Here is a 275,532-nt window from a genome sequence, read left to right as displayed (position 1 = left end):
AGGGCGAGCAGCCCCGCCGCGGTGCGAGCAAGAGAACGAGCGCAGGACAGAGCAGCCGCGGGAGCGAGAGCGGGACATTGCGTCCCACGGCGAGCGCAGGGCGCGCGGGGTTCCACACCGCCGCGCGGCCCAGGAGTTCGGGGCAGCGCGGCCCTGGACCTCGGAGGGGGCGCCTGAGGACCACGCTGCCCCAAGCCGCGCGCCCCCCCAGCAGCCGGAGCAGCCGCCCATCTGGCACAGCGCGGCCCTTGGAGCGGGCGCATCCTTGCGCACCCCGTGCGCCCCGCAGCCACGGGAGGGGCCGGCGCCGCCGCCGCGGCCGCTGCCGCCACCGCCGCCGCCTCCCCAGCTCCAGGGCCCCGCCCGCCCCCGGCCCGCCCCGCCCCGGCCCGGCCCGGCCCTGGCCCTAGCCCCAGCCCCGGCGGGCGCCCCCCGCGGCGCTGCCCCGCCCCCGCCGGCCCGCGCCGCCCCGGGCCCCGGCCCGCCGCGCGGCCGCCGGCCCACCTGGCGCAGCGCCGCCCTCGGAGCCCGCGCACCGGCGCACACCCGCGCACCCCGCGCACCTCGCGGCTGCAGGAGGGCCCAGCGCCGCCGCCTGCCCACTCCCAGGGCCCGGCCCGCCCCGGCGCCCGTGCTCTCGGGGCGCACTCCCGGACCTCGGCGCTCTCCCGCCTGGCGATGGCCCTGCTCGGATACTTCTTATTCCTCTACGGCCTGGAGCAGGCGCTGGGCAGCTACCCGATCTGGTGGTGAGTCTCCCTCGCGTTCGCCTTGGTCTCGCTCCGAGAGGCCGCCAGCCGCCGTCCCCTCGGGCAGGGCCCCACGGTGGCCCGGAGCCCGCGCCCTGCCCCTTTGGCCCCGAGGGCGCGGGCGGGCTGATTTCTTTGGCGGCCACTTTCGACCTGTTGGGGCCAGGGCTGGGACGCGGGTGTCGGAGCTTCCGGGGACATTGGCGTCCCGGGCCTAGAGGGTCCCCCGGCTCTGAAGGGGTGCAGCGGCTGGGGAGAGGTGGGAACACGGTACGCACAGATGGCACCAAGGGCCAGGGTGCCTACGGCCAAAGGACGAGGGGAGGGCCAGCGGGTGCAGCTCGGGGGAGAGGGAGACGTTCCTTGAGTACCGTATGTTACGCACACGCACACCTTAAAACAAAGTCGGTGAGACAAGACCAAACAGCTTGGGGCAGCGCAGTTATGTAAGGACAGCGGGACCGCCGCCCCAAGTCCCTGCTGCCTCTCCGGCTGACTCCGTGTGGGTGGGTGTCCGGGGAGCCCTCTCCGCGGCCCCTCTCTGCAGCGGGAGGCAAAGGGGGGCTGCCGCGAAACAGAGACAAGGCATCCAGTTGGAAGGCTCTTGGGTGAGGCCCACGTTTGAGAAGACTGGGGGCTGCCTCCTCTCCGCAGAGGAGGCCGGGTTCAGTGAGACCCTTGGAAATCTGACGATGGGAACGCAGATAAACCGAACGGAGGGGCCCAGGGAGCCACTACACAAATATCAGGGGGCTGGGGGAGTGGGGGGCAGTCAGGGCTACCCTCCATTGTGGGTCTAATGTGGCCGAGCCCCCACCGGCGAAAGTCACCCGGCTGGGGGACAGGGGGAAGCGGGGGAGTCGGTGTGCGGGGTTGAGTTCTGAGAAGCCCACGATCGGACCAACATAGTCGGGGGGATGAGGCCAGAAGACCCGGAGTCAAAGAGCAGGCTCCCCACACACATGCTTGCGGGCGCGCGCGCGCGTACACGCACACACAGGAACCTTCTCCGACGGCTTGCCGGGAATCATAATAATTACGCCAAGGGGAAAGGGGGGGGGGGGAACCGAGCGAGCTAAAGTACATCTAATCCGATAATAATTTTTCTCGTCGACATGGTTCAGGAGCATGGGCGCCCGGGTGGGGACGCAGGTCCAGGCGCAGCCAGGCGGGGCGGGGCGGGAGGGGAGGCCGGGGCTGGTCCAGGGACCTGGAGAGGCGGTTGGGCCGCACCTCGGGGACCCCGGCCGCCCCGGGCGACCGGCGCGCGCCGCACCTGCAGCGCCCTGTCGCCTTGGGGCGCGGGGCAGGGCCACAGTGCCTGCGGCCGCGAGGACACTGACGCCCGGCCGGCCGGCCGCGGGGAGCCGGGAGGCATGTCGGAAAGAGCGCATCAGCCGCGGGCTTCCGCGCAGGCTTCTAATTAGAACCCGCCGCCGCCGCGTTCCTGGGCGCAAGAGGAAGCGCCCTTCGCCCCCGCGCTGCTCCCGAAAGGAAGGGCCCTGCCACCAGCCTCCTGGCTACCCCAGACCTCGGGATCTCTGTCCTGTTGGCCCTGAGGCTCCCTGGCTGGCCTTGACCTCCCCTGACACACACACACAGGTATGCACCTGGGCCACTTGTGTCCGTGTGAATGGACCCGCACATGCTCCGAGGTAACCCCTCATTTTCCAGGTCCGTTGGGAAGGGCCCTTCGGCTCTGCAATCCACCCAAGTAAGAGTCTAGAGCAGCCCCTTGGCCCCATGGAGAAGAGGTGCCATGGAACCCCCACTCAGTGATTCTGTTTCCTTCGGGAAGGGTGTCTAGCAGACAGGACCTCTGTCTGGGGAGGGCGGTTTGCCCTCCTCCGTTCCCGCAGACCAGCTGGATAGGGAAAGGAGCCATGTCCCCACGGCTCATGCAGGCAGAGTACACAGGAGGGCTCACAGAGAAGCCTACCTGTTTCCTAGCAGGGGAAGGCCTCTCCATCCTCAAGCCCTACCTGGTGGAGCCTAACCACCGCTGCTCCTCCTTCCACTGCCCTCCCTTCCCCCCTTGGGGCCAAGGACCCTCTCTTTATAACTTCTCACCTTCACGCCCAGCCTCCCTAATTGGCTGTTCTGTTTCATCCTCCCTCCCCTAGACAAAGCTGCGGGGGAGGGGGGGGCTTCTCCCCACACCTTGCATATAAAAGTGAAAGTAACGGGGGCCTTCTCACCTGCGGGACCGCCGCTGGCAACAGTGAGGAAACAGCCCAAATCGGGAGTAATTAGGCTCTTGAAGTTGGTGCGTCTCCCAGTGGGAGGGGGGAGGGGGGAGGGGTTGGCGCTGCTGGCAGCTGCCCGTCGGGAATTCCAAGGGCCACCCGCTCCCCCTCTCCCCTGCTCCCCCGCTCCCCCGTGCCTACAGAAACGTCCCTCGCCCTGCCAGGGCAGGTCCCAGCCAAGCCTCAGAGAGATATACACACAGTCCCAAGACCCCTGTGTAGACAGTGAAACTTAGGGGCCCTTCCTGCGGCAGATGAGGGGGTCCCCAGAGAAGGGACCAGAGAGGCCACAGATAGGCGTGCGGTGGGTCCCTCCCCTGTCCCCCAGGAAGGCAGGCCACAGAGGAAGGACCCTGGGAACACAGGATGGCAGCAGGGTCAAGGGGACACACTGAGCACTGGGAACAGAACCCGGTAGGCTCCAGGGCTCCTGTGGGGTGCTCTGAGCCCCTCCTCCTGTGTCTGAGTCTGGACTGAGAGCACCTAGTAACCCCCTGGGCCTTGCCTGGGCCCTGCAGGCCAAGCTGACTTCTGTCCTGCCCACTCCCCCTTGCTCCCCCCACCCGGCAGCTCTGCCCCATTCCCACCTTTTCCTGCCCCTCTGGCCCTCAGCCCCACACCCTCACTGCTCTGGACTTACAGCTGCCTGTCCCCTTGCCAGTTGCAGCCAGACCCCAGGCTCCCCAGCACAGAATGTAGATGTTGCCTGGGCTGGCCCAAGACCTACCCCTGCAAGGTCACCCCAGGTCAGATCTGCAGCCTGGGCCATGCTCCCCATGCACTGCTCCCTGTTCTTGCCCTTCCCACCACCTTCTGCACAGGTCCTCACTAGCAGAGGACTCCCAGCTAAGAGACAGGGCCTGGCCCCAGGCCCTCCTTGCTCCCACCTCCCAGAACCTCCTCTCTGCCTGGCCCTCCCCCCAACCATGCCACCCCTCTGCCCCCCACTGTTTGTGGGGTGCAGGTGCACCTCGAGTTCACGGGGTGGGGGTGTGCCCTTGTGGCCCCAGCCCCAAGGGGGCAAGGGGGAAGGGAGAGCTGCTGCGATGAGGGCTTACCTGTGTCAGGTGACTCTGACCTGATCTTCTCAGAGAGCAGGGGCCCATGCATGAGACTCCCCACCCCACCCCCGCCCAGCTGCCCTGCCCTCAGTGAGTCTACACCCCTATGCCCCTCCTCAGGGCAGCCCTGCTCTCTCTGCCTGCCTGTCTGTGTCTGTCTCTGTCTCCATGTCTCTGTCTCCCTGTGTCTCTCTGCAGCTCGGAGGCTGGTGGGGACAGCAGTTAGGTCACGGGACCAGAGAACTCCAGACTGCAGGTGACCCTTCCGGTGCTGACGGAGCTCTGGGTGCTGGCAGCCGCGTACCCCCACAGAGCCACCCATGGCCACCCTTGTATCAGGGACATGGTCAGAACACCGGCTTCCCAGAACCACCAGGCAGGCAGGCTTCATCTTCATCCCTCCAGAGCACAGCGCACCTGTCTCCCCCACCACTCCGGGTCCCCCTGGCCTGGCTGCCCAGACTCTCAAGACCGTGTCTCCCAGCCCCCAGGGTCCCTGCTTCTCACTGGACTCGCTCATTCGTAAGATGATTTTCTGTGGCATCTGCACAACCCTGCTAGAGTCCTTTGTGGCAGGCGGGAGGACCAGGCAGCTAACACAATCGGGGAAGAAACAGTCTCCCTTAGCAAAGGACTGTAAAGGCACACTTCCCATGGTGGGTCCTGCGTGCAGACCAGGCCTGCACGGCGGCAGGCGCCCTGTCCCTGTCCCAGCATGGGAAAGCAGAGCATGAAAACCACACTGGCTATGAAAGTCCCAGTCACACTGGACATGGCCCCCGAGCCAGAGCCGTCCTGGGACCATTGTCCATGAAGAAATAGGAACAGGAGCGGAAGACAGGGGACACTTGGGTGTGACGTGGTGTTCTGTGTTTTATCATGCAACCTCTTTACATACTTTGTCATACTGGATTGGGAACTTATAAACCCCAAAACCCTTGTTGTGAGATCAAGACACACCTTTACGTCAGCCAGCCGGCCTGAGCAGGGACCTCCCCTCGGACCACCAATCCTCCACGGGCTGGCCACATGGAGGGTTTGCATCTGCCCCTTGTAAGCTCAGTAGAAGGACCTAGAAGACTCGGGAGGCGGATGTGGGCTCTGGGTAGGCTTCCTGAGGGTGACAGGAAACCCACATGATGCTGAGAGGTGGTGAGTACCCCGTCATGGCCGGGGGCAGGAGCGGAGCCCCAAGAAGGCACAGGCTGCAGAGGCCCCAGGCCCTGACCCTCCCTTTGCAGAGCCAGGAGGAGGCTGGTGCCTATGAGGGGTCCGTCCTGCCCCTGGTCCTCCTGTCAGCCCTGCAGCTACTCAGCGAGACACCCCCCCCCAGCAAAGGAATGAGTGAGGAAGGAGTGAGTGAGGAATGAATGATGGCGTCTGTCCTATGAAACACAGAGCCTGATGGGAGGGACAGGAGGATACAGCGGAGCGTGCCTGCTCCCCGGGCTGAGCTCCCCGGTCCGGGGCCAGGTCCCCACGGCACGTGGGGCAGCAGGGCCTTGGTCTCCCTCCCGGCCTCCCCAGCTGACACCCTGGAGGTGTCTCGCGCTTTGGCGCGTCCACATTCCTTCCCCAACAAAACGTGCCGCTGCCGCCCAGGGAACCGGGCAAATGCATGGCCGCGGGCACAGGAGCCTCTGCCCACCTGCCAGGACTCGCTTGAAGTATGTGTCAGTAATCCCAGCTCAGCCGGTGGGGCAGCACGGGCGTAAGGGGGCTGCGCGGGGGTGGGGTGGGGGGCCAGCACGTGCCCTCTGGGGCCCAGGGTGCACCAGATCCCAGGAGGGTTCTTTCAGGCCACGGGGGGCAGGAGGCTGGAGGCCCAGGCCCTCCCTTTGGGCCCCCCATCGGAGGCTGGAGAGAGAAAGAGCCCTGGGAGGGCAGGGGACAGGCAGGTCGGCACCCTTTCTGGAACCCTCAGCCCCGTCTGGAAGGACAGAGCCCACCCATCCTGCTGGGCAGCCCTCCACCCACAGGACCACTGGCCAGCCCCGCGCTCAGGGCGCCAGTCTGGGGACAGGAGCCCCATGTCTCTGTGAGACCTCAGACCTTGTCCCCCAGGGGGACCAGCCCGGGTCCTCCTCTGCCAAGACCCCGGGGGGTGGGTGGACCCTGACCTCCCTGCTCCCCTGGGGCCTGCATGCAGCTCTGTGCCCACTCTGTGTCCCTGAAGGACAAGATGAGGGTCTTGCCCCATGGGTGCAGCTCCTCGTGGCCTAGGAGTAAGAGGACACACAGGAAGAGGGGGCAAGCTTCTGTGGGGCCTAGAGCAGGCAGCTAGCAGGGCTGTGGGCTCTAGGCGCCAAGTGGAGCAGGCCTGCGGCCCAGCCTCCTGCCCACCTGCCCCTGCCAGCCAAGGTCCCACCCACAGAACCCCTCTCCCTGTGAGAACGGCCTGAAGTCACCCTGGTGTGGCCACGGGGAAGGCAGAGTGGTGCCCACAGCCCACGGGAGCCCCACACCTGCTGAGAATTGCTGCCACGGAAACCGAACCAGGTCCACAGACACCTAAGAGCCGGCCGCCCCGTTGAGACCTGGGGGAACAGTGCCCAGGTATCCCCTCCGTCTGCGGCTCTGTGCCCAGGAGCCAGGCCAGAGGGCCACCCCCAGCCCCCTGCCGCACAGTCACTGCAAAGCCCCGGGGTGACGGCTACCAGCCTGGGTCCTGGGCACCTCCTTCCCCTGCGTGTTTCAGCCGGCACCTCCACTCCACCTTGAGTGAGACAGCCTGGCACTATGCCTGGCCCTCCGCCTGCAGGGTGATCCCGGGGAGGGAGAAAACCATTAGAACCAGCAGGCGGAGGGTGTGGCTCACATGGACACAGCCACAGGCTGGGGCTGGAGTCGGGACCACTCTCCGGGCTGCGGATGTGCATGCTCTGGGTGGAAGGTGATGGCCTGCATCCCCCACACGTATCCTGGAGTGATAGCAGTGCCTTCCATGCACAGAGGTCGATCCTGCCTGCCTCGCCTCCCGGCTGCACGTGGTCGGCAAGTCGGGCCTCCTCCCAGGCCCCAGGTGAGACCACAGCCCCAGCTCCGGGATGTGGGCCCCCCTGCTGTGTGGACTCTTGGGTCTCTCTGGGTTGGGACTCTGGGGCTGGGGCTCAGAGGGCGATGGGGGGGGGTATGTCTGGAGGGCTAGGGTGCTCTGGGCTCGTGGGGTGCCCTGCGAGGCGTCCAGCCCAGCGTGGGCGGAGGGTGCCAGTGCAAGCGCCTTCTGGGACAGCACTCTGCTCTGTGGAGAAGTGCACTGGATTCCTCACCGGCTGAGTCACCACGCCAGGTGCAGGGTTAGGAAGTGGGTGCAGCAAGGGTGGGGCGGGCCTGCTCCCCCAGACCCGCAGGACCCCCGCCCTGGAGACTACAGGCGCCTGCCATGCTCTCCCTGCAGCCATCAAGAAGGGTCAGACCTCACTGTGACCCAGGCAGATGGATGATGGCTACAAGCCCCAGTCCCACGTCCCCTCGAGGGAGTGGCCCAAAGCCCCAGTCCCACGTCCCCTCGAGGGAGTGGCCCAAAGCCAGGGCCTCCTGTCCCTCTCTGGGACCATGGGACACCTGGGAAGCCTGTGAGGCAGAGTGGGTGCCGGAGGGACTGACCCGAAGCTCAGTGTGGGCTCCCAAGGGTTTGTGAGGCTTGGTCCGTGCTGGGACACCCTCCAGTGGCCTCCCTGCCGGTACAGGGCAAGAGGCTCTGCATCCGCCTCCATGAGGCCTGGGAGCGAGCAGCCACCATGCAGCGTCACCCTTCTGGCCACCTCTGGAGGGACTCTGGGGGTGTCAGTGGGGTCATGGGACACAAAGGGCCCTAATGCAGCCGGCCAGGGGCAGGCGTAGGCCGCCACTCACATTGACCCCCAAGACCCGTCGATAATGGACCTGGGGCTGTATGGGGCCTGGGAGACTTGTGGAGCTTGGGGTTGCTGGTGCTGGCCACAGGACACACCAGGGACTTGTCACAGACCCACGTTCATGTCCCCAGACTTGTGTACAGCACCCTGACCCCCACAGTGACAGTGTTAGGAGGGGGTCCCGCAACAGGAGTGGTATCCCTAGAAGGAGAACAAGACCCCTGCTCTATGAACAACAAGAACGCCAGCCGTGTGTCCTCAAGTGAGCCCAGAAGCCCGGTACAGAATGTCCCAGGGCTCCGTCCACAAGGCCATGTGGGTTGGAGCAAGTCAGGGAGTGGCCAGCTGAGCCCACGGCCACACAGGTGACACAGCGGGGCAGGGCGGGGAAGCTGGCAGTGACTGATTGTAGGCAGAGGCAGGAGCCTGGACAGGGAAGCCTCCAGCTGTACAAGGGACAGGCCTCAGACAGGGGAGGGGAGTGGTGGGGGGACACGGCATGGGGAGGGGGGGGGCGGGGGGGAGGTGCGGCACAAGGAGGGCGGGCAGGAGAGGGATGGGAGGCAGGGGAGGGGTGGGAGGCAGCACCAGAAGGAGTGGCGGTGGGGGCGGGGCCTCGGGGTGGGGTGGGGTCAGGGGAGGAGCGGTGGGGGCAGGCGGGGTTCATCACCAGGGCCCAGGAGGAGCATAGGAGAGGCGCACAGAGGCAGCAGGGTACTGTGGGGTCAGGGGCCGGACCCTGAGCCCAGCAGGGAGGCCCATCCCCGGGGCAGCGGCCAGGAGGGCCAGTAGTGGCCGGAATGGGGTCTGGACTGCCTGACTAGTGGCCACGCTGGACGGCTTCCGGCGGCTCATGCCCACCGCTGGTTGTGCTCGCACCTCTGGGCAGCTCAGGACCAGTACGCCCCCACGTCTCTGACTTGGGCGCCCAGCACGGGCGGTGCTAGGAAGGCACACGTGTGGTAGCGTGATAGGCTTCGGTGACCCGGATTCCAGTCTGTAAGCATGTCCTGTCATCCCAGACAGTCCCGGGGCTAGGCAGAGTCCGGGCTGTGGGGGCCTCCTTCCCAGGGTTCAGCACCATGTGTCCCCTCCTGGAAGGTCCTGAGCAGGCTTGACGCTCTGGGGGCCCCCGGGACAGGGAGAGATGGCCCTTGTTGGCACCCCCGAAGCAGCAGCTGGAGCAATGATGACCAAGGGCACAGTCACCCACAGAAGGCAGAGAGCTCACGTCTCGGGGCATGGCTGGGACCCTGCGTAGCCATGGTGTGCCCTCCCTCCTTGGCTCTTTGCTGCGTGTCTGTGTCGGTCCCATTGCCTCCAATGGTTGGGCTTGGCCAGGGAAGTCTTGTCCGCTCTCCACCTGTCCCCAGCCTGTGGGGCTCACATCGTAGGGTGGTACCTGCTGTAGGCCAGGGACCGTCCCTGCGGTGATGTTCTTTCCTCCGGCACACGACTCGAGCCCAGACAGCACTCAGGACACGGGTGCAATGGCACCCCTCCCCTCCTCCATGCCTCTGGCCCCTGCCAAGACCTGTGGATGGGCCTGTGCATCACCATCCCCCAGAGATGGCCCCCAGCCGCGGCTCCTCTGCTTGGAGCCCCTCCCTGCCATCCTGTCCAGCGCCTGGCCTCTCCCCAAGGGCCCCCACTTGCTCCCATAGGGCTGTGGGAGGAGGGAGCTGCAGACTGTGGTTTTCCCTGTCAGGCCGGGGTATCTACCTTCTGTTTAGGAATCTGGGTCCTGGGAGTGTGGGGGAATAGTGCACCGTTTGGATTTTCCCCAGCTGTGTTGACACATGACAGCATGTGAAGGTGCATGTCGTGATGACCTGATACGTGTATGTTATCCGTGATCCCCATGGTAAGGCTGGTGAGCACCAGCTGGACTTTTTTGTGTCATTCTTCTTTACTGGCTCCGTTGTGCCTTTGAGGCCAAGCCACACCCAGTGTCCCGACCAGCCCCCTCGACCTCTTCTGGCCCACAACACTGGCCCCCTAGCCTCGGGCTCTCCTCCCTCCTCAGGCAGGGTCTGCAGCACCCAGGCGCCCTTGGGCACCCGGCTCTGGGACACGGGAACGTCTCCGAAGCCACTCATGGGGCTGGGGGGTCAGGCGTCAGGGCTGGAGTGGGTGTGAGAAGAGCCCAGCCAGGGTTGGTGGGGACAGGAACAGCTGGGGCGGCCTGGCTGCTGGCTCCAGGAGGTGGGGTGGTGGCGAGCTGGGGCCTGCCCAGGAGGAGGGCAGGCCAGGTGGAGGTGCTGGGGGGCGGGGCATGCAGGAGCTGACTCAGCACGGGAACAGGGGCTGCGTGCCTAGAAGTCCCCGCCTGGTGGATGGCTGGGGCCACGAAGGAAACCAGCCTGCTCTTCCCTGCTGTGACCTGGACCCTGAGGGCCCCCCCAAGCCGGGCTCTGCGCTCCCTGCTGCAGGTGTGGGGCTCTGGGGCTCACCTGCTCCCCTGCCAGCCCCTGCCCAGGACAAGTCTGGAGCCAGGGAGCCAGCCCCTCTGCACTGACGACGTGATCTTTCTTTCCCATCCCTTTGAGTCTCCAAGTCAACAAGCACCGTCAGCCAAGAGAGAAATGATCACATTGCGTGGACTTCCTTCTGGGTCAGCTCTCCATCCCCTCAGGGGTGGAACGGGGCGAGACAAGAGGAGGGAGGCATGCAGGGAGCTCCTCAGGAGCCAGGCCCCCGGGAAACCGTGACAGGAGACCCCCCCCCCCAACCCTGCGCCATCCCGAAATGTCCTGCTGCCAGACACAGGGCCTGGCCAGGAACATCTGTGGGCCCACCTCTCCTTGCCCAGTCGTCCCACAGCCAACCACCCACCCTTGCATCTCCCAGTCTCATGCCCCTGAGTACGCGGGCTGGCTCGTCAGGAAAGAGAGTTCCGCGTTGCGGGACCCCAATGAGGCCTCTTGGCTCACAGAGCGGAGGAGCCCAAGAAGCCCGGGGAAGGCTCACGGGAGTGACCCAGCTCATACTCCCATGCAAATTGGAACCGTTGGCCCCCAGCCTCGCCCCACCAGCCATCCCCCAAATCCCCTGTCCTGGGGCTTCTGGATGCTCGAAGTTGCATTGGCCTGGCCCCATAGTCACCTCCCTGGCCTGGTGTGGCCTCCAGGACCGGCCATGGCAGCCCTATCTCTGTCAGAGGCAGAAAGGAGTATGGCGAGTGACCATCCAGGCCACCTGGAGGGAGGCAGGCATGGACTCTTATCTGGAAAGGCCATAGAAGCTGCAGAAGGATCCGAACCCCACCACCTCCAGCCCCTGCCCAGTGCTGGCCCTCTCTAGGCCACCCAGCTAGCGCTTCTCGGGGACCCTCCCCCTGGGTCCCTGCATTCATTAGAGGGGTGTCGCTCCAACTGCTCCTGCCACCTGTTCCAGGTCACAGCTGGTCATGTAGTGTGGGGAGGGGGTGCGTGGCCTGGGTTGGTGTGTGCCCCCGGAGCACTGGGTCAGGAGTCCTCAGCATTGGTCTGTGCTGGGCGGATGTCCGAGGTGGGGCTAGCAGGGTTCAGTTCCAGGGAGACCTCATGGGGGAGGCAGATGCCTGGTGTTGGCCTGCTGTGGGCAGAGCCTTCCACATGTGGCCCATGCATTAGACCATGGTTCCTGGGGCCATGACAGGGGCGGTTTGGGGGGTGCAGGCCTTTCACCTGGCGGGGCGCTCTGGACATTCTGAAGGACAGTGGGGCTGGGGGATTGCCCTGTGTGTACAGGCTCTCTGCAGGAGCTCCAGCCAGAGTCACAGCAGGTCCCACAGAGTTGATGAGGCCAGTCGCCCCCCACGCTGTCCCACTGCCTCCCCAGACCCCTCTGCCCCTCCCTATGCTCCAGCCCAGGGGGGCCCATCTGCTCAACCTGGATGCCTCACATCAGCCCACTGGCCCCGAAGGTTAGAGAACCCTGATGCGGGCCTGCACTCCTGCCACCTCCCCACCCACGCGTAGCCCACAGCCCGGCTTCCCTCTCATCCTGCCACCCTCCTGCTCTGCTGGTCCTCGGAGAGGCGCAGGGATCCCCGAGGGGGCAGCCCCTGTGGTCTCCACTCAGAGTTGTCCCTGTAGGCCAGGGGAGGGGAGCAAGGCCCAGACCACAGGACCTTTTGTAGAGAAGTGAGGCCCCACTGGTGGGTGAGGTGGGGACCTGGTCTTTCTGGAAACTGCGGCGGTCACAGGATGGTGGAGCAGGTATGGAGGAAATGTGGGGAGTATCAGTCTGGCCTGGCACCCAGCACTCATCAGGGTCTGCAAGTAGGAAAGGAATCAGCCAGGGAACAACCCCGTAAAGGAGGAACCAGCCCCACCAACCCAGGCCATGCCGGGGACACACACTCACTTGGGAGTGGGGAGGCCTCCAGTGTCCTACACGAGGTCAGGTCTGGCCGGGGCGGCTCGTCAAGGCACAGGAGTGCAGACAGATGGGACTCATGGGGACCGCTCAGAGGGCTGGGAGGTTAGATACTGGGGCCTGTGTGGGAGAGACCCATGATGTCAGGAGCATGGTCTAAGGGTGTGGATGATCAGGGACGCGGGCCCGCTGCCTCCAGGAAGGCGGCCTGACTCACACACCTGGCTGCAAGGCGCGGTGTATTCCTGGGGAAAGACGGGCTTTAATTCTTAAGAGATGTTCTTGAGCAGGAGGAGGGGAAGGTGAGGAGACAGGGGACGTGGTGGCATGCCCAGGAATGTGGGGAACCACACACTGTTGGGGGGTTTGGCCAGGAGAGCATGCACAGAGCGGGGAACCGCCCATGCCCCAGCTGGCTTCTGCAGCAAGGCAGAGCTGCCGCAGAGGGAAGGCCAGGAGGGTGACCTGCCCAGGGGCAGGGGGCTGCAGGGGGATGGGGAGTTGAAGCCTGTGTCGGTGGAGAGACCGCTGATGGGGATGAAGGTGCAGGGAGGTGGGGCAGCGGCCCGGGACCTGCAGGGTGTGCAGGGAAAGCCACAGAGCCAGATTCTAGAAGGACAGCAATGAGGAAGCTCCAGGTGCTGCAGGGCTGGGCTGGGAGGCTCCAGGTGCTGCAGGGCTGGGCTGGGAGCCTCCAGGCAGGCTGGCCTGGAAGATTTTGGGGAAGGAGGGCGGAAGAATGATAGCATCTCCTTCCTCTGGACGTCCAGAGGGTAGGCTGGTTTCTCTGACGGTGAATCCCCATGTCCAGCAGCTCTGACCACAGCTGGATGAAACTGGGTTAGACTCTGGGTAGGACTTACCTAAGGTCACCGTGGAAACACAGAGGCAGGGCTGCTGAAGAACCCAGAAGCCTCTGTCCCTTCTTCTCACTGGGGGTTTAACCTCCTAAGGCCACCAGAAGAGCCTCTGGGGGTCCAGCAGAGGCTAACACAGCTGGCATGGACTTGGTTTCTCCCCACAAACAAAGGAGACACAGGCCTTCCGCCTGGAGGCCACCATGCCAAGTACCGACCACACGGAGACCTTCTTCAGGGGCTGAGGGGCTGCTCTGCATCTCCACCCAGGGCCTGGGATGCAGCACACCCAGCAGCCGTGGCTGAGAAGACAAATGGGCTCCCCAGGCTGGAAGAGGAGAGTGCCAGGGAGACAGGCTACAGGTGGCACTGGACAGGGCGTCCACAGGGGCAGGACTCGGGGTCACGTGGGGAGCGGGGGAGGTTGTCCACGGCGGCTGTATATGAGATAACCTAAGGGGCAGGTGGGGGTGGTGGGGGTGTCCATGGGTGGTGGGATCCACCATTACCCAGGGGAGAGGGCGGGGGGCATCCACAGGCAGCGATATCCAGGGTACCCTGGGGGAGCGGGCGGGGGCGTCCACAGGGGGCAGGATCTGGGGTGAACTGGGAGGCGGGTGGGGGGTCCACAGCAGTGGGACCCACCATCACCAGGGGAGCCGGCTGGAGTTACAGCTTGTCACCCGTCTTGTTGTGGAAGCTCTTTCTTGTAGGTCCACAAAAGGACCTGGCACCTCTTCCTTGAAATCAAGGTGGAATTACATACAGTTAAATGAACATGGTTTGGTCACTCCAGACACATAAACACGTGCGTGACTACCAGCCCCATGCATCACAGAGCACTCCCATCACCCCACCCCGAGTGGCCCGGAGAACCTTCCACAGGGACCGGAAAGTCCTATTTCTAACCAGCCACCTCGGTAGCCGTGGCCTTGTTGGCTGACGGACTGAAAAACCAAATTTCTCTCTCTTGTTTGCTGTTCCATGTAATTTAAATGTCACAGGCACGTGCAGTGAGTGGGAACCGTGACGGGAGAGGTTCCCTCCCGTGCCTTCCCCTCAGGCAGTCTCCAGCCTGAGCTCAGGAGGACCCTGCGCCCTGGCTTCTGCCCCATCTCTGGCTCCCGCACCTGCAATGCAGTCAGTGGGGTTGGCGGGGGGAGACGGGGGACACAGCTGTCCACCCTTGCTCCTGTGGGTGCGGACATGGCTGGTGGCTTCCTGATCCCCGTGCTGTGGTCGCCCCCCGATGGGTTGACTGCTGCCCAGGCCGTCGGGTCACGGTCACTCCCTCCGCCAAGCGGCCACCCAGCTGACCGGTCTCCTCCTCCCCAGGTCGCTGGCCGTAGGGCCGCAGTACTCGTCCCTGGGCACTCAGCCCATCCTGTGTGCCAGCATCCCTGGCCTGGTCCCCAAGCAGCTGCGCTTCTGCCGGAACTACGTGGAGATCATGCCCAGTGTGGCGGAGGGCGTGAAGATCAGCATCCAGGAGTGCCAGCACCAGTTCCGTGGCCGCCGCTGGAACTGTACCACTGTGGACAACAGCCTGGCCATCTTTGGCCCTGTGCTGGACAGAGGTATGTGGGCGCACTCGCCAGCCTTCGGGGGCAGGTGGCAAGCCGGACATGGGTGCTGCAGGTGCAAGCAGTACCCTTCAGGATCAGGGGCCGCTCCACCTGGGTCCGCGGCGCTGTGTCCCCAATGCTCTGCCTGGGAACAGCATCACGGGGAGCTCCGCCAGCTGTGCAGACCTCATTCTCTGGCTATCTCCTATGCTCACCCGTCCTGGGGGTCTCCTGGAGCTGGGAATGCCGTAGTTTCATGGAAAGAGTCCTCCTGTGTCCCCTTCCCCAGGAGAAATTGTGCCGTTCCAGGGGGACAGGCTTCCCACAGGAACCAGACCTTCAGGGCATCTTGCAGAGAAAATACAATTAAAAAAAAAAAAAAAAAACACGGGGTAGGGGAGGGTAGATGCACACCTCAGGAATTGCCCGGGGTGTTGGGGGCAGGGCTTTACTTTAGGAAGAGCTAGAAGGTGAGGGTTGGGCGTGGGTGAACTTGGGGTGAAGAGCAGATTTTCACCAGAGTGAAACACAACGTTTGCAAATCAGAGGGCATCAGGGCCATGTGCCCGGCTGGTCCCCGCTCTCTCCCACTCAGTGGGAACACCTGAAGGTGGCCTCTGCAATATGGTGGCTGCAAAGGCTCCTTACTCTCAGCAGGATGGTTTCAGGGTTGGTCCACATGCTGCAGGTATCAGCTCCTCCTGCCTTCCCATGGGGGGAATAGTATTCCTCTGTGTAGACCCGCTGCATTTTATGATGTATTCATTCGTCGCTGACAGACATTTGGCTTATGTCCACCTTGTGGCTGCTGTGAACAGAGCTGCTGTGGACATTTTTGTACAAGTATCTGTTTGAATACCTGTTCTCAAACCTTTGGCATATATTCCTAGGAGTGCAATTGCTCTGTGTAAGATCTGGGGAAAACACCACAGTTTTCCACAGGGGCTGCATCGTCTTACATTCCCACAAGCAATGCTTGAGGGTTCCAGTTTCTCCACATCCTCACCACCATGTAATTTCTGCCTGTTTCCTTATCCATCCAGTGGGTATGAGGGGATCTCGTGGTTTTTATTCATGTGTCCCTGGTGACTGATAATGGTGAGCATCTTTTCGTGGGCTTGTTGGTCACCCGTATGTCTTCTCTGGAGAAACACCTATTCATATTCTTTGCCCAATTTTTTCTAAAGGATGTATTTATGCATTTGAGAGAGAGCGCACATGGAAGGGAAAGGCAGAGGGAGATAGAATCTTAAACAGACTCTACACTAAACACAGAGCCCAATTTGGGCTCAATCCCAGGACCCTGAAATCATGACCTGAGCCCAAACCTGGGCAATGGATGCCCGATAACTGTGCTACCCAGGCACCCCTACCCAGTTCTTAATTGGGGTGCTTGTCTTTTTGTTGTTGAATTGTTAGAGCTCTTTATATGTTCTAGATGCTGCATTTTCTATCAGATCCATGATCTTCAAGTAATTTCTCCCATTGTATAGGTGGTCTTTTCATTGTTGTGACAGTGTCCTAGAATGCACAAAAGTTTTAAATTTTGTTAGAGTCCAACTTATCTACTGAAACATCATATTAAAGTAAGCACTGCCTAATCTAAGGTTACAAAGACTTGAACCTATGTTTTCTTCTAAGAGTTTTATACTTTAATCTTTTACATTTAATCTTTGATTTATAGGGAATAAATTTTTGTGTATGGTGTGAGGTCAGGGTCCAACTTTATTCCTTTGCATGTGGAAATCCAGTTATTTCAACACCATCTGTTGTTGAACAGATTATTTTTTTCCCCATTGAATGGTCTTTGTGCCCTTGTCCAAAATCAACTGGCCATGGATGTGTGGATTTGTTTCTTGACTCAGTGCCAGTCATTGGTCTATATGACCATCGTCTTGCTAATTCCACACTATTTTGATGGCTCTATACTATGTTTTGAACTCAGGAAGTGCCAATCAAATCCTCCATTCTGGGTTTCCTTTACAAGATTGTTTTGGCAATTTGGGACCCTTGTAATTCCGTATGAATTTTAGAATCAATTTCTCCATGTCTGTGAAAAGGGCTTTTGCGGGGAGGAAGGCTTTTGGGATTGTCATGGGCATTACATTCATTTAATCTATGAACATGGGATGACTTTCTGTTTATTAAAGTCCTCCTTGGTTTCTTCCAGCAATGTTTTTGTAGTTTTCAGCATATAAGTCTTGTACTTCCCTCACTAATGCATTTCTAAGTTTTTTTTTCCTTCTTGATACTATTGTAAATGGAATTGTTCTCTTATTTTCTTTTTTGGACTATTCATTGCTACTATATAAAATACAAATAATTTTTGTTTTGATCCTGTGTCCTTCAATTTTGCTTAATTTTGGGGTAGCTCCAAGAGGTTTTTTGTAGGTTCCTTCGGGTTTTCTATATAGAGGATCATGTCATCTATGAATGGTGACAGTTTTACTTCTTCCTGTCCAATTTGTATACCCCTGATATCTTCTTCTTGCCTGATTGTTCTACTGCTTCCAGCACTATGTTAAGTAGCAGTGGTGAAAGAGGTCACCCTTGTCTTGTTCCTGATCCTAGGGAGAAACATTTCAGTCTTTCACCATCAACTAAGTGGGTTGCTGTGGGTCTTCCAAAACTGCCTTTTATCAGGTTGAGGAAATTCATTTCTATAACTCATCTGTTGAATTTTTGTATCCTGAAAGGATGCTGGATTATATCAAATGCTTTTTCTGCTCCAATTAAGGTGCCCATGCAGTTTTATTCCTTCATTCTCTAAACTTGATGTGTTATTATTGGTTGATTTTCTTACACTGAAGCACCCTTGCATTCTTGGGATAAATCCCCATTGGTCATGGTCAATAATCCCTTTAACATGCTGGAGGATTTGGTTTGCAAGCATTTTGTTGAGGATTTCTGCATCGATATTTACAAGGGACATTGGTTTGTAGTTCTCTTTCCCTGTTGAGTCTTTGTCTCACTTTGGTATCAGGGCAACACTGGCCTCAGAGAATGAGTTAGGAAATATTTCTTGCTCTTCTGCTTTTTGTAAGAGCTTGAGAAGGATTGGTGTTGATTCTTCTTTAATTGTTTGGTAGGATCTACCAGTGAAGCTTTGGTTTCTTTGGAGGTTTTAAATTACCGGTATGATCTCATTACTTGTTATAGGTCTGTTCAGATGTTCTATTTCTTCTTAAGTCAGTTCTGATATGTGTGTGTGTGTGTGTGTGTGTGTGTGTGTGTGTGTGTGTGTAGGAATGTATCCATTTCATCCAGGTCAATGTTACATTTTGGAAGGATAGTCTTGCCAAATGTAGAATTCTTGGTTGAGAGTGTTTTCCTTCAGTACCCGGAATATATCATCCCACTGCCATCTGATTCTGGTTTCTGATGAGAAATTGTCTGTTAATCTCATGCAGAACCTTTTGTACATGACAAATTGCCTCTCTCACTGCTTTAAAGATTCTCTTTTTCTCTGTCTTTTTTTTTTTTAAGTATATGTGCTGCCAAAGCGAGCACTTTCTCTGTCTTTTGAGAGTTAATTAAAATATGTCTCAGTGTGGATCTCTCTATGTTTATCCAACTTGAAGTTTATTGAGCTTCCTGGAAATAATGATTCAAGTGCTTTATCAAATTTTAACCCTTTTGGCCATTATTTCTTCAAATATTCTTTCTGCCTCTCTCTCCTCTATCCTCTCCTGGGACATCTACAGTGTGGTGTTTGTTGCTACACTTGATGGTGTCCCACAGGTCTGTTCATTTTTCTTCATTCCTTTTTCTTTCTGCTACTCAGACTGCATAATTGCAATTGAACTATCTTCAGGGTCACCAATTCTTTCTTCTGCTGCTCAGCTTTGCTGTTGAGAACCTTTATCAAATATTTTGTTTCAGTTATCAAACTTGTCAGCACCACAATTTCTATTTGGCTACTTTTTGTAATTTCTATCTCTTTACTGATAGTCTCTCTTCATTGAGACTTTGTTCTCCTGGTTTCTTTTATCATTTTTGACCAAATTTAGGATGGGTGATTTAGTCTTTTTCTGGTACATCCAATATTTGTGCTTCACTGGGATACTTTCTGTTAATTTCCTTCTTTTGTGAACGGCCTGTACTTCTTTGTGTCTTTGTATACCTTGTAATTTTTTGTTGATATCTATGCCTTTTGATCATTATAAGATGGTCACACAAGAAATCAAAATCTTTCCCCTCCTCAGAGTTTGGTGTGCTTACTGTGAGTGGTAGTTGCTTGTTTGTTTAGTGACTTGTCTTTAGCTTGTGGTCAGCCAATGATTTGGCAAAAATTTCCTTAATGTCTTGGAGGCGGGGGGAAAGGAAACAAAGGAAAGAAAGAAAACTCCTCTGGTCTTTGCAGATTGGCTGTGTAGTGAAGTGAAGGCTTCCAGCATCAGCTAGTCTGCCCACAGCCCTACCTTAGCCTTCACTTCCTGCCTGCACTGGGCCTGATGATCAGCTGTGGACGGAAGCTTACAGTCTCTCCTGAGCATGCTCTCTGCCCTTGGCATGAACATGACTTTAAGTCTCCTGGTACACACAGCAGCTTTTCAAACCCTTAATCCCACAAAGCAACTCTCCCCAACACTTTTCCCCCACATGGCCACTATAATTTTTTGTTCCACCTGGCAGCACTTGCTCATTTGATTTTCAGTGTCACTTTCGGTTAGCCACTGTTCCATCCTGAGAGAGTTCTGAGATAGGCATCAGTTTTCCAAGTCAAACAGACAATTTCCTGAGGAGCAACATCTACTCTGCTCCCTCTGGAACTATCCACCCACATGGGAAAGATGCACACTGCCACCTCAAGACTTCTCCAGGCCAGGGAGGGTGGTGTGACCAAGTGAAAATGCCTCCAAGATCTTAGAACTTGTCAGAGACACCCTTTCTTGATTCAGCGTTTGCTTGGTTTCTAAAAACCTTGAACTCCCTTCCAGGGCTCTGACAGTTTCTGCTCCATTCTTTCCATGTTTCTGTGGTGGAATGGGCCCTTGGAGCTCCTCATTTGGCCATTTTGCCAATGCCACTCCATACCACCTTCTCCAAACTGGCCTCAGAGGCCATGCAGTGCCACATTCTGTTAGATGAGGCAGTTACAAAGGCCCACTTGGGTTCTAAGGTAGGGGACCCAGACCCCACCCCTCAGGGCATACCGAGGTACCCTAGGGAGACAAACATGAAGGATAGAACACTCACTGGTTCAGCTGTCTCTGGAATGCAGAAGAAGGGGCAAGAGATGTCTGGCAGGAAGAGACACTGGCCCCTGGGACTGGTGGTATGCATGGAGGGGAAGAGAGCTGAGGAGGGGTTCTGAGAGTGAAACCAAGCATTGCATGCAGAGTTAGCGGTGCCAGATTACATTTGTTCAAATGCCTGAGGCTTCCCCACTTAAGGTGGTCATAGCCATGCCCACAGGCCATGTAGGGAAGGGAAGGGGATCACACCATGTGACCTTGGCTAGTGAGTCAGTTGACTTCCTGGAGTGTCAGCGTCCCTGTCTATAAAGTGGGAGACTAATTGCCACTCAGCTGACTTCACAGAGCTGCTGGTTGGGGTAATTACATGGTAGTCCCCACAAGAACAGCTGCTGCCATGTGTGGGAAGAGTTAGGGTCACAGGACACTGTGGTACATCAGCTGTGTGAGGGCCTGCATGTGTGTATGTGTGTTTATGAGTGTGTGTGGTATGGTGTGCATGAGTGTGTGCATCTGTGTGGTGGGTAGGTGTACATGTGTGGTATATGCATATGTGTGCATAAGTGTATGTGAGCGAATAAACACAATTATCTGCACAGGTGTGTGTGCACACATGTGAACACACTCGTGTGGTGTGGTTGCCATCCACATAGGTCCTCTGCTGTGCCAGTGGTGTTGTGGCCTGAGGAGGCATGTCCATCAGGCCCCTAGACACTCCTGAAGGCTTCCTGCTCCCCCAGGTGAGAAGTGTCAGGGACTTCAGGAAGGACACAGAAGCCTGACCTACCTGAAGAGGCTGCCAGCAGGGTGGTGGAGGAAGGCAGTGTCAGGCAGGGTCTGCCCCACCTGGAAGCCAGGGAAGGAAGCGTGGGCTTACTTCTAGGCTCTATTCTGCCCATGGTCTACATGTCTGTTCTCTGCCTGTTCTGCTGTACAGCTGGAAATCAGGAGGTGTGAGTCCTCCAACTTTGTTCTGCTTTTGCAAGACTGTCTTCGCTATCCAGAACCCCTTGCCATTCTGTATGGATTTTAGGATCAGCTCATCAGTTTCTGCAAAAACAAAAGCTCTCATGTTTAGAGAGTGTTGAATCTGCAGATCACCTTGGGGAATATTGCCATTATGATCTTTTTTTTTTTTAAAGATTTTATTTATTTATTTGACAGACAGAGATCACAAGTAGGCAGAGAGGCAGGCAGAGAGAGAGGAGGAAGCAGGCTCCCCGCTGAGCATAGAGCCCGATGTGGGGCTCGATCCCAGGACCCTGGGAACATGACCTGAGCCGAAGGCAGAGGCTTTAACCCACTGAGCCACCCAGGCGCCCGCCATTATGATCTTAAGCCACCCAATCCATGAACATGGGATGTCTTTCCATGTATTTAGGCTCTTTTCAATGACATTGGGCAATTTTCAGCATACAAACCTTGTACTTCATTTGCCAAATCTATTCCAAAGTATTTTACTCTTTTTGATGATGTTGTAAGTGGAATTGTTCCCTTGATGTCACTTTTGGATTGTTCATTGCTGGTGCATAAAAAAGCATGATTGGTTTCTATTGTCAAGCTCATACTCTGTAATGTTGCTGAAGGTTTATCAGTTCTGATGGATGTTCTGTGCATTCCATAGGATTTTCATATCATTGGCTAATAGGACCAGTTTTCCTTCTTCCCTCCAATCTGGATACATTCTTTCTTTCTTTTTCTTGCTCCTTGCCTGGCTGGAGCCTCTGGGACAATATTGGGTGGCAGTGAGCAGAATGGGCACCCCTGATTTCCTCCTGATCTCAGGAGTGGCTTTCAGTCTTTTACCACTGGGTATACAGTTCTTAACTTTTAAAGATCTAGGTGTCAGGATCTTCATTCATATCAATGAATACATGACATGGGAGAATTTTTATATGATGTGACTCTCAATTCTTTGATTTTTTTCTGGGTTATATATGACGAAAATCACATAATAATCTATTATCAAAAAGTTTAAAAATCTGTCCACTCATGTCTCGGTTGGGTCCTCCTTTCACTCTGTGGAAAACAAGGAGTTGGCGATGACCTGATTTGCACAGAGCTCCGTGGCCCAGTTGTTATCAACATGGCCTGGAAACCTGTGTGTCCCTACCTGGGACAAGTGGGAGATGGTGGGTGTAGGGGTGCAGGCAGGGAGAAAGGTAGGGTGCCTTGGAACCATCCATGTTGTCCAAGGATCCTGGCCCATTTCCATGCACCCTCCCGGGATACACAGACCTGACGTGGAGACCGCTGGGGTAAGCCATCTTTCCCACTAGGATGCAGCCTCACCCTCCCTGGCTACAAGCTCCATCCTTTCCCTCATATGTTCATACATTGGGCAGCATCATCTCAGAGCCCAACTCACAACCCTCCAGGTATGCTCAGACACAATCTCCTCAGTCAGGGTGTTCTCCAAGGGCCCTTGGCCTCTGCACCCAGTCCTGCTGCTCTGCCCTTCTGCATGACCACCACCCCCTCCACGGGCACTCTCCTGGGGCCTTATCCACTCCCTGCCTGCCTAAAACCTCACTGCTGCACACAGACTTCCCTGCCCATGCAGAGCTGCCTGCCTCTGCATGCCATCCTCACTGCTCCCCACAGTCTGAAACTGGGTCAGCTCCTGCAATCCTCGTTCTCTCCATTCAGCCCTCTTCCCAGGTCCTGGAGCAGCTCCAAGTTTCCTGACTCTGTGCCCACCATCACTCTCCCAGGACAAGCACCAGGCCCTGAAGGGTGCCCTCACATCCACTGGGGTCCCCTGTCACACACAGCAGGTGCACAGCGGGCATGTCCAGCATGAAGGCAAGGCGGCTGCTAGGGCACTGCCAAGAGTTTGCTCTGGTGCTTCAGAAAGAGGTGCCAAGCAGACAGGTGGCCTTCCCAGGGGAGGTGGTGCCTGAGCTGGATCTCCAAAGCTGTTCTCTCTTTCTTTAGAACATGTGTATGGTGCTTTCTGGGGCTGTGCCGAGTATTTTACACACAGCAGGAGCTTGGACATAACACCCATCCAGCAAACTGCTGCTCTAGTTGCAAGTGAGGACGTTGGGGAGTGGTGCAGGGGTGCGGGTGAGGCTGGGACTCCTGTGTGGGGGTCTGCAGGGTGCTGAGAATACCTGGTGGGGCTGGGAGGAGAACAGAGCTGGGCACAGCAGGCCCACCGGGGCCTAGGGAGTGGGCACCCAGAGAGCAGACAATCCCCTGTCTTCTGGGCTATGGTCTCAGAGAGCCCCTGTCCTCCCCTGCACCTCCTTATTCCTCAAAAGCCTGAGTCCTGGCCCCTCTCCTGTAAGGTATCCACTTATACCTATGTCCTCCATGTCCCCTCCCCATGTTCCCTCCAACTCCATGACCCGCAGGTCCACTCCCCTGTGTCCCTTCCCCCCATCCACTCCCCCATGACCCCCATGTCGCCTCCCTGTATGCACACTCTTTTCTCTGCCCTCTGCTGCCTCTGCACCTCCTGTCTGTACCCTCTGCCCTCATCCTTCTCCCATTTCTGCCTGGTGGAAATTGTCTCAGCCCCCAGGCTCTCACCACTTGGCTTTAATGGGAAGAGAAGGGCCCCTGTCCCCCTTGCCCACTGCAGGGCTGAGAAATGGCAGAATTCATTGTGGCCCAAGAGTTGAATGGCCCTCGATGAAGGAGCTGTCAGGTGCCCAGAGAATCCAGCTCTGGGAAGCCATTGTGGAGCACCCCCCACCCCCTGCTCGCCAGACTGCGCCTGTGGTAATCAATCTGATTGGATTAGGGTCAGGGCGACCCTAATCGTGTCAGAGGTCACCCCGGCTTTGTGGCAGGGCCCACAGGGCGTCTGGCCACCCCTGCTGAGGCAGCCTCTTGAACAGAGCTTAACGCTGCCCAGCCAAGGGAGGAGAGGGGCCCAGCCTTGTGTGGACGTGTGCACACGTGTGTGTGTGTGTGTGTGTGTGTGTGTGTGTGTGCGCGCGCGTGCGCACGCGCGTGCACGGGCACGCATGAGAGGCTGGCTGGCCAGCTTGAGGCTTGGGGCTGGCTTGTTGGAGTAGACCTCTGGAAGCCGCAGCTGCAGAACACAGGGCTGGGTGCTAGATGTGAGTCCAGGTGGGAAGAAAGGCCCTCTGCCCTTGCTCCAAAAGGCAGCAGACTGATGTAACTTGCATCATGGGGCAGAAAGCATTTGAAGAATTTGGAGTGCATGGCAGCTATCTGTCCCTCCAGGCAGGCCCCCAGGCACCTGAAGGGCCTGCTTTCCCCAAGAGCAGGCCAACACCTCCTCTTGACACCCCCCACTCCGGAGGTGAGGGGGTGGGGAAGACCCAGGGCAGGCGAGACTGGTCCCAGGGCTCCGGGCCCCAGCAGACAAGCCCACTGCCAGCCTGAAGAAGGCCCAGCCAGGACGTGCCCCCGCGGGAGCTCAGTGACCACCGTGGCCCAGGTCCAGGCCCATGGGCTTTTGGGCAGCATGTAGCTGCAGGAAGAGGGATGTGGATCCATGCCGCCTCTCCCCGCAGCACCCCAGCAGGGCAGGGCACTGAGTGCAGGCCCTGACCCCCAACCTGCATTGTCCACTCCCTCAGAGCCCTGGAGCCACAGGGCTGTACTCCCTCGGCTACCATGGGGTCTCAGTTCCGGGGAGATGCTGGGCCTGTCCCTCTGCAGCAGGGAGCAGGTGTCCCTCGCGGTATGTGGGGAGGGGGTTTCACTGCCCGTGCAGAGAGATGGGCTGCCCCTCGTGGGGGGTCTACTCCTGGACCTAACCCACTGGACAGCTGAGTTGGGGTCCCAGTCCCGGTCCCTACTGCTGGACTCCCTGAGCCTCTGGGGCGGGGTCCGCTGGTGTCAATCAAGCTTTCAGCAGGGCTGTGCCCTCCCCCAGACGGTGGCCTTCCTTCGCAGCCCCCTGCCGCTGTCCTTGGTCAGTCCCCTTGAGCGCCTGCCCTGCGGAGGAGGTCACTGGGACCCGCTGCACCGGGACCCTCCTGGAAGAGCCCCTCCCCGCGGCCAGGCTCCCGGGGGGTGGTCGGTAGGCGCCCTGTGTGTCCGGGGGCCAGGACGGCACAGGCCGCAGGCCTCTGGGCTTGGGAGGGCGGCGAAGGGGACGCAGGCCCCGGGGGAAGCGGCGTCCAGAATCCAGGTTGCGACCCCTGACCCCCGTCCGAAAGTGTGTCGGTTCCAGGGGTTGGGGGGGCGCGGCGGGGCTCGGGCCTCCCCGCTTATCATTAACTCTGCCTGGCGGGGGGGGGGGGGTGTAAGGGGCCAGGAGAGACCCCGGCGGCGCCCCGCGGCGCCCGGCTCGGAGCACAATGTCCCCGCGACCAGGACAAGATTAAGCACAGGGGAGGCGCGGGGCCGCGGGCGGTTCACACGCCCTCGGGAGAGCCGCGCGCCGCCGCGTGTGAATAGCGCGCTCCCCCGCGCCGCTGGCCCCTCGGCAGCGCATACCTCCCGGTTGCTATGACTGGCGGGCCACGGCCTAATCGCCGACCAGGGGGAAGCTCATATAGAATATCGCGGGCCATTGTGGGCCTAACGCGGCGTGACAGTGCCGCACAAAGGCGGGTTCATTAGCCCCAGCGGGTGACCGGGACGCCGGCCGCGCGGTGCCAGGGGCCGCAGCCGCCGCGGGGCGCGGGCGGCATTCCGCTCCCAGGGCTCCGCCTTTGTGCGGGGCGCAGCCGGGGGTGGACCGACGCCGCCACTGCCGCCGCCCCTCCCGGACTCTGCACGTTCTGGGGCCGCGGACGCCGGGCGTCCTCCTGGGGCCGAGCCCCGGGCCCGGGCTCCGGCCTTCCTCTGGCCGCTCCGCGCTGGACACCCCGAGGGCGGAGGGAGCACCAGCTTGCAGAATGTTCTGGAAGAGTCTTCCCCATCTCCCCGGCCAGCATCTGCGGGCCTCTGCACCTGCGAAAGCTGCGCGCAGCTCTCGTCTTCGCCCCTGCTTCTGCAGCCGCCTCATTCCATCCCTCCCTGCCCAGTGGGAGTGCGCTGGGAGGCCCCAGAGAGGCCGAGGCCACCCTGTCGTCGAGGTCGCGCGTGTGCGGGGCTGCCGCATGCTGAGAGCACCCCTAGGATGCTCTAGGAGCGGTGGGCAGGTGCGCAGAGAAGCCTGGGGGCTTGGTACCTGCAGGAGCCCAGAGCCCGGAAGGCCCATCCAGCCTTGGGCACTGCAGCTGCCACAGGAGCGTGCTCTTTGCTCAGAAAGGCTCCAGGCCGGCAGGGCTGGCCTGTAGGACCTGGGACTCACTCCCACGTGCCTTGGGAGAGGGCAGCCACAGCCCGGATGTCCAGCCAGCCTCCTTGCAAGGTGCTGGGGAAGAAGGGGCTGCAGACTGGAAACCCCCGCCATGGCCAGGGCCCTGTGGTTACCCCGCCATACCATGGAGGCTGGAGAAGGGGCTCCACAGAGGAAGGAGAGCCTGCCCCACCCCTGTCCTTGGCAACCCTCTGCAGACCCGGGGCTGCAGTAGCCTCAGTGTTATGTAGGTCTTGCCCCAAGGTCAGCACTGCCCAGAGGTGAGACTGAGCAGGGGGTCCCAAGGCGCCTTACAGAGGCAAGTTCAGTGGAGGGACAGTCGTTTTGCAGCCACTGGTCAGCCAAGAAAAGTTCTGGTAGGCTGGACCTGCAGCTCTCAGGGGAGCTTGCCCCTTACCCAGCCCTGGGTCTAGGTCTCTGCCTCCCAGCAGCCGACTAGAGACAGGCCCCCAAGTCCTAAAGGTTGGTAACCAGAGGCCAGCCATCAGGTAGGGGCCAACAAATGGTCTGCAGACACTAGCAGGAAGGAGGCAATGACAGAGATCCCCCAACACAGCTCCCATGCCCCACTGATGTGGAGATTTCACCTCCCCATAATAATCACTCTATGTCCTTCTGATACGAGAAGTGTCAGCTCTTCTGATGCGAGAAGTGCCCTTCTGATGCGAGAGGTGTCAGCTCCCCCATTTTAGCCCCCTGATGTCCTTCTGATGGGAGGGGAATCAGATCCCCCATATTAGCCCCCTCTCTGTCCTTCTGATATGAGAGATGTCAACTCCCCCATATTAGGCCCCTCTGTGTCCTTCTGATGAGAGAGGAATCAGAGCCCCCCTATTAGCCCCCTGATGTCCTTCTGATGAGAGGGGAATCAGAGCCCCCATATTAGCCTCCTCTCTGTCCTTCTGATGGGAGGGGAATCAGATCCCCCATATTAGCCCCCCAGGTTCCTCTGATGGGTAAAGTGTCAGAGATTCCCCATATCAACCCTCCCTTCTCACTCTGATGGGGGATTTATGAAAGTTCTCTATGCTACCACCCTCATACACCCATCTTAAGGAGGTTTTATCAGAGACTCTTCTCCCCCTCCCCATGCTCCCTCCTCTCTCCTGGTGGGTACCATTTGGGGGTCTCCTGGGTCTGGCCTCCATCTTGGGGGGGGTGGGCCTGCCAGTCATGGTGCCCTGGGCTATAGTAGAGCCTGGGGGTTCAGCTCAGGGTTGCATCAGAATCACCTGGGGACCCCTTGGAGAAATAGGTGTCCCTCCAAGAACTGTGGCCCCAGGGCCCAGCTTGTGTATGCAGTGATACACTGCCTGGGGTGACTGCTGATGGAACAGCCCCTAGCCCTCCTCCCTGCAGAGCTCTCAGAGGGGTCCACCCAGGAACTCCATCTCTTTGATCAGTGGTCACATCTAAACCACAGCCCCCTTCCAGGATCTTCTGCTGCTGGAGGTCACACGTGTTTCTCAGAAAGGCCACTCCAGCACCCCCTTAGTCTCATCCTTCTCATCCAGTGTGGGACCCCACAGTCCTCCCCCAGGAGAGGAAGGGTAGGCCACCAAACATACCTGGTGGAATCTCAGGACCCCTTGTTGGAGGTGCAGGAGCATCTCCCGGACCCTGTCTGGGCTCAGCATTCACTACTATGGGTCAGCTATGGGTCAGCCACTGACCCACTCTGAGTATGCTGGGGCTGAGGCAGTTCTAGGCAGAGAGGAGTGCCCATCTTCCTGTCTGGGTCAGTTCTCTCAGCAGTGATAAAGATGCACCAAACCCAAGGCAGGGTGACCTGTTGGTCCAGGCTGAAACAGCCTCCTGGATGACCTCTCTGCAGGACAGTCAGCTTCAGAACAGAAGCTGCAGGTTTCTGTCCACTAAGAACACAGTCAGTGCTCAATTAACAGTTGCCAATTGCCAACGTCATGGTGAAATGTGAAAGATGAACTTTCTTCAACACAAAGTACCCTGGAAATATATCTTTTTTGTGTGTTAAAGGGTCTTTTTTTTTTCCAGAAATTACGATAGTTCTTTTTGTATGTCTATTCTCCCACAAAAAAAGTAAAAGTAACAACACTTGGTGATCCTAATTCAGTCCTCAAATGATCTCTGGTACTTGACAAGCCCATGAAACTCAAATCTGGAAACAGGAATTTGTTAAGATCCCTCTAATTTTCAAGTTCTGAAAGGAGGCAAAATTACTGCCAAAGCCTATCTCATGGTTGACGCCTAAGGCTCCACTAGACTAGCTGGGATGGAACACTCTGGGGCTGCTCTCCCTGCCCTCTGCCAGACACCCCATTCTCACTAGTCAGGATTCCCTCAGCTGTCCCAGACTTTACTCATCCATCCATCTACCATGCATCCACCCACCCACACATCCATCCATCCATCGTCTATCCATCCATCGTCCATCCACCATATATCCCAACCTACCCACCACCCACTCACCCTTCCATCCATTGACACACTCATCTACCCTGATCAATCCATCCATCCACCCACCCACTCACCCATCCATCCATCCATCTACATGTTCATCTATCCACCATCCATCCATCCATCCATCCACCCATCTACAGGTTCACCTATCCACCACCCATCATCTATCCATTCTTCCATCTACATGTTCATCTATCCACCATCCATCCATCCATCCATCCACCCATCTACAGGTTCACCTATCCACCACCCATCATCTATCCATTCTTCCATCTACATGTTCATCTATCCACCATCCATCCATCCATCCATCCACCCATCTACAGGTTCACCTATCCACCACCCATCATCTATCCATTCTTCCATCCATCCATCTATTCACCCACCCATCTATCCCCCATCTGCCAATCCCCCCATCTATCCACCCATCCACACACCCATCCATTCATGTACACATTCATCTATCCACCATCCATCATCCATTGATCCATTCATCCACTCACCCATCCAGTTACCCATCCATCCGTACATATATACATCTATCCACCCATCTACCCATGATCCACCATCCATCCATCCATGTATCTGCCCATCCACATATCTATCCATCTACCTACCCATCCACGCCCCCACCCACCCAATCAGCCACCGAGCTAGCCAGCCAGCCACTCACTAATCCATTCATCTACCCATCCATCCATTCCAATCCTGCCCAAGTTCAGGTTGCGAAGCTTCATTGTGTATCATTATTTCCCCTACTCTATCTCTCATGAATTGTAAGGCAGGAACCAAGAACCTGATCCACAACAGCAGAGCCTTTCGCTAGAGGCAGGATTTCGCTGGTTCACTCTCCTCCTTTCCACTACAGGGATTCTTTCCACTGGAGAGTGGGTCATCCAGATTCTCCTTAATTGAAAATCGGATGGGTAGTTTCTTCAACTTTTGAAAACCTGAGTTGTTAGAAATTCCATCAGATAGAGCAGCAATCCATTGTCTTGCAGATTTCTTACCTATGTTCTTGAGAATGGATACTTTACATCTTCCTCATATTCCTAGTTCTAAGCTTAGATTCTCAGATCCTGGATGGATGGATGGATGGATGGTGGGTGGGTGGATGGACAGATGGGTGGGTGGATAAATGGATGGTGGATGGATGGGTGGATGTGGGTGGATGGATGGATGAATGGGTGGAAGGGTGGATGGATGGTGGGTGGATGGATGGGTGGGTGGATGGATGATGGATGGATGGTTGATGGATAGATGGATGGATGGATGGAAGGGTGGATGGGTGGATGGATGATGGATGGATGGTTGATGGATAGATGGATGGATGGATGGAAGGGTGGATGGATGAATGGTGGATGGATGGATGGTTTGATGGATGGATGAATGGATGGTGGGTGGATAAATGGATGGTGGATGGATAAATGGATGGTGGATAGACAAATGAATGGATGGGCAAATGGATGAATGGATGGTTTGATGGGTGGATGAATGGATGGTGAGTGGATAAATGGATGGTGGATGGATGGATGGATGAATGGATGGTGGGTGGGTGGGTGGTGGATGGTGAATAGGTAAATGGAAGGTGGGTGGAAAATTAATGGTGGATGGTTGGACAGATGGATGGATGGGTGCATGCATGGATGGGTGCATGGGGAGATAGATGGTGGATGGATAGACGATAAATAGATGGTAGATGGATAGATCGTTGGTGGATGGTTGGATGGAAAGATAAATGGGAAGATGGTAGATGAATGGAAGAAGGAATAGATCATTGATACTTTGCAGGATCTCAATAAATAATTGGTAATGAAACCATGTCAAGTTTCTGGCAAAGATGGCCTTCCCCAAGGAGGATGCTTACCTCACAGAACGACTTTGTCACCCAATTCCCTTTCTTCTTTCTTTTCCCAACCCCAACCTCAATTACGAAATTGTGACAGACATTTTCCGTGTGTCTTATCCTCTCAGAGAAAAGTGACAGCCCTTGGCAGTCCTAGTTCAGTCCTCCAATGATCTCGGTTACTTGACCAGCCTGTGACATCCAAGTCTGGAGACAAGATCGGTCTAGTTCTGGAGTGCAGAGACCCAGGGAGACAAAGCCCATCTCGCAGGTGTGAAGACATGTCCTGGAGCCAGCAGGGCAGTCCTGAGCAGCTCCAAGGGCTCTGGCCGACTCTATCCCAGGCACCCATCTGCTCTCCTCCTCTCTTGACCTGCTGGAGTCCATTGCCGTGACCTTGACAGGTGTTTACAATCTCATTTCAAAGATGTGATTCCCTTCCCATGGTGTCAGGGCTCCCCTCCCGCTCCCTGGCTGCCTCTGTTGTATAAACAGAAGCAGAAACCTCTGATAAAGCTGGTGTCAGTGGCTAAGAACTTTGCTGTGACTGGGGCGGCTGCCAGGGCTCCAGACCCTGGCCTGAGTCCCCACTGTGCCCTCCCCATCCACGGCCTCAGGGAGCCCAGTCCCACCTCCTCCAAAGCCTGAGGCTGCCCCAGCCAGTCAGATCATGACCTTCTTATCTCAACCCCCTGTGGAAATCCCATAAAAGCCGTGGGTTCTCTACTGCGCGCGCGCGCACACACACACACACACACACACACACACACACACACACAAAACCCACAAGTGTTCTGGCATGCCCTGTGATTCCTGCTCATAGGAAGGCTGCCAGAGACCCCTACATCAGAAGCCCCACTACTGTGGGGTATCACCTGGACACACTGGGGGTCTTCCTTCTGCACGACCCCAGCATGTATTTCCATGTTGTCTTTTGCAAGAACTGTAGACATACAGAAACATCGCAGGCACGGAGCCGAGTCCATCTCCCTCCCACCCCCCAACCCCCAGGGCTGAGAAGCCCCAGATGCAGCCGCATCCATCAGAACAAAGATCTGCCAGTGTGAACTCTGGACTTTACCCAGATTCACCCATCTTACCACCTGTCTGGGATCCCGTCCTAGGTCCGCCTGGCCCTTGCCTCTCATGCCTTCGAGACTAGGAGGAGCTTGGTCAGGCTTTTTGGGTTTTCCTGATGTTTCCTGAATCTTTGGTGAGAAGGCCTCCATGGGTGTCCCTGGAGCATCTGCTCAAGGCCACTTGGTGTCCACCGCCTTCCCCCTGGGGTGTCCACAGCCCTGACCCCTCCGGCAAGGTAGGGCAGGCCAGGCGTCTGCCACGCCAGGACACAGCCTTCCCAACCTGTGTGGAGGCTGCGTGCTCCATTGAAAACAGACTTCCTTTGCCAGAACAAACTGCAGCACACTTTTCTGGCCATGGGTCCTGTGGCCTCTCCTCAGAGGGTTCTTTTCCTTTGCAGCAAGGTGAAGGCAGGCGAAAAGGTGTCCTTGGCCTTTCGGACTCCGTGTGTGATGAGCCCTTTCCTCTCTGGGCAGAAGGGGAAATGGAAGCCTGAGGGGGAGGGAGGCCTGGGCAGGGTCACACAGCCAGCTGGTGACAGCAGGGCAGGACCAAGTTCTGCTTCCTCCAAGTTCAAGACCCCCCCACTCCACCCCAAGCACGCCCTTCCCCTTGAATGTGTCTAGCACCCTGGCCTGTCTGCCTGAGCCTGATAAGCAGCCAAGCCCTTGTTCCGGGAAGGAGCAAGGCCCCAGGCTCGCTGGCTCTCCCCTTATCTCAGAGGAGGGAAAGCGGGCAGAGGCAGAGGCAGCCTCCTCCTGTAGGAGTGCTTCTGGCCCCCTGGGCTGGGATCAGGCACTCGGGGCCTGAAGAAGGGCCATCAGGGGCCCCAGCCAGCTGGGCACAGCCTGAGGGTTCAGGGAGAAAGGCACCGGTGTGGGTACTGGGTTCCAGCCATGCCCAGGACATGCCAGCCTGCCCCAGGAGACTGCAGGGCCCTGCACGGGTGTAGGGGAGGCCGTAGGCCGGGACTCTGGCAGGGTGAGCAAGCAAGGAGCCAAGCCCACCCGGAGGAGAACATTCTCTTGGGAAGACAAAATGAAGGCGGGCTCTGCTGGAGGGCGGGACAGAAGGACAAGGGCTCCGTGTTCAGGGCACACTGGCATTTATTCATGAAGGCCCTCGACCATGCCTGCCTGAGAACTGACGGGTTATGTGACAGAAGCAAAGTGAGGCCAGGGCATCCAGCATCTGGGGAGTGGCTGCCTGGCTGGCCTCTGAGAAAGGGGGCAGTGAAGGCTGCTGAGTGGGGAAGGGTGAAGAGCCAGCCCCATGGGCTCAGATCCTCCCTGTCCCAGCCCAGGGCCACTGGAAACGAAAGATGAACGAGACCCAGTCCCCGCCTCAGGGAGCTTCCAGGCTGGGGAGGGACAAGTCGGGAGCGGACAGAGGCAAGAACCCCCGGGCCGGCTGACCACACCCAGACGCCATGAACTCCCGGGCCGGGCTGACCACACCCAGATGCCATGGCCTGGACCCCAGATGCCATGGCCTGGACCCCAGCCCGAGGAGAAGACGGGCAAATTGCAGGTGCACATGAACAGAGGGGCCGCTGGAAACTGCCTAAGGGGAGGACGGGGGCTGAGTGTGGCTGGAGGACAGGGAGCAGCTGCCAGAGCTGGGAGGGCAGCAGGTGGGACAGGCCTGTGTGCAGGTCAAGCAAGGACATAACCCCAAGAACTCAGAGGGGCCCAGGCAGGGCTAGGTGGTCATGAAGCAAAGGGCTGTGCCCACAGCCTGTGTGTACACACACCTGTGCATGCATGTCTGCACACATGCACCTGCCTATGCGTGTGTGTTGGTGTGTGCATGTGTGTTCATGTATGTGCACCTGTCTGTGCATGTGTATTTGTGAGTATGTGTGTGCGTGCAGACATGTGGGTGGGGGGAGCTGCAGGCTGGGGCCCTGGGTTCCCTCCAGGAGCCTCTGATGGTGCAGGGACAGATGCTGAGGGCTGGACTCAGGGATGGCCTGAGGGGAGCGGGGGTGGTGGGGGGAGGCACGGGATGGTAAATGTGCGCTTTTTGGTGACAGGTGTGTCGGTTGTTGAGTGAGTCTGAGTGTGTACATGCTGCTGGCTGGAGCCCGTCTCGCTACTCCCCTGCCTCTACCTGCCTGGGCTTTGGGGCTCGCAAGTTTGAGGAGGCATGGGGAGGAGCCCACAGCCACTGGTCACAGCCTCTCTTCCCTCCCCAGGAGGAAGCCCACCCACTCATCCCCATCCCCAAACAGAAGTTCTCGGGCACAGATGTGGATGGGGAGGCAGGTGCACCCCATGTCGGGAGCCACTGGGAGCCCCAGCACCGTCCCAGCTGCTGCTCAGGAGGAATCTGGGGACATGCAGGTCACCCACCCCATGCCCATCATGGAAGGCTTGTACAGACCCACAGGTGCAGTGCACTCACAGAGTCTGAGGAGGCCTGGCTGGGGTCCAGCCTCTGCAGAGCCCCCACATGCTCTGTGCTTCCAGGCCTCCCTCAACGTCCCCCACATGCCTCTGTCCGCTCCTGGCCCACCTCACCAGTTCCTTCCTGAGCTCCAGCCCTTCTCCACTGCTCTTCTGCAAAACCACTTCCCCAGCCTCAGTTTCCCCCCTGCTTCTGGGGGCCTGGGCAGCCTCCAGACAGGAGTCTGGAGGTCTGGGGTCTGCAGGAGCCTGGATGCTGAGGCCCTCAGCATTTCCAGGACTGGGCACAGGGGGCCGGTACAGGGCACTGAGTGCTGTGGAGGCCACCGGTCTGGAGCAGGTCCCAGAAGAGGTGGCCCTTCCTGGAGCTGAGGTGGAGAAGGGGAAGGCGTGCAGGCAGAACGAGAGGCACAATGCACAGTGTGTGGGCCAGAGCTGCCACCCAAACAGGCCATTAGGCTGCCAGTCGCTTTGGGCTTGGACATCTGGGTCAGGGGCTCTCCACTGCTGGGGTCCAAGGAGGAGGTTTACTGGTTGTATCTGCCATGCTCTGTATTCTGTCCCTGCTGGGCCGAATTCCACTTTCCCTTTGGCAGTGCACTACTGCTGACCCAAGACGCTCAGTTCCCGGTGCACAACACGAGGGTCTGGTACATGTGGGCATTGCACAATGGTCACCACGGTCTGGTTGATATCCATCCCCCCACAGGGTTCCCGTTGCCGGTCTTGGGGTGGGAGTTCCGAAGCCCCGTTCTCTCAGCAGCTTCCAAACACATGAGACAGATGTGTTAGCAGAGGTCCCCAGAAGTCCCCCTCAACTGGGGAACTGCACATCACATCCCCAGGACGGACTTTTTTCAGGCCTCAGATCTCTACTCATTGACCTGCAGAGGGATGTTTTGAAGCCTCCCCACTGGGGCTCTTACCAATAAAGTGGCTGTGCCATTTGCTTCCTGGGCCCTGCGAGCACCTGCGTGTCCTCCCGGGTACATACCTAGCCGCATGGCCTGGCCACAGGGGAGACGTCTGTTTGTAAGAGGAGGTCACACACTGTCCAAGGTGCAGCCCCAATCCCTTTGCCCCAGCAGTGCTCAGGGCTAAGATCCTGCACGTACTGGCCAGCACTGGCTGGGAGCTGGCCCGCAGATGGCTGGGGTCTCAGGGAGGGCTGTCCAGCACTGCTCCTGGACTCCTGGGCTGGCTGGCCCCCAGGTACTTTCTCCTGATACTCATCCTCTTTCGCGTGTGTTCTGCACCAGGGGCAGCCCTGCCTGGCCACTCGGTGACTGTGAGTTCAGGATGCACGCCCACCCTGGGGGCCCAGGCCCAGCCCAGCAAGGGGCCACGGTGCCCTCGGGCAGGTCTAGCACCCAGCCCCTGCCGGGCCTGCCAACCCGGTCGCCTCTCTCCACAGCCACACGGGAGTCTGCCTTTGTGCACGCCATCGCCTCTGCCGGCGTGGCCTTCGCTGTGACGCGCTCGTGCGCTGAGGGCACGGCGGCCATCTGTGGCTGCAGCAGCCGGCACCAGGGCTCGCCGGGTGAGGGCTGGAAGTGGGGCGGCTGCAGCGAGGACATCGAATTTGGCGGCATGGTGTCTCGGGAGTTTGCCGATGCGCGGGAGAACCGGCCAGACGCCCGCTCCGCAATGAACCGCCACAACAACGAGGCCGGCCGCCAGGTACATTAGCAGCTCCTGGCGGGTTCTGGGGGTGTGTGGAGTGGGGCAGTGTCCTGGGGCTCCTGGCTTGCATGTTCTTGGGCACAGAGGGGTCATCCATCCAGGCCCTGTGCGTCCTGCAGGGGCACAGGCACAACGGGGTCTGGGGGTGCACCCTCTGACCGCATTCCTGAGGGTCCTGGGGAACCAGAAGCTCTCTGAGCTGGTCATGTGCCCTGGTCCCCTGAAGGGAGGGCTGTCGATGGTAGCCAGACTGGGGAGCTGCTCCCCTGTGCCAGGGCTGTCTGAAATGGCCCAGTCCAGCTGCTGCACCAGGGTCGAGGGTAGTCCCACAGGGTGGCAGGGTGGTGGGCTCAAGGCCTGCCCTGCAGGAGTGCCTGCATGTCCCAGGAGAAAGACAGCAAGGCCCATATGGCACTGCGTGAGACATTCTGTGATAAGGAAGGGCACACACAAAGTGACGTGGGCACCTCAGAGGGGCCACACCCCAGGCTGGCATCTCAAGAAAAAGCCTTCTGTCGGCAGTGGTGCTGAAAACAGTGTATGCAAAGGAACACAGTTCTCTAGGTGGAGGGAAGCCAGGAGCTTTGGGGCAGCCCCAGTGCTTGCCTGTGAGTGAAGTCATCTGGTAAAACAGCAAGAGGAGAGCAGAGGAAGAAGAAACACGGGGCCCAGCGGGAATGATGGCATCTGAAGGTCACAGGGAGCCGATGGAGCCCTGAGCACTTGGTGGAGCCCAGAGAGCCCCAGCAGATTCAGCAGTACAATGAGGGGGCTGGCCTTAGAACCTGGGACTGCAGGGGACTGAGATGTTTGACTGCCAGCAACTAAAGATGAGATGACTGACTCATCTTTCCGTCAGAGACAGGACAAATACAGGACACAATGTGGGAAGTGTCCTGTTAAAAGCATGGGCTGCCCGTCACCTGACTTATCCCAGGGACGACAGTGCAGTGCTGACAAGAAATAGGGTCTTCAGTGAAGGGTGCTGGCCCATTGGATCACCATATGGAGGAAGGAAAAAAAAAAAACCAACCTTGACCCCTACCTCACACCATATATAAGGTCAATTATGAACCCAGGTGGCAAAGGTAAAGCCAACAAAGAAACATGGTAGGAAGAAAGCATAGGGGAACATTTCTGTGACCTTGGAGTAGGCAACGGTTACCCAAACAGGACCAAAAATCTCTCACAATGAAAGAAACATGTAGCAATAATGTGGACCACATGAAAGTAAAGAACTTGGGTTCATAAAAGGACATGTATAAGGGTGTCAGAGGCTGAACAGGGGACTCCATGCAGCTGGAAGAGAACACGATGGGAGTTTCTGGGGAGCAGGTGTTCAATGGCTGGCAATTGGTGAACTTTTGTCCAGTTTTGCATTTACAGCATATATACTAACCCTAACCCTAACCCTCCCAGAGCCAATGGGCCCACCAAGAGTGCTATCTCTAGGAAACCATGCCTCAGTTTAGGCTGGGACCCTGAGGAGTAAAGGAAAACCAGAAGGAGACCAGCCCTTGCTCACATGTGCAGGCTCGAAAAATCTCAGGATCTGAGAGCAGATTATGGTGATCCCAAATTGCTGGTTTTCCCACACACCTGGAAAAGGCAGGCAAATCCTCTTTGGAGGAGGATAGCCTTTTTCAAGTCAGAAAAATGTTTCTACAACTAATTTCTCAAACACAGCATTCAGCACATAATCAAGAAGGATAGCCTGTCACGTAAGCTAGTGACACAATGAGTGATCACTGGCAAAACCCACAGGGACAAGTCCACAGGGACTCCAGATACTGGAATTAGGAGACACGGATTGTAAACAAAGAAATATGCTTCCTTAAGTTTACAAAGCCAAACTGCAAGTCTGAATGTCTCAGCAGGGAACCAGAAACTGTAAGTCATAGAACATACTTGGGAAGGAATCACATGGCCATTGTAGGACTGAAGGGTCTCTGAGGAATCCCAAAACAGAAGCATCCCTCTGCACCCCTGGAACTCAACTAAAATGACAGAAAATGAATGTTACAACACATAAGAACACAATCACACCTGACAATGGAAACCAGGGGCTTATGTGGCAGCAAAAGTTTTCATACTAATAAACTAATCCATGAATACTTGGGTCTTAGGAGAAAGTAGAATCTTAAACCAGTAAAAGAGAACTCTGAGAACCAACCCAGGACTTACTAGTATTGGGTATCTTGAAAATTAGATATCAATAATGGGGCTGAACATGGGAAGATGAGCTGATAATCCACTTTAAGAGCAGTTTATAACCCACCAGATCTTCTGTCCAACTCCTTGCAACCAGGCAAAGTCCCTACCCTTTACCATGGTGGAAGTCTGGAGGTCTGTTCTCCAGGAAGGGCAAAGCACAGTGTGTCTGGACTGAGGGACACCAAGGACAGCCTGAGGAAGGTAAGGTTTCCCGAGAGAAAGTTGTCTCCATCTACACACATCTTTCTCTTCCTAGTCTCTGTATCCCACAGTGAATCTTGATGACCCTCTCCCCTGGCGATTGGACCAACCCAAGAAGAGACTCAAATGTACTGACCTGGGGTTCCCCCATGAAGTAATGGGGCCAGGTCACTCTACAATGAGGGTCCATGCTGATAAGCCCCCACCGAGCACATGAGCCCCCAACAGGATGTGTAGCGTTCTCCTTTTAAATATGAGCAGCCAGCCAAGGATCCCAGGACATCTGAGGAAAGCCGCTCACAACCACAAAGGTGAAGACCAAAACAAATGAAAACAGAATTTGTGAGAAAGAGACACTGTAAGGAGAGATGAAAACTTCAAATACTGCCACTACTCCAGGTGCCTGGCTAGTTCAGCTGTACAGTGTGTGACTCAGGGTCATGAGTTTGAGCTTCACACTGGGCACAGAGATTACTTAAATGTTTTTTAAATGATTGAAAAAAGGCAAAGAAAATAAAAACTGCCAATATCCCCGGAGAGATAAAATACTCTTTCCATAAAAATGAAATAGGGTGTTAAATTAAAAGAAAATGTTATTAAGAGAAAAAAAGCTGCTGTATATAAAAGTAGAATAGCAGAAACCAAACTCCCCACACAAAGGGTGGCAGATACTTGAGACACGCTTCCATGGAACAGAAGGAAAAAGACAAAGAGATGGAAAATAGGAAAAGAATGGAAAACAAGGAGGATCTGTCCAAGAGAGACAATGATGAACATGAAGAAGAGAATGTTGTCAAAGAAGGCAGGAACATTCCCAGGACTGAGGACCACAAGTTTCAGACCAAATAGACCCAGTAAGTGACCCTGGCACGTGAGAGAAGAGACCCATATCAAGACCTATCACACCTCGAAATTCACAGGGAAGCCCTCCATGCTGTGGGTTTCATGGAAAGGGTCAGGAATCAAAGTGCCATCCAAGCTCCCAAGAATAGCAATGGAGGCTGGAAGAAAGATGGAGCCGTGCTTCCAGAGTCCTAAAGAAAATAAGATTCTCAGCCAAGAATTTTATACCCAGCTCAACCATCTTGTCCACTTTTTACGTAGAAAAGATGTGTTTTCAGGCATGCACATTTCACGAAATCTACCAGATAGCCTCTGAAAAAGATGTCTTCAAGAAGCTGAAATCACAGAATATGCAGCATGTTTGGGCATGCACATTTCACAAAATCTATCAGATAGCCTCTGAAAAAGATGTCTCCAAGAAGCTGAAATCGCAGGATATGCCGCATGTTTGAACATCTCAAAGAGGATATTCAGATGATTTAGGGAGGGTTTGAGTCTGAATCTGTAATAAGTATGTAAAAAACAGCAACAATAAAATTCTGTAGAAAAGGAAAGGAATCCTACCCTGTCGTGGGGTTTGGCTGGGTATGACTTTAACACAGTCCCAATACCGCCAGTCCTGGATATTACTCTAGCTGGATTACGCTTCCACTTTAGGGTGGAGGGGGCTGGGCAGGTGTGTGCTGGAGCGGTGGGGTGATGGTGAGGAGCTGACTTCCCACCCTCCATGGTGAGAGGGGACACATTGCTGGAACCCCCAATGCTCAAGAAGCAGCCAGACAAACATTCCATTGGACATGCAAGAGGCACAGTGTTGCCTTGGCTGGTCAGGAAGGTGCTATGCACAAGTGGGTGTGGGAGCGAGTCTCAGGGACGCTTGGACTCCTCAAGGTATAAGCATATGTAATGCTTATACCTTGTAATGCCCGATAAAAGTCGACCTGAAGACACTGAAGAGGTCTGTCCTCTGAAGAAGAGAAGAACATAGATATGAGACAGAAATGAACTGGGGGAAGGGATGCCAGATAGTACCAACGCCCAGAAAGGACCAGTATGAGAGGGCCATGTAAAAGAAACAGGAGAGAGGCAGCGTCTGGATGTAGAGCCCACTGTACACCGGCCAACAGGAGTATAATGGGACTCGCACACATAGCTGTACACTTCCCCATAGCCACAATGAAGGAGGAAACGGGTGGCATTAGCTTTAACATTAAATTTTATCAAGGCGGATCTACCAACCAACATGGTATCATTGCAGTAGTGATCACCATCACTATTGAACTGGTGAAGGAGGTAGTTTACATCCTCTTGTCTGAGGATCTCCAGGGCTCACGGGTGGCAGGCATCCACCACAGTGGTCCAAGCAACAGTGGACAGGTAGGTTTGAGTTACACGCCCCTTCTCCCCCAACCCCACCCCTTCCCTCCAATAGAGAAGGGAAAAAAATATATTCCTCAGCCAGGCCCTACGGCTGTTGGCCCTCAGGGCCCCAGAGTCCCCCAGCCTCGTCCCTCCACACTACCTACCGCCTCTTGGAATTCCCATCCAGCCCAGCTTCCCAGACCCTGAAGGTGGGCTGCTCAAGCCACTCCCATTAGTCGTGCTCAGATACCCGTCAGCCCCTGGCCTTGCCACCAGGTACATGTCCTCTGGGCTGTGGTGTCAGGCTCTCCCAGTCAGCATTAATGTCCTGCCTCCTGCATGCCCAGACCAGACCATCAGTTACTGTCACTGTCCCTTCCTTCCTTCACCCAGTCGTACAGGCTGTAGAAATAGACCCAGCCAGGAGACAGGGGAGGCTCCCAGGCCCTGCCCTCCGGGGATCTGGGGTCGGCCAGGGTGCGGACCCACAAGAGCACCTGCAGCGCAGAGAAGAAGCGGCACCAGGAACCCGCGGAGAAGGGCCTTTATGGAGGAGACAGGTTGCCTTTGGCTTGCCAGGAGCACATGGGGCGGGAGGGTGGGGCGGTGCAGGCAGGGAGCGCACCCCTGGGGAGCCAGCCCCTGCACGGATGGCGAGAGCCAGAGAGGGGGGTGCGTGGGGCCCACCCTGACGCCCCCCGTCACGCTCCTGCAGGCCATCGCCAGCCACATGCATCTCAAGTGCAAGTGCCACGGGCTGTCGGGCAGCTGTGAGGTGAAGACCTGCTGGTGGTCGCAGCCCGACTTCCGTGCCATCGGCGACTTCCTCAAGGACAAGTACGACAGCGCCTCGGAGATGGTCGTGGAGAAGCACCGCGAGTCGCGCGGCTGGGTGGAAACCCTGCGGCCGCGCTACACCTACTTCAAAGTGCCCACGGAGCGCGATCTGGTGTACTACGAGGCCTCGCCCAACTTCTGCGAGCCCAACCCCGAGACCGGCTCATTCGGCACGCGCGACCGCACGTGCAACGTGAGCTCGCATGGCATCGACGGCTGCGACCTGCTGTGCTGCGGCCGAGGCCACAACGCGCGCACCGAACGGCGCCGCGAGAAGTGCCACTGCGTCTTCCACTGGTGCTGCTACGTGAGCTGCCAGGAGTGCGCGCGCGTCTACGACGTGCACACCTGCAAGTAGCGCGCCCTGCGCGGGGCTGCCCACACGGCAGCGGCGTGCGCAGCTGGAGTCCTGGGCGGGGGCGGGGCTCCTCCCAGGATGGGGGCGGGGTCCCTAGCTAGGGTCCTGGACGGGGTAGAGGCTCCTCCGGGACCGGGACAGGGGTCCCCAGCTGGGGTCCTGGACAGGGGCGGGGCTCCTCCCAGGACGGGGGCGGAGGTCCTCCTGACAGGGGCGGAGGTCCTCCTGACAGGGGCGGAGGTCCTCCTGACAGGGGCGGAGGTCCTCCTGACAGGGGCGGGGCCCTCAAGTGGGGCACCCGGATGGGGGCAGGGTTCGCCCTGAAAGCGCTAATTTCCTTCCTCGATGGGGCGGGGCTCCTCTCTGGGGGCGGGCCTCCGGGTGGGGTTCCTGGATGGGGGTGGGCTCCTCCCTAGTAGGGCAGGGGTGGCGGGGGGAGTATGGGGGTCGTGTCCTTAGACTGGTTCTGGTTTCTTCCTTGAATGGGGCGGGGCTTCTCCCTGGGGGCGGAGTTCCAGGACTGGGACTCCTGGAAGGGAGGAGGGTACCCTGTGGTAGGGCCCTGGGGTTCTACACGGGTGCAGGACTTCTTGGTGGGGGGTAGGGTTCCGTGGGTGGGCTTCCGCGTGGGGAGGGGTCATCTCTGGGGACGGGCTCCCAGCGGCCGTGCTCCTCCCCACCAGCACACCTGTGAGATTTCAAGCCACTTGGCCTGCGCGGAGCGGAGACCCTGCAGGCTGGCCTGTCTCCTCCCAGCCCTTCCTCTAGGCCCTGTGATCCAGCCTCCAAGTCGGGTGCTCCGGGACAGTTAAGGGGTCTGGAGGCCTTGTGGCACTCCTCCGTCAGCTGTGCGTCTGCCGTAGCCCCAACCAGGAGCCCCGACCAGAGAGCCATCACCCGGCCGGGAACCTGGACGGGATTGAACCAGTCTTGCCTGGGGAAAACACGTGGGGCCCAGCCGCAGAGGGGCCTGGACCCAGAGGCCTGGCCCTGCCCCTGCTGCTGTGCGCCCTGGCCTCGGACCCCTGGGCCCTCTTCCTGTGGCGCAGCACCACCCCAGGCCCCCCCCCCCCTTGGCTTGACCAGCCCAGATCTCTACTTTGCCACTGATGGAAAGTCTCACCGCCTGGCCTGCCCTCCCCCCTGGCTCCTAGGCTCACTTCGATTTGGGTTGGGTTGTTGGGGAGGGTTGGGAGGGTGAGTCCACACCCATGCTGCGGGGGAAGGCCCCTTGGTCCCCAGAGGGGGGTCTCCCTCCCACCGCCCCCCATGTCCAGGACTGACCCCCCCCACCCCCAGGCCTGCTGCTGTGGCTGTGGTGTCCAGGAGTCTGTGGCTGGTGGCTCCTCTCCTTCTGACTCATCCACCCTGCCTGGGAACAGGAGGCGGAGGGACCTCCCCCCCCGGTGGCTGCCAGGCAGAGACCTCTCCTTGCCCAGCCTCTGCCACTGTGAAATGTTTCTCAGCCCTGGCCGGAGGACACTCGCCCAGGCAGGGGGAGCAAACGGTGCGGCACCATGACCTGCACGCCTCTGGGGACACCACCTCCCTCGGCCTGGAATTCTGCATTTGTGGTTTTAATGTTATTTCCAATGCTGCTACAGCCACCATACACTGGAGCAAGACAAACAGCTGTGTTGTTGTTGTTTTCCTTTTCTTTCTATGAAAGAAATCATTGCAGTCATAGCTTGTGAGTTGCAAACAATTGGGGGGGAAGTAAAAAACAAAGAAGAAACTATGAAACGAGACTGGATTGTACTGGATTTTTGGCAGGGGGTTGGTGAGGTACAGGGGCTGGATGGGTGGTGGCCCTCTGGGAGGGGAGATGTCCATGGGCCAAGACAGGAGGACCCCTGGGGCCTCTGCTGTGGCCCCCAGAGGCCAGAAGTCCAGGGAAAGGGGGAGGGTCACCAGGGAAAGAGATGGGGTCCCCCTTGTGGCCCTGCTCAGGGTTTTCCAAGAGCCTGGCCTGGCCGGGAGGTAAGACACAGCCCCTTAACCCAGGCCTGGCCAGCGCAGACAGAGCCTGGATCTCAGGCGGCTCTTCTGGTCCTGGCCTCCTCTGGCCAAGGCCAACAGAAGTTACAGCTCATGTGGGGAATCCAGCGTGAAGGCCACAGGGACATCACTTACTGGGAGAGAGCCACCACATGGGGCCAGGATCTCCCAGGGTCTCCTCACTGTTCTCATCCAGCTCAGGCCTGGGGTCAGAGCCAAGCCCGGTTGCCTGGCCTTCCCTCTGTGGCAGGGCATAACTAGTGTGCAAGGCTTGGCAGGGCTCAGCAGCCTCTAAGTGTATGGTGGGCACCATGCTCAGGACTTCAGGGTGGGGATGGGCTAGCCCTGCCTTTGGGAGCCCCCTACCTGCCTTTCCTGGCCGGGCAGGGAGAGGCCCCAGGACAAGCAAGGTGCCCTGCTGGCTGAAGTCTCCCACGGCCCCTCCATGGTGATCCAGGGGTATGTGGAGTGTACAGGGTTGACTGCAGCCTCTGGAAACTGAGGCTGCACCATCACCTCTCCAAGCCAGGTGCAGGGTCCCTGCTCTTCTCTCTGCCCTTCGGTGCCCCAGCTCTGTGCCCTGCCCTGATATCCAGTCAGACCAACCTACAGGGAGGGAGAGGGCTGAGGAGTCAGGGGTGGGAGGGATAGGCTGGTCTCCGTGGGGGAGGGGAGGAAGATGACCAGGATGCTGAGGGCTGAAGGCCCAGCCCTCACCCTGCAGGGGCCATTTGCTGGAAGGGAGTGGGCCAGGGACAGGCAGGAGGAAGTCTCACCAGGGCAGAGGGAAAGAAGCCCAGTGCAGACAGCTGGCAATGGGAGTCAGGGCCCCATGGATTCTCAGAGCACAGGGAGGAAGAGTCACCCTCTGCGGACAGACAGCCACAGCTGGCTGGACAGGGGTCCTGGACGGGGGGCAAAGGCCCAGGGAAGGAAGGGGATCCTGGATAGGAGATATGGATGCAGGGAATGGAGGGTGTCCTGGACAGGGGACAAGAGTTCACAGACCCAGGGAAGGGAGGGGGTCCTAGACAAGGAGGCACAGACCCAGGGCAGGGAGGGGATCCTGGACGAGAAGCGCAGACCTAGTGCGGACACGGGTATCCGATCCAAAAGAGCCCTGTGCTGGGAGAACCATGACAGGGTGTGGAGTAGGTCTGCACTGAGGGACCAGGAAGGCAAATGCAGGTCTGGGGTGGGGGATGGTTGTGGCCTTGCTCCTTGGGACAGCCCAGGCTTCTCCTCCATCCACTCCCACCCACACTGGTCTTCCTCCTTGGAGTCTCCCAGCCACTGAAGAAAGCCCACTCCTGGCTGGGCTGCCCCATGTGCTGGGGACTCTGCACTGGGGCCCCAGGGGACTGCTAGACCAAGTGGGCTGTGGGCAGATGCTCGGAGCAGGAGCCATGGCTGAGGCAGGAGCACCAGGCACCAGGTCTCCTGGCCGAGTACCCTGGGGGAGCTTCAAGCGCAGCCTGCAGGCCAGCCTGGGCTGCAAAGTCGGACAGGACACTGCCCAGGGTCAGGCCCTGGATGGGGGGCGGGGGGGGGGTGCCCGACTCCACCCTTGGGCTCCATCCATGGCACACAGCGTGGCCTCGAGCACCTCTGAGTCAGGGCCAAGGCAGGAGCCACCCTAATTGGCACCTGCTGAGACCCAGGTGCCGAGGGAGCCACAGATGAAAGGGTTAGACAGGTGGGTGGGGTGGGAGGCCACGAGGGAGGACGGACAGAGGGAGAGCAGGTGTGCCACCCTGGGGGGCTGACCAGAGGTGCATTCAGCCTGTCTGGCCCCATACCTCTGTGTCACAGGATGGCAAACCCCCGGCATCCAGGCTCTGTCCCCCAGGGGCCCAGAGAGGCCAGGAGCTTGTCTGAGGACACACAGCATGTGACAGACCTGGGCAGGCTCTGGCCTCCAGGTGCCGGGCATGAGCCCCCTGAGGGCCTGGGAGCAAGACCTCCGTGGAGATGGTCTCGCTTGTCCACGGCTGCATGACGGAGAGGGGCAGAACACTGCCAGAAGGGGGCCGGGATGGGGCCACGGGCCGGCCTGCTGTATGGGCTAGGGGGCTGGAAAGGGCCCGAGCGAATGAGGAACCCAAACCCTCCACTCTGCTAGCCGGCCTCAGTTTCCCTCTGGAGCAAGAGTGGGCTCTCCCCAGGGCTTCTCTGCTCCAGGCTTTTGCTGCTATGGGATACCCCATCCAGACCCCCTCTGCAGCCTATCCCAGCCCTCCACTCAGAGGGCAGAGCAGGACCACCCAGCCTGGCCCCTCGCCTCTCCAGGGAGTTTACAGCCCCTCCTGCCTCCCTGGAGAGGGAGGAAATGGGCCCCGGTGGGCCTGTTCGCAGGTAGTTGACACAGGAGAGGAATAACCATATTAAAGGCCCGGAGGTCATGGGGCCTCACCCCACCAGGCCCCCCTTGGCTCAGCCCCCTGCAAATCTCACACTCCCAGAACAGCAGCTTTGAAGTCCTGGAAGGGGTGTGACTGGCCCCCTCCTCTGAACACCCACCAGCTCTCCCTCCCCTAGACTCCCACTTTCTGGATCCTGAGGCCTCAGTTTCCTCCCTTTGGCTCCTTGTCCTATGCAGGGCCAGAATGTCCCAGGGTTAGGGACTTCCCAGAACAGCAGGTGCAGGGCCAGCTCTGCGTCCCCAAGCCTGGCGCCGAGGGCTAAGCCCACACTTCCCCCCCAAATACATACCTTGTCCCCAGGCCCTGCATGATGATGACCCCCCAGCCCCTCATCAGAGCCTGGGCTGGACGGGCTTCAAGACCCCACTGGCTGGGTCTTTGCCCCTTGTCTAGGGGCCACGGTCCTACTATGTGGTTTGGTCTGGGAACATGACTCTGTCCTAGGGTCTGGCCTGGGGGACAGGGCCCTGCCCTGGGGTCTGGTCTGAGGATTGTGATTCTGCCCAGGGTCCGGTCTGGGGACATGACTCTGTCCTGGGGTCTGATCTGGGGATCATGAGTCTGTCCTGGGGTCTGGTCTAGGGATCATGACCCTGCCCTGGGATCTGATCTGGGGATATGACTCTGCCTGAGGTCTGGTCTGGAGACATGACTCTGGCGTAGGGGGCACAGCCCTGCCCTGGGGTTTGATCTGGGTATCACGATTCTGCCCTGGGATCTGGTCTGAGGGATGAGACCCTGACCTGGAGTCTGAATGAGAAACAGTCTGTTTTAGGGTCTTTTTGGGGTCTTTTAGCCTGGTAGTGGCCCCACTCCCTCTGCCCTCTGCTACACCATTCTCCCCCACCCCAAGCCTGAGGTTTTCCCTGACCTGCTCAACCCTCTTGCCATCTGTTTCACTGTTGAAACCCCATCTCCCTTCCTGAAACCCTCATGCCACCCCAAGGACAGGGCCTTCTGGGATCTCTGCCTGGTGGTCAGCGCCTTCCTCTTGGAAGCCCCTTGGCCTCTGGCCCCAACCAGGTGCTGCCCCCCCAAGCCGGGTACGCTCAGTGTGGACTGCACCTGACCTCCAAGGACACTGTCCACGGCTGGGGGAGGACGGGATGGTGTCCCTCCCATCTCGCCCTTGTGTTCATAGGCACCAATGGGTAAACTGAGTCCTGTTGGGTGAGGCTGCCCTCCCCAGTATGAGTTTATGAAGGGATGGCCACCCCATTTCCTTCCTCCCTGTCCCTGCCGCTGACAGATGACCCTCCCATCTGACCTGCCCCTCACCTCTCCCGGTGACCTTGGCCCTGGAGGGTTGAATGATGGCAGCCCCTTCACTGCCTTCTGGGTCACCTGGGAAGTCTTCCAGAGGAGGCGAACTTGGGCCGTGGTTTCTAGGGCTCCAGCACCCTGTTCCAGGCCCCTGAGGCCTCCTACACATCTGAGAGTCCGTCCCTGCAGCCCCAGGACCAGGCAGGGTGCCCAGGGCCCCGGGGCAGCCCTGGGAGGGCCCCAGCCAGGGAGCCGCCACCACCCGCCTGGCAGCCGGGACAGGAGCGAGTCAGAAGGTGCTAATTGACGTTTAGCTCTAAGCCAGCACCTCGATCACGTCTCCCTCTCGCTCCCTTTTTTATTTGAGTCTCTGGAGCACACAGTAAACAGTCATTTGCCTCTCGGGGCCCTGCAAATTGGTGTTTATGGTGTGAGGACCAGGACTCATCCACCCAAACACGCCGGCTGGGGGGAGGCCGTAGGAGGGCAGAGACGGGGCAGTCCCACTCTGGGGGTGACTTCCTCCCCCCTACTTTGAAGAAGGAGGCTGCCCATCCAAGCAGGGGACTGGCACTGTGTCCTTCCAGCTGGATTCTTGGCTGCCTGGAGCTGGCTAATATGTGGCACATTGCAGGTAACCTTGGGGGGGCTTCTAGGAGGAGGTGAGACTTCCTCAACAGAGAGGTACCTCCAAAGAGGAGCTCTGAAGTCTTGCCCTGACCCTCCAGCTCCCCAGAGCACCCCTGCTTCCAACCCAGTTCCTGTCCTTTCCCAGGCCAGGCCTCCCCCACCCCTTCAGCCTCCTCCAAGTGCTGAAGGCAAAGTCAGGACTGTGGACACAGACACACCGCCCTCCTCAGACCAGCAGCCATCTGCCCCACGGAAGACAGGAACGTGGGATGGCCCGAGTCTTCATGCAAGAGAGTAAGTAGTGGGATTCAAGGTTTGGGAGACAAGGGCACTTCCCCTCCTGCCTGACCCTCAGCGGAGAGCCAGACACAGAGATATAGGCAAGCCTATGCACAACCCCCAGCACATCTGAGCCCCCTACCCCTCCCACGGTCCATGGGGCCTCCCCCATCCGGTCCACGGGGTCGCCCCCGTCTCTGGTCCACGGGGTTCCTGCTAGACACAGCCCTGCCAGCCCATGCCCTGCAGTGAAGCAAGGCAGGAAGCCTGATCGGTAACCCCATAAATCCCCCTGCCTGGGCGGGGGGTCCTTGAAATTCCCAGGTCTGGACCAGAATCTCAGGAGCTGAGGACATGTGCCAGGCAGCCTTCCTGCTCACACAGCCCAGAGCCAGCACCTCCTCTGCTCTAGAACATTCCATAGCTCCCCAGCGTCCACAGGGTGGAGCGTGTGTTTCAGACTACAGCTGCTGCAGTCTGATCCCTGCCCCACCCCGGAGCTGAAGTGGGTCCTCTGACCCATGGTGGAGAAACTGACACCAGGCAGGGCATGACACCAGGGGCCCTCAGCAGAGTCCTAAGAAAAGCTGAGCCCTTAAGTCATGACCTTGGGTCCCACCTGCAGTGTCCCCCCCACCGCCACCCCCGCCAAGCCTTTCTTCAGCCTTGCCTCCACCGCTCCACCACAGACACCCTTCCTGGCTCCAAGGGCCCAGTTCTCTGCTAACCTCAAGACCCAGCTCCCAACAGATGCCCCCTCCCCAGCCCCAGCCCCAGGCAGGCCATGGCCCAAATGAACCACAGTACTGCCTTGGGGCTTTGCAGAGGGACACCCCCTTATTTGGGGACCAGCAGAGCGTGGCCTCAGCATGAGCTGGCCCTGCCATGATGCTGGGGGTCTCAGGTGCATACACCTACCGGGGAACAGCCCTGTGGCTCCTCCATAAGCCTCCCTAGAAGGTGGCTTTGAGGAAGGATGCCCGAGTCTCAGAAGGACAGCTGTGTTGCAAATAGAGAAACAGGCCTTGTCTGAGCCCCTCAGAGGTAACAGCAAAGTAAGGACAGGTCCGCACACTAGGTCTCTCCTGCCCTAGGAGCCCACCAGGGAGGGGCCGTGTCCAGGGCTCCTGGGGTCCAAGGTCAGGGGTCGGTCTCAGGTAGGATGAAGGGTCAGACTACGTCCTCCAGTGTGGGGACGGGGAAGCCCACCCAGGCTCCCGGACACCCCCGCACGGGCCGCAACAGGTGCCTGACCAGCACCTGAGCCCCTCAGCTCCAAGTCCCCCACCTGGCAGAGTGCTGGGCACCTGCTGGGCCCGCAGCCCCTAGTTCTGCCAGCACTTGCTTGGCAGCTGGCCCTGGAGGGGTGCGGGGGTTAGGGAATCGATGGGGCTTGGGCCCAGCAAGCAGCTTGGACTGACAGGGCACGTGGCCTTCACTAGCACACAGTTCAGCCCTCCAGGGCCTTCACGTCCTCTCCGAGCCACAGGGGTGCAGTCCAGCAGCAGACAGCTGGGAGGGTAACAGGTGTGGTGGGGAGCCGCAGGTGGGCCAGTGTGAGGCAGAGCACCACAGGTGGGGCTGCACAGAGCGCAAGTGGGAGGCCTCAGGCTGGGACACAGGCTCAGGAGGCTCCGACCTGCTCTCTGTCTCTCCCTGTCCCACGGCCTGTCACAGCTGGGTAGAAGGAGCTGAGATGTGTTCCTAAGTCTGGGGCAAGAGGCTCCCCTGGCCTGACCCTCAGCTGTGAGCCGAGCCAGGCCCAGGCCCACTGGTGAGGTGGAGATGGGACATGCTGACTTCCTGTGTCCCCTCCCATGGGGTCCGGGGTCCCTGAGCAGGCCCACGGGTTAAGGGGAGTGGGGCCGAGCCTGGGCTCGGAAAACCCAGCAGGACTTCCCCAGGGCTCCCTCGGCAGCTGTCTGGCTGCAGCTGTGCTCTCCGTCTCCAGGTCTGGTCCACGGTTAGTGCTTCCTTCTGGATTTTTCTCAGCAGTCAAGGAGGGGCGATTTCTCTCCAACCATAAGCAATACCAGGCCTCCTAACAGAGCCCAGATGCCTGCTCGGGCTCCCCCAAGACCCAGCCCAGTGCCACTTGGGGCCTCCAGGCCTGGACCCTGCATGTTGCCTGGGGGCCCAGGCTCTGGGCGTGCAGGCAGGCGGCCATCCTGCGGGCAGCAGCATGATACTCTGACCTTCTGTCCTCTTGTCAGTGGCCAAACAAGGCCAAGTTTGTCATGGACTGGGCCTCCCTCAGCCCATGGTACAGCCTCCCTCTCTGCAGCCAGGCCTTGGAAGGCTTGGTTCCCAGATGCCGACGTCACCAGCTTCTCACCTGGCAGGCCTCAGAGGCCCCCGGTCTCCCTGCGTCTGGCACCCATCGTGGGACACCCAGTCCCCTGAACACACTGGGGGAGCAAGAGCCCTCAGACTCCCCCCACCTCCCAGGAAAGGGGCTCCCCATGTTCGGGGGCACAGCTGGGCCTGCAGGGGAGGGTTGGGGCTGCAGAGGATAGAACAACCCGTCCTGGAGTCAGAAGCAGCATCTGGACCCCTGGCTGGGGTCAGGAGCGAGTAAGGGTCGGCCGGGGTCCCCACCAGCCCTGCCCTCTTGCTGAGGCCGGAAACTCAGGGTCTCAGGGTTTCTTGGAGGGGTGAGCTGTAAGGAGGCAAACCCAGGGGCCCGGGTGGGACAACAGGCGGCATGGGGGTGGGGAGGAGGGGGTGGATGTGATGGCGGGGTGGGGGGGGTGCGCCCTCTGGGGGTCCAGGTGGGGTGTGCGCCCGGGACGCACTGCAGTCGATGCCAGGACACCACGATGCCTTCAGCTGGGATGCCTTCAGCTGGGCTTTTTAATTAACCTCGGCCGCTCCGAAGGGGCCCAATTAAGTGGAGAATGTGGTGGCAGAGTGGGGTCAGGCAGAGGGGCGGGTTTTAATTAAAGCGTGGAGAGTTCCCAGGCCGAACAGGAGGCAGTGGCTGGGGCAGGAGCGCCCCCACCTGACCGCCGCCGGAATGGGGCTCCGGGATCAGGCGGGAGGGGCCGGGGTCTGCCTTCTGCAGCCACGCACAGGGAGGCCCGCCTGCCTTCTGCCCAGCCACCCCGAGGGCCTGAGGCCCTGTCTGCTGTGTGTGGCCCCTCTCGGAGCCTGCTGGCTGCCCCGAAACCCGCCCGGCTCCTGGGTCCTCTGCCCTGGGGAAGCAAACAAGCACTCAGCGAGCATCTACAGCATGACCACTGCAAAGGCCCTGCCTGTCAGTGGGGGACAAAAAGCAAAACAAATAAATGCATCCAGTGTGTCATGTGCAAGGGAAGAGAGCAGAGCTGGGGGCAGACAGAGGCAGGATGGGATGAGCACAGCCCCACGAGGGAGGGAGGGAGATCTCCTGAGGGTGGGCAGCCCGTGCAAAGGCCCTGGGGCAGGAGCCTGGGCAGAGTTGAGGAGCTCTGGGGGCCGAAGTGCGGAGGCCTGTACACTGGAATGAGCTGGGGGGTGTCAGGCGGCAGAGAGCCATGGGCACAGGGAGAGAGAGGCTGTCAGCTTTACCTGGGGCTTTGGACAGGGCCCTGAACCCCATGACCCCCCATTCTACTTGTGGTCTCTGTGCCCTGGCTTTGCAGGAGGGGCAGCACGGGAGACATGTGTGGGTCCCTGAGAGAGTTCATGCGTCCCGACAGGTGCTCCTGAGGCTGCTGCCCACCCCCCACCCCCCTGGGATGGGGTCTGGGAGCCATCTTTCCAGGCACAGTTTTGCAATACCCATGGCAAGAGGTCAGCCACCCTGCAGCTGCTGTGTCAGACCCCACGTGCACAGGCCCAGAGAAGAGAGACGGGCATCCCAAGGGCCCCCACCGTTTCAGCCCTGTGTCCCAGCTGATCGAGGGAAAAAACCTGCCCAAGGTCCTGGGGCGGGCAGTAGCCCAGTCACCACCAGTGTGGGGACTCAGGACAGCAGGCTGTGTCCTCTCCCAGGTTTGGAGACCAGGAGTCTGCCAGCAGCGTGTCGCAGGGCCCTGTTCCCCTGAAGGCATCAGGAGGGTGCCTCCTATCTCTCCCAGCTCCGGGGGGATGGGGCCAGGTGGTCTGGGCCTGTGGCCAGGGATTTCAGAATCCTGAGTGCATTCTGGGCCTCCCAGTAGGCAGGGCCCTCCCTCCCACTGCCCTCTATCTGGGACTTAAATGGGGGAGAAGGACCAGAGACACAGGGCCCAGGCACCAGCCCCCTCCAACCTGGGGAGTGGACCTCAAGAGAACAGCTTCCTCCTGGTGGAGTCTGGGGCTGTACCCCTCCCATGCTCTGTCCCCCAGCCAGACCTGTGGGGTCCTGGCCCCTTCCTCCCTTCCCTCCCCACCACCTCACTGGGTGCCAGGCCCTTCCCAGCCACCCCTCAGGTCTCCCACCCCGGCTGACTGTGTCCAGACAAGACCCTCACCAAACAGGGTCTGCCCCCATTTCCTCCAAGGACAAAAGGAAGGTCTTTCACTAAACAGCACATGCCTCTCCCACCTCAGACCTTCTTCTACACACAAGATAATGGAATCTTAGCTCTAGCTCACTTGGAGCAAGCTTTACCTGATGCCAGCTCCCATGTGCTGAAAACCCACGGCCTCCTCCTGCATGCCTCCGGGATGGGAGCTCCCCCATGCCATCCCAAGACATGCAGCTGCTCGATGCTGAGCTGGCTCCCTGCCCAGCCTGGCTGCACTCCCAGGCCCCAGGCACTCCCGGAGAGCTTGGAAGTCTGGGCTCCTGTGCCCGCCCCACAGGGTGCAGCAGATCTGTGTCCCTGGTGGGACATGGCAAGGTTGGTTTCCAGAGCCCGGAGCTCTGACACGGGCCCTGCTGATGGCCCAGGGACCACTCCCTGGTGTCCCAAACACACCCCAGCTGCAGCAAACAAGGGAGGGCTCTTTTGGAAATGGGAGAGGCCCCTCTCTCCTCCCGGGCCCCCAAGAAGAGAGGCAGGCTTGGGACTTTATTGAAGGTGGGAAGGCAGGGGTGCCAGGAGGTGCCCTGGGGAGGGCCAGAATCATCTGCCCCCCAACAAGGTAATTAAGGAGTGAGGAGGGGAGCTGACCTGTGGACGGTGAGGCCCAGGAGGCCAAGGAAGACCGGTCAGAGGAGTAGGGCTCAACTCTGTGGTCCCCAGTAGGTGAGCCCTGCCTGGCCAGGCCAGTAGGTGTGCCCAGGGTGTCCCTGATTCCTACCTGCCTCCTTTCTCTGGTGGGTCAGTGTGGAGCCACAGAGGCAGTGACCCACAGCTCCCCAGACGGAAACTTCCGTCTGGGGGTGGGGGACAGCACAGGTTCGAGGGCAGCCCAAAGACGCTGCTGCGGGGGAAAGGCTTGGACCTCGGCAGTGGGGTGGGCTGTCCTGGGGTAGGCACAGGTGTGTATCCGTGTCCCAGAGCTCACGGAATCAATGAGCTGCAAATTCAAAAGCTCAGGAGAGGGACGCCAGGGGGGCTCAGTCGATGGAGCGTCTGCCTTGGGCTCAGGTCATAGATTCGGGGTCCTGGGATCGAGTCCCGCGTCAGGGAGCTCACTTCTTCCTCTCCCTCTGCCTGCCGCTCCACCTGCTTGTGCACTCTCTCTCTCTCTCTAAAGAAATACATGAAATCTGGGCGCCTGGGTGGCTCAGTGGGTTAAGCCTCTGCCTTCAGCTCAGGTCATGATCTCAGGGTCCTGGGATTGAGCCCCACATTGGGCTCTCTGCTCAGCAGGGAGCCTGCTTCTCCCTCTCTCTATGCCTTCCCCTCTGTCTAGTTGTGATCTCTCTCTCTCTGTCAAATAAGTAATAAAATCCTAAAAAAAAAAAAAAAAAGAAATACATGAAATCTTAAAAAAAAAAAAAAAAGAGCTCGGGAGAATGCCAGGACTGCATTGTCCACTCGCCATGGCTGGTCCCAGAGAAGCCACTGGTCACTGGGGCGGCCTGTCCTGTCCTTGGACCTCGGTTTCCTCTCCCGTGGAGGAGGAGGGGTGGGCGAGTTCTCAGACCCTAGGACAGGCTGGCTGTCCCCAGCAGAATCGGAGCAAGGACTGGTCTCCCCTGGGACCTGGGCCCAATGGCCAGTGGGGCTGGAGTCCAGGGTGCCAAGCAGACAGGCGCCCTGGCCACTCTCCGTGGGCAAGGATGGACGCTGGGGGTGGGACATGCTCCGGAACTGGGTGGAGGACCGCTCCCCCATCTCTGGGCTGGGTAACCCGGAGCCCCGCCCAGGCAAGGATGCAGCTCTGCCCAGAGTCCCCCCAGCCCTGTTGCCATGGTAACTTTGTGTCATCTGACGCCCACCGGAGGTGCTGTGGCCTTCCTGGGTGTGTCTTGCGAGGCTGTCCCAGAGAGATGAGTGTCTGGCTCTGTAGACTGAGGGAGTCACAGCCCCCAGGCATGTGACTGGCAAGAAAGGCAAAGGGAGAGTGAATGATTCTGTGGTGCTCCGGGACACCTGGCCTTCCTGCGTCTGCAGCCTGCAGACAGCAGATCCTGGGACTTCCCGGTCTCCGGAGCTGTAGGAGCCAGTGCCCGGGACACCCTCATCCCATCTGTGCCTTTCCCTGTCCTCTGGGGAATGCAGACGGATACACCTGCAGAGGGAGCCACTCTAGGTGTGGGGGCCCCCTTGTCCACACAACCCGATGATGGAAACAACTCCCCTGCTGGTTCCCGGCATCCTGCATGCGTTTATCTGGTGGATCTGAATCCTTCTAGCTGCAGACTTGGCCCTTCCCACTAGCCGGGTGGGATTAGCTGTTCAGTCCATCACACACGCCCATTGTTGACTGGGGTGGGGGCCAGCCCAGGCCAGGCAGACCCCAGAGACCCCATCCTAACCACCCTGGGGGATGGGGGCGGGCCTCAGGGCTGACACGGGAGCAGGCAGACTAAGGGCATGGTTCTGAGGAAGGAGGGGGATCTGAGAGCAGCAGGTGTAGGGCCTGCCGTGGGTCTGGGTCTCCACCCCAACACACTGGCGGACTGGGCCCTGCCTCACAACGAGGTTGAATTAGTGCCTCCAATAAATGACGCACGGTTCCAAGAGGAACCCAGCCAGTTCTCCAAAGCTGAGACACTTCCTGGGCACATGACGTCAGGGGTGACAGGTGACCTCAGGGGTGACGGCTGTCTCACAGCTCCACAGGATGATAAGAGGTGCCCAGGGCCATCAGAACGCCCCGGACCGAGCACCTCCAAGTGCGTCCCTCCTGCTGACTGCATTCCACTCACACCCCCAAAGGCTGGGTGCCACAGACAGGAAGCACTTTCCAGAAGGACCCATGGGCATGTCTGCTCCAGGGGGATGAGGCAGTGATGGGCTGATGCCCTCCCCAAGTGCACCCATGTGGAGAGCAGAAACTGTCCACTGGCTGCTGCAGCAGCTACAGTGGGGCATGGAAGGGAGGTTTCTGTTGTCCCCAGAATCATAGGTCCTGCACACACCACTCTTTGGGAATGAGGCCGAGTGCACACAGAATGCAGAAAATGCTATCTGTCGGGCAAAGGCGCGCTTCTCGGTGCTCCCATGCCATACCTGCTGACCCCGGGGCACCCTGTTGGCTGCTTCATCCTCAGGCATGAGGCAAGGCTGACAGCCAGGCGGGGAATGCCCTTGCCCTGCGGAGCTGGCCTGCCAGGGAGGACTGCAGTGCCCACATGGGGGAGGCAGGGGCCCCCGCCCCCAGACAGAGGGAGCAAAGTGCCCGGCTGGGAACATTTCCAGCCCATCAGCAATGAGAAGGAGCCCCACAAGCTGGGCTGGGGTGAGGAGGACACAGTAACGGTGCAGGGAGAGAGGCTGATATAAGATGGCGAAACTGAGGCAGGTGCCAGTATGGGGAGAACGGGGATGTTCAAAGGGCCGAGGTAACACAGGCCTCTCCATGTGTGACACGGGGCTGTGGCCCACATTCTGCCTCTCAGCTGCCTTGCGGACATGGGCCAGCCCTTCCCCTGCCAACCGTGGGACTCTGGCAGAGTCGAGGCCTGGCTGGCTCCTGGCCCAGGCCCAGAACAAGAGGCAGGGCAGCCCTTGGGTGGGGCAGGGAACAAGGTGTGAGTGTGAGGGCTGGGCCCCTGTCCTCAAACTGGCCGTAATTCTCACCGCCTGGGTATGGCCCCTGGAGGGCCATACAGGATCGGGGGCCTCTGGGGGTGGGCCTGCCAGAGAAGGGAGCTGAGCAGAGGGAGATGTAGGGCCCCACCTGTCTGGATAGAAATTTGTCTCGGGTCCCCTCTGGGAACCACACTGTCCCAGGAAGGTTTAGAGGGGATGAAACTTCCGGCCAGGAGGTGCTGGCCATTGAGAGCCTTAGCTAAGTGGTCACCTGGAGGAACCCAAGACAGCAGCTGGAGGCCGCAAAGTACCAGCATCCTGGGGACAGGGTGGGGCTGGCGGAAGAGTGAAGGTCTGGCAAGTGGCTTGCTAGAGGCCAAGTTCCAAGGGCCTCCATCCCAGCCTCCAGGCCTCCCCAGAGCATGCCTAGCCACCGTGAACAATGCCAGGGGCCATGTGCAGAGCGGGAGACCCGCAGGGAGGGAGTAGCTCCTCCCCCCACAACCCCTACACCCCCTACACCCCCTCTCCTGCCTGTGCCCCTTTGCTCCAGCCGGCCCTTCAGTTCCTTCTTGTCCAGCATCCTTGCGTCTGACCTGGCCTTCAGCCTGGGAACCGCTGAAGGAGAGGAGCTTGACCCCAAGCCCCCACCAGGCCACCAGGCCCCCTACTGGAGGTCAGGCTGGAGGTGAGAGTCTGGGCCGGAGGCCTCTAGACAGCTCACCTTGCCCTCTCCTGGCAGAAGCTGGACAGGCGCCATCTTCATCTTCTATCCCCAGGGTGTCCCGTTCCCAACCCCAGGGAAGAGGGGGAGGGAGCCCAGGTGAGCACCTGGGTCTCAGTTTCCCCAGGGAACCACCAGGCACGTCCTTGCTCCCACGGATCCTTCCCCTGATGTGCCCCATACCTGTCCATCCTGGGCTGAGATGCCCCCTACCCCCAGGAAGGACAGGATCAAGAGGAAGGTAAATTCCTTTAGCTAGGGACAGGTACACAGGAATTATTTTTTTCATACACTCCTTCCTGCCTCTATTTTCTCATACTTTTTTAAATTTCAAAGAAAGCTTCTGAAGACAGAGTGACCATTTGCAGATTGGGGATTGACTCTCGCGGGTGGGGAGCCAGCACCTCTGGAAGCTTCTGTGCCCCTCCCTGGAGATACAGACCCTGGAGGGCACTTTGCAGGAGCATGTGCTATACACTTAGGGCAGGAGAGACCCCAAGCAGGCCCACGGAGGTGGGCTGGGAGCTGGAAGGGAGGAGGGCCTTGGGGGCAGATGCTGGGGTACAGACCACCAGCTGGTTTGTAAGTGGTGAGACCTGGGGGAAGCTGGGACTGCAAGGTGGGCCCACGGGGCTGTGACCCTGGATCACAGGGTCAAGCGACCACCAGCCTCTCCGAAGATGAGGCTGGAGGAGGGCCTGAGGACTGGCAGCTGCTCAGATCCCAGCTGCCCCAGGAAAGGGAGGGGGCCCTGCCCACAGGGAGCAGGAGGGCACAGGAGGGGGCTGGGCAGGACTTCACTGCCAGGCAGGCCCCTGGGCCCAGGGCATGGCCTTGCTTTGTGCCCCCTACAACACACGGGTTTGGACAGCCCCTCCAGCAGTCTCAAAAAAACTTCTCGGGTGTGGGACCCCTCAAAGCAGCACGACAGTGGGGGGACGGAGACCAGGTGGCAGAAAGGAGGGGGGGTCCAGGTTGGCAGGAGGCCAGAGTAAGGTCCTACGTGGGGTCCTCAGCCAAGCCCTGAGCCTGGAAACTGTGGAGAGGGGACTCGTCCGTGTCTCCCTTCCGATCAGCCCAGGGAGGCTTCAAGGAGGAGGGGGCTCCTCCTTCCAGTTCGCCAGATTTGGGGCTTACGGCGACCCCGGGGGTAGCGCTTGTCCCCCGCCCAGCAGGGCTCCTGCTCGGCCTGTGCTACTGGATGGCCACGTGCTCCCCCGGGGCGGGCGGGAGGAGGCTCCTCCGGCGGGCCAGGGGCGGCGTGGTGGTCACAATTTCCACGCCTGGGGTGGGCGCCCGTAGAGACCGACCGCGGCCCGCTGGCCAGGGAGAGGACAGGCACCGTCTCCCCAGCCGCCGCGCCCACGCCCGCCTCAGTACCCCCATCTGCAACATGGGCAGGCGGGTCCACCACCGCGCGTGCCAGGAGAAGCGCGGCGCAGGCGCACTCCGTTTCGGGAGGGGCACGCGGGCGCGCACGCGCGCAGCGGCGGGAGGGCGCGGCCCGGGGCGGGGCGGAGACTTGGTCCCGTGTGCCCGCCCCCAGCCCGGAGTCTGCGCGTGCGCCCTGCGGAGGGGAGTAGGCGGGGCCGCAGGCGCGTCCGCCCCGTTCCCCAGCGTCCCCCGCGGCAGCAGGCACTGACGTGGCCGCCGTCAGAGCCGCCATCTTGTGGGAGCAAAACCAACGCCTGGCTCGGAGCAGTAGCCTCGCCGCGGCAGCCGAGGGTGAGGCGGCGGGCCGGGAGCCATGGGCCGGGGTCGGGGCGGCGGGCGGCGGGGACAGGTCCGGGCCGCCGAGGCTCTGCCCACCGCGGCGGCGTTGGGTCGGTGAGGCCGCGCCGGGCGGGGGCCGACGGGAGGCTGGGCCGGGGAGGCCCGAGGCCGGGCCGGGCTGGGGAACTAGGCGGGGCGGGCGAGGCGAGGTCTGGGCGGGTGGAGGGTCGAGGGGCGGTGGGCGCTAGGGCTCGGCCGGGGGTCGAGGATTGGCTGGGGGTCAAGGGGAGGCCCCGCCGAGGCGGGGGAGGGGACCGGCCGGGCTTGGGCTAGGCGGGGGCCGGGGGAGGGTTGAGTGGAGTCAGGGCCCGGGGCTGGGGTCGGCGGCGGCGCCGGCCCCTGAATCTCCCCCTCCCCCCCCGCGGCCTCGCGCCCCCAGCGCCGCCGGGGTGGACGCGCGGAAGTCCGGGCCGGGCCGTGGGCTCCCGCCTCGGGGTCTCCGGCACCCGCGGCCCGGGACGCCGCCAAGGTCACGCGATGGCCGCGGTGGGATCCCCGTTCCGTGGGCCGGGGTCCCGGGTTCGGAGTGGGAGCAGCCGTGGGCGCGGGAGGTGGCGGCGCGGGGCTCGGAGGAAAGCCGCTGCGGTCGGGCTCGCTTCCTGAGCGCCATCGGCACGGAGCGCACCCTTCCTTCCTCGTTGAGGGGGGTCTGGTTCCTGGAGGACTGTCTGCACGGGTTCGAGGACTTGTTGCACCGTCGGGCGGGCAAGCGGGCGGGGCGGGTGAGACGGGAGCTGGACGAGTGCGGCGTGCGGGTCTCGGCGGTACCGGGGCTCGGCGCAGTTCACGCCGCGCTCTGCGCGCCTCCCATTTCCTCAGCGCCGGGCAGCCGCCTTCCGTGCCGCCGCGGACTCGCACGGGAAGGGGGTTCTGCACGGGAGGGGTGCGGAGCCGGGCGGTCCCGGAAGTCACCGCGGCCCGGCGGCTGCTGGTGTCCCTGCGGTCGGCTGTAGTTCCCGTTTCACAGCCAACAGTCAGCGCTCCGCGCTTCTGTGTGCCCGCTGTCTGCGCCTGCGGCGCTCCGAGGCTGCGGGACCCGCCATTCTCCCTACCGCTCCCCGCATGTGCCCCTTGCGGAGCCCGTGCCGCGTGAGCGGTGTCCAGGTGAGGGTCATCACACGACTGGCGGTGAGTTTGCGCGCCCCGCCTTCCTGCAAAGGCTCGGTCTTGTCCGCTGGCCTCCTGGGTTGTCTTCAGGACGCCTGGGAAATTCGACCCGGTCGTCTGTCTCCAGGTGCGGCCAGTCCTCACCGGCAGGTGTCCACACCTACCGCATCCAGGGACTTAGGTCATGCTGGTTCCCTTGCTTTCTCTTCTCCAAGGTTAGGAGCACCCCTGGTGTGCTGAGCTGAAGCTCCCAGGCTGGGACAGGCTTGCACTTCCAGGAGGGCACAGTCTGCTCCTGCTGGCTTCAGGGACACCGGGTGCGGCCTCTGCAGCCTAGACTCTCTCCAGCGCCTGGCAGCCGCATCTGGGACCTGGCACCGTCTCCGAGCAGTGTAGGAAGTGTTGGAGTAAGTTGAGTCCATTTTCCACAGATTCTTCCAAAAGAGGGGAATTTTAGTCTGCTTTTGGGATCTGCTTTGCTGTTCCTGTCTGCATAGAATGAGGTGCTTGGTTGGCGCCTTATGGGTGTGGGGGATGTTCAGTCTTTCAGAAACACTTTGGACCCGGTCATGGATCCGTTGTAACTGCCTTGTGGGAAGGAGAGGATGGCTTTGGGAATGGGGGTGAGAGAGGGTGCTGGATGGAGTATATGAGTGTGTGGGGGGGGGGTCAAGTCCAGAGTGTGAGTGTGCAGGGGTGGGGGGCGAGTCCAGGGTGTGAGTGTGCCGGGGGGGGGGGGGGGCGAGTTCAGAGTGTTTAAGTGGGGGGGGGCGAGTTCACGGTGTGGGTGTGCGGGGGGGAGTGAGTCCAGAGTGTGCGTGGGGGGGAGGGGGCGAGCCCAGATTGTGAGTGTGCGTGGAGGGAGGGGGGCGAGTCCAGAGTGTGAGTGTGTGTGTTGGGGGGGGCAAGTCCAGGGCGTGAGTGTGTGTGTTTGGAGGGGGCCAGTTTATGGTGTGGGTGTGTGTGGGAGGGAGGCAAGTCCAGAGTGTGAGTGCATGGGGGGTTGAGTCCAGGGTGTGAATGTGAGGGTTGGAGAGGCGAGTCCAGACTATGAGCGTATGTGTGGGGAGGGGGCAAGTCCAGAGTGTGTGTGGGGGGGAAGGGGCGAGTCCAGGGTGGGAGTGAACGTGGAGGGGATGGAGCGAATCCTCAGTGTGGGTGTGCGTGTGGAGGGGGCTCGAGTCCCAAATGTGAGTGTGTATGGGGGGGTGAGTCCAGGGTGTGAGTGATTGTTGGGGGCGTGGGGGGTGAGTCCCGGGTGGGGATGATGGTGGTTTGGGAGGGTTAACTGTAGAGTAGCCACAGGCAGGGGGAGTGCAGAGTTGGGGACTGGGTTCCCCAGTCACAGGTGCCGCCCTCTGCTGAGCACAGTGTCCCTCAGTGCCTGTTGTGGTGATCACCGGGAAGTCTGTGCGGCCTAGGTGGACCCTATCTGCTAGAGCGTGCCACCCCTGTGGCTGTTCTGAAGGTGGGCGAGGACACCTCTGCCAGCTGAGAGGAAAGGTCACACAAACGCTTCAAAGCTCCTTCTCTCTGGGCGTCTGTCAGGCCATCCCCTGCCGTTCTGCCTCCCCAGCCTCCTTGAGTGAGCTGGCTGGCTGGCAGATGCAGGGATGCACGTCCCTCTGCCGGGTGCCTCCAGGCCCTGGTGTCCCGGTCCCCGCCCGCCCTGGCCATGGGAGCTTGGTGGCCTGTCAGCAGCCAACAGCTCTGACCAGAGGAGAAGCCAGAAGAGCATTGAAGGCGGGGAGACTTTACCAGCAAGGGGGATTGTGTGTAGGAGGCCATCGTTTCTGTATGTTCTCAAAGCCCCGCAGGTGACCACAAGTGTATGGCCTGAACTCGTGGGAGCCCGGGTTACCCCCCCCCCCACCGCCACCACGTTTTGAGGAATTGGGAGTGGCAACGCTGATGAGTGTCAGGTCGGAATGTAGGAAGTTTCGGTCCTCAGGTACGTGAGCAAGCTAGAAGGAATTCCAGAAGGCACGTCGTGTGGAGAACACAACAGGTCTTGGATTTGGTCTCACATGCGGAGTCATCTGTGTGGTGCTGGTGCGGGAGCCAGACAGGAATCTGGGCGGTTAGAGCTCTCCGGCACCTCCTGGTGTGCAGTCGTAAGTGCCATCAGGTCAGCCTCAGCGCACACGGCAAGGAAATGATTTCAAGATTGTGTCCAGTCTCATTTGGGAGGGGTGTGAATGAAGACAGCTCACGGGGCCAGTGTTCAGATCGCAGGGTTCAAAACAAAGGCCGTCCTAAAAATTGCCGCCAACTGTTCCCTGTGAATTTTCCTGTCATCGTTTGGTGAGCACGGGGTTGCTCATGAACTGAATCTGTCGATTTATGTTTAAAATGCTTTGTATTCTGGTGAGTTGGGTGGTGAGACTGTTGAAGATGATGAGAACATCGAGCATGTCTTTGTCAAAGCTACGGAAGACGTGCTAATTCTGGGGAGAGGGGAGAGAATGTATTTCGTCCCAGGTGCCTGCACCTGGGAGCACGTTCTTGACCGTGGGACGTCGCTGAGAGCTGCAAGCTTGCTGGAGTCACTGGCCGGGTGTCTGCAGCCCTGGCCACCTCCTTGGACTGTCGGGCCAGTTAGATTGGCCCAGCACGAAGTCCTTGTCAGCTTGGTGGGTTGTCCCTGACCAACACGCTCTTAGGAAAAGCCCATTTGTCGACACGTGTGTATGTAATCCCTCTGGGCCTTGGTAGATGGGCTCTTCGGGTTTTCCTCTGCTCCCTGACAGGTGGTCTCGTGGGTGCCCAGGGAAATGAGCCATGGGGTATGCCCATGGGCACAGTGCAAGGTTGGGTAGCTGTGTGGTGCCCTGGCTGTGGGCAGAGCAGGCATGTGGCTGGGGAGAGACTTGGGCACAGTGCTTCCAGTATCTGAGCGGAGATGGAAAGGAGCAGGGTCCTGTGGGTCCGATCCCGGGTGGGGCAGCACCTGGGGGCAGCCATAGGCACAGAGGCCCCCGGCACAAGCGCATCTGGTGGTGGGGGGGCCGCCTGCAAGCCAGTGGGCCTAGCCCCAGAAGGGGTATTTCAGGAATCTCTGTGACTGGGAAGAGCAGGTTCTTGGGACCTCGTGGAATGGACAGATGTCAACTTCCTGAATGTCACTGTGTTCTGTGTACGGAAACAGCCCTCGTCATTGCCGTGGTGGTTTTCATAGATCACATTTCTCAGGAACAGCGCTCCCTTGTAGGCAAGGGAGGTGGTGGTTTGTTTTCGGAGAACCATAGCGGGCGTCGTTCTCTGTCTGCGGGAGAGACGGAGCAGCCCCATGGCCCCAGCCAGCTCGGTTCCCGTGCCCCTGCCATGGCGTGCTCTTACAGCAGCGCCTGGAGTCTGTGGTGTAGTTGCACCCGTGTGACGATGACTCACTGTCCCGTGGTCCCCAGGACGCGACAGACGAAGCAGCAGGGTGGGATTTCATCTTCCAAGACATATGTGGCTTGTGCCGGCTGCCATCTCGAGATGGTGGCATGGTGCGCTGCAGCCGCAGGGTGCCAGCCCTGACCTCTGTGAGGACCCCAGCTTGGCATCTGCCTTGCCCAGCAGGCCACAGGCCCCTTGCTGGTGGATGGAAGCCAGAGGGGTGATGAGGTTCCCCGGGGCCAGGGCCCAGGGGTGTCCGTAGGGGTGTGCTTTTCAGAGGGAGAGGTGAAGGCAGTTGCTGGAAGCAGGTGGATTAGGGGATGAGTGGGGACACAGAGCGTTGGTGGGTGTTTGTGGGGTTTGGGCCTAAGGCAGTAGGAGGAGGTCAGGGGTTCAGTGTGGGGGACAGTAGGAGAAGAGTCTGGGGGGCGGATGTCCTGTGGAGGGGGTAGTGCTAGAGTGGGAGGATGGAGTATGCAGGCAGTTGGCCTGCGGAGGGCCTCCAAACAGAGGATGGCACAGGCAGGCATGTCAGCAGGGGTCCTCAGCACCCGGCTGTCCCGGGTCCCACGTGTGGCCAGAGGCAGGAAGAGGTGGTGGATAGGTGGGCAGACATGAGAAGTCCCCATAAGGACAGTGAGCTCTGGGACAGGACCAGTGTGGGAAGGGTCCTGAGCCCTTGTACCTGTGAGTGCTCTGGGCTGGGCTGGCAGAGGTGGCTGCCCAGAGGCCACGGAGGGGGCCAAACTGCTGGGGGTTGGAGCAGAGGTGCTGAACCTCCACTGACTGGGATTTTCTGTGTCCTCAGGAAGGCCATTGCTTACAGAAAGGTGAGGCTGCAAGTTCTGAATTCTGTTTTCAGTAATGGTCTCTTGAAGTCCCTTGAAGACAGACACCAAGGTTGAGGATTGGCCTAACCACCCCTCCCCCTGCCATCATGCCCTGTGCTGAGAGAGCCTCAGGGGTCTCTTGGCCGCTCCAGGTGGATGTGCAGGGGGGACTCGGGGGGGTCTCCCGGCCACTCCAGGTGGATGTGCAGGAGAGACTGGCACTCCCAGAGCTTGCGGCTGCAGTTCCCTCTCTTCTGGAGGGTGTGGAGGGACCTATCAGGGCTCTGGCCCACCCCATGCCTGCGTGCTGGGCTCAGTGGCCGCTCTGGGAAGGTACAGGAGCAGGTACAGCAGCCTCAGGACGTTGGTGGGGACCTGACTGTGAAAGACACCTTTGAGAGTCTGCTTACCGTTGAGGTAGAGTCAGAGGGCATGTGTGGCACTCTCTCACTCCTATTCCATTGTGGAGACTCTTTGTCCAGCCTTGTTCTTGTGCACCTGCTCCTTCTGTGAGCGTAATGACCTTCAGCTTGGTCTGTGGTCAGTGCAGCTGGGGACCGTGCATCTCATGCGTCCTTGTTCTCCAGTTGGAGGCAACGTGACCTGTGTTCTGTGCCCTCCCGTGTGTGTTGTGTACATTGAACTGCAGGCTGGCTGGTCATTGGCACACAGTTGGCTGAGGTGTTTTGAGGGTAGTTGGGTTGGAAAGTGCTAAGCAGAACCTGAAGACTCTGTTTTGGTCTTTGTGGCTGGTGGTGAGGAGCATTACGTGCAGTGGGGCTGTTTCCACCTGTGCCTTGTGAGGCAGTGGCTAGGGACTCTGGGGCGTGCTTGTTCCTGCAACAGCTGTACGGACAGCGAGAGCTACTTGTGGCTGTGGCAGAGCGTGACACTCACTGGTTGTGCCTTGAGTCAGACCTGCCAGGTGATGCCCTGCTCCTCTAGCTCTCAAGAGACAGGGTGTGGAGTGAGGGGCTGGCCTCCTGGGCCTGGGGTACCTCCCCCTCCCTCATGTTGGTGTCGGGGTTGGCCCTCGTGCCTTGCTGGGAAAGCCCGGTGGGCCACCCCCAGCGGGCCCTCCTTGAACTTGGCCTGAGGGTGCAGAGCAGGACAGTCTGGGCCACCGTGTGTAGTGGCAGAGGGGGAAGTGGGTGGATGGCGCTCAGAGGCTGTCCTGGGACCTGGGGTGCAGTGTGATGACTGGCAGACAGGCCTGGAGTGTGTTTGAGATGCCTGGGAGAGGAGACTGCCCACATCCTCCTCACGGGAAGGTCAGCTGCAGGTGTGGGACATGAAGGATGTGGTGGTCATTTTGCAAGATGCCCCGACCTGAGGACCCCTGTGCTGGGTACTTGGAAGTCATAGTGCGTGTCCATCAGGTGTATGGCGCTGGGAGGGAAACGGCCAGTCCGTTGAGTGTGCCAGGCTGAATGTTCTCCCCATGATTGTGTCAACACAGCTGTGCCAGGACTGTGCAGTGCATATGCCTAGCACAGGGACAACATGGAGGAGGAGCCCAGGCCATAGACTGGTGCGCTGGGCTTGCCGGTGGGGACAGCTCGAGGCTGTGTCTGCTGGCGTGTGGACAGCCGCCTGCGGCAGATTCTTGGTGGTCCATGGTGAGATTCTGCGTGTCGGGGTGAGTTGGGCTTCTGAGTGACGGACAGCCTGTGCTCCGGGGTCACTGCTGGAGCACAGTTGCTGTTGATGAACCCCGTAAAAAACAGCCCCTGTGCCTAGCAGCTCTGTGGGGAAGTCTGTGCTGTGTTCATGTTTCTCCCGTGAGGCACTAGGACCGACTGGTGGCAGAGCTGCACGTTTACCTCAAGGTACTTGACTCTGACAGAGCTGGAAAGGGGAAACGCCCCCATGTCCCTCAGGTTTCCATTCAAGTGGGGGTTCGTCCCTCTGAACTCGCCCTGCACAGCACAGGGTGGAACCGGACCCTTGAACCTTTGCCCCTAGGTCATGTGTTCCTCTCCTGCCGTACTCCAGGTGGGGTGTCGTCATGCTAGTGATGGTGAGCCGTGCAGGTGCTATTGGCAACCCTGCTGGAGACTGTCCAGGCAGCCACCTCCTGTGGCTTGGCTCACTCTGACCCCTCCCAGGCCTCTCAGGGGGGCCGCCACAGGTACAGGTGCAGGCCACAGTGCCAGCTCTCCGGCAGCTGCGCTGTTCATGGGATATTCGTGTCGTGGAACACCGCGTTTTTATCTCACTGGACTGGCCTCCCCAGGGAGGCCCCTTTGTGGGCCTGGGCCTCTGGCCATTAGACCTTTGCATTCGAGAACGTAGGTCGCCTGTTTTTTGCTTTACCTTGTTCCTGGTCCTTCCCACAGAGCTGTGGGACTGGTGCCAGCTCCTGGGCAGGAGAGAACCCTTGGGAGCAAGGCCACGTTTTCATTGCACGCGGGTGCAGAGGATCGTCGCAGGAAACTAGAAAGACAGGTTTGGACATGAGTTGAAGGGACTCAGGCTGCAGCAGGTGTGGCCTGGCACCTTGGCCGAGTGTCCTGCACAGTAGACCCTGTTCTGAGAGGATCAGCATGGGATCATCCTGGCCATTGATGCAGACCTTTTGCAAAAACGGTAGATGGTGCTGAGGACGGGCCAGGAGCAACCAGGGTCCCTGGACCAGGTGCGTGGCAGGTACAGAGGTGTCTAGAGGTGTTGTGGAGACCAACTGCTATGTGCAGTGGCATCTTCAACCCCAGACTTCATGCTCATCCCCAGCTCCTGGGGGCTCTCGGATTTGGTAATGAAGGTGCAGCACAGCCCAGCCAGCCAGGGGTTGTGTGTGGGCAGGTTTGCCCTGAGGTGGTCCTTCTGCCCACATGGGGGCTGGGGAGGGTCACCCCCGAATCCTTTGGTTTTTGTGTCGAGTTGTAAGAACAGGATGCGATAGTGCTAAAGCAGGTAGAAGTCGCAGTCCCCCTCCTGCCTCCCAGACATGGCCCCTGTCCTGGCTCTGCCATGGCTGTATTTCATGGTGAGTGTGCTACTGTTCATCAGTGTGTCTGCTCTGGGGCATAGGGGTCTCCCCTTGACGCCCAGATCTCCCTAGCTGCAACAGCAGTGGTAGCAGGACTGAGCCAGCTGGTGACTGGCTGATGGTTCCCCACAGGAAAAATGACAGTGTTCTCTTTTCGTTGGTTGGTACCTGTCACCAGTTTTCCCCAGCTGCCCTCGGATGGCCCAGCCCCCCATTCCAGTCATGCACGTGGCATGTACCCCTTCTCTGGAAGTCTGCCTCTGTGCCTCCTCTCCTCCAGGGTTGCGGGAGGCAGTCTCCCCTGTGGCCACCTTGCTGAGAAGGTGTGCATTTCTGGCCTTCCATCCTTCTGCCCCTCCCCTGAACTGCTGTCTGGGCTGGGAGTAGAACTACAGGTTGGAAGCACTGCTGTGTCACTTGAATAAAGCACTTGGACCCTTGGTGTCCCCATGTACTCCTGTTTCCGTGCTTGTATGCCAGGCTCTTTCAGTCTGGAGGTTTCTGCTCTCCTGAGCTGCAACATTGAAGGGTTTCTTCCCCAGAATTCTCTGCGTGCTTTGGTTTTTGGAGCAGTTTCTGGCTGCCCTAGAATGGAGGGGAAGGAACAGGGAGCTCCGCGCTCCGGTCCCCATCACCCCCCACCTGATGGACCCACACTGACACTCCCATCAGCTGGAGGCCCTCCTTTCCACAGGGGTTCACTGTCCATGGTGTGTGTGTTGTGGACATGGACAAGTGTGGAAGGACGTGTGCCTGTGCCTGCAGGGTCACCCAGACTGATGGTCTTACAGCCCCGAGCCCTCCTAGGCTCCCTCATGTCTCCTGGTGCCCACTAAGGGGTATGTCTCCCATCTTCACAGTCCCGCCTTCTCCAGAACACTGCCTGCACTTGGAATCATAGGGCGAGTGGCGTGCTTGGATGGGCTTCTTTCCCCCAGGGGCACACGACCCCGCTCCCACCTTCGTCTTCTGGTGGTGGGGAGCTTGTTTCTTTGCAGCGCTGGCAGCGGGGTGGTCTGAGTGGAGCACAGTTTGTGCAGGCAGGTGGTGTCCTTCTGAAGGACAGCCTGGGGGCTTCTGACTAGGGCATTGTGGGTAAAGCTACTGTAAATGCCCAGGTACAGGACGCAGTGTGGACGCAGCCGCAGCTCCTTTGTTATGTGAGGAGAGTGTCTGGTTTTGTAGGACACAGCCACCTGCGAGGTATCCTAAGCAGCTGGTGGTGTCAGTGTTGTGGGTTTGGGCCTTGGTAGTAGGTGCGTCGTGGGCAGCTCGTTCTGATTTGGATTTCTTGGAGGAGATTTTTTCATGTGCTCATTTGCCATCTGTGATCTTCCTCAGGGAAATGTCTGGTCTTTGGCTCATCTTACAGTACTTTTTCTTCTTGGCCTTTTTTTTTTTTTTTTTTTTTTTTTAAGAGGAGAGGGAGGAAGGGAGAGAGAATCTTAAGCAGGCTCCATGCCCAGCTCAGAGCCCCATCCCACAACTGTGAGACCAAGACCTGAGCTGAGACCAAGAGTCAGATGCTTAACCTCTGGAGCCACCTGGAGCCGTTTCCCCCACAGCCATTTTGCAGTTCTTAAATACAATTGAAATTTGTTTGTTCCTGAGTTGTTATTGGCCTTCTGGGTATTTCTTCAATGACAGCCTTTAATCTTGCACTAACTTTTTTGCAGTCCGGTTTATCTGCTCATTGTCTTGACGGTGTCGTGACCAGAGTGGAAGTTTGTAGCTGTGTGTTTCATGGGTCATGCCTCTGGTGTTGTATCTAAAAAGACATCGCCATGCGTGGGTAGATGTGGGCCTTCGAAATTGCTCCCCATCCTTATTTATTGTTGTGTGTGTGTGTCTTATTCTGGCTCTCAGGTGGCCATGGACCTGTCCTTGCATCGTGGCACCAGATCCCCCACCTTGGTGCCTGGGGATGGTGGGGTTGTTTGTTTTTTCCTTTTAAGTAGTCTTCTGTCTTGCTTCCCCCCTTCCCCCTGCTGGAGGCGTCTTAAAGGGAGCTAGGGTATAAACAACAGTGGTGGGTACTGCAGATACAGGCAGCCATAGGTTCTAGCCTGGAGGCCTGCAGGTATCTGTGCCCATCCACGGGTTAGTGTGCCAGCCTGTCCAGCACGCTGTGTCCTTGTGTCCAGCATGGTACACGCCCACACCTGCCCACCTGGATGCAGGCAGCAGAGCCCAGGTTCCATTGCTCCAGGAAGGTCCCTTCCCTGCAGAGCTGAGGAAGAACACAAGGTTAGACCCCCAAGCACACTTGGCCTTGGCTTCCAGAACTCATCACCCCCTTTTTCTTTTTGGTTTTGGGGGTTGGGCATCTCTTCATTAGTGATTTTGGCAGAACTGACATTGAAAGTGTGTTTCTCAGAGAATTTTTCATTCTCTGCATTTATGAGGAAAATGCGCTGTCTGCAAAAAAAAGAAATGTTACAGTAAAGAATATTTTAGATTTTAATGTTTTGAATAGGTAGTATTGTTCACCCCCAAAAGCATAAAAACATGTCAGAGATGCACTGAAGCGGGGTGCCCAGGTGGCTCAGTCGGTGGAGCGAGCCACTCTTGACCTCAGGGTTGTAAGTTCGGGCCCCATGTTGGGTGTAGACGTGACTTAAAATCTTTAACAACACCCGGAAAAGGGGGCACGGAAGCCAGTATGAAGGCCTCTGCCTGGCATGCCCGGGGCCACTGGAGCATCAAGCCACCAAGTAAAACAGGAATGTCCCGCCTTGTCAATTCTCAGGGACGGTGCTGACGGGCTGCTATGGCCAGGGTGTGTTGGCTGCCAACGTGGCGGAAGTGGGAATGTGCGTGTGCTCACTCTGTGCTCACTGGTGACCACACCCCCTGAGCCTGTCCTCCAGGGGCAGTGGGCTGGGCCTGCATCTTCTCCGTTCTCCAAGGCCTGGGGAGCTCCTGACCACTCCTGGGGACAGGTGTGGCTGGCAGGCCTCCCTCCTGGCCTCAGGAGCACTTGGCCGGTGCCTGCTGTGGACCAGCTGGTTTTCTGTCCACACAGACCCTCCTCTCTGTCTGAGGGCTGTCCCACACCCTGCTGCTTGACTTCCGCCAGGTGTCAAAAACCTGGATTCCTGGGCAGTCTGCCTTTGAGTGAGTGATCATCTCTCCCAAGTCCGTGTGTGGAAAGGACACTGCTGAAGAGTGAAAGGACCATCCTGTGCCCTGAGGGTGGGGGGTGGGGAGCTGTGGGTGGCACTTCGGGCCCAGGTTTCTGCTCTGAATTGAGGGGACCCTGCTGCAGCCTAGGGGCTGCCTCCTCACTGGGGTGGAAGGGCCTGCCGGACAGGCTTCTCCTCAGACTTCATGGCTGATGTGCTGCCCGAGAGCCCAGATGGGGTCTGGTTCCAAGTTCTGCGTGGGGGTGAGTGCTAAGATCTCAGCACGTCGGGGACAGTTGGCTGTGGCCTGTGTCCCTGCTGGGATGGGTGTTGTGGAGGATCTCGCTTTCATGTCAGGACGCTCTGTATCCCCTTGCCACGTGGCCCGTGTCATTGAGCCCACATGGGCCTTGCAGCCTCCAGTGCTGGTCACCCTGTCCTGAGATCCCCAGATGCTCCCTTCCAGGGGAAGGACTCCGTTTCTGCTGCTTGGGAGCCTGGTTTCCTCTGCCTGGGCCCTGTGAGCTTTGAGGGATCAGGCCTGTGCATCGGCAGGAGCTGGAGGAAGGGCCCCATGCTGCTCCCGCACACGGCAGGCAGGGACCCGGGGACTGCTGTCTCTACAGGTTTCTCTGGCCAGTGTTCCTCCCGCACGCCTACAGCATGGGAAATATCTTCGCCAACCTCTTCAAGGGCCTTTTTGGCAAAAAAGAGATGCGCATTCTCATGGTGGGGCTGGACGCAGCAGGGAAGACCACCATCCTCTACAAGCTGAAGCTGGGCGAGATCGTGACTACCATCCCCACCATAGGTGAGGGGAGCGTGCCAAGGGGCCGGGGCGGGGCCGGGGCGGGGCTGGGGCGGGGTGGAGGGGCCTGGGGAAGGCTCAGCTGGATCCCACTCACCCAGGCTTCAACGTGGAAACTGTGGAGTACAAGAACATCAGCTTCACCGTGTGGGACGTGGGTGGCCAGGACAAGATCCGGCCGCTGTGGCGCCACTACTTCCAGAACACGCAGGGTGAGCGGGCGTGCTGCAGCCGGCGGAGGGGGTTGGGGTGCCCTAGCTGCCTGTCCTGACGCCCACGGCTCCGCAGGTCTCATCTTTGTGGTGGACAGCAATGACAGAGAGCGCGTCAACGAGGCCCGGGAGGAGCTCATGAGGATGCTGGCAGAGGACGAGCTCAGGGACGCCGTCCTGCTAGTGTTCGCCAACAAGCAGGTGCGTGCGCATGCGCGCATGCTCAGCGGGTGGGTGTGGGGCTCACGGGCGCACAGGGGTCCTTGCAAGTGCTGACCTATGTCCCCCGGGCCTCTCCCACCAGGACCTCCCCAACGCCATGAACGCGGCGGAGATCACAGACAAGCTGGGGCTGCATTCCCTGCGCCACAGGAACTGGTACATTCAGGCCACCTGTGCCACCAGCGGGGATGGGCTCTATGAGGGACTGGACTGGCTGTCCAATCAGCTCCGGAACCAGAAGTGAGCCGCGCCCCCCGCCCCATTCCCTCCTCCACCCTGCTTTACTCTCATGTGGTGTGAGTGCCAGAAGCTGTCTCCATGGTCGGTCACAGTGTGCTTCCCCATGCTGTAAATGTGCAGACGCAGCCTGCAGCCGGGTTCTTATTTAATGTAAATAGTTGTTGTTCCCAACGAGGCAGTTTCTGGTACTCCTATGCAATAGTACTCAGCTTTTTTTATTGTAAACAGAGAATCAACCCACTGTTAATACTGAGAAGGGGTTTTAGGCACACGGGGCCTCCAGGAGTCGCTGTGTCCGACCAACCTGGCACACCTCCTCGGGCGTTTGATCTGTGTTGAGATTCATTTGGGTGGTGGGTTTTTAACCCGAACTCAGTGCATTTTTAAAATAGTTACAAAGACAAGATAAGGAGAACACTTGAACCTACAGAAGGGAGAATCGTGCCCAGTGTTGGTTCTGCAGCAGTGGCCAGAGTCCAGTCCACCAGGGGTCTGTTTCCCGCTGGGAACGTGCGATGGGGCAGAACCAGCCACGGTCCATTCTGCATGGTCACCGTAGGGTCCCTGTGATTCGCTGTCTTGGGTCATCCCAAATCCCTTAGCGTTTCTGCTTGCTCGTGCTTCCCAGCTGCCCAGGAGACAGGCTGGCAGCTGCGGCCAGCGCTCACGGACCCCGGGGCGGGGGTGGGGGGGACCCTGGCTTTCCCTTGGGTCTGCGTGGCACTCTGGCTTGCTCTGGGCGGCCTGGGGTCTCACCAGCAGGAGTGCAGGCGGGCGGGCCGGTCACCCTAGAGCCTCAGCCCCTGGAGCCCCCGTCTACATGTGCTTTCACTCCCTCAGCCTGCAAGGGTCAGATTTGCCATCGAAACGACGACCTCTACTGTTTTCTTTTGTATTTTGATAAACACTGAAGAAGCTGGAGCTGTTAAACTTTATCTTGGGGAAATCCTCAGAACTGGTTTATTTGGTGTCGTGGAACCTCTTACTGCTTTCAATACACGATTAGTAATCAACTGTTTTGTATACCTGTTTTCAGTTTTCATTTCGACAAACAAGCACTGTAATTATAGCAACTAGAATAAAACGTCTTAACTATTTTGTGGTTTTCCAGTGCTTGGATGCCAGCGGCCCATGGCACGGGTCCTTAGCCAGGGACCAGGACCGTGCAGCTGACTGGAAGTTCCCACTGGCCGTGTCCTGTCCTGGTCCATCCTGGCAGTGCCAGGCTGTGGGCTGTGCTCAAGGCCAGCTGGAGGGGTTCTGTGTGCGGGCTGCCTGCTCTTCCCCATGCCCATCCTCCCTGGTGCACACCTGCTTGCAAACAGGCACACACCCTAGTTGGCCTGTTCCTGAGCCCCTTGTTGCTGCCACATGCCCTTCTTACTCGTTGAAGGTCCTCCCTCCACTCTGGAGTCCTTGCTCCTCAGCCCGGTAAGGCTGTTGGCCCAGTCTGGCCTCCACCCTGGATCACTCACCTCTACCAACAGCTTGAAGACCAGGGTCCGGGTTGTGAGGACAGAGTTGTCTTCGGAATTACGAACCCAGCCTGGGTTTTGTCCTCACTCCAGTTGGTTTTAAGGGTTAGTTTGGTTCCATGCGCACCCCCCTGCAGAGATGGCAGAAGGCCCCATCCTACCCAGGAGAAGCAGAGAGGACTCAGCAGGCAGGTCCCCAGGGGGAGAGTGGGGGGGACATGCCAGAGACAAGTCTGTGCTCCTTGTAATCTAAGCGTCAGGCCCATGTGGGACTGTAGGACACCAGCACAGGGAAGTCCCCCTCCCAACAGTTTCAGGCTGGTTGTACCAGAACATGGGGCCAACACCTTCCCCGGAGAGTGAGATAGGTTTCCCTTAAAATAAGTTTATTTCGGTACAAAGAGTGAGTGAAAGAAAAATAGAAGCGGCTGTATGGGCTCTTCCCAGGCCCAGTGTGTCCTCCTTGGGTGGCACTAGCTCTGTAAGCTGCTGGGCCAGAGGCTGTGGGGTGGGGGGGGGGGTGGGCAGGCCTCAGTCACTGTGGTCCCGGCGCCGCCTCTTGGAACAAGGCGAGCAGTCTACGTCCGAGTCAGAGCCGTGCCTGTGGCGACCAGATCTGGGAAGACCAGGGATGCCGTGAATGTGGGAGGCTGCCCTGCCCCACCCACCAGGCCACCCCAAGGCAGAGGCCCACCTACCCTGCAGAGGTGGGGGGCAGCGGCGAGGCCACCTTGCTCCGATGTGTCTTGTCTTTCTTTTTCTCTTTCTTGTGCTTCTTTTTCTTCTTCTTCTTTTTCTCTTTCCTGCTTTTCTTGTGGCTCTCTGGGCTGTGAGCACACGGCCTCATCACCAGATCTTGACCGCAGGGGCCCATAGCCAGCCCATCCAGCATGCGACACCCGCCCTCCCCCTGCCCACGTCCCATCGGAGCACCGCCCTCTGGGGACCCAGCAGGTAGCCAATGCACCGAGACCATTGGGACAGGTGGGGGTGCAGCCCTTACCCGGGCTCTGCGTTGTCCTCCTCTGACCGAGGCTTCTTCCTAGCCGAGGCTGGTGAGGAGCCCGGCCGGCTGCTGTCCACGCGCTGGTGCTGCGGAGGAAGGTCACTCACTCTGGGCGGGGGGGGGGGGGGGGGGGGGGGCGGGGCTTCGCGGGAGTGGGGGTCCCCGCGGGACGCGAGCACTTACCGTGAACACCGACAGCCCCAGCTTGGCGGCCTCCTTGTCTTCCCGAGACAATGCCACTCGGCCTGCCGAGCCGCTGTGGGAAGGCGGGGGAGAATCCCCATGATGAGACCGACCGGCCCCGGCCTCCGCCAGGTGCTACCTCTGCAAGCCCAGCGCGCCCCGTCCACCCCTCGCCACGCACCTGGAGCTCCCCAGGCCCAGCAGCCGGTCCACTCCCTTCTCCTCGAGGTCCCCTCCTTCCCGCTTACACACCTCCACAAAGTCCTGTGCGGGGGCACGCGGGCGCTCGCAGCAGCTCCACCCCCAACCCCGGGCCCCTGCCCCCACCCCGCCCCCCGAAAGGGCCCCCTCACCTCCTTGCTCAGGCCCGTGGGCTGCTTCCTCACGTTCTTGTAGCCTCTGCGGGGGCCGCGGGCGAACTTCAGGGGCTGCAGGCCGCACCCGGGCCCCGCCCCTCCGTGCCCGCCGCCCCCCCAGCGCGTCCCCGACCCCGCGGGGCGCACTCACAGCGCCGCCATGAGTGCCTCCTGCTCCGCCTGCCGCACGGCCGCCAGCTCCTCCTCCCGGCTCAGTCCCGCACCGTCCGCCCGGCCCTTGGCGTACCAGGTGAGGTCGCGGCCCTTCTGCCAGCGGCCCACCGGAGCCATCAGCGAGTTCCCTGCGGGGAAGCAGTGTCCAGGGCTCGTCCGGCGGGTCGGCGCGCCTCCCGCGTCCCCCGAGGGTGCAACCCTGCGCTACCCAGCACCCGCGGCCCCTCGTTCCCCGCACCCGGGCACCCCCACAGCCCCGTTCCCTGCACCCGCGGCCCCTCGCTCCCCGCCCTCGCGGCTCCCCGTGCACCTACTCCCCGCATCCGCGGCCCCTCGTTCCCCGCACTCGCGGCTTCCCGCGCACCTCGACCCCCCCCTCCCGCCCCCGGGCCCGGCGCCGCGCTGACCCAGGTAGTTCTCTCTCTGTTTGTCGGTCTTCACGTCTTCCCAGCTGAACTGGTCCTGCCCGCCGCGCACGCCGCCCCGGCTGGAGCCGAACATGATGCGAAGCCGCCCGCCGGCCCCCGGCGTCTCGAAGCCCGGCCTCGCCGCTCAGGGCGGCGCCGCTGCCGGCACCCGCTCCCGCGTCGCGCGCCGTGACGTCACCCCTCGCAGGTCCGGCATTCTCCGCGCCCCGCCCCGGCGCGCCTGCGCAGGGGTTCCCGTCCCGCCCCCACGGCCACTCAGCGCGATGGGTGGAGGCCGGGGATTGGGGTCCGTGGACGGGAAGTCTCGGGAGACTTGGAAAGACTCCCAGAGCTCTGCAGACAGGCCCTCGGGTCCCCGTCCGCCTCACCCGGTATGGCGAGAACCCGTACTCAGACCCCCACCCTCAGGAGGGCTGCAGGTACCTACGCAGAGCTGGGCATTGTGGGCGCTGTCAGGCCTGCTTGGGCCACTGCCCCGTGGCGTGGCTTCTGCCAGAATCCCTCTGTGTGAGCCATCTTAGCAACTGCCTATCCCCAACACCCTGCCTGTGACTGCCAGTGCCCACGTGCCCCTTCTGTGCCCAATCTATCCCCTGCTGCCAGTTCCCCACAAGTGTGGTGTGTAACTTGTTCTGCGCAGCAAGCACTCACCAGGCCAAGGAGCGTCTCCCGGAACCAGCGGTGGCAGCGAGCTGGGTGAACCAGCCCAGCACCTGTCCCTGGGAGCCAGGGACACAGCCACCTCCCTCCCTCCCTCCTCTGTCAGGCCCGCACGTCCTTCCCAGCTGCAGTGCAGGACCCAGGTCTCAGAGACGCAGCCTGGATCGAAAGCATGCGACAGGACACAGGTCAGCCCTGGGCCTGGGCCATGCTGGCTGCACTTGCAAAGGTTAAAACTTGCTCCTTTGGTCACGCAGAAGCCTGGCTAGGGGAAACCCACCTCAGAGCAGATAAATGGCAAGTGCCCACAGAATGCCTAGTTTGTCATTGCTGCCAGTGAACACCCCTACTCCTATGGGCCAGGAGCAGCTGGGAGCCCCCGTGAGGGGCAGGGTCCACCCGTGCTGTCTTCCCAGATACCCCGCTCCTCCCACCCCATCCCTGCAGCTGCTGTGCTCCGCCAGGAGAGCCCCTCATGTCCTGAGGCTGAATGGGGGATGGGGTGAGGGGGCTCCAGGGCCCATGGGGGCTGGCTCTGGTTCCTCTTCCTCCTCCTACACTGATGGCCCGCGTGCCCCTCAGGCCTCGTGCAAACACCACAGCCCGACCCAATTCTAGACAACCTGGTTGGCTTGGTTGGCCCCGAAGGAAAGGCAACGTGGAGACGGCTTTGTGAACACATCATGTAAAGACACACCATCCCCACACTTGCATCGCCCACCCAGGCAGCTTCCAGGCCCATCACTTTTTTGTCCAAAACCGCTTGTACTGCTCCACGTCAAAGTCATCACTGAGCTCTGGCTCCTCCTCCTCTTTCTTTCGGAGCTGGGCCTCACGTTTCCGGAACCGTGCCCTCCTCTCTTCTGGGGACAGGGCGTCCAGGTCCACAGGCATCTGTGGGGAGGGACATGTACACGGCTCACTCAGAGGGCTTGGGGCCCTGCCCGTGTCTCCTGCACCTCATTCTCCATGGTGTGGGTGAGAGTTTCTATCTTCTGCTGGGTTCTATCTCCCCTCAGGGCTCTCAATCTTTAAGCAAACACTTCTGTTTGCTTCTCCAACACTGCTACCCAGCAGACACAGCTGCTGTCTGGCCCTGACCTGTTTAGGGAACTCCACTCTTCCTTGTCCCTCTCCTCATTCAGCAGTTCCAGTTCATGGCTGCCGTGGCTCCTGAGCCCAGGAGCCCTGGGAGGGGCGGCTGCTACAGGCCAGCTTGCCAGGACTGTGCCCCAGGGAGTGCGGGCAGGGCGAGGGGCACACCTCAAGCATTCGTCGTGGCTCCCGGTAGCGGATGTGGATGGTGGAACCGTCCTGCTTGACCAGGAGCACGGGGTAGAGGCGTGCATAGGCTTGTCGGTGCACACGCGTGAGCGAGGCCCTGTTGCTATTGGCCTGCCAGGAGGATGTATGTAGGCGGGCATGCACCAGAGCATACCTCCTCAACACGGGCTGCCGCAGCAGGCTGCAAACACACACAGACACACACACACACTGGTCAGGGGCTGCCGCTGGGACCAAAGCGCCCACGCCACCCAGCCCCCATGGGGACACACAGTGACGCATACTGCAGTGGGGCCTGGTCAGAACAGCTTCTGCCCCATGGAAGAGACCACTGGGGCAGACGAGTGAGGTCAGAAGTGCAGCAGCTGGGACCCCAGTGGGCTTAGGGTGCCAAGCATCAGGCAGGAGACGACTTCCTGTCCTGTGGCTCGGACTTCTGCATTCCCCCAGCCTTGCACATCGAAGCCCTAACCTCCACGGGATGACATCAGGATTACGTGAGGTCCTGAAGGCCTCCATGCTGGGACAGGGATCCTTACCAGAGCCAGAGAGCAGAGCACCCCCGGGAGGACTCCAAGCTCGGAAGACAGGACTCAGCAGAACCCAGCCTGCTGGCATCCTGCACTCAGACTTCTAGGCTCCAGACCTGGGGAGGGGGGCTGCCCCACCTATGGCGTTCTGTGAGGGCAGCCTGAGCAGACCAAGACACCTGCAGTCCCCCCCCACCAACTGCCCCCCCGGCATGGCAGACACCTGCCCTTCCTGCACACAGCAGGTGCCCTGCGGGGAGGGGGCCTGCCAGAAGGTGACAGGAGAAGAGGAAGCCCTGTATGCGTCATCTGTCTTGCAGAGCGACCCCACAGCAATCCCGTCCCTTCCAGCCTGGCTTTCCTGCAAACTTGGATTCAGACCCTAGGCTGTCACAAGGCACAACTGCAGAGCTCCCCGGGACAGTGGGCTACTCCAGGGGCAGACACCCACCACATGCCTTTGCCAAGGCATAGCAAGAGCCAAGATGTCCCACCTAAACCATTCCCACTGGCTCTAGTCGCGTCCCCATGCTCTGGGGCCTCTCTGCTCACAGGACAGCCTGGCTGAGTGCCCTGCGGCCGCAGAGCTCCAGCCCAGCAGCACCTACCTTGGCGGCGTTCCCTCCACACCCTGTACTTCCCAGCAACCCCTATGGCTGAGTGAGGGTGTGTGTGGGATACCAGACCCTGCCGTCCTACCAGGAAGAACACACCCTGTTTGCTGGGAAGTCCCGGAGCTGTCACTGGTGCCTGAGTCGATTCTAACAAAAGACCCCAGACCCACTGACAGAGTCATGGCAATGCAGACAGGAGACTGGTGGTAAGCTCTAGCACCAAGGAAGTCTGCAGCAGGCAGGCTGGGTGGGGGGGCGGTGCCCAGGAGCTCGAGACACGGCCACCCCTGAGAAGCCTGGCTGGGCGGGCTGGGGCCGGAACCGTTCCAGCAGCTTGAACATGAACTGTCTTGGGACGAGGGCCCTGCAGCCAGAGTCCCTTGCCTAGCTCCATGTGGACCCACAGCTTCATGTGCCCCACCCCTTTCTCCATATCTCCCAGATTCCACAGGACCCACTAGAAACCCCCCGGCTTGGCTTCTCCGCAACACTGTGGCCACACCATAGTGAGGGTGAGGGGAAGGGCAGGACGGGGGCAATTCTGGGGAACAGCTGGAAGGCATGGCCCTCTGCGAGGAACCAAAGCCAGGCTGGGCTGCAGGATCCCACAGGAACATCACCAGCACCACATGTCTGCTGCCGAGGACTCACAAACCGCTTCATTCCACCCTCCACACCTGCTGTGGCTTCCATCTGCTCCAAGTTAACACACTGGCTGGGAGAGCTCCCCTGATATGGCCCCCCATGATGGCAGTTCCCAGGGGCCCAGAAACCCCTGCTTACTCAAGCAGCCTGCCCGCGGCAGCCATTCCTCCTCAGGGCCCTTGTGGCACGTGGAGGCTCAAGCTCAGCCACTGGCCTGGTGGGCAACCTGCTGGGCAAGGAAAAAAGACATCTCTTTAAAAGACAAGGATTCCCACCAAACTGACCTTCAGGGAACCCTAGCCCGTTAGAAGCCATAGACCCAAGTGCGTCTCCCACGGGGGAGTCGTTGTCGGGTCTCTGCCAGTCCCACTCGCACTTGCAGTCTAGAGGTGCCGGACACCCAAACCTCTGCGTCAGGAACCCCGTGGCCCGGTACAGATCCTTTCCAGCGGGTCACGGAGTGGGGGAAGCCGCTCAAGGACAGAGTGGAACATACACTGTGGGGGCTTCTCAAGACTACCTACTTCCCCGGCATACAGCGGGGTCGGGACAGCGGGATGGACTCGGGGCACCGGGGCCGAGCTCCAGGTCGAGACGGCGGGAGAGACACGGGTTACCGGGGGCCGGACGGCGGGGGAGACTCGGAGCGCCGGGATCCGGATGGCGGGGGAGCCGGGACGCCGACGGCCCGCGACCGCCGACGAAGACAGGCCTCCCGGTCCGCGTAGACAGGGCATCCGCGGGCCTCCCTCCGCCTCCGGAAGCGACCCGCTGGGAAAGGACAGGCTGGGAGACCAGCCGCCGGGGGCGGGGCCCGGCCCACCCGTCGGGAAAACCCGTATCGCACCCACCTGCCCCCCTGCCTGAGCTCCGCAGCAACGCCGAACCCCGGCGTCCCAGCCGACCTGCCACCCAGTCCACCCACGGCCCCGCCGCGACGTCATCCGCGAGCGCTGCGTCGCGTGGAGTTGAGGACAACCCTGAGGGCGGTGCAAGGTCGGCGCCGCGCTACGACGCGCAGCCCTCCGACGCAGGCGGCCGGCGCGGCTCCATGACGTACATCTCCGCGGAGGCCGGGCGCGGCGCTGTGACGTCGCCCCGCGGGCGGGAGGCGGCGGCGGCGGCGGCGGCGGCGCTCATGCTGCGACGCCCGCTGGCCGGGCTGGCGGCGGCCGCCTTGGGCCGGGTCCCCACGGATGGTGAGTGGCGGGGCCTTCCGGGGCGGGCGCGGGGTCGTGCCCCTCGCAGACCGGGATTCCCGAGACGCCGTCCGGGGGTCCCGGCGGGGCGGCTGCTCGCAGGCGCAGGGCCCTGCGTTCTTACGTACGGGTGTGCGGTGAAGCTCTTGCCGAGCCGCCCCGCGGTGGCTATCCTCGGGGTATTGGGGACGCGGCCGGAGGGTGCGCGCTGGAAGCCGGGGCGGCGTCTGCGGGGCGCGGGGGGCAGTCGCGGGCCACAGCCGGGCAGCGCTCCGGGAGGTGGGCCGCATGCCCGCCGGAGCCCCGGGACAGGCGGGTGCGGACGGCCCTGGACACGCGCTGACCTCCCGGAGCTCACGGAGGGAAGCCGTCCTGCTGCTGCAGCTCTCGGGTGGACTTCCGTCCGCACCGGGAGGGCAGGCCCCCGAGGTCCTCGGAGCTGTCCCCGCCCCGAGGGGCCCCCTCTAGTCGCCGGCATGGCCGCGGGGTCCTGCCCAGGCCGAGCTGGTCCTTCGAGCTGTCCCTGCCCTGAGGTGCCCCTCCTGTCTCCTGGATGGCCGTGGGGTCCTGCCCAGACCAAGCTGGACCTCTGAGCTGTCCCCACCCTAAGGGGCTCCCTCCTGTCCCTGTGATCGCTGTGAGGTCCTGGCCCACTCCGCTGTCTGGCACTGCCTAGGTGGTGGAGACGCAAGATCTCTCCCAGCAGTAGGGTGTTGGAGGCCTTTGTTTCTGACTCCTGGGTGTTCTAGGTAGACATCTTCTCTGAGGACCAGAGACGTCAGTCTGGGCTGCTGGACACTGGCCATCTGATGTAACTGGAGCTGTCTGTTTACAGTGAGAGGGAGCGCCCTTCATTCATCCAGGTGCTGGGGCCCCCTCGCTGGCTGTCATTGGTCCTTCTCGTTGGGGACGAAGGGGAGGGTGGAAGCTGAGGTGTTCCTGGCCAGCGTGGGGCCCAGGGGTGCAGGAGACAGGCTATGATGGGCTTCCATGGCCGTCCTGCGAGTGCCCTGTGAAGGCTTCTAGGCAGCACGCCTCCCCAGCGTGGACTTCCTGGAGCCCTCTTGTCACACAGAGACCTTCTGGACGCCACAGGGCTCTGGGATACCTGTGGTTTCCTCTGCCCGCCCCCCACGGCCAGACAGGCCCTCTCACAACCCAGGTCGTGGCCGGGCCTGGCACAGGTGCCTTGCACTTCCATTTCCATCCTGGGAGAGCCTGGGGACCAAGCCCCCCATCTTTGGCTGGAATGAGGGGCATTGGTAGTTCCTGGACACTGGCTTCTAGGGGTTCCGAGGGTGAATGAATGCTGTCAGTTTCTTTCCGACCACAGCCAGACTGCTTCTTTGGTCTCGGAGTGTAAACCATTTCTGGTTTTTGCCCTGCATCAGGTGTAGCCAGGAGGAGCGTGCAGATGGCTTGAAGAGGATCGTGAAGGCAGTGGCATTATGGTGTGATCGGGGGTGGAAGGGGGTGATCTCCATGTCCAGGAGGAAGGGTGTAGTCGTGAGGGTGAGGTGCTGCAAGCCTCTAAACTCTGGCTCCAGGTCCCTCCCTGGCCCTGCCGGTGCCAGCCTCAGTTTCCCCTGTGTGAGCCAGGCTGGCCCCCTCAGAGGGCCTGGGCTTCTTCCTGCTCCACCCCTTTGATGCCCTGCCCTGCCCACCCCTGCTGGAGTCATTCACAGTTTCAGAGGCCCCGGCTTCCTAACCAGGAAGGATGCCCCCCCTTCCCCCCACCCCGCCGGGAGAGGAAGTGAGAAGATGCCACTGCACCGTGGTGACCCACTTCCAGCCAGGCTTCCAGAAGCTTGAGTAGCCAGGACCTGTCCCCCTCCCCCACCCGGCCCATCTGGGGGCCAGATACCACCAGCCTCTTTGGCCCTGGTCCAGCTGGGTGTCACGTTTTAGGAGAGGGCACACGCCCTTTCTGGGTATGCTCCTGTTGGAAGTGGGTTTGGGTGGGACTGTGCCACCGTGGCCCCTGGACACGAGACCAGGCTTCCTGGTGTGGTCTGTGTGAGCTTGTGTCCAGCTGAGCTGGTGCTTGGGCAAGGAAGGACTCTGTGCCCTTGTGGGGCCCAAGATGGCCAAGCCCCACCCCTGCAAGACGTCAGTGTGAGGCGTGTTCTTACCAGCCGTTATCATATGGTAGACCTTGAGGGAGGGCGGAGAGACGCCCAGCCCTGGGCAGGTCTGGAGCCTGGGCTAGAGGCCCAGCGGGGCTGGGAGCACAGCCTGTGGGAGAAGGCGGGCAGCGAGGTGTTGGCTTAGAGCCAGGCAGAGAGTGAGCTAGCACCCTCGGTGGACCCTGAGTGAGCACCGCTGCTCACAGCAGTGCTCTGGTGGGTGGCGGGCCTGGGACTCCCAGAACAAGATGGACGGGAGGTTGCGGGTCGGACCTGTGGGACCCGCCCTGTGGGTGGCAGGCGCTGGGACTTCTTGTTCACCTTGCAGCCATGTCCCAAAGACACATGGGAGACGTTGTCTTTGCTGGTGGATGTGTCGTCTGCACACATTGGAGCTGATGGAAATCCGGTCCTGCCTGTAGGCATGGGACTTTATAGTGGGGAGCTGCAGGGCTCCTGGGCATATGGGGGGGCCTGCGGGGACATCCTTGGCCAGAGGTGCCTCTTCACATGGTCCTGGATGGGAAATCCCTTGAGTTCCTCTGTGCCTGGAGGTAGGCGCTCCAAGCCAGGTCCCGAGGTTCCTGCCATATCTGCTGGATTTGGAGTTTGGTGCTGTGAACAACAGCTAGACAGGCCTTCTGGTCCTCTCCAGGACCATAGCTCAGAGGAACCTGAGTTCCCACGGCACCAACACCCTGCAGGTCCCGGGGAGACGTGTGGAGTCAGAACTTTGCCTGCCGGGGGCCAGGTGCATGGTGGACAGGTCTCAGCCCTCTCTCTCCACCATCCTGCACCCTTCCTTCCACCCCTGCTCCACTCTCCCCATCCCTGTCCCAGCACCTAAGAAGCCAGACAGACCCAGGGTGATCCTGCCCAGGCAGGGTCTGGGGCTGTGGGTGTGAAAGCCAGGATGCCATGTGGAGCTGGGAGTCTAGCAGGGCCGTCCTTGAGCTGGACACCGGGCAGAGGGGTCGGTGGAGGTGACTCTCCGTGTGTGGTGACCAGCTCCTGTCGCGTGTCCTCAGCAGGGGAGGCCTCCTGCTTCCCGTCCTTCCAGGGCCCATGCAGAATAGCCGAGCTTGAGCCAGATTACTATGTTGGCCTACATCGAGGATTAGGAGAGCAAGTGGCCGGGGCGGGGACACAGGGCAGCCCCAGGGCGGGTGCAGGCTACTCCAGGCAGAACCCCGCAGGGCCCAGCCAGATGGAGTGGGTCCAAGCCCCCACAGCGCGCCCCCCCCGTGACTCCCTGCCCCTCCACACGTGGCTCACCACGGGGCCTGGTGGGCACAGGGCCGGTAGCAGCCTTTGCTCTGTCCTGGGTGGAGGGGCCGGCCGCCTAGGGAGGGATTTAGCGCTCAGAGGGCGGGAGCCTGCCCGCCTGGGATTACCACCCCTTCCCAGCTCTTCAGAGCCGCCCAGCAGCTCAGAGACCGCATCCCAACGGGAAGTGGATCGGAGGTGGGTCCACTGGGGAGTGCTGAGGGTGGTGGGTGGATGCGGAGCTGGGGGCTGGGTCCTCTGCAGACCCCGCTGCTCCTGGAGCCAGTGCCCGAGCCCTGCGCTGCAGGCTGTCCTCCTAGTTGAGTATGCAGAGCTGGGGGCCGGGTCCTCTGTGGACCCTGCTGCTTCTGAGGGCCAGTGTCCCAGCCACGTACTGCGGGCTGTCCTCCTGGTCTGCAGACCCCACTGCTCCTAGGGGCTTCCCAGAGCCCACAGACCAGAGGGTTGAGACACTGGGGTCCTGTGGGGTCCGCCCTTACGACCCGACGGTCATTCTGAGAACAGGCCTTGGGCTCTTCTGACTTGACGGAGCCTGTATTGTGTGTAGGGCCAGGAGCTGAGGTCCAGCAGTGGACCGCCAGGAACCACACATTGGTGCTGTCGTGTGTAGCAGCTAGCTGTTCCTGGGGGAAGCTCTGTCCTCATCCAGGGCCCCCACTGTGCCCCACGCAGGTGAAGGTGTTCCTCAGGCCGCACTGATGTCTCTCTCCCTCCCCGCAGGGATGTCAGGACCACGGCCTGTCGTGCTGAGTGGACCCTCAGGGGCCGGGAAGAGCACCCTGCTCAAGAGACTCCTGCAGGAGCATGGCAGTGTCTTCGGGTTCAGCGTGTCCCGTGAGGCTCTGGCCGGGGGCAGGGAGGCTGGGGGGGTGTCAGCCCTGCAGACCTACCCCAGGGGGTCCACACACACACCCACACGGGGAGGGGGTGCCCTACACACTGACCTGCACTGGGGGGTCCATACGCACACACATGGGGAGGGGGTGCCCTACATGCTGACCCGCCCCAGGGGTTCCACACGCACATACACACACACAGGGAGGGTTTGCCCTACATGCTGATCCACTCTGGGGGCCACATGCACCCACAAACGGGGAGGGGGACGTCCTACATGCTAACTCATCCTGGAGGACCCACACATACACACACAGTGGATGGTCCCCACACTGCTGACCCTGACTGGCACCACCCCCAACATACACACACAGAGTACAGTCCCCACAGTGCTGACCCTGACATTCACACGCGCGCACACACACACACACACGCACACAGGGGACAGTCCCCACACCGCTGACCCTGACTGACAGCCCCTAACATACACAGGGGACAGTCCTCACACTATTGACCCTGACCGGCAGCCCCCCACACACACACACATGGGGGACAGTCCCCACACCGCTAACCCTGACTGACAGCTCCCCCAACATGTGGGCTGAGCCAGGCCCTGCTGGAGACTGTGGATGGGCTGTGGGGGCTCCGGGTGTCCCAGAGTGATCAGGGCTTGTGCTCTAGATACCACACGGGACCCACGGCCTGGAGAAGAGAATGGCAAAGGTGAGCTGGGCCCTTGGCGTCCCTGTCTACAGGGTGGGCAGGTTCAGGGGCCTACAGCAGGCTGGCTGGGTGGGGCCGGGCTGAGGTTGCCACAGGTGGGCCATGCTGAGAGGTGTGCTGCTCTCTGTGCCCCCATGTGTAGTCGACTTTGACGTCACAGTTGTGCCACAGGCATCCCCTGTAGTCTCCACAGGACTAGAAACATCCGTTCCCCACCCCACGCCCACCCTGCCTCTGAGGCTGGCCATCTCCAGGCCCCCTGGAGCCTCTCCCCAGAAAGCCCGTGATTTCTGACTCACCATGGCAGGGATGGTGTGAGAAAGTGCCATGTGTGCCTGTGTTCCCTGCTCAGCAGAGCACAAACGTCTGCAGGGAAGCCGACTCTGGTCGCACTTGGTCCCCGAGCACCCTGGGGCTTTGCAGAGGTCAAGCCTCAGCTGGCCCTCCTTGCAGATTACTACTTCGTGACCAGAGAAGTGATGCAGCGGGACATCGCCGCGGGCGACTTCATTGAGCACGCCGAGTTCTCGGGGAACCTGTATGGGACTAGGTGGGCTACTCTGGGGGCCTCCCCTCCTTCCCGGGTGCTCTCCCTGTGGCTCGACCTATGCAGGGGATCCTGGGTGGGTTCTCCGGGCCCATTGGAGTAAGGTGCCCACCATGCCAGGGTCCGAGACGGGGCAGCAGTTGGGGCTTTCCAGGCTGCCTTAGCACCCCTGTGTCCACCTGGCCGGCCACCGGGGAAACCATAGGCCCCTCGGACAGGTGCACGGCAGGGAATCCTGGTCTCCAAGGTGCACAGGCCATACTGTGGCCTGTCTTCCCACCAGCCAGTGGCTGGCGATGGAGTGCCCTGCCCTCTGCTCCCCTGCCTTCTCCTGCCCTCCGCTCCCCTCCCCTCCCCTCCCTTCCACTGCCCTGCCCTGTTCTCTTCCCTCTTCCATCCTTCTCCACTCCTCTCCTCTGCTGTACTCCCTTCCTCTCTTCTCCTGTCCTCTGCTCCCTTCTGCTCTACTCCCCTCTCCTCCACTGCCCTTCCCCCTGCTTCCTGGCCCTGCTCTCTGCTCCCCTCTTCTGCCTTGCCCTCTCCTCCCCTCCCCTCTACTGCCCTCTCCTGCTCTCCGCTCCCCTCCCCTTCCCTTCCCTCTCCTGTTCTCCATCTCTTCCCTTCCCTTCTGATCTGCTCCCCTCTCTTCCCCTCCTCTCCTCTGCCCTTCGCTCCTCTCTGCTCCCCTCCCTGCCCTGCCCAACCCCATCCAGTCCAGAGTCTTTGCCAGCTCTTCCTACCGGGCTGACAGGCCCAGAGCAGTGTCCTGGGCAGTCGGGCCCAGCCACGCCTCTGTGTGCAGCCTGTCCCTGAGCCCTCTGATGAGGGTGAAGCAGAGACCCCATGAGACCTATCTTGTTCCATCCTAGGACCTAGGTATAGCTGGGCTGTGACCCAGAGGGGGGTCACTGGGGCTGTTGGGCAGTGACAGCTAGGGCCCTCCTACCACAAGCCACAGCCACTCCTCAGCCCAGCACACATGCTTCCAGAAAGGTAGAGGAGATGCTGGGGTATGGGGAGGTTCCTGCCTTCACTTCTGGCCATGCCCACGCCCAGTGCAGGCCAGTGGGGAAGGCGGGAGCCCAGAGCATGGGCCGTGATGGTCCTGTAGAGGCCGTTTGAGGCCTTGGGGGGTTACTGGATCCAGGCAGCCCCACTGAGCAGTCCCTGCCCCTCTGTCCTCCAGCAAAGCAGCTGTGCGGGCTGTGCAGGCCATGAACCGCATCTGCGTGCTGGACGTGGACCTGCAGGGTGTGCGTAACATCAAGAAGACGGACCTGCGGCCCATCTACATCTTCGTGCAGCCGCCCTCACTGGACGTCCTGGTGGGGGCGGGGCGAGGCTGGGGAGGGCAGGGGTGCAGTGGCCTCGATGAAGCCCTGAGGGGGGCCTGGGGGTAGGGCAGGAGATGCCCTGCGACCTCAGAGGCACTGACCACCCCCCACCCCCCGCGTGTCTCAGGAGCAGCGGCTACGGCAGCGCAACACAGAGACAGAGGAGAGCTTGACCAAGCGTCTGGCTGCTGCTCGGGTGGACATGGAGAGCAGTAAGTGTGGGCTCTGGCCATTGGGTGTGTCCCCATCTTCTCTGCCAGCATGGGTCGCCCCGCAGCAGGGTCCCAGTGGAGGACTGCAAGGGCCTGCCCTGACCCTATCCCCCCACCCTAGGCAAGGAGCAGGGCCTCTTCGACCTGGTCATCATCAACGACAACCTGGACACGGCCTACCGGACCTTGGAGGAGGCGCTCTCCGAGGTGGGCTCTGCAGGGGGACAGTGGGCAGGGTCAGGCCGCGTGGCCCATCACCCCGACCCTGGGGGAGACCCTCCTTCTCTCTCCATGGCAGGAAATCAAGAACGTTCAGAGGACCAGCTGCTCCTGAGAAGGACGCCCGTTGTGGACTCCCCTCAGCTTCCGCCCAGTTGGCCGAGGCTGGAGGACCCTGGCCTCCCCTTCCCCCTCTGCCAAGGATCTGGGCCAGTGTCCTAATAAAGAATTGCTGGGTAACAGTGTCCAGGAGCCCAGACATCCCATCTGTGGCCAGGGGTTTGGGGCCAGGGACCAGGCACGCCTGCACGGTGGACCCCCAGTCCTGGCGACCAGGCATCTAGTGGTCTGGGCACCCCCAGACTCCCTGTGCCCACTTCTCTGGGGTTTCCTTTGCCCCATCTTCATGTCAGGGAGAGCGGGGGCTGCTGGCTGGGCAGGTGGGGTCCCCATAGCTGGACTGGGGCCCTGGCAGGCATGGACAGACCCGCTAGATGGCAGCTGCCTCTCTCATTGCCTCGTGGAGATGCCATGAGGCTCTGGGTGGGGACAGGGGTCCGGGGGTCCTCCTCCTGTGGGGGTCCCTCCACTGGGCTGTGGTGCGGGCCAAGTGCCATGCTCTGCCTTGTGTGAGGTCCCTGTGTTCCAGGGAGGTCACTGGAGCCAGGGCAGCCTTGGGGGTGGGAGAGGGGCTGGCCTGGTCCATGCCCAGGCCATGCTGCTGTGGTGGGACCCAGGCAGACCCCCCCAAGCACAGATGCACATTGGAGGGCAGGTGGGACCCTGGCCGGGAGGCAGGTGAGGTGGGGCCAGACTGATGTGCAGAGGGAGGGGCACAATCAGGGGAGGCCCCTGCCCTCTCTGGGCCCTGTCCAGCCCCGGGGACAATCGGGAATTCAGACCCCAGTCCTTGGGGGGAACAATGGAGCCCTTGAAGGCCCTCCCCCCACATTGTGCTTGGTGGTGAGAGGTAGCCCTGGGTCAGGCCCAGGACTCGGCCAGGCACTCATCCTGGGAGCATCTCTGTCCAGCCAGCTGGCAGGTGGAAGACCTCAGGGACTCCCATTTCCTGGCCTGGAAAAGGTAGGGCACTGCCTGGGGGCCAAGTGTGGGCAGCCGTAGGGGGATGAACAACATGCACCCTCTCCGTGGGCCCGGGGTGTCAGGCTCAAGAGAGGCAGGCAGGGAACACCAGGTCCTGAACCTGGCAGGACTGCTCTCCTGTTCTCGGGATCAAACGGGATGGTGGGGGAGGTAGGGGCCCCCAGGGCTGCTCAGGCCAGCTGGTGAGCAGGAAGGGAAGGGAAGGGAGTGCACCGGGGACCTTCCCCAGCAGCTGGGGCTCCTCAGGCTATGCTGGTGCGGCCAGCCCACGCCAGCCCACCAGCTGTGGTGTGTCCGGAGGCCGGCCTCAGATGGTTCGGGCCTGGCAGGAGGCTGGGGAGGCTTACCCCGCACACATGGGCAGATGCACTGGGGTGGGTACACCTGCCGCTGAGCGCCCTGCTCCTGACCCAGCCTGGGTTTCCTTCCCACAAACCCTCATGGGGGCCTGCTAGACCCCAGGTCCTCAGCTCTGGGCCCCAGGGGTCACCGGGAGCAGACCAGAGCCCTGTTGTCCAGGAGCGGCCCCCCGTGTGCCACAGATGTTGTGAGTGAGTTGTCTGGGCAGCCCAGGCAGGAGTGGGGTGCAGGCAGGTGGCCCTGGGCAGGGTGCCAGGCTGGGCGGTGGCAGTTTGGGGAGGGGTAGAGGCCCCATGCACAGCAATGGTGGCCCCAGGCCGGCCTGCAGCATCACGGAGCCCCAAGGGGTGCTCTCGCGGGTTCCAGCCCTCTCCCCACGCTCAGGGCTCCCCGCAGACCTCCCTGTTGTGTCTGCTCTGGGAAACCCCCACGAGTCCCTCCGCAGATCCGGCCCCCCCGTGGGAGGAGGACCCTCACTGAAAGCAGGGACTGCAGAGAATGCTTGCTGGCCCCACCAGCCTCCCCAGTTCATCCCACCTCTGCCTCTGCCAGCCTGCCCCGGGCCTGAGGGGCGCTCTTGTGCGTAAGCGGGGGTGAGTTAGGCGAGTGCGCAGATGCGTGCAAGGTCAGGGTCTGAACATGGACGGCGCTGGTGCTGGCAGGCTGAGCACCCTGTGAGGGTGGAGCTCCCTGGGGCAGACCTTGCAGGCTGAGTGCGGAGCAGGAGGGGGCCTGAAGGGGGCCCTGCTGGGGGACCCAGGGGCAGCTGTTGTCCACCCTGAGTGCAAGACTGACTGGTGTGCCCGGGAGCTGCACGGGGTGGGAGGGTGGGGGCAGGGGAGACTGTGGGGTCGCCTGTGGCCCAGCCAAAATTCAGGGCCAAGCTGACATTGGGGTGCTTGTCAGCACTCTAGGTTCTGGTTCCCCCAGGATCCCACGGAGGGATCCCTTGCAGATCAGGTGAGCTGAGCATGCTTGGGGGGGGGGGGGTCCTGGTAAGGGCCTGGCAGCCCCTCCTTGGGGCGGAAGCTCAGCCTGCCCTGGAGTGGTTCCTGGGAGGAAGCAGGGCCAGGGATGGGAAGGAAATGGCTGGGCAGGCCCTGGCCCTTCCCTCTGCACACCCGTCCACTCCCAGGACCTTTGTTCAGACCCAGGGGTGAGGGGAGCTCAAGTGCAGAGGCCACTCATGAATGCCCGCCATCCTGCTGCCTGCTAGAGCCTACCACCCTCCTCCTGGCAGTCCAGCAGTCTCCCCTGAAGCCCTGGCTTCTCCTCCCAGATCCTGGCCTGCAGCCTGGAATCCTCCTCGCCCATGAGTATGATCCCACCCACACTTGCTCTGACCGAGCTCTGGGTGAGCTGCTGTCTGAAAGGTGCTAAGGTTCCTGCAAACCAGGACCCCTACCCCACCACCCCAACCCTGCCAGAGGCCCAGCCCCACTGGCTGCCTACTGGCAGCACTGGACGGCCTTGAGTCAGCCCCTCAGCCCTCCTGGGGGTCAGGGTCGTCCCTGAGGCCTGCAGCTCAGAGGGAGTCAGCAGAGGGAGGGGGAGCTACGTGGAGGGGGCTGCACACTGTTTTGGATTCCCTTTCCTTCCCCTTTTATTCACGTAACCTTGCCTATCAGTGCGTACTTGGGTCAGACCCTGTAACCCAGTCTGTAATACTGTGTTGCTCTGCTGTAACTCCAGCAGGTGTGGCTTCAGACACGGGGAGCTTCTGCAAGGTGCTGCCATGTCCCTCACTGTGTGCACACATGCAAGCAGGTGTGTGTGTGTGTTTGCATACTCCCTGTGTGGGTGTGTGTGCGCACATGCCTGCCTGTGCAGGTGCACATGTTGTGGGCTCGTGAGCGGAGTTCGTGGGCACGTGTGTGGATGAAAGGATGTGTGGGCACCCTGAGTGTGTGTGCATGAGTGTGCATGTGCGTGCTTATGTGCCTTGCTTCTCGCGGGTGTGTGCGCATGTGCTTGCACATCCTTCCTCACTCTCTGGCCCAAGCATGTGTTCTGGCACATTTCCTGCCCCATCATGGCCCCAGCAGCTTCTCCACAAGCTCAGGGGCCTTGACTGAGAGTGTGTGTGCTCATGGCTACGGAAGGGGCCTTGACCACGGTGCATGTGCTCATGGCTACGGATGTTGTCACATTTCCACCCTTCCAAATACGTGTGTGCACAAACCTGTGTACACACATGTGACCCTGACATTCCCTGGGGAGTTGTCCGTGTCCTGTTCAGCCCCAGATCTCCAGTGCTAACCCCCGACATTCCAGCCCCTCCCCTCCCTGGCAGGTCTATGGCCCCCAGGTAGTGAGGAACCCCAGACAGTGGTAAATAAAGCTGATGGGGGACTGTACTGCGGTCCCAGCCTAGGAGGCAGATTGGAGGAGGGGCAGGGCATGGGGTGTGGGTGGGCACAGATGCATGTGGGGGCATGTATTGGGGAGGCCTGGCATGTGGGACCATGTACAGGGCAGGGTATGGGATGCGGGCCATCACAGGCACGCCTGGCGTACAGGGCAGGTCTGGCATATGGGGTCATGTTCGGGGTAGGGCATGGAGGGGGTGAACTTGGGCGGGCATGGAGTAGTTTCCAGGGGTATGCAGGGTGGGTCAGGGCATGGAGCGTAGGATGTGGTCCTGGTGTGGACATGTGTGGGCACATGAGTGTGTGCAGGTTAGGGTGTGTGCAAGGTGTGAACGGAGCAAGGATGTGGGTAGGGGTGTGGTGGAGCGTGGACATGTGCAAGTGTGCATGGGTGTGTGAGGGGCAGGTATGCCGGGGGTGAGGCCCTGCAGCTGTGGGCTCCGCCTGGGGTGGAAGTTACCTGGCGTGGGGCCATGTGTGCTTGGCTGTTATTGCAAAGTTTTGGGAGTTCCAGAGGCGTGGTCAACAGGCCCCCTAAGGTGACTGGTGGGTTAGGCTCTCAGAGAGCAAGGCAGAGCCTGGCAGAGTTGCATGCAGGGTTTGCTGATGGTGTGCAGGGGTGCAGGACAGAGAGCCGTGCAGGGTAAGGACCAGAGTTTGCCATCTGCCCATGTCAGCAGACATCTTGGGCCAGAGGGCTGGATTTGGAGTGTCCTTCTGCAGGGGCTCAAGCCAGAGCTGGTCAGTGCAGCCTCCTGACCGCAGAATGACCCTGGTGTCCCCAAGTGTGTGACACAGACCCTGCACACACATACACATGGCACTGGGCATTGGCCCTCGCCGGAAGAGCCAGAGGGTGGTGCCATCTCTGAGTCTTTGCCCTCCACCCAAGCTCGCTGACTCCCCCACTGCACAGGGACAAGGAGGAGGGGAGCCTCGCTGCCTCTGACTCCTGCTGCCCAGATTGTACCCCCCTCACCACTGAAGTCCTGCAGAACCAGCTCTGATTACCCCCTCTCCTGACACCTCTCATCATTTGGCCTCTGCCCCTTGGGGCTGCGCCCCCAGGGGGGCAAGCGCTGCTTCTCACCCCTCAGGGCAGGGTCTGCCTCAGTACTCAGCTAGAGCTAATCTCAAGAGCCCCCTCTGGGGGTCTCCTCAAGCTGGCATGGGCATGGTAGGCACATGTTCACTCCAGGAAGTAACAAACATGACAGCAAGGCTCCCACACATGCCTAGATCACACACCAAGGAGTTCTTCCTCTTCTCACTTCTCTGGGGGGCTCCATCTTGGGAGGAAAAGAGCTGGGGGCCTCCTGCCACCCCTTTTTGGGCTCCTGCGGAGGTGGGACTGTCAGGTCAGGGGCGGGGACAGATCCTAGAAGAGTTGGGGTTAGAAAACCCAGGGAGAACAGCCAGCCTGGCAGGTGCGGGTGGGGGGGCCTGGTGTGTGTCCCAGCCTGAGAGGGAGGGCTGGACGTGTGACTGTGTAGCTGGGAGGGTGTGTGCATTAGTGCATATGTGTCTGAGTGCACACGTGCAAGTGTGGTTATGATGTGTGAGTGCACCAGCACATTTGTTGTGTGCATGTGCATATGTGAATGTGTGTGTCTTGGTGTGTGGACATCTGTGCATTTGATTATTAGTGTGTGCATGCACGAGTGTGCATCTGTGTCTGTGGGTTCATATGTGCAGCTGCAGGCACATGTGCGTCTCAGTGCATGGGTGGGTATGCATTTGAGGAGGGCTTGTGTGTGTGTGGCTCTGAGAGGGGCAAGGCACACAGATGTGAGGAAGAAGGGTCACTTCCCCAGGAACCCCAGCAACCCCCTCTTCCTGCCCCCACCCAAAGGGAGAGGCCCCAGCTGCATAAAGACGAGCTTCCCCAGAGCCGCCCCCCGGCCTCGGCTGCTCCATCCCACACCTGCCCACGCTGCCTCCTGGGCCCAGAAGGAGGGGATCAGAAGCAGCAGGCACTCAGGGGGCTCCTATCCCCAAACCATCCCAAAGCAGGTACTGGCCTTAGTCACGATGGAGGGAGGGTGGGCCCTGGGGGGCTGCAGCCCCTCTCCCCTTCCTGGAGGCTCAGGATGATGAATAGCAGTGCCATGCTCTCCTGGGCGCAGGCCCACCAGGGGATCAGCACTGGTCTGGGATGTGGTGAGTGGCCCCATGGCGGTCTCCAGGTGTCATGGATGCCCTGATGTCTGTGTGCCTTGCTGGACCAGTCCCCATTCTGAACAGATGCCTGGCCTCACCTGGCTTCCCAGCGGACCTGTCCTTGCTACATTTCTGCAGAGAACAGGGTGGTGGTGTCTGGACAAGACGGGGAAGCAGCCCAGAGGGCTGGCCAGTGGCCCGTAGGCCAGCAGGGTCTCTTGAGGAGTGTCGGGAGGAGTCTGGGGGTTCTCAGTGGAGAGGGAGGAAGCAAAGGCTCAGTGGAGGGTGTGGACAGGGATGTGGGGTGGGTTGTGCTGCTGGAGACTGGAACCAAAAGTGCTCCAGGGGCTGGGGGCCTGGAGGGCTCCGTGGGATGCTGCAAACAGGACCCCAGGAGACCCTCTTCAGTGGCCTGAACTCTGCCTGAGTGGGGCTGGAGGGCCATGGGTCTGAGCTGAGGCCCCACAGCCCCCAGACCCTGATTGGGGCTGGCCTCGGTCTCGCTGTGTGCTCTCAGGGCCTGGGGTGGGGTCTCCGGATCTGGGGGAAGGCTGCAGTTTGCAAGGGGCTGGGCTGTCCGGGGCGTGGGGAGGGTGTGGGGGGCTGGCGCTGCCACAGCAGGGACTAGAGGAGGTGGCATGGGGTGAGCCAGGGCTGCCTCTCCACATATCCATCCAGAAGGCAGAGTCAGGACCAAGGGTGCTGCCCCTTTCACTGAAGGTGGTAAGCCCCCCAGACCTTACTAGACAAGGTCCCTGGCTCCCCCTCTGCCTCCCCGCAGTGCTCCCGAGACTCCCCCCCCCCCCGGGGGGGGCGCTCCTCCTGGCCTGCTCTCCTCCCCGCCCAGCCCTGCCCCACGTTGAGCTCCGCTCCGGCCCCCGCAGGTCCCGTCCCCCGCCCCTATGACCAACATGAGCTGGAGCTTCCTGACGCGGCTGCTGGAGGAGATCCACAACCACTCCACGTTCGTGGGCAAGGTGTGGCTCACCGTGCTGGTGGTCTTCCGCATCGTGCTCACGGCCGTGGGCGGGGAGTCCATCTACTCAGACGAGCAGACCAAATTCACGTGCAACACGCGGCAGCCGGGCTGCGACAACGTGTGCTACGACGCCTTCGCGCCCCTGTCGCACGTGCGCTTCTGGGTCTTCCAGATCGTGGTCATCTCCACGCCGTCCGTCATGTACCTGGGCTACGCCGTGCACCGCCTGGCGCGCGCCTCGGAGGACGAGCGCCGCCGCGCGCCTCGCCGCCGCCCCGGCCCTGGCCGCCGCCCGGCCCGTGCGCCTCTGCCACTGCCCCCGCCGCCGCACCCCGGCTGGCCCGAGACCGCCGGCCTGGGCGAGGAGGAGCCCATGCTGGGCCTGGGCGAGGAGGACGAGGACGCGGGGGTGGCCGATGGCTTAGGCGAAGAGGCCCAGGCGGAGGACGCGGGCATGGCCAAGGGCGCGGGCACTGACGGCAAGGCGTCGGGGGTCCCGGGTCCAGTCGGGCAGCACGACGGGCGGCGGCGCATCCAGCGCGAGGGCCTGATGCGCGTGTACGTGGCCCAGCTGGTGGCGCGGGCTGCCTTCGAGGTGGCCTTCCTGGTGGGCCAGTACCTGCTGTACGGCTTCGAGGTGCGGCCCTTCTTCGCTTGCAGCCGCCAGCCCTGCCCGCACGTGGTCGACTGCTTCGTGTCGCGGCCCACGGAGAAGACCATCTTCCTGCTGGTCATGTACGTGGTCAGCTGCCTCTGCCTGCTGCTCAACCTGTGTGAGATGGCGCACCTGGGCCTGGGCAGCGCGCAGGACGCGGTGCGCGGCCGCCGGCCACCAGCTGGCCCCCCGGGCCCCGCGCCGCGCGCGCCGCCCTGCACGCTGCCCGCCTCTCCCGCAGGCCTAGCCTGCCCGCCAGACTACAGCCTGGTGGTGCGCGCAGCTGGGCGCGCACACTCGCACGACCAGGACCTGGCCAGCCTGGCGCTGCAGGCGCTGCGGGACGGGCACGCGATGGGAGACCGCGACAGCCCGCCGTGCCCCGGCCTCCCCGCGGCTGCCCGGGGGCCCCCACGGGCTGGCGCCCCCGCCTCCGGCTCGGGCAGCGCCACGTCGGGGGGCACGGGCCCGGGCGGGGGCCAGGCCAGGCCAGGCGCCAAGCCCAGGTCTGGCTCAGAGAAGGGCAGTGCCAGCAGCAGGGAGGGCAAGACCACCGTGTGGATCTGACGGCCCCGCGCTGACGTGGCCTGTCCTCCCTCCAGGCCGAGGCTGGGGTGGGGGGTTGTGGGGGAAGGCCCAGGGCTGGGCGCTCAGGGCTCTCTTTTTCCTCCTCTTCCCTCTCCCCTCCCCCTCCTCCCCCTCTCTCCCCTTTCTCCTCCTCAGCTGCCCACACTCTCGGGAGGGGAGGGGGGAGCGGGGAAGGCATTGCCCGCTGGACACCGGCCCCTCCCTGCATGAGTCCTGGCTCTGTCCAGGGTAGGATCTGCAAGAGCCCCCAGCTCGGATCCCTGAAGGTGGAAGATGTGGATAGGACCTCCCACCCCCAGGGCCTGGCCTAGCCGCGCCAGGTGTGGGGGGCGGTGCTGGGTCCTCTCCCTGGAGACCCTCTGGGCTCTCTGGCTGGCTCCGCTGGGTCAGGACAAGAGATCTCCTCCCCTGCAGCAGCTCACAGAGGTCACCGGGGGTGCCTGGCTTGAGGAACTGGGGGCACTGTGCTGGGTCCCTACTCTCTGAGGCAGCAAAGGGGGCTCACTCCCCGCACCCCCACCCCAACCGCACTTCGTGTTTTGTGCACAGCTGGAAGCAATCCTAGGTCTTTCTTGTACAGAAGAGAAACTGAGGTTGGATGGGCCTGGCCCCTACTGGGCCCCGTGCTCTCCATTCCCCACCTAGACAGCTGGACAGAGGCCCTGGGGTGGACAGATCACACCCTCTGGAGCCCCTCCCCTGGGACATCATGGAAGTCCCGCAAAGATGTTGGTTCACATTCTGCCGGGTCATGCTTTGGCACTGGCCATTTTGGGGGAAGGGGTTCTGGGGCTCCTACCTACCCCTTCTCTGGCCTCCAGCCCCCTCCCTAATTCATACACAGTGTCCAAAACCAAGGAAGCCAAATAAAACTAACTTTTGTTTACAACTGCGTATGTGGGTGCATGTGGGGCATGCACACACGTGTAGAGTGTGCACACATGTGTGAGTGTGAGTGCATGCATGTGTGTGTGTGTACCGCTGCCCTCCAGGGACATGTTGTTCAGCTCTAGGCTGGCTGGGAGAAGCAAGGCTCAGGCCACATGGGTGCCTCTCTGTGCCACACACAGGGGCAAGGGTTGGGGGCACCACTGGACATGCAGATTGTGAGAAAAAGAAAGCAGGCAGGCCCACATGCTCTGAGCCCAAGGTTGGCCTGCAGTCAGAGGACAGCGGACACTGTCTGCACACTGGCCACAGCCTGCAGCATGAGTGGCAGAGGGGACACTCAGGTGGTGGAGGGGGGAGTCAGCTGCTGCCAGCAAGGAGCCCTTCTGACTTGACTTCAATGACCCCAGCCCTCCTTAGGCCAAGAGCAGGCTGTGACAAGCCCTCCTGGGCTGCAAACCCTCTTTAGTGCCCCCAGGCCACACCCAGACCCGGGTCAGCCTGCTTCTGATGCCCGGGACATGCCGAGTCCCCCAGGGGAGCCCCACCTCAGGAAGTCCTAGAGAGCCCAGCCAGTTCAGAATCAGAGCAAAGACACATGTCCCCTCTGTGGGAGAGGAGGTCTCATGGGGGCCGAATGCCCCTGATCTGGTGTGCTGCTGGCATGGTCAGTCTGGGGGAAGCCGGTCTCTGCAGTGGGGCTTTTGTGTGGCCTGGGCCTCCTCCCAGCACGGGGGCTCCAGAGGACCTGGCAAAGGCCAATGATTCTTGTCACCAGCCCAGGAGTCACACCATTTTCACTGCACCTAGAGGCTTGTGGGATCCAGGAACAAACAGGACCCTTCTGGTTGGGTCAGCCTGTTAAGAGGCACACATGGGATGGGAAATCAGATTGTGGCCACTGGAGAATGCCATCAGCCGCATGGTCCCTGCAAGCCTTGGTCATCAGCCTCGCCCAGGCTGGGAACTGCTCTTGGGGACTTGGTGGTTGCTTGAGGGCCCTTCCTAAACCCTCTGTAAATCACCTCTAGGGTGTGGGCTGTCCTGTGACTGTATCTCTATCGCCCTCCCCCAACCCCATTCTTAATTGTTCTAGATGCACTTTGAGGCAGTTTGGGTCAACAGGAAGAGGACCTGCCAGGGAGCTGCTGGGGAAATAGGTTGGCTGTGTGTGCCTGAATACAGAAGTCAGATATGGGGGAGGCTGAGTGTCAGTACCCAGTGATTTGTGCCAACACTGGCCTAACTGCCACAGTGAGGGTGTGTTTGTAGATGAGATTAACACTGACAGTCAGCACCCTTTGGTAAAGCAGATTGCTGTTCCCAATGTGGGTGGGCCTCGTCCAATCAGGTGATGGTCTGATGAGCAAGGCCAAGGTTCCTGGTCAGTCTGAGGGTTATATTTGTGTCAGCTTGACTGGCTGGGTGCCCAGAATGAGCACGGTTCTGGGAGTGTCTTTGAGGTGATGTGGCATGAAACTCACACTAACTTGCAGACTGAGTAGAGTAGATGCTCTCCCCACTGCGGGTGGGCCTGACCCAATCAGGTGAAGACAAAGTAGAACAAAAAAGGGGAGTCAAAGGGAACTCACTTTGCTGGAGTGTTTGAGCTGGGACATCAGTCTCCCATCTTCAGACACAGAATCAGGATGGAACTACACCCCAGCTCTCCTGGGACCCCACCTGCCCTGCAGATTTCAGACTCCTCAGCCCCATAATCACACGAGCCAATTTCTTAAGCTAAGTCTCTCTCTATATATACATATCCTACTGGTTCTGTTTCTCTGGACAGCCCCAGCTACTACACATCCCATCCCATCCCATCCCAGGGATCCATCAGTTTTGCAACCTCACCATAATGATAACCTTGGTTGTTTCCACACACTCCCCATGGACGTCACAGACTGCCCTAGGCCTGCAGGGTCCCCCATGATGCGGACACAGCCCCGATCTGACACTTGAACCCCTGCCCTACGGGACGAGGCACCAAGGCTCTCCAGGCTGTGAATTCCCAGAGGTGAAAACCGACCCCAGCAGCCTGCCTGGCACTTGAAGAAACACCTCCCCGTGGGTGCCTTGGTTTCCCCATGCACCTGGGATGGCCATGAGGATGGAGGACTGGACCTGGGGTGCAGAGAGGACCTTTACGGACCCCCCATCTTCTGGGGCATGCCACAGGCCAGAGGAAGAGCTCAGGCCTTCTGGCCCTCCTCATGGCCAGGCTAGTGGGCAGGATCAGACAGGATGGTCTTCTTGTCTGACTGTCATCCGTTTCCATGGCCAGAGCCAACTCGCCAGCTGTTTGGGGAGACTGTGGAGGGAGGTGGGGAGGGGCTGCTTGGACGCTCTCAGAATGGGGGCTGCTTCCTCCCTGCCTTTGGGAAGGGAGGAGACCATGAGGAGAGAATAACAGGAAACCACCCCTGGTCCAGCAGTGGCTGGGAAGTAGGGTCCAAAACCACCATGCCTGCCCGTTTCCCGGCTCCTGACCCCTCCCGGGCTCATGGCCTCAGAGGGGGGCAATGGCCCATGGATCCAGCTGCTGGACCCAGGCTGATAAGTGGGGTTCCCTGGGAGCCTCCGTGGCCCAACGGGCCCCAGCCCCTGCCCTTCCACCTCCAACGAGGCCAGGGAGCAACCCACATGCAGGGAGCCCTGCTGGCAGGGTGGCCCGAAGACCAAAGAGGGCTTTCTGGAGTGGGGGACCTGGACTAGCTGGCAGAGGCAGCCACTGGCCACGTGTAGCTCCAATGGCAGAGGCAGCCACTGGCCACGTGTAGCTCCGGGCCCTTCAGTTGGGGATCTGAAGGTTTCATCAGACTTCGTCTGAGCAACGTGCATGTTCCCAGTCCTGGTGGAGGTGGCTGCTGTGCTGAACAGTGCCAAGCAGGCTCAGCTTACTGCCCAGTGGGAAGGTCAGGGACTGTTCCGGGTGGCGCCTGGGCGGCTGCTGGCCAGCCCTGCAGCAGGGCTGGTGGGAAGCACATTCCTCCACTGGCTGCGGGCCAGGCTGATGTGAGGCTGGAGGAACGTGACCCCCAGTCTGTGTCATCCTGGCTGCTTCCTCCCTGGTCCTCCTGGGCTGGTAGGGGGGTGCTGGGTCACCTGTGGAATGCCAGGCCAGGAGAGGAAGACCTTCTCCACCAAGGGCAAGCAGCCAGGGGAGTCGCATACCAGGACTGGCAGGTCACAGACAGGCTGGGAGGCCCGGGGCGGGGGGGGCTGCTCTGTGCTCCTAGCATGCCCATCAGCGCAGAAGGACCAGGCACCTCTCAGGTTTGGGGCAGCATGGCCTCGAGGAGGGTTGGGGAGTGCTGGGGTAGCTGGCGGGTGCAGGGCCCTGGGTAAGGCTGTCCTGAGGCATGGGGACCGTGTGCCAACAAGCCCTTCCTGTGGAGATGGCCTGGATGGAGGCTGGTGTGAGGCACCCATGTTGTCTGGACCCCGGGGATGAGTGTACAGAGATAGGAAACCAGACCAATCAGCGGGGCCTCCAGCGCCTCAGAAGCAGGCTGGGGCGGGGGTCAGCCTGGTGTCCGTGGCCAGTGTTTAGACCACAGGTGGAAGGCCACAGCCCCTTCATGGGGGTGGGGGGCTCAGGGTGCACGTGGCTGCACCAGCCAGAGTTTTCCCCAAGGGGTGCCCTCAGCATTCAGTCCCGAGGATACCGCCCAGCTAACCCCAGGGGACATGCTGCAGGGGGGCCTGGTGACACATGGAAGCTCGACCTGCTGGATGCAGGTGTGGGGTGGGGAGGCCGTGTGAGGACATGGAACGGTGGGGGCCTGGGGAGCTGGGTGGAGGGGGATGTTTGGCAGGCTGCGGGTCTGGAGCGTACACGTGGGTTTGCAGTGACCCATGGGTGGTACAGCAGGTCAGGTGAGGTCAGATGGCACTGCACAGAAGGGCCAGGCTGTACGTGCCCACAGCGCTGCTACAGGGGCTCAGACAGGTGGGCCAGGACTGGAGGGGTGGGGGGCAGGGAGCACAGGCTTCCTGAAGGCTAGGGAAGGCCCGTGGGAATTTGTGGCTATCCTGGCTGTGGTTCTGGGGAGCGCAGGTGGGACTCAGAGACAGGGCTGTGTCTCAGAGCACCCCCACAAAGGGGAGCATGGACCAGAGACAGTGGCTGATGGGGGAAATGGGGTTCCAAACCTCTGCCTGGGTACAGATATGCGCTCCCAACATCCTCGTGCAGAAACTCTAACCTCCCCGTGTGACTGTCCGGAGATGGGCCCTGGGGAGGGAGTCAGGGTTCCATGAGGTCAGAGAGGTGGTGGGGATCGGGGTGGGGGGGGAAACACAGGAGAAGGGACACCAAACACAAGAAGCCACTGCCTGCATGCCACGGAGAGGGACCTCACCAGAAACCCACCCTGTTCTGGGACGCTGGAGACACAGAAGTCTGTGTCTGGAGATGGGAGCTGTTTAGGCCCCAGTCTGGGGCACCTGTTATACAGATAATTGATAACTGACACACCAAGGGAATGGTGTGGCGGGTCCTTGAAAAGTTAGACACAGGATCACCATACAGCCTGGCAATGCCACTTGGGCTCTATACACCAGTGACAGTGGGATTACTAACAAGAAGCATGGCCCAGGTTTCTGGCACAGAGCCCCTAAAACCCTTGGAGTTCTCACTGCTGAGAGCCATGAAGGCGGCTTCTGTTACATAATGAAGTGACTTTGGAAAGCCCCTCAGGGTGGGGGCTAGTGGCCAGGGGACCAAACCCTGGGACCCCCTAACCTAGGGGGTGGGGAGAGAGCCAGAGGTGGGATCCATCACCCCCCACCAACGGCCCAGAATTGAATCCATCGGGCCCACGGTCGAAGCCCCCATAAACCCCACAAGGCCGGGCTTGGAGAACTTCTGGAGACCAGGTCAGATGTAGGGAAAGGGACGCCCCCAGAAGGACAGAAGGACCGGGAAGCCCCAGGCCCTGCCCCCAGTGTGTCCTCCACTGGCTACTTCGGAGTCCTGTCTTATCACAATAAAGGGATTAATGCAGGAAGGAGAATGTTTCCCTGAGCCCTGTGAGCCGCTCAGCACGTGCGTGGAACCCGTCGAGGGACCGTGGGGACCTCGGGTCTGTCGCGAGGGTCAGAGTGCGTGTGGGCCCCAGACTTGTGATGGGTCTGTGGTGCGGTGGTGTGTGGGCCTGAAGCATGACCGTGGGGGGATGAAACGGTCTCCCTCTGAGTGGGCGTGACAGAAACTCCGCGTTGGGGGGGGCAGGGACTCCGCTGGGGGGGATAGGGACTCCACAGGGGGCGTGACGCTGACTCCGTGTGGGTGTGACGCTGACTCCGCGGGGTCATGACGCAGACCCGCGTGGGTCCGACCCTGACTGCGTGTGGACCGGGTCAGAGCTGAGGGCCCCCCAGCTGGTGTGTGGCGCCCTCCCCCGCCCAAGCACACATAGTGACCCTAAAAGTCAGAGGGGAAGGACAGAGCAAGAGCAGAGGACCCCAGCAGCGTGGTTCCTGCACACCACACCCCAGGGGCTGCGACCATGGTCTCCAGGAGATGCGCACACACGTGGGAGCAACATTCACCACGGCCAAAGAGTGGAGCGACAAAATGTCCACCACGAGGAAATGGCTGCACAAACGGCGCTATGTCCACACAACAGAACCCTACCCACCCTTTAGGAGGAGCACCTGACACGCTCACGGCACCAGCCAGTCACAGAAGCACGCACACGGCATGATTCCGTTCGCGAGTCCGGTTCCCAGACGGAGGAGGGAGTGGGGGTTTCCAGGGCTGGCCGCGGGCAGGAAGGTCCCCAGTTCTGGCTGCCCACGATGTGAATGAGCTCCACGGGGCTGACGGTGTCTGGATGAAAGGATGGGGATGGCTCCCCACGGTAACGCCAGGGGAACTCTGCTCCCACAGCAGGGGCAGCGCGGGGATCAGCGCAGGTGCCCAGTGCAGGTGCCCGGGCCAGGAGCAGCCAGGGGTGGGGCGGAAGGCTGACGGACAGCTCGAGGCCCTGCCCCACCCCTCCCGTCCCCGCGGCCAGACGCAAGCCCCGCCCCCCGCAACAAGTCCCACCTCACGCGCTCCGTTCCCGCCCCTCCCTGGCACAAACCCCGCCCGCAGATACGAGTCCCACGGCACACGCTCCGCCCTGCCCCCAGACCCAAGTCCCGCCCCGCACGCCCCATCCAGGCTCCGCACCGCCCCGTCCATGCTCCTCTCCGGCAAAGACCCACACACGCACGCCCCACCCCAGACACAGGTCCCGCCCCACAAGCTCCGCCCTGCATGCCCCACCACGCCCCACACAGAAGCCCCGCCCCGCATGCCCCACCACGCCCCACACAGAAGTCCCGCCCCACACGCCCCACCCCAGACACAGGTCCCGCCCCGCATGCCCGGCCCCGTCCCACACAGGTCCCACCCCACACGCTCCGCCCCGCCCCAGACACAGGTCCCGCCCCACACGCTCCGCCCCGCCCTCAGACACAAGCCTCGCCCCACACGCTTAGTCTCCGCTTCTCCCCGGCACAAGCCCCGCCCGCTCAGCCCCGTCCCTCGCGTCCACCCGCCCGCCGCCAGGGGCCGCTGTGGCGTCCACCCACCCGCCCGCGCCGGCAGCCCCGTCACGCCGCCTCACTCCTTCCCAAGATGGCGGCCGCGGCCCTGCTCCGGGGCGCGGTTCCGGGACGCAGCGGCCCGGCCTGGCAATGGCGGCTGCGCGCGACCCCGAGGTGTCGCCTGGTCCACGGCTCGGGCCGTCACGGTGACGACCCCACGGGCGGCGCGGCTTGGGCCTACTTCCCGCTACGCGAGCGCGCCTTGCTGCGCGTGCGCGGGCCCGACTCCGCGCCCTTCCTCCTGGGGCTGCTGACCAATGAACTGCCGCTTCCGGGTCCTGCGAACGGCGCGACCCCGCCCCCAGCACGGGCGGGCTACGCCCACTTCCTCAACGTCCAGGGCCGCACGCTCTACGACGTCCTCGTCTACCGGTGAGCGCAGCAGCGGCGCAGGGGTGGGGCGTCCCAGGGAGGGACCGGCCGCTCCGGGAGGGTGCAGGTCTAGGAGTCTCCCCAAGCCGGGCATCTAGGCGGGGGCTCCCGGAGGCCGGGGAAGGCCGTCCAGAGCGGGGCACGGGGGGCGTGGAGGGCATCCAGGGGCAGACACCTGCGGTGGGAGGGACGCCCGAGGGGAGGCTACCTGAGGGGCGTTGGGGGAGGTACACCTGCGGGTGGGAGGGTAGTCCGGGGGGGGGCGAGTACCCTGAGGGTGGGAGGGGCACCTGAGGGTGGGAAGGGTCCCCAGGGGAGCACACCTGCGGGTGGTAGGGGTTCCTGGGGGGAGGCCACCTGAGGGTGGGGCGGCGTCTGGGGGAGGACTCCTGAGGGTGAGAGAGGCACTTGAGGGTTGGAGAGGCACCTGAAGGTGGGAGGGGCTCCCGCGGGGTGGGGAGCGCACCTGAAGGCGGGAGGGCACCTGAGGATGGGAGGGGGCCCCCGGGGGGAAGCACACCTGGGACGGGAGGGCCCCGCCCCCCCGGGGGAGGCCTAACCAAGGGTTGGAGGGGCATCGGTGGGAGGTTGTCAGAACTGGCACCCAGGGGCGGGCCAGCTGCTCGCACTTGGTCTCCAGGTGCGCACCTACTTGGGCTTAGCCCTGCTTGGGAAAGCAGTGGTGGGAGGTTTGCAGTGCTGCAGGGGGGATGGCCCCAGAGTTGGCGGCTCTCTTCCAAGGGAGGAGGTGAGGAGCCAGGTGCATTTGTCCCAGCCAGCCCTCCTGTTCGGTCCTCTGCTACCTACCTGCGTCTGTCTCAGGGGTCTGTCCCAGGGAGAGGGCCACTTCCCTGGGAGCCCAGCGCCCCCCTGCTTGGTGCTCTGGAATTTTTGGTGTCAGTGGCCTTGTTCCTTCCGCAGGGCTCCCTGTTCTGGCTTCCTGGAGACAGCATCTTGTCTCAGGGGTGGCTCTGGTGTTTTCCATTTGAAGTGGACTTCAAATGGGAAGGGAGGGGGAGCTCCCATGTAGCCGTCCTTGGTCCGCGTTGCCCCCCAGCTGATGGACCCTCATTGACGCTCCATCAGCTGGAGCCCTCCTTTCCTCGGGGGTTCACTCTCCATGGTGTGCCATGCTGTGGGCTTGGACGAGTGTGGAAGGATGTGTGCCCGTGACCCCAGTACCCTTCCCCCAGTTCCACACGCATTGTCTTGCCTCCTGTGATCTGGGGTGACGATCGGGTGGGACATGGGCCACTGCAGAGTGCATGCAGGTTCGTCCAGGTTCTGTGTGCTTGCATGTGCGTCTGCGTGTGTGCAGATGTCTGTGACTTGGTCATACATTTGGGCCCCTCCTCCCCCTGTGCAGCACACCTGCCCTTCTCAACCCCAGGAACTCGCCCAGCCGCTCCTCCCCACCTCTCAGGGTTGGTCATCTCAGCAGAGTCAGACAAAGGAAGTGGTGTGGAATTGGGTTCGCACACCTTGATTCCCTTTGGCTCTGTCCACCTGTATCAGTGTGGACCCGTGGCTCCTGTTTATGGGGATGAGGGTAGACAGGGTGTATATTGTAGGCTGAGTCCCCAGAGGTGGGGCAGCAAGCCGGCCCCTGCAGCACCTTCCTCTGAGGGTGACTGGTTTCTCCAGGGCAGCACTTAACGCTGTCCTGTCGGGGTCTGGGGGGGACCTGTCCAGCTGGTGAGGTCTGGGGGAGGGGCCTAGGACATCAGCTGGTGGGGTCTGGGGGAGGGGTCTGGGACATCAGCTGGTGGGGTCTGGGGGAGGGGTCTGGGACATCAGCTGGTGGGGTCTGGGGGAGGGGCCTAGGACATCAGCTGGTGGGGTCTGGGGGAGGGGTCTGGGACATCAGCTGGTGGGGTCTGTACTAGTCCATGGCCTCTCTCACACACACTCATGGATGGTCTTACCCACTCCTTGTCTCAGTTTCCACTGGGCTGTATGTCCTTGTTCCATCATTCTCTACAACCAGGATCCCAGCTAGGTACTTGGGTCATGGACATCTGCACTAAGGTCCCCTGCTCATCTGCCCATAAGCACCCCAGCTGTCCCACCTGGTTCCCACACTGGTCACGGGGTTCCAGGGTCCCTTCCGGGGGCATGGCTGCCCAGAGTGGGGGTTAGGGTATTCCTGGGCCCTCCAGAGTTCACCTGGGGGAAGCGGGGGTGGGAGGGGCGGCAGGGGGTGAGCACGGGGAGAGAGTGGCCTTACCGCACCCCCCCTTGTCCCTGATGTGTGTGCTGTCCTACCAGCTCCCCGAGCTTCTGACCCTCTTGAAGTCTGAGTGCCAGCACCTGAGACCTGCGGCCTCTGTGGAGCTAGAGAAGGCAGGTCCTGGCTGTCAGGCTGCTGGTGGCTTTCCATCTCACTGTGAGGGTGCACAGTACCATGCCCCCCATTCCCGGGACTTGCTCCCCACCCCACCCCCGGCCGACCCATGGCGTCTCACCCCTCACATCATCTGCCCCTTGGGCACGCACCAGCTCTGCCAGTACCCTGGGTTGGGAGGGACCGCGCAGCCATCCCGGGCAGTCAGCGGAGGTCTGTGGCCACGCACCCGGCCCGCCTTCAGGAGCCCCCGTCTCTGCCAGCAGACTCCCAGAGTGCGATCGTAGCGAGGTGCCCGCCTTCCTCCTGGAGTGCGACCGCGCGGTGCTGGGTGCCCTGCAGACGCACCTGGGGCTGTACAAGATCCGGCGGAAGGTCACCGTGGAGCCGTGCCCGGAGCTATACGTGTGGTCGGTGCTGCCCTGCACCCCAGTGGAGGCCTGCGGGGCTGCGCCACTGCGGGAGCCAGCCGAGAGGACCACCATCCTTGCTCGCGACCCCCGGACTGGCTGCATGGGCTGGCGTCTTCTCACCCAGGATAAGGGCCTGGCCCTGGTGTCCGGCGGCCAACTGGGAGACCTCCGGGACTATCACCGGCACCGGTACATGCACGGTATGAGCGCGGGACTGGGACGCGGTGGGCACGGGGAGCGGTGGGGGCTCGCGGTGTGGTGGGCTTCTGCCCTGGGAGGTCCGTGGTGAGGGCTCCTCTCCTCCAGCACTAGCTGGTCACTCCTCCCAAGCCCCCGACCTGTGCCAGACGATAGGGTGCAGAGAGTGGGCCCTGTGGGCAGCAGGGCTCAGGAGGGCCGCCCCCAGCCCCCAGTCCTCAGGGAGCTGCTTCCCTCCCACCCCACAGGCGTTCCCGAGGGCGTCCATGACCTGCCCCCAGGAGTGGCCCTGCCCCTGGAGTCCAACCTGGCTTTCATGAACGGTGTCAGCTTTAGCAAGGGCTGCTACATCGGCCAGGAGCTGACGGCGCGCACCCACCACATGGGTGTCATCCGCAAGCGGCTCTTCCCGGTGCGGCTGTCGGGCCCTCTCCCAGCAGGTGGCATCACCCCTGGGGCCTTGGTGCTCACTGAGTCGGGGCAGGCAGCCGGCAAGTACAGGGCCGGTCAAGGAGACGTGGGCCTGGCACTGCTGCGGTCGGAGAAAATCAAGGGCCCTCTCCACATCAGGACCTCTGAGGGTGGCCAGGTGGCCTTAACTGCATCCGTGCCAGACTGGTGGCCCACAGCCACCAAATAGCACTGGAAGTCCCCTGGCTTCTGTGGGCTTCGGAGCTGCCAGGGGTCATGGAGGGCCCTGCCTTTGGTTGGCCCCCACTGCCCATGGTGGTCCCGTTAATGCACCCCCCTCTGGAGGCCCCCCAGAGCAGTGGGCCCCCATGGCTGTGGGCATCGGGGTCGTGCTCCTTGTCCTCTGTGCTTCCCAGCGGGTCTGATACCCAGCTTGGGCTGTCCTCTCCGGCTGCTCTGTGGCTGGGACAGGGGGGTGGGAGGGGTGTGGGCAGGAGCTATCCCATGGCCTGGGGCCGAGGAGAGCAGGCCTGTACCTGCTTCCAGACTGAGCTGAGTTGCAGCTTCTGCCAGATGAGGGTGGATAAGACCCCAGCTCTGTGGGTTTGGGGGGCATTCCGCCATCAGCCCGGGACAAGGATGGTCCAGAGCCTTGCCCCTGGGCTGCCTGCACCCTTCCATCTGGTGTTGGTTGAAAGGACAGGTAGGCTGTGGGAAGTGCTGTGCTGTGTGCAGGCTGTGGGGTGCTCCACCTGTGCACCGTGGTCTCAGCAGCATACCCCTTTCCCTGAGCTGCTCAGGGTGCGGGAAGGAGCTTCTGTCTGCTTAATTTATGTGCTGCTGTTTTGGGATGTGGCTGTGTCTGCACAAGAAGAGCTGACTTTCTTCCCTTTTTAAACCACTGACTTCCATGGTCCCGTGCAATGTGAATCTCACAGTCATGGGGTGTCCCACTTGACACCCTGGCGTGGCTATTAAAGTGTGACCCAGAAGCAGCCCATGTGCAACTCTGGCTTCGTTTTGGGCGGAAGGTCGTGGGACATGGTTCTGGGTGGAGCATGGCAGATGGAAGCCAACAGCAGAGCCCTAGGAAGAGACCTCAGAGGCTGGGATGGGTGGGAGGCACCAGGTCTGGAGCAGATGGCGAGTGGCAGGTTGTGGGAGGCCTGGCTGCTCTGGGCCTCTCAACTCTGCTGCCTCTTTGTATCAGCTATGTGGTTTGCAAATATTTTCTCCCATTCTGGGCTGTCCTTTCCCCTTATCAGTGGTTTCGCCTCCTAGTCAGAAGTTTGTCATTCCATGGGGTCCCCCCTCCTGACAGGATTTTTCCTTTGTGCTTGGGTGTCATGTCCAGTTGTGGCTGGGACCACTGCCTGGGGAAATGTTCCCTGTGTTTTCTTCTGGGGACCTTACACTTGCTCCTTTGATCTCTTTTGGGTTAATCTTTGTGGACGGTGTGAGAAAGCTTCCAGTCCACTCTGCACATGTGGATATCCAGCCCGGTTTCTTGAGGACACTGTCCCTGACTCACTGAGCATTCTCAGAGAGATGGAGGCTTTCTGCGCGTCATGAGGATGCTGGGAAGGTGTTCACACCAGCTGAGTCTTTCCACAATGACAGTTGTATTTGGTCATAAAGGAGAGCTCATAACAGTTACAAAGCAGGCTCACACACCGTTCAATGGGTGACATGGCACGCAGAGCGGGACAGAAGACACACCACACGACGAACAAGATAACAGAGGGGACAGGATGGTAGCAAAGCAAACGTGAAGTCAGTCTGGGTGCAGTGAAGACAAGGCCTTGGTCTGGTCCAGGTCGGCTCTTGGCACTTCCTGCTGCTGCTGTTCAAGCAGGGAAGGATGTGGGTTCTACTGGGGGATCGAAGGCACAGAGTCCTTGGGGGCAGCTGCCTTCTATGTGGTCAGACATAGAGGGGTCATGAGTCTGAAGAGTCCAACGGTTCAATGCCAAAACCCTCCCCTTTAAAAGGAGTTACTCAGTCCTGGGCCACCGCAGCTCTCCTCTGGTTCTGCTCTTTATCATTTGGGTGGGGGGCACAGATGACTGTGGTCCCAGAGATATCTGGAAGCTGCAGTCCCCTCAACTGCTGCGTCATTACTGGATCCAGGCTCCTGCTTGACATGAGAACCTCATGGAGCTCTCCACACCTCTTTCCTCTGAACTTCTGGGTGGGATCCTGTCTTGGGGAGAGATCTGGTCCTTTCTGTTCTGTGCTCTGAGCTGGTGGGTGGAATCCTGTCTTGGGGAGAGATCTGGTCCTTTCTGTTCTGTGCTCTGAGCTGGTGGGTGGGATCCTGTCTCTGAGGAGATATCAGGTGCTTTCTGCTCCTGTGCTCTGAACTGCTGGGTGGGATCCTGTCTCTGGGGAGAGATCTGGTCCTTTTTGCTCCTGTGCTCTGAACTGCTGGGTGGGATCCTGTCTCTGGGGAGAGATCTGGTCCTTTCTGCTCCTCTGCTCTGAGCTGGTGGGCGGGATCATGTCTCTGGGGTGAGATCAGAATGAGTGTTTAGCCAGCATATGTGTGTATGTGGGTGCATTGGAGAACACACATTTGTGGAGGTGCCTGGGTGGCTCCAACAGTTAAGAGTCTGGCTTTGGTTTAGGGCATGATCTCGGGGTCCTGGGATCGAGTCCCACATTGGGCTCCTCCTTAGAGGGGACCTGCTTCTCCCTCCTCCTTGCCACTCTCCCTGCTTGTGTGCACTTACTTACAATTAAGTAAAATCATAAAATAAAATTAAAAAACCACCCATGTACGTGGGTGACTCTGGGGATATTTCTTCCACACGTACCACTGGCTGCTGGCTGGTGAACCGTGAGTCTTCAGGGCTGTTGCTCATGTATTTTCCGGGAACCTGTGTTCTCCAAAACCAACAACGCACATGATCCCAGGAAGGGAGTGGCATTTGGTCCAGGGTGCAAACCTCTGTAACCCCCAGCATCCCACAACACAGCTGTTCTCAGCATGAAGCGACAGAAGTGAGGCATGTATAAACATGCAGATGGGCTCTGATTGCTGGGTCTCTCGAAGGGCCTTCGGGGCCCATGGGGTACGGGGGCCCCATGGTGAGAGCCACGGTGCTGAAACATCTGCTCTGACCAGCTTCTTATATCTGAGCTGTAATTGGGATTTCTCAGGAAGAAACATCTCTGGAGGCAGGTGGGAGAGTAGGTGGTGAAGGGGATGCCTGACCACAGGCCCGGCTGCACAGCTGCTGTGAGGCCACTCGCCCTTGCCCAGCTTGCCCTGCCTCATGGCCGTCACTGTTGTCATCACCTTGACTCTCTCTGTGGCTTTCACCATGTTTCTCCCCTCGGCTCACCCCCTGGTCCTCCCCTTCATCCTCACTATTACCCTCACCGTGGCCCTCACCGTGGCCCTCCCCCTGATGCTGCCCAGCTCCAGCCTCCTGCAGTGTGCAGGGGGCAGCGGGGGGAGCTTTTCTGTTGTCACTGGTTTCCTTTGCCCTATGAGCCAAGCTCCCTGCTCCTCAGAGTTGGAACATGAAACACCAGTTTGGGTGCCCCTGTCTCCTCCTGGCTTTGGCCTTCCTGGCATAGCCACACGGCTGAGTTCCTCGGGTTTCTGCCTGCATACCTGCCCATTCAGGCCCTCTACTTGTTACACCCAATGACCATGCTGGGAGCTGCCTCGCCAGGGAGGTCCCCTCATGGGGTCTTGCATCGAGGCCAAGCACACTGGCTTGTCTTTCCTCCCCAAGTTGTATCACTGTTATTTTTTTTTTTTTGCTGCAGTTGGGATTAGTGCCTATTAAATTCAATTGAACAGCACAGAAACACGGTGAAAAGCCTGTGTCCTTTCCAGCCCCCTGGTTCGGCCGATGTGCCTTTATGGGTGTAGATACTACGTTCCTACATCTGTATCCACACACCTCGTGCTGTGCTGCTGTTTTCCAGTCTGACAGGAGACTGTGCCTTCTGTGTTCTGTGACTCACATTTCCACCCTGGTCACAGGTGTTGTGATGGCTGCTTTTATGTGTCAGTTTGCCTGGACCGTGGGGAGTCCAGACATTTGGTGCAACACTGGGGGTGTCTCCGAGGGCATTTTTGGATCAGGTTAACGATGGACTGGGGGGCTGTATGAAGCAAATGGCCCTCCCGATGTGGATGGGCCTCACTGAATCAGGTGAAGGCCTGCATAGAACAGACAGGTGGAGGAAGAGGGACCTTGTGCTGTCCGACTGCCTCACCTGGGACATTAGTTTTCTCCTGTCCTTGGACTTGCTGAACTAGATGTATGTGTATGGGCATCATGGTGGTTCCTTCTCTGTAGAGAACCCTAGTACCGCTGTCTTCCCTCGGGAAGGGCTGAGGACAGGACCTGCCCATTGTTCCTGTGACCGTGTCCTGATGTATTTGATTCTTCCCTGGCTGCTGAGCATGTTGACCATTTTTTGCTACCGCGTGGTGCCTCAAATATCCTTGTGTTGACGGGTACACTTGTAAGACTTCCTGAACGGCATGAGTGGGGTGGGCGTCATTTCCACAGTGCTCTTTTGGTATCTTTTCTTGGGTAGCCACTACAAATTTCAGTGTGGTGAGGTTAGTTTCTTTCTCTTTCAGGATTGCTGTTCTGGGTCTTATATAAGATGTCTGTGTCCATATGGTCTTGATTTTCTTTTGAAAGTTTTTGTTTTGATCTTTTAAAGATTACTGTATTTGTTTTAGACACAGAGAGAATGCAGTGGGAGAGGCAGAAGGAGTGGGAATCTGAAGCCAGCTCCCTGCTGAGTGTGGAGCACAAGGCGGGGATCCATCTCACAATCCTGAGATCATGACCTGAGCCTAAATCGAGAGGAGAGTGGGATGCTTAACCACCCAGATGCCCCTGTTTTCATTTTTTTTTTTTTTTAGATTTTATTTATTTATTTGACAGAGACAGAGATATCACAAGCAGGCAGAGAGGCAGGAAGAGAGAGGGGGGAGGCAGGCTCTCTGCTGAGCAGGGAGCCCGATGTGGGGCTCGATCCCAGGACCCTGAGATCATGACCTGAGCAGAAGGCAGAGGCTTAACCCACTGCGCCACCCAGGTGCCCCTGTTTTCATTTTTTAAGTTCGGTTTTTAAATTCATTTCAGCTTGATTATTTCGTTGAAGTTAAGGTTCACATAACAAAACCCACTGTATTTTTCTACTTTTAACTTTATATTGAGATCTAACAGACGTGCAGTATTACATTCATATCACGTGCACACGTTGGGAATGGAGAATTAGCCACTGTAAAGTGTACGGTTTCATGGCATTTAGTACATTCCCGTTGTTGGGCCGGCATCCCCATCATGTCCCCCCCTGCCAACAGGAAGCCCATGCCCACTGGTGTCCACCTCCGCCCCTCCACTGCCCGTGGCGCACCCCCCCCCCCCCCCCCCGCCCCGTCCTCCGTTCTGTCTCGGGCTTTCCCAGGTTTAGACCCTGGCAGGGATGAAATCACACAGGATGCGGCCTGAACTTTTGTCCGGCTGCTGCCGCCAAGGGTCCGGTTTTCTGGGTCCAGACCTGTGGTCCTTGGGGCTATGTCCTTGTGCTGTTTCTCAGCCGAAGGGCATGTGGGCTCAGCTCTGAGGAGAGACCACGTCCTTGGGCCATTCCTCAGCCCAAGGACATGTAGGGACCGTGCTGCCGTGAGCACTTGGGAACGGGTTCCTTGTGGGCCAGCTCGGTTCTGTTGGGCACATCTCCAGAGCTGAGGTGGCCCGTGGTAATTCCGTGTGTGATCAGCCTTGTAGTAGTGTCCTCAGGCCATGGAATAAACTGGTACCAGTCGGTGGCCTGAGGCACCAGAGAGGTGGTCCCCCACCATCCAGGTGTGTGGGGGGCACATGCTCCCTTCCGAGGCTCGGGGCGGAAGCTTCCCGCTTCTGCAGAGCCTGGTGCACAGGCGGTCTGTGGCTCGGTCTTCCCAGGACCGCCTCTGCCAGAGTGTCTTGAGGTCCCCTTCCCTCTGTATGGGGTTACCAGTTCTTGGGTCTGGGCCCATCCTGCTGACCTCCTCTAAACTTGATTGCATCTGCAAAGACCCTGCCTCTCTCTAAGGTCCTGTGATTCTGGGTGTGAGGACTTTGACGTCTCTTTTTCTGGGGGCACCATTCATCCCATGACAGGTGCAAAGTGTGTTTCAGAGGAGAGCTGGTGGTTCTGGTTTCCTGGCTTTCTGTTCTGTTCTGTTCTATGCTCCTCTGTTCTCCCCTCCCCGCTCCGGCCTGTCCTGCCCCACCCCTGAGCCACTGTCTTCATCACCGTGGCTTCCTGATAAGCTGCCGGCACATCTCAGAGGCAGTAGTTAGGAAGCAGGGCTTGTTTCTGGCTTGGACGGTGTTCTCTGGCCTCCTGACTCCCCTGGCTCTTGCCATTGAAGGCCCAGGAATAGCCCTGTGGAGGCCCCCTGCTGTGTGCTGTGCCCTGTGAATGACTTCCTTCAGCCCTGGGACAAAATGCCATGATGGGATTTTGCATGGACTGACTCTCAGAACATGATGCCCAGGAGATAGTGAGTACGGGTCTTGAAGTTCTTTGGAAAGGCCCACAAGGCAGTGACTGATCTGAGTGACCGGGTCACTAGCAAAGCCCTGGCCGTGAGAAGGCCCCTTTCTGACCACCGTAGAAGGGCCGGATTGCCAAATTAAGTCACCCGGTTAATTGTGGCCCTTCATTTCTACTCTAGCAATCTGTGCAGCCCTAATCTTAGCCCTTCAGGGAGGGAAGGCAGCTGTTGGGGGGGAGGTGGCTCCCTGCTCCATGGTGACTCCCAGACCCTGTGCACTCTAATTTTAAACTGTGAGCATGGAACTGGGGGGGGGGGCGCATACAAGGTGCTGCTGGCCCTGGAACCAGGGTGTCTGGGGGCTCGTTTTCCTCAGACACGTCAACAAGGTTTTCCAAAGATTTGGCCAAGACTGGGCCAGAAAGACCTTCACCTGCGTTCTCCAGCATTTGTCTAAGTGGATGCAGCCTAGATTGCCGTAATCCTTGCATTTCTTTTGTTAAGATGCTGAACGAGAGTCGCTCCCTGGAACACTCTGTCAGATTGTGGGATCACTCTTGAGTTTCCACTCGAGGGGGTCACCGCAGCTGGATTCCTGCGGGGTGCCATGAGAAAACTTGGGTTGATGAGAGCTCCCGCTGCACTGCAGTCATCTCCAGCAGGTGGTCTGGAATGGCAGGGGTGGAGGCGGGAAGAGGAATCCTGTTTTGAAAGTAGTTAGTACGCTGAGTAATAATGAATCTCAAGCATGTTGCATTTAGTCTGGTGTTCTGCAACCATGCTTTTTAAAAAGATTGTATTTATTTGACATGGAACAAACATGAGCAGGGGGAGGGGCAGAGGGAGAAGCAGGCTTCCTGCTGAGCAGGAGGCCGACCCCGGGCTCGACCCCAGGGACCCCGAGATCGCGGATCTGAGTGGAAGGGACACAGGTAATGTCCTGAGCCACCCAGGCACCCCTGATTCAGCACTTTTTAAGATACCATTTGGCCAAGATGCTGTTTTGGTGAGAGAAGGGATGGTTGACGCCAAGGGCGTGCCCTTTGTGGTGTGCCCCCAGACCGGCCTGTCTCCCAGGTGCAGTGACCCCCCATGAATCCACCTGTGCCCTCAAGCGGCCGTTGTCCTTCTCACGTGTGTCCGGTGGCTCCGTGCCATCCCATGTGGCTCTCATCCTAGACTCGCTTGGGTGTTTGCAGTGCATACTTTGTGCCCCTGTCTTCCAGCTCATGGGTTCCCTCTGCCACCCGGACGGCTGACCCTGAGCCCTCCTGCTGCCTGTTGGACTTCCTGATCCCTCTCTTTATCGCTATTCTCTGTGCGATGACACACTGGCATGGCATGTCTCCCACAGTTCTCAGAGCAGTGGACACAGCTGCAGTAGCTGCCCTCCTGGTCTTGGCATGTCTTGGGCTTGCGGTTGGAAATTGGACACTCCAGACGTTACATCGTAGCAGCTCTGGAGTCAGCCTGTGGGGGTCTGTGTTCCTGGTGGTTCTGTGGTAGTATGTGCACATGGACCATGTCCGTGGGGTCTCTGTGACCTGTGGGGGAGCCATGGCCATCCATGCTGTCAGCGTGGATAGACCCCTGTCCGGTCTGTGTTCCTGTGTCTCACTGGTCCCTGTGTGCAGTCATGGGGCCAACTGCTGTCTCAGGATGTCCCTCTGCTCCCTCTGTCGCATGGGGGCCCCTCACCTCCTGGCTGTGGGTCCCTTTCCCCTGCCTGACCTCTGGGCCTTGCTCTCAACTCCTGGCTGCAGGCTCAGCCAAGAGCAAGTGGTGGGGGCACCAGGAACCAGCAGAGTGCAGGGAGCGGGAGCCCCGCTTCACAGTGTAGTTTCCACTTGATCCCTTACTTCGCTGACTGACATCGTCTTTTTAAGAGTTAAGTTTGTGGATACAATTCCCCCTCGTTTTAAGAATGAGGCTGTATAGCCTGATCTGCCCCAGGACACCATCATTTCTCTGTCTGTGTGGCATCGATGGGCACAGAGGTTCTTTCCAAAGCTTCTCATCAACGGCAAGAGCATGAGTGTGAACCCTGCTCCCACAACTTGCAGGCCTCCCATTGCGCCAGCTTCTTCCAACCTTTTCCCTTTGTATCCACCCCCACTCCCTTTCTTCCCAAGCACCTCCCCCCACCCCCCACCCACTACAACAAGTAGTTTTAATCCCTTCTATGTTCTTTCGAACCCAAACTCCAGACCTTATGTGGAATTCACCTTCCTCTCCATTAACATTCCCGTTTTGTTCCCGGATCTGTGCAGGCTGTGGTCTCACGGCCATTGGTCTTGCACTCAGGACAAAGGTGTGACACCATCAGCTGTGCAAACAAGCAAACCATGGCCACCCTGAGCCACGGTCCCTCTACTGCCAACTGCAGACACACTGTCCCTGGGGACCATCCACGAGGTCTCTGGAGGGAAGACCTGGAAGGGAGACTGAGCATGCTGGCCTTTCCCCAGGAGCGTGCCTGTGGCTTCCCTTTGGGACGGTCAGAGAGCAGGGCCACTGGCTCCCCCCACCTCCACTTAAGAAGCACTCCCCTCCGACACTAGAGCACTAGAGGTCACAAGCCCTCCCCTCTGCAGGAAAGGTTCCCAGGCCTCAGAGTTTGCAGCCTCTGCCCTGTTCCTGGGGGCGGGGGTGGGGTGGTTCCAGTGTCACAGCTGGAGGAGAGTAGCTCAGGCCTGGGCGGGGGGTTCCTCTGAACTTGGGGCTCCCAGACAGACAGACCACTCAGAGCCCAGGGAGAGAGGGGGCGGACAGCATGATGTGGGATGCAGGGCAGAGGAGGGTGACCTCTGGAGGGTCACAGGACGCTGAGAGGGTGGGGGAGGACAGAGGAGGAGGGTGAGCTATGGAGAGTCCAAGGACAGAGAGGAGGACAGAGGAGGAGGAGGGTCACAGGACTAGGGGAGGACAGAGGAAGTGGAGGGTGAGCTATGGAGGGTCACAGGACAGGGAGGAGGACAGAGGAGGAGGAGAGTGAGCTATGGAGGGTCACAGGACAGAGGGAGGACAGAGGAGAAGGGTGAGCTTGGGGAGGGTTACAGGACCGGGGGCGGGGGGCCAGTTGGAAGCCAGTGAGTCACCTGAATGCGGGTTAAGGGATCACTATAGTTGCGATTAAGCCCCGGTTACCATGGACCCATCGGTGTCCATAGAGGTGGACGGAGGGACGCCTAGGGCTGACCCTCTGGCCCGTGGGTCCATATTGAGTGTGGGGCTGTGTCTGCACCAGGAAGGGACACCCCAGTGTCCTGGGGCCTACAAGCATCTTCTTTCCATAATGCACCTTCTGGAACCCTGAGAAATAAATGTCTATTTGAGCTTCCTGGCTGTGGTTTTGTTATGGTGTCTGAGCCAAGACTTGGGTACCCCAGGGCATCTGGTCTGTGCTTAGAGCCTTAGTCCCCACCGCATACAGGGGTGCTGGCTCAGGGTCAGGGGTGAGACTGAGCATGCCAAGCAGTCCCTCATTGCTGGCTATGGTGGATCCGCGTCCTCCCTACCCTCATTCCCCCCTCCCTGGGATCTCTGGACTCCTGGCTCTCACACCTGCTGTGGTGGGGGTCAGCAGGTAGACACACCAGCTAGAGAGGTCCTTGCATCAAGTTGGTGCAGGGGCCTGGCTGGGTGTCTTGCTCTGGTACCCACCCTCAGATGGGGTCCCTGAGGGTGGGTCTCAAACCTAGGCCTCTGGGGGCAGGGGTCAGCCCCTTCCCAGGAGACTCTCTGGGTCCTGGTTAGGCCCCACCAGGCAGAGGCCACCTGTCCTCCAGATGGGCCTGGCATTTTGTCCATGCTTGTCCCTACAGCAGGGCCATGGGGATGGAGTTGGGGACAGCCTTCCTGGGGCACGTTTAGCACTGGCCACTGTCTTGCCTGCCCACCCCTGGCCCATGGCCGGGAAAGTCCCTGCCTGGGTTCTAAGGGATCCCCACTCCCATTTAAAGGTGCCGTGGACACCCAGCCAGGCCAGTTGCTACTCGAAAGGACCAGGGATAAAGAATCTGCCTTCAGCATGTGTGTGGTGGGGACAGATTGGGGCTGGTGCTGGGGCCTGTGCTGGCTTCTGGCTGTCTGCCTCCACCCCCTTCCAGAGGCTCAGGACTTCCAGATGGCCATTGCTCTTGGCATACTCCTGGGTCCCCCTCTCCCCTCTGGCTGGTTCTGGGTCACTTTCTAGCTGGGCCTCGGGTCCCCCCTCTTCCTTCTGGACAGTCTGGGTCTCCTCTGGGTAGTTCTGGGTCCCCCTGTTCCTCTGGCTGGTTCTAGGTCCCTTTCTGGGTGGCCCCAGGTCCCTTCGAGGTGGTCCTGGGTCTCCTGGGCTCCTCCCTGCCTAGTATCCTTCCAGGATACTAGTCTGAGGAGGGGTCACCATCAGGTGGGGTCCCTGCCCCACCCACGTCATCACTGCCCCTGCACCCCCACACCTGGCTACCCAGAGCCTCTACCCTTTGCCTCCCGGGGCTGGGGGGTGAAACCAGATCGCAGGCAGTGACACCCGGGCTATTTTGGAGCTGGGCTGGGCTGGCTGGTGGAGGGGGCGGGCCCAGCCTTCTCCAGCTGACAGCATCCGCCTGTCCTTTCGTCCCCGTCCAGTCTGAGGACCGGCCAGAGAGTGGGCTGCTGGGTGGGAGCCGTGTCAGTCCTGGGCCCGTGGAGGGAGGTGAGACCCAGCAGCCCCTGTTCCATCGTCTGTGCCCTACGCCTGGGTGCTGCTCCCAGCCTCCCGTAGAGACAGGTGAGGAGGCCGATCAGGCAGGGTGGGGGCCATCCCAGGCCTAGCCCCTCTCCCTCAGGGCTATTCAGTTGAAGGTCAGGGCACTGGGGTCCAGAGGGTCCTGGGCAGGGGTGTCCAGCCAGGTTGTGTAACTCTAAGGGTTGGGGCTTTGGAATCCGGGCCCTGACCCCGAGGTGGCCTGAGCTGAGCCCCTCTTACGTGGAGAGAGCACTGGGGGTGGGAGACCAGGGGGCTGTGGCGTGCATCCACCTCCTCCTTTGTGGCCCCCTGCTCCAAAGGAGGCCTGGGGGTCTGGCCGGCCCTGCCCCCAGCTCTGCGGAGATGGATGGCCGCTGACAGCTGGGGCTATTTTGGGCCTGTTGGCTCAGCAGAGGGGACAGCCAGAGGGGCACTGACACCTGACTCCAGGAAAGAATTTCCCCTGGAGTTCGGGAGGCTGCCAGGCCAGGGGTCCAGACTCCAGGATCTGTCGCTGGAAGTCTTTTCTGGAAGGTTAGGGGTGGGGGAGGGGGGCGGCAGGGGCTCTGGGGGGTGGGGGGATGAGGTGGGGGAGAAGGGCAGCAGGGACTCCAGGGGACCAAGGTTCTGTAGTCAGGCTGCAAGCCAATTCTCACTTGGGCTTATGAGGAGGACCCAAGACTGGCCAAGTTCTTGAAAACCAAGGATGGAGGCTGCAGGAAGGGCTCACGTCAGCCCTCAGGACTCCGAGGGTCCAGAGGCATGACCCTCTTGTGGTCATGGTGGGGGTGGGGAGGTCATGGTGTCCATGTGGAGGGAGACTGCTGCCAGTGACAAGTTGGGCCTCCAAGGAGCAAGGAGTCCACTCTGAGGGAGGAAGGCGCTTCCCTGGGGAGCTGGGGCTGAAGTCCTAGCCAGGTGTCCCCTCCTGAGCCTCCCACTCCCCTCTGCATGTCCCAGCCCAGCAGGAGTCCCCCAGCTTGGCCTGAAGGAGTGTGGCTCTGGAGTCCTTGGGCCAGCATTTTGGGCACTGCGGCCCTATAGAGCAGTGGGGATACCTGTCTGGGAGCGGTTGAGCCTGTGGGAGCCCCCAGGGTCTCATGGGTCTGCTGCACTGAGGTGGGGAACACAGGCCTTTGACCAGACATCAGCACCATTCCTGGGGCCTGAGAAGATCTTGGGGTCTCTGCCCATCCTTCCCAGGCCAGGGGTCAGCCTGTCACCTGCCAAGGGCCTGGGCTGCTTTCCCCAAGCACGTGTAGTGAAGGGAAGTCCCTGTCCCTTCCCTGTCCTCCTGGGCCCCCAGAGGCCATCAGCTGTTGAGGTGGCTCTCAGCCCCTGCCCGTTCATGAGCTCAGAGCACCTAGCTCCCAGAGCTGCACCTGGAGTGGTGGGGGTTAGGGTGCAGTGAGTGTCCTGCCTTGGGGGGAACTGCAGGCCAACCAGGAATCAGGAGGGGAGCCCAGGGAGCTCAGAGCTCAGGGCTTCTGGAGACCCGGTGTCAGAGTAACCCTTCCCCAGAGAGACATCAAGGCCCAGGAGGGCATCTGCGGAGGCGGGGCTTGGGTGGCCACTGGCCCAGGTCCTCCCAGTCCCAGAGCTTGGCCAGGCGGGGTAGCGAGGGCGGGCAAGGGACAGAGGTGCTGACTGCACAGTGAGTCAGCAGACTGGTGCAGGCTCACCTCCTCCAGGGGGATTAAGGGGGATTAGGCCCTGAATCACAGGACAGGAGCCCAAGGGTCCAGAACATCACCCCACTGGTCTCCCAGGGGGCAGCCCATGCTGGAAGCCCAGCCCTGGGGTGGGGAGGAAGTTGAGGTGCTTGGGGCCAGCCCTAAGCCAGGGGGGCTGCTCTTCTTACAGAAATGGGCCAGGGTAGGCTAGGCCCAGCTTCACCTTACCCACCTGTGCCGATGGCCAGCCAGTCCCTGGTAGCCTTCGTTATGGGGGTGCCAACCCTGCCCCCACAGGGTGCCCAGCCAGTGGGGACACAAAGTCTGTAGAGTGACCAGGCCCTGCCAGTCAACCTGGCCAGTCTCAGCCTGGACGTCTGTGGTTCCTCCCAGGGGACTCTCTGCCTGTCCTCCCTGGGCTCATAGCTGACCATGTGCTGTCCCTGGGGGAGGAGCAGGAGCACACAGTGAGGGGGTGTGGATGGCTCTGGACAGGGGGCGGGGCTTGTAAGGGATCCAGCTGGCAGCCAGATTTCTGATCTCCCTGCTCATCAGGGTTGAGGGGACCTGGAAACCCCTGGAGAGGTGCTGACGGCCCAGTACACTGGACTTTCATCATGGGCGCTGCCTGGGGCCAGCCGGGCTGCGGCACCCAGAACCAGAAGTGTGTCTTGGGAGGATGAATCATACGGAGGAGGAGGAAGGGGCAGGGGACAAAAGGGGTCACGTGGGGCAGAGGGCTCAGAGGGCAGCCTCCTGGGATGGAGGATCTGTGACCTCCAGCGCACCACAGTCAGAGGCACAGGCCAGCAGCAGGCACCTGGGGAAGGCCTCCCTGCCCAGGCCCCGTCCGGGTTCAGAGAGCCGCCTCCTGAGTGGGGGAGACATTTAGGCAGATTGGAGTCTCGGAATCCAGGAGGCAGCAGTGTGTGGGGGACAGGGATTGGTCCCTTGAAGGCAGCTGGAGTTGGGGGGGGGGGGAGGGAACACACACACACACACACACACACACACACACACAGGCAGGTCTGTGTGGAGAGGACAGCATGGCCCCAGGTAGGGAGATGCTGGTGAACAGAGACGAGGGCCAGCCAGGGTGCTGGTGTGTTTTGGGACAGGTACTCAACTGGACCTGGAGTTGGGGGTGGGGTTAGAGCTGGGGGGACAGGAAGAGATAGAAGAGCCTGTTGTGAGGGAGGTGTGGCACCAGACTCCAAATGCACAGAAAGGAGGAGCAAATCTGAATTTCTGTATCACCGTGCCTTGGACAGTTCTAGCTGTGGGGGCAGGGGAGATGAGGCGGAGGCGCGGGGGTGGGGGAGTGGTGTGGCGGAGGTGGGGGACTTGATCAGTACAGGGTCTTATCCCCACTATGACCTTCCCCCAACCCGCTCCCAGGTCCCTCCTGCCGCCCCCACCGCTACCATGGATCACTCATTCAGTGGGGCACCCCGATTCCTGACCAGGCCCAAGGCCTTCATGGTGTCGGTGGGCAAGGACGCCACGCTGAGCTGCCAGATCGTGGGCAACCCCACGCCGCAGGTGAGCTGGGAGAAAGACCAGCAGCCCGTGGAGGCGGGTGCTCGCTTCCGCCTGGCCCAGGACGGCGACCTGTATCGTCTCACCATCTTAGACCTGGCCCTGGGCGACAGCGGGCAGTATGTGTGCCGCGCGCGCAACGCCATCGGTGAGGCCTTCGCCGCTGTGGGCCTGCAGGTGGACGCCGAGGCCGCCTGCGCAGAGCAGGTGCCCCACTTCCTCCTGCGGCCCACGTCCATCCGCGTGCGCGAGGGCGCGGAGGCCACGTTCCGCTGCCGCGTGCGCGGCTCGCCGCCTATGGCCGTGAGCTGGGCCAAGGACGGGCGGCGCTTAGGCTCCCCTGACGCCCCCAGAGTGCGCGTGGAGGCCAGCGGCGAGGCGAGCGCGCTGTGCATCCAGGCCACGCGGCCCCGCGACGGCGGCACCTACACGGTGCGCGCTGAGAACCCGCTGGGCGCTGCCAGTGCCGACGCAGCGCTCACCGTGGACGCGGATGCGGACGCGGCGGGCCCTCCCGGGGCCTCCACCGCTGCGCTTCTGGCGCACCTGCAGTGGCGGCGCGAGGCGATACGCGCCGATGGTGCCCCGGCCTCGCCACCGGGTTCTGGCACGCGCACATGCACCGTGACTGAAGGCAAGCACGCGCGCCTCAGCTGCTACGTGACGGGGGAGCCAAAGCCAGAGACCGTGTGGAAGAAGGATGGGCAGCTGGTGGTTGAGGGCCGGCGACACGTGGTGTACGAGGACGCCCAGGAGAACTTCGTGCTCAAGATCCTCTTCTGTAAGCAGTCGGACCGGGGCCTCTACACCTGCACGGCGTCCAACCTGGTGGGCCAAACTTACAGCTCCGTGCTGGTCGTCGTCCGAGGTGAGCTCAGGGTGCTGGGCGCACGGCCCCAGCGCGTGGTCGCTGCCCGAGAAGCCCTTCCCCACCCTCCCTCCCCCTGCCCTTTCCACCTGCACTGGAATCGGTTGTGGAATCCAGAGGTAGAGTCCTGGGGCAGCTCTCGAGTTCCCAGAGCCACGGAAAGAGGGGAAGCGGATGACCATCCGCCTGTCCTACTGTGTCTGTGAGAGTCACATGAGTGAGGAACAAAGCGCTTTGTCCTCAGCCCCACCTCCTCCTGGGAGAGGACGGGAGGTGGGGTGGGGTAGGGGTGGGAGGCGGGCGTTCCACCCCCTCACAGGATGCTTAGGGGGTCTCCCAGGCAGAGTCGGGGAGAAAGGAAATGGCGCGGTTCCTCGGAGGTCCCTGCAGAAGCTGCACAGGGGAAAGTGCGCAGGGCAGCAAGGCTTGGCCCACGGCCGGCGCTCAGGGGGTTGAGCGGCAGCCGGCCCTGGTCCTGCCGCCTCGCTGCTCGTGGGAGCGGGATCCCACCGGATTTTGTGGCCCGGGAGCAGCATCTCTGGGATACTTTTTGTGGCTTTAGGTGCCTCGTTTACAGACATCTTCTGTCTAAGGGGAGGGGGCTCTTTACCCCTGCCCCCTTGCATCCCCCTACCTCCCTGGACTCATCCCTGCTGCTCCCCTGCCTTCCTACCCAACTCCTGTCCTGGTCCTCTGCCCCCATTCCAACCCCGTACCCGACTAACGGAGCCCTTGACCTGCCCTGCTTCCCTCTCCGACCGCCGCCTCTCTCCCTGGCCCGACCGCACTCTCCACCCCTCAACCCCTCCTCCTCCACCTCCTCCCGGCTACTCTCTCTGGCCCAGACCCGCCGCCCCTGCCCGGCTCACGCGCCCTGTCCCCGCAGAGCCCGCGGTGCCCTTCAGGAAGCGGCTGCAGGACCTGGAGGTGCGGGAGAAAGAGTCGGCCACGTTCCAGTGCGAGGTGGAGCTGCCGGCCACGGAGGCCGCGTGGTACAAGGAGGAGACGCGGCTGTGGGCCAGCGCCAAGTACGGCATCGAGGAGGAGGGCACCGAGCGCCGGCTGACGGTGCGCAATGTCTCGGCCGACGACGACGCCGTCTACATCTGCGAGACGGCGGAGGGCAGCCGCACGGTGGCGGAGCTCGCAGTGCAAGGTGTGCGGGGGTCGCGGGGAATGGAGTGGGGAAGGTGGGAAGGGACGGGCGGGGAGGAGGGGCGGGGCAGCGGGCGGGGGAGGAGCCGGGAGGAAGTGCGGGGCAGGTGCGCGGCTAGGGTCGTGCTGGGGCAGTGCAGGACGGAAGGTGGGCTCGGAGGAGGGGCGGGCAGGGGGCGGGGCAGGGCGGAGGAGGAGTGGGCAGGAGGAGGAGCGAGGAGGAGGGGCGGGGCAGGGGCAGAAGGTTGGCTCTGAGGAGGGGCGGGCAAGGGGCGGGGCAGCGGTCAGGCTAGGGGCAGATGGGGGCGGATGGGGGCGAAGTGGAGGGGGCTAGCAGGGGCGGGACAGGGCGGAGGAGGAGTGGGCAGGAGGAGGAGCGAGGAGGAGGGGCGGGGCAGGGGCTGTGCTGGGGCGGAAGGTGGGCTCCGAGGAGGGGCGGCCAGGGGGCGGGGCAGCGGTCAGGCTGGGGGCAGATGGGGGCGGAGTGGAGGGGCGAGCAGGGGCGGGGCAGGGGGGCAGTACACAGTCGGAAGCGGGGCTCGGAGGTGGAGGGGTGGGCGGGGGGCGGGGCGGAAGGTGGGCTTGGGGGAGGAGCGGTGGGCAGAGGACGCGCCCCATCCAAACACCGACCAGTCCCCGGGCCCTGCCCACCACAGGCAACCTCATCCGGAAGCTCCCGAGGAAGACCGCGGTGCGAGTGGGGGACACGGCCATGTTCTGTGTGGAGCTGGCCCAGCCCGAGGACTCCGTCCACTGGCTGAGGAACCAGGAGGAGGTGGTGGCCGGGGGTCGCGTGGCCATCATCACAGAAGGCACGTGCCACACGCTGACCATCTCCAAGTGCAGCCTGGAGGACATGGGCGAGGTGACCTTCATGGCTGGGGACTGCCGGACAACGACACAGTTCTTTGTGTCTGGTAAGGGCCAGGGCGTGCCCCTTGAATGGACAGGCCCTTTTCCCCTTCTTCTGTCTACTGGGCTACGCTGTACACTCTGGTCTGCTGGGGGGGGGGTGGGTAGGAGGGGCTTTGGGGGCTGGACCAACCGGTCATAGCTCTAGTTTCCTTGGACCCCTGGTTCGTTTGCTGCCCTCCTTCACTGTGGTCACCCCAGGTGACTGCAGAGTGGGAGTTCTGGTGACTGCCACTTTGCGAACCAAAGTAGAAGGTACAGATTGTTCTAGAAGCACACAAATGGGCGAGACAGCTGTGGGACATCGTGAGCGAGCAGGTCTTCTTTCTGTGGCCTTTGCTATCAAATTTGTAGATTGGGGGGTAGGTCCCTTTTCCCACCCATCTTCACTGGGTCAGCCCTTTGTTGGGGTAGGAATGGGCCCCTGCACACGGGTCTCAGGGCCCGCAGAATGGTCACTGTGCCCCGCTTTGGTCACTGTCAAGCCCGAGACCTGGAATCACAGATGGGATTTATTCCTAGGCCCCCTGGGCATGGGCCCACAGTATCCCTTGGCCCTGCAGTCCCCTCGGGCCTTGGGCAGTCCAGACAGTGAAGGCACACTCCCCAGAGGGCGGGGCTCATCTTGGAGCTAGGGCTTGGGGAGGGAACTCCCAGTGAGTGACGCCTTGGGTGGTTCTCTGCCCAGCCCCTAGGAAGCCGCCCCTGCACGCACCTGAGGCCCCCATGGTGAAGTCCAGGACAGAGTGCTCCGTGACCCTTGGCTGGTCCCCACCACCCCACGGGGACCACCCTGTCCCCATCGATGGTTATCTGGTGGAGAAGAAGCGGCTTGGTGCCCACACCTGGAGCCGGTGCCACGAGGCTGAGTGGGTGGGTGCACAGGAGCTGACTGTGGCCAGCGTGTCTGAGGAGGGGGACTTCCAGTTCCGGGTGTCCGCTCTGAACAGCTTTGGCCACAGCCCCTACCTCGAGTTCCCAGGGACTGTGCACCTGAGTAAGTGTGGATGCGCTCCAGGTGCCTGCCCCATGGGCTTCCTGGGGGAGGCAGCACTTGGGCCGGGCTCAGGCAGAGGAGGGGTGGAAAGGGCAGAGGCTGGCCCTTTTCTGAAGCCCTCACCCTGCAGCCCCCCAGCTTGCCGTGAGGACGCCTCTGAAGGCAGTGGAGGCTGTGGAGGGTGGTGAGGTGACCTTCTCCGTGGACCTCACTTTGGCCTCGGCGGGCGAGTGGTTCCTGGACGGGCAGGCCCTGAAGGCCAGCAGCGTGTACATGATCTGTCAGGACGGCACACGGCATGCCCTTACCATCCACTCAGTGTCCGCCAGCATGCACGGTGCTGAGCTCAAGTTCGTGGCCAACGGCATTGAAAGCAGCATCCGCATGGAGGTCCGAGGTAGGAGGACCCCTGCTGGGACCCCCAGGCCTCTGCCCTAGCAGTGGGGTGGGGGTTCCTGGAGCTGCTGCTTGTCCCGGGGCAGGTGAGCTCCCAAGTGATCTCCTGGATGTGGCAGGGCTGGGCAGGAGAGAGTGGTGGGAGGCAGCTTGCCCAGGGCTGGCAGTGGCCTCTCCCATGGGTTGTGTGGGTTGTGCATGGAGGACTGGACTCAGAGCCTCACTCTTCTGTCTCCCTGCTCCTCTCCCTCCCCTCCCTCCCCTCCCTCCCTCCCCTTCCCCTCTGCTGAAATCTGTCACTCTGCTTCTCCCTGTTCCCTCATACCTGTCTCTCCCTGCTCTGTCCCCTCCCCATCCTTCCCCACCCCGTCCCTCCCTGTCCATTCCCTTTGTCCACGTCTGTTCACTCTTCTCTCTTCCTTCCCCCTTCATTCTCTTTCTGTTCCCTCTCCCATCCATCTCTTCTGCCCACACCCCAATGTCCCTCCTCCATCCTCTCCTCCTCCGTCCATGCCTCTTCTTTCTCCTCCTCCACTGTCCATTCCCTCTCTGTCTGTCCATCTCCTTGTCATTCTTCCTTCTGTCCCCTCCCCTGTTCTCTTCACTGTTCTGTCCATGCACCTTCTGTCCACCTGTTTGTGGCCCCAAGCGGCCCCAGGGATGACCACCAGGCGTCCAGTAACAGCTGTGAGGGAAGTGCTGGCCCGGCTGCATGAGGAGGCACAGCTGCTGGCTGAGCTGTCAGACCAGGCTGCAGCAGTGACGTGGCTGAAGGATGGCCATGTGTTGCCACCAGGCCCCAAGTATGAGGTGCAGGCCATGGCCGGACAACGGGCACTGCTGGTGCGGGATGTGGTTCGAGATGATGCTGGCCTCTACGAGTGTGTCAGCCGTGGGGGCCGCATCGCCTACCAGCTCCTGGTGCAAGGTGATGCCTGCTGTGTGGGGGGTCCACGTCCACCATGGCCATGGCCCCACGTTAGGTTCCCCTGCTCTGGGGTCTGGGTGGTGGGAGTCACCGTCCTCAGTCCCTGTAGGGCAGTAGGGAGTGGGGCATGGTCAACTGACCTTGGGGAGGATTGGGGAGGGGAGGCTCTGGTCAGCAGGGGGCGGGGCTTCCTAAGGGCAGGTGGCACTCCGAAGGAGACCCTGGTCTGGGGGAGGCTTGCAGGCCCCGAAGTCTCTGTCTGCTGTCTAGCATAGGTGTCTCTGTGGCCGGGGCTCTGCTGGCCACACTGACCTGCCCGGGTGCCCTTGCAGGGCTCACTCCCTTTCTGCACAAGGACACTGCTGGTGGCTGTGTGGATGCTGTGGCTGGAGGCCCAGCCCACTTCGAATGCGAGACCTCGGAGGCCCATGTGAGTGTGCACTGGTACAAGGATGGAATGGAGCTCAACCGCTCCAGCCAGCGTTTCTTGCAGGAGGACGTGGGCTCACGGCACCGGCTGGTGGCAGCCTCGGTCACCAGGCAGGATGAGGGTACCTACTCGTGCCGTGTGGGCGAGGACTCCGTGGATTTCCAGTTGCGTGTCTCTGGTGAGCCACAACCTCTGAGGCATGTTGGGTGGGGAGCAGGTCTGGCTGCATCAAGCACTTGTGAGGCTAGGCTGTCCAGCCCTTCCTTTCTTCCAAGAATGCCTGGGAGGGGCCGTTGCTCTTAGAGTTGGGAAGAGGAACCTCCCAAAGAACTAACATTTAGATGAAAAAAGATGTGGGCATGGAAAATAAAAGATAAGAAGGAAACTTGTAGCTTTTTTGTCCTTTTGAAGATGAGGAAGTGAGGCAGACAAGACTCGGGGTCTGGATGCCTATGGCTCTGGCTCTTGCTAGAAGCTTGTGGGGCCTCTTGGCAGATGCTGAGTCCTGGCCCTTAGTTGGGACTCGGTCACTGCTCCCAGGCCTCCCTCTCTCTGTCGCTAGGCACTAGCCTGGCTGTCCATCATGGTTCTCAGAGGCTGCTCCCCCCATGCCCTGGAGGGGACAGGGCATCAGGTCCCCTTGTGCCCGAGGAGGGCTCTACCGGCAGCACCTGACTGTGAAGGATTCCCAGGGTTGCCTGGCTCCAGGACTTGGGAACCTTCCCTCAGTGGGGCTTCTGACCATGCATCCCTTTCTGTCCCCAGAGCCCTCTGCAGTGTTTGCCAAGGACCAGCCAGCACGCAGGGAGGTGCTGGCCAAGGCTGGGGCCAGTGCCACCCTGAGCTGCGAGGTGGCCCAGAACAAGACAGAGGTGATGTGGTACAAGGACGGGAAGAAGCTGAGTGCGAGCTCCAACGTGCACATGGAGGCCAAGGGCTGCAGCAGGCGGCTGGTGGTGCAGCCCGCGGGGAAGGCGGATGCCGGGGAGTACAGCTGCGAGGCCGGGGGCCAGAAGGTGTCCTTCCGCCTGGACCTCACAGGTCAGTAGACATACCAGGAACAGGCCTGGAGGAGGTGTTTGGGAGGAAGCTGGGTCAGGCCCACAACAGGCAGTTATCTAGCGCCAGCTGACAAACACCCCCAAACTGTGGAGACAGTTGGCTGTGTGGTTAGGGGTTCGGGCAGGGCTCAGTGAGACCACTTCTTTTTGCTCCATGAAATGTGGGCTGGGGCAGGAGTATCCAACCTGGCCTCGTCCATGCGTCCGATGTCCCAGCAGGGCTTCAGTGCATGGGTCTAGCCAGATGGCAAGCCTTTGTCTCCGTACGATGTTGGTTGGGCTCACTCCTGTGTCTGGGATCCCTTTCTTTGCTCCTGGTGTCTCTGCCCCAGGTGTGTCTCCATGGTGTCTCCATGGTGGCTCTGTTTCCCTTAGGGAACAGCAGGTGCTACCGGGCTTGTTGGGGTCTGTGCTCAGAGCGTGACCACCACCACGTTCTGCTTCACACACCCTGGTTTCCAGGTCAGGAGGTAGTAGACCCCACTGCTGAGGGTGTGGACATAGAGAGGCTTTACTCATCAGGGACTGTTTCTAACAGCCTCCCACAGGGACACCACAGGAACATAGGCTCTGTCTGCTTCTAGTTCTCTGCCACCCTGAGTACAAAATAAGGACCTTCATTGTGCTTATTGCCTCCTGGTTATGAGATGGCTTCCACAGCTCCAGCCATCACATTTCAAATGGGAAGAACTTGCAGGGAGTATTTTTTGGGTCATTTTCTATTGCTGTGCAACAAATTATCACAAACTCAGTGGCTTAAAACAGCTCTGATGGCCACACCCCACTGCAGATAGCCTGGAAAAATGAGACCCTGGCTTTACTGTCTGGGCTGTGGGACCTCGAGGGTGGAGACGGTGGGCCTGTGGTCAAGTGGGCGGTGTGGGTCTGCTGAGGGGCTTGTGTGTGTCCTGGGACCTCCCTGTGCCCACATGAGGTGGCTGCACCCTGATTCTGGACATGTCCCCTTCAAGGCAGGCAGTGCCGGGATCAGTAGTTTATAATTTTTAGTGTAGAAGACTTGTTGAGTTTTTTGGTAAGTATGTTATTCTTTTTGATGTTTCCTTAAATGGAATTATATTTTAAATGTTAGTTTTGGAAGGTTCATCACTAATATACAGAAATAGAATTAATTTTGAATATTGCTGTTGTGTCCTACAACCCTGCTGAGCTGGTTTATTCACCTATTAATTATCTGTGGATTCTTGAGGATTTTTTTTTTTTTTAGATACAAAAAAGTATCCCCTGTATTGCACAGATAGTTTTACTTCATTATTTGCAGTCTGGATGTCTCTTATTTTGTTTTTGATTACTGATTTATTCTCTTTACTTGTTGTAGGTTTGTTCAGGTTTTCTATTTCTTCTGGGGTCAGTTTTGGTAGCCTGTGTGTTCCTATGAGTTCGGGAATTTCATCTAGAATTTGTTGGCATTCGCTTGTTGATGGTGTTCTCTGACCATGGTTTGTATTTCTGTAAGGTCTGTACTGGTGTCCCCACAATTGTTTTTGCTGTAATAATTTGAGTCCTCTAAATTTCTTAGCTGTCTAGCTAGTGGTTTGTCAATTTTGTTGATCTTTTCAAGTGTCCTTCATTCTTTCTTTTGCCTTTTTATTCTGTTTCATTCATCTCATCTATAGACTTTATTTCCTTCTTCCAACTTTGGGTTCCACTTACTCTTCTTTTTCTAGTTTCTTAAGGTGTGAAGTTAGATTATTGATTTGTGCTCATCTTTTTTGACATAGGCCTATAATTTATAACTATGAATTTTCCTCTGAGCACTGGTTTCACTGCATTTTATTAGTCTTGGTGTGTTGTGGTTTCGTTTCCAACTATTTCAAAATATTTTCTAATTTTCCTTACAATTCTTCTTCAAAAGTGCGTTGTTTACTTTTGGCAGACTTGTGGATTTTCCAGTTTTCCTTCTATTAGTGATTTCTAGTGTCACTCATCTGTGGTTGGAAAAGATAGCCTGTATGATTTCCATCTCTACAATTACTGAGATTCATTTCCTGGCCGAACCCATGGTCTGTGTCAGAGAACGTTCTGTTTGGTTGTTTCTGGTGCGGTGGGTGGAGAGTTCTGTTGAGTCAGCTGGGTCTACCTGGCAGGTACTGCTGTTTCCTTACTGACCTCCTGTCCATCTTTCTGTCCATTATGGAAAGCAGGGCACTGAACTCTCCAACTATTATTGTACATCTTTTTCTCTCTTTGATCTGTTAGTTTTCACTTCATGCAGTTTGGTCTCTCTTGTGTGTTGTGCTTATGTTTACAGTTGTGAGATCTTCTTGGTGAAATGAACCTTTTATCAATTTATGATGTCCTTAATTGATGCATTTATCAATCAATAGATAATGTTTCCTATGGTTTTTGCCTTAAAGTCTGTTCTGCCTGACATTAGTATAAACACCCCAGGTCTCTTTGGTTACTATTTGTAAGAAGTATCTTTTCACTTGAAGTCTATTTGTGTCTTTGGATCTAAAGTAAGTTTCTTGTAGACAGCATGTATTTTTAAAAAAATCTATCTCACCAATCTCTACTTTTTAATTAGCAAATTGAATCTATTTATAGTTAAAGTAATACTTACAAGGAAAGACTTACTTCTGCTATTTTGGTGTTTGTTTTTTTATATGTTGTATGTTCTTTGTTCCTTATTCTTTCCATTTCTATCTTTTTTCTGTTTAATTGATTTTTTCTGGTGTTTCATGTATTAAGTGTATATATTTACTATAACTTTGTATATATTATATATATATAACATTGGCTCTTTCTAGCTATTTATCTATCATCTATCTAGTTTTTTCTTAGTGGATACTCTTAGTGGTTATCACAATTAATATCTTAACTTTGTAATATTCAAGTTTAAAATTATACCATCTTAGTTTAAATAAAAGAGCTGTTCCTTTACAGCTCTGTGTCCTTACACAAAGTGCAGCTTTATGTTGGTATTGTCAAAATTTGTCTTTATACACTAACTTCAGTCCATTAACTTTACAGTTTTGTAATTATTATTTATGCATTTGTGTTTTAAGATCATATGGGGAAAAAAACCCAAAGAGTTAAAAACTAAAAAAATGCCGCAATACTGGCATTTACATTTACCTGCGTAATTACACTTACTACTGTTCTTTATTTTTTCATATAATTTCAAGTTATTGTCAGTGTTTTTCATCCATGCCTGAAATGCCTATTTAGCATTTCTTGCAGGACAGTTCTAGTAGCAACAAAATCACCAGTATTTATTTGAAGGGGAATGTATTAATTTTTCCTTCATTTTTAGGGATGCTTTTGCCAGATATAAAGTTCTCGGTTGATAGTTTTTGTTTTTGTTTTTGTTTTTGTTTTCCCCTGAGCACTTTAAAAATCACCTACTAAGTTCTGGCCCCTATGGTTTCTGAAGGGACATCAGCTGTCACTCTTGGTAGGAGCACTCATATGAATATTCTCTTTGCCCCTTTCCCTTTAAATCTCCCTGTGTGTATGTTGCCCCCCAGGGATTTAAGGCTCTGTTCATTTTCTTCATTCTTTTTTCTTTCTGCTCCTCAGACTGGGTAATTTCATGAGACTTATATTCAAGTTTGCTGAGTTTTTTTTTCTTCTGTCTGCTCAAATCAGAAGTTGAACCCCTTTAGTGAATTTTCATTCCAGTTACACTTTTCAAATGTAGAATTTCTATGTAGTCTTAGAAATATATCTTCTTATTGATATTCTATTTGGTAAGACATTGTTCTCAAACATTTCTTTACTTGATGAGAAATGGTTTCCTTTAATTTTCTGAGCATATTTAAACTAGCTGACCTAAAGACTTTGTTTAGTGAAACAATTTCTGGACATTTTCAGGGACAGATTCTGTTGGACAGCTTCCTTTCCTGTAATGGACCATGATTCTTTGCATGTCATATAATTCTTTGTTGATATTGGAATATTAAGTAATATTATGTAGGAACTTAGTTCAAATTGTCCAACCCCCTCCCTACTTTGTAGTTGTTGGTGTTTGTTTCTATTTGTGTGTTCAGTGACTTTTCTGAATTACTTCTGTGAAGTCTGCATTTTATACTGTGTTGAACCCCTGAAGTCTCTGGTTGGTTAGCTAATGGTTTTACAGTGGTGTCTTTAGATGCTTGTAACCAGTAAGCCTCCCAGTTCTGGTTGGTACATGCATATACAACTTAGGCAGTTTACAATCATATTTTCACGTCCTCAAGGTTAGCCCACAGTGTGAGTTTAGGGCCTCCTCAAATGATTCTTGAATATATATATATTTGTGGCCCTCTAGATGCCCAGGAATGTGCCAGAGCTTTCCAAAGCCCTCTATGGACATAGACATTCTTGCAGCTTTTCCTTTTAAGCTGATTTGTTAGCCTGTTGTTTACTCAACTGATACCTACCACCTTGGGCAGCCATGATGTTCGTAATTGCCTGTGATTGTTTTCAACAAATACTGATGGAGAAAAGGCCATTTGCATTGTGTGAGTGCCTGTTCAGGCTTGAAGAATAAGGAAGGAGGGAAAGAAGAAAGGAGGGAAGGAAGTCAGTCTTTCTTTTTGTTCAGTTAGCTACCACATAGTACATCGTTAGTTTTTCATGTAGTGTTCAATGATTCAGTAGTTGCATATAACACCCAATGCTCATCACCACAGGTACCCTCCTTAATACCCATCACTGGGCTAATCCATCCCCCAACCCCACTCCCTTCTGTAACCCTCAGTTTGTTTTATGGAGCCCATAGACCCCTATGGTTCATCTTCTTCTCTAATTCTTTTCATTCAGGTTTCCCTCACTTCCTGTATGGTCCTCCTCGCTATTCCTTATGTTCCACACATGAGAGAAACCATATGATAATTGACTTTATCTGCTTGACTTATTTCTTTTTTAAAAATTTTTAAAATTTATTTTCAGCGTAACAGTATTCATTGTTTTTGCACCACACCCAGTGCTCCATGCAATCCGTGCCCTCTCCAATACCCACCACCTGGTTCCCCCAACCTCCCACTCCCCACCCCTTCAAAACCCTCAGATTGTTTTTCAGAGTCCATAGTCTCTCATGGTTCACCTCCCCTTCCCATTTCCCTCAACTCCCTTCTCTAACTCCCCTTGTCCTCCATGCTATTTGTTATGCTCCACAAATAAGTGAAACCATATGATAATTGACTCTCTCTGCTTGACTTATTTCACTCAGCATAATTTCCTACAGTCCCATCCATGTTGATGCAAAACCTGGGTATTCGTCCTTTCTGATGGTTGATAATATTCCATTGTATATGTGGTCCATATCTTCTTTATCCATTCATCTGTTGAAGGGCATCTCGACTCCTTCCACAGTTTGGCTGTTGTGGACATTGCTGCTATGAACTTGGGGTGTAGGTGCTCCTTCTTTTCACTACATCTGTATCTTTGTGGTAAATACCCAGTAATGTAATTCCTGGGTCATAGGGTAACTCTATTTTTAACATCTTGAGGAACCTTCATATGTTTTCCAGAGTGGCAGTACCAGCTTGCATTCCCACCAACAATGGGAAACCATTCCCCCACTTCACATCCTCACCAACAGTTTTTGTTTTCTTTTTTCTTTTTTAAAGATTTTACTTATTTATTTGACAGACAAAGATCACAAGTAGGCAGAGAGGCAGGCATAGAGAGAGGGGGGGGAAGCAGACTCCCCGCCTAGGAGAGAGCCCAACACAGGGCTCGATCCCCAGACCCTGAGACCATGACCTGAGCCAAAGGCAGAGACCCAACCCACTGAGCCACCCAGGCACCCCTGTTGTTTTCTGACTCTTTAATTTTTGCCATTTTAACTGGTGTAAGAGGGTATCTCGTTGTGTGCTTTTTTTAATGTTATGTTAGTCACCATACAGTATATCATTAGTTTTTGATGTAGTGTTCCATGATTCATTGTTTGTGTATAACACCCAGTGTGTTATTCTTTTTGCACATTTCTGATTCAATGGGTTACTGTTTGATTGAGTATGTTTATATTTATATTCTTGAGGAAGTGTGGTTGGTAGTATTCATATATGTATTTGTGTGGCTTTGTCCTCAGGGCAATGGAAAGGGTTCCCTTCTCATCTGTTTTCTATGCGAGATTGTGTAGAATTGATGTGATTTCTCTTCCTTCTTTAATTTCTTCTCTTAAAGTTATTTCCCTGATTAAACCAGTGAAGTCATCCTGGGCTAAATATTTCTTCCTTTAGAAGGTTTAAATTTTGAAAACATTTTATTTATAGAGGTGAAATTATGCAAGTTACCTATTTTTTCTTGGGCAAATTTTAGTAGTTTGTAATTTTTGAGGAATTGTTCTATCTCTTCAAATTTGTCTAATTTACGTGCATAGAGTTGTTTGTAGTGTTCCTTTATTATACTTTTAATGTCAGCAGGTTCTGTGGTGATGTTCCTTTCCATTCCTGATATTGTTAGCTTAGATTTTCTCTCTTTTTTCTTTATTAGTCTTACTAGAGATTTATCAATTTTATTGATCTTTTCAAAGAACCGTATATAGTTTTCATTGATTTTCTCTATTTTTTCAATTTAATTGATTTCTGTTCTTTATTAATTTTCCTTCTGCTTGCTCTGAGTTTATTTTGCTCCTAATTTCTTAAGGTGGAAAAAAAAAAGGATTACTGATTGAAAGTTTTTCTTTTCTTTTTACCCTCCAATGCTGCCAATTTATTTATTTTTAAATTTTTATTTATTTTTTAAAAAGTTTCTTTTCTAATATAAATATTTAGTAGTGTAAATTTCCCCCTAATTATTGCTTTAACTTTATCCTGCAAATTTTGATATGTTTTTATTTTAATTGTTGTTCAGTTTAAAATACTTACTGACTTCCCTTGAGACTTCTTTGATTTCTGTAGTTTTCAGAAGTGTGCTGTTTAATCTCCAAGTATTCTCTTTTTTTCACTCTTATCTCTCTGTTATTGACTTCTAGTCTACTTCCATTCTGGTCAGAGAACATACTTTGTATTACTTCAATTTAAAAATTTTTTTAGAAATTTCTTTTCTTAACTTCAGTATGGTCTGTAGTTAAGTTGCCATTACAACATGGTAAATGTTCCATGTATACTTGAAGGGATGGTATATTCTGCTGTTGTTGGGTGGAATGCGTTGCAAATGTCAGTTAGGTCATGCTGGTTAATGGGTTGGTTCTTCTATACCCCTGATGATCTTCTGTCTACTAATTCTACCAGTTGTTGTGTGAAGAGTGAAGTCTTTAGCTATAAATGTGGACTTTCTGTTTTTACTTGCAGTTCTGTCAGTTTTTGCTTTGCATATTTTGACTCTGTTGTTAAGGGCTTACTCATTTGGGATTATTACATGTTCTTTATAAATTAACTCATTTGTCTTTATAATATTTCTGGTAATTTTCTTGGCTCAAAGATTTACTTTATTTTAATATAATAATATTAATGTAATTTTAATAAAATATTAATATAAATATTCCAGCTTTGTTTTGATTAGTGTTTGCATTACGTGTATTTTTTTATTCTTTTGTTTTTACCTACCCATATTTGAAGTGAGTTTCTTGTAGATAACGCAAAGTTGAGTAATTTTTTAAATCAACTTTTTAAAAAAGTTGAAATTTTTAAAAATTTCAATGAGAATTTTAAAAAAGATTTTTTAAAATCTCTGTCTTAGAATCAGTGTGTTTACACTATTTTCATTTAATGCAATAATTGGTACATTTGGATTTAGGTCTACTATTTTATTATTTCCACTTTTTTCTCATTTTTGGTTCTCCTTTCTCATCTTTGCTGCCTTTTTTGGGTTACTTAGGAAGTTTTTAGTACTCCATTTTAATTTATCCATTGTGGTTCTGTGTCTACTTTTGTGTGCTCACAGTAGGGATTATGTTAAACATACTCAACTCTCACCACTTACTTAGAATCATTATTTTACTACTTCAGTTGGGATGTAGAACTTTTATCAATATATAGGTCCTTTTACCCTCCCACCATTATGTCATTATGTTATTAGTTGTTTTATGTATTATGTCTAGCGTTGACAGCCTCATCAAACAATGTAATAATTCTTGCTTTCAATTGCCAAATATAGTCTGAAGAATTGTGCAGGAGAATAGTCTGTTTTGTTTACCCAACATATTAGTCAGCTCAGGCTGCCCTAACAACAGAAATTTATTTTCTCACAGTGCTGGAGGCTAGAAGCCTAAGATCAAGGTACCAGCTTGGGCATGTGCTGGTGAGACCTTCCTGTCTGGCTTGCAGATGGCTGTATCCTCACACATCATTTCCTCTGTGGGCCCATGGAGATCAAGAGAATTCTCTGGTGTCTCTCTCTTATAAATTTCTATTGGATTAGGGTCCCACCCTTAGGACCTCTTTTAATCATAATTAACTCCCTAAATGCTCTATATCCAAAATTGGGGGTTAGGACTTCAACACACAGATCATGGGAGGGGGGGTTGGGCAGACAATTCATTGTCCATAACATCCAAACATCTACCATTTATGTGGGTCTTCCTTCACTCCTGATGCTCTGAATCTTCCTTAAATGTCATTTCCCATAGAAATTCTTGTGGAGCAGATCTGCTGACAGTGAACTTTCCTAGCTTCCCTTCATGCAGAATGTCTTTATTTCATCTTCATTTCTGAAGGATAATTTTGCTGGATACAGAATCCTGGACCAATGATTATTTCTTTTAGTGACTAATTTTCAATGAGAAAAATCACAGTAATTCAAATTATCCCCCCACAAGTCATGTGTGTATATTCTTTGGCTGTTTTCAAGAGTGTTTGTTGTTTAATTTTCAGTGGCTCTGAAATGGTGTGTCTGGACATGGATTTCTTTGTGTCCAAGATTTGCTGGGCTCTTATAATCTGGTTGATGTCTTTCACCAAATTTGAAAAAGTTTCAACCATCCTTTCTTTTTCTTTCTTTTTTTGTAGAAACTTTAATTTATTTTTTATTTTATTTATTTATTTGTCAGATAGAGAACAAGCAGGGGGAGGGGCAGACAAGGGAGAAGTGGGCTCCCTGCTGAGCCAGGAGCCCAATGCAGGACTCGATTCCAGGACCCTGAGATCATGACCTGAGCAGAAGGCAGACACTTAACCAACTGAGCCACCCAGGCATCCCTCAAGCATCATTTCTTGAAAATATTTTTTTTTAAAAGATTTTATTTATTTATTTGACAGAGAGAAATCACAAGTAAGCAGAGAGGCAGGCAGAGAGAGAGGAGGAAGCAGGCTCCCTGCTGAGCAGAAAGCCCGATGTGGGGCTCGAACCCAGGACCTGGGATCATGACCTGAGCCAAAGGCAGCGGCTTAACCCACTGAGCCACCCAGGCGCCCCTTGAAAATATTTTTTAACTACACTCCTCTGTCTTTCTAGGACTAGTGACATGAATTTTAGTCCTTTTAGTTTAATCCCATAGGTTCCTGAGTCTCTATCTAACAGGTCCCTTTCTTGCTCTTGCTTAGATTGGTTAATTTCTATTGATTTATCTTCAAGTCCAGTCACTCATCTGTTGTCTGGATTTTGCCACTGAGAAATTGAGTGAATTATTCCAGTTATTATATTTTTCTACTTATAAAAGGTATATCAGTTCTTTATATCTTTTCTTTCTTTGTTGAGCGTTTCTGTCTTTCCATCCCTTCCAAGAACATTAGCTTTCTCTTTTTGGATCATTTTTATAATAGCTGCTTGAAAGTCTTTGTCAGCTATTTCCAGCTGCGGTGTCATTTTGACATTGGTGTCTGTGAATACTCTTCTTGCAGGCATATGAACTGAGAGTTTCCTGAGAGTTTCAGGGGACTATTTTGGATAGCATTCTGGATGTAATGAATTCTATGTTTTGAAACTGTGGGTCTCCCTTATATCTAATGAGGAATGTTGATTTTTTTAAAGCTGGAAATAAACTTTGCTGAGTTCCAGTGATAGGTTCCTGCCAGCCTTCCAGGGGTTGTTTTGTTTCCAGAGTCTTTGCAGTACCATTTCCATCTGTACTGAATGTGCCCACCTAGTACTTGTTGTGGCTTTGCCCAGTGGCCTGTGCCCCAGTTCAGAGCTCGAGGTCTTTGGCCTGCTGATTGGGGTCAGATCCACTCACAAGTGGCTCAGGGGTGAGCCCTGGGGTTCCTTGACAACCTCATGTTCTCTTTGGTTGGAAAGGTAGGCATGTTGCTTTGGGACCTGCTTACCATAGTCCCCCCTGCACCTACAGGAGGATAGAAAAAGAAAGATCAGTGGGTCCTCCTTCAGTTGAAGAACAATGTTCTCTATCCTCAGTGTTCTGAATGTTTCTGATCTTGATGGGCGAGGGTGTAAGAGCATGGAGAAAACATGGGGTGTCTTCAGTTATCTCTGAGCATTTGGGGTTCTCTTCCCTATGCTCTAGGGGAGGGGGAGGGACCTGCTTCTGGATATTGGGCTGCCCTGTGTGCAGGCAAGTGGGAGAAGGTGGACTCACTTCTGGTTTGGTGGACTTTGAATTCTGGTTTTTGTCCTCCCCAGTCCGCCTGCTGCTGCTTACTTTGAGAACCTTCAGACAAACTCCATGGCCCTGTGGCTGCATTTGGTGACTAAGACAGGGTGGACCAACCACAGGTGTTTTTGTAAAAATATGGCTTTTAATTTTTTGTACTTAGGTAGATGGACCCAAAGATGGTGTTTCTAGTGTGGGACAAATCCTAAACATCCTTGTGGTGATATTTGCAACTCACTCAGGTCAATTTTGAAGGCAAACCACTGTGTAGCTGGGGTCCTCATGGTGTTGGCTCAGTTGTGGGATCAGAGTGACCATGGAGGGCTCCACAGGCTTCTTCCTGGCACAACCAGTGGCAGATCATCTCACACACAGACAGGTGTGCATGCATGCACACACACTTTTACATGGATGCACATTTATTTTATTTTTATTTATTTATTTATTTGTTTGTTTTTATAAACATATATTTTTATCCCCAGGGGTACAGGTCTGTGAGTCGCCAGGTTTACAAACTTCACAGCACTCACCATAGCACATACCTCCCCAATGTCCATAACCCCACCCCCCTTCTCCCCAACCCCCTCCCCCCAGCAATCCTCAGTTTTTTGTGAGATTAAGAGTCACTTATGGTTTGTCTCCCTCCCAATCCCATCTTGTTTCATTTATTCTTCTCCTACCCCCTTAACCCCCCATGTTGCATCTCCACTTCCTCATATCAGGGAGATCATATGATAGTTGTCTTTCTCCGATTGACTTATTTCGCTAAGCATGATACCCTCTAGTTCCATCCACGTCGTCGCAAATGGCAAGATTTCATTTCTTTTGATGGCTGCATAGTATTCCATTGTGTATATATACCACTTCTTCTTTATCCATTCGTCTGTTGATGGACATCTAGGTTCTTTCCATAGTTAGGCTATCGTAGACATTGCTGCTATAAACATTCGGGTGCACGTGCCCCTTCGGATCACTACGTTTGTATCTTTAGGGTAAATACCCAGCAGTGCAATTGCAGGGTCATAGGGTAGTTCTATTTTCAACATTTTGAGGAACCTCCCTGCTGTTTTCCAGAGTGGTTGCACCAGCTTGCATTCCCACCAACAGTGTAGGAGGGTTCTCCTTTCTCTGCATCCTCACCAGAATCTGTCATTTCCTGACTTGTTAATTTTAGCCATTCTGACTGGTGTGAGGTGATATCTCATGGTGGTTTTGATTTGTATTTCCCTGATGCCGAGTGATATGGAGCAGAAGAAAGAAGTTGCTGCGGCTGAGGTCGAAGAGGTTGCTGCCTGTGTTCTGCTTAAGGATTTTGATGGATTCCTTTCTCACATTGAGGTCCTTCATCCATTTTGAGTCTATTTTTGTGTGTGGTGTAAGGAAGTGGTCCAATTTCATTTTTCTGCATGTGGCTGTCCAATTTTCCCAGCACCATTTGTTGAAGAGACTGTCTTTTTTCCATTGGACATTCTTTCCTGCTTTGTTGAAGATTAGTTGACCATAGAGTTGAGGGTCTATTTCCGGCCTCTCTATTCTGTTCCATTGACCGATGTGTCTGTTTTTTTTGCCAGTACCATACTGTCTTGATGATGACAGCTTTGTAATAGAGCTTGAAGTCTGGAATTGTGATGCCACCAACTTTGGCTTTCTTTTTCAATATTGCTTTGGCTATTCGAGGTCTTTTCTGGTTCCATATAAATTTTAGGATTATTTGTTCCATTTCTTTGAAAAAAATGGACGGTATTTTGATAGGAATTGCATTAAATGTGTAGATTGCTTAAGGTAGCACAGACATTTTCACAATATTTATTCTTCCAATCAAGGAGCATGGAACATTTTTCCATTTCTTTGTGTCTTCCTCAATTTCTTTCTTGAGTACTTTATAGTTTTCTGAGTATAGATTCTTAGCTTCTTTGGTTAGATTTATTCCTAGGTATCTTATAGTTTTGGGTGCAATTGTAAATGGGATTGACTCCTTAATTTCTCTTTCTTCTGTCTTGTTGTTGGTGTAGAGAAATGCAACTGATTTCTGTGCATTGATTTTATATCCTGACACTTGACTGAATTCCTGTACAAGTTCTAGCAGTTTTGGAGTGGAGTCTTTTGGGTTTTCCACATATAGTATCATATCATCTGTGAAGAGTGATAGTTTGATTTCTTCTTTGCCGATTTGGATGCCTTTAATTTCCTTTTGTTGTCTGATTGCTGAGGCTAGGACTTCTAGTACTATGTTGATTAGCAATGGTGATAATGGACATCCCTGCCGTGTTCCTGACCTTAGTGGAAAAGCTTTCAGTTTTTCTCCATTGAGAATGATATTTGCGGTGGGTTTTTCATAGATGGCTTTGATAATATTGAGGTATGTACCCTCTGTCCTTACACTTTGAAGAGTTTTGATCAGGAAGGTATGCTGTACTTTGTCAAATGCTTTTTCAGCATCTATTGAGAGTATCATATGGTTCTTGTTCTTTCTTTTATTAAGGTGTTGTATCACATTGATTGATTTGCAGATGTTGAACCAACCTTGCAGCCCTGGAATAAATCCCACTTGGTCGTGGTCCAATGTACTGTTGATTCCTATTGGCTAGTATTTTGATGAGAATTTTTGCATCTGTGTTCATCAAGGATATTGGTCCGTAGTTCTCTTTTTTGATAGGATCCTTGTCTGGTTTTGGGATCAAGGTGATGCTGGCCTCATAAAATGAGTTTGGAAGTTTTCCTTCCATTTCTATTTTTTTGGAACAGTTTCAGGGGAATAGGAATTAGTTCTTCTTTAAATGTTTGGTAGAATTCCCCCGGGAAGCCGTCTGGCCCTGGGCTTTTGTTTGTTTGGAGATTTTGGATGACTGTTTCAATCTCCTTACTGGTTATGGGTCTGTTCAGGCTTTCTATTTCTTCCTGGTTCAGTTGTGGTAGTTTATATGTCTCTAGGAATGCATCCATTTCTTCCAGATTGTCATATTTGTTGGCATAGAGTTGCTTATAGTATGTTCTTATAATTGTCTGTATTTCTTTGGTGTTAGTTGTGATCTCTCCTCTTTCATTCATGATTTTATTTATTTGGGTCCTTTCTCTTTTCTTTTTGATAAGTCTGGCCAGGGGTTTATCAATCTTATTAATTCTTTCAAAGAACCAGCTCCTAGTTTCGTTGATTTGCTCTATTGTTTTTTTGGTTTCTATTTCATTGATTTCTGCTCTGATATTTATGATTTCTCTTCTCCTGCTGGGTTTAGGGTTTCTTTCTTGTTCTTTCTCCAGCTCCTTTAGGTGTAGGGTTAGGTTGTGTACCTGAGACCTTTCTTGTTTCTTGAAAAAAGCTTGTACTGCTATATATTTTCCTCTCAAGACTGCCTTTGTTGTGTCCCACAGATTTTGAACCATTGTGTTTTCATTATCATTTGTTTCCATGAATTTTTTCAATTCTTCTTTAATTTCCTGGTTGAGCCATTCATTCTTTAGAAGGATGCTGTTTAGTCTCCATGTATTTGGGTTCTTTCCAAATTTCCTCTTGTGATTGAGTTCTAGCTTCAGAGCATTGTGATCTGAAAATATGCAGGGAATGATCCCAATCTTTTGATACCGGTTGAGACCTGATTTAGGACCCAGGATGTGATCTATTCTGGAGAATGTTCCATGTGCACTAGAGAAGAATGTGTATTCTGTTTCTTTGGGATGAAATGTTCTGAATATATCTGTGATGTCCATCTGGTCCAGTGTGTCATTTAAGGCCTTTATTTCCTTGTTGATCTTTTGCTTGGATGATCTGTCCATTTCAGTGAGGGGAGTGTTAAAGTCCCCTACTATTCTTGTATGATAGTTGATGTGTTTCTTTGATTTTGTTATTAATTGGTTTATATAGTTGGCTGCTCCCACGGTAGGGGCATAGTTATTTAAAATTGTTAGATCTTCTTGTTGGAAAGATCCTTTGGGTATGATATAGTGTCCTTCCTAATCTCTTATTATAGTCTTTGGCTTAAAATCTAATTGATCTGATATAAGGATTGCCACTCCTGCTTTCTCCTGATGTCCATTAGCATGGTAAATTGTTTTCCACCCCCTTACTTTGAATCTGGAGGTGTCTTTGGGTTTAAAATGAGTTTCTTGTAGGCAACATATAGATGGGTTTTGTTTTTTTTATCCATTCTGATACCCTGTGTCTTTTGATTGGGGCATTTAGTCCATTAACATTCAGGGTAACTATTGAGAGATATGAATTTAGTGCCAATGTATTGCCTGTATGGTGACTGTTATTGTATATTGTTTCTGTTCCTTTCTGATCTACTACTGTTAGGGTCTCTCTTTGTTTAGAGGACCCCTTTCGATATTTCCTGTAGAGCTGGTTTGGTGTTTGCAAATTCTTTCAGTTTTTGTTTGTCCTGGAAGATTTTAATCTCTCCTTCTATTTTCAATGATAGCCTAGCTGGATATAGTATTCTTGGCTGCATGTTTTTCTCGTTTATTGCTCTGAATATATCATGCCAGCTCTTTCTGGCCTGCCAGGTCTCTGGATAAGTCTGCTGCCAATCTAGTATTTTTACCATTGTATGTTACAGATTTCTTTTACTGGGCTGCTTTCAGGATTTTCTCTCTGTCACTAAGACTTGTAAATTTTACTATTAGGTGACAGGGTGTGGACCTATTCTTATTGATTTTGAGGGGGGTTCTCTGCACCTCCTGGATTTTGATGCTTGTTCCCCTTGCCATATTAGGGAAATTCTCTCCAATAATTCTCTCCAATATACCTTCTGCTCCCCTCTCTCTTTCTTCTTCTGGAATCCCAATTATTCTAATGTTGTTTCGTCTTATGGTGTCACTTATCTCTCGAATTCTCCCTTCGTGGTCCAGTACCTGTTTGTCCCTCTCTTGCTCAGCTTCTTTATTCTCTGTCATTTGGTCCTCTTTATCGCTAATTCTTTCTTCTGCCTCATTTATCCTAGCAGTGAGAGCCTCCATTTTTTATTGCACCTCATTAATAGCTTTTTTGATTTCAACTTGGTTAGATTTTAGTTCTTTTATTTCTCCAGAAAGGGCTTTTATATCTCCCGAGAGGGTTTCTCTATTATCTTCCATGCCTTTTTGGAGGCCGGCTAGAACCTTGAGAATCGTCATTCTGAACTCTAGATCTGACATATTACCAATGTCTGTATTGATTAGGTCCCTAGCCTTCAGTACTGCCTCTTGTTCTTTTTTTGTGGTGAATTTTTCCGCCTTGCCATTTTGTCCAGATAAGAGTGTATGAAGGAGTAAGTAAAATACTAAAAGGGTGGCAAAGTCCCCAGGAAAATATGCTTTAAGCAAATCAGAAGAGATCCCAAATCGTGGGGAGGGGGGATAAAAAGAGGTTCAGAAAGAAAGAAAGAAAGAAAAAAGAAACAATTAAAGAAAACGAATAAAGAAAAAATATAAAAAAGAAAAAAATATATATATTAGATAAACTAGTTAAAAAACGTTGAAAAGGGGTAAAAGTTAAAAAACATTTAGCCGAAGAAGAAAAAAAATTGAAAAAGAAAAATAATTAAATTAACTGCAAGACTAAAGAATCATAGGGAGAAAGCCATGAGTTCCGTGCTTTGCTTTCTCCTCCTCTGGAATTCCACTGCTCTCCTTGGTATTGAAACTGCACTCCTTGGTAGGTGAACTTGGTCCTGGCTGGATTTCTTGTTGATCTTCCGGGGGAGAGGCCTGTTGTAGTGATTCTCAAGTGTCTTTGCTCAGGCAGAATTGCACCGCCCTTACCAGGGGCCAGTCTGAGTAATCTGCTTGGGTTTGCTTTCGGGAGCTTTTGTTCCCTGAGTGCTTTCCGTAGAGTTCTGGAGGATGGGAATGAAAATGGCGGCCTCCCAGGCTCCAGCCTTGGAGGAGCTGAGAGCTCAGGGCCCCACTCCTCAGTGCGCCCTCAGAGAATAGCGCCCCATTACTCCCGTCTCCCTGGCCTCTGGCCACGCTCCAAGCTCACCGAGCCTGCGACCAGTCAAGGTAACCCTGAGATGAGAGCTCACTCCTCGGCTCTGTCTCTGTAGTCAGCTTCCCCATTTTAATACCTGCAAGTTCTGTGACACTCAGACACCCCCAATCCTTCTGTGACCCTGCGGGACCTGAGGCCATGCTGACCATGCGTGGGCTTCACCCCAGTTAGCCTCTGGATCGATGTCCCTCAGCGGAACAGACTTTTAAAAGTCCTGATTTTGTGCTCTGCCGCTTGCCGGGAGCCGGCCCCAACCCCCGCAGTCTATCTTCCCATCGCTTTGGATTTACTTGTCCGCCAGTCCTACCTTTCAGAAAGTGGTTGATTTTCTGTTTCTAGAATTGCTGTTCTTTTTCTCTTCGATCTCCCGTTGGATTTGTAGGTGTTTGCAATCTTTAGATAAGCTATCTAGCTGATCTCCTGCTTCCTGAAGTAGTCTCAGCCTGCTACTTCTCTGCCATCTTGACTCCTCCTGGATGCACATTTAAACACACATGCTCACACCCAGACCTATACACATGCATAGACATATATACACCCTTGCACACATTTCAACACACATACTCACAGACACACATACACACAAACATATGTGCATGCACACTTAAACACATATACTCTCAACAACACATGCATTAACATGCATACACTCATGCACACACAACCATACATAATAATCCCCACATATATACACATAGACATATACACATAGATGCATACACACACAGCGTGATCAGGAATGATTTTGTGACATGCTTATCGAAGACACAGTTTCCTTCACAGTTAGTTTGGGAGGATTCCTATGGAGTGAGCCTCAGAAATAACAGAGACCTGGTGTGGCCCTAACTTGAGGATGCAGCTGAGTCTGGGGCCACAAAACGAGTGGCAGGTGCCTCACTGTAAGTCTGAAAGGTGTGTACCTATTGGCCGCGGCTGAGGGTGATAGTCACCTGTGTGGTTAGGTGCTCTCTGCCTTCACATGGTAGCATTTGTGAGGACTCATCCATTCTCAGAATTCTGGTAGTAGCCTCAATGGCTGTAAAAATGATTCCAGAAATGTTATTGTTGGCTGGAAGGGCAGATGTGGCAGGAGCTCAGATGGGCATCACATCCACAGGAAGCATGTGGATTCCACTGAACCCCTGTGGCCCCCGGAGACATTTTCCTACAGAGATTTTGCTTCTGGAGGTGTCTGGGTCAAACAGAGGTGGTGGCTGAAGGGATGGAGAGGGTGTAGGAGTGTATGAAGTGGTACTTATGTGGGTGTGGGCTGAGAAACAGTGATATTGGTGAGTCTTACAAGCTTGGGTGAACACATAGACTGAGGGGCCACCATCTGAGACATGGCAGGTGGACAGGAGCAGATTTGCTGGGAGAAGTAGGTGATGAGCTAGCCTGGGATGTCCAGGGGGTGGTTGGCTGTCTGGGCATGGTACTCAGTTGATGCTGGTCTGGTAAGGGAGACTCAGTGTTTGTTGGCATGTTGGTTGTGGGAGGGACTGGGAAAAGAAGTACCGTGGAGGGAGTGGATGATAATGGGACCTACCCCTAGGATCCTGGGAGAGCTGGGACCATATAAGGAGAGGCCCAGAGGGGTGGGGAGAGAATCCAGTGACATGGAGGCTGACTACAGCCCTGGCCAGCCACTGCACTGGTTGTTGAAGACCACTGTCTTCCATCCAGCCACCTGCTCCAGGGGAAAGTCAGCCAGCTGGATGTTTTATCTTTTTTCTCCATGAAAAATACATTTAAGACATAAAAATAGAACCATCTATACTGCGGGTTTATGCCTTTTAAAAATATTAAAAATCCAATTAAAAATCTTATTACTCAAGGATATTGCCCATTCTTGGTGATATCTTATAAAGAATTATCTTTGAAATGCAAGCTGGTTCAGCCACTCTGGGAAACAGCATGGAGGTTCCTCAAAAAGTTGAAAATAGAGCTACCCTACAAACCCAGCAATTGCACTACTGCATATTTACCCCAGAGACACAAATGTAGTGAACCGAAGGGGCATGTGCACCCGAATGTTTATAGCAGCAATGTTCACGCTAGCCAAACTATGGAAAGAGCCTAGATGTCCATCAACAGATGAATGGATAAAGAAGATGTGGTATATATGGAATATTACGCAGGCATCAGAAAATGAAATCTTGCCATTTGCAATGATGTGGATGGAACTAGAGGGTATTATGCTAAGCAAAATAAGTCAATCAAGGAAAGACAGCTATCATATGATCTCACTTATATGAGGAATTTAAGGAACAAAACAGAGGATCATAGGGGAATAGAGGAAAATTTAAAAGAAGATGAAATCAGAAAGGGAGACAAACCATAAGAGGGAGACTTTTAATCATAGGAAGCACACTGAGGGTTGCTGAAGGGGAGGTGGGTGGGAAAGTAGGGTAACTAGATGATGGACATTAAGGAGGGCACATGACATAATGAACACTGGGTATTATATAAGACTGATAAATCACTGACCTCAGAAATTAATAATACATTATATGTTAATTAAATTTAAATTTAAAAGATGAAGGCAAAAAGTAAAATCTAAACCATATATATATATGGTTTAGATTTTATTTAGATTTTATTTTATTTAGATTTTATTTATTCTATTTTATTTAGATTTTATATATATATATATGAATTCTCCCTGAAAATACCTATGCTCTGATGGCCAAAAGCCAAGATTTCCATTGACTATTGGAAGGTTAGAGAGGAGTTCCTGAAGCAAAAAGTCCCTAGTAGATGAGATTGGAAAGTTAGAGTTAAAAGCACCCCATCTGGACTTCTCTAGTGTGAAAACTCTCCTACTGTGGACATCTGAAACTGTGGGGCCGAATGTAACAAAGTCAGGTTAAGTTAATATCTGGACTGGAAAGGAGAAAGAGGGACATTTCCAGGTGCTAGAAAAGAGGAGGCACTGAGAAATGAAAGCAGTGGGTGATGACTTGGTGCACTGTTGCTACTGTGGGGGGCTTTGGGTCCCAGGGACCTGGGTCTGACTTACACCACCAGCTTGCCAATACGCATGAGAACAAATAGGAAGTGAGATGGAGATCAGCATACAGTGATGGAAACCTTCTAGAACCACATCATTAAAGAAAAGATGGACCAGTGGGGCACCTGGGTGGCTCAGTGGGTTAAGCCGCTGCCTTCGGCTTGGGTCATGATCCCGGGTCCTGGGTTAGAGCCCCACATGGGGTTTTCTGCTCAGCAGGGAGCCTGCTTCCTTCTCTCTCTCTGCCTGCCTCTCTGCCTACTTGTGATTTCCCTCTGTCAAATAAATAAATAAAATCTTAAAAAAAAAAAAGATGGACCAGAAAAGCAATCTCCTGCAGCCCAGGGAGGTCACAGGGCACTTGTATTTCTGCTTCGGCTTAGATGGGAAAAGCTCCCCTAAGAAATGGAAGCCTATTTTTCACTTGGGAATGAGATTTCAACTTATAATGCTAAGGAACCCAGACTGAGAAGTTAACCTACCAGTGGGGCTCCAGGCCAGTGGCACTCCTGGAGTGCCTGGCAACAGTGAATATCAGGAGGATTACCCCACCGCCAAAGCCACACTTAATAATACCACTGGCTGAGGAAACCATGTCAGATTCACAGTAAAGTACATCTAAACACTGGAGGAATAATCCTATATAGAAGGGAAAAGATGAGGGCTAGACCACCCAGGGACCTCAGATGATGTAACAGCATACTTAAAATGAGTAATATGAGAGATTTGATAAAGTAAGAAAAAAGATAAGTAGGAATCAGAAGAACAGGCAGATTCAAAGAAGAAGCAAATGAAGCTTCATTGGGAAACACATTTATAATGAACAATTTAGTGGAGTGATAAATAGCAAATTAGACATAGCTGGAGACAAAATCACTGAACTGAAAGATAGATTTGAGGAAGTTATTCAGAGGGAAACACAGAGATTTAAAAAAATAAGAGAGAAGGGCAGAGGTAGAGAAGAGAAGCTATAGGCCACAGGTGTGTCCAAAGGATTTCCAGGAGAGGCTGGAGAGAATGAGAAGAAAAAATTATGATGGAAATCACACAGAGAAATTTTAGTAGGGGTTGAAGATGTGAATCCTAAGCTTCAGGACTCCCAAGTGATCATGGGAAATGTAGGAAAAATAAATCCACAGCTAGACACATCACAGTGAACCACAGAAGAGTAAAGATGAATGGGAAAACAGTAATCCTTCCACAGATTTGTCCACAGCAATGAAGAGCACAAAGAAGGCATCATCGCCAATGTACTAGAGAAATATGACTGTCAACCAGAATTCTGTATCCAGCTAAACTATCATTCAAAAGTTTGAGTGAAATAAAGATGTTTTCAGGAGGTAAATGGAGAGAACTTACCATTTACAAAACCCTGCTGGAAAAAAAATTGTTGATGGATATATGTCAAAAGGAAGAATGTAATATGATCCAGAGAAGTAAGCTAATAAAAACCATGTTCAGTCCCCAAGCCAGGGCTTTCATTATACGGATGGTGGCTGGATTACTAGAAGTGACAGACTGCACTAGGAGTCATTGTGTCTGTGTTCTTGTGACTTGGACATCACCCATTGTTGGTGACAGTGCACAAGAAATTCTCCCTGAAAATACCTGTGGTTTGATGTGCAGGTATGCCTCCATTTGTTAGGATAATTATGGGATCACAGATGTTAAATGCCAAATCCTGAATCATAACACATACCTACCTGGAAATTATTTGACCTGGAGTCTTCAGATTATGAAAACTAACCTGTTCTTGCTTTATGTGTTTTCTGAGTGTGGGGTTTTCTGTGTAGAGGGAGCCAGGAACAGGGCGGGCTTGTGGCCAAGCCATCCTGGTTTTGAGATCCAAAGGGTGGGCCTTCATTCAGGTCTAGATATTTGATTGTCCCTCTCTGTCTCCAGAACCTGCATTAGTGTTTGCCAAGGACCAGCCAGCATTCAGGGAGGTGCAGGCCAATGTGCGGGCCAGTGCCACCCTGAGCTGCGAGGTGGCCCAGGCCCATACAGAGGTGACGTGGTACAAGGACGGGAAGAAGCTGAATGCGAGCTCCAACGTGCATGTGGAGGCCAAGGGCTGCAGCAGGCGGCTGGTGGTGCAGCAGGTGGGGAAGGCGGATGCCGGGGAGTACAGCTGCGAGGCCGGGGGCCAGAAGGTGTCCTTCCGCCTGGACGTCACAGGTCAGTTCTTTTGGTTAAACTCTAGTCTTGATCGAGGGTGATGGTGGGATAAGCATAGAGTCCAGATAGACTCTGGAGCTCTTTCCATTGGACTTAACTTTTCACATGTCCCTCCTTTGGCCTCCGATTCTCATACATGTGGCTGAGCCAAGAGAAATTGGATAGGAAGGTGTACATGGAAAGGTTTGCTAATTCCTATGAACCATGACTGGTTTTCCAGGGATGATACCCACCTGGGACAGCCAACATGGAGCAGTGGTAGAATGTATGGCCTCCACCTGGGACAGCCCACATGGAGTAGTAATAGAATGTGTGATCCCTACCTGGGACAGCCCACATGGAGCAGTGATAGAATGTGTAGTTCCTACCTGGGACAGCACACGTGGAGTAGTAATAGAATGTGTGGTCCCCACCTGGGACAGCCAACGTGGAGCAGTGATAGAACGTGTGGTCCCCACCTGGAGAAACTGGGCGGAACAATGGTACAATGTTTAGTTCTCACCTGGAACAGCCATGTGGAACAGTGGTCATATGTGGTCCCCACTTGGAACAGCCCATAGGAGATGTGGTAGAGTTAGGGACCCCCTGGAACAGTCCACATTGAGGAAAGGGAGAATTTAGGGTCTTCACTCCTTCAGGCAACATAGAGCTGGGACAGTCCGTGAGGACCAGTGGTAGAATGTATGGTCCCCACCTGAACAAGCCCTCACACAGTAGTTACAGAATAGGTACATAAATTGTGTTACTTATTGCTGAGAAGGCTACAGGGCTTCTCCAGATGACACAGCTGACACAGAGCTGACACAGGAGAAGTTTCCATTCCCTCTGCTTCCTGGTTCAGTACTTCTTCCCCCAGTGCTGCCTTCCTAACAGACATGATATCTTCAATCACGTGTGTCCCTCTCTGTCCCCAGAGCCCTCCATGGTGTTTGCCAAGGAGCAGCCAGCACACAGTGAAGTGAAGGCCAAGGCAGGGGCCAGTGCCACCCTGAGCTGTGAGGTGGCCCAGGCCCAGACAGAGGTGACGTGGTACAAGGACGGGAAGAAGCTGAGTGCGAGCTCCAACGTGCACATGGAGGTCAAGGGCTGCAGCAGGCGGCTGGTGGTGCAGCCCGCGGGGAAGGCAGATGCTGGGGAGTATAGCTGCGAGGCTGGGGGCCAGAAGGTGTCCTTCCGGCTGGACGTCACAGGTGGGTTCCTTGAGGTCTTTCTTATGCTCCTTAGAGCACAGTAGTTATCCAGAGTGGGGGTGCATGCAGGTGACGTCTCATGTCCTGTTTGGTCACAAAGTTTCCCAAGCAGCAGCCAGCAGGTATGAATTACATGACCATGATTGTATTTTATGAGTGCTTCTTATCTTTTCACTTGGGCAAACATTGCAACAATCTCAGAGGAGGAGTTCTGATTATTCCCATTTTATTTTATTTTGGTTTTTTTTTTGAAGGTTTTATTTATTTAACAGAGAGAGATCACAAGTAGGCAGAGAGGCAGGCAGAGAGAGAGAGAGAGGGAAGCAATCTTCCTGCTGAGCAGAGATCCTGATGCAGGGCTCGATCATAAGACTCCGGGATCATGACCTGAGCCGAAGGCAGATACTTAACCCACTGAGCCACCCAGGCACCCCAATTATTTGCATTTTAATATGAGGCTAAGAAAATTCTATAAGTTGCCAAAATTTACACAGCCAGAAAACCACAGAGCCAGGGTTTGGACCCCATATTCTGAGATTATTTGTTTACCTTTTCTGCCTGAAGAACTCTGTCATCAGTATTTATTTTAGCTGGTCTTCTCAGGCTCTATTTTTTTTTCTTATATGGAAATGTATTTATTTTACATTTAATTCTGAGGATATTTTCTCGGGGAATCACATTACATTTTAATAGCGCTTTTTTTGTAATTTATAAATACAATTTTGTAATTTGTAAATACAATTGACTCTTGAACAACGTAGGTTTGAACTCCACAGGTCCACTCGTATGTGGATTTTTAAAATAAATACAGTACAGTATGGTAAATGTGCTTTCTCTTTCTTACAATTTTCTTAGTAACATTCTCTTGCCTGTAACCTACTTCACTGAAGAGTTCTGTCTGTAATACATAACACATATAGCAAATTGTGTGTTGGTCAAGTTTGAATCATCAGCAAGGCTTCTAGTCAACAGTAAGCTATCAGTAGTTACATTCTGGGGGAGTTGAATTAAACACAGGTTTTTGACTGCATGAGACTTCATCACCCCAACCCCTATGTTGTTAAGAGTCAATGGCATGTATTTTAGCATTTTGAAGATATCATTCCATTGTCTTCTGAGTCCCATATTTTCTTCTAAAACATCAACTGTCAGTTCTGTTATGTTGCTTCAAGGACTTTTTTTTTCTTTTCCTTTTCTTTTCTTTTCCTTCCTTCCTTCCTTCCTTCCTTCCTTCCTTCCTTCCTTTCTCCTGTTGCTTTTAAGATATTACGTTTGGTTTTAGTTTTCAGCGGTTTTACTTTGATGAACCTAGGTGTGGTTTCCTTTTTATTCGTCCTGGTTGGGGCCACAGATCATCTTGGGTGTCTGGGTTTATGTTCTCCTCAACCATAGGCTATCCTTGGCCTATCTCTGTTCTGTCCCATCTCTCTGTCCCAAGTTCTGTTACATTTTATTTAACCATTCTGTGTTTCCCCACATGTCTCATATGCATCTTTCTTTCTGCCTCTTAATTATTTTTCTCTCTCCTTTATTTTGTGTGTTTTGTTGACGTGCCTTAAAATCCCCTAATATTCTGTTCTGCTTAGAGTATATCTGACTCACTTATATACTGTGTTGACTATTTTCAAGTGATATAATTTCCATCTGATTGATTTCTTATAGATTCCAGACTCTGTAGTAAATTTCTTATGGTTGATTTATTTTTAAAGTTTCATTTTAAAACAGTATTAATCATGGGTATATCCCATCTGAAAAAGCATAATAACCCATCATCTGATATTGTCCCTTTTTTTGGTTTTCTATTTACTCCTTTCCTTGACACACAAGCAACATTTCCACTGATTGTCAGACATTGCTTGAGAAAACTTGTTGGGTATAGATCATGCTATCTTATTCCAGAAAGAGGGTTGTTCCTTCCTATGATAGTGGGGAGAAGGCAGCCAAACTTCAGCTCATTCCAGGACCATGCTGCCTCGGGGCCCCCTTGCAGTTTTGATCAGGGCCTTCCATCTCTGGTGGGCCCCAATTCTGGGCATGGTCTTCCCCAAATTCCTGCAGATGCTTAGGTGTGGGTGAGGCCCCTTTCCCAGCAGATGCTCAGTGCTAATCTTCCCTGGAATGCAAGGTGCCAGAGTGTGCTGTCTGCTCTGGAGCTCAGAGGTTTTCTGCGGGGCTTCACAGTCTCCTGTGTCCAGCATCTTCAGAACTCATCAGACCCTTGAGGGGAACATGGCTGAGTGGCAGCTCAATTCTACATGGTCCCTCTTCCCAGGAGACTTGGATCCTCCTCTAACTGCACCCCTCTATGCACACAAGTGTGCACGTACTGGTGGTCTCCCTGTTTTTTTGGGAGCTGTGCTGTGCCTGCATTGTCATTATCATGTCCTGCCCAGACACAGCAGTGTCCCTAGGGGACAAATAAGGGCCAGTGGGACCCCACATCCCTGAGTGGCTCTCTTAGACCATCCTCAATGACTCCACAGCATCCTTACAGAAGAGCCTGGCCCTGGGCTCCCCTCTATTAGAATGTCTGCCCTATGCTTGAATCAAAGCTGTCTATCTTGTGTCATTCATCACTCCTCGGAGAGGTCTGCCCTGGCCCCAGAGCCCAAGGGACCCGTCCATCCCTTCTCTCACATGTGTGGCCTTGTTTAACTACACCCAAGCATGGTATCACTGCCGTCATGACTGATGTGCTTGCCTGTCTCCCTCAGTAGATTGGGTGCAGTCTGTCATGTTTCTAGCCACTACCATGGTGCCTGGTGCCTGCATGCTATAGGCCAGCATTCACTTGGGTTGTGCCAGTGATTGTGTGCATGGCTGGCTGCTTTCACAGCACGGACTCTCTGAGAGTCTATGTGTACGCACTTGAGTTTACTGGGAGTCATGCGGTTTTAGAAAAGAGGCAATCTCAGGTGTTGGCAAAGATGTGAGGAATTGGAACTCTCACACACTGCTGGTGAAGTGTAAATTGGCAAAACCATTTCTGAAACCACTTTGGAAATATCTGTTAAAGCCAGTGTATAACTTACACCATAAGTTATACCGATAGGATGTAGTGTGTGGTGGGCATACCGTGTGCTGGGGGTATAGGAGTGAATAGGCCCACCTCCCCACAAGGGCTGGCTGTCACCTAGGATGGATACATCCAAATGTACACTCGGGCCCCAGGTCAGGAGGCATATGTTTGCAGACACTCTCCAACAGCCTGCTGGACTCATGATGGCATTTGCTCCAAGTAGGAAATTAACTGAACTCTGAAGCTTTCCTCCCTGTGACCTAAGTGGTACCAGCTCTGTGTCTCTTAACATATATATCTGTCTCTGTTCCCAGAGCCCTCTGTGGCGTTTGCCAAGGAGCAGCCAGCACGCAGTGAGGTGCTCTGCAAGGCGGGGGCCAGTGCCACCCTGAGCTGCGAGGTGGCCCAGACCCAGACAGAGGTGACGTGGTACAAGGACGGGAAGAAGCTGAGTGCGAGCTCCAAGGTGCACGTGGAGGCCAAGGGCTGCAGCAGGCGGCTGGTGGTGCAGCCCGCGGGGAAGGCGGATGCCGGGGAGTACAGCTGTGAGGCAGGGGGCCAGAAGGTGTCCTTCCGGCTGGATGTTGCAGGTCAGTTCTTGTGGGACTATAATAGCCTTGTGTGGAGGTGATGGGATTCGCTAACTGCCCCAGCCAACCCTGGTGCTCTTCCCACCAGGTCTCATGTTTTCACACAGCCCATACTCCCAATTCCCTTACTCATGGCTGGGCCAAGGTGGTGCTGTGCTGGAGGGGTGCGGACAGAAGGGAGAGAGTGCTCCCAGAAATCCAAGTGGTGTTCCCACATAGTAATGGCAGTTGTAAGTTGTTTGCTGAGAACCTCCAGGGTGTTCTTTGGTGCCTGGGACTCTGCTGTACCTTGCACTTGGAGTCTGAGACTAGGCATTTCTCACCCACCCATTATATGTGAATTTTCCTCTGCTGAATAACCTGGCCACTCCAAGACACCCTCACCCAGCTACACGCTGGGCCACATGAGGGAGAGATGCCTGCATTTCACTAAATCAGGAGATGGGAGAGTTTCTGCCAGCCGATCTTACTTGGATTTATGTCAAGACAGAACTACGGACTATGGAAGTTTTCGGTGTACTAGAGCACATTTTCCTCCTTGCACGTGGGAATGAAGGTTCCCTGTGCCCCTGTGTGTAGCAGAATCCAGAGCTCTGCTCTGTTGCAATGTGTGCTCAAAGTACAGCAAGAGCAGAGGGCTGTGAGATACCTGGTAGGCGCATGTGAGGTCGGGATTCTCTTTCTGAAGTAAATCTTGCTTCTCCCCTCTAAGAACATTTGGTTCAGAATTCCCTCTGGAGTCTGAGTCACAGGTTTAAAAATGGAGAGGAATGAATGGCTTATTCTGCACCCACTTGCTTTGTTAAGATGAGGTCCTTTGTAGCAGCCTCTGTATGATAAGGCAGTATTTCACAGCATTGTCTGGAGACTTGTGTGTCTGTCCCATTCTGGCTGGTTCATAGTGAAGGCTGAGATCTACATGTATTTTCTTGTTGTTGAGTCTTAATGGCCAATCAAGATGGCCTACAGCCCCACACTGGCTTCTAGGGGCCACCACCTGACCATTTGCTATTCTATCTGTCATATATGGGTGTGTGCAGATACCAAAAAACCGACTATGTATTTTTTTTAAATGTTATTTTCAAAAGAATATGACAAATTATTTTATGGTAATAAACATATAAAATATTTGACAAATCAACCAAATACTTGGAAAACTCTGTAAAAAGTGACACAAGAAGATTTCAACACTTCAAACAGTCCTAGAAACTTTTATTTATTTATTTATTTGATATATATATATATATATATATATATATATATATATATAGTATTATGTTAGTCACTGTATAGTCATTAGTTTTTGATGCAGTCTTCCAAGATTCATTGTTCATGTACCACACCCAGTGCTCCATGCAATACGTGCCCTCCACAATACCCACCACAAGGCTCAGCCCTCCCCACACCCCCCTCCCCTCCAAAACCCTCAGTTTGTTTCTCAAGAGTCCACAGTCTCTCACAGTTCATCTCCCTCTCTGATTCCCCCCCCTTCACTTTTCCTTTCCTTCTCCTAATGTCCTCCATGCTATTCCTTATGTTCCACAAGTAAGTGAAACCATATGATAATTGACTCTCTCTGCTTGACTTATTTCACTCAGCATAATCTCCTCCATAATCTCCTCCAATCCCATCCATGTTGAAACAAAAGTTGGGTATTCATCCTTTCTGATGGAGGCATAATATTCCATAGTATATATGGACCATATCTTTATCCATCCGTCCATTGAAGGGCATCTTGGTTCTTTCCACAGTTTGGCCACTGTGAATTGCTTCAATGAACATTGAGGTACAGGTGACCCTTCTTTTCACTACAGCTGTATCTTTGGGGTAAATATCCAGTAGTGCAATTGCTGGGTCACAGGGTAGCTCTATTTTTAATTTTTTGAGAATCTCCATACTGTTTTCCAAAGTGGCTACACCAACTTGCCTTCCCACTGACAGTGCAAGTGGGTTCCCCTTTCTCCACATCCTTTCCAACATTTGTTGTTTCCTGCCTTGTTAATTTTGGCCATTCTAACTGGTGTAAGTTGGAATCTCAATGTGGTTTTGATTTGAATTTCCCTGATGGCTAATGATGATAAACATTTTTTCAAGTGTCCACTACCCATTTGTATGTCTTCATTGGAAAAGTGTCTGTTCATGTCTTCTGCTCATTTTTTGATGTGATTATCTGTTTTTTGAGTGTTTAGTTTGAAGAGGTCTTTATAGATCTTGGATATCAGCCCTTTGTCTGTAGTGTCATTTGCGAGTATCTTCTCCCATTCCGTGGGTTGTCTCTTTGTTTTGTTAACAGTTTCCTTTGCTGTGCAGAAGCTTTCGATCTTGATGAAGTCCCAAAAGCTCATTTTTCCTTTTGTTTCCTTTGCCTTTGGAGACATATCTTCAAAGAAGTTGCTGTGCTGATGTCAAAGAGGTTACTGCTATGCTGTCCTCTAGGATTTTGATGGATTCCTGTCTCACATTGAGGTTTTCATCCATTAGAGTTATCTTTGTGCATGGTGAAGAGAATGGTTGACATAAGAAGATTTCAGGACCTCAAATAATCCTAAAGCCTTTATTTATTTATTTATCTATTTATTTATTTAGAGACTTAATTTATTTGCCAGACAGAGAGAGAGAGAGAGAGAGAGCACACAAGCACAAGGGGGAATGGTAGGAAGAGGGAGAAGCAGGCTCCCTAATGAGCAAGGAGCCCAATGCAGGACTTGATCCCAGGACCCTGGGATCATGACCTGAGCCAAAGGCAGATGTTTAACTTTGTGAGCTACCCAGGAATCCTGCCCTAGAGCCTTTTATTTTATTTTTTTTAATTTTTAGTTTTTTAAAAAATTTTTAATAAACATATAATGTGTTTTTATCCCCAGGGGTACAGGTCTGTGACACTCCAGGTTTACACATTTCACAGCACTCATCATAGCACATACCCTCCCCAATGTCCATATCCCCACCACCCTCTCCCGTCCCCACTTCCCCCAGCAACCCTCAGTCTATTTTTTGAGATTGAGTCTTTTATGGTTTGTCTCCCTCCCGATCCCATCTTCTTTCATGTTTACTTTTCCTACCCCCCAAACCCCTCATGTTGCTTCTCCACTTCCTCATATCAGGGAGATCATATGATAGTTGTCTTTCTCTGACTGACTCACTTCGCTAAGCATAATACTCTCTAGTTCCATCTACGTCATTGCAAATGGCAAGATTTCATTTCTTTTGATGGCAGCATAGTATTCCCTTTGGAGCACCATGTTTGTATCTTTAGGATATATACCCAGCAGTGCAATCGCTGGGTCATAGTGTAGCTCTATTTTCAGGTTTTTTTTTTTTTTTTTAAATTTTTTTATTTTTTCAGCATAACAGTATTCATTATTTTTGCACCACACCCAGTGCTCCATGCAATCCGTGCCCTCTACAATACCCACCACCTGGTGCCCCCAACCTCCCACCCCCCACCCCTTCAAAATTCTCAGATCGTTTTTCAGAGTCCATAGTCTCTCATGGTTCACCTCCACTTCCAATTTCCCTCAACTCCCTTCTCCTCTCCATCTCCCCTTGTCCTTTTCAGTTTTTTGAGGAACCTCCACACTGTTTTCCAGAGTGGCCGCACCAGCTTGCATTCCCACCAGCATTGTAGGAGGGTTCCTCTTTCTCCGCATCCTCAGCAGCATCTGTCATTTCCTGACTTGTTAATTTTAGCCATTTGGACTGGTGTGAGGTGGTATCTCATTGTGGTTTTGATTTGTATTTCCCTGATGCCAAGAGATGTGGAGCATTTTGTCATGTGTCTGTTGGCCATCTGGATGTCTTCTTTGCAGAAATGTCTGTTCACGTCCTCTGCCCATTTCTTGATTGGATTATTTGTTCTTTGGGTGTTGAGTTTGCTAAGTTCTTTATAGATTTGGGACACTAGCCCTTTATCTGATATGTCGTTTGCAATATCTTCTCCCATTCTGTCAGTTATCTTTTGGTTTTGTTAACTGTTTCCTTTGCTGTGCAAAAGCTTTTGATCTTGATGAAATCCCAATAGTTCATTTTTGCCCTTGCTTCCGTTGCCTTTGGCGATGTTCCTAGGAAGAAGTTGCTGCAGCTGAGGTCAAAGAGGTTGCTGCCTGTGTTCTCCTCAAGGATTTTGATGGATTCCTTTCTCACATTGAGGTCCTTCATCCAGTTTGAGTCTATTTTTGTGTGTGGTGTAAGGAAGTGGTCCAATTTCATTTTTCTGCATGTGGCTGTCCAATTTTCCCAGCACCATTTGTTGAAGAGACTGTCTTTTTTCCATTGGACATTCTTTCCTGCTTTGTTGAAGATTAGTTGACCATAGAGTTGAGGGTCTATTTCCGGCCTCTCTATTCTGTTCCATTGACCTATGTGTCTGTTTTTTTTGCCAATACCATACTGTCTTGATGATGACAGCTTTGTAATAGAGCTTGAAGTCTGGAATTGTGATGCCACCAACTTTGGCTTTCTTTTTCAATATTCCTTTGGCTATTCGAGGTCTTTTCTGGTTCCATATAAATTTTAAGATTATTTGTTCTATTTCTTTGAAAAAAATGGATGGGATTTTGATAGGAATTGCATTAAATGTGTAGATTGCCCTAGAGCCTTTTAAACAAACAGAGATATAACGAATAATCTTGCACCACATGCACTTTCTAACTGGTAAATTATGTGAAATGTTCTCGAAATTATTGCATAATCATGGACATTTTTCTTTTTTCCCCTTTTAAAAAAGATGTATTTAAATATGAGAGAGAGAGGTGCATGGAGGGGGACAGAAGATAGAAAGATAAACTCCCTATGCAGTGGGGAGCCTGATATGGGGCTCAATCCCAGAACCCTGAGATTATGACCTGAGCCAAAACAAGAGTCAGATGCTAACTGACTGAGCCACCCAGGTGCCCCTATTCCTGGAGAATTTTCTGGAGAATAGAAAAAAGAGACATGTTTCTGATTTACTTTAGAGAGACAATATAATGCTGATAACCAAAGTCTGACAGGGAAAGTATGAAAATTCAAATCACAGGTCAATCTGTTATGGATTTTTGAAGTCAAAATCTTAAACAAAACATTATGAAAATTAGTCAGCAATATATTTAAGATTTTATTTATTTATTTGACAGAGAGAGATCACAAGCAGGCAGAGAGGCAGGCAGAGAGAGAGGAGGAAGCAGACTCCCTGCTTCGAGCAGAGAGCCCGACGCGGGGCTCGATCCCAAGACCCTGAGATCATGACCTGAGCCGAAGGCAGCGGCTTAACCCACTGAGCCACCCAGGCGCCCCACAGCAATATATTTAAAAGATAATACACCATAATGAAGGCCGTAGTCCAGGAATGCAAGACTATTTAAACATAGGAAAGATTATCAAATTAATATAATGCATGATATTAAGAGACTGATTTAAAGAAATGAAGTGATTACCTCCATAAATGCAGAATAAAGTGATAAAATTTAACTATATATATAATATATACATATCATGTATATAATATATCTCTAAAAACAAGCATGGAAAGGACAAGTAATACTATTGAAAACTGGGCAAAAGTCTTGAGCCAAAGAGCAAACATTAATGACCAAAAACATTGGAAAAGAGGATTCACTCTGTGAATCCTTAGGACCAGGCAGGGGATGGCCCTGGGAGGTACAGCTCTCCTCCCCCAAGGTGGCCAACAGTTGACAAGACACAGCAGGTGACTGTGGAGGTACAACTCCACTCCCCCAAGGTGGCCAACAGTTGACAACACACAGCAGGGACTGTCCTGCACTGTGGACAAGATGCTCTCTACATATTCATGTGCAAGACTGAATCATCTGAGAAGGTTGAGGTGTGCCTGCATCGTGACCCCACAGCAACTCTCCTAGGGGAGTGTGTGCACAGGACACCTTTCAGTGTCCCCACCTGGAACAGCCCAGGTGGAGCAGTGGTAGAATGTACAGATAAATTGTGTTCATCTTTTCTAGGAAGGTGGTAAATCTTCTCTTGGTCACACAGCTGGTGCAGAGCCTGGAGATGATTCCCCTACCACCTGTTTAGTCCTTTCTCTAGTGCTGCATGTTGACTTAGATGGTGTGTTTGACCCTGTGTGTCTCTCCCTGTCCCCAGAGCCTCCAGCTGTGTTTGCCAAGGAGCAGCCAGCACGCAGTGAGGTGCTCTGCAAGGCGGGGGCCAGTGCCACCCTGAGCTGCGAGGTGGCCCAGGCCCAGACAGAGGTGACGTGGTACAAGGACGGGAAGAAGCTGAGTGCGAGCTCCAAAGTGCACGTGGAGGTCAAGGGTTGCAGCAGGCGGCTGGTGGTGCAGCCCGCGGGGAAGGCGGATGCCGGGGAGTATAGCTGCGAGGCCGGGGGCCAGAAGGTGTCCTTCCGCTTGGATGTCACAGGTCAGTTCTTTGGGTAGTGAATTAGCCTTGTTTGGGAACATGGGACTGATTTTTGAGCCCAGATTATCCTTAGTATTCTCACCATCACCTCCCATGTCACATTCTCCCACCTTCCTATTTTCACTCCCATTACAGGGTCAAGAGTGGCTTGACTGGACGGGTGTGTAAGAAGGAGGGGGACCACTTGTGTCCACCTTCAGTGGTGTTTAGCACATTGATACTTAGTTCTATGTTCCTCAAACCTGCCCAGTTTTTTCGTGGCCTGGAACTCTAAGTCTGCTTGGCATGTGGGTCTGAAGGAGACCAGGTGCTTCTCACCTGGGAATATGTAAATTTCCTTCTATTGGATCCTCTGGCAGATACTAGGTTCACTCCCTCAGAACCACAGGCAGGTTATCACCAGCCAGATGTTTGGATCCCATTGATCAAGGATAAGTGGGAAATTTCAACTACCCATCTGTACTTGTAAATATCTCAGACTGACTTTGGATTATCCATGTTTTAGATGTTCTGTGAATTTCTTCCTTCCTTGCACATGGATAGAGAAGCTCTCTCTGCTTTTTCTGAGACATCTAGATCCATTCCATGCTGTGATGTCCGTGCAAAGTATACAAAAGTAGAGATTGATAGATACACGCCTGTGACACGTACCTCTACGTACAGGATATTCCTTTTAAAGCATATCTTTTGTATTCAGTTAAACCATTCTTTGTCAGAATTCCTTTGGAGTCTGATGTATAAATTTAGAAATAGAGAGGAAAAAAACTTAAGCTATGTCAGCACACATTGCTAAAGATGAGTTACTATTATGGCAGCCTAACTGGTGGACCAGTATTTATTTGGTAGCATTACCTAATGGTTGGTGTCTATTTGTGCTTCCTTGGCTGGTTGATAGAGAAGGTTGAGAAATATTTTCATTTTCTTTTATTAAGAGAATCTTAGCATTCAATAAGGGTTCCACATTTGACCTGGAGGTGCCACCACAAAACAGTGTGGTATCCTATCTGTACTTAGTGGTTTGTGGGTGTGTATAGATAGCAAAAAATCATGCTAGTTATCTTTGTGAAACATTATGTGAAGAGAACTTGACAGATTATTTCATGGTAAGAATTTTGAAAGTTTTAAAATTTAATAGGAAACAAACATATCAAAGCTGACATAAGGAGACATAGAAAACTCAAATAGTCCTATAAATTTTAAAGAAATGGAACAAGTAATAAAAAAATATTTTCAGGGCACCTGGGTGGCCAGTTGGTGAAGAATCTGACTCTTGATTTCGGCTCAGGTCATGATGTCAGGGTTGTGAGATCAAACCCTGCATCGGCCTCTGTGCTGGGTGTGGAGCTTGCTCAAGATTCTCCCTGTTCTTCTAACTTTGGCACTTCCTCCTCTCTCCCTCGCTAAAAAAATAAAATAAATATTTTCATAGAGAACAGTCTAAGCCAAGTGGATCTACTGGTTAGTTTTACCAAATATTCCTGGAAAGGCATTATTCCATTTTCATGAAGGTTCTTCTAGAGAATAAAAAAAGGATGTACAGTCTCCAACTCATTTTATGTAGATGTAGATAGCATAATATTAATGTTGAAATCTTATGAAGAAAATATATGGAGTTAAAATTATAGGCCAGTACCTTATGAATATCAAGGCTAAACTCTTAAACAAGATATTAGCCAAACAAGTTGGACAACATATGAAGGAGACAATATAGTATGATGGAAGTTGTAGTACAAGAGTGTCTGGTTGCTTTAACATTAGAAACTTTAAAAAGCAGAAGAATGCATGATATTAACATACTAAAAGAGAAAAAGTTGGTTATCTTAATAAATGCTGAATAAAACTATTTGGTGAAATTTAACTAACATTATCCTGTAATACAAAATTATTAACAGAGCTCGCTTCGGCAGCACATATACAAAATTATTAACTAACTATAAATAAAGGGGTTAGTTAGCATCACACTTAACAATTAGCCAAAACATGGAAAGAGTGAAAATGAACTTTTGGAACTTCATCAAGATCAAAAGCTTCTGCACAGCAAAGGAAACAGTCAACAAGACAAAGAGGCAGCCCATGGAATGGGAGAAGATATTCGCAAATGACACTACAGACAAAGGGTTGATATCCAAGATCTATAAAGACCTCCTCAAACTCAACACTCAAAAAACAGATAACCACATCAAGAAATGGGCAGAAGACATTTGGAGAAGACACTTCTCCAAAGAACATACAAATGGCTAAGTGAAATAAGTCAGTCAGAGAAAAACAAATATCTTATGATTTCATTCACATGTGGAATTTTTTTTTTAAGATTTTATTTTATTTATTTATTTGACAGACAGAGATCACAAGTAGGCAGAGAGGCAGGCAGAGAGAGAGATGGGGAAGCAGGCTCCCCACTGAGCAGAGAGCCCGATGCAGGACTCAATTCCAGGACCCTGGGATCATGACCTGAGCCAAAGGCAGAGGCTTTAACCCAATGAGCCACTCAGGCGCCCCTCACATGTGGAATTTAAGAAAGAAAACCGATGACAATGGGGGAAGGGAAGGGAAAAGAAAATAAAAACAGAGAAGGAGAGAAACCATAAGAGACTCTTAACTGTAAGGAACAAGCTGAGGGCTGCTGGAGGGGGATGGGGTAGCTGGGGGATGGGTATGAAGGAGGCATGTGACAGAAAGAGCACTGGGTGTTAGATGCAACTGATGCATCACTGAATTATACACCTGAAACTAGTGTAAAAAAGTGAAGGAACTGACTTTGTGATCGGAAATGAGGTAGGAGGCTTTCTGTCCAGTGACCAGGCAGCACGATAAGGAGGAAAATCAGAGAAAGGTATAAAATAAAGGAAAGAAGTGGACTTTAGTTTATCTTTTTCTTTCAGTATTTTGTTTACATTCCAGTTAGTTAACATAGAGTGTAATGGCCAAAGACACCAGAAAATTCGCCTTACTTTATCAGTAGTCAGAACCCTGCAAAGATGGCCACGGGCAGGTACAGCTTCCATCCCACAAGGCTACCAACAGCTGACAGGGCAGGACAGGCATGAGGGTGGAGTGGAGGAGCTCCTGCACATGGCTGAGGAAAGACTCCGCCTCAGCAGGGAAGATGGGCCTGTTTCCTGACCCCACAGATCCTCTCCTAAAGGAGAATGTGTGGGGAGGGCTTAGAGCATCCGTATCCCCAGAACAACACGGAGCTGTGGTAGGTGGTACCAATAGACTGTGGGTACCCATTGCTGAGGGAGTTTCTCTGGACCACACAGCTCGTGCAGAACCTGGGGACATTTCAGTACCCCTGCCTCTCGATTCAAATTCCTTCACCACTGCTGCATTCCTGACTTATAAGGTGACACTGATTGTGTGTCCATCCCTATTCACCAGAACCTACACCGGTGTTTGCCAAGGAGCAGCCAGCACGCAGTGAGGTGCTCTGCAAGGCGGGGGCCAGTGCCACCCTGAGCTGCGAGGTGGCCCAGGCCCAGACAGAGGTGACGTGGTACAAGGACGGGAAGAAGCTGAGTGCGAGCTCCAAGGTGCACGTGGAGGCCAAGGGCTGCAGCAGGCGGCTGGTGGTGCAGCCCGCGGGGAAGGCGGATGCCGGGGAGTACAGCTGCGAGGCAGGGGGCCAGAAGGTGTCCTTCCGGCTGGACGTCACAGGTCAGCGTTTGGGTTAAAACTCTAGCCTTGATCAAGGGTGATGGTGGGATAAGCATATAGTCCAGACAGACTCTGGAGCTCTTTCCATTAGGCTTAACACTTCACATGTCCTTTCTCCTGCCTCCTATGCTCATACACGCGGCCGAGCCAAGAGCAATTGGGTGGGAAGGTGTACATGGAAGGGTTTGGGTATTCCTGTGAACCATGACTGGTGTTTCAGGGATGGTCACCCCCAGGACAGGCCACCTGCAGCAGAGATACAATGTGCAGTCCCTACCTGGGACAGCCCACGTGGAGCTGTGATAGAATGTATGGTCCCCACTTGGGACAGCCCACGTGGAGCAGTGATAGAATGTATGGTCCCCACTTGGGACAGCCCACGTGGAGCAGTGATGGAATGTGTGTTCCTCACCTGGGATAGCCCGTGTAGATGCGTGATAGATTGTGTGGTCCCCACCTGGGACAATCCACGTGGAGCAGTGATGGAATACGTGGTCCCACCTGAGACAGCCACGTGGAGCAGTGATAGAATGTGTCGTTACACCTGGGACAGCCCCCATGGAGTAGTGATAGAACGTGTGTTCCCCACCTGGGAGAGCCCACATGGATCAGTGATAGAATGTGTGGACCCACCTGGGAGACCCCACGCAGAGCAGTGATAGACTTTATGGTCCCCACCTGGGATAGCCCACGTGAAGCAGTGATAGAATGTGTGGTCCCCGAGTGGTACAGCCCACGTGGAGCAGAGATAGAATGTGTGGTCCCACCTGGAACGGCCCAGGTTGAGCAGTGGTAGAATATATGGTCCCCAGCTGGGACATCCCATGTGAAGGAGTGATAGAATATATGTTCCCCAAGTGGGACATCCACGTGGAGCAGTGATAGAATGTATGTTCTCCCACCCACAGGGCTGATGGATTGGGTGGGTAGATTGTGTTACTTTGTGTCAAGGAAGCTATGGGGCTTTTCCAGACCTCACAGCTGATGCAGAGCCTGGAGACGTTTCCATTCCCCTCCCTCCCGGTTTAGTCCTTCTTCCGCTAGTGCTGCCTTCCTAAGGCACATGGTATCTTCAATCATGTGCATCTCTCTCTGTGCCCAGAACCCTCTGTGGTATTTGCCAAGGAGCAGCCAGCACGCAGTGAGGTGCTCTGCAAGGCGGGGGCCAGTGCCACCCTGAGCTGCGAGGTGGCCCAGGCCCAGACAGAGGTGACGTGGTACAAGGACGGGAAGAAGCTGAGTGCGAGCTCCAAGGTGCACGTGGAGGCCAAGGGCTGCAGCAGGCGGCTGGTGGTGCAGCCCGCGGGGAAGGCGGATGCCGGGGAGTACAGCTGCGAGGCAGGGGGCCAGAAGGTGTCCTTCCGGCTGGACGTCACAGGTCAGCGTTTGGGTTAAAACTCTAGCCTTGATCAAGGGTGATGGTGGGATAAGCATATAGTCCAGACAGACTCTGGAGCTCTTTCCATTAGGCTTAACACTTCACATGTCCTTTCTCCTGCCTCCTATGCTCATACACGCGGCCGAGCCAAGAGCAATTGGGTGGGAAGGTGTACATGGAAGGGTTTGGGTATTCCTGTGAACCATGACTGGTGTTTCAGGGATGGTCACCCCCAGGACAGGCCACCTGCAGCAGAGATACAATGTGCAGTCCCTACCTGGGACAGCCCACGTGGAGCTGTGATAGAATGTATGGTCCCCACTTGGGACAGCCCACGTGGAGCAGTGATAGAATGTATGGTCCCCACTTGGGACAGCCCATGTGGAGCAGTGATGGAATGTGTGTTCCTCACCTGGGACAGCCCGTGTAGATGCGTGATAGATTGTGTGGTCCCCACCTGGGACAATCCACGTGGAGCAGTGATGGAATACGTGGTCCCACCTGAGACAGCCACGTGGAGCAGTGATAGAATGTGTCGTTACACCTGAGACAGCCCCCATGGAGTAGTGATAGAACGTGTGTTCCCCACCTGGGAGAGCCCACATGGATCAGTGATAGAATGTGTGGACCCACCTGGGAGACCCCACGCAGAGCAGTGATAGACTTTATGGTCCCCACCTGGGATAGCCCACGTGAAGCAGTGATAGAATGTGTGGTCCCCGAGTGGTACAGCCCACGTGGAGCAGAGATAGAATGTGTGGTCCCCAAGTGGTACAGCCCACGTGGAGCAGAGATAGAATGTGTGGTCCCACCTGGAACGGCCCAGGTTGAGCAGTGGTAGAATATATGGTCCCCAGCTGGGACATCCCATGTGAAGGAGTGATAGAATATATGTTCCCCAAGTGGGACATCCACGTGGAGCAGTGATAGAATGTATGTTCTCCCACCCACAGGGCTGATGGATTGGGTGGGTAGATTGTGTTACTTTGTGTCAAGGAAGCTATGGGGCTTTTCCAGACCTCACAGCTGATGCAGAGCCTGGAGACGTTTCCATTCCCCTCCCTCCCGGTTTAGTCCTTCTTCCGCTAGTGCTGCCTTCCTAAGGCACATGGTATCTTCAATCATGTGCATCTCTCTCTGTGCCCAGAACCCTCTGTGGTATTTGCCAAGGAGCAGCCAGCACGCAGTGAGGTGCTCTGCAAGGCGGGGGCCAGTGCCACCCTGAGCTGCGAGGTGGCCCAGGCCCAGACAGAGGTGACGTGGTACAAGGACGGGAAGAAGCTGAGTGCGAGCTCCAAGGTGCACGTGGAGGCCAAGGGCTGCAGCAGGCGGCTGGTGGTGCAGCCCGCGGGGAAGGCGGATGCCGGGGAGTACAGCTGCGAGGCAGGGGGCCAGAAGGTGTCCTTCCGGCTGGACGTCACAGGTCAGCGTTTGGGTTAAAACTCTAGCCTTGATCAAGGGTGATGGTGGGATAAGCATATAGTCCAGACAGACTCTGGAGCTCTTTCCATTAGGCTTAACACTTCACATGTCCTTTCTCCTGCCTCCTATGCTCATACACGCGGCCGAGCCAAGAGCAATTGGGTGGGAAGGTGTACATGGAAGGGTTTGGGTATTCCTGTGAACCATGACTGGTGTTTCAGGGATGGTCACCCCCAGGACAGGCCACCTGCAGCAGAGATACAATGTGCAGTCCCTACCTGGGACAGCCCACGTGGAGCTGTGATAGAATGTATGGTCCCCACTTGGGACAGCCCACGTGGAGCAGTGATGGAATGTGTGTTCCTCACCTGGGACAGCCCGTGTAGATGCGTGATAGATTGTGTGGTCCCCACCTGGGACAATCCACGTGGAGCAGTGATGGAATACGTGGTCCCACCTGAGACAGCCACGTGGAGCAGTGATAGAATGTGTCGTTACACCTGGGACAGCCCCCATGGAGTAGTGATAGAACGTGTGTTCCCCACCTGGGAGAGCCCACATGGATCAGTGATAGAATGTGTGGACCCACCTGGGAGACCCCACGCAGAGCAGTGATAGACTTTATGGTCCCCACCTGGGATAGCCCACGTGAAGCAGTGATAGAATGTGTGGTCCCCGAGTGGTACAGCCCACGTGGAGCAGAGATAGAATGTGTGGTCCCACCTGGAACGGCCCAGGTTGAGCAGTGGTAGAATATATGGTCCCCAGCTGGGACATCCCATGTGAAGGAGTGATAGAATATATGTTCCCCAAGTGGGACATCCACGTGGAGCAGTGATAGAATGTATGTTCTCCCACCCACAGGGCTGATGGATTGGGTGGGTAGATTGTGTTACTTTGTGTCAAGGAAGCTATGGGGCTTTTCCAGACCTCACAGCTGATGCAGAGCCTGGAGACGTTTCCATTCCCCTCCCTCCCGGTTTAGTCCTTCTTCCGCTAGTGCTGCCTTCCTAAGGCACATGGTATCTTCAATCATGTGCATCTCTCTCTGTGCCCAGAACCCTCTGTGGTATTTGCCAAGGAGCAGCCAGCACGCAGTGAGGTGCTCTGCAAGGCGGGGGCCAGTGCCACCCTGAGCTGCGAGGTGGCCCAGGCCCAGACAGAGGTGACGTGGTACAAGGACGGGAAGAAGCTGAGTGCGAGCTCCAAGGTGCACGTGGAGGCCAAGGGCTGCAGCAGGCGGCTGGTGGTGCAGCCCGCGGGGAAGGCGGATGCCGGGGAGTACAGCTGCGAGGCAGGGGGCCAGAAGGTGTCCTTCCGGCTGGACGTCACAGGTCAGCGTTTGGGTTAAAACTCTAGCCTTGATCAAGGGTGATGGTGGGATAAGCATATAGTCCAGACAGACTCTGGAGCTCTTTCCATTAGGCTTAACACTTCACATGTCCTTTCTCCTGCCTCCTATGCTCATACACGCGGCCGAGCCAAGAGCAATTGGGTGGGAAGGTGTACATGGAAGGGTTTGGGTATTCCTGTGAACCATGACTGGTGTTTCAGGGATGGTCACCCCCAGGACAGGCCACCTGCAGCAGAGATACAATGTGCAGTCCCTACCTGGGACAGCCCACGTGGAGCTGTGATAGAATGTATGGTCCCCACTTGGGACAGCCCACGTGGAGCAGTGATAGAATGTATGGTCCCCACTTGGGACAGCCCATGTGGAGCAGTGATGGAATGTGTGTTCCTCACCTGGGACAGCCCGTGTAGATGCGTGATAGATTGTGTGGTCCCCACCTGGGACAATCCACGTGGAGCAGTGATGGAATACGTGGTCCCACCTGAGACAGCCACGTGGAGCAGTGATAGAATGTGTCGTTACACCTGAGACAGCCCCCATGGAGTAGTGATAGAACGTGTGTTCCCCACCTGGGAGAGCCCACATGGATCAGTGATAGAATGTGTGGACCCACCTGGGAGACCCCACGCAGAGCAGTGATAGACTTTATGGTCCCCACCTGGGATAGCCCACGTGAAGCAGTGATAGAATGTGTGGTCCCCGAGTGGTACAGCCCACGTGGAGCAGAGATAGAATGTGTGGTCCCCAAGTGGTACAGCCCACGTGGAGCAGAGATAGAATGTGTGGTCCCACCTGGAACGGCCCAGGTTGAGCAGTGGTAGAATATATGGTCCCCAGCTGGGACATCCCATGTGAAGGAGTGATAGAATATATGTTCCCCAAGTGGGACATCCACGTGGAGCAGTGATAGAATGTATGTTCTCCCACCCACAGGGCTGATGGATTGGGTGGGTAGATTGTGTTACTTTGTGTCAAGGAAGCTATGGGGCTTTTCCAGACCTCACAGCTGATGCAGAGCCTGGAGACGTTTCCATTCCCCTCCCTCCCGGTTTAGTCCTTCTTCCGCTAGTGCTGCCTTCCTAAGGCACATGGTATCTTCAATCATGTGCATCTCTCTCTGTGCCCAGAACCCTCTGTGGTATTTGCCAAGGAGCAGCCAGCACGCAGTGAGGTGCTCTGCAAGGCGGGGGCCAGTGCCACCCTGAGCTGCGAGGTGGCCCAGGCCCAGACAGAGGTGACGTGGTACAAGGACGGGAAGAAGCTGAGTGCGAGCTCCAAGGTGCACGTGGAGGCCAAGGGCTGCAGCAGGCGGCTGGTGGTGCAGCCCGCGGGGAAGGCGGATGCCGGGGAGTACAGCTGCGAGGCAGGGGGCCAGAAGGTGTCCTTCCGGCTGGACGTCACAGGTCAGCGTTTGGGTTAAAACTCTAGCCTTGATCAAGGGTGATGGTGGGATAAGCATATAGTCCAGACAGACTCTGGAGCTCTTTCCATTAGGCTTAACACTTCACATGTCCTTTCTCCTGCCTCCTATGCTCATACATGCGGCCGAGCCAAGAGCAATTGGGTGGGAAGGTGTACATGGAAGGGTTTGGGTATTCCTGTGAACCATGACTGGTGTTTCAGGGATGGTCACCCCCAGGACAGGCCACCTGCAGCAGAGATACAATGTGCAGTCCCTACCTGGGACAGCCCACGTGGAGCTGTGATAGAATGTATGGTCCCCACTTGGGACAGCCCACGTGGAGCAGTGATGGAATGTGTGTTCCTCACCTGGGACAGCCCACGTGGAGCTGTGATAGAATGTATGGTCCCCACTTGGGACAGCCCACGTGGAGCAGTGATAGAATGTATGGTCCCCACTTGGGACAGCCCACGTGGAGCAGTGATGGAATGTGTGTTCCTCACCTGGGACAGCCCGTGTAGATGCGTGATAGATTGTGTGGTCCCCACCTGGGACAATCCACGTGGAGCAGTGATGGAATACGTGGTCCCACCTGAGACAGCCACGTGGAGCAGTGATAGAATGTGTCGTTACACCTGGGACAGCCCCCATGGAGTAGTGATAGAACGTGTGTTCCCCACCTGGGAGAGCCCACATGGATCAGTGATAGAATGTGTGGACCCACCTGGGACACCCCACGCAGAGCAGTGATAGACTTTATGGTCCCCACCTGGGATAGCCCACGTGAAGCAGTGATAGAATGTGTGGTCCCCGAGTGGTACAGCCCACGTGGAGCAGAGATAGAATGTGTGGTCCCACCTGGAACGGCCCAGGTTGAGCAGTGGTAGAATATATGGTCCCCAGCTGGGACATCCCATGTGAAGGAGTGATAGAATATATGTTCCCCAAGTGGGACATCCACGTGGAGCAGTGATAGAATGTATGTTCTCCCACCCACAGGGCTGATGGATTGGGTGGGTAGATTGTGTTACTTTGTGTCAAGGAAGCTATGGGGCTTTTCCAGACCTCACAGCTGATGCAGAGCCTGGAGACGTTTCCATTCCCCTCCCTCCCGGTTTAGTCCTTCTTCCGCTAGTGCTGCCTTCCTAAGGCACATGGTATCTTCAATCATGTGCATCTCTCTCTGTGCCCAGAACCCTCTGTGGTATTTGCCAAGGAGCAGCCAGCACGCAGTGAGGTGCTCTGCAAGGCGGGGGCCAGTGCCACCCTGAGCTGCGAGGTGGCCCAGGCCCAGACAGAGGTGACGTGGTACAAGGACGGGAAGAAGCTGAGTGCGAGCTCCAAGGTGCACGTGGAGGCCAAGGGCTGCAGCAGGCGGCTGGTGGTGCAGCCCGCGGGGAAGGCGGATGCCGGGGAGTACAGCTGCGAGGCAGGGGGCCAGAAGGTGTCCTTCCGGCTGGACGTCACAGGTCAGCGTTTGGGTTAAAACTCTAGCCTTGATCAAGGGTGATGGTGGGATAAGCATATAGTCCAGACAGACTCTGGAGCTCTTTCCATTAGGCTTAACACTTCACATGTCCTTTCTCCTGCCTCCTATGCTCATACACGCGGCCGAGCCAAGAGCAATTGGGTGGGAAGGTGTACATGGAAGGGTTTGGGTATTCCTGTGAACCATGACTGGTGTTTCAGGGATGGTCACCCCCAGGACAGGCCACCTGCAGCAGAGATACAATGTGCAGTCCCTACCTGGGACAGCCCACGTGGAGCTGTGATAGAATGTATGGTCCCCACTTGGGACAGCCCACGTGGAGCAGTGATGGAATGTGTGTTCCTCACCTGGGACAGCCCGTGTAGATGCGTGATAGATTGTGTGGTCCCCACCTGGGACAATCCACGTGGAGCAGTGATGGAATACGTGGTCCCACCTGAGACAGCCACGTGGAGCAGTGATAGAATGTGTCGTTACACCTGGGACAGCCCCCATGGAGTAGTGATAGAACGTGTGTTCCCCACCTGGGAGAGCCCACATGGATCAGTGATAGAATGTGTGGACCCACCTGGGAGACCCCACGCAGAGCAGTGATAGACTTTATGGTCCCCACCTGGGATAGCCCACGTGAAGCAGTGATAGAATGTGTGGTCCCCGAGTGGTACAGCCCACGTGGAGCAGAGATAGAATGTGTGGTCCCACCTGGAACGGCCCAGGTTGAGCAGTGGTAGAATATATGGTCCCCAGCTGGGACATCCCATGTGAAGGAGTGATAGAATATATGTTCCCCAAGTGGGACATCCACGTGGAGCAGTGATAGAATGTATGTTCTCCCACCCACAGGGCTGATGGATTGGGTGGGTAGATTGTGTTACTTTGTGTCAAGGAAGCTATGGGGCTTTTCCAGACCTCACAGCTGATGCAGAGCCTGGAGACGTTTCCATTCCCCTCCCTCCCGGTTTAGTCCTTCTTCCGCTAGTGCTGCCTTCCTAAGGCACATGGTATCTTCAATCATGTGCATCTCTCTCTGTGCCCAGAACCCTCTGTGGTATTTGCCAAGGAGCAGCCAGCACGCAGTGAGGTGCTCTGCAAGGCGGGGGCCAGTGCCACCCTGAGCTGCGAGGTGGCCCAGGCCCAGACAGAGGTGACGTGGTACAAGGACGGGAAGAAGCTGAGTGCGAGCTCCAAGGTGCACGTGGAGGCCAAGGGCTGCAGCAGGCGGCTGGTGGTGCAGCCCGCGGGGAAGGCGGATGCCGGGGAGTACAGCTGCGAGGCAGGGGGCCAGAAGGTGTCCTTCCGGCTGGACGTCACAGGTCAGCGTTTGGGTTAAAACTCTAGCCTTGATCAAGGGTGATGGTGGGATAAGCATATAGTCCAGACAGACTCTGGAGCTCTTTCCATTAGGCTTAACACTTCACATGTCCTTTCTCCTGCCTCCTATGCTCATACACGCGGCCGAGCCAAGAGCAATTGGGTGGGAAGGTGTACATGGAAGGGTTTGGGTATTCCTGTGAACCATGACTGGTGTTTCAGGGATGGTCACCCCCAGGACAGGCCACCTGCAGCAGAGATACAATGTGCAGTCCCTACCTGGGACAGCCCACGTGGAGCTGTGATAGAATGTATGGTCCCCACTTGGGACAGCCCACGTGGAGCAGTGATAGAATGTATGGTCCCCACTTGGGACAGCCCATGTGGAGCAGTGATGGAATGTGTGTTCCTCACCTGGGACAGCCCGTGTAGATGCGTGATAGATTGTGTGGTCCCCACCTGGGACAATCCACGTGGAGCAGTGATGGAATACGTGGTCCCACCTGAGACAGCCACGTGGAGCAGTGATAGAATGTGTCGTTACACCTGAGACAGCCCCCATGGAGTAGTGATAGAACGTGTGTTCCCCACCTGGGAGAGCCCACATGGATCAGTGATAGAATGTGTGGACCCACCTGGGAGACCCCACGCAGAGCAGTGATAGACTTTATGGTCCCCACCTGGGATAGCCCACGTGAAGCAGTGATAGAATGTGTGGTCCCCGAGTGGTACAGCCCACGTGGAGCAGAGATAGAATGTGTGGTCCCCAAGTGGTACAGCCCACGTGGAGCAGAGATAGAATGTGTGGTCCCACCTGGAACGGCCCAGGTTGAGCAGTGGTAGAATATATGGTCCCCAGCTGGGACATCCCATGTGAAGGAGTGATAGAATATATGTTCCCCAAGTGGGACATCCACGTGGAGCAGTGATAGAATGTATGTTCTCCCACCCACAGGGCTGATGGATTGGGTGGGTAGATTGTGTTACTTTGTGTCAAGGAAGCTATGGGGCTTTTCCAGACCTCACAGCTGATGCAGAGCCTGGAGACGTTTCCATTCCCCTCCCTCCCGGTTTAGTCCTTCTTCCGCTAGTGCTGCCTTCCTAAGGCACATGGTATCTTCAATCATGTGCATCTCTCTCTGTGCCCAGAACCCTCTGTGGTATTTGCCAAGGAGCAGCCAGCACGCAGTGAGGTGCTCTGCAAGGCGGGGGCCAGTGCCACCCTGAGCTGCGAGGTGGCCCAGGCCCAGACAGAGGTGACGTGGTACAAGGACGGGAAGAAGCTGAGTGCGAGCTCCAAGGTGCACGTGGAGGCCAAGGGCTGCAGCAGGCGGCTGGTGGTGCAGCCCGCGGGGAAGGCGGATGCCGGGGAGTACAGCTGCGAGGCAGGGGGCCAGAAGGTGTCCTTCCGGCTGGACGTCACAGGTCAGCGTTTGGGTTAAAACTCTAGCCTTGATCAAGGGTGATGGTGGGATAAGCATATAGTCCAGACAGACTCTGGAGCTCTTTCCATTAGGCTTAACACTTCACATGTCCTTTCTCCTGCCTCCTATGCTCATACATGCGGCCGAGCCAAGAGCAATTGGGTGGGAAGGTGTACATGGAAGGGTTTGGGTATTCCTGTGAACCATGACTGGTGTTTCAGGGATGGTCACCCCCAGGACAGGCCACCTGCAGCAGAGATACAATGTGCAGTCCCTACCTGGGACAGCCCACGTGGAGCTGTGATAGAATGTATGGTCCCCACTTGGGACAGCCCACGTGGAGCAGTGATGGAATGTGTGTTCCTCACCTGGGACAGCCCACGTGGAGCTGTGATAGAATGTATGGTCCCCACTTGGGACAGCCCACGTGGAGCAGTGATAGAATGTATGGTCCCCACTTGGGACAGCCCACGTGGAGCAGTGATGGAATGTGTGTTCCTCACCTGGGACAGCCCGTGTAGATGCGTGATAGATTGTGTGGTCCCCACCTGGGACAATCCACGTGGAGCAGTGATGGAATACGTGGTCCCACCTGAGACAGCCACGTGGAGCAGTGATAGAATGTGTCGTTACACCTGGGACAGCCCCCATGGAGTAGTGATAGAACGTGTGTTCCCCACCTGGGAGAGCCCACATGGATCAGTGATAGAATGTGTGGACCCACCTGGGAGACCCCACGCAGAGCAGTGATAGACTTTATGGTCCCCACCTGGGATAGCCCACGTGAAGCAGTGATAGAATGTGTGGTCCCCGAGTGGTACAGCCCACGTGGAGCAGAGATAGAATGTGTGGTCCCACCTGGAACGGCCCAGGTTGAGCAGTGGTAGAATATATGGTCCCCAGCTGGGACATCCCATGTGAAGGAGTGATAGAATATATGTTCCCCAAGTGGGACATCCACGTGGAGCAGTGATAGAATGTATGTTCTCCCACCCACAGGGCTGATGGATTGGGTGGGTAGATTGTGTTACTTTGTGTCAAGGAAGCTATGGGGCTTTTCCAGACCTCACAGCTGATGCAGAGCCTGGAGACGTTTCCATTCCCCTCCCTCCCGGTTTAGTCCTTCTTCCGCTAGTGCTGCCTTCCTAAGGCACATGGTATCTTCAATCATGTGCATCTCTCTCTGTGCCCAGAACCCTCTGTGGTATTTGCCAAGGAGCAGCCAGCACGCAGTGAGGTGCTCTGCAAGGCGGGGGCCAGTGCCACCCTGAGCTGCGAGGTGGCCCAGGCCCAGACAGAGGTGACGTGGTACAAGGACGGGAAGAAGCTGAGTGCGAGCTCCAAGGTGCACGTGGAGGCCAAGGGCTGCAGCAGGCGGCTGGTGGTGCAGCCCACGGGGAAGGCGGATGCCGGGGAGTACAGCTGCGAGGCAGGGGGCCAGAAGGTGTCCTTCCGGCTGGACGTCACAGGTCAGCGTTTGGGTTAAAACTCTAGCCTTGATCAAGGGTGATGGTGGGATAAGCATATAGTCCAGACAGACTCTGGAGCTCTTTCCATTAGGCTTAACACTTCACATGTCCTTTCTCCTGCCTCCTATGCTCATACACGCGGCCGAGCCAAGAGCAATTGGGTGGGAAGGTGTACATGGAAGGGTTTGGGTATTCCTGTGAACCATGACTGGTGTTTCAGGGATGGTCACCCCCAGGACAGGCCACCTGCAGCAGAGATACAATGTGCAGTCCCTACCTGGGACAGCCCACGTGGAGCTGTGATAGAATGTATGGTCCCCACTTGGGACAGCCCACGTGGAGCAGTGATAGAATGTATGGTCCCCACTTGGGACAGCCCACGTGGAGCAGTGATGGAATGTGTGTTCCTCACCTGGGACAGCCCGTGTAGATGCGTGATAGATTGTGTGGTCCCCACCTGGGACAATCCACGTGGAGCAGTGATGGAATACGTGGTCCCACCTGAGACAGCCACGTGGAGCAGTGATAGAATGTGTCGTTACACCTGGGACAGCCCCCATGGAGTAGTGATAGAACGTGTGTTCCCCACCTGGGAGAGCCCACATGGATCAGTGATAGAATGTGTGGACCCACCTGGGAGACCCCACGCAGAGCAGTGATAGACTTTATGGTCCCCACCTGGGATAGCCCACGTGAAGCAGTGATAGAATGTGTGGTCCCCGAGTGGTACAGCCCACGTGGAGCAGAGATAGAATGTGTGGTCCCACCTGGAACGGCCCAGGTTGAGCAGTGGTAGAATATATGGTCCCCAGCTGGGACATCCCATGTGAAGGAGTGATAGAATATATGTTCCCCAAGTGGGACATCCACGTGGAGCAGTGATAGAATGTATGTTCTCCCACCCACAGGGCTGATGGATTGGGTGGGTAGATTGTGTTACTTTGTGTCAAGGAAGCTATGGGGCTTTTCCAGACCTCACAGCTGATGCAGAGCCTGGAGACGTTTCCATTCCCCTCCCTCCCGGTTTAGTCCTTCTTCCGCTAGTGCTGCCTTCCTAAGGCACATGGTATCTTCAATCATGTGCATCTCTCTCTGTGCCCAGAACCCTCTGTGGTATTTGCCAAGGAGCAGCCAGCACGCAGTGAGGTGCTCTGCAAGGCGGGGGCCAGTGCCACCCTGAGCTGCGAGGTGGCCCAGGCCCAGACAGAGGTGACGTGGTACAAGGACGGGAAGAAGCTGAGTGCGAGCTCCAAGGTGCACGTGGAGGCCAAGGGCTGCAGCAGGCGGCTGGTGGTGCAGCCCGCGGGGAAGGCGGATGCCGGGGAGTACAGCTGCGAGGCAGGGGGCCAGAAGGTGTCCTTCCGGCTGGACGTCACAGGTCAGCGTTTGGGTTAAAACTCTAGCCTTGATCAAGGGTGATGGTGGGATAAGCATATAGTCCAGACAGACTCTGGAGCTCTTTCCATTAGGCTTAACACTTCACATGTCCTTTCTCCTGCCTCCTATGCTCATACACGCGGCCGAGCCAAGAGCAATTGGGTGGGAAGGTGTACATGGAAGGGTTTGGGTATTCCTGTGAACCATGACTGGTGTTTCAGGGATGGTCACCCCCAGGACAGGCCACCTGCAGCAGAGATACAATGTGCAGTCCCTACCTGGGACAGCCCACGTGGAGCTGTGATAGAATGTATGGTCCCCACTTGGGACAGCCCACGTGGAGCAGTGATGGAATGTGTGTTCCTCACCTGGGACAGCCCGTGTAGATGCGTGATAGATTGTGTGGTCCCCACCTGGGACAATCCACGTGGAGCAGTGATGGAATACGTGGTCCCACCTGAGACAGCCACGTGGAGCAGTGATAGAATGTGTCGTTACACCTGGGACAGCCCCCATGGAGTAGTGATAGAACGTGTGTTCCCCACCTGGGAGAGCCCACATGGATCAGTGATAGAATGTGTGGACCCACCTGGGAGACCCCACGCAGAGCAGTGATAGACTTTATGGTCCCCACCTGGGATAGCCCACGTGAAGCAGTGATAGAATGTGTGGTCCCCGAGTGGTACAGCCCACGTGGAGCAGAGATAGAATGTGTGGTCCCACCTGGAACGGCCCAGGTTGAGCAGTGGTAGAATATATGGTCCCCAGCTGGGACATCCCATGTGAAGGAGTGATAGAATATATGTTCCCCAAGTGGGACATCCACGTGGAGCAGTGATAGAATGTATGTTCTCCCACCCACAGGGCTGATGGATTGGGTGGGTAGATTGTGTTACTTTGTGTCAAGGAAGCTATGGGGCTTTTCCAGACCTCACAGCTGATGCAGAGCCTGGAGACGTTTCCATTCCCCTCCCTCCCGGTTTAGTCCTTCTTCCGCTAGTGCTGCCTTCCTAAGGCACATGGTATCTTCAATCATGTGCATCTCTCTCTGTGCCCAGAACCCTCTGTGGTATTTGCCAAGGAGCAGCCAGCACGCAGTGAGGTGCTCTGCAAGGCGGGGGCCAGTGCCACCCTGAGCTGCGAGGTGGCCCAGGCCCAGACAGAGGTGACGTGGTACAAGGACGGGAAGAAGCTGAGTGCGAGCTCCAAGGTGCACGTGGAGGCCAAGGGCTGCAGCAGGCGGCTGGTGGTGCAGCCCACGGGGAAGGCGGATGCCGGGGAGTACAGCTGCGAGGCAGGGGGCCAGAAGGTGTCCTTCCGGCTGGACGTCACAGGTCAGCGTTTGGGTTAAAACTCTAGCCTTGATCAAGGGTGATGGTGGGATAAGCATATAGTCCAGACAGACTCTGGAGCTCTTTCCATTAGGCTTAACACTTCACATGTCCTTTCTCCTGCCTCCTATGCTCATACACGCGGCCGAGCCAAGAGCAATTGGGTGGGAAGGTGTACATGGAAGGGTTTGGGTATTCCTGTGAACCATGACTGGTGTTTCAGGGATGGTCACCCCCAGGACAGGCCACCTGCAGCAGAGATACAATGTGCAGTCCCTACCTGGGACAGCCCACGTGGAGCTGTGATAGAATGTATGGTCCCCACTTGGGACAGCCCACGTGGAGCAGTGATAGAATGTATGGTCCCCACTTGGGACAGCCCACGTGGAGCAGTGATGGAATGTGTGTTCCTCACCTGGGACAGCCCGTGTAGATGCGTGATAGATTGTGTGGTCCCCACCTGGGACAATCCACGTGGAGCAGTGATGGAATACGTGGTCCCACCTGAGACAGCCACGTGGAGCAGTGATAGAATGTGTCGTTACACCTGGGACAGCCCCCATGGAGTAGTGATAGAACGTGTGTTCCCCACCTGGGAGAGCCCACATGGATCAGTGATAGAATGTGTGGACCCACCTGGGAGACCCCACGCAGAGCAGTGATAGACTTTATGGTCCCCACCTGGGATAGCCCACGTGAAGCAGTGATAGAATGTGTGGTCCCCGAGTGGTACAGCCCACGTGGAGCAGAGATAGAATGTGTGGTCCCACCTGGAACGGCCCAGGTTGAGCAGTGGTAGAATATATGGTCCCCAGCTGGGACATCCCATGTGAAGGAGTGATAGAATATATGTTCCCCAAGTGGGACATCCACGTGGAGCAGTGATAGAATGTATGTTCTCCCACCCACAGGGCTGATGGATTGGGTGGGTAGATTGTGTTACTTTGTGTCAAGGAAGCTATGGGGCTTTTCCAGACCTCACAGCTGATGCAGAGCCTGGAGACGTTTCCATTCCCCTCCCTCCCGGTTTAGTCCTTCTTCCGCTAGTGCTGCCTTCCTAAGGCACATGGTATCTTCAATCATGTGCATCTCTCTCTGTGCCCAGAACCCTCTGTGGTATTTGCCAAGGAGCAGCCAGCACGCAGTGAGGTGCTCTGCAAGGCGGGGGCCAGTGCCACCCTGAGCTGCGAGGTGGCCCAGGCCCAGACAGAGGTGACGTGGTACAAGGACGGGAAGAAGCTGAGTGCGAGCTCCAAGGTGCACGTGGAGGCCAAGGGCTGCAGCAGGCGGCTGGTGGTGCAGCCCGCGGGGAAGGCGGATGCCGGGGAGTACAGCTGCGAGGCAGGGGGCCAGAAGGTGTCCTTCCGGCTGGACGTCACAGGTCAGCGTTTGGGTTAAAACTCTAGCCTTGATCAAGGGTGATGGTGGGATAAGCATATAGTCCAGACAGACTCTGGAGCTCTTTCCATTAGGCTTAACACTTCACATGTCCTTTCTCCTGCCTCCTATGCTCATACACGCGGCCGAGCCAAGAGCAATTGGGTGGGAAGGTGTACATGGAAGGGTTTGGGTATTCCTGTGAACCATGACTGGTGTTTCAGGGATGGTCACCCCCAGGACAGGCCACCTGCAGCAGAGATACAATGTGCAGTCCCTACCTGGGACAGCCCACGTGGAGCTGTGATAGAATGTATGGTCCCCACTTGGGACAGCCCACGTGGAGCAGTGATGGAATGTGTGTTCCTCACCTGGGACAGCCCGTGTAGATGCGTGATAGATTGTGTGGTCCCCACCTGGGACAATCCACGTGGAGCAGTGATGGAATACGTGGTCCCACCTGAGACAGCCACGTGGAGCAGTGATAGAATGTGTCGTTACACCTGGGACAGCCCCCATGGAGTAGTGATAGAACGTGTGTTCCCCACCTGGGAGAGCCCACATGGATCAGTGATAGAATGTGTGGACCCACCTGGGAGACCCCACGCAGAGCAGTGATAGACTTTATGGTCCCCACCTGGGATAGCCCACGTGAAGCAGTGATAGAATGTGTGGTCCCCGAGTGGTACAGCCCACGTGGAGCAGAGATAGAATGTGTGGTCCCCAAGTGGTACAGCCCACGTGGAGCAGAGATAGAATGTGTGGTCCCACCTGGAACGGCCCAGGTTGAGCAGTGGTAGAATATATGGTCCCCAGCTGGGACATCCCATGTGAAGGAGTGATAGAATATATGTTCCCCAAGTGGGACATCCACGTGGAGCAGTGATAGAATGTATGTTCTCCCACCCACAGGGCTGATGGATTGGGTGGGTAGATTGTGTTACTTTGTGTCAAGGAAGCTATGGGGCTTTTCCAGACCTCACAGCTGATGCAGAGCCTGGAGACGTTTCCATTCCCCTCCCTCCCGGTTTAGTCCTTCTTCCGCTAGTGCTGCCTTCCTAAGGCACATGGTATCTTCAATCATGTGCATCTCTCTCTGTGCCCAGAACCCTCTGTGGTATTTGCCAAGGAGCAGCCAGCACGCAGTGAGGTGCTCTGCAAGGCGGGGGCCAGTGCCACCCTGAGCTGCGAGGTGGCCCAGGCCCAGACAGAGGTGACGTGGTACAAGGACGGGAAGAAGCTGAGTGCGAGCTCCAAGGTGCACGTGGAGGCCAAGGGCTGCAGCAGGCGGCTGGTGGTGCAGCCCGCGGGGAAGGCGGATGCCGGGGAGTACAGCTGCGAGGCAGGGGGCCAGAAGGTGTCTTTCCGGCTGGACGTCACAGGTGTGTGCTTGGGTTCCATAAACGTAATAACGTCCTGACACGTCAGGAAAGGAGCCCCTCTTGGTCCTGATAGGGGGACAGTTGTGTGTTGCACCTGTGTTGGGTTGTCTGTGATGGGCCCAGCCCTGGATTCTGTCTACCACTCAGGTGCTTGGACTGGAGATCTGCAGCCCCTCTTTTTGGTTGTTCTGGGCATCTGCTTCCCCAAACCTCTCCCCTTCTCCCAGAATCCCACTGTAACCAGCTAAACCTGCTATGATCCTTTCTTGGTGTACTGTAGGCACCTCAGGCCTGTGGCCTGTGGCAGGCACCATTCTCTGTCTAGAGCTGTCACATTGTAGGCAAACATGAGCACACACGTTTCCCATGTTTAATCCTCCCTGGGCAGCTGTGGAGCCTCCCTGGAGGGGCTCTTGTTTTGGGATCCTAATTGTCCAGCTCTGATGTGGTCAGCCCTCTGAGCTTGCCTTTGCTTGGATGCCCATCCTGACCTGGGCCTGGCCAGGCTGTCCTTTCCTGCCTCCCCTCCTGGGCCTGCTTCCCGATGCCCTTCTGTAATATGGACCCAGGCGCGCTGTTAGGGGCATTGGGGCCCAAGCCAGGAACACAAGAGCCCTGCTTTTATGCTCACTGACCTCTCCCCAGAGCCGGAGCCTGAGTCCCCCGCCCTGGAGAGACCTGGCCGCAGGGAGCCTCTGGTGGTCAGGGAGCATGAGGACATTGTCCTGACGGCCACGCTGGCCACACCCTCTGTGGCCGCGGTGACGTGGCTCAAGGATGGTGTGGAGATTCGCCGAAGCAAGCGGCATGAAACAGCCAGCCTGGGGGACACCCACACCCTGACCATCCACGGGGCCCAGACCCTGGACAGCGCAGTCTACAGCTGCCGTGTGGGCACGGCAGGGCAGGACTTCCCCGTGCAGGTGGAAGGTCAGCAGGGCTGGGGGTGGTGTTCTGGGAACTCCGTGTCTGCAGGGGGCGGGGCTGGAGCGGGCTGTCCCCAGTGAGGGCCAGCTCAAGTCCCACATCTGATGCCCCTTCCTGTCCTGCAGAGGTGGCCACCAAGTTCTGCCAGCCCCTGGAGCCTGTGAGCGGGGAGCTGGGGGACACAGTGACGCTGGTGTGTGAGCTGAGCCCGCCCCAGGCCGAGGTCGTGTGGCGCTGCGGGAGCACACAGCTCCGGGCTGGGAAGCGCTTCCAGATTGAAGCCACTGGGCCCCAGCGCTCCCTCACAGTGTCAGGCCTGAGGCTGGAGGATGCGGGGGAGTACACGTGCGAGACCCGCAATGACCGCACCAGCGCTCAGCTCACCGTCAACGGTACTCAGTGGAGGGCCGCATGGGTGGGCGGGCAGTCGGGCAAGCCTGGGCAGCTGCCTGGTGGAGATACCCTTATCCACCACTGCAGAGTGGGGCCTCTCAAGGAAAACCCCTGTCCACAGCCCCCCGCACGGTCAAGTTCACATCAGAGTTGAGGGCGGTGGTGGCCGAGGAAGGTGGAGAGGCCACCTTCCAGTGCGTGGTGTCCCCGGGCGACTCGGCAGTCACGTGGTTCCGGGACGGTGCCTTGCTGCAGCCCAGCCAGAAGTTTCTCATCTTCCAAAGTGACTCCAGCCACAGCCTGACCATCTCTGGCCTGACCCTGGAGGACGCTGGCCAGATCACTGCAGAGGCTGAGGGTGTCCAGTCCTCAGCTGCTCTCCGGGTGCGAGGTGAGTGGATGGGGCCTCAGGGAGGGCCTCTCCATGGGCTCATTCCCTTGCAGCCTTCCGCTGCCAGCCTGGGTCCAGCTGGTCTGGGTGACCTGGATACTTCACAAAGGGGGGGAGGGGGGATGGGCAGTGCCCAGGTACCTACTCGGAAGGGGACACAGTAAACTGCCACAAGGCGCATCTGGTTGGGGAGTAGGCAGAGGTTGACGCTGTCCAGGGAGGCTTCCTGGAGGAGGCATCCTCAGCTGAGCCCCATGGACGGAAATGGAGTTGGCAGCCAGTGCAAGCAGAGGCAGGAGGTGGGGATGAACTTAACTGGCTGGAGCCAGGACCTCTCCTGGGGAGCTGTTGCAGGTTCTGAGCGAGAGTAACATGCACGTATACACCTTCTGGAAAGATCACGGCAGAGCCTGGGACTGGGACGCCCACTTGCATCATGCTTTTCATTCCTTAACATGGAGTGTCCAGGGTCTCCCTAGAGCAGAATGGCTGGTGCTGCAGGTCTGGGGGCTCAGTCTGTTGCACCAACTCCCTGTGACCTGCTGCTGGTGGTCATGGGCCACACTTAGTAGTTCCAGGCACTGTGTCTGGCCTGGTTGTTGGCAGCTGGGGAGCAGGAGAGGAGACACATGTTGGGGAAGGAGCAGCCTCCCAGAGCCTCAGCTTCTTCCCACGTAACTGCCCATGCAGGTGCATAGCTGGGCCCAGCTTCCTCCCATGTAGCCCAGCTGCCTCCCATGTAACTGTATGTGTACAGGTGCACAGCTGAGCCTGGCTTCATTCCACATAACTATGTATGCAGGTGCGCGGCTGATTCTGGTTTCCTCCTACATAACTGTGCCTGTGCAGGTGCACAGCTGGGCTTGGCTTCCCCACATGTAACTGTATGTGTGCAGGTGCACAGCTGGGCCCAGCTTCCTCCCACGTAGCTGTATGTGTGCAGGTGCACAGCTGGGCCCGGCTTCCTCCCACGTAGCTGTATGTGTGCAGGTGCACAGCTGATTCTGGTTTCCTACCATGTAACTGTGCCTGTGCAGGTGCACAGCTGAGACCAGCTTCCTCCCACGTAACTGCTTGTGCAGGTGCACAGCTGAGCCCAGCTTCTTCCCATATAACTACTTGTGCAGGTGCACAGCTGAGCCCAGCTTCTTCCCACATAACTTCTTGTGCAGGTGCACAGCTGAGCCCAGCTTCTTCCCACATAACTGCTTGTGCAGGTGCACAGCTGAGCCCAGCTTCTTCCCACATAATTGCTTGTGCAGGTGCACAGCTGAGCCCAGCTTCTTCCCACATAACTGTGCTTATGCAGCTGCACAGCTGGTCCCGGCTTCCTCCCACATAACTGTGCCCTTGCAGGTGCACAGCTGGGCCTGGCTTCCTCCCACATAGCTGTACTTGTGCACGTGCACAGCTGGGCCTGGTTTCCTCCTATGTAACTGTGCCTGTGCAGGTGCACAGCTGAGCCCGGCTTCCTCCCATGTAAGTGTATGTGTATAGGTGCACAGCTGGGCCCGGCTTCCTCCCATGAACTGTGCCAATGCAGGTGCTCAGCTGGGCCCAGCCTGGAGGTGGAATGTGAGGTCATGGTGGGGAGCAGGTGTGCCATTGAGGGGTGGGGTAGGGGGTGGAAGGGCCCTCAAGCTCTGGCTCTTCCAAGAGTGGTCGTGACTGTGGTGACCTCCCTTGCTTGTGACCTCAGAGGCTCCGGTGCTATTCAGAAAGAAGCTGGAACCCCAGACAGTGGAAGAGCGGAGCTCAGTGACCATGGAGGTGGAGCTGACACGGCCGTGGCCCGATGTCAAGTGGACACGGAATGCAGCAGCCCTGGCGCCAGGCAAGAACGTGGAGATCCATGCGGAAAGCACCAGTCACCGCTTGGTTCTGCACTGTGTGGGTTTCGCTGACCGTGGCTTCTATGGGTGCGAGACTCCAGACGACAAGACGCAGGCCAAGCTCACCGTGGAAAGTGAGCAGCAGCAGCAGGCGGGGCCCCAGGAGTCAGGCATCTAGGAAAGAGGTGGGAGGGGGAGGGGATGGATGTCCCCCTGCAGGGACAGGCCCTGGGGGGTGCCGGGAAGGAAGGGGTGGGCCTTTGGCTCTGAGGCCCCATGGAGAGGTGAGTGGGGGCTGGCCCGCGGGCTAAGGTGTCCATGCAGTGGCTCACCCCTGCCCCTGTGTGTGTGCTCAGTGCGCCGGGTCCGGCTCATGCGGGGCCTACAGGCGGTGGAGGTGTCCGAGCAGGGCACAGTCAGCATGGAGGTGGAGCTGTCCCATGCTGACGTGGAGGGCAGCTGGACGCGGGATGGCCTGCGGCTGCAGCCAGGGCCCACGTGCCAGCTGGCCGTGCATGGCCCCATCCACACGCTCACGCTGTTGGACCTGCGGCCGCAGGATGGCGGCCTCGTCGCCTTCAAAGCTGAGGGGGTGCACACGTCCGCGCGGCTCATGGTAACTGGTGCGTGGGCCTGGGCATGACCTGTGGCGGGGTACACCCTGCTCTGTCCCCCAGGTGGCCTGGGGAGGCTGGTGGGCTGGGGTGGCAGAATCCTGGGCTCTGGGCACTGGGTCTCATTCCTAGAACAGCTGTCTGACACTGCCCCGCTCAGGCCCCTCTTGGCTCTGCCTCTCACCCTTCCCCTCCTGCCACCCTAGAGCTGCCTGTGAGGTTCAGCCGCCCCCTGGAGGACATGGTGGCCACAGAAAAGGACAAGGTGACCCTGGAGTGTGAGCTGTCACGCCCCAATGTGGATGTGCGCTGGCTGAAGGTGCCTGCCTCTCACCCAAGTACTCTGGCTCCCTCTGCCTCTCTCGGTGGCCTGTCAGGCATGGGACTGCTCTGCTGGGGAGTCCCAGCACCTGACCCAACCTCATCCCTCCTCAGGATGGTGTGGAGCTGCGGGTGGGCAAGACAGTGGGCATGGTGGCCCAGGGTGCCTGTCGGAGTCTCGTCATTTACCGGTGTGAGCTCGGGGACCAGGGCATGTACGTGTGTGACGCCCGCGACGCTCAGAGCTCAGCCTCCCTGAAGGTGCAAGGTGGGCCAATGAGGGTCAGAACCTCCTGGCCCCCCCACATTCCCCAGTGGGGGGCTCAGCCCCCTGGCTTACCCTGCCCTGTCCCCCCCAGCAGTCCAGGCGGGAGGGGGGAAGGTGCAGCTTCGTGTGTCCAGGGGTGACAAGGCCCTGCTCGTTACCCCAGGTCGCAAAGTCCAGATCGTGAGGCCCCTGGAGGACATGGAGGTGATGGAGAAGGAGGGTGCCACGTTCTCCTGTGAGGTCTCGCTCGACGAGGTGCCGGCCCAGTGGTTCTGGGAGGGCACTAAGCTTCGGCCCAGTGACAACGTGCGCACCCGCCAGGAAGGTGCGGTGGTGGGCAGGCTTCGGGAGGGCACGTCCTCCTCCAGTCCCCAGGCCCTCCTTCCCCCTGCACTGAGTGGCCTGTGTTTCTAGGAAGGAAATACACTCTCATCTTCCGGAGGGTCCTGGCAGAAGATGCCGGGGAGATCAAATTTGTCGCGGAAAATGCAGAATCACGAGCACAGCTCCGAGTGAAAGGTGAGGGAGTCCAGGGGAGGGTCTGTGCTGGACAGTGTGTGGGTGCACACACACCTTTTGGGCCTTCCAGGGGCTGACAGGTCCGTTGCTACAGAACAGGCTTGGGGCACCCAGGCCTTTCTTGGGAGGAGGACAGCAGTGACCCAGAAGGAGGAGAGAGGTCCTGGAGAGGCAGCCTTTTGTATGAGGGCTCAGGGGCTCCTTGTCGAAATTGGAGGCAGCAGTAAATCCTGGGACTGGAGCAAGTGCTGGAGAGGTGGTGAGGGCAGATGGCACCCCTGGCAGGTGGCGGGGCTGGTGGCACCCCAGCCGGTGGCAGGGGCAGGTGGCAACCCCAGCCGGTGGCAGGGGCAGGTGGCAGAGGCAGGTGGCAACCCCAGCAGGTGGCACCCCCGTCAGGTGGCGGGGGCAGGTGGGGGGGCAGGTGGCACCCCTGGCAGGTGGTGAGGGCAGGTTTACACCCCCGTCAGATGGCAGAAGCAAGTGGCACCCCCAGCCGGTGGCGGGGACAGGTGGCACCCCTGGCAGGTGGCAAGGGCAGGTGGTACCCCAGCAGGTGTTGAACGTCAGCCCTTAGCTGGTGGCCTTGGTGACAGTGAGGGCATCGAGAAGAGAGAGTCAGTGGCAAGGGAGGGGCAGGAAGGCATAGGAGGCGTGGATTTGCTTGATGCAGGGGTGTGCGGGGGGGAGGTGTGAGGAAATGTGGCAAAGCAGGGATGTGTGGGGAGCAGGGGTGCACGGAAGGAGCTTGTGAAGGGCCAGGGGCACGGATGTGGGTGTGCTCAGCTTCTTCCCAGTCAGCTGTGTGTGTGGGGTCCCAGAGAAGCCTGATGGGAACACTCGGCATAGCCATCACTGGACAGTGAACTGGGCCAGTGTGGGCTGTTCTGCCGAGCATGGTGGGAGTCTGCTGGTTGGAGGCTGAAGAGCACCCACACCGGTTTGGGTGTGGAGTTTTGGAGCTCTGAGCATCCCCAACCACACCGGCCACACCCACAGAGCTGCCGGTGGCCATCCTGCGGCCGTTGCGGGACAAGATAGCCATGGAGAAGCACCGCGGCGTGCTGGAGTGCCAGATGTCTCGGGCCAGCGCGCAGGTACAGTGGTTCAAGGGCAGTGTGGAACTGCAGCCCGGGCCCAAGTACGAGATGGTCAGTGACGGCCTCTACCGGAAGCTAATCATCAAGGATGTGCAGCCCGAGGATGAGGACACGTACACCTGCGACGCTGGAGACGTGAAGACCAGCGCCCAGTTCTTCGTGGAAGGTGCGGGCAGCACCGTGCAGGCGCCTCTCCGGAGTCCCAGGGTGGCAGGCAGTCCTCTCTGCCGGACCGCGCCAGTGACCAATCCCTCACCCACAGAGCAATCCATCACCATCGTGCGCGGCCTGCAGGACGTGACCGTGATGGAGCCTGCCCCCGCCTGGTTCGAGTGCGAGACCTCCATTCCGTCGGTGCGGCCGCCCAAGTGGCTCCTGGGAAAGACGATGCTGCAGGCGGGGGCGAACGTGGGCATGGAGCAGGAGGGCACGGTGCATCGCCTGACGCTGCGGCGCACCTGCTCCACCATGACTGGGCCTGTGCACTTCACCATTGGCAAGTCGCGCTCCACCGCGCGCCTGGTGGTCTCAGGTGAGTGCGCGGCGTGGGTGGGCTGCACACGGACCTGGCTCAGGGCTGGGGTAGAACCCATGGTCCCCCGGAGACCACGGCACCGCCCTCTCCCCTTCTGCCGCAGACATCCCGATGGTGCTCACGAGGCCGCTGGAGCCCAAGGTGGGGCGCGAGCAGCAGTCGGTGGTCCTGTCCTGCGACTTCAAGCCGCCCCCCAAGGCTGTGCAGTGGTACAAGGAGGACACTCCCCTGGCACCCTCTGAGAAATTCAAGATGAGCCTGGAGGGCCACATGGCGGAGCTGCGAATCCTCCGCCTCACACCCGCGGACGCCGGTGTCTACCGGTGCCAAGCCGGCAGCGCCCAGAGCAGCACGGAGGTCACCGTGGAAGGTACTGAGGGCGCCTGAGGCCCTGGAAAGATCTTGGAGGCTTAGCGGCCCACTGTGCCCCTGGAAGTGCTCGAGGGCTCACGGGTCCCTGGAAGGGTCTCTGAGGGCGGGGGACGCCAGGGACCCGTGCTGAGCGGCCTGCTGTGCCCCTGGCAGCGCGTGAGGTGACCGTGACGCAGCCGTTGCAGGACACAGAAGTCACGGAGGAGAGCCGAGCCTCTTTCTTCTGTGAGCTGTCCCATGAGGACGAGGAGCTGGAGTGGTCGCTCAACGGCACGCCTCTGTACAATGACAGCTTCCATGAGATCACCCACGAGGGCCAGCGCCACACGCTGGTGCTGAAGCGGGTTCGGCGGGCGGACGCGGGCACCGTGCACGCCTGCTCCCCCAAGGTGTCGGCTACTGCCCGCCTAGAGGTCAAAGGTGAGGCGTCCCTGCGGGCCCTTAGGGTCCTCCCAGGAAGGGGCGCCGGGCTCTCTGCTGGCCCAAGGTGGCGCTCGCTCACCTGTCCCCACCGCCCCCCCCAGCAAAGCCAGTGGTGTTCCTGAAGGCTCTCGATGATGTGTCCGTGGAGGAGCGGGGCACGCTGGCCCTGCAGTGCGAGGTCTCGGACCCCCAGGCTCGCGTGGTGTGGCGGAAAGACAGCGTGGAACTGGGCCCCAGCGACAAGTACGACTTCTTGCACACGGCGGGCACGCGCGGGCTTGTGGTGCATGACCTGAGTCGGGACGACACCGGCCTCTACACTTGCAGCGTCGGCTCCGAGGAGACCCACGCCAGAGTCAGTGTTCACGGTGTGTGGCTGGCTCCAGGGGTTGCAGCTGCAGCCAGGGGGTAGAGCGGGTCCAGGAGGCAGGTCCAGGCCCAGGGGATGGAGCCGCGTCCAGGGGCCGGGTCGGGTCCAGGAGGCAGTTCCAGGCCCAGGGGTTGCTGCAGCGGCCAGGGGGCGGGGCGGGTCCAGGGGCGGGGTCCGTTCCAGGGGGCGGAGCTGCTTTCAAGAGGCAGGGCCGGGTCTGGGGCGGAATCAGTTTCAGGGCGCGGGGCTGCTTCCAGGTCTGTGTGTGTGGGGAGGGCTGCCTCTGCCCTGGGCCCACCCCTTCTCCAAGGCCGGAGGTTGCCCTGCAGAGCTCTGGAGGTCAGGGCAGGCTCCTGGAGGAGTAGTCTGGATGTGATCCCAGGAGGCCCAGGTACAGGCCAGGCGGGTGAGGGACGATGAGCAAGGGGAGGACTGAAGGGGGATGAGCGGGGGAGACTGAACTGGCAGTGCCTGATAGAGTCCCCAGGGGCTGGAGACAGTCCCCCTGCATCAGGGACTGTGTGTAGGCAGCTATGAGGGTCACGGCTTGGGGATGGCTGGCGGCAGAAGCCAAGATGTCAGATGTAGGATGCCCTGGAGGGACTCCCAGGCCACAGGCACAGCCTGGTGAAGGTGGTTGTTGGCAGGCCACGTGCCTCCCCATGGAGTCAACAGGGCAGCGTGGGCCCCCTCACCCCCAGCACAGCAGATGTCCCTCAGCCCGAGCCTGACCTCGTGCGTACACAGCTCTCCTGGTCCAGCTCCTCCGGTCCCATTTTCCCTCACTTGCATGTGCATGGCAGGCCTGCTGCCTGGTCACACTGTGGACCCTGTGGCGGGTCCCTGCCGGTCTGGCTGGGGTTTGACGACAGAAAGGGAAGGGGGCAGGGCGGCATGGTGAGTCTGTGCTAGAGCTAGACGGCCTCTTCATTTGGGACTCCCGTCCTTGGCCTTCTGGAGTGTTCAAGCTGTGACCGCTGTGGACAGTGCTTGTCCTGTAGTGGACTGGAAGTGACAGCAGGCCCCCCAGGATTAGGGCTGCAGGGGGTGGGAGTGAGGGTTCAGCTGTCATGGGGTCTGGCCTGGGGCAGCTCTGGGCTTGACAGTGCCAGACCAGGGTAGGGGACGGGCTGGGGTCCAAGAGCCTGGCCTGGGGCGACCGCCATCTCCTGTGGCCCACAGACCTACACGTGGGCATCACCAAGAGACTGAAGATGGTGGAGGTGCTGGAGGGCCAGAGTTGCACGTTCGAGTGTGTCCTGTCCCACGAGAACACCGGCGACGTGGCCACGTGGACCGTGGGTGGGAAGACGGTGGGTGGCTCGGGCCGCTTCCGGGCCAGCCGCCAGGGCCGCAAGTACACCCTGGCTGTCCAAGATGCTGCTCCTAGTGACGCTGGGGAGGTGATGTTCTCCATACTGGACCTCACCTCCAAGGCCTCCCTCATCGTCCGAGGTGGGCATGGGGCAGGGATGGGCACCTGTCTCCATGGGGCTGGGGGTACTGTGTGGCCTCAGGCTGGAATGAGGTGCTGCTGGGGACTGTCCCCTTGGGCAGCTCCCTGGTTGGAGACCCAGAGACACTGTTGGGGGCTGGGGCTTAGTCATCTGAAGGAGCTCCCTCTTTCCCACTCTGGGCAGAAGCAGGGCTTCTGGTCTTTGGTGTGTGGTCTGACAGCTATGGGAGCCCCCAGGCTCGTGGCTCCCTGAGCTGGTGAGTCGCTGCTGCTGTTCCTGAATTCATGCACCTGGCATAAATCAAATTCAGGTGCAGGTGGTGACACCCAGTCCCCAGCTCTAGCTGCCAGCGGCCATGCTTTCAGTCCCAGGCTCTGAAGGGGGCCGAGGTGTGAGAGTCTGTGGCCTCCTGTGTCCTCTTCCCAGCTCCCTCCCCATGACCACACTGGCTCCTGATTTCCAGGGCCCAAGGTCCCCATGGTCACCTGCCCCACCCTCAACCTAAGCATGGCTGGGGCCTGGCCCTGTCTTATGGTGGCTGCCCTGCCCTCTTCAGAGAGGCCCGCGGACATCGTGAAGCCCCTGGAAGACCAGCAGGCTGCTCCGGGCGAGGATGTGGTGCTGAGCTGTGAGCTGTCCCGGGCCGGCACCCCAGTGCGCTGGCTGAGGGACGGGAAGGCCATTCGCAAGAGTCAGAAGTATGACCTCGTCGTGGACGGTCCTCGGGCCATGCTGGTGGTCCATGCTGTCTCGCCCAAGGACTCCGGCGAGTACACGTGTGAGACAGAGGCTTCCAAGAGCACAGCGAGCCTCCGTGTGGAAGGTGACCTCACAAGAGACAGAGGAGGGGTCCCCGTGGCCTCAGTGGGAGAGCTGCCCACAGTGGGGGCTATTCCCTGTCCAAGGGGCCGGCATAGGGTCTGCACAGCTCTCACCCCCACCCCTTCCCACCCCTCCCAGAAAAGGCAAACCGGTTCACGGAGGAGCTGGCTGATCTGCAGGGGACGGAGAAGGGCACGGCCGTGTTTGTGTGCAGGACTGAACGGCCTGCCGCCGTGGTGATCTGGCGTAAGGGGCTTACGGAGCTGCCTGCCTCAGGGAAGCACACACCCAGCCAGGATGGCCTGACCCTGAAGTTGACCATCAGTGCCCTGACCAAGGCAGACAGTGACACCTACACCTGCGACATCGGCCAGGCCTGCTCCCAGGCCCGGCTCCTGGTGCAGGGTAAGGCCTGGCGGGGTCCTGGCCTGTAGGGGGCTGGCTGGGAGCTGGGTCTGGAGGGGGCTCAGAGGCCCTCTGAGACCAGCTTCAGTTTCCCTGTTCCTGGGAGTAGGGCCTTGGTGGTTTCGTCCTGAGGCCCTGCTGGTGGGACCTGGTGCAAATTTGTGTAGCTATGGCTGTGAGCCCTTCCTGTGTGCTGGTGTGAGCCTGATTGTCCATGCCAGAGCCAGCTGGGATGGCTCATGGGATGTGCAGCCTGGTCCCCTATGCCGGAGCCAAAGGGGATGGTCCATGGGACATGTGGCCCAGGAGCAGGGATGGCCCACGGGACATGCAGCCTGGGAGCGGGGATGGCCCACGGGACGAGTGGTGCAAGAGTGGGGACAGCCCATGGGACGAGCCACCCGGGAGTGGGGATGGCCTATTTCTGGCGGCAGCTGGCCGCGAGGGGACCCTGATTGCCGGTCTGCGCCCTGTAGGCCAGAGGGTGCTCATCACAGAGGACCTGGAGGATGTGGAGGTGCGCGAGGGCTCGTCAGCCACCTTCTCCTGCCGCATCTCCCCCGCCAACTACGGGCCTGTGCAGTGGTTCCTGGATCAGACGCCCCTGCACCCCAATGAGCTCAATGAGATCCAGGCTCAGCCCGGCGGGTACCACGTGCTCACCCTTCGGCAGCTGGCTCTCAAGGACTCAGGCACCATCCACTTTGAGGCGGGAGACCAGCGGGCCTCAGCCACCCTGCAGGTCACAGGTGGGCTGTGTGCTCCGGACCGTGGGGGGCCCAGTCCATGGACTAAGGGGCAGCCGTGGGGAAGGGCAGATGTTGGCCACACACAGCACGGCCCTGGGGCTCATGGGGATGGTGCCCAGCCTGTGGACCACTGCAAGGTGGGCTGTTGGAGGGTGATTCCCCATCCCCACAGGGTGGACTGCGCTGTGCCAGGCCTGCTTCATCCCCCTGGCAGCCCATGAGTGGCCCTGGCCTGAGGGGGCAGCTGCACACCTAGCTAGGGAGCTGCTTTGTCTGCAGGAGTCCCCAAGCATCCTGTGTGTCTCTCTGTACCCCCAGAAAAGCTGAGTGTGTTCTCCCGTGAGCTCATAGACGCTACTGTCACAGAGGGGGAGGACCTGACCCTGATCTGTGACACCACCACCTCGGACAGCCCCGTGTCCTGGACCAAGGACGGGAAGGCCCTGCGGCCATCGGCTCGCTGCCAGCTGAGCCAGGAGGGCCACCGGGTCCAGCTGGTCATTACTGGAGCCACCCTGCAGGACGGTGGGCGCTACAAGTGTGAGTCTGGGGGCTCCTGGACCAGCTCCATTGTCAGGGTCCACGGTAAGTTCCTGGGCTCACACTCCATCTCGGTGGGGGGCCCTGGGACCCCAGCGTCCCCCCTCTTTCCGTCTCAGGGCTCTGCTGCTGCTGGAGGTGTCCTCCCCCGCCCCTATTGTCTCCTGAGCAGCTGCCTGCTTCTTGCTTTGTGCCTGTGTCTTGTCCTGACCCCTATGTCCCCTCCCTCGGACTTGGCTGGTCTCCCCCTGCTTGGTTAGCATGGGTTGTTTAACACATGCCACAGGCTGGGTGGTCCAGCGACAGACATGGAGAGTCTCCCCGTCCCGGGGCTGGGAAGTCCCAGGTCCAGGCATGGGCACCACCGGCTTCTCCCGGGGCCTCTCTCCGTGGCATGGACGCGCCGATTTCTCCCTGTGTCCTTGCACTGCTGTCTGTCGGTGTCTGTGTCCTCATCTCCGCCTGTGGGATTAGGTGACTCGCAGGGTCAAGCTCAACCCTGTGGCCCCTTTTACCTTAATTACCTCCGTAAAGACCCCTTGTTCAGTCACAGTTGCCCTGAGGTTCTGGGCGGTGGGGCTCCGGCCTGTGAATTTGGGGGCACACCGTTCATGCCGGTCTGCCCTTCTCTCATCTCCTGCTGGCGGCTGTGTCCCCAGCTGCCCGCAGCCATAGGGCCCTGGCTGGGATGCAGGAGGTGGGTGTGAACTGAGCGTGTGCCTGCCCACAGCACGGCCAGCACGCTTCCGGGAGGGGCTGAAGGACCTGGAGGTGCTGGAGGGTGGGGCTGCCACTCTGCGCTGCAAGCTCTCGTCTGTGGTCGCGCCCGTGGAGTGGCGCCGTGGAGAGGAGGTTCTGCGGCCTGGGCCCAAGTACAGTTTGCATCAGGAGGGCACGGTGCTCGAGCTAGTGGTCCGGCACCTGCGGCCCCAGGACAGCGGGCCATACTCCTGCTGCTTCGGGGACCAGAGGACCATGGCCACGCTCACTGTGAAGGGTAAGCAGCCCCGTCTGCCTGCCCACAAACCCCTTTTGACCCTGTGGGAGGATGAAGATGGCATTCTCTGTCGGCCCTGTTGCAGCCTCACCTGCTGAGTTCATAGGGAGAATGAGAAGCAAGGAGGCCACGGAAGGGGCCACAGCCACACTGCGCTGTGAGCTGAGCAAGGAGGCCCCCGTGGAGTGGAAGAAGGGGTCCGAGACCCTCAGAGCTGGGGACAGAGTCAGCCTGAGGCAGGATGGGACCACGTGTGAGCTGGAGATCCGTGACCTGGCCGTGGCAGATGCCGGGGAGTACTCGTGTGTGTGCGGGCAGGAGAGGACATCAGCCACGCTGACCATCATGGGTAAAGACTGCATGCAGCCAAGCAGAGCTGTGTTCTGGTGTCCAGCTGACTTTGTGATGTCCATCTGCACTCAGTCCCTATTTGTGTTTCTTCTCTCTCACATTCTCTTGGTGTTACCCTCCATCCATTACTCCATGGAATCTGCCTTGTCTCCTGGGCTGTTGTGTGAACCACGAAAAGCCAGCATCCCAGCCACTTCCCAGCCCTTGGTCACTACTGGTCCTGTTGTCCTATGGGAGCATGTCTTGTTCTCTGTCCTGTCATGTCCTGCCCCCAACAATCTCCAGAGAACCTGATGTTCTGTATCTGAATTTTCCCAGCCCTGCCTGCTGAATTCATAGGGAGACTGAGAAGCAAGGAGGCCATGGAAGGGGCCACGGCCATGCTGCACTGTGAGCTGAGCAAGGCAGCCCCTGTGGAGTGGAGGAAGGGGTCTGAGACCCTCAGAGCTGGGGACAGAGTCAGTCTGAGGCAGGATGGGACCACGTGTGAGCTGGAGATCCGTGACCTGGCTGTGGCAGATGCTGGGGAGTACTTGTGTGTGTGCGGACAGGAGAGGACATCAGCCACACTGACCATCAAAGGTGAGGACCGTGTGTGACCATGTGGAGCAGTGTCTCCATGTCCCAAACCTGTGTCAGGTCCTGTTGCTCTGCCCTGGTCACTGCATGGTCCTCCTGCTTCTCTGTGTGTCTCCTGCATCCTGCAGCATGAATCTCTAGGATCTCCTTTTGTGACACTCGTTTTGGATAAACTGCAGAGAACAAGGCCCTTCCTGCCCTCAGGGGACCACATCTAGGGGAGAGACAGGGGGAATCCCACAATACAAACAGAGATTTAGAGCCTTCTTGAGGCCTCTGAAGGGAGTATGCAGAGGAAGAGCTGGGAAGTAAGTTGAAGCTTGGCATTCAAGACAGGGATACCAGGAGGCTGATGAAGGAGGAGAGCCAGGACACACAGGCAGGGCTATGGGAGAGCTTTAGGGGGTAGAGTGTGGGTGTGGAGGGTGCATGGAGAAGAGATCTAGGTACAGAGATGAAGCAGAGGCTTGTTGGATCTGGAGTTCAGGTTTGTTGAGGTAAGTACGAAGGTTGAGGTGAGGTGAGTTGGGTGTAGAGGGTGAGGTGAGATGAGGCAGATGTGGAGGTGAGGTAGGGCGAGTGCAGAAGTGAGGTGAGGCAAGTGTGAAGGTGAGTGAAGGTGAGGGTGAGGAAGGTGAAGTGAGTCGAGGTGGGTAATGAGGTGAGACAAGGTGAGGTGGGTGAGGTGAGTCGAGGTGGGTGAGGAGGTGAGCTGATGTGGGTATGGTGGTGACCTCATGTTGGGGCTGCATGACAAGGTGAGGGGGGAGGTGAGGTTTTGGTGTAGGAGGGGGGAAGGTCAGGAGTGTCTGACCCAGGAAGACAGGTGAGTGTCCACAGTTGGGTGGGGGTCCAGGTGTGGTGACTGGCAGGTGGGTGGGCTGTGCTCGCAGCAGCCATAGGAGGGTCCAGTGGGGCATGGTATGTCCAACTGGGGTGGAGCAGGATGCACAGGGAAGGACAGGGTTGTGTCAGCTGGAGCAGGAAGGCTGTTCAGGGGTCAGGGGTGACCTGGCCATGTCCTTTGGGGGTGGGGCTGGAGGAGGCATGTGGGGGGAGCCCCTGTGCGTGGAGCCACCTCCTATGGGGCATCCCGCCTGCCATCCCCAGAGACCCTGCCTCCGATAGGCAGCCATGTTTCCAGCTTTGTGTCTGTGGCCTTTCCTTCTCTTCTGGCTTGAGTTCATGGTCTGTGTCTGTCTGACTCTCCCAGGCCTGACCACCCGCATTCACAAAGGTCCCGAGGCCTGAGCAGACCAAGGGAGGAGGGCCCACTGTGTAGGGTGGTGAGGGGCCCGAGACCCTTGGGGATGCACAGGGCCTGACCACGGTGTGGCTGGTGGCTCCTTGGGCTGGGGTCCTCAGGGGCCCTTTTGGGTCCTAATTACTTCCTGCAGGGAAGCAGATGGGAGGGCAGGATGAGGCCACCCCCAACATCCTGAAGGGCTCCAAGAGCAAAACCAGGCCTCTGTGCCACTTGAGCTGTGTGTCCAGGCACAGCATCTTTGCCATGGGAAGTGGTACCTGCCCTGCAGTCTGAGTGCCCTCTAGCCCAGGGACAGAGGACCTAGGTTGACTGGCAGCAGGTGGCCCAGAAGAGCTGTTTCTAGAAGTGCTGGTCACAAGGACACCTGCTGTAAGGTGACAGGACAGGAGGAGGGCAGCTCCTGTTTCCCTCCCAGCTGGGTGGTTCTTGCTCCCGTGGAGATAGGGTTTAAGGGACCTTTTTCATGTCTCCTTCCTTGGCTATATTTGTCAGGATCCCCAAATTGCCATGATATAGGGAGCCACTGACCGTGGTGTGATCTGAGTAGGACAACTTGTGTGGAGTAGAGGAGGGACCTGGGCCCTTGAATCTAGTCTGAAGCAGGACGGACCATGGAAGATGTGGGAAGATGTCCGCTGTGGGCACTGTGGCCATTTCTGCGTGTATGTCCATGTCCCGAGGCCTTTTGAGGATGCCAGCTTCTCTGTCTCCTTGCTGGCCTGTACCCAGGTGGCTTTAGGTCAGTCTCTCCTCCAGCCGTACACACTGGTTCTCCCATGTGTCTGAGTGTCCACACTTTGATTGCTTATTTGCTCCAGAATGTGTTTCACTGTTGAATGCCCACATCCTGACTCCTCATATTGCCCAGTCTGATGTTCTCTGTGTCACCTTGACTTTCCCCAGCCCTTCCTGCCAAGTTCACAAAAAGTCTCAAGGCTGAGGAGGCCGTGGAAGGGGCCACGGCCATGCTGCACTGTGAGCTGAGCAAGGGAGCCCCTGTGGAGTGGAGGAAGGGGTCCGAGACCCTCAGAGCTGGGGACAGAGTCAGCCTGAGGCAGGATGGGACCACGTGTGAGCTGGAGATCCGTGGCCTGGCCGTGGCAGATGCTGGAGAGTACTCGTGTGTGTGTGGGCAGGAGAAGACATCAGCCACGCTGACCATCAGGGGTAAAAACTATTTGTGGCCACGTGGGCCTCTGGCTTGGTGTCTGTGCATCATCTCCTGTCACCCCTTATTCTTTGTAGGACTTCGTGGGCATCTGTGTCTTCCCAACTGTGGTTTCTGTGTCTGTCCTGGAGCCTGTGTCCTCATTCAGCAGATGTCCTGCTGCTTGTGTCCAGTCCCTTGTGCCCCTGGTTTCTGCAAGGCCATTTTCCTCCCTCACCATCTCTGCATGTGTGTCTCATTCATGCCATGGCAACTCTGTAGTTGTCTGATCCTTGTGTGTGTACCTGTCCTGAACACAAGTTCCCCAGACAGTGTACTGTGTCTCCCTACTTCTTGGCTCCCCCTAGCCATGTTAGCTAGAGTCATACAAAATATGAGGACTAAGGAGCTACTGAAGAGGCCATGGCCACACTGAGCACAGGCCAGGCTGAGGGAAGCCACAGCTCACAGCGTATACTTTACACACCAAGCATGTGGCCCATGTCCAGTTGGGTCTGTGTCTCCTCTGTGATGTTTGTGTCCCATCTCATCCATGTACTCAGAGATGGTGATTTTGTCTGTGTCTTTCTGACACTCCCCAGCCCTGCCCGCCAAGTTCACCAAGGGCCTGAGGAAGGAAGAAGCCACGGAAGGGGCCACGGCCAGACTGCGCTGTGAGCTGAGCAAGGAGGCCCCCGTGGAGTGGAAGAAGGGGTCTGAGACCCTCAGATCTGGGGACAGAGTCAGCCTGAGGCAGGATGGGACCACGTGTGAGCTGGAGATCCGTGGCCTGGCCGTGGCAGATGCCGGGGAGTACTCGTGCGTGTGCGGGCAGGAGATGACATCAGCCACGCTGACCATCAGGGGTAAAGACCGCATGCGGCCAAGCAGAGCTGTGTTCTGACGTCTAGTTGACTTTGTGATGTCCATCTGCACTCAGTCCATGTTTGTGTTTCTTCTCTCCCACATTCTCTTGGTGTTATCCTCCATCCATTACTCCATGGAATCTGCCTTGTCTCCTGGGCTGTTGTGTGAACCACGAGAAGCCAGCATCTCAGCCACTTCCCAGCCTTTGGTCACAGCTAGTCCTGTTGTCCTTTAGGAGCCTGTCTTGTCCTCTGTCCCAGTGTAACCTGCCCCCAACATCTCCGTTCCTGTGGCTGACTCTCCCCAGTTGAGGTGGCCAGAGTCATACCAAGTGTGAGTCCTGAGGAGCCACTGAAGAGGCCATGGCCACACTGAGCACAGGCCAGGCTGAGGGAAGCCACAGCTCACAGCATATGCTCAACACACCAAGCACGTGGCCCATGTCCAGTTGGGTCTGTGTCTCCTCTGTGATGTTTGTGTCCCATCTCATCCATGTGCTCAGAGATGGTGATTTTGTCTGTGTCTTTCTGACACTCCCCAGCCCTGCCTGCCAAGTTCACCAAGGGCCTGAGGAAGGAAGAAGCCACGGAAGGGGCCACGGCCAGACTGCGCTGTGAGCTGAGCAAGGAGGCCCCTGTGGAGTGGAAGAAGGGGTCCGAGACCCTCAGATCTGGGGACAGAGTCAGCCTGAGGCAGGATGGGACCACATGTGAGCTGGAGATCTGTGGCCTGGCCGTGGCAGATGCCGGGGAGTACTCCTGTGTGTGCGGGAAGGAGAGGACATCAGCCACGCTGACCGTCAGGGGTAACAACCGTGTGTGGCCACCTGAGTAATTTCTGTCTCTCTCCCACTCTGTGTGTTCCCTGTATCTCTCAGTGTTGCTGTCACGCCAGGGCCACACGATGACCATTGTCTGGTGCACCCACAAACTCACATGAAGAACACACTGGTGTTCGTGTGTAGGCCACAGGGGTGGATGATGCAGGGACTTCATGTGAACACCAGGAGAGCTTCCCAGGGTGGTGGCACATGTTCAGGCTACGGACAAGCCCGGGCCGTGCGCCCAGATGTGGAGTTGGGAGGATGTGTGTCCTGAGCCTGATGTGTGCAGGACGAGGGTCATTGCTGGGGTTCAGAGATAAGGTGGTCAGACTGGCCAGGCCCTCTGTTGGTGACAGGGTCTGCTTGACTGTGGAGGTTGCTGGAGTGTCTGAAGTGCTCTGTCTTAGTCAGCATGGACTGTGTGACGAGCACTGCATGTGGCCACAGTCCTGGCAGCTGGAAGTCTGTGATGAAAGAGCTGGGAGCCTCTGTCCCTGGTGTACATGTACCATCTCCTCCCTGTGTCCTCACTTGGTTGTTCCTCTGTGTGTTTGCATCCTGATGCCCTCTTCTTATCAGGACACCAGTATGATTAGATAATGACCCACCCCAGTGACCTGTCTTCCCCCCATTACCTCCTGGGAGACCTTATTTTCAAATATGTTCCCATTCTGAGGTCCTGGGGGTACAACTCTAGTGTGCGAATTTACGGGTAGGACACAGCCCGTCTGTGACCCTCTGTCCTCTTGCCCCCATCCCGAAATCCATGTCCTTCTCCCATGTGGAATACATTCAGCCCGTCCCCAAGACCCCAAGGCTTTAACTGATTCCAGGGTCACCTCAGAATCCAAAGTGTGACAGCAGCACATCGTGAGGTCCGGTTGAGACTCAAGGCGGATTCCTCTCCAGCTATGAACCTGTGAAGTCAGGCCGTGCACCTCCTGATCGTAGCAGGGTGACCGGGGCAAGATACACATTCCTGCTCCAAAGGGGAGGAATGGGATGAAGGAGCGGGTCGCTGGCCCCCAGGGGCGCAAGAGCTAGCGGCGGAGACTCTTGGATTCTAAGGCTGGAGAAGGAGTCTCTGGGCCCGTGAGTGATGAGCTCGTCGCTGCAGCTGTGGGTGGCGGTGGCCTGGCCCGTGGGTGCCGTGGCAGCGCCGCAAGCTCTGAAGAGCCTGCGGTTTCTTTCTCTCCCACTGTGGAAGGATGATACGTGTGCACAGCTGGGCAGCTCATGGGCCCACCCTGTAGGAACCCCTCAAGGCTGATGGTTTCCATCATATCGGCCTTTCATCTCTGTCTGATTCAGACACAGCGGCAGATGCCCTCAACAGCCTGGTTGGTCTCCTGTGCCGTTTGCCGGAGTCTAGTTCGTCAGACCAGCCCTCTGCACATCCTTCCAGGGTGACCCTGTCTCTGTTCCCAGCTTCTACCCTGCTCTAACATTTTGCCACAAGCAGCAGGGAGAAAGGAGACTGCTCCCTCAAGTCTTTGCTTAGAGATCCTTCCGGTACACAAGGAAGTTGACTGCTCGCGAGTCCCACCTTCTCTGCAGACTCTGGGACAGCACTCAGCCAGGTTCCTTGCCACTTCCTACAAAGACCACCTTTCCTCCAAGTGTCCCATAACCTGTTCCTCATTTCCACTTTGGGCCTCACCAAATGTGCCGTGGTGTGCGTACAGACACTTCCTACCATGATCTTCTCAAGGCAATCTACACTGATTCGGCTGCCCACCGAAACCCAGCCTCTGCCCAACACCCAGTTCCAAAGCCACTTCCACGACTGAAGCTCTTGGTAACAGCAACAACCCACTCCTGAGACCAAAACTGGCATGGCTGTGCAATGGAGAAGTGGCCTCAACAGCAGAAAAGTGGAGTCTCCTAATCCTGGAGGTTGGAGTCTAGAATCCAGGCAGGGCAGGACTGGTTTCTCTGGAGGCCTCTCCATGGCTTACAGATGACTGCCTTCTCTCTGTGCCCTCACCTTGGCTGTCTCTCTCTGCATGCCTGTATCCTGATCCCCCTTTTTTGATCACCCTACCCTAGTGACCTCATTTTACCTTAATCACCTCTTTAAAGACCCCCTTCTCCAAAGGTAGCCCCAGTCTGTGGTCGTGGGGTTGGGGATCTGACATGAATTTGGGGGAAGATGAGTCCTTCCACAACGTGGTATGACCAGGATGGACACTGGTCACCTGTAACTGAGGCAGGAGAGTGAGTGTCTGGTGGGGTCTAGACAGGAACATGTGAAGTTGAGAAGGTGGGGCCTAGAGTGTGTGGGAATGGCCTCAGTGAGCCCAGGTGAGTCCAGTACTAGATGGATGCCCCTCCTGGGCTGGGAAGATTGGGATGGGAGGCAAGAGTGGAGCAGTGAATGTCATGGCCAGGAAATGTCTCCTGGGGATTTCTCCATGAGAAATGTCCATCACATCACGAACATCGGTTGTGAGCTAGAGGAGCTTGGCTTGGAGCTCCGAACAGATGAGGCCAGAGCTTAACCATATGAAAGGTTAGGGTAGGAGGACATTGAGAAGACAAGATGCCTAGAGGGAGCCAGTGCCCAGGGCAATTGCACCTCAAGGCAGGATGCCAGAGGCCCTCACAATCTCTCTCACACACACACACACACACACACACACACACACACACACACACTTACACACACAGAGGCCTGCCTATTCTCCTCTTCACTCCTTCGCTGTTCCCATCCTGAGTGTTCATGCCCCTAGTCCTCCAGAGGGGTTGATGGCTTCTGTACATCTGAATTCTGCAGCGCTGCCTGCTCAGTTCATCCAAGATCTAAAGATCAAGGAGGCCTCAGAAGGAGCCACAGCCACACTGCACTGTGAGCTGAGCAAGGAGGCCCCCGTGGAGTGGAAGAAGGGGTCCGAGACCCTCAGAGCTGGGGATAGAGTCAGCCTGAGGCAGGATGGGACCACGTGTGAGCTGGAGATCCGTGGCCTGGCCGTGGCAGATGCCGGGGAGTATGCATGCGTGTGTGGGCAGGAGAGGACATCAGCCACGCTGACCGTCATGGGTAAAGACCGCATGCGGCCAAGCAGAGCTGTGTTCTGGTGTCCAGTTGACTTTGTGATGTCCACCTGCACTCAGTCCGTGTTCATGTTTCTTCTCTCCCACATTCTCTTGGTGTTACCCTCCATCCATTAGTCCATGGAATCTGTCTTGTCTCCTGGGCTGTTGTGTGAACCACAGGAAGCCAGTATCCCAGCCACTTCCGAGCCCTTGGTCACAGCTAGTCCTATTGTCCTATGGGAGCCTGTCTTGTCTTCTGTCCCAGTGTGTCCTGCCCCCAAAATCTCCGTCCCTATGTCCGACTCTCCCCAGCTGTGGTGGCCAGAGTCACACCAAGTGTGAGTCCTGAGGAGCCACTGAAGAGGCCATGGCCACACTGAGCACAGGCCAGGCTGAGGGAAGCCACAGCTCACAGCGTATGCTCAACACACCAAGCACGTGGCCCATGTCCAGTTGGGTCTGTGTCTCCTCTGTGATGTTTGTGTCCCATCTCATCCATGTGCTCAGAGACGGTGATTTTGTCTGTGTCTTTCTGACACTCCCCAGCCCTGCCCGCCAAGTTCACCAAGGGCCTGAGGAAGGAAGAAGCCACGGAAGGGGCCACGGCCAGACTGCGCTGTGAGCTGAGCAAGGAGGCCCCCGTGGAGTGGAAGAAGGGGTCTGAGACCCTCAGATCTGGGGACAGAGTCAGCCTGAGGCAGGATGGGACCACGTGTGAGCTGGAGATCCGTGGCCTGGCCGTGGCAGATGCCGGGGAGTACTCGTGTGTGTGCGGGCAGGAGATGACATCAGCCACGCTGACCATCAGGGGTAAAGACCACGTGTGACTGTGTGGACCTGTGGCTTAGTGTCTGCATAGTGTCACCCTGTCACCACATTCTCTCTAGTAGGATTGTGGTTGTCTGTGTCTCGCTGGTGGGCTTAACTGGTTTCTCCTACCCTCCATGTCCTCATTCTATGTTTGTCCTGATGTCATGTCCAGGCTTGTGTCTTTCTACCCGGGACTACTTGTCTTCCTCAGCATCTGTGTGTTTATTAAGTCATTCATGTTGTGACCCTTTACTGTTTGTGATTCTTGTGGGTGTTCCCATCATGGACAAAGTGTCTCCAAGATAGTCTGATGTTCTCTGTGTCACCTTGACCCTCCCCAGCCCTGCCTGCCAAGTTCACAAAAAGTCTAAGGGATGAGGAGGCCACAGAAGGTGCCACAGCCATGCTGCGCTGTGAGCTGAACAAGGCAGCCCCCGTGGAGTGGAGGAAGGGGTCCGAGACCCTCAGAGCTGGGGACAGAGTCAGCCTGAGGCAGGATGGGACCACATGTGAGCTGGAGATCCTTGGTCTGGCCGTGGCAGATGCCGGGGAGTACGCATGCGTGTGTGGGCAGGAGAGGACATCAGCCACGCTGACCGTCATGGGTAAAGACCGCATGCGGCCAAGCAGAGCTGTGTTCTGGTGTCCAGTTGACTTTGTGATGTCCACCTGCACTCAGTCCGTGTTCATGTTTCTTCTCTCCCACATTCTCTTGGTGTTACCCTCCATCCATTAGTCCATGGAATCTGTCTTGTCTCCTGGGCTGTTGTGTGAACCACAGGAAGCCAGTATCCCAGCCACTTCCGAGCCCTTGGTCACAGCTAGTCCTATTGTCCTATGGGAGCCTGTCTTGTCTTCTGTCCCAGTGTGTCCTGCCCCCAAAATCTCCGTCCCTATGTCCAACTCTCCCCAGCTGTGGTGGCCAGAGTCATACCAAGTGTGAGTCCTGAGGAGCCACTGAAGAGGCCATGGCCACACTGAGCACAGGCCAGGCTGAGGGAAGCCACAGCTCACAGCGTATGCTCAACACACCAAGCACGTGGCCCATGTCCAGTTGGGTCTGTGTCTCCTCTGTGATGTTTGTGTCCCATCTCATCCATGTGCTCAGAGATGGTGATTTTGTCTGTGTCTTTCTGACACTCCCCAGCCCTGCCTGCCAAGTTCACCAAGGGCCTGAGGAAGGAAGAAGCCACGGAAGGGGCCACGGCCAGACTGCGCTGTGAGCTGAGCAAGGAGGCCCCCGTGGAGTGGAAGAAGGGGTCTGAGACCCTCAGATCTGGGGACAGAGTCAGCCTGAGGCAGGATGGGACCACGTGTGAGCTGGAGATCCGTGGCCTGGCCGTGGCAGATGCCGGGGAGTACTCGTGTGTGTGCGGGCAGGAGATGACATCAGCCACGCTGACCATCAGGGGTAAAGACCACGTGTGACTGTGTGGACCTGTGGCTTAGTGTCTGCATAGTGTCACCCTGTCACCACATTCTCTCTAGTAGGATTGTGGTTGTCTGTGTCTCGCTGGTGGGCTTAACTGGTTTCTCCTACCCTCCATGTCCTCATTCTATGTTTGTCCTGATGTCATGTCCAGGCTTGTGTCTTTCTACCCGGGACTACTTGTCTTCCTCAGCATCTGTGTGTTTATTAAGTCATTCATGTTGTGACCCTTTACTGTTTGTGATTCTTGTGGGTGTTCCCATCATGGACAAAGTGTCTCCAAGATAGTCTGATGTTCTCTGTGTCACCTTGACCCTCCCCAGCCCTGCCTGCCAAGTTCACAAAAAGTCTAAGGGATGAGGAGGCCACAGAAGGTGCCACAGCCATGCTGCGCTGTGAGCTGAACAAGGCAGCCCCCGTGGAGTGGAGGAAGGGGTCCGAGACCCTCAGAGCTGGGGACAGAGTCAGCCTGAGGCAGGATGGGACCACATGTGAGCTGGAGATCCTTGGTCTGGCCGTGGCAGATGCCGGGGAGTACGCATGCGTGTGTGGGCAGGAGAGGACATCAGCCACGCTGACCGTCATGGGTAAAGACCGCATGCGGCCAAGCAGAGCTGTGTTCTGGTGTCCAGTTGACTTTGTGATGTCCACCTGCACTCAGTCCGTGTTCATGTTTCTTCTCTCCCACATTCTCTTGGTGTTACCCTCCATCCATTAGTCCATGGAATCTGTCTTGTCTCCTGGGCTGTTGTGTGAACCACAGGAAGCCAGTATCCCAGCCACTTCCGAGCCCTTGGTCACAGCTAGTCCTATTGTCCTATGGGAGCCTGTCTTGTCTTCTGTCCCAGTGTGTCCTGCCCCCAAAATCTCCGTCCCTATGTCCGACTCTCCCCAGCTGTGGTGGCCAGAGTCATACCAAGTGTGAGTCCTGAGGAGCCACTGAAGAGGCCATGGCCACACTGAGCACAGGCCAGGCTGAGGGAAGCCACAGCTCACAGCGTATGCTCAACACACCAAGCACGTGGCCCATGTCCAGTTGGGTCTGTGTCTCCTCTGTGATGTTTGTGTCCCATCTCATCCATGTGCTCAGAGATGGTGATTTTGTCTGTGTCTTTCTGACACTCCCCAGCCCTGCCTGCCAAGTTCACCAAGGGCCTGAGGAAGGAAGAAGCCACGGAAGGGGCCACGGCCAGACTGCGCTGTGAGCTGAGCAAGGAGGCCCCCGTGGAGTGGAAGAAGGGGTCCGAGACCCTCAGATCTGGGGACAGAGTCAGCCTGAGGCAGGATGGGACCACGTGTGAGCTGGAGATCCGTGGCCTGGCCGTGGCAGATGCCGGGGAGTACTCGTGCGTGTGCGGGCAGGAGATGACATCAGCCACGCTGACCATCATGGGTAAAGACCGCATGCGGCCAAGCAGAGCTGTGTTCTGGTGTCCAGTTGACTTTGTGATGTCCACCTGCACTCAGTCCGTGTTCATGTTTCTTCTCTCCCACATTCTCTTGGTGTTACCCTCCATCCATTAGTCCATGGAATCTGTCTTGTCTCCTGGGCTGTTGTGTGAACCACAGGAAGCCAGTATCCCAGCCACTTCCGAGCCCTTGGTCACAGCTAGTCCTATTGTCCTATGGGAGCCTGTCTTGTCTTCTGTCCCAGTGTGTCCTGCCCCCAAAATCTCCGTCCCTATGTCCGACTCTCCCCAGCTGTGGTGGCCAGAGTCATACCAAGTGTGAGTCCTGAGGAGCCACTGAAGAGGCCATGGCCACACTGAGCACAGGCCAGGCTGAGGGAAGCCACAGCTCACAGCGTATGCTCAACACACCAAGCACGTGGCCCATGTCCAGTTGGGTCTGTGTCTCCTCTGTGATGTTTGTGTCCCATCTCATCCATGTGCTCAGAGATGGTGATTTTGTCTGTGTCTTTCTGACACTCCCCAGCCCTGCCCGCCAAGTTCACCAAGGGCCTGAGGAAGGAAGAAGCCACGGAAGGGGCCACGGCCAGACTGCGCTGTGAGCTGAGCAAGGAGGCCCCCGTGGAGTGGAAGAAGGGGTCTGAGACCCTCAGATCTGGGGACAGAGTCAGCCTGAGGCAGGATGGGACCACGTGTGAGCTGGAGATCCGTGGCCTGGCCGTGGCAGATGCCGGGGAGTACTCGTGTGTGTGCGGGCAGGAGATGACATCAGCCACGCTGACCATCAGGGGTAAAGACCACGTGTGACTGTGTGGACCTGTGGCTTAGTGTCTGCATAGTGTCACCCTGTCACCACATTCTCTCTAGTAGGATTGTGGTTGTCTGTGTCTCGCTGGTGGGCTTAACTGGTTTCTCCTACCCTCCATGTCCTCATTCTATGTTTGTCCTGATGTCATGTCCAGGCTTGTGTCTTTCTACCCGGGACTACTTGTCTTCCTCAGCATCTGTGTGTTTATTAAGTCATTCATGTTGTGACCCTTTACTGTTTGTGATTCTTGTGGGTGTTCCCATCATGGACAAAGTGTCTCCAAGATAGTCTGATGTTCTCTGTGTCACCTTGACCCTCCCCAGCCCTGCCTGCCAAGTTCACAAAAAGTCTAAGGGATGAGGAGGCCACAGAAGGTGCCACAGCCATGCTGCGCTGTGAGCTGAACAAGGCAGCCCCCGTGGAGTGGAGGAAGGGGTCCGAGACCCTCAGAGCTGGGGACAGAGTCAGCCTGAGGCAGGAAGGGATCATGTGTGCGCTGAAGATCTGTGGCCTGGCTGTGACGGATGCTGGGGAGTACTCGTGCATGTGTGGGCAGGAGAGGACATCGGCCAAGCTTACTGTCATGTGTAAAGACCATGTGTGACCACATGGAGTCTGTGGGTGCCTGTCCTTGTCTCTGTGTCTCTGCGTCTTCTATGGCTGTCAGAGGTACTACCCTCCTCTGTCCTCTGTTCTACTGTCCTGTGTCCTTTGTCTGGTTACCGGCCTCATCCTCATGTCTTCATGGGGTCTCTCCTGGTGGTGGGGACAGAATTCTCCCCTCGTGTCTCTTTCACCTCACCCCAATCTGCCCAACTTGTCCGCCTTCAGTGTGTCCCGTTGTATGTTGGGACGCCCATGACGGGGCTGATCCTGTGTCTCTTGGCCCCCCGCCTACCCTTCAGCCCCACAGGTGGTATTCAGGGAGCCCCTGCAGAGCCTGCAGGCTGAGGAGGGGGCCTCGGTTACCCTGCGGTGTGAACTGTCCCAGCCCAACGCCGCTGTGGTCTGGAGCAAGGGCGGCCTAGAGGTGCAGGCTGACGGGCGCAGGGAGCCTCGGCAGCGGGGCCCCATAGTGGAGCTTGTACTGCGGGACCTGCGCCGGGAGGACACAGGCGAATACGCATGTGCCTGTGGACCCCAGGCTACCAGTGCCACCCTCACTGTTACAGGTGGGCCCCAGGGCGAGACCCATGCAACATGCAGGACCCCTGTGCTTTGGGGTGTGCCTCAGGGCTGCAGCACCACCCTGCACATCCCACGGGCGACATGTCAGGCCTGGCAGCAAGCTCAGCCCTCACTGTCCCCACCATAGTAGCTGAGATCCTGAGGTTACCTGTGGCGTCACAGCTGCACCCCTGTGATTCCCTCCACCATCAGGCCCCTGTGGTTTCACCTCTGCACCGTATTGCCACACCTGCAGTTCCTCTCTTGCTCTCTGTACCTTTGTCCCTGCGGTTCCCCTCTGCTCCCATAGTCATACCCCTGTGGCACCCACCCCAGTCCTGTAACCACACCCTTGAAGGTCCCACTTGAAACCCCCCTGCAGTTCTCTGCGCAGTGTAGACATGCCCCTGTACCCATAGCCACGCCCCTTTGGTACCCCTCTGCACCCATAGCCACGGCTCTTTGGCCCCCTCCGCACCTTGTAGCCACGTCCCTTTGCGCCCCGCCCCCGTGCCTTGTAGCCACGCCCCAGCATCCCCATAGCTACGCCCCCGTGGTTCCCACCCCCAGACCCTTAGCAGCTGGCCCCTCCCGCTCTGCCATGGCGCCCCAGCGGTTAGTCTCATGTCCCCCAGAAACCTCAGCCGAGTGCCTGTGGTGCCTTCCCTACTGGTGGTTGCCCCCTGCACCCCAGCAGGCACCCTGGGGCCCCGCCCCACACGCTCCCCAACCTACAGCAGCACCCCCTGCGCTCCCGCGGTCGCCCCTGCGCTCCTGGCCCGGCGCCTGCCCTCACGCTCTCTGCGTCCCCACAGCTGCACCTGTGCGGTTCCTGCGGGAGTTGCAGGCCCAGGAGGTGGACGAGGGCGCCACGGCGCGCCTGCGCTGCGAGCTGAGCCGAGAGGGCGCCAGCGTGGAGTGGCGGAAAGGGTTTCTGCAGCTCTTCCCGTGCGCCAAATACCAGATGGTGCAGGAGGGCAGGACCGCTGAGCTGCTGGTGCAGGGCGCGGAGCCGGAGGACTCAGGCCACTACACCTGCAACGCGGGCGACTCGCAGAGCACTGCTAGCCTCTCCATCCGAGGTGAGCTGCCCAGCAGCGCCTTGCCCTCTTCTGGGCCCTCAGTCCCCAAGCGGGCGCGAGGGGGTGCCTTGCTGGGCAGCCCTAAGCACCCCTCCCTGGCCCCCCAGCCCCTAGGCCTGTATTCCGGGAGGAGCTGCAGAGCACGGAGCAGGATGCCGGCAGTGTGGCCCGGCTGCGCTGTGAGCTGAGCGGGACAGAGTCTGGTGTCCCCGTGCAGTGGCTCAAGGAGGGTGTGGAGCTGCACGGGGGCCCCAAATATGAGATAAGGCGCCTGGGGACCACATGTGAGCTGCTGATCCACGGGCTGGAGGCCAAGGACACGGGCGAGTATGTCTGCCTTGCCGGCAGCCAGAAAACCGTGGCCTATGTCAGGGTCAGAGGTGAGCCCTCCCTGCCACCCCTTCTCCTCCTGTGGCTGCTCTGGTTGGGGCACCTGGCCTGGCCCAGCTCCCATTAAGGCCGGGCTCTTGTCTGGGTATTGTTCCAAGGGCCCTGGGGTTACTGGCTCTCCTCCTTTCCACTTCCCTCTGGTATGGGTGCTCCTAGAGAGGAGTATTCATAGTGGGAAACACACTGCATCCCGCCCCCCCCCCCCCGAAACTGCCTTGCATCCCAAGCCCACAGGCGGGCAGCCTGGCCTGGTCATCCTCATGGAGCCCCGCCTGTTTTAAAGGGCTTGCCTTCCTGCTGTCCTGGCCGAGGCAGGGCTGGCCACAGGGTGGGTGGAGCCCAGCACCACACAAGTGCTCATGTTCCTTCCAAACAGGCACCCCCAGCCCCGTCTAGGAGTCGAGTGTCATGGTAACAAGTGTGTGGGGCACAAAGGGGCTGGGACGAGAAGAGCGTGAAGGTGTTCAGGAAGGTTTCCTGGAGGAGTAGGACTGGGAGGTTGGCTCGGGTGTTATGGCCTGGCTGGTAAAGGGACCTGTGACCTACCCCCCAGAGCCGGAGGTGACCATTGTGCGGGGGCTGGAGGATGCCGAGGTGCAGGTGGATGGGGACGTGGAGTTCACTTGTGAGGTGTCACGGGACGGAGTCACCAATGTGGAGTGGCGTCTCCAGGGCCTGCCGCTGCAGAACAATGAGGTGACGGAAGTGTCTGTGCGGGGAGGCCGCACCCACACTCTCCGGCTGACGGGCGTGACCCCCGAGGATGCAGGCACCATCTCTTTCCACGTGGGCGTCCACACGTCCTCTGCCCAGCTCACTGTCCGAGGTAGTGGGGCCCGGCAGGCTCGCTGCACACTCTGGGCTGGGGGGCTTGGGCCCTCTGTGGGCCAGACAGGTCCCTGGATCCCTGCCTTTGTGGGTGGGAAGCCGGTGGGGAGCTGGCCCTGTGCTGGGCGACTCTGGGATGGAGTGGTGCCTCACGTGCCTGTCTTCAGGAGTTGGGGTGGGTTGCTGCGGCAGACCCTGCGGGCTGAGAGGCACTCCTGACTGGGAGGCCCACACTGTGTCTCCCACTTGCAGTCCCTGAGGTGACCATTCTGGAGCCCTTGCAGGACCTGCAGCTCAGCGAGGGCCGGGACGCCCATTTCAGGTGCCAGCTGTCCAGGGCCTCTGGCCAGGAGGCCCGCTGGGCCCTGGGAGGGGTGCCGCTGCAGGCCAATGAGATGAATGACATCACTGTGGAAGATGGCACGCTCCATCTCCTCACCCTGCACAAGGTGGGCTTCTTGGGACCTGTCCCCAGCCATGGTGCTCCCAGGGGTGTGGGTGAGGGAAGGTCCCAACACAGGGTTGGGGGCCTGTGGAGATGGTGGGAGCAGGGCTTCCAGGCTGAGACCCCCTCTCTCCTTCAGGTGACCCTAGAGGATGCTGGAACCATCAGTTTCCAAGTGGGCTCATGTAGCTCGGAGGCCCAGTTAAAGGTCACAGGTGGGCAGCCCCCTCCCCTAAGCAGCCCCTTGCCTGTGGGTGTCTGTATTTCCCTACTCAGGGAGCTGTTTGGAGGTGGTGTGACCAGAAACCCAAGCCTTCCAGAGGTGAACTTGCCTTGGGGTGACCATTTTCCACCCCTTCGTGGTTAAAGCCATAGACCAGAAGCCCAACGAGATGGACCAGTGCATGTCAGCTTGAGACATTCTTGTGTGTTTGGGATCCCACTATGGGATGATTGTTGTCCACAGGAGGAAGGTGGGGAGGCTGGCTGCTGTGGGCCTGGGCCCTGCAGTGGAGGCAGGGCCTTTGGGATTTCCATCCTCATTACGATGACTGTTGTGACACCAGTCCATGTGCTCATTTCTACACTGATACACAGCTGTGCATCCAACAGATTTCCAAGTGCTGATGCAGCAGGGCACCTATGATGCATGTAGGTTTAGACAAGAGCATATAAGTTTCCAGGCCTGTAGGCAGTATCTGAAGACTTTCATTTTGGGTTACACTTTGTCCCCAGAGCTGGTCACCTCTGAGTGCCTGACTCTGAGAGGTTTTTCCCGTACTGTCCTACTCCCAGTTTTCAAGATGGTCCCATGCATCTAACTACTCATTCACTATCCATCATTCATCTAGAGATCCACCCACTTGTCCATTTACCACTCATTTTTCTGTCTGTCCACTTATCTACCTGTTCATCCATCCATCCACCATCCATCCATCTGTTCACGTACCATCCGTGCGTCTGTACATCTATCCACCATCTACCTCACCATCATCTACTTAGAGAGGGGACAGATGCAGCTCTGCCCCAGGGAGTCCCTAGTCTGCTGTGGGAGTTGGACACAGAGACAGAGTGTGTCCTGAATCTCAGGTCCCCTGATCTCTCCACCAGATCTTCAGAGGGCGGATAGATAGCTCTGTGAACTGTGGGGCTGGGAAAGGCTCCAGAGAGCAGTGCCCTCAAGTTGAGTGATGGGAGAGGGGTAGTATCCTGGTCGTCCTGAGCACAGTGGGTCCAGGAAGGCTCTCATATGTTCATCAGGTTGGGCATCTGTGAGGGGGCAGCATGGGACTGGGTTGGGCCTTGCAGGCTTTACTGAGGGCTGTGCTTTGGCCAGTCTTGGCCTGGCGACCCCAGCTGGAGTATCCTGCCCATGGCCTTGTGGGGAGGACCATAAGCATGGGGATGTGTTGAGTGTCCCGACAGGTGGCATGTGGATGAACTTGGCAACTCTGCTGGAGACGGGAATGGGGAACTGATGGGGTAGTGTGGGGATGGAGTCAGGTGTGCACTTTTGGGAGAGAGGGGAAGGGCAGGTGGGGGCTAGGGCATCAATGGCGCAGCCTCAGGAAGGGTATGGAGGGCCTTTTGGGGGAGGGGTCAGCCATGGTGGGTACAGGGGTACAGAGCAGGTATCATCTGCATCTGGGAAGGCCCTGGGTTCAGGCCCCACTGTGTGACAGGGCAGGGGAACAGTTGCCATGCAGCATTAGGGCCTGGGAATCTGAGGGCTAGAGGGACCTTAGGGCACATCTGCATAGATGGAACTCTGGGAATGGGAGAGATACCTGCTTCCATCTCTCCAGGGATGGAAAGCTTATGTCCCAAGGGAGATCCCACACCACACCAGAGCAGTAGGCCTCACAGCTTCTCCTCACTCCTCACTCCACCCCACAAAGACCCCAGTTTGGGGGCTTAGGGCATGTGCACTGTGCCTTCTGAAAAGGGCATGGAGGCAGGTCATCAGCCTCCTTTTGTGAAAGTGGCTGTGTGCCAGTGGGGGTGTCAGTTGCAGGGGGCGCTGAGCCGGTCCTCCATGGGCTTGCCGTGCATGGTCTCTGGGTCTCATTCTGCAAGCAAGGCGGGCCAGCTGGCCGGGGTGGATCTGTAGACTCAGACCCCAGGCTGGTGCCACAGACCCAGAATGCCCAGCCCCCCTCCTTTTGCCCTCTTGCGCAGAGGCGGCCCCATGCCTGGTACGTGGCTTGCAGAATGTGGACGTCTTTGCGGGGGAGGTGGCCACGTTCTCCTGTGAGGTGTCCCGCGCCGGTGGGCCGGAGGCCCGCTGGTGGCTGGATGGCACCCTACTGCAGGACAGCCCCCAGAGCGCCATCTCCGTGCGTGACGGGACCTTCCACTCCCTCACGCTCTCGGGCCTGGGGGTTGCCGACTCAGGCACCATCACCTACCGTGCAGGGCCCCTGGTCTCCACGGCCAAGCTGTTGGTCAAAGGTATTGGCCGACGGGACCCCGCCCTGAGCTGGCGCTTTTGCACCCAATGACCTGGCACGCTTGCTGCGGGTTCCCTGGGTGGCAGGTCTGGGGCTGGCCCCAGGACGTGCACAGGGCAGGCATGCGGGAGGTCTGCTTTCTTGACTTGTAGGAGAGAAGGTGGGCCTGGGGAGTGGTGAAGCTGTAAGGCATGCCCCTCCTCAACCACCCGTGGGGCCCAGACACTGCTTCCTGTCTGGGCCAGCCCTCTGAGGAGCCCACGAGGGCAGTCGGGAGGGGAGAGCCCCCTTCCCAGTTCTGGGCAAAGCCTGCACCGTCCCTGCTAGCTGCTGCCTCCCTTGCTACGGGGTCTCTGGGAGGGACATCTGTGGGGGTGTCAGGAACTTCTGGGACAGCTGAGAGTTTCTCCCGTGCTGTCCTTTCAAGCTGGTCCCATGCATCTAACCACTCAGCAACCCTTTGCCTGGCACTCTTACCCCAGGACCTTACCCCAGGGCAGACTGCACATAGACACGCACCCACGCCCTGGGGTGACCCATTTGTTGAGTAGGATTTAAGCAGGCTAAGAGGGGATGGGGACCCCAGGGAGGTTAGCGAGGCCCCTGGAGCAGGGACGAGCTGGGCTGGGGGGGGGCTTGCGTGTGACCAGCAGAGTTCACAGACCCCAAGCATGGTCTGGGGGCTTTGAGGACAGGTGTCGTGTCCCTGCTGAGGGGAAGTATGGCCTGGGCCAGGGGCTGGGGAGGGAGGTAGGGCTTTGGGGATGAGAGAGATGAGGAGGGGCCCAGGGGAGCCGCCGGGGATGGTGGTGGGCAGGGGTGAGGCTCCTCCTGCCACAGCCCCACGCTTGCTTGAGCTGCTGAGAGCATAGGGCGGGTGGGGTACGGCCAGGCCGCTCTGGCTGACGCGCGCCCGGGGTGTCGGCCGACAGATCCCACGGTGGAGGTGGTCAGTGCCATGCAGGACCTGGTGGTGGAGGAGGGCAGCCCGGCAGAGCTCCTCTGCCAGTACTCGCGGCCCGTGCAGGCCACGTGGAAGATGGACGAACAGGAGGTGCGCGCTGACGGGCGCCGTGTCGTCATAGAGCAGGACTGGACCGTGGCCAGGCTGTCCTTCAGGCCGGCCTTTCCTTGCGACAGTGGCATCTATTCTTGTGAGGCTGCGGGCACCCACGTGGCAGCCCTGCTCCATGTGCGAGGTGAGGCCTTGCACGGCTCTGGCATGGCTGGGACTGCACCGAGTGCTGCCAAGGCCAGCGGTGACAGCCCAGGCCATGTGACCGTGCCAGAAAGACAGGGTCCAGCAGGCAGGGGCCCACCTCTCCCAGAGCAGCCTGTTGGGACAGGATGCGGTGCTGGGCTGCGCTCCTTGAGCCCGGGGTCTTAGCTGTTCTCCCATCCAGGCTGGTCCCCCAAGGGCCCCCCAGCCTGTGTCCCCACTGCAGTACAGCAAGGACACGCTCTGGGAACAAGGAGCGGGGTGCAGATGGCAGACCCTGTCTGGGGGACATCTCTTGGTTGCTGACACTTCCCCTTTGGGAAAATTTGAACTCCTCCTGGGGATGAGTGAGCTGCAGGCTGGAGGCAGTGGTCAGGGGCCACCTGCCAGATGGGGCACCCCCCCTTCACTCTCAACAGAACTTAGTTTTTAAAATGCTTTGTTTTTGGTTGCTGGGAGTAAGGCACAGAATAGACAGCAATCCCCCTGTTCAGGGGGCCATCCCTGTGGGGGCTATAGGAAGGGGAGATGGCCACCAGCAGCTATGGGGTGGGGCCCCGTGGGAGCCCAGGCCTGAGGGAGGTGGGGATGGGCCCGAGGCATGAGGGCATCTGGGCAGGGAGTGCGGACAAGAGAGCCCCAAGAAGCAGGAGAGGGCAGGCGAGGGCTCAGGGGCTCACGGGCTCACCGTTGCTTTGAAGTCTGGGATTTTATCAAGGCAAAGCAGCAGGTACATCTGGGATGGGAACTAAGGATGCTGAGGGCCAGCAGTGATGGCAGGTGTGGCCCTGCTCCCCCGCAGTGGTTAAGAGCAGCCCCCGCCTGGCCATCTTAGCCCAGTACAGACATGGACATAACCCCTGTTGGTGCCACTGATTCTGATGCGGGGAGGAAAGGGGCCGGGATGTGGAGATGTTTGGTCTGTGGTGCCAGCAGCACAGGGCCAGGAAGGTGGCCATAAGAGGGACATAGACTGGTTCTCTGGTGCTCTGTTCTGCCCCTTTCTCTCCCTGGGGCTCCTTGTCCAGAGCGGGCACCCTTGCCTGCAGGGTGGACTCTGTGGACAAGTTGGGATTGAGCATGAGGGCTGGGAACAGGTTTCATTTGAGTGCGTACCCCAGAGAGCTGCTGGGGCCGTGCACCTGGCTGCCCTGCCCCCCTCCCTTAGGTCAGCATCTGAGGTCCTGTGGGTCACGGTCACAGCCTTCCTGGCATCCAGGCCAGCTCTGGGTCGCCTGGCACTCCTGTCTGGCCTGACATGCACCCCACTCCCAGGACCCCACCTGGCGCCTGGCATCCAGGTCCCTGCTGCCCCTCATGAGTCCCTCCTTCCTTGCTGTCCCTCTTGTCAGTCCTCTTGCCTGGCTCAGGCATGCCCAATCTGAGGTTCCTCCTCCTCCTGGAAGCCCACTCAGACTGTTTCTACTGACATCACTGCCCGGCAGGTGGTGTGTTGTGGGAATGGGCCGTGGCAGGTGGCAAGCCAGGGCAGCCAGGCCCTGAGCTGGAGTTGGGGCCAGGCATGCCCAGGCTGAGCTCACAGCTTACACAAAAACCACATGTCCACTTATCAAGACTGGTGTCCTGTGTGTACAAGAGGACTAGAGAGGGGTAGGGGATTAGGGCAGAGGTGCGTCTCGGGTGTGTATGTGTGTGTGAGGGGAGCAGCTCAGCATGGCTGGGGACAGGGAGAAAGGGGAGCATTTGGAGAGCCCCGTTCTGCAGTGGGGGGTGGGTGGGGTGGGGGTTTGAGCCTGGCTGTGCTTTGGAAACACCTGTGAGCCATCTCACCAGTCTGGTGTGGTGACCCCATCCCCCTGGCCACCAGAGCCCCTAGGGTGTGGGAGTGGGTGGGGCCCCACGTGGACACCATATGCTGCCCTCCACTGGCTGTTTCCTATTCAGCCCTGGGGCCCTTTGTAATGGGGGGAGGCCCTCCCTCAGGACTGCGCAGGGAGCCCTGAGCTGCCCCCTTCCCCGCAGCCAAGAACACAGTGCTGCGTGGCCTGGAGAACGTGGACGCGCTGGAAGGTGGCGAGGCGCTGTTCGAGTGCCAGCTGTCGCGCCCCGAGGTGGCTGCCCACAGCTGGCTGCTGGACGATGAGCCCGTGCACACATCAGAGAATGCAGAGGTGGTCTACTTCGACAATGGCCTGCGTCACCTGCTGCTGCTCAAGAACCTGCGGCCACAGGACAGCTGCCGGGTCACCTTTCTGGCGGGGGACGTGGTGACGTCCGCGTTCCTCACGGTCAGAGGTCAGGGCGCGGGAGGGCGGAGGCAGGGGCGTGTATCTCGGAAAGGGCCCCCAGGAAAGCCTCGGGCCTGGTGGGGGGCGGGGTGGGGCCACAGGGTGGGGCCAGGACCCCAAGACCCGCCCCCCACAGGACCCCATGCCAGGAATGTACAGGGCTGGGACCAGGTTTCTGAGACCCCCCCTCCCATGCCCAGGACCCCGAGCCATGGATGTGCAGGGCTGGGGTCTGGTCTCTGAGACCTTCCCCGCCACCACGGGACTGGAGCCACCGATGTGCAGGGCTGGGACCAGGTCTCTAAGACCAGCCCCACCATGGGACCCCGCACCACGGACCTGCAGGGCTGGGGTCTGGTCTCTGAGGCCCCTCCTGCCTAGGCTGGGTCTCATCCTCCGCCAGGGGGAGGCGGCAGGGCTGTAGGAACCTGGTGGCATGCTTGGTGAACCTGCGTAAACCCCAGGCCACCCTGCGCCCTTGCACTTACCCACACCACCCCCGCCCACAGGCTGGCGCCTGGACGTCCTAGAGCCACTGCAAGACGCCACGGTGCGAGCCGGGGTGCAAGCCCGCTTCACCTGCACGCTCAGCGAGGCGGTGCCGGTGGGCGAGGCGACCTGGTACATCAACGGGGCTGCTGTGCAGCCAGACGACCCTGACTGGACGGTCACCGCAGATGGCAACCACCATGCCTTGTTGCTGCACAGTGCCCAGATGCACCATGCTGGCGAGGTCACTTTCGCCGCCCGCGATGCCGTGGCCTCTGCACGGCTCACCGTACTGGGTGGGTGACTCGGGTCGCCTGGTTCAGGTCATGGGGAGGGCTCTACTGTTCCAGTCCTGGAGGCTGCCGGGGGCCTCTCTCTGGCCCCCATCCTGGTTGGCTCAGGGCACGCAGTCTCCCTTGGCTCCCGCAGACGGTCTTGGCCTTTGAGCACAGAGGCTCACCCGCCTTGGGGGAGGGCCACTGGCGCCCGCTGCACACCCCAGGATCAGACCCAAAGCAGGCCGGCTGGGCACGCGTGGGAGCCGACCAGGAGCTTCCATGGACCAGTCCCCACTCCCTGCAGGCATCCCGGATCCCCCAGAGGACGCCGAGGTGGTGGCGAGGAGAGGCCGCTCCGTGACGCTGTCATGGGTGGCACCTGCAAGCGACGGTGGCAGCGGTCTCTGCGGCTATCGTGTGGAGATGAAGGCGGCCGCCACGGGCGAGTGGCACCTGTGCCATGAACTGGTACCCGGGCCGGAGTGCGTGGTGGATGGCCTGGCCCCCGGGGAGACCTACCGCTTCCGCGTGGCGGCTGTGGGCCCAGCGGGGGCTGGGGAGCCCGTGCACCTGCCACAGACAGTGAGACTGGGTGAGTCGCTGCGCTCCCCACGGTTGGGAAGGGCGAGGTCCGCCTGGAGTGCTCAAGGTCTCCCCAGGCTGCAGGGCCCCCCCGCACGCCTTTGTTGAAGTGGCATTGTTTCCCACAGAGCCCCAGGAGCCTGAACCTGCGCCGCCAGCTCCCGTGCAGGGGGCTCCAGCGTGCCCCGCTCCCGTGCCCCCAGTTCCCACGCACCCCGCTCCCGAGAGCCGGCAGGTGGTTGCTGGCGAGGACGTGTGTTTGGAGTGTGAGGTCACTGAGGCGGGTGAGGTCATCTGGCTGAAGGGGACAGAGCTCATCCAGCCCAGCGGGCGCTTCCAGGTTCTCTGCCGGGGTCAGCAGCAGACGCTGGTCATCCGGGGATTCTCGGCGGAGGACCAGGGCGAGTACCGCTGTCGCCGCACCCAGGACCCCACCTCCCCTGCAGCTGCCACTTTCCAGGGTGCGTCCTCGGGACCCAGCCAAGGCGTGAGAGCCCTGGGGTGTGGGAGTGAGCTGGCCCCTCCTCTTCGTCAGCTCTGGTGGGGGATGGAAGGGCAGGGAGTCCTCTTGGGAAGCCTGCCTCACACCAAAGAATACCGAGGACAGTTGGGGAAATGCAGAGCCTCGTAGGTCAGCTTCTTCACAAGGTGGCAGCTCAGGTCACATTGATACCTGAGCAGGACGCTGGCCAACACATGCCTTCCTACTCACTGCTGGTCCCTTGAGCTCTCCCGCCTCTGTCCTCTGAACCTCCCTTCTCCCTTCCTTCTGAGTCCCCCACTCTGTGCTCTGAGCACTGCCATGCTGAGTCCCCCACTGAGTCACTCCCCCACTAAACTCATGCCCCCACACTAAAAGGTCCCCCACCGCCTGTGCTCTGAGCCCTCACTATGAGCATCCCCATTCTGATCCCCTTCCTCTGGGCTTGACCCCCCATGCCCTGTGCTCTGAGCCACTGCAAGACCCTTATCACCACCAGGCTCCCCACGGACCCCCTTCTCTGTGCACTCTGAGCACCCCACCCCAACTCTGGCCCCCTTCCCCCGTGCACTGACCTCCCCACTCTCTCTGACTCCCTCCCTCTGTGCTCTGACTCCTCCCCCATCACTCCCCCCGCTCCCCCAACCCCCCACTTGCTCTGAACCCCTCACACTCTGAGGCATCTGCACTTTCCCTGACTCTGGCCCTGTCCTTGGGCTCACTCCTCTTCTGCAGGGGCCTGATGTAGGTTGAGGTCTGGCCTCATCAAGGAAGCTGAGACCAACAGGGCAGTTCAGAACCTCAAAACCTTGTAAAGACTGGGCCTTCAGAGCTCTCTGGTCTACTGAGGAGAACCACAGTCACAGCTGAGGCCAGCCTGGGGTAAAGGTTTTGTCATCCCCCCACCCCCACCTGCTGACCAGTCTCCTGTCCTTCTCAGTGGTGCTGACCCCCGGGTGTGGGGATGAGACCCCTGCACAGCCCAGCCTCCCCCCTGAGGCAGCCCAGGAGGGCGACCTGCACCTGCTGTGGGAGGCCCTGGCCCGGAAGCGCCGCATGAGCCGTGAGCCCACGCTGGACTCCATCAGTGAGCTGCCCGAGGAGGACGGTCGCCTGCAGCGTCTGGGACAGGAGGCAGAGGAAGCAGCCCCTGACCTCTCGGAGGACTACTCCACAGCAGACGAGCTGGCACGAACTGGCGAGGCTGACCTCTCACAAACCAGCTCTGACGATGAGTCCCGGGCAGGCACTCCTTCCCTGGTTGCCTACCTCAAGAAGGCTGGGAGGCCCAGCACCTCACCACTGGCCAGCAAGGTGAGTGTCCAGTGTGACCTGCAAGGAAAGGCCTGGATGGCTCAGATCTTCACCACTTATCCACCATCAACCCACCCATCCCCCACTCACCCATCCCCCACCCATCCATCAGAACCACTCACGCATCCATCCCCCACTTAGGCATCTACACACCCTTCCACCTGTCCACCCATCCACCATCCAGCTGGCTGTTAAGAGCTGAAACTAGTCTTTCTGTCTCACAACCTGTCAGTCTCTGTCCGGGTGACCACTTAAAGTGGTTTCAGGGGGTGGGCCTCCATCTCGGAGGCCATAGGAGTCACTAGGCACCCGTAGGTTAAGCAGCAGCAGGAAGCAGAGTGGTGTGATGTACAGATACATGGAGCAGGGACGGGAGCCCTGGGCTTTGCTTCCAGCCCTGCCCCAGCTGTCCCTGCACCATCCTTTCCCTGTCACGGGCTTCAGTTTCCCCACCTTCCCTGTGTGCACAGGCTGGGGTCCCCACAGTCCTACCTGGGAAGCCACAGAAGCATCAGGACCAGCCAGCGGCCACTCGCCCACCACCAGGAGACCTGAGTGCCGAGGACCTGAGTGACCCATCCATGGACAAGGCAGCCGTGAAGATCCAGGCTGCCTTCAAGGGCTACAAGGTCCGCAAGGAGATGAAGCAGCAGGAGGGACCTGTGTTCTCCCGCACGTTCGGGGACACCGAGGCACAGGTGGGGGATGTCCTGCGTCTGGAGTGTGTGGTGTCCAGCAAGTCGGACGTACGTGCCCGCTGGCTGAAGGATGGCATGGAGCTGGCGGACGGTCGGCACCACCACATCGACCAGCTTAGCGACGGCACCTGCTCCCTGCTGGTCACGGGCCTGGGCCGGGCGGACGCCGGCCGCTACACCTGTCAGGTGAGCAGCAAGTTCGGCTGCGTGGCCCATAGCGCTTGTGTGGTGGTCAGTGGGACTGAGAGCGAGGCAGAGAGCTCCTCGGGGGGTGAGCTGGACGACGCCTTCCGCCGGGCAGCCCGGCGGCTACACCGGCTCTTCCGCACCAAGAGCCCGGCTGAGGTCTCAGACGAAGAGATCTTCCTCAGTGCGGATGAGGGATCTGCAGAGCCCGAGGAGCCTGCAGACCGGCAGATGTACCGCGAAGACCAGCACTTCGTCCACATCCACTTCGAGTCATTGGACGAGGCCCACCGTGCGGCCACCTGCTTCCAGGAGATGTTCGGCACCATGGGCATCTTGGTGGACATCGACCTGTCAGAGCAGGGGCCCAGGGGTGTGGAGATGCGCATCAGCAAGCTGGTTCCGCCCCCTGCTGCGCTGCAGGCGATGGCGCCCTGTCCACTGACTGCGGAGGAGGCCGGTGAGTCTGCCCGCTGCCTGCTGCCCGGGTGGGGCGGGGGAGAAGAAGGATCCCAGCGGCTGCAGACTTGGGGAGTTGGCCGGGCTCCTGCCTCTGGCCACTGCAGATGCAGCCCACAGGGCTGGAAGAGCCCGAATTCGGGGGTAGCAGAGTTCACTGTCCATCCCAGCTAGCTCCTCCGGCGGGCCTCAGTGTCCCCTTTTGTGAAGCGGGTCTAGGGATCCCGACTTCCCAGGGTTTGCGTTTCTTGCTCCGTGAGGGTTTGGGATTAATGGCTATAAAAGGTGGGGTTCCATGGCCCCCTTCGCCTGCTCGAACAACCAAGTTAATTTTAAAGCTGTTCCACTATTGGCTTGCATGTCCCTAGGAACAACAGTGAGGTGTGACTCATAGCCCCTGGCATCAGGTCTGGAAACCGTCTCATGCTTGCAGCCCTGGACCCTCAGCCCACGCAGCATTTGTCTCCCCTCCCCTCCCCTGACTCCCATTTCCTGTCTCTTATCCCCTGCCTCTCGATGGTTTGAGACCCAGGCCGGGAGGTCAAGGACCCTCCCAGAGAATGGGGTGAAGCTGGCAGGGCCTGCAAGTGATGCACGCTGGGCCACCGGCTGCTGGGGTGGCTGGAGGAGAAGCGGGGGCCCACTCACTGCACGCCCCACCTGCCCCTTGCAGCCCCGGTATTCCTGACTGAACTGCAGAACCAGGAGGTGCTGGACGGGTACCCCGTGAGCTTCGACTGTGTGGTGACTGGCCAGCCCGTGCCCACTGTATGCTGGTTCAAGGACGGCCGGATGCTGGAGGAGGACGACCACTACATGATCAGCGAAGACCAGCAGGGCGGTCACCAGCTCATCATCACAGCTGTAGTGCCCGCAGACATGGGCGTATACCGCTGCATGGCTGAGAACAGCGTGGGTGTGTCGTCCACCAAGGCCGAGCTCCGCGTGGACCGTGAGTACGGGAGGCGGGGTTGATCAGGGCCACCGTGGGAGCTAGGGGAGGGGGTGGTGCTGGGCTGTAGGAGGACCCGGAGAACATTGGTTTCAGGTCAGAGAGGACTGGGAAGCTCCATGTCTTGGGGCCAGGCTGGGGGTGGGGGGGCCTTCCCTCCTTGGGGGGTGTCTGGGACAGGTCACAGGGGCCCCCAGCATGCATGGCGGTTTGCTATGGTACAATAAGCAATATGAATTTGGTCATCCTTGGTGCCAAGCACACAGTTTCTGAGTCCCTCAAGTCCCCCCGAGGGACAAGGGGACAGGAGGTGTGTTTTATTCTAACACGGTGACTCCTGGTAGGCTCAGGATGAGTGTGTCCACCTGGTTTTTGAGAAAAGCGCAAGAGCATTTCAGTGGAGGAAGGGTAGGATGTCAGATTCAGGGATAGAATCTCAAGTAGCGCTGGAGGGATTCGGGTGTTTATCCGCCAAAAAATCCGGCCTCATAGAAAGATGAGCTTCACAGGGATTACAGATGTAAATAGAAAATACAAAACTATGGGACTTTCAGGAAAGAGATCGGAGGAGATCTTTAGGAGCTGTGGCCAGGAAAAGACTACTTACATTTGACAACTGAAGCAACACCCACCAAAGGGAAAATCGGTCAAAGTTACAAACTTCTGCTCTGAGAAAGACCCCACATTGAGGGACTGCGGGCTGGGGGAAGGCATCTGCCAGTCACATATCTAGGAAAGAACTTGATCTGAAAACAACAACAACACTCAATGGTGAACAGTGTAAAAAAAAAAAAAGTGGACACGAGCAGGACACAGGGCCATGGACGTGGCCACCATCATCAGCAGAGTCCCACAGAAGCCAGCCCCCGGGAACGAGACGAAATTGTGTATGTTTACCAAAGTAGGAGCATTTCATCCTGCAGTGGCGATCTAGGATTCCAGCATTGCTGTCCTTATGCCTGAAGGATGTCTTCCAACCTTTTTAACGTAATCTGGGAACGCTAGAATTCTTCCAGCTTTTGTATATGTGAAACAATGTCTGTATTTCTTCTGTGATTTGGAAAGCTATTTTTGCTAGGACGATTTTTTTTCTTCTCCTCATATCTTAAAGGTGCTGCTCACCGTCTACTCTCTTGGACGGTTTCCACTGAGAAACAGGAGGTCATTCGTATCTTTCTCTGTGCAAAACTTGCCTTTTCTCTTGGTATTTAAACATTTCAGATACTTGCTTGCCATAAAATGTGCTAGGAACGTACAGTTCAGGGGATGTTAGTATGTTCGTCTTGTGTGCAAGCTTTGCTGCCATCTAGTGCCAGAACGTTCCCGGGATCCCAGGGAGAAACCCTGTGTCAGTTAGCTGTTGCCCCATCCCACCTTCCCTGGCCCCAGAGACCCCTGAACTGCCTGCCATCCCTGTGGCTTTGCCCATTCCAGACATTTCACGCGAATGGAATCCTATGCTATGTGGTCTCTTGTGTCCGGTTTCTACCACCGAGTGTGTTCGGGAGGGCATCCACACTGTAAGCTTCACCCGTTTCTCGGGTGGAAAATCACTCTGTGCACGTGGGCTGCTTATCCACACATTTCCGATGCAACATGCTGATCAGCGTGGCTCTTCTCGGTAATGCTGCCGTGCCTATCTGTGTACAAGCCTTAGTATTTGGGGACCTGTGTCCTGCTTGCGGGCACACAGGTAGGAATGGAATCGCTTAGCCATATGATCACGCTGGGGCTACCTTTGTAGGAACTGGCAAGCTGCACTGAGCATGCCCCCAGTAGTGGGGGTTCCTCCCCCTTCCCCCGCCCCACCCAGCAGCACCTGTTGCCGTTCATCTCTCCAGCCCTGGCTGCCCCGAGCACTGTGCATGTCCCTCCTCACGGACGGTGCTGCCTGTCTTCTCATGTGCTTATTGGGTATTTTTGTCTGTTCTTTGGAGACATGTCTCCTCAGATCTCATGCCCATTTTCAAGTTGGGCTTTGATTTTGAGTAGTCAGAGTTCTTCATATAACCTGGGCATTATGCCCTTATCAGATATGTGGCTTTCGAATATTTTTTTTCCATTCTGAGGATTTTCCTTCCACTTTTTTGATGATGTTTTTGGATGCACAAGGACTTACTAATCGTGATGAAGCCCAGTACTTCTCCTTCACCTGCTTGTACTTTTATTGTCACGTCTATAAGACTGTCGCTTAATCCAACGGTATAAAGATCTACAACCCTTTTTTCCCTAAGAGTTTGATAGTTTTGACTCTTATATGTAGGTTTAGTTTGGGTATATGGTGTAAAGTAAGGGCCCAATTCATTCTTGTCTCAGGGAAATGCCATTGTTCCAGCATCGTTCACAGAAGGGACTATTTTCCTCCATGAAATTGTTGTGTAACTCCTGTCAAAAGCTGACTCCCTTGACATGTATGGGTTTATGACTGGGGTCCTAACTCCGTCCTGTGTATCCGTGCATCTGTCGTCCTGGCAATACCATGCTGTGTTGACTACTGCAGCTTCGTAGTCCCTTTGGAAATCTAGACACGTGAGTCCTTCAGCTTCACCCCTGTTCCGACTGGTCGGAGCATCTGGGTCCCATGTGTCTTTATAAGACTTTGAGGATCAGTGTGTCAGTTTTCTCAAAGATGATCTTTGGGTATTTTCTTAGCATTTCCTTCTTTTTGTTGGTTTTGAGTAATCTGACGGTGCCGTTCTTGGGTGCACTCTTCTGTGTGTTTCCCTGTGCTTGCCGTTCACGGAGCTTCTCGGGATTTGGGGTTTCTGGTTGTTGTCAGGTGTGCATGTGGTTTTGGCCGTCATTTCCTCAAGCGTCTTCCCTACCCCCCTCATCGGGGACTCCAGTTGCAGGCACGTGAGGTGGTGTGCAGTGGCGTGACCATGGGCCAGCCCTTCTCACCGGCCACCTTTGTAGTCTGCATTCCATTTCACGTTGTTTGTACCACTGTTCTCTCAACTCCGCTGTCCTCCAGGAATGGCTAACCTGCCGTCAGTCCCATCAGTGGATCGTTTGTCCTATGAGGGCTCCTGAAGTCTTCTTTCGCATGCTGGGGGTCTCTGTTCATGCAGTTCTCTTCCCTGCTTTGATGTCCTCCTCTGCCAGTTCCACGTGCGTCTTTCTGGCTTGGTTGTGACCCACTGGGGGATGTTTTCCTGCCTCCCTGTGTCTCTGATGGGCCACGCGGGGGTAGGGCTGGATACTTTGTATTTCTGATCTTCTTGAGGTTTTCCTCTTGGATGGGGAGCAGGCGGGGCTCCATCTAGGGCTGACTCCCTCCCTCTGCTGAGGGGAGGGCCTTCCTGTAACCTGATGCCACAGATGGGGGAAGTTCCCAGTCCAACTGGAAACGCAGAATCCGCATACTGTTTTGTTTTTTTTTTTAAGATTTTATTTATCTGACAGAGAGAGATCACCAGTGGGCAGACAGGCAAGCAGAGAGAGAGAGAGGAGGAAGCAGGCTCCCTGCAGAGCAGAGAGCCCGATGCGGGACTCGATCCCAGGACCCTGAGATCATGACCTGAGCTGAAGGCAGAGGCTTAACCACTGAGCCACCCAGGTGCCCCCTGCATACTGTTTTGATGGCCCCTTCAGATGACTGGTCCCCCTACGTGCACGTGCTAATCGGTGCTCTGCCCGCTCTCTTCTCTGGCTTCTGTCCTGTGGACCCCAGCAGCATTCACCATCCAGGACAGCATGCCTGACTCTGCCTCAGTTTCCCCTCCTGGACCTGGAAACTCAAGGCGGGAAGCTAGGGCAATCACAGGGCTCATCACTGTTTCCAATCTGCAAGGAATCAACAAGAAATTCTCTGAGGCCAGCAGGGGTCCTTCAATGAACTCAGCTCTGAACCCCATCCATGGGGAGTCAGCATCAGACCCACACGGAGCCAGCATCATACCCCACACCCCGTGGAGTCAGTGTCACACCCCCAGGGAGTCAGGTTCATGCCCCCACGGAGTCAGCATCACCACCCCCCCCGCAGAGTCCCCGTCATGAACGACCCCCGCCCCCCCGGAGTCAGCATCAGACCCAGTCAGAGTCCCCGTCAAGCTCTCCTGCAGAGTCAGCATCATCGCCCCCTTCAGAGTCAGCATCACACCCACGCGGAATCCCCATCAAGCCCCACCAACGGAGTTATCATCCGCCCCCGCTCCCCGCAATCAGCAATACACCCATGCAGAGGGAGACCGCCTCATCCCCCACACAGTCACACTTCAGGCCCACACACCACCACACTGCAGACCCCAATTGCAAGTTTGGGGCCCACACACTCTCCGACCCCCGTGACAGACCCGAGGTCCCCACGGTCACTCGATGGGTTCTACGCACATGCTGAGTGGCTCACAGAGCTCAGGGAAACACTCTCCTTCTTCTTTTAACCCCTTTATTGTAACAAGACATGACTCAGAAGTAGCCAATGGAGGACATGCTTGGGGCAGGAGCGTGGGGCTTGTGTGTCCCTCGAGTGTGTCCCTCTCCCTACATCTGATGTGGTCTCCAGAAGCTCCCCAGGCCCTACCTTGTGGGGTTTGTGGGGGCTTTGTTCCGTGGGCCTGATGGATTCAGTCCTGGGCCGTTGGTTGGGGGTGATGGATCCTACCTCCATCTCTCTCCCTGCCCCCTAGGTAAGGGGGTGGAACTGACACTTCCTACCCTTGGGTCCAGGGTTGGGTCCCCTGGCCACCAGCCTCCACCCTGAGGGGCTATCCAAAGTCACTTCCTTATGTAACAAAAGGCACCTTCGTGCCTCTCAGCACTGGGAACTCCAAAGGTTTTAGGGGCTCTGTGCTGGGAACCTGGGCCATGCTTCTTGCTAGAAACTCCACTGTCACAAACGTTGTACTGTGTGCAGGGGCAGGATGGGGGAGGGTATCTGGGTCCAGGGAGCTTTAACAGGACCACGGAGCAGGTGGCTGGAACATCATCTACTCAGGGCTCTGGAGGCCGCGCTGGAGGCCTGCGTCTGGGCTCAGGGTGCCAGGGAGACCATCTTCTGGCAGCAGATGTGGTCTTCCCACAGGGTCCTCACCTGGGGTCACCCATCCTCAGGGCACCCTTCTGGTCCTGGGGGCTTCCTCGCAGGAGCCCCTTTAACCCTGATTGCCTCCCAAAGGCTCCACTCCTGACAGCCACATGTTGGGGTTGGGATTTCCACAGATGGATCTGGGGGAGGGATCTGGGTAGCTGGCCCCCAGGGTGTAGGGGGGGCACCCATGCAAGTCAGGCACCAGCCTCACGGCAGCCACTCTTCCTTTCCTAGTGACCAGCACAGACTATGAAACTGCAGCTGATGCCACGGAGACCTCCTCCTACTTCAGCGCTCAGGGATACCTGTCCAGGTAGAGGGCCGTGCACAGGCGGGCAGACCCAGTGGGTGGCAGTGCCGTCTGGGACCGAAAGAGCATGAATACTAGAGCTTTCCACCGGGCCCCAGCAGTGTCTGTCCAGCATACAAGGGGCACTCTGAAGTCGCCCACTGCCCCTGACACCCCAGATGCTGGACTCTTCCCTGGTCTACCTCACTTCCCCTGACATCCCCCCCAGATGCCGGACCCCTCCCCAGTCCACCTCATGCCCCTGACATCCCCCCCTCCAGATACTGGACCCCTCCCCGGTCCACCTCACTGCCCCTGACACTCCCCAGACGCTGGACCCCTCCCTGGTCCACCTCACTGCCCCTGACACACCCCCAGGCTCTGGACCCCTCCTTGGTCCACTTCACTGCCCCTGATACCACCCCAGATGCTGGTCCCCTCCCTGGCCCACCTCACTGCCCCTGACCCCCCCAGATGCTGGAACCCTCCCCGGTCCACCTCACCCCACCTTCTCTGTTCTCCCTGCCAGCCGGGAGCAAGAGGGCATGGAATCAACCTCAGAGGAGGGCCAGCTGCCCCAGGTGGTGGAGGAGCTGAAGGACCTCCAGGTGGCCCCCGGCACACGCCTGGCCAAGTTCCAGCTCAAGGTGAAAGGTGAGGAAGACAGACCGCCGGCAGGTGCAGGCTGGGCCATCACAGGTGCCCCCGGGGTTGAGGCCAATGTTGACCACTCCCCCGTGGCCACAGGCTACCCAGCACCCCGACTGTACTGGTTCAAAGACGGGCAGCTCCTGACGGCTTCTGAGCACATCCACATGGCGGACAGGAAGACGCTTCACACCCTGGAGGTCGTGTCGGTCACCCGTGAGGATGCTGGCCAGTATTCGGCCTACATCAGCAACACTGTGGGCGCGGCCTACTCGTCTGCATGGCTGCTGGTCCGAGGTGGGTCCCTGGGACAGGGTGTCCACACCTGGACCACCTCGGTCCATGGGCACCGGCATGGTGGGGGGCATGGGGTCCATGACGCAGACCCAGGCAAGTGTGGGGACACCGTGAACAGTGCGGAGGAAGAGGCCAGCAGTTCCCATGGGAGGAGAGGTCTGCACGTCCTTGTCTCCAAAGCCCTGAGCACCTCCAGGTGCCTCCATGTCACACCCGAGCCAGCAGTGTCTGAGGGACCCAGCGCTGCCCAGACTCCCCTCTGACCTTCAGTGCGACCTCGTGTCCACTGCAGAGCGACCCCCACACTCCTGGGGCCGTGGGGTGGGAGGCCTCACACTGGATCTCTGGAGCCTCAGGGTGTGCTCCCTGCATGGTCTGAGTCTCAGGGAAGGTGTGGCTAGGAATGGGGACCCCGACCCCCGCGGGTGCACCGGCCCTGGAGAGACAGGCCCCCTGGGGACATAGGCCCCCCGGGCTATAGGCCTGATCTCTGTTTCTTGCCTCTTTCAGGCCCCAAAGATCCCGAAGAGAAGCCTGCATCGGGTGAGCCCGTGGGTGGGCAGAGGGTGGGTGGGTGGGTTGGCCCAAGGGCATGAGGGATACCACCTTGCAGATGGAGGAGGGTTGGGGGCAGGCTGCAGAGACCCAGGCTCCAGGTGGGATGAGGCTGGGACCTGGGGCTGGGGCTGTAGCAGGGGCCTCTAGAGGCCACGCTCCCCAGCAGGGATGGGGCTCGACATGCGGTCATCACCAGTGTTTGCCGAATCTCCAGATGTGGGCCAACAGCTGGTGCCACCCCGGTTCCTGGAAAGATTCACCTCCAAGAAAGTAAAGAAAGGTTCCAGCATCACCTTCTCAGTGAAGGTGGAAGGTAAGGCTCTCCTAGCTCCCTGCCCCCACCCAGGACCCCCACCCAGGGAGCTCAGAGCAGACCTCACCATGCCCCCATGGAGGACCCCCACCCAGGGAGGCTCAGAGCAGGCCCCTCCCTGCTCCCACCCAGGACCCCCACCCGGGAAGACCAGAACAGGCACCTCCTGCCTCTACTCAAAGCCCCCCAGGCAGATTTGAGGTGCCCCCCAGCTGCGGGAGCCCCTTCCCCATGGGCTCTTGCCTGTCCCCCAGGCTCTCCCGCCCCCACGGTGCATTGGCTGCGGGAAGAGGCCGAGCGGGGCGTGCTGTGGATCGGCCGGGACTCACCGGGCTACACGGTGGCCAGCTCAGCCCAGCAGCACAGTCTGGTCCTGCTGGACGTGGGCAGACAGCACCAGGGCACCTACACCTGCATCGCCACCAATGCCGCGGGCCAGGCCCTCTGCTCCGCCAGCCTGCACATCTCTGGCTGTGAGTCGACGGGGGTCACTGACCCAGCAACCACCACCCCCTGCCGGAGCTGGGGAGACCCCAAACACAGCCCCTGGGCCAGCTGCCAGGCCGTGTCCTGCAGGCTCTGCTCAGCGGGCTGAGGCCCTCCCAAGGCCCCTGGCCACCCTGAGCATGTCCATCTGGGGGCTCCCTCGATCTTTGGAGGGGTGAACGGGTCCCAACCAGCACTGGCTCAGGGCTGTGGGCCGTCATCCTTGGGGGCTCACTCTGTTCTCCTGACAGTGCCCAAGGAGGCGGGCGCTGCAGAGGAGCACGCTGGAGTGAAGGAGGCCCTCATCTCCACCTTCCTGCAAGGGTGAGTGCGGGGGAGCAGGCCAGCAGCAGCACTGGCTCTGGATAGGGCATCCTGTCTGGACTGCAGCCCTCTCTGAGCCTCAGTGTCCCCTTGTAAGAGGAGGGCTCCGGTGAAGGCAATCTCTCAGGACACCGCTCCCTTTAGGGCCCAAGCGGTGTCTGCACAGATGACCGAGACCACGGGGTTTGCCGCTGATATCGCTGGGCAGAGGACAGGTACAGGCTGGTTGGGAGCAGGGTGGGGGCTGACACGCCCCTAGTGTGGGGGTGAGGCATGGAGGGGGCAGCTACAGCTCTACAGGCCCAGAAACGACTGCTTGCCCTCCATGGGGCCTGATTCTGAGCCTTGTGGATCTGGGGACCCTGCTGGCCCTGGGCTCAGAGCTCAGAGCTGCGGGTGCTGGGCCTGGACACAGGTAGTGGCCTCTGAGGGCTGGGTGAGGGCGGGGCAAGGGAAGGGGCGGACAGGTGCTGGGCTGCCACCATGGAGACCTCTTCAGTTCTGGATTCTCCCCCACCCCCCAGCAGGGTCCTTCTGTCCCCTTCCCACCACCCACACAGGGCCTCCCCAACCCTGGGGGATTTGTGACTTCAACGGAAGTCTGCACCGTGGGCGGGAAGGGAGGGTCATGTGCTCTGCATGCTGGTTGCCCACCTTTGGAGTCACTTCTTGGCTGACCCCCACTCACCCAGGCAGCCCTCATGAGCCCTTAACCCGACCCTCCCAAGCTTCCGGCAGTAATGGTCTCAAGTCTGTGCCATCCTTGGCACTGCAGAGGCCGGAGCCTGGGACAGGGCCTGGAGGGGGTGCCTGGGCAAGTCTGCGAGGCACATGACTGGCTGAGCTGGGTTCTGGCCCCTAGCAGAGCCCACGGCGGTGGAGGCCCGTGGCCACCTGTCCCTGGCTGAGGTGGGCACAGAAGAGTTCCTGCAGAAGCTCACGTCCCAGATCACTGAGATCGTGTCGGCCAAGATCACACAGGGTGAGGGCACTGCTGGCCGTGCCCCGGGAACTGGGCTGTGCCTTGTTCATGTGCCCTGGACACCGCTGGGGAGGGGACAGGGGTGCAGGCCCTTCCTGGAGATCATGTGCCCTGTGTCCCCCAGCCAAGCTGCAGGTGCCTGGAGGGGACAGTGATGAGGAATCCAAGACACCATCTGCATCCCCCCGGCACGGCCGTTCCCGCCCCTCCTCCAGTGTCCAGGAGTCGTCCTCAGAGTCGGAGGACGGGGACTCCCGAGGCGAGGTACTCTGACTGGCAGGGGTGGGTAGGGCACTGGTGGGATGAGGGGGCCACACAGCTCGGTGGCCATCCCCTCTGCTACCCCGCGACGGGATTTCCATCAGCAGAGATTGCTGAGCCTGTGCTGAAACTGTATGAAGTCTCAGGTTGGCTTCTCACCCAAATTAATATATTGGGCACCCTGTAGCCTCAGGAGGCCTGGCTGGCTCCCACCCAGGTTCCCCGCCCCTCTGGGGTCTTTGGGGGCTACTGGGGCCTTAGGAGGTCAGGCCAGCTCCTGCCCGGCTTCCCCCACCTGGGGTCTTTGGGGGCTGCTCAGGCCTTGGGGGGCCAGTCTAGCTCCTGCCCGGGTCCCCTGCTCCTCTAGGATCTTTGGGGGCTGCTGGGGTCTCGGGATATTAGGCTGGCTCCCACCCAGATCTGACTCCGCATCATGCCCCCAGATCTTCGATATCTATGTGGTCACGGCTGACTACCTGCCCCTGGGGGCCGAGCCAGATGCCATCTCCCTGCGGGAAGGCCAGTACGTGGAGGTGCTGGACTCGGCCCACCCCCTGCGCTGGCTTGTACGCACCAAGCCCACCAAGTCCAGCCCCTCACGGCAAGGCTGGGTGTCCCCTGCCTACCTAGACAAGCGGCTCAAGGTACTGGATGGCTGGGCAGGGGCCCTGGGTGTGTTGTCACTGTGAGGCCAAGAGCCTAACTCCCATAGGGCAGGGCCAGAGCTGAGGCCATCTGCCACTGTCCCCCATTTTCATAGCAGCTGTCGCCTGAGTGGGGGCCCAGTGAGGCTCCCGAGTTCCCAGGGGAGGCCGTGTCTGAAGATGAATACAAGATGAGGCTGAGGTGAGGGGCTGGCAGGTGGGGCATGAACAGCTTTGTGGTGGCAGTGGTGGGACAGAGGTGGGTCTGCCTCCCTCCACCACTTTGCCAGGCTCGCTCGGACCGTGGGTGGTGGGCTGCGCAGACTCTGGGACAAGCCCTTGCCTCTCTCTTCCCTTGTCCCCGCCCAGCTCTATCATCCAGGAGCTGCTGAGCTCTGAGCAGGCCTTTGTGGGCGAGCTGCACTTCCTGCAGAAGCACCACATCCAGCACCTGGACCGCTGCCCGCATGTGCCCACGGCTGTGGCCAGCCAGAAGGCAGTCATCTTCCGCAACGTGCAGGACATCAGCCACTTCCACAGCAGGTGGGTGGGCAGGTGGGCCCTCAGATGTGCACACATGCATGCCAGCCACACGTGCACACTTGCTCACACACACGCCCGCATCCCCATGCACACACCTGCACACACCTGCACGTGTGGGCATGTGTGTACACGGCACTACAGCATATGTGTCTGCACACAGAGATGTTCATGCACACAGATATGCATGCACATAGACATGCGCACAGACAGACATGCACACTCGGACACATGCACGCCTGCATCCACAGGCACATGCCTCCACGTGTGGCCACAAATAGGCACATGTGTACATGACACGTGCAGCACATAGGCAAGGTTGCATGAACACACCCTTTGCTGCATGCATTCACACAGATGCTCATGCACACAGACGCCCCCACCACCACACCCATGGCCCACAGAGCGCAGTGCACTCAGTCCCAAGCAACCACACAGCCTAGCCCGGGGTGGTAGCCTGTTTCCTCCCAGACCTGAGGCCTCACTCTCCCCCAACTATTGTGCTCTCTGCTGTAGCTTCCAGCAGGAGCTGCAGAGCTGTGACACAGATGACGATGTGGCCATGTGCTTCATCAAGAACCAGGCAGCCTTTGAGAAGTACCTGGAGTTCCTGGTGGGCCGCGTGCAGGCCGAGTCAGCAGTGGTGGGCACGGCTGTGCAGGAGTTCTACAAGGTGCCCCCCAGCCCTGGCCCCACAGCTTACTGAGTAAAGTATAGCCCCTGGAGCCCCATGCTCACCTTCCGTTGGTGACATAGTGGGGCAGGGGTGCAGCTGGCTGGGAGGAGGGGCAGTGTGTGTGTGTGTGTGTGCCTGTGCAGTTGTGCAGGGGTGCAGCTGGCCAGGGAGAAGGGACGGTGCGTACATGTGCAGTGGGGCAGGGGTGCGGCCAGCCGGGGAGGAGGCAGGCACCCATGTGCACCCTGCTGCCCCAGCCCCCCACATCTCTGGCTCTGCTGACACTGCCCTGTCCCCCACTGCGCCCCGCGGCACCCACAGAAGTACACAGAGGAGGTGCTGTCTGCCGCAGACCCTTCGCAGCCGCCCCCACCGCCCCTGCAGCACTTCCTGGAGCAGCCCGTGGAGCGGGTCCAGCAGTACCAGGCCCTGCTCAAGGTAGGGGGTTCGCTGCCCAGCCCCCTCCCAGGCCTGGTTGCAGGGCCGCTGGGCGGAGGCCTGACACTGTGTCCCCCAGGAGCTGATCCGCAACAAGGCGAGGAACGGGCAGAACTGTGCACTTCTGGAGCAGGCCTATGCGGTGGTGTCCGCCCTGCCGCAGCGTGCGGAGAACCAGCTGCACGTGTCGCTCATGGAGAACTACCCAGGCACCCTGGAGGCACTGGGCGAGCCCATCCGCCAGGTCTGGGATGCTGAGATGTGGGGTGCAGGGTGCGGGGGAGCGGGCGAGGGTTTGGGCAGGGCCGCAAGCAGGGGCAGAGTGCCAGGGGCTCTGGGCTGACTGTGGGGGCGTGTACTGGGCTGACTGTAGAGGGGGTGTCTCTGGGCTGAATGCGGGGGCTCCGGGCTGCCCTTGGGGGCGTGTACTGGGCTGACTGTGGGGAGTTGTCTTGGGGCTGAATGCGGAGGCTCTGGGCTGACCTTGGGGGTGGGTTCTGGGCTGGCTGTGTGGGCTGGGGGCTGATGTCGGGCTCCTGCAGGGCCATTTCATCGTATGGGAGGGGGCACCGGGCGCGCGGATGCCCTGGAAGGGCCATCACCGCCACGTCTTCCTGTTCCGCCACCACCTGGTGGTCTGCAAGCCCAGAAGGGATTCCCGCACTGACACTTTCAGCTATGTCTTCCGGAACATGATGAAGGTGGGCTGGGGGGTGGGGCAGGGAGGACTGGGGGAGGCGCGGGGCCCAGCGTGGGGCGGGGACAGGTGCAGAGGCCTGCGTTCCTCCAGACACTCAGCCTGCATCCTCCAACCCCGCAGCTGAGCAGCATCGACCTGAACGACCAGGTGGAAGGTGACGACCGTGCCTTCGAGATCTGGCACGAGCGGGAGGACTCGGTGCGCAAGTACCTGCTGCAAGCACGCACGGTCATCACCAAGAACTCGTGGGTGAAGGAGATCTGTGGCATCCAGCAGCGCCTGGCCCTGCCTGTGTGGCGTGAGTCCCCCACGCTGGGAAGGCCTGGAGGCCCCAGTCTTGGCCCCTGAGCCTCAGCACCCTGCCCAGTCCTGGGAGGCAGGAGGGAGAGGCTCTGTCTGGAGCGCGGTTTGCTCAGCCTCTCAGCAGCCTGAGCTGGGGTGCTGGGCTGAACCTGACTTCAGTGCAGGGCAGCCTCAAGGTTCACACAGGCCCCCCAGCACAGGACAGGTGCCCAGACTGTTAGAGTCGGGAAGGGCCACCCGGATGGGTGGTCACAAGGGGTGGTGTCCGTAGCAACCACAGCTTTGGACCCTGGGGCTTCTCATGAGTCCAGGGATGGACCAAGGACCTGGGGCCGCTGCTGTCCCATGCACCAAGAGCTCAGAGTCAGTGTGTGTCTGTGTGTGTGTGTGTGCGTCCAGACCCCCCAGATTTTGAGGAGGAGCTGGCGGACTGCACAGCAGAGCTTGGTGAGACAGTGAAGCTGGCCTGCCGTGTGACGGGCACCCCCAAGCCTATCGTCAGCTGGTACAAAGGTAGGACCTTGCAGCCTGAGGGATATGGACGTTGCACCAGTAAAAGTTGGCCAGAGGGGTGGGCCTGGTCAGGGGTTGGGGGGGCAGGTGTGAGGGACATGTGTCCTATTACAGGGGCTCACTGCGGGCTCAGCCAGCCTGGCTGGGAGCACAGGTACACGAGGTAGGACAGAGCAGAGGCTGTGCCCCCGTGATTCAGAAGTGGTGACCCTGCTCACCCCAGATCTCACTCCTTAGCTGTCTCATTTGACAAGTTTGCATGGAGGGCTAGCACCCTGCTCCAGGTACCAGGGATACAGAGGCAACTAGGCCTTGCCCATGGGTGCTGTCCACGTAGGGGGGAGACCGATGGGAAACTGGTGGACAGACGTGTGGCAGCAAGTGGGGAGGTTCTGTGGCCATCCGGAGAAATGAGGCAGATGCAAGGGCAGCTGCTCTCTGGCCAACATGCGAGAGCCCTAGGGGGGCAGGCAGGCGGCCAGGAGAGGGCAGGGTAGACTCCGAGGATGGCCCTGGGGTGGGATATCTGGTGTGGCTCTGGGCATAACGGGAGTCACAATGTTTGGGGGTCCCAGTTCTGACACCAGCCACCATCCGGGATCCCCGGGACCACCCCCAGTTCTGACACCTGCTTTGGGGGTCCCATGACTGGCTTTGGGGTCCATGAATCACTGAAGGACTCACAGAACTCAGCAGAGTGTCTACTCAGGGTCTGGCTTATTGCAGGGGTGGGAAGAGGCTCCTGGGGAGGGGTCCAGCGGGGTGTCCAGCGGGGTTCCTGGGGCCTCCCACCTTCTGGTGGAGTCATGCAGACCACATCTCTCTCCCGCATGGATGCAGGCAGTGCAGTCTAGTCCTCCGGGGTACATGCGTCCGAGCCTTGTGTCCAGGGTGTCTGCTGGGGGGTCACTCACGCAGGCACAGCTGTCGACTCTCAGAGCTCCTGCAGTGGCCAAACTCCTGCCACGTGGTCCTAAGCCCCAGCCCTGCCTCACAGCTGATGGGGTCCAAGACCCCAGGTAAACCAGGACACTCTTACTGGGAGTCACCTGCCTGGGCTGGACTGGCAGGTAGACCTCCTAGTGTCCACTGCAGCCCGAAAACCCAAATCAAGTCCTGGTCTTGAAGGAGCCATCCCAGGATGGTCAGGCCCTCTGGGCCTTTGTCTGTCCTTCCTGGTCAAGGGCAGGGCTGCTGAGGACACCTGGGGTGTTGCTGGGCTTTTTCGGGGTCCCAGGGTCAGAGCCACAGGCCGGGGATCCCCCTTCTCTGCCCTGGGGTCGTCTTCTGCTGCCCCCACATTCTGGGGTCTCCTCCCCGGCACAGAACCTGGGAGTGCAACTTCCCATCCTGCGATCCCCCCATGGCCAGACCTGTGCCTGGGATGGCCAGTTCAGAGGGACAAGGTAGTTCAGGAAGTTTCCTGGAAGCAGAACGGGCCCCTGGGACTCCCTGCTTCTGACCAGGCTGCCCCCAGGAATGTGTGCTGGCCAGGCCACGTCTGTGTCCGAGGGGAAAGGAGGACACACCTTACCCTGAAGTGGTCAGCAGGGTGAGAGTTGGGTGGTCCTCTGCTCCTTTAATGCCGTGAACACCCTGGAGGGGAGGATTTGTTCTGGGGACAGCTGGGTGTCTGGTGACCAAGCTGCTCTCCTGAGGGGTGGGCAGGCAGAGGCGAGGGTCAGCAGATGCTGACACATGCTGTCATGAGGCAGCGGCTCCCACAGCCACAGGCTGTTGTGACCTGAAGCAGCGTCATGGTGGGAGATCCCACAGGGAGCCCCCAGAGCCTCAGATCTGCCAGGATGAGGGCACGCTCCATGTGCTGGGGCTCCACCCTAGACTTTGGGTGTCCCTATGGTCTTGGGCGCCATGCCATGCAGGAGCCCTGCTGGCCCAGGAGGGAGCCAGTGGCGACCTCACTTTGCTGCCACGGACCTTCAGTCCACCTGTCCACAGTCTGTGGGACAGCAAACCGAGTGGCCAGCTGCAGCAGTCTGAGCGAGGCTAGTGGGCCCAGGGTGACCCTTGCCGGGAAGCACAGAGCCCACAGGGCCATGCTGGTGGCCCTGATCTGCCCAGCTCCCGTCTGTGTCCCAGATGCTGCTGTGGTCAGTGTGCACCCTGGGTCTCAGCAGTGTAAAATGACCCAGACTCAGAAGGGGCCTGTGTCCCAGTCCATGAAGTCTGGAGGTGTGCTTGCACTTTGGGGGTCAGGCCCAAGAGGCAGAGGTTGGTTATTGTAACTGAGGGACCCAGCATGGGGAATGGACGTCTACTTGCCGGCCAGCAGACTGTTGTCATCTGGGTGGATGGTTTGAATGTTGGCAGCAGAGGATCACGTCCTGACCCTCCTGAGAGGACTGTCTGCCTGGCATGGAGAGGATGCGGAGAGGTCATGGTGCCTGCACGACCGAGGGTTGAAAAAGCAGGCATCCCTGTGCCCCTGGTGGAGGCATGGCTCTGCTTAGTGGATCCCATGACAGCCAGCCTGTCTACACCGGTGGGAGCCACAGGAGCAGTGATGTTTATCACCTGCTCTCTCTGGTGGCCATGCCACCTCTGCATCTGGTGTGTCCCCACCTGGAATGTCCCCTCCCACGTTCCAGCCACAGAACCCCAAACAGCAGACCTCAGACTGCAGAGGTGGAAGCCACAGCCATGGTCCCCGGATGTGGCCCCAAGGTGACACACCCTTCTCTGCTCCCCGGAACCTTGCTTGCATCCCATGTGTGGATGCAGGTGTCGGCCTCCTGCAGAGCTGGGAAAATCTAAGCTCCCCTGCCTGAGGCCCACCTGTGGTCATTTATCCCTTCGGTAGCAGAGGTCAGGGTGGTGGAGGAGTGGGAAGGGAAGAGGGAAGACACTTTGCAGCTCAGTAACGTTCCGTGTTCAGGGCTCGACAGAGCCCCACTCCGGGCAGCAGGAACATCTCTGGGATACGATGTCCCCTTCAGGGATGTGGACTTGGCAGCAACATCACATCACTGTCCAAGGCTCTGTGCCCCTTGGTTGGCTGTGGATTCCCATGCAAGGTGGTGACCTGTTGGATGGGGTGTCTCCTGGCCCAGACCCTCTCCCTGGGGTTCCCATGCAAGGTGGTGAGCCGTCGGATGGGGTGTCTTCTGGCCCAGACCCTCTCCCTGGGGTTCTCATGCAAGGTGGTGACCTGTTGGATGGGGTGTCTTCTGGCCCAGATCCTCTCTCTGGGGTTCCCACGCAAGGTTGTGAGCCATTGGATGGATGTCTGCTGGCCCAGAGCCTCTCTCTGGGATTTCCAGTCATCCGAAGGAATCCTTCCCTTGCTTTTGGTGCCTGGCCTTTCACCCAGGTGCTGGCCATCCTGTCCACTGCCCAGCGGGGTTGGGGACAGCTCTCTGTTTTCACCCAGCATGGGCTCTGGGATTTGTCAGGAAGCCAGCCAACCTTGGGTGTGTTCTGAGGAGAGAGCGTGTCCACCAGGGCACCATCCACAAAACTGTCCTTAAGCCCACTTCTTGGTACCCAGACTGCAGCCACCTGCCACACTTCCTCCATCCACAGGCAGCAACGGGAAGTGGGGTTTACTGCCCAGCGGACTCCGCGGTGTGGTCAGCAAGTCTGTCACTGAGTCCCAGGGACCCACGCATGTCCTGTTACCTGGCCCATGGGGCCTTCTGCTTATTTACCTCCTTTTTTTCCTGTAATACCATGTCCGTGATGGGTGTCCCTTCCTCGTTGCTGAAGTGTTTCCCTACTTACAAACCCACGAGCCAGCCAGAGGCAGACAGAAAACGCAAGACCTTGGGGTTGCAGGGTTGGTCTCAGAGAAAGCAGAACACCCCTGTCCACATGTTCGGGGTGAGGTGTCCCCTGCAGATGGTGGGTTGCCCCACAGGAGAGGAACCACGAGTTTCAGGAGATGCTGGGCTTCCATGAGGCTGCCAGCATGCCTGCTCACGCTCTCCTGAAACAGGGTCCCTTGAAAGAAAGTGCATGCCAAGGGTTCTGTGAGTCGGGACATGGCTTGGGGACCATTGTAATGGAGCAGCTGCATTTGGCACAGACAGGGCTGTGGGAAGGTGTCCACCTGTAAAGTCTAGGTATCTGTGGAGGACAGGGTTCTTCCCAGGGAAGACACTCGTCTGCCTGCCCACCACCCAGGAGAGAACTGTTTTTTGGCTGGAGATGTTTGGTGGTGAGAGACACGAGCAGTATCTGAGTGTCTGCAGTGGCCAGGTGACCGAGGTTCTGTGTGTCCTCTGTGGTGTCTGGTCCCTTTGCCTGCACCCCGCCTCCAGCTGTGAGCCTACTTTCTACGGCCACATGGTGGGCAGAGGTCTGGGGAAGGGGATGGGGCTCTGGGTCAGTGTGGCCAGCGGGGCTCCCCACCAGGGGTCTGAGGTCCAGGGGTGGCCCCCCAGCACTGCCCCATGACTGTGACCCCCAGGCAGGCCAGCCTCCTGTCCCCGGCAGGGTCCCTTCTGTGACGGCACTGCCTTCCTTTGCAGATGGGAAGCCAGTGGAGGTGGATCCACACCACATCCTCATCGAAGACCCTGACGGCTCCTGTGCCCTTATCCTGGACAACCTGACCGGCATGGATTCGGGCCAGTACATGTGCTTTGCGGCCAGCACTGCCGGCAATGCTAGCACACTGGGCAAAATCCTGGTGCAAGGTGAGCCCGCCCCAGGAGGGAGGCTGGAGGAGACAGCATCTGGACTCCACTACACCTCGGTGGCCCATGGGGGGTGCAGGCCTGCGGGTGGGGGTAGGGTCCTGCTCTGTCATGGGGTCTCTCTGTATCTCTTTCCCTTGGCTTGCTCTGTGACACCACAGTACCCCCACGGTTCGTGAAGAAGGTCCAGGCCATTCCTTTTGTGGAGGGAGAGGACGTGCAGGTCACCTGCACTGTCGAAGGCGCCCCACACCCTCAGATCAGGTGGGCTGGGAGGCTTGCATCCGGGGTACAGGAGGGGAGGTAGGCAGCGTGGTCACTGTGTGGGCTTGGGCAGATTCTGAACATGGCTCCTGCCCCAGGAAGGGCAGCCCCCTCTGAGGGTTGGGGGGTGGTGTCAGGAGCATGTGGGCTCTGGATGGAAGCCTGGTCCTGCAGGGTGGGCGAGAGGAGGGTCTTGAGTGGAAGAAGGTGGGGAGGCTCTTCTTACTCCCTGGGGTTGGCTGCAGGTGGTACAAGGACGGGGCCCTGCTGACACCCAGCACCAAGTACCGAACCCTGAGTGAGCCCCGAAGTGGTCTGCTGGTGCTGGAGATCCTGGCGGCCAGCAAGGATGACCTGGGCCATTACGAGTGCGAGGTGAGATGGCAGACACAGGGGACCTACCTCAGGGCTCACCATCACCCAGGGTCCCTGCATCATAATGAGGGAGGGTACTTCTGGCCCACTGTCACCCAGTGTCCCTGATGAGGGAGGGACCCCAGACCTGTGATCACCCAGTGTCCCCAGTGAAGGAGGGACCCCAGACCCACCATCACCCCATGTCCCCAATGGAGGGAACCCCAGGCCCACCATCAGTGTCCCCAGTGAGGGAGGGACCCAAGACCTACCATCATCTGGTATCCCTGATGAGGGAGGGACCCCAGACCCATCATCACCTGGTGTCCCCAATGAAGGATGGACCCCAGACCTACAATTACCCAGTATCCCTAATGAGGGAGGGGACTCCGGACCCACCATCACCTGGTGTACATGATGAGGAAGGGACTCCAGACCTACCATCACCCAGACTCCCTGATAAAGGAGGGACCCCAGACCTACCATCACCCAGTGTCCCCGATGAGTGTAGGGATCCCAGACCCATCATCACCCAGTGTCCCCAATGAAGGAGGCATCCCAGACCTACCATCACTCAGACTCCCTGATAAAGGAGGGACCCCAGACCTACCATCACTCAGTCTTCCCAATGAGGGGGGTCTTCAAACCTACATCACCCAGTGTCCCTGATGAGTTAGGGGACCCCAGACCCACCATCACCTGGTGTCCCCGATGAGGAAGGAACCCCAGAACTACCATCACTCAGTGTCTCCAATGAAGGAAGAGACCCCAGACCTACCATCACACAGTGTCCCCGATGAGGGAGAGGACTCCAGATCTGTGATCACTCAGTATCCCTGATGCGGGAGAGAATCGCAGGCCCACCATCACCCAATGTCCCCTAATGGGGTTGGGACCCCCAGCCCATCACCCAGTGTCCATGGCAAGGACAGGGACCTGGATGGGAGCTCTGAGTGACATCTTCTCTCCCAAAACCACCTGTTCACCTGCAAGGCCAGTGGTATTCTGTATAAGGTATTTGCAGGCTGTGGCTCTTGCTGGCTGTGAACCTCCTCTCTGTGGCTGCTGCTGGTAGCCTTGGTGGGACCAGGTGGGGGCTGTCCCCCACTGCAGCTCCTGGGGAGGCACACAGACTGGAGTTAGCTCTGGATTCACATGGTTTAATTCAGTGACTGCTAGCCACACATGCAGTTTGAGTACGTTAGCTCTAGGTAAAGACTTGGTTCCGTTTCCAGTGCTCAGGGCCCACACGGCCACCACACCGAGCTATACAGATAGTGTCCCCACCACCGAGGAAACCCCTGGGCAGTGCTAGGTCTGTGTGGGGGCCCTTTCTCTGTGGCAGGCTCTCTGGCTCTGGGACACAGCCAGGGAGGGCCTCCCCTATGTTAGAGATGGCCCCGACGGTCCCAAGGGTTTCACTGGCTCTAAGCAGGCTCCTGCCATCCGTCCTGCAGTTGGTGAACCGGCTGGGCTCTGCAAGGGGCGGGGTAGAGCTGTGCATGCAGAGCCCTGCTGTGCGGGCCCGGGAGCAGCTTCGCAGGGAGCAACTTGCCACTGTGGAAGGTAAGTGCTACTGTGGTGCCAGGTTGGTTGCCAGCCTTTCCAATCAGGGTGTGTTTCCTGGAGAAAGGGTGGTAAGGGCCGAGGAGGAGTCTGGGTGGGAGAGATGGGGATGCAGAGACCCTGGGGTAAGGGCTGGTTTCCAGCCCTCTACTGGGACAGCTTGAGGTGAGCCTTGAGGCCAGAGCTTCAGCAAGGCTGGAGGGCAGCCCTGGGGGTGGGGGAGGCCTGCGTCTGCCTTACCATTCCTGGGCTGTAATGAGTATGTAGAAAGGCTAGGCCTTGCCCAGCAGGCTGTGGGGCAGTGGCCAGCCAGGCGTCGTAATAGGCAGCAGGAATGTTGAGGAGGATGGCTCTGTGGGAAGCGTGCTGAGAGCAGAGCACCAGCTGCTGGGTCCCAGTTTGGTTCCCAGGAGAGGGAGTGATGTCAGGGGCCTGGTACCTCCACACTGGGTTGGGTTGTTCATGGGAAAAAGCAGAGTGCCATGGCTCTGCCTCCCTAGCCTGGCCTGGGGTGGTGTCTGGGGTCCCGGGATGGATGTCACTGAGGGGAGATGTGTTCCTGGATGAGGGGTGGAGAGCTAGCTGCTCAGGCCTCCACTCACACCTGAGTCCAGGGTTCTAGCTGTGCCCAGACTAACGATGGCCAGGATGGGAAGTGGGGCAGCTGGCATCTGCCCCAGGCTTGCTCAGTCAGAGAGCAGTCCTATGGTGCTCACAGGGCAGGCTGCAGCCCAGGGACAGCTTCTTCCAGTCTGGGTTGCCCCACCTAGAAGGGGCTACCTTGTCAGTTGGAGAGCCTCCTGTCACCAGAGTTATGTCGGCAGAGGCTGGACTGACACCTGGTGGAGCCGTAGCTTTCACAGTAGGACAGGCTGGAATACATGTCCTTCCAAGTCCTGAGTGTTGGCTTCTGTGATGCCTGGGGGTAATGGATCTAGTCCATCCTGGGGCACAATGTCCAGGGGACCCTATCTGGACCCTCCTGGAGTCAGCCTACCTGGCATCTGGAGCTCGACCTCACAGCCATCATCACAGAGTGGGCAAGGGTCCATGTTCCTGCCTTGCAGAGGGCCCTATGGTGTCTGCAGGCACCTTCACTTCCTGCAGTATGGTGTCTTATGTTGGGGAGGTGCTGAGCAAGGATTTCAGCACTCCTTCTCGGGCTGGCAACAAGCGCGTCCTACAGAGACATTCACTTCATTGTCATGATGGGTCCCTTTCTGTCAACGTCTCATGGCTGTGAAGTCTGGAAGAGGGGCAGCCCTCCAATACCAGGAACATGGTACCTCACATCCAAGGCGGCCAGTCCTCACAGACCCAGAAGTTGGAGCCTGCTACCTCCTGCTTCCTAACCCTATCCTGCCGCTTCATCTTTAACCTGGTGGCTCCACAGCCAGAATAGCCCCAGCTGGCCTTGTGGGGTGGGTGCTGCCCCCTCGCTTTTGGAGCTGCACTGGGCCAGGAGCCCCGCTTCGCACAGCTGCACCCCCTCTGATTGCTGCCAGTATCCACCAGGGCTTAGAAACCATCAGGTGGCAGGTCAGATCAGGAACAAAGGCACCAGGAATGTAGCAGCCAAGACATTCCCTGACCACCACTCCCCAGAGCAGCAGGATGGGACTTCAATCGAAGGAGGGTGAGGGAAGGAGTTCTGGGTTTTCCTACTGCTCTGCACACAGGGTCTGGCCTACAGGTGGCAAAGTGGATCTCTCTGGGTCCAACTTAATCTAGACACACAAGGCATTTTGTCTGGATCTCATTCTCTCTCCCAGGGGGCTTCTCTCTCCAGGAGGCAGCTGGCACAAACACACGTGCACATACATACACAAGTAAATGAGGCTTCCAAGGGCCTTACAGACAGAGCTGGTATCTTTAATTCACATGAACACAATTGGAGACAAGTTTAAAATACTCTTGGTCACTTAAGGGAAACCCTTTCTCTATGAGACTTCGGCAAAGCCTAAAATCCCACACACCAGAAGCCAGAGCACTGTGTGCTACAGGCCATGCCACTTGATTTTTCTGAGCATTCCACTCTGCTTTGTCCCCAGGATGGTAAGAGTTACTTTTGAGATCTGAGGGTACTGGTATCTGCTGGACTGCCTGCTGTCCAGCAGGGTGTGGCTGGGAGGGGTATCTCCATGGCAGGCTGGACCCTGCCTAGAAGCTGCAGAGGAAGAGGCCTCAGAATGGGTGAGAACAGGTGCTGCCTGATCCCAGATGAATCCTATCCTGTCTCTAGGACTTAGGCCCTCCATCTGCTGTTTCCAGGAAGATGGAAAGATAGGACAATCAAGGCAGTTAAGTTTATGGGAAGCTTTTATGGAGAGATCTAGGTTTCCCTGCTCACTCAGAGCTCAGGACTCTGTCCAGGTGTCTCTGGTTGCTCCTGATGGGATTTCCATGGCCTCGTGGTACAGAGCTCAGATGTGCCATCTTTAGGACTCCAGTGTCCCTTTCCCCTGGAGAGATGCTTTTGGCCATTAGGATTTCTTATAAATTAGGCACCAGCCATCGCAGTCCTAGTTTGGCTCCCATGGGCCTTTCCTTCCCCTACCCCAGCCTTCAGTTTCTTTCTGAGAAGTGGAACCTCCAGTTTGGCAAGTTCACAGGGCTCCCTGGGCACGTGTGCTGAAGAAGGAGCTGGGACTTCTGCCTGGGCAGCCCAGATGGGGACCCTGCTCTTCCTGCAGTCCCTGCAAGACCCTCATTTCCTCATGTGGAACACTCTGAGGTCACACACACTCATCCCCCAGCCACTCAGAGCAGGCACTGTCATCTCCATGTTAAAGAGGACAGAACTGAGGCTCCAACCTACCACAGGCAGATCAGGCAGGGCTTGGATACAGTGCTCTGAAGCCAAGAAGATTATTGCACTGCCATGCCACTCAAATGGTTCAGCATCCAAGCACTGGCTAATCTGTAACCCTCGCTATTCCGACTGTTTTCTTTGTAGTCACTGAGCAGGAGACTAAAGTCCCCAAGAAAACCGTCATCATGTAAGTGCAGGCGTGTTCCTAACCTTCCTTCTGACTGCAGTGCCCCTGCATGCCCACTAACCCACCTGTACCTTGTCCGTGTGGCCTGGCCACCTGCTTGTCTAACTGCCTGCCCACATGGCCTTTGCTCACCATGCAGGCTGCCAGTAATTTGCAGATACCCCTGAGGGGATGCACCTTCCCGTGGGGCCTTGGCTACCTTCACAGTTCAAAGCTCTCTCTTCCAGGGCCTCTATGGTTCCAATGCTTCCACAGGGTAAACTTACTGTGTACTTCACAGTGGCTCACCTAGGGCTTGGACCCAGAATCACATCAGTTAATTTGGAGCTGGTACCAAGAACTGCTTCCCATGGTGGGTTAGAGGGAGGATTTTTACCCCTCAGATCCTAGGATCTAGGGCATTTTTGTCTAATAGAGCTTTCTGTCCTGTTGGAAATATTCTATTTATGATGTGCACTACAAGAACAGCCACCAGCCACATGTGGCTACTAAGTATTTAAAATGTGTCAAATGCAACTGAAGAATTGAATTCTAGATTGTACTCTCATTAACTTGTATTTAATTAAAATAGCGTAATCCTGGTGGGCAGCACAGCTCTAGGTCCCGCAAAGATCTCTAAGCCCAACCCTAGCATTAGGGAGATGGGAAAATTCAGGTTCAGGGAAGAGGCTTGCTCAGGTTGGTTCATGACAGAAAACCAGGAGATAAACCATTTACCCGGTGCCACGCCCACCACCCTGTCTATTTTGTTGGGTGCCCTCATGTCTGGGGTTGCTGCTACTTAAATAAAAGAGGTCTGGAGCTGAATAAGCCCACAAAAGACAGAGTTGGTTTTGACCTGGATGTTCCAGTAGGAGGTGTGTGCAGGTGGGGATGGTGTAAAAGCTTGGAAAACCCAGGAGGCAAAAAGACTGGTCTAAGACCAGTTGACTGGGAAGCTCCAGTTGGTTCTTTGTGGGCCTATGAACTCCTAAAGGGGCCTGCATTTAGCCAAGTTTTGGGGAATCATATCACCAGACATTTGGTCAGATCCTGGCTTAACCCTTCCTCAACATCCTCCTTCCACCAAAGCACATTGCTGCCCACAATACATGTGGCAGTAGTAAGCATCCCTGGAGGTATGCGGTTGTGCCAGAGCTATACATAGACTAACGCCCCCTTTCACCTGTGAAGGGAGAATTTCTATTATTTACATCTTACAGATAACAAAATGGAGAAACAAAGACAGGGCCAGGCTGCCCCATCAGTAGGACTTCAGAGAGGACTAGAACCTGGGCAGCTGGACTAGGTGACTCAAGAGGTATCTTGAAGCCTAGTCTATTCCAGGCTTAGGGAGGTAGCAACACACACCCGGTGTTGCTGGAGGAACTTAGCTGGAGGAATTGTGCCAAGCGTCTCCCGCAAGGACACACCAGAGTGGGGACTTGACACGGGGAGGAATCAGGGCTTGGAGAGAGACCCCTGTCACCTGGCAGTCCCACCTGCTGCCCTGGGAGCCTCAGTACAGAATGTCTACATGCCTTCATGGATGCAGTGAGCCCAACACAGGAAGGCATTTAGGAGGCATGACACCACTACCCATGTGACTGACTGTCCTGCCTTGGTGAACTGAAGAGGAATGAGGCCAACAGATGGGCCTGGCCCAGGTTCCCCTGATGTTTGGGCAAGCTCCAACCCAGGGACAAACCTAGTGCTCCCGAGCCTGGGCATGAGGCAGGAAGGTAGTCCTGTGACTTTGGAAGAGGCCACACCTCCAAGGCTCAGTTTCTCCATCAATTAAGTGGGGGTGTAGCATTTCCTTCTTACCAGCTGAGGGCTGAGCAGGCAGGACCTATAATTGCTGTGCACTTCAAGAGGTAGCATACATCTCTGGGCCCATCCCTGGGAGAATCTTCTCCTGGGTGGAGCCCTGAGTTGGACAAAAGCTGAATGAGATGGAGAAAGAGCATGAGCTTGCCTTAGTCATAGCAGGCAGGTGGCAACAGCATTGAGCTGTCAGCACACGTGCGCCTGAGCCCAAGAGAAAATTCAGGTCCAAGGTCCCAGGAGAGTTGTGAATTCCCCAGGGCCGGTGTGTTAATCAGCACATCCCTGTTCCCTGATACTGCCTGATACTCATTTTACCCACAGCACCCAGCAAGGTCAGGGGTCCTGTGTGGCAGAGGGGTACCGGGGCTGACTGGTGGACTTCTGAATCTTGGCCCTGGGCAGGAGTCCAGCCTTCTCAGCCTTGTGGTCCACACTTGCAAAAGGAGGTCAAACCCATCCCCCAAGGCTGCTTCAGAGTCCCTGGCCAGTGCCTGATGTTCACCCACATGCAACTGGTCTTGCATTCTACCTCCTCTCCTGCTTCCTGCCCACTCCCATTTAGGTGGGAGGGACCCAGCAAGAGGAAGTGCTTGTCTGACATCACACAGCCCGTGATGGCCAAGCCACACCCAGAGCCAGGTGTTTTCTGGGCTTCACAACCCCGGACGAACAGATCAGGAGCACATGCAGTAGATCAGGGCTCTGACAACCCTCCTGGACCTAGAATCAGTTGCAAACCTATCTCCCGCTGAGGACCATTGAGGCTCCTGCTCCCCATCATACGAAGCACAAAGCACTCATGGGATAGACAAGGAAGGGCACACAGTTGTGTGCCTGCTTCCCTGTCCATCAGCTCTGCAAGGAGCACTGGCATCTCCAAACAAAGATGGCCATAAACAGAGGAGACACACGTGGAAACACTGTGAACCAAACCTGATGTGGGTTGGAGGTGCCCTGTGATGTGGCATGGTCCTCCCCTGTAGCCTCAATTCTTGTTTTGAGATCTGCACACTAGAGCCTGAGGTTGGCCAGATGAGGCTTTGTGCTTTGTTTCATAGGTTCTCTGGATAGGGGCTCCCGAGGGTGGGCTCAAGTACACATGGAGGAATGGGTTTGCGCAGTGTGACTTGCTCGCTACACTGATCTGGTCACTCACATGGCCCCTGCATGTGCTGATGGCGCGGGCGCCGGGCAAGGCTATAGGTCTCTGTGCACATCTTCTCTTGGCCCTCTCCCTGCAGAGAGGAGACCATCACCACCGTGGTGAAGAGTCCCCGTGGCCGGCGCCGGTCCCCCAACAAGTCCCCCTCCCGCTCACCATCCCGCCGCACTGCCAGCCCGCCCAGGCCAGGCCCATTGGCCCCCGAGCTGCTGTACTCACTGGGGGCCAGCCAGCCCCGCAGGCCTGAGGTGGATCCAGGCTGGAGGCCTACTGTACCCACACTGTATGTGACGGAGCCTGAGTCCCACATGCCGGCCCTGCCCCAGGGCACGAGGCCGCAGCCCAAGTGGGTAGAGGTTGAGGAGACCATCGAAGTCAGGGTGAAGAAGACAGGTTCCAGGGGTGCATCCCCCGCCAGAGAGGCACCTGACAGCTCGGCAGGGCTTCTCTTCACGCTGCCTGGTGGGACCCCCATAGGAGACCCCAATGCAAACAACTCCAACAACAACCTACTGGCTCAGGAGCCCCAGGCCCAGGACAGGGCCATGGTCAGCACTAGAGAGCCTCTCATCTTCTGCATGGACACGGGGCCAGAGGAGGCCCCTGAGCCGTTCCTTCCCCAGGCGGCTGAAGAGGAAATCCCCATGGAGGAGGTGGAGGGTGGAGGTGGCATCCTGATGGAGGAGAACCTGGGTGCCAATGGCCTTTGGGACCGTGACCCCAAGGTCCTCATTCACAATGGCCGAGTGCTGACGCTGGCTGACCTGGAGGATTACGTGCCCCAGGAGGGGGAGACCTTCGGCTGCCATGGCCCTGTGCCCAATCCTTCTGACGATCCACCCTGTGAGGTCTCTGTGCTCCAGAGAGAGATCAGCGAGCCTACCGTGGGGCAACCCGTCCTGCTCAACGTGGGGCGTCCCCTGGGTCCTCAAAGCCCACCCAGCTTTTTCAGTCACTGGGAGGTGTCTCCCTTGGGGCCTCAGGTCCTCGGCCCCGCAGGTGTCTCCTTCTGTATGCAGGAGGCCCAGGCTGGGAGCACTGCATCCTGGAAGCCGTCCTTCTGCATCCAGGTCCAGAGGTCTGCAGACAATGGCCAGAGCAGCTTCAAAACGGAGGTTAGCACCCAGACGGTCAGCTTTGGGACGGTGGGCGAGACCGTCACCCTGCACATCAGCCCGGATGGGGACAAGACCCCTGGCCCCTCCCAGGGCTGAGGCCGTGACCAGCAGGTGCCTGGCCGCTGAGCCCTGGGGGTGCATGGTGGAAACCAGCACTCCATGGACACATGTGCTCTGGGCCTCTCCCTAAGTCTCCAAGAACTCAGGGCTGGAGCCTGCCCACCCCTCTCACTCCAGGCACTTGCTACCTCAGGGGGCCTGGTCCAGCAAAGACACCGTGCACAGACCTCGCATCTCAGAAAGTCCAGAAGGCTGGAGGGACTCACAGACTGCAGCTCTGGGTCAGGGACTCTGCATCTGTCCTCCCCTGTTCACAAGGCCAGGCTGCCAGGTGCTCTAGGCTGCCGTGTCTGCTCCAGGCCGGGGTCTCAGTCTTCCACTCACCGGGGGGCTCCCCAGCTACATCTTCACTATGAACATTTCTCTCTGGCTCTGGGAGGCCTGTGTAGGGCTCAGCCCTGCAGGAACTCCTGGGCCTCTCTGCAGGGTGGACCAGGGTCTGTGTGTGACCCCCAGTGATAATAAACGGGTTCCCTGCAGTTCCCCTGCTCTGCTCTCTTGCTTCTCTGTCTGGTGGCTCCGGCGTTTTGTTGGGGAGGGCCCTGGGTTGGCACCCAGCATCCGCCTGTGGGTTCTGGCCCATTCTTGGGGTCCCTGGGTGGAGGCGTGATGGTTCGCTGGCCTGGCTTGTTCATGGGGGCTGTGTGGCCGGTCACAGGTGCATATACTGGGATCAGGACGGCCCATAGTGGTCTTTCCGCCTGCTGGGGGCTGAGCAGGACTTCCTGCCCCCTGCGCAATGGGGGCCATTGGTGAGATTGACAGGGAGGGTGTGCCGTGTCAGGGGTATGCTCATGTTCTTGGATGGGGTAAGGGCAGGATGGGTGCCCCAGTGCCATGGAGGGCAGACAGACAGCAGCCTGCCCAGGTATATCTCTGTCCTAGAGGGTCTGAGGGTACAGAAGACCAGCAAAAGAGGTGGTCTGGGGCAGGGGAGAGCTCCAGGCAGGGGACCTGCTGGGAATGGAGTGGTGGGCATCCCAGGCATGTGTGAGGCTGTGGTGTGGCTCTGCGAACTGGCCTCCGGGTAGAAGAGGAAAACGTTTCAGGATCTGGGGACAGGGAGCCCACACGTGGGACAGTCTGAGCATTCCTTCGGGGGCTGTATGAGGACCTGGGGTAGGAGCCCTTGGGGTGCGGTGGCCTGAGTGGGGCCATGCTGCAAGTCCAAGGCAGGGAGCGGGGGCTAGCCTGGGAGGGCAGGAAGGAGTCCCTGGTCCCTGACTGCATCAGGCTGTCCCCAGGCTACCCTAGAGCATGGGGCTGGGTCCTCCCCAGCTTGGGTGGCCCAGTACTCTGGGATCTGGAGTGGGCCATGGGGTAGGGGGTAGCTCATCCCAGGGGGAAGGGAAGGGGTGAACTGAGACTGAGGGCAAGCCAGGACAGAGGGTAGGTGTCCAGGCCCACCTGTCCCCAGAGGAGCCTGTATGCTCCTGCAGGTCCTGAGTCCACTGCCTCGAGTGGGTGGGTGGTGCAGGCAGGTGGGAAGGAGAGTCTCTGAGGACTGGGACAAGGCTTCTGGAGCCTTTTCCCGGGTTCCAGGCCACCTCTCACCCCCGACACGCTGACCTGCCTCTGCCACAGATGCTGCAGTCCCTCCCCCAGTTGCCCTGGAACCAGCAGACCAGGAAGTCACAGTGTGCCCTGAGTCTCCAGGATCCTCCACAGGGGACCATGCTGGCCCCAGCCCTGGCCGTGGGGGGCCACCCAAATTCCAGGAGGCTGGCCCCCAACCCCCAGGCACAGAGGCTGCAGCTGCATCTGATGAGGCCCAGTGGCCTCAGGCTGATTGGCAAGCGCCACCTGCTCTCAGAGTCCCGCCTGTGCTGGCCCCAGCCTCAGCCACCCCAGGTATCCATCCTGTGTGGGCAAGTGGGTAGAGCCCTGTGGACCCTGACATCCCAATGGCTCCATGCACTTAGCCTCAGTCTCCCCGTTGGTGAGACTAGGCAGGGAAGTGGGTGCTGGGGGGTTCTTCCTGAGTATATCTGTCCTGGTCAGCCCTGGGCAGACAGCTGGGTCCCCTATGCTTCTGGGTAGGTCAGGAAGAGGAGGCAGGAGGAGGGGAGAAGAGAAAGAGGAGAAGGGGGGAGGAGGCAGGAGGAGGGGGACGAGAGAGAGGAGGAGGGGGGAAGGGAGACAGAGGAGGAGGAGGGGAGAAGTGAGAGAAGAGGAGGGGGGAGGAGGAGGACAGGAGGGAGGGGGGGCAGACCCCCCACCACCCCAGACTGATGAGTCCCCCAGGGATATTGCCTTGAGTTCTCTCCCTCCAGAAGCTGCTGCACCTGGGTGTCCAGGGCCCTGCAGAGTGGCTGGTGAGGGGAGCCCTAGGGCTGGTGGCCCAGGCTAGGAGCTAGGGAAGAAGGGTGCCTTGGGGTCTGGGCTCTGCAGGGAGCCCCAGGCTTCAGAAGTGGGTGTTCCCTGGTGGTTCTTAACCCAGAGGCCCCTGCATCCCTGAAGTCCCTGCTCTGCCTTGTGCTCCCACCCTCTGGGCCTGGAGGACGACATGGGGCCCATTGTGGGGGACAGTCCCAGCTGCATCCCAATCACTCACTACACCCTTTGTTTCCTACCAGTTGAGCCCCAGAAGGTGCCACAGCCTCTCCCCAAGCAGGGCCAGGAGCGGGACTTGGGAGCCCACACTGAGGACCAGGGCCGTGTCGTGCCCATCCGGTAACCTCCCTGGCATGCTGGGTTAGGGCAGATTTTGGGGGGACATCCCAGGGCAGAGCAGAGAGGAGAGGTCGCCCTCAGAGTGAGGGGTATTGGTGGAACCCTCTCATCGCCCAGGGCTGGGTCCCCTCTGTGCACATTCCCTCCCAAAATGTCTGCTGCAGTCCAGGGAGGGGGAGGCGGGACGATGCCCCCATCTTACGGTGAGGCTTGGCCGCCTGCACTCCAGAAGGGTAGGAGAAGGGCAGACTGTCATTCAGCTCCATGACCACAGGATGGAAGGCACAGCCTGGCCAGGGGCAGGTGCGGTGCCGCTATGGGACATCCACAGCCAAGTGTTCATGGAGACCACCCACAGGACATACGTGTACCAGGCCAGCGATGCGGCTGCTACAAGTAAGTTACACCTGTGCTCCCCATGCCCTGGACTGGGGGAACACGTGTGCAGAGGAACCTGTGAAGCCACCTGGCCTGTCCCAGCCTTGCTGTGGCCAGAGGCCTCACTGCCCCTTTCCCTGCATTTGCTGGGAGGTACATCCATGGGAGGGGTGAGGTCTCTCCCCCTGGGGTGCTGACAGTAGGGAAACAGATGTTGAGTGCCACTCTCCCCAGCAGGGGTGGACAGCGAAGGTCTAAGCAGGACAGAGGTTAGACAGAAGGAAGCACTTCCTGGCCATCGGGGCCTGGGCAAAGTCAGGAGGGGTTTCTCCTCATTTAGGGGGCAGGTGGGCTCTGTTCCCGGGGGGACTATCTCAGGGCCTGGCTGCCCACCTGGGGTGTCAGGACAGGCCCAGGATCAACGCTGGTCCATGAGGGGTCTGTGACTGCAAGCGCCAGCTTGATGATTCCATGCTGGAGGGGCCATCATGGGCAGGGCGAGAAGCACAGCTTGCCCCCCCCCTCACAGGCTTCCTCCTGCACTCCAGGGCCCCCGTCCATGCAGGTCACCATCGAAGATGTGCAGGCACAGAGGGGCAGCACAGCCCAGTTCCAGGCGGTCATTGAGGGCAACCCGCAGCCCATGGTGACCTGGTACCGGGTAGGGACAGGTGCTGTGTGGGGGGCTGGGCTTGGGGACTGTGTGGCATTCCCATCTGACGGCAAGACACTCATGAGGGCGGGACAGGCTGACTTGCAGGGGACCCAGGGTGGGCTGATGGCCGCCCCACCCTTCCATGCCCCCAGGACGATGCCAAGCTGTTGGACGGCGCCCGGCTGAGCCAGCAGCAGGACGGGACCACCTACTCCCTGGTGCTGAGGGACGTGACCCAGCACGATGCCGGTGTCTACACATGCATGGCCCGCAACGCTGGCGGCCAGGTGCTATGTAAAGCAGAGCTGGTAGTCCACGGGGGTGAGTCGGGCGTCCCTCCCAGAACCGGAGTGTCTGCTGCTCGCGGGCACAGGGTGGGTGGGTGGCCTCTCACAGGCTCCAGCACAAGGGGAGATGGCCATCTTTACCAAAACCAAAACCAAAGGCTTCCCGCTCTTTGCAGGAGACGGCGAGCTGGAGTCGGAGAAGCAAAGTTATCGAAGGAAACTGCACTCTTTCTACGAGGTCAAGGAGGAAATTGGAAGGTATGGTCCAGAAAGCCAGCCCCAGGCGCCCCTGCCTCCCCCTGGAAGCCGCGCCCCATCCCCGCCTCTCGGAGTCCCTACCCCGAGTCCCCGCCCCCATCCCCGCCTCCCAGAGTCCCTCCCTCAGACCCCGCCCCAGCCCCGACTCCCGGAGTCTCTCCCTGATACCCCGCCCCTCAGCCCTGCCTCCCTGACACCCCGCCCCTCAGTCCCACCTCCCCGAGTCCCCACCCCAGCCCCGCCTCCCATAATCACTACCCCGAGTCCCCGCCCCGGCCCCGCCTCCCAGAGTTCCTACCCTGAGTCTGTGCCCCAGCCTCGCCTCCTGGAATCCCTACCCCCAAGTCTTAGCCCCCAAGACCCGCCTCCCGGAGTCTCTACCCCGAGTCCCCGCCCCAACCCCGCCTCCCGGAATCACTACCCTGAGTCCGTGCGCCCAGCTTCGCCTCCTGGAGACCCTACCCCCAAGTCTTAGCACCCCCCAAACCCGCCTCCCGGAGTCCCTACCCCCGAGTCTTAGATCCCCCCCAGACCCGCCTCCCGGAGTCCCTACCCTTCTAGTTCCCGACTCTCAGCCCCGCCTCTCGGAGTCCCTACCCGGAGTCTCGGCCCCTCAGCCCTGCCTCCCCGAGTCCCTACCCCCGAGTCCCCGCCCACAGTCCCGCCTCCTGGAGTCCCTACCCCGAGTCCCCGCCCCGGGAGCCCAGGCTTCCCAGAAGCACCGCCCCGAGAAGCCACCTTCCCTGGAGGACTCCTCCAGCCCTGAATCCTGGGAGCCTGGCACCGGTGCCCAGCGTGGTTCCCCTCCTCCCAGGGGCGTGTTCGGCTTCGTGAAGAGGGTGCAACACAAGGGAAACCAGATGTTCTGCGCAGCCAAGTTCATCCCCCTGCGGAGCAGGACGCGCACACAGGCGTATCGCGAACGGGACATCCTGGCCACGCTGAGCCACCCTCTGGTCACCGGGCTGCTGGACCAGTTTGAGACCCGGAAGACCCTGATCCTTGTGCTGGAGCTGTATCCCGCCCTCAGCCGGGGAATGCGGAGAGAACGCGCCCTGGGCAGCCAGGGGTTTGAGCCACCACCCCTCCCCCCCCACCCCTCACCCCCTCCTGTTGTTCTGGTGTCTCTGCACCCGGCACCTTCCTGGCAGATATGGTTCCGTGGGCCCGGAATGTGGGCAGGGCTGTGTCCACAGGGTCCAGCACATGCCTTCGGTGGGCTCCTGTCATGCTCCACGTGGCCTCTCTAGCAGGGAAGTCCCACTTGAGTGGTTGCCCTCAGCCCTAATGCCCTAAAGGGTCCTTGGGCTGCCCATCCAGGCTCCAGGGAGGGCCACATGCGCTATGCGCTCCCCTCCTACTCTGCTGCTGCCGCCCACGGATGTCAGCCCCTCTTCTCGGGATCCCTGTCCCTCCTGCCCTCCTCAACTGGAGCCCCTGCCTCCCCAGCATGGCCCCCATCCCTACCCCCACCCCAAGAAAAGACTTGCCAAAGGTGTGTGGGGCTGGGTGGGTTCCAGACGCCAGAGCTTTCCTTGATCTGAGCCCCAGATGCTCGTCAGAGGAGCTACTAGACCGTCTGTTCAAGAAGAATGTGGTGACAGAGGCTGAGGTGACCAGCTGCCTCCTGCTCCCCATGCCAGCACAGGCCCCCAGCACTCCCCAGCTCAGAGAGCTTCTGAGGTGCCCCAGGGCTCCTGGGGTGTGGCAGCTCCTCAGGAGCTCTCCCCAAGCCCTCCCATATCCTCCCCCTCCCTGATGGGCCCTCCCAGACCCTACCTCGCCTGAGGCTGTCCTATCCTGGGCTTGAGACACAGTGCTTCCTGCTGTGGCCAGGCTGATCCATGGCTGGGCTGGAGGAATCCTCTGGCCTTGGGGACCAGGGGGATCTGGGAGGCTGTGCACACAGCTGCCCCGTGGGACCATCCCAAGCTCAGAGCTGGAGGGAAGAGGAGGCTTTGCAGGTGGGAGCGGGACAGGCAAGGAAGTAGAGGAGGACATGGGGGATGGCTCCCACCTGAGCCCTGGCCTTGGCTGTAGGTCAAGGTCTACGTCCAGCAGCTGGTTGAGGGGCTGCAATACCTGCATAGCCAGAGTGTTCTCCACCTGGACATAAAGGTATGTGGCCCCCTTGGGGTCCCCAGGGACCTGGGAGGACAGGTGGGAGCCTGGAGCCTGCTGGCTGCGGGGGTGGCAGGGAGGGGGGGGCAGGTAGTCAGGCCGACCTCCTCTAGATTCCGTTAGCACCTGTTGCCTCTGGGGATGGGGAGCTCTTTCTGGCAGGGTGCAGCTGGGATAAATTGGAGCATGTCCCCAAATGGAGCTGAAATCCCCCCAGGACAGCCCACAGTTCCACACTGTGGGGTCCCATCACAGCCCTGAGTGCTCCCTGTCACCTCCCTGGCCATGGCCTCACCCCTCCCTGACTCTCCCTAACAGCCCCCCAACATCCTGATGGTGCACCCTGCTCGGGAAGACATTAAAATCTGCGACTTTGGCTTTGCCCAAAAAATCACCCCAGGAGAGCCACAGTACAGCAAGTACGGCTCCCCAGAATTTGTGTCCCCAGAGATCATTGAGCAGACCCCTGTGAGCGAAGCCTCCGACATCTGGTGAGCTCTCAGGCCAGCAGGTCCCCCACACACGCTCCCTGCCCTCTCCTCCTGCCCCTGCACCCCACAACCCTGAGCACATCCTTTGTGGTTTTGTTCCTGCAGGGCCATGGGGGTCATCTCCTACCTCAGGTGAGCAGCCCCCTGCCTCTGTCCACCACCTCTTCCTCCAAAGCCAGCTCCAGCGCTCTCCCAGCCCCCGCATCAGGCCCATGGGAGGCCGTGAGCACTACTGGCTCCTCCCCAGAAAAAGACCCAGGACCCAAAGGGCAGCTATTATGGGAACCAGTGGTCAGCCAACTGATAAGTGGTTCCTGCTGAGCTCTCCTCGTACACACCCTGTCCCAGAGGAGCTCTGCCTAGTCAGTGGGCAAAGCAGTGCACTGTGTCCCTAAAGGGTCTGGGTAGTTTGTGGAAGTCCCCTCATAACAGTTACTGCTGCCCTGGGGATGCTGCCAGTGTAGATGGCACCTGGATCCCAAGCTAGGCTGACCCTTGATCCATGTCCCAGGCTGAACCTGGATCTCTGGGCGGATCTCAGACCATTGTGGGGATTCTCAGGGCTGAATGGCAGTGGCACTGTGACTGTCCCCAGGCAAGGCTGGGGGCTCCCTTGTCCTGGCCACCTGCCCCCTATGGATCCAGAAGACTAGGTCACACCTGAAGGCAAGGCGTGTCTGTGCTTTTAGCCTGACCTGCTCATCCCCATTCGCTGGTGAGAGTGACCGAGCCACCCTCCTGAACATTCTGGAGGGGCGGGTGTCCTGGAGCAGCCCGGCAGCTGCCCACCTCAGTGATGATGCCCGGAACTTCATCAAGGCTGCCCTGCAGAGGGCTCCTGAGTGAGTGCACAGCCCTTCCCCCACTCGGGGTTCCCCGAGGCCTGAGCCTGCAGCTGACCCTCTCTGCCTGACCCCTGGCCTTCCTGTCCTCCTAGGGCTCGGCCCAGTGCAGCCAAGTGCCTCGCCCACCCCTGGTTCCAGGTGAGTAGGCTGAGCCCCAGCAGGCCTGCCCAGGGAGAGAAACGGAGGCCTGCGTGGGCCATTGGGTGCACCAGGGTCTCCCCTCACGGCCCTTCTCACCTGGGCCCCCTCAGAGGTCTGTGCCCGCGGAGGAGGCCCACTTCATCAACACCAAGCAGCTCAAGTTCCTGCTGGCCCGCAGCCGCTGGCAGGTGAGCGGCCAGCCTCCGGGAGTGGTGGGGCGGGGCGGGGGCGGGGTGAGGGTGGGGTTGGGGGGAAGGGGACGGGAACCGCGAGGCGGGGTTAGAGGCAAGGAGGGGCCTGGAGGCCCGCCAGAGAATCCTGGCTCCAAGGAATGGCCGTGCGTCCCGGCGGGCCTGGGAAACGAGAAGCCTTGTTCACCCTTCGCTGGCGTGTGCGCTCTCTGGGCCATCCGGTCGGGGCGGGTCGAGGCGGAGGCACCTGCGACGTCCCAGCAAAGGCAGGGGCGGTACGAGGAGCTTGGCGCGCGCCCCAGCCCCTGGGTGCCCCTCTGGGCGCACCAGGAACGGGAAGGCGCGGTCACGCGGCTGACGCCCCCCTATCCCTTGCACCCTCCCCCAGCGCTCCCTGATGAGCTACAAGTCCATCCTGGTGATGCGCTCCATTCCCGAGCTGCTCCAGGGCCCGCCCGACAGCCCGTCCCTCGGGGTGGCCCGGCACCTGCGCGGCGACGCCAGCGCCTCGTCCAGCAGCTCGTCCTCTTCGTCTGACAACGAGCTGGCCCCCTTCGCCCGGGCCAGGTCGCTGCCGCCATCTCCGGTGACGCACTCGCCGCTGCTGCACCCGCGCGGCTTCCTGCGCCCGTCCGCCAGCCTCCCGGAAGAGACGGAGGCTTGCGGGCCCGCTGCGGCCGCGCCTCCGCGCACGCCGCCCGTGGGCGCCCCGGGCTGCGTGCCCCGGCACAGCGTGGTCCGCAGCCTCTTCTACCAGCAGGCGGGCGAGGGCCCGGAGCGCGGAGGCCCCGCCTCCGGCGGCCGGCGACACCCGGCCCGGCGGCGACACTTGCTTCAGGGCGGCTACTTCGCCTGCGCCCTGCCCGGCCTGCGCGAGCCGCTGCTGGAGCACCGCGCGCTGGAGGAGGAGGCCGCCCGGGAAGAGCAGGCCGCCCTGATGGCCAAAGCGCCCTCCTTCGAGACCGCCCTGCGGCTGCCGGGCTCCAGCGCCCGCGGGGCTCCCGGCCGCAGCCGCTCCCTGGAGCTTGACCAGCCACACGCCGCAAGCTCCTCCACGGAGGCCTGTGGCGGAGGGCAGTGCCCTGGCCCGGCCCTCTCGGGCCTCCAGGCGGGCTCAGGGGAGGGCTGGCCAGGAGGGGTCACCTGCGCCAGGGAGATGGAGCATCTGGAGGGATCCCAGCAGGGGCCACGACTGTTAAAGTCCGTCGGTGGCGACCTGGGGTCCACTCGGCAAGAGGGGTCCTGTCAGGACAGCTGTGGGGGGCAGCCCGCCCCTTCCTTTCATCCCTTGGAAGGCTGTGGCCCCCATAAGACTGTTACACCACAACCTTCTGGCTCCTTCCCTTCAAAGCAGTGCACGGGTGACTTGGCACACTTGAGCTCCTTCCTCTCTGGGGAGCTAACAGCCCCCGTCTCCCCAGCCCAAGAAAGCCCCCAGCCAGGCTCTAAGAAGGGACCAGAGCACACTCCTCTCCCTGGGAGGCTGAGTCTTCCTAGCGCCCCAGCACTGGCCTCCCCAGTGGGCACGGAGCCTGGCCCCTTACAGGATGCGGAGGGCCTGGCCGTGGAGCTGGAGGACGCATCAGAAGTCGAGCCCAGCCCACAGCGGCCTCAGGAGCAGGCCACCACACGGAAGTTCTCCGTGGGGGCGCACCGTGGGGGCTATGCAGGAGTGGCAGGCTATGGCACCTTTGCCTTTGGCGGGGACGCGGGGGGCATGCTGGGGCAGGGCCCCCTGTGGGCCAGGATGGCCTGGGCCACCTCTCAGTCCTCTGAGGAGCACGACGATGCTGGGGCCCAGAGCCCGGCACCCCAGGCCAGCGCGGCACCCCCTCCTGAGGGCAGTGGGACAGCCCTAAGGGCCTCCCCGGAGCTGAGCACATGGGAGGACTTCGGTGGAGGCTCCCAGGTGTCCCTGGTACAGATCCGAGACCTGTCTGGGGACTCGGAAGGGGCCGACACGGTGTCCCTGGACATCTCAGAGGTGGAGCCTGCCTATCTCAACCTGTCTGACCTCTACGACATCAAGTATCTGCCCTTCGAGTTCATGATCTTCAGGAAAGTCCCCAAGCCTGTGCAGCCAGAGCCCCCACCGTCCCCTGAGTCTGAGGCCGGGGAGGAGCTGGCGGAGTTCCCAGAGGCTGGGTGGCCTTGGCCGGGTGCACTGGGCCCACCGGCCAGCTTGCAGATCACAGAGGAGCCAGAGGACATGGAGACCCTGCTCAGGGAGACTGTGGGCAGTAGGAAGCGCAAGTGGTCACACCCCTCGGGTGGCCTCTTCCACTTCCCAGGGAGGCACACGCTGCTGGAGGAACCCGTGGAGCTGGGTCTGCGCCGGAGGGTGAGGGCCTCCGTGGCCCACATCTCCCGCCTGCTGAAGGGCAGGCCTGAAGGTGACTCCCACACCCTCACCCACTGCCCTCCGCCCTAGCAGGGGCACCTCACCTCCCTTGCTCAGAGGGGCTGGGGTGACACAAGGGCCCCTCTGCTCCAGGGTCCCGCCTCCCCTTGCAACACACAGGGGCTGCTGTTCCAGAGGTCACCCACGTGGCCTCACCCTCTCCCCAAGTGGCATCTGAAGCCCAGTGCGGGGACCTCAGGAGGCTTGGAGATCCCTCTATGGAGAGGATCCAAGCATGACAGCCCTGCCTGACCCGTCGCTGCCCCTGGGGCCCTTGCAAGATAACTGATCCTGATGGGTCAAGAGGGGGTGGTCTCTGCCACAGATGAGCTCCTTTGCCACAAAAGCCTCTGGGATCTTCTGCCACGTGGGAATCCCACAGTGCATGGCTCTGAGGTCTTCCTCCTGTGCTCCCAAGGGAGCTGGGCTCCTCAGGTGACTTCCAGAGGCCTCTTCCTCCCTGCAGGTCTGGAGAAAGAGAGCCCCCCCAGGAAGAAGGCAGGCCTGGCTTCCTTCCGGTTGGGCCTGAAGAATAGGGACCGAGGTGGGTGCCCTTCCCAGGAGCTGAGCCATACTGCAGCCTAGGGGATCTGATTGTGGGGGAAGGCAACCCCTTCCTGGGCCCAGACCGGTAGAGGGGGCAAGCTGACATCCACAGGGGCTGGAAACTAGATTACTGTGGCTCGAGCAGTTGCAGTGCCCAGCATTGGGGGAGTCCTGGAGGACTTCCTGGAGGAGAGGTGCTAGTTGAAGATGAGCTGAGCAGACATGGGCTTCCCCAGGATCCCCCTCTCGGGGGTCCAGGGTGTATTCTCGGGCTGGGGATCACTTTTGAAAGCCTGCCTGCCTCCTTTCCCATGCCCTAGCGCCATCATTTTTAAGGGAGCTTGCAGACGAAACAGTGGTCCTGGGCCAGTCTGTGACTCTGGCCTGCCAAGTGTCGGCCCAGCCAGCTGTACAGGCCACCTGGACCAAAGGTAAGGAGGTGTTCTGCGGCTGGGGGGCAGGAAGGCAGGGGTATTCCTTAGGGGCACTGCTCTCATCATATGGAGAGAGACGGGCCCCAAGAGGGCAGGGGTCTCAAGGCAGGGTGCCTCTTTGAGCCGCTCCCCAGGCCTGCTCTGTCCTGCTGCAGATGGGGCAACCCTGGAGAGCACCAGCCACATCCTCATCTCCTCCACACTCAAGAACTTCCAGCTTCTGACCATCCTGGTGGTGAAGGCCGAGGACCTGGGGGTGTACACGTGCAGTGTGAGCAACACGCTGGGGACAGTGGCCACCACGGCTGTCCTCCGGAAGGCAGGTGAGTGGACTGCACCAGATCCCTCTGCGGGGATGGGGCAGGGACTGACCCCGATGGGGGGCTTCTGGAGAACCTGGAGACCACCTGTCACTTGGTGAGTTGGTTCCTGCAGGTCTCCTTCACTGAGGAGGCCCACAGAATGGGATGCCTACCCTCCGGTCATCCCCGCTGGGGTTGCAGAAGCCCTAGGTCTTCCCTGCAGACTGGGACCCCCAGGAGGGGGAGCAGAGGAGGCAGAACAGGGGCTGTGGGACTAGCTTGATTCCCACAGTGGCCTACCACCCAGTGTCCTTCAAGGCTGCTGGATGAAGCTGAGTGTCTGGGACAGGCCCCTCTGATGGGATTCTGCAGCTGGCGGAGGGCCATCAGTTAGGGCCACTCTGTGGGGCTGCTGAGCTACCCTGGTGGGAGGGGAGCCTGGTGGGGCAGACACCAACCGAGGCCTCCACCAGAGGAGGCACTGGGCCCCTTTAGCAGTGGGTGCTGGAAGGGGACCTGCATGAATGGGGCCAGGGGATGGTGGGCTCAGGGACCTGGCAGCAGGTGCAGGAGGGTGAGGCAGGGCTGGCTGGGCTCCACACGGTGGTGGGGAGTCATGGGGAGCCCCCTTCAGACTGTGGACCATGGGCCCGCAGAGCGCCCCTCGTCTTCTCCACGCCCGGACATCGGGGAGGTGTATGCCGACGGGGTGCTGCTGGTCTGGAAGCCTGTGGAGTCCTACGGGCCTGTGACATACATTGTGCAGTGCAGCCTGGAAGGTAGGAGCCCTCCCGAGGCAGCCCTGGGGTTGGCAGGGGGTGCCCCTCTGTGCTCCCTTGGGGAAGGGTCTCTCGCCCCCAGACTCTGGCTGTCCCTCACCCACCCCTGTGTGGCCCAGGCGGCAGCTGGAGCACACTGGCTTCTGACGTCTTTGACTGCTGCCACCTCGCCACCAAGCTTTCCAGGGGTGGCATGTACACTTTCCGGACGGCCTGTGTCAGCAAGGCAGGCATGGGACCCTACAGCAGCCCCTCAGAGGAGGTCCTCCTGGGAGGGCCCAGCCACCTGGGTGAGCCGCTCTGCAAGGCCTGGGGGGCGGCGGTAGGGGGGTGCCCTGCGACCTCATTGGTCACAAGCACCGACTGGGATGGCTTGTCCTAACTGGTAGGCCCCTGCCCCCAAATGGCCCAAGGGAAGTGAGATCAAAGTGTGGGGGTTGGGAGGCCTGGGAACGGGTATGGGAGACCATGCTGGGGGGACCTGGCCTGTAGGGGTGCCTCCCGGTCACTGGCTCGTCCCCCACAGCCTCGGAGGAAGAGAGCCGTGTCCTGCCGCCAGCGCAGCCCCTCCCCAGCACGCAGACCTTCGCCTTCCAGACGCAGATTCGAAGGTGCCACAGCCCGTCGCCCACTGGCTTTGCCGGCTCCCCGCCCCCACCCCAGCCTCCCTCCCCACTCCTCACATCCACACAAGCTTGGAGCGGAGCATCTGCGCCCTCCTCCCCAAGGCTCGCTGGGTTGGCTCTTCTGACCCCGGGAAGAAGGGCGCGCGTTAGGGAGTCTTCACGAGCCCGGCCGGGGCTTCCTCTCCCAGGGGCCGCTTCAGCGTGGTGCGGCAGTGCCGGGAGAAGGCCAGCGGACGCGCGCTGGCCGCGAAGATCGTGCCCTACCGCCCCGAGGACAGGACTGCCGTGCTGCGCGAATACGAAGCCCTCAAGAGCCTGCGTCACCCGCACCTGGCCCAGCTACACGCCGCCTACCTCAGCCCCCGGCACCTGGTTCTCATCTTGGAGCTGTGCTCGGGACCCGAGCTGCTGCCCTGCCTAGCGGAGAGGTGAGGCCCGGCCTGAAGGCGGGGCCCGGGCGGGGCGGTACTTGCGCCCGGGGGAAGAGTTGGCTCGCGGTGCGGACCAGCTCACACCTCCCCGCCCACCTCCCAGCCCCGCCTCCACCGGTCAGCCCCGGTCTGGGAGCTAAGCAGACCCTCCCCAGCCCACAAAAAGGCCCAGTATCCCCGCGCTCCCTCTGCCGTGGATGGAGCCGAGCCCCCTCCCCGTGCGCCCCCCAGGGCCTGCTACTCGGAATCGGAAGTGAAGGACTACCTGTGGCAGATGCTGAGCGCCGCCCAGTACCTGCACGCCCAGCGCATTCTGCATTTGGACCTCAGGTCCGAGAACATGATCGTCACCGAGTACAACTTACTCAAGGTCGTCGACCTGGGCAACGCCCAAAACCTCGCCCAGGAGAGGGTCCAGCCCTCCGAGAGATTCAAAGACTACGTGGAGACCATGGGTGCGCAGGGAGCAGGCGCCAACCTGACCTGGGGGGGAAGGGTGGGCCCGGAAGAAGCCCCGCCCCCGGTCCTGGCTGCCTCCCCATTGCACCGCACACACCCAGCCTCTCCCCTGTGCGCTCTCTTGTGTCCGCCCCCAGCTCCTGAGCTCCTGGAGGGTCAGGGTGCCGTCCCGCAGACAGACATCTGGGCCATAGGCGTGACAGCCTTCATCATGTGAGTCCCCCAAGCGCAGCGGCGGGAGACTGGGGATCCATCCAGGGTGCCCCCGGAGCCCCCGTGGGGCTTCCGTCCGAGGGCGACCTCAGGTCTCGTGTCTTCCCATACGTGTGAGGATGATCTCAGATCCCCGTGCCGCCCCATCCATCGAGGGTGCCCCCGCACGCCCACCCGACGGTGACCTGAGTCCCCTGACCCCCGCGCGCGTAGGTTGAGCGCGGAGTACCCCGTGAGCAGTGAAGGGACACGTGACATGCAGAAAAGCCTTCGCAAGGGGCTAGTCCGTTTGAGTCGCTGCTATGCGGGGCTGTCCGGCGGCGCCGTGGGTTTTCTCCGGAGCGCTTTGTGCGTTCACCCGTGGTAAGGCAGTCCAACCCCCTCCACCTGTCCCGGCCTGCCTGTCCCACTTGCGGCCTCCCTTCCCCAACGGGCCCCAGCTCCGAGAGCGCAGCCGACACCTTTGCCCTCCCTCCAGGGGCCGGCCTTGCGCGTCCAGCTGCTTGCAGTGCCCGTGGCTAACGGAGGAGGGCCCTGCCGGCTTCCAGCCGGCGGCCGTGACCTTCCCAACTGCGCGCTTGCGCGCCTTCGTGCGCGAGCGAGAGAAGAGGCGGGCGCTGTTGTACAAGAAACACAACCTGGCCCAGGTTCACTGAGGACCTGGCCTGGCAGAGAGGATGTGTGTGTGTGGGGAGGGTGGGGAGGTCGCCCTCCTGGGCTTCACCCCCTAGTGTTCCCGCTAGGACTTGCTGTATACACACCGACACACCAATAAAAAGCAGAACCGGATGGTGTTATCTGCTTGTTTGTTTTGTTTGGGGAAGGAGGTGAGGGTCCTGCCACCTCTCCTGGGGCTCCTGGATGCTCAGAGGTGCGTCGGCCTGGGCCCCATGGTCACCTCCCTGCCCTGGTGTGGCCTCCAAGAAAGGCCATGGCAGCCCTTTCTCTGTCTGAAGCAGAAAGGAGCATGGCGAGGGACCAGCCAGGCCACCTGGAGGGAGGCAGGGGTGGACTCCTGTATCAAAAGGCCGTAGAAGCTGAGGAAGGATCCTGAACCCCAGCCCCTCTGGCCCCTGCCTCCCTCCAGCTTCTGCTAATGATCTGACTACTCTCACAAGGGAAATCTCATTTGGAAAGAATTTGTCCTTCCGACATTGCATGAACACTCGCTGTCTTGTTTCATCTCTACTGGTTCTATTAAGTCTAGTTTCCGTTAGAAATGGCCTCCTGCCAGTAGACCCTTCTGGAACACGAGCACTGTGCCCAGGGACCATCTCTGAGGCCTCTGGGAGGGTCCCTCCATAGTTCTGTGGCTCTGATGATGCTTGTTGGGACGCTGGGTGAACAAAGCTCTGGTCTTAGCCCTCATGGTTTGCATCAGAGACTGCTGCTTCTCTCCATCGTGTGTTCACCAGCCCCAGCTGGCCAGGTGCCCATGGAGCCTGGCTCTGGCCATGGGGACCCAGGTGAGACCACGCAACCTGGCCTCTGAGGCTGCATTTTTTTTCTTTTCAATATTTTGAGAGAGTGTGTGAGAATGAGAGGGGAGAAAGAGGGAGAAGCAGACCCCTGCTGAGCAGACAGCCCGGTGCCGGTGGGGGGCAGACACGCCCGCTGAGCAGAGGAGGGCATTCCAGCTGCCCTCTGGCCTCCTCCGACGCTCAGGTATTGGACAGCAGGGCGGAAAGGCCAGCTGCCTACTGGTCTTCTGTGACACCCTCCCAGCAGGGATGGGTTTGGGGAAGTGCATTTCCACCTGCCGAGGGCCAGCATCTGGGATAGTCAAGTTTTCTGTGCTGGGCATGGAGCCTGATTAAGGTTCTCTCCCTCTCCTTCTGCCCCTTCCTACCCTCTCAAAAAAAAAATTTTTTTTTTTTTTTTTGAGTCTGGTGTCTTACTGACTGGACCAGCTAGCCACTCCTTCCTTATTAATTGAATTTTGCATTTTAATAACCATGGACAGAAAGGTAGATATGTTCCAGTATTCCTCCTGTAATCCTCCTTTCCTCTAGTTCTTGGTTCTCATCTATGTTTTGTTTCATGTTCCCTAACTGACATGTTTGCTATTATATTGTTTATCTCGGGAAAAAAAATATGACCCTTTTCATCTAAAAGCATTTTGTGACTCCTCCCACTTTCCTATTTCCTGGGTAGGTGTCTTAGTTACTCAGGCTCCCACAGCAAAATATCACAGATGGGTGGCTCAAACCATGACATCTGTTTCCCACCGTTCTGGAGGCTGGATGTCAGCATGGCCGGGTTCTGGCAAGTTCTGATTTCTTGGCTCACAGACGGCTGCCTTCCTGTTGACCCATGCATGGTGGAGACAGAGCTAGAGCTCTGGTCTCTTCCTCCTCCTATATGGACATTAATCCTACGGGGTGCCCCATGATCTCACGTCAGCCTGATCACCTCCTATGGGCCCCCTCCTAACACCATCACCGTGGGCTCAGGGTTTCCTTGTATGCATCTGGAGGGTAGAAGGCAAACGTTCAGTCCAGAACAGCAGAATTCATCACGTTACCCCTGTGGATTTCGGTGTGTGTCTTGGAAATCCCTCTGCATGTCCACCTTGCTGTGGGGGGTGCTGGGAAGCACACACCTGCGTCTGGTAAAAGCTGTCCCAAAGCCACAGTCTTGCTGGTTCTTCTTTTTTGTTTTTCCTGTGGTTCTTTCCACAGAGGAAAAAAAAAAACAAGATTGTATTTATTTGAGAGAGAAAGAGAGAAAGTGAGAGAGCATGAGTGGGAGAGAGGGAGAAGCAGGCTCCCCATGGAGCAGGGAGCCCAATGCAGGGCTCGACCCCAGGACCCCGGGATCATGACCTGAGCTGAAGGCTTAACTGATGGAGGCCCCCCAGGTGCTCCTCCACAGAGAAAAATTTCTTTCTTCTTATACCTAAATCATTATCTTCCCCTCTTACTTATATACTTAACTTTTTCATGCCATACATGAGCCAAGATGCATGTTTTTTGTGCCCTGGACTTCACCTGTGCCTGAATTCTAGATGGGCAGACCTCCAGATGCTCATTTTTATTTTGCTAAAAATAAGAGGCCCCGAAAACAGTGCCTATGTTAAGCCCCAGCTCCCCAAACCCAGACATGTTCATGACAATTTCAGCTCTTCCAGAAATGGAATCTTACACTAATTGGTCAGGAATTAGCTGCTCAGCCCTGGTGAGGAAATTGGCCTGGCAGATCCCTGCCATCCCCTCCCTGCAGGAAAGTAACCTTATAATAACTAGCTGCTTTTCCCTGCGTGACTCCCTTCTACCTACAGAAGTCTTTCATTTGGTACAGCACCTTGGCATGACTTTTAATCTGCTAGATTGGGTGCTGCCTGAATTAATGTTTGCCCAAACACATTCCAAAACTTTTTTATTTGCCTCTGTTTATCAATCAACAGTTCAATGAACAACTATATATTTGTATATACGTGTGTTGATTGGATTACAAGATATATTGATGAATAGATACTCAATTGCAATCTGTGTCAATTTATGCCTATATCTGTATTGACTTATCTATCCACAGTATTTCTACTGTGTCCGTCTGTGTCTATATGTATCTACCCACATACACGTTGATCTTAATTCTGTAGCAATATGTATATAAACACAAGCCTGGTCCTTGTGGCAGCCAGCCCCACCTAGGGGCTGCCCTGGATCACCTCATCAAGATCATACAGACAAAATATGTATGTATAACATACGTATTGACCGAAATGAAGTATCTGGCCTCCAATGCTGAGAGCCATTCCAGGCAATGGAGACACAGCTGTGAGAAAACCTACCCCAAACCAACCTCAGAGTGATTGTGTTTCTGTCTTCCAGCATGTTGGGTTTGACCTCCTGTCCCTGGAAGGTTCCAGGCTTGGACAGGAGTAGGCTGAGACCTGGCCAGACTGCGGAGGTGGGTTTGGGAGGACCTTCTGATGTATCCTGGGCATGAATGGGAGTGCTAGGCACCTCTCACGGGTAGGGGGCAAGTGTGCCTGGCTGTGACTCAGCCTTCCCCCTGACATTGAAGGGAGAAGCAGGGTGAGAAGGCTGAGTTTTGGCCCAGTGGAGAGGGCTCAGTGCCACCTGGAAAGTCACCCCGGGGCACACATGGTAGATGTAGCTGATCTCTGTCCCCGGGTCCTGGCACAGTTTCAAAGCCCTTGAAGTTCCCCCAAGTGATAGGAGCCTCTGTGGGTTGCTAATTAGGTGACCCTGCTGGCCCTACACAGCTCAGGATGGGGACTGTTTCTTTAAAAAGATCAGGTGTGGTGAGGAGAGGGTTGAAACCTTGACCTCTGAGCCCAGACATCCTGGGAGGGGAGGAACTGTAGACAAAGAAATCACATGACCTGTGAGTTACTCAGTTGCTGTGTAATTTGGCCTGAAGTAATGCCCTGGGTATCGGTGGTCGCTCCACTCGAGTGCCAAGTGGTGGGATGATGGCCTGAGGAAGCAGACACCCACCGAGGGAACAGTGAGCCTCCCCAGGGTCTGAACCTGAGGGTTCTCCGAGACTGTGGCCTTCGATGCAGAGAGGATGGTCCTGATCTGGATTCCTGTATGCAGACGCACACTGGCAAGAGCCAGTGCAATCCAGCTGGGCACCGATGCACGGAAATGATGGTAGACGATAGCAAATCACAGCCTTGTATGATTCGGTGTCACAGTGAACAAATTACTCATGCAAATGTGATATGTTATAACTTCGCACAGAGGAGGCAGAAAATGACGGAAATCAAAGGCAAAATGGAAAAACAAAACAAAACAAAAACAAAACAAAACAAACAAAAGGCAAAATGGATGTGTTGGAAATCCAAGTAGGAGATTTTAATACTCTGTGTTTAGAAACAGCTAGCAACTGGGAAGTTTTAGAATACATCCTCAGTAATTTCTGCATTAAATAGGAACACCAAAATGATAGTTAATTTTATTTTATTATTATTTTTTAGATTATTTATTTATTTATTTGTCAGAGAGAGAGAGGGAGAGAGAGCGAGCACAGGCAGACAGAATGGCAGGCAGAGGCAGAGGGAGAAGCAGGCTCCCTGACGAGCAAGGAGCCCAATGCGGGACTCGATCCCAGGACGCTGGGATCATGACCTGAGCCGAAGGCAGCTGCTTAACCAACTGAGCCACCCAGGCGTCCCGATAGTTAATTTTAAAGAGGCATCTTGGGTGCTTGGGTGGCTCAGTTGCTTAAGCATCTGCCTTTGGCTCAGATCATGATCCTGGGGTCCTGGGATCAAGCCTCACATTGGCTCCCTGCTCAGCAGGGAGCCTGTTTCTCTCTCTCCCTCTGCAGCTCCCCCTGCGTGTGCTTTCTCTGGTGTCAAATAAAGAAATAAATAAAAATACAGAGGCATCTTGAGGAGGAGGCATGGAGCCTGGCAGCCAAGGATGTTCTTTTCTTCCCCGACCCTACGAGCTGTCAGGTGAACACTGCAGAAAACTATTCATTCTGGTTATATTTCTTTGATAAAATGGGCATGGGACTCCTGTAGAATGTAGAACGCCAAATACAGCTTTAGGTACTCTTTTGCCCACAGTATACAAACTATTGTTATCTCATGGTAGCTTGGAAACAATCAGTGTCCAGAATACAGAACCATGGAGTTTCTCCCAAGACTGTGTGTTCTGCAGCTGGGGTTCACGTGCCTTTTGCACAAGTCCCCTGATGCTCACGTGTACTTGGGGCTCCTGGCCCCTTGGACTTGACTGACAGTTACAACAGCTCACTAGTTAGATGATAGATAGATAATAGAGATCAACTGATAGACCAGATAGCTAGATTGGTAAATACATATAGACTAGATAGATCAATAAATAGGCAGATAGATAGGTACATATGATAGATGATAGATAGATAGATAGATAAGATAGATGGATGAGATAGGTAGATAAATGACAGGTAGGTATTGGAGAGTATAGGTAGATTACAGATAGATAGATTAGACTAATCAGTAGACAAGATAGATTAGATCAATCAATAGGTTAGATTGATCAATTGATCTATCAGTAGATGGTCTGCAAACTCCTGATTCAGAAAACTGAGAGCCTGGAGCAAGTTACAGCAGGCATGCTTTTTCACAGCAGAATTCCTAAGGAAGTCAGGGGATCCCAGGGCAAAATCAAAACCAGAGGGCACCAAGGCTGAACGTGGCACCTGGACACCTATTTCAATCATGGTCATGGTTCAGGGCAGGCAGGTAGGTGAGCAGACAGAAACCTCCCACTGAAATGGAGACATTCAGTTTTACCCTATTTGCATAGGACTGGGCAGCCAAGAACCAAGATCAGGCAAATAGGAGTGCGGACTAAATGATGGGAAAAAGACAGTTTCTTCAATGGATTGTGTTGGGAAAACTGGACAGCAACATGCCAAAGAGAGAAACTGGACTTCTTTCTCATACCATGCACAAAAATAAACTCCAAATGGATCAAAGACCTAAATGTGAGATGTAAAACCATAAAAATCCTGGAAGAAAACACAAGCAGTAATTTCTTTGACATAAGCCATGGAAACATTTCTCTAGATATGTCTTGTAAGGCAAGGGAAACAAAATAAAAATAAACTATTAGGACTATGTCAAAGTAGAAAGCTATTGCACAATGAAAGAGATGGTCAACACAATGAAAATGTACCTAGTAAAGGTATCTGCAAATGACATATCCAAGAAGGAATTAATATCCAAAATATATAAAGAAGTTATAAAACTCAACACTGAAAAGCAAATAGTCCATTCAAGAATGGTCAGAGGACCTGAATAGACATTTCTCCAAAGAAGACATCCATGTGGCCAAAAGACACATGAAAAGATCTCAACATCACTCATCATCAGGGAAATGCAAACCAAAACTATAATGTACTACCACCTCACACCTGTCAGAATGGGTGGAATTGGGGTGGCTCATTTGGTCAAACACCTGCCCCCGGCTCAGGTCATGATCTCAGGGTCCTGGGATCAAGCCCCATGTTGGACCCCCTGCTCAATGAGGAGCCTGCTTCTCTTGCTCCCTCTGCCTTTCCCCCTGCTATTGCTCTCCCAGTCAAATAAATAAATAAATAAATAAATAAATAAATAAATAAATAAGAGAAGAAATAAGAAGTCTTGATGAGGATATGGGGGAAAGGAATTCTCTCACACTGTTGGTGGGAAGGCAAACTGGTGCAGCCACTGTGGAAAACAGTATGGAATTTCCTCAAAAAGTTAAGAGTAGAATTACTGTATAATCCATACACCCATTACTGGGTATTTACCCAAAGAAAACAAAAACACTGATCCCAAAAGTTATGCACACCCTTTGTTTATTGCAGATTATTTACAATAGCCAAGCTATGGAAGCAAGCCAGGTGTTCAACTACTGATGAACGGGTAAAGAAGATGTAGTCTGAAACTAGAAACTACATTGAGACAAATGAAAACACAATATTCCAGAACATATAGGATTCAGCAAAAGCAGTGCTAAGAGGGAGGTTTATAGTAGTAAATACCAAGAGAAAAAAAATCAGATAAATAATCCAACTCTATGCCTTAAGGAACTAGAAAAAGAAGAATGAATTAACTCAAAGTTAACAGAAGAAAGATAACATTTGAGGAATAATTAATTGAATAATAGAAAACTATAGAAAAATCATTGAAACTAAGAGTTTTTTTTTAGAAAAAAGTAAACAAAATTGACAAGCTAGATAATCTAGAATAACTGAAAAAAGGGAGAAGACTCAAATAACAGAAATGAGAAAAGAAAAACATTACAATTGATACCACAAGAATAATAAGGATCAGAAGACCCTATTGTGAACAATGGATGCCAATAAACTGGATAATCCAGAAGAAATGTGTAAATTCTTACAACTATAAAACCTAGCAAGATTGAATCATTTAGAAATAAAAATTCTGAGCATATCTCTAACTCATAAAGATATTTAGCCAGGAACTTTCCCAACAAAGAAAAACTAAGACCAAATGGCTTCAGTGTAGGATTTCATCAAACATTTAAAGAAGATTTAAGGAGGTGAGGCAAGATGGCAGAGAAGTAGGAGACCCTGTTCCAACTGGGCCCCTGAATAGAGCTAAATATCTACCAGAACACTCTGAACACCCATGAAATCAGCCTAAGATGTAAGATTATATACTTCTGGATCTCTACAGGGGCAGGAGATCCTCAGTGGAGAGGTACAGTGGAGTGAGAGCACTCAGAGTGATATCAGAGGGGAGATCAGAAGGGGGAGAAAGCCATCAGAAGTGACCCATTTGAAAGTAAGACCCCAATACGAAAGTGCCCTGTGCTTGAGGACCAGCGTTAACTTGGAGTCTGGTTAAAAGCACTCAAAAAGAACAAAAGAGCTTAAGGGGCAACTGGTGGAAATGGGTGGTCATGGGCACAGGCCTAAGCCCATGGACCCAGGACGGTCACCACCAGTGACGAGCCGTGCCACAGAGAGTGTGGCAGAGCTTCCAGTTTCTGGTCCCTGAGCCCCTGGCTGCTGCCTGCACCACTGCTTGGCTGGGCGCACTACCACCCGTGCTTGAGTCTTATGTGAGTGCCAGCAGGCACTTTTTAGTACACTGGCCTTCTGCCACTGCCCAAGGGTCTGAATGCTCCCAGCTGACACCTGGGAGAACCCAGCTGATCTCTGGTTGGGATCCCTCTGCCCACAGCCATCTGTGACCTGGTGTCTGAGTGCACCCTGTGTGGGCCTGTACCCCAGACAGCAGCCCCAGCAAGAGGACTCACTGGAAGTGGGCTCCCTGGACCAATATCGCTCACGGTTTTAGTGGCACAGGGGTGCAGAGACCAGCAGGTGCCTTGGATGACCAGTGAGATGGTGGCTGGGGGCACTGGTGAGCAGAGTTTGCAGAGGGGGACTCTGTGTTCTGGACCACCCAGAGGGGAGCAGACTGAGGCTTCTCTCTGAGACGGAGGTCTGGGTGCAGACAGTTTGTTTTCCACTAAACCTCAGAAAAGCCACAAAAAGCCAACAAAGAACAAAAATCTCCAGAGAACTAAAGGCTGAAAAATGGGTTTCCACAGAGCGCAGCCCCTTGATAACTTGCAGGACAACTCAACCCAAGCAAGACTGATAGGAGAACAGTGTAGTAGCCACACCGCCTGCCCCATTCCCAGAAGACAAGCCAAAAGAATGAGAGGACCCCATATAACTGTAAAATCCCAACATCAGGGGAAAACAAAATATGAAGCTCCTGGTATTGCCCTAAAACCTGTATATTTCATAGGTACAACCTTTTTTTAAAAAAAAAAATCCATTCTCATGATTCCTATTCTTTTAATCTTTTTAATCTACCTACTATTACAACTAGAGGTTTAATACAATATATTCCATAATAACTTTTTAACTTGAACTTTTTTGAGACATATACCTGTGTTTTTCTTTTTCTTTTTCTATTTTTTAAATATACATATAGATATAAGCTTCAAGTTAATCCTCCTTCCCTAATCAACACTACCCCTATATATAAACCAGTTTTAATTTCCCTTTGTCTCTGTAAAGTTGAGTCCTTTAACAAAGATATCAAATACTCCTAGGAAGAATCAAAATAACCTCCTTGCCCACACTGAGGATTTATAACACCCTCCCACCTTTTCCTTCTGTCAGTGTTTCTGTGTATTTGTTTTTGTTCTGGTATTACATAAATCTTATACTTCGGGTTCATTTTGGCTGGGTTCTTTTATTTTCTTGTCATTTACTTTTGTCAGTCTTTCTGTTTGTCCGTTTTTGTTTATATACCTTATAAATCTTACTTTTGGGGGTCATTCTGGCTGGGTATTTTCTTTCTATCTCTTATTTCTTTCTTTTTGGTGGTGACTTCCAATGGCTCCTAAGTGTTCCAGGGTGCACCTTGCCTGGATCGTGGTTGATACATTCTACTATACACACCCTCAACCACCTCTCACAAAATGACTAGGAGGAGGAACACCAAACAGAAGAAAAATTCAGAGACTGTGCCCTCTCCATCAGAACTATTGGATATGGTCATAAACAGTATGTTGGAAAGGGAATTCAGGGTAACAATTATCCAGGCAATGGCTAAGTTAGAGAAAACCATTAGGAACAACATAGAATCTCTAAGGGTAGAAGTGAGAGCCGACGGGGGGGGGGGGGGGGGGGGGGCAGAAGTTAAAAATGCTATCAGTGAGATCTAATCTAATCTAAATACTCTAGGGAATTTAGATAACTAAATACTAGGGTAACTGAGGCAGAAGATAGAATTAGTGACCTAGAGGACAAACAAATGGAAAAAAAGGATCAGGAGGAGGCCTGGAACAGCTTAGAAGCCATGAAAACAGAATTAGGGAAATAAATGACACCATGAACCATTCCAATGTCAGAATTACTGGGCTCCTTGAAGGCATGAAAAAAGAGAGAAGACTAGAAGATATAGTTGAACAAATACTGGATGAAAATTTTGTCAGTCTGGGAAATGGAACCAGCATTCATGTCCTAAAGGCAGAAAGAACACCCCCCAAGACAAACAAACCTAGAAAGACCTCAAAACACTTGACTGTGAAACTGATGAGTCATAATTTTAGACAAGAGCTCTTGAGAGCATCTAGGGGGAAGAGATTCCTTATGTACAGAGGAAGAACCATCAGAATAATGTCAGACTTGTCCACAGAAACCTAGCAAGCCAGAAAGTGCTGGCAAGACATACTCAGGGAACTAAATGAGAAGAACATGCAGCCAAGAATACTTTATCCAGCAAGGTTGACATTCAAAATGATAAAGAGATAAAGAGCTTTCAAGACTGGCAAAGTTTAAAAGAGCATGTGACTACCAAGCTGGCACTACAGGAAATATTAAGGGGGGTTCTATAAAAGAAGAAAGAACCTAAGAGTGACACAGAACAGAAATTTACAGAGACAATCTATAGAAACGAGGACTTCACAGGCAACATGTCAATAAAAACTTATCTTTCAATTAAAGAACTCTCAATGTGAATGGCCTAAATGCTCCCATAAAACCGCACAGGGTACAGACTAGATAAAACAATAGGACCTGTCCATATGCTGTCTATAAGGGACACATTTGGAACTTAAAGATACATCCGGACTGAAAGTGAAGGGATGGAGAACCATCTTTCATGCCAATGGGCCTGAAAAGAAAACTGGGGTAGTGATTCTCATAGCAGATAAATTAGATTTTAAACTAAATACTGTAGTCAGGCATACAGAAGGACACTATATCATTCTTAAAGGGTCTATCCACCAAGAAGATCTAACAATTTTAAATATTTATGCTCCCAATATGGGAGCAGCCGACTACATAAAACAACCGTTAATCAAGATAAAGAGTCATGCTGATATGAATACATTAATAGTAGGGGATCTTAACACACCACTCTCAGTAATAGACAGATAATCCAAGCAGAAAATCAATACAGAAACAAGAGCATTGAATGACACATTGGACCAGATGGACCTCATATATATATACAGAATAGTCCACCCTAAAACAATAGAATACTCATTCTTCTTGAGTGCACATGGAACTTTCTCCAGAACAGACCACATACTTGGTCACAAATCTGGGCTCAACTGATACCAAAAGACTGAGATTATTCCCTACATATTCTTAGACCAAAATGCTTTGAAACTGAACTCACCCACAAGAAAGAGTTTGGAAGGAATTCAAACACTTGGAAGCTAAAGACCACCCTGCTTAAGAATGATTGGATCAACCAGGACATCAAAAAAGAACTTGAACAATTCATGGAAACCAATGAGAATGGAGACACATTGGTCCAAAACCTATGGGTTATGGCAAGGCGGTCCTAAGGGGGAAATACATAGCCACCCAAGCCTCCCTCAAAAAAATTGAAAAATCCAGAATACACCAGCACTCTTTACACCTTAAAGAACTGAAAAACTAACAACAAATTAAGATGTGATGTAGAGCACATCGATGAAACTAGAAGCTGGTTCTTTGAAAGAATCAGTAAGATTGATAAACCACTGGCCAAACTAATCCAAAAGAAAAGAGAGAGGGCCCAAATTAATAAAATTATGAATGAAAGGGGAGAGATCACAACTAACACCAAGGAAATAGAAATGATCAACAGAAATTATTATCAACAGTTATATGCCAATAAGTTAAGCAACCTAGATGAAATGGATGCATTCCTGGAAACCTATAAACTTCCAAGAATCAATCAGGAAGAAATGGACAACCTGAATAGACCAATATCTAGTAACGAGATTGAAGCAGTGATTAAAAGCCTCCCAAAAATCAAGACCTGATGGATCCCTGGGGAGTTCTACCAAACATTCAAAGAAGAAATAATACCTATTCTCCTGAAGCTGTTTCAAAAGATAGAAACAGAA

General features: G+C 57.3%; 8 protein-coding genes across 56 annotated transcripts; 6 read left to right on the top strand and 2 right to left on the bottom strand.

The window, feature by feature from the left end:
* Positions 1 to 535: 535 nt before the first annotated feature.
* On the top strand, positions 536 to 43,129 carry WNT3A (Wnt family member 3A). 2 transcript variants are annotated; one of them, XR_007127738.1, is made up of 5 exons: positions 536 to 749; positions 14,468 to 14,709; positions 35,318 to 35,583; positions 40,922 to 41,599; positions 41,663 to 43,129. XR_007127738.1 is itself a non-coding variant. In XM_047731660.1 (4 exons), exons 1-4 carry the CDS (start codon positions 679 to 681, stop codon positions 41,399 to 41,401), a joined length of 1,059 nt encoding a protein of 352 aa, XP_047587616.1. In that variant the 5' UTR covers positions 536 to 678; the 3' UTR covers positions 41,402 to 41,625. The 2 variants fall into 2 exon arrangements, 1 of the variants encoding a protein (XP_047587616.1); XM_047731660.1 differs by lacking the exon at positions 41,663 to 43,129 and having other exon boundaries at positions 40,922 to 41,625.
* Positions 43,130 to 58,345: 15,216 nt separating this feature from the next.
* On the top strand, positions 58,346 to 72,565 carry ARF1 (ADP ribosylation factor 1). Of its 4 annotated transcripts, none has more exons than XM_047729042.1 (6): positions 58,423 to 58,500; positions 59,783 to 59,870; positions 70,613 to 70,797; positions 70,896 to 71,006; positions 71,083 to 71,207; positions 71,311 to 72,565. In XM_047729042.1, the coding sequence occupies exons 3-6, from the start codon at positions 70,650 to 70,652 to the stop codon at positions 71,470 to 71,472; spliced, it is 546 nt and encodes a 181-aa protein (XP_047584998.1). In that variant the 5' UTR covers positions 58,423 to 58,500; positions 59,783 to 59,870; positions 70,613 to 70,649; the 3' UTR covers positions 71,473 to 72,565. The 4 variants fall into 4 exon arrangements, with proteins under 4 accessions (XP_047584996.1, XP_047584998.1, XP_047584997.1 ...); XM_047729041.1 differs by lacking the exon at positions 59,783 to 59,870 and adding an exon at positions 69,887 to 69,978 and having other exon boundaries at positions 58,455 to 58,500; XM_047729040.1 differs by lacking the exon at positions 59,783 to 59,870 and having other exon boundaries at positions 58,346 to 58,500.
* Positions 72,566 to 73,308: 743 nt separating this feature from the next.
* On the bottom strand, positions 73,309 to 75,274 carry C5H1orf35 (chromosome 5 C1orf35 homolog). Of its 2 annotated transcripts, XM_047729037.1 has the most exons (8): positions 75,070 to 75,270; positions 74,640 to 74,790; positions 74,486 to 74,531; positions 74,314 to 74,396; positions 74,133 to 74,205; positions 73,947 to 74,035; positions 73,642 to 73,770; positions 73,309 to 73,559 (listed from the first exon to the last, which is right to left on the bottom strand). In XM_047729037.1, exons 1-8 carry the CDS (start codon positions 75,161 to 75,163, stop codon positions 73,475 to 73,477), a joined length of 750 nt encoding a protein of 249 aa, XP_047584993.1. In that variant the 5' UTR covers positions 75,164 to 75,270; the 3' UTR covers positions 73,309 to 73,474. The 2 variants fall into 2 exon arrangements, with proteins under 2 accessions (XP_047584993.1, XP_047584994.1); XM_047729038.1 differs by lacking the exons at positions 74,314 to 74,396; positions 74,486 to 74,531 and having other exon boundaries at positions 75,070 to 75,274.
* Positions 75,275 to 76,419: 1,145 nt separating this feature from the next.
* Positions 76,420 to 79,814, bottom strand: MRPL55 (mitochondrial ribosomal protein L55). 6 transcript variants are annotated; one of them, XM_047729044.1, is made up of 4 exons: positions 79,675 to 79,814; positions 78,962 to 79,049; positions 77,014 to 77,215; positions 76,420 to 76,644 (listed from the first exon to the last, which is right to left on the bottom strand). In XM_047729044.1, exons 2-4 carry the CDS (start codon positions 78,985 to 78,987, stop codon positions 76,492 to 76,494), a joined length of 381 nt encoding a protein of 126 aa, XP_047585000.1. In that variant the 5' UTR covers positions 78,988 to 79,049; positions 79,675 to 79,814; the 3' UTR covers positions 76,420 to 76,491. The 6 variants fall into 6 exon arrangements, with proteins under 6 accessions (XP_047585000.1, XP_047585005.1, XP_047585002.1 ...); XM_047729049.1 differs by having other exon boundaries at positions 79,687 to 79,812; XM_047729046.1 differs by having other exon boundaries at positions 78,962 to 79,052; positions 79,675 to 79,806.
* A 47-nt stretch (positions 79,815 to 79,861) lies between these two features.
* Positions 79,862 to 87,549, top strand: GUK1 (guanylate kinase 1). 5 transcript variants are annotated; one of them, XM_047729035.1, is made up of 9 exons: positions 79,898 to 80,022; positions 80,772 to 80,885; positions 84,156 to 84,269; positions 84,951 to 84,992; positions 85,446 to 85,542; positions 86,726 to 86,870; positions 87,001 to 87,085; positions 87,207 to 87,292; positions 87,384 to 87,549. In XM_047729035.1, the coding sequence occupies exons 3-9, from the start codon at positions 84,158 to 84,160 to the stop codon at positions 87,417 to 87,419; spliced, it is 603 nt and encodes a 200-aa protein (XP_047584991.1). In that variant the 5' UTR covers positions 79,898 to 80,022; positions 80,772 to 80,885; positions 84,156 to 84,157; the 3' UTR covers positions 87,420 to 87,549. The 5 variants fall into 5 exon arrangements, with proteins under 5 accessions (XP_047584990.1, XP_047584989.1, XP_047584988.1 ...); XM_047729036.1 differs by having other exon boundaries at positions 79,904 to 80,022; positions 80,776 to 80,885; XM_047729033.1 differs by lacking the exon at positions 80,772 to 80,885 and having other exon boundaries at positions 79,863 to 80,022; positions 86,726 to 86,864.
* Positions 87,550 to 87,992: 443 nt separating this feature from the next.
* Positions 87,993 to 96,400, top strand: GJC2 (gap junction protein gamma 2). 3 transcript variants are annotated; one of them, XM_047729029.1, is made up of 3 exons: positions 88,265 to 90,535; positions 92,990 to 93,150; positions 94,182 to 96,400. In XM_047729029.1, exons 1-3 carry the CDS (start codon positions 90,526 to 90,528, stop codon positions 95,496 to 95,498), a joined length of 1,488 nt encoding a protein of 495 aa, XP_047584985.1. In that variant the 5' UTR covers positions 88,265 to 90,525; the 3' UTR covers positions 95,499 to 96,400. The 3 variants fall into 3 exon arrangements, with proteins under 3 accessions (XP_047584987.1, XP_047584985.1, XP_047584984.1); XM_047729031.1 differs by lacking the exon at positions 92,990 to 93,150 and having other exon boundaries at positions 87,993 to 88,387; XM_047729028.1 differs by lacking the exon at positions 88,265 to 90,535 and having other exon boundaries at positions 91,481 to 93,150.
* Positions 96,401 to 102,954: 6,554 nt separating this feature from the next.
* Positions 102,955 to 107,740, top strand: IBA57 (iron-sulfur cluster assembly factor IBA57). 2 transcript variants are annotated; one of them, XM_047729458.1, is made up of 3 exons: positions 102,955 to 103,379; positions 105,990 to 106,336; positions 106,583 to 107,740. In XM_047729458.1, the coding sequence occupies exons 1-3, from the start codon at positions 103,039 to 103,041 to the stop codon at positions 106,972 to 106,974; spliced, it is 1,080 nt and encodes a 359-aa protein (XP_047585414.1). In that variant the 5' UTR covers positions 102,955 to 103,038; the 3' UTR covers positions 106,975 to 107,740. The 2 variants fall into 2 exon arrangements, with proteins under 2 accessions (XP_047585414.1, XP_047585415.1); XM_047729459.1 differs by lacking the exon at positions 102,955 to 103,379 and adding an exon at positions 105,185 to 105,378.
* Positions 107,741 to 117,868: 10,128 nt separating this feature from the next.
* On the top strand, positions 117,869 to 263,977 carry OBSCN (obscurin, cytoskeletal calmodulin and titin-interacting RhoGEF). 32 transcript variants are annotated; one of them, XM_047729436.1, is made up of 123 exons: positions 117,869 to 118,024; positions 121,054 to 122,062; positions 122,949 to 123,218; positions 123,874 to 124,134; positions 124,818 to 125,126; positions 125,257 to 125,523; positions 126,172 to 126,450; positions 126,783 to 127,058; positions 127,646 to 127,921; positions 149,254 to 149,529; positions 150,444 to 150,694; positions 154,304 to 154,328; positions 160,428 to 160,703; positions 164,085 to 164,360; positions 165,463 to 165,738; positions 166,886 to 167,161; positions 168,219 to 168,494; positions 169,642 to 169,917; positions 171,110 to 171,385; positions 172,443 to 172,718; positions 173,866 to 174,141; positions 175,334 to 175,609; positions 176,712 to 176,987; positions 178,045 to 178,320; positions 179,423 to 179,698; positions 180,801 to 181,076; positions 181,722 to 182,006; positions 182,129 to 182,395; positions 182,518 to 182,787; positions 184,487 to 184,753; positions 184,976 to 185,242; positions 185,440 to 185,552; positions 185,669 to 185,822; positions 185,986 to 186,147; positions 186,237 to 186,341; positions 187,341 to 187,607; positions 187,704 to 187,973; positions 188,080 to 188,346; positions 188,502 to 188,768; positions 188,873 to 189,139; positions 190,324 to 190,596; positions 191,155 to 191,421; positions 191,559 to 191,825; positions 192,302 to 192,574; positions 192,893 to 193,159; positions 193,845 to 194,111; positions 194,197 to 194,460; positions 194,781 to 195,044; positions 197,212 to 197,475; positions 198,058 to 198,321; positions 198,864 to 199,127; positions 201,922 to 202,185; positions 202,728 to 202,991; positions 203,333 to 203,596; positions 204,139 to 204,402; positions 204,744 to 205,007; positions 205,550 to 205,813; positions 206,356 to 206,619; positions 206,961 to 207,224; positions 207,543 to 207,809; positions 208,620 to 208,886; positions 208,994 to 209,266; positions 209,830 to 210,102; positions 210,357 to 210,553; positions 210,689 to 210,764; positions 212,728 to 213,000; positions 213,932 to 214,198; positions 216,202 to 216,474; positions 216,977 to 217,252; positions 217,539 to 217,826; positions 217,945 to 218,277; positions 219,238 to 219,611; positions 220,082 to 220,955; positions 221,628 to 221,906; positions 227,170 to 227,248; positions 227,754 to 227,878; positions 227,972 to 228,169; positions 228,680 to 228,712; positions 228,942 to 229,040; positions 229,295 to 229,513; positions 229,778 to 229,850; positions 229,995 to 230,065; positions 230,713 to 230,832; positions 230,957 to 231,096; positions 231,537 to 231,737; positions 231,854 to 231,939; positions 232,107 to 232,280; positions 232,794 to 232,950; positions 233,275 to 233,391; positions 233,471 to 233,635; positions 233,934 to 234,092; positions 234,212 to 234,389; positions 234,794 to 234,907; positions 239,398 to 239,565; positions 239,727 to 239,829; positions 240,075 to 240,204; positions 241,641 to 241,749; positions 250,542 to 250,808; positions 251,534 to 251,630; positions 251,905 to 252,026; positions 252,557 to 252,669; positions 252,816 to 252,984; positions 253,127 to 253,208; positions 254,023 to 254,223; positions 254,760 to 254,820; positions 255,249 to 255,326; positions 255,648 to 255,820; positions 255,926 to 255,952; positions 256,510 to 256,662; positions 256,758 to 256,803; positions 256,917 to 256,994; positions 257,386 to 259,390; positions 259,865 to 259,942; positions 260,265 to 260,375; positions 260,534 to 260,701; positions 261,337 to 261,459; positions 261,579 to 261,749; positions 261,986 to 262,070; positions 262,274 to 262,513; positions 262,748 to 262,971; positions 263,113 to 263,188; positions 263,402 to 263,551; positions 263,667 to 263,977. In XM_047729436.1, the coding sequence occupies exons 2-123, from the start codon at positions 121,081 to 121,083 to the stop codon at positions 263,842 to 263,844; spliced, it is 28,494 nt and encodes a 9,497-aa protein (XP_047585392.1). In that variant the 5' UTR covers positions 117,869 to 118,024; positions 121,054 to 121,080; the 3' UTR covers positions 263,845 to 263,977. The 32 variants fall into 32 exon arrangements, with proteins under 32 accessions (XP_047585392.1, XP_047585381.1, XP_047585380.1 ...); XM_047729425.1 differs by having other exon boundaries at positions 150,444 to 150,719; positions 154,053 to 154,328; positions 230,716 to 230,832; XM_047729424.1 differs by having other exon boundaries at positions 150,444 to 150,719; positions 154,053 to 154,328; positions 231,857 to 231,939.
* Positions 263,978 to 275,532: the final 11,555 nt, after the last annotated feature.

The sequence above is a fragment of the Lutra lutra genome, chromosome 5, assembly GCF_902655055.1.
Source record: "Lutra lutra chromosome 5, mLutLut1.2, whole genome shotgun sequence".
Lineage (NCBI taxonomy): Eukaryota > Metazoa > Chordata > Mammalia > Carnivora > Mustelidae > Lutra > Lutra lutra.
This window is presented reverse-complemented; position numbering and strand designations above follow the sequence as displayed.

Excerpts from the sequence above, each read along its gene's own strand:
- WNT3A (XM_047731660.1), top strand. The coding sequence starts at position 679 with ATGGCCCTGCTCGGATACTTCTTATTCCTCTACGGCCTGGAGCAGGCG. Across the intron at positions 14,710-35,317 it reads TGGCCCTGTGCTGGACAGAG|CCACACGGGAGTCTGCCTTT; the intron begins GTATGTGGGCGC and ends CTCTCTCCACAG. Across the intron at positions 35,584-40,921 it reads ACAACGAGGCCGGCCGCCAG|GCCATCGCCAGCCACATGCA; the intron begins GTACATTAGCAG and ends ACGCTCCTGCAG.
- ARF1 (XM_047729040.1), top strand. The coding sequence starts at position 70,650 with ATGGGAAATATCTTCGCCAACCTCTTCAAGGGCCTTTTTGGCAAAAAA. Across the intron at positions 71,007-71,082 it reads CTACTTCCAGAACACGCAGG|GTCTCATCTTTGTGGTGGAC; the intron begins GTGAGCGGGCGT and ends ACGGCTCCGCAG. Across the intron at positions 71,208-71,310 it reads TAGTGTTCGCCAACAAGCAG|GACCTCCCCAACGCCATGAA; the intron begins GTGCGTGCGCAT and ends CTCTCCCACCAG.
- C5H1orf35 (XM_047729037.1), bottom strand. The coding sequence starts at position 75,163 with ATGTTCGGCTCCAGCCGGGGCGGCGTGCGCGGCGGGCAGGACCAGTTC. Across the intron at positions 74,791-75,069 it reads ACAGAGAGAGAACTACCTGG|GGAACTCGCTGATGGCTCCG; the intron begins GTCAGCGCGGCG and ends GCTTCCCCGCAG. Across the intron at positions 74,206-74,313 it reads CTGGGCCTGGGGAGCTCCAG|CGGCTCGGCAGGCCGAGTGG; the intron begins GTGCGTGGCGAG and ends GCCTTCCCACAG.
- MRPL55 (XM_047729044.1), bottom strand. The coding sequence starts at position 78,987 with ATGGCTGCCGCGGGCAGGCTGCTTGA. Across the intron at positions 77,216-78,961 it reads GCCGCGGGCAGGCTGCTTGA|CCTGCTGCGGCAGCCCGTGT; the intron begins GTAAGCAGGGGT and ends GTGTGTTTGCAG. Across the intron at positions 76,645-77,013 it reads AGCCACGACGAATGCTTGAG|ATGCCTGTGGACCTGGACGC; the intron begins GTGTGCCCCTCG and ends CCCTCCCCACAG.
- GUK1 (XM_047729032.1), top strand. The coding sequence starts at position 79,875 with ATGACGTACATCTCCGCGGAGGCCGGGCGCGGCGCTGTGACGTCGCCC. Across the intron at positions 84,270-84,950 it reads CTTCGGGTTCAGCGTGTCCC|ATACCACACGGGACCCACGG; the intron begins GTGAGGCTCTGG and ends CTTGTGCTCTAG. Across the intron at positions 87,086-87,206 it reads TCGGGTGGACATGGAGAGCA|GCAAGGAGCAGGGCCTCTTC; the intron begins GTAAGTGTGGGC and ends CCCCCACCCTAG.
- GJC2 (XM_047729028.1), top strand. The coding sequence starts at position 92,689 with ATGATGTGTGAGTGCACCAGCACATTTGTTGTGTGCATGTGCATATGT. Across the intron at positions 93,151-94,181 it reads CCCAAACCATCCCAAAGCAG|GTCCCGTCCCCCGCCCCTAT; the intron begins GTACTGGCCTTA and ends CGGCCCCCGCAG.
- IBA57 (XM_047729458.1), top strand. The coding sequence starts at position 103,039 with ATGGCGGCCGCGGCCCTGCTCCGGGGCGCGGTTCCGGGACGCAGCGGC. Across the intron at positions 103,380-105,989 it reads TACGACGTCCTCGTCTACCG|ACTCCCAGAGTGCGATCGTA; the intron begins GTGAGCGCAGCA and ends CTCTGCCAGCAG. Across the intron at positions 106,337-106,582 it reads CCGGCACCGGTACATGCACG|GCGTTCCCGAGGGCGTCCAT; the intron begins GTATGAGCGCGG and ends CCCACCCCACAG.
- OBSCN (XM_047729423.1), top strand. The coding sequence starts at position 121,081 with ATGGATCACTCATTCAGTGGGGCACCCCGATTCCTGACCAGGCCCAAG. Across the intron at positions 168,495-169,641 it reads CTTCCGGCTGGACGTCACAG|AACCCTCTGTGGTATTTGCC; the intron begins GTCAGCGTTTGG and ends CTCTGTGCCCAG. Across the intron at positions 191,422-191,558 it reads AGCGAGCCTCCGTGTGGAAG|AAAAGGCAAACCGGTTCACG; the intron begins GTGACCTCACAA and ends CACCCCTCCCAG.